This window comes from Phocoena sinus, chromosome X (genome assembly GCF_008692025.1).
Source record: "Phocoena sinus isolate mPhoSin1 chromosome X, mPhoSin1.pri, whole genome shotgun sequence".
In the NCBI taxonomy this organism is placed as follows: Eukaryota; Metazoa; Chordata; class Mammalia; order Artiodactyla; family Phocoenidae; genus Phocoena; species Phocoena sinus.
Genome location: NC_045784.1, coordinates 90860364 through 91062598, shown reverse-complemented (window position 1 = coordinate 91062598; position 202235 = coordinate 90860364). Strand labels below are relative to the sequence as shown.

The window sequence follows — 202235 nt, the reverse complement described above, 5'->3', positions numbered from 1 at the left end:
CTGCAATGTATCCTTGGGAAAAGCCATCCTAATTTGGATGTGTATTAAGGAAGATAATTTCTTATCTTCCTGGTGAAAGATCAGTAAATGTGGCAAATGTATCTTCCTTCTTTATTTTTACTGATACCTTTCCTTCCCCTTTTTATTTCCTTCCTCATCAAACCACATTCTTTTCCAATATCCTTAAACTTTAAGAGTTGTAGCAAGGGCTGTGCAGAACTGGATGGTTCCTATGCCTCGTTACTGCGCAACTCCATTCAGATACACCCACATGCTCCCTGTTATAGAATCGGACCCGCTTTTGGCTTAGAGCGGGGGGCATTTAGCGAGCTCCCACTGTAGTAAAACATTTCACTGATTATGTAAATAAACACTTTTTAAATTACTCCTGCGATATAAAGTTTTGGCTTGGTCATGCACTATATTTCAAGTTTTTACAAATAAAAGTATTTTTCTGAAAGTGCCTTAAAAAGCAGAGCATGTCACTCTATTCGATTGTTTATGTTAATGTACATTGTTTTTAGGGACGAAGGACAGGAATTACAAACTGCCATGGATATCGCTGCTGGTACTGTGCTGGTAATATCTATCTATATCTATCTATGACTGTATATACGGATAGTCATTTAACCCTCATTAATAAGTTTGTACATTTTTTACAACCTTAATTTGCAGATGAACAGGAGGCTCAGAGAAGTTAAGTAACTTGCCTAAGATCACATAACTAAATAAACGGCAGAGCTGGGATTTGAACCTGGATTTGTCTGACTACAAACCATGACATATCGTTTATAGCTACCTCAAGGCAACATGTCCAAAGCCAAATTTATTTTTCTAATATCCTCCCTGCCCAAAGTTGTTTCTTCTACCAGCTTCTCATAGTTCAGAGCACCACTGTTTACCAACATGCTCAAGCTAAGAACCTTGGAATAGTCTTTTATTTCCTACATTTAAAAAAATGAAGTATAGTTAATTTACAATATTGTGTTAGTTTCAGGTGTACAGCAGATTCAGTTATACATATATAATTTTCCATTATAGGTTCTTACAAGATATTGAACATTGTTCCCTGTGTTACACAGTAAATACTTGTTGCTTATCTATTTAATATATAGTAGTGTGTACCTGTTATCCCCACACACCTAATTTATCTGCCCCCCTTTCCCCTTTAGGAAGTTTGTTTTCTATGTCTGTGAATCTGTTTCTGTTTTGTAAATAGATTCATTTGTATTTTATAGAGTCCACATACAAGTAATATCATATAATATTTGTCTTTGTCTGACTTCACTTAGTATGATATTCTCTAGGTCCATCCATGTTGCTGCAAATGGCATTATTTCATTCTTTTTTTTTCCTTTTGATTTTTATTTACATCTTTATTGGAGTATAATTGCTTTACAATGGTGTCTTAGTTTCTGCTTTATAACAAAGTGAATCAGTTATACATATACATATGTTCCCATATCTCTTCCCTCTTGAGTCTCCCTCCCTCCCACCCTCCCTATCCCACCCCTCCAGGCGGTCACAAAGCACAGAGCTGATCCCCCTGTGCTATGCGGCTGCTTCCCACTAGCTATCTACCTTACGCTTGGTACTGTATATATGTCCATGCCTCTCTCTCGCGCTTTGTCACAGCTCACCCTTCCCCCTCCCCATATCCTCAAGTCCATTCTCTAGTAGGTCTGTGTCTTTATTCCTGTCTTACCCCTAGGTTCTTCATGACATTTTTTTTCTTAAATTCCATATATATGTGTTAGCATACGGTATTTGTCTCTCTCTTTCTGATTTACTTCACTCTGTATGACAGACTCTAGGTCTATCCACCTCATTACAAATAGCTCAATTTCATTTCTTTTTATGGCTGAGTAATATTCCATTGTATATATGTGCCACATCTTCTTTATCCATTCATCTGTCGATGGACACTTAGGTTGTTTCCATCTCCGGGCTATTGTAAATAGAGCTGCAATGAACGTTTTGGTACATGACTCGTTTTGAATTATGGTTTTCTCAGGGTATATGCCCAGTAGTGGGATTGCTGGGTCATATGGTAGTTCTATTTGTAGTTTTTTAAGGAACCTCCATACTGTTCTCCATAGTGGCTGTACCAATTCATTCCCACAAGCAGTGCAAGAGTGTTCCCTTTTCTCCACTCCCTCTCCAGCATTTACTGTTTGTAGATTTTTTGATGATGGTCATTCTGACTGGTGTGAGATGATATCTCACTGTAGTTTTGATTTGCATTTCTCTAATGATTAATGATGTTGAGCATCCTTTCATGTATTTGTTGGCAGTCTGTATATCTTCTTTGGAGAAACGTCTATTTAGGTCTTCTGCCCATTTTTGGATTGCGCTGGCTGGGTAATATTCCATTGTATATATATACTACACCTTCTTTATCCATTCATCTGTTGATGGACACCTAGGTTGCTTCCGCATCTTGGCTATTGTAAATAGTGCTGCTATGAACATTGGGGTGCATGTAAGGAACCTTGGAATAGGCTTTTTTTAAATTAACTTTTATTGGAGTATGGTTGCTTTACAATCAACCATATGGTTGCTGTGTTATGGAATAGTCTTAAACATCTTACTCTCACCACCTCCACTGTCACACACACACACACACACACACACACACACACACACACACACACACCCCTCTACGTTTTTTTTCAAAAGTCCATCCCATCCTCCTATTATCACTTCAGATAAGCCTCACATCACTTTCCTGCGGCACTATAATAATAGCTTCCCAATTCATCTGTCTACTCCCATGCTTGTTTTCTGATTTATCCAAGCCACGTATTTATGGACACAATGATATACCACGCAGAGATGAATAATACCTCATTTATCCAGAGGTCAGTCTTCCAGCTGACTCAGCCTTCTAAATCATAGTCTCAAACACCTACGTGAAAAGGTACTAGGAAACCCCAAATCGCAACTCCAAACCTGTGCCATGGAAAGGCTGAGGCTGTCACTCAAGATTCCACTGGACTCTTCATTATTTTTTTTTCCCACTGGATTCTTATTTGAAATGAATTTCACAAGCTTAGTTGATATTTTACAGTCTGCAGCAGGCTTAGGAGCAGTAAGATTCTAGAGGAGAGCCATATAAAGCTGTAGTACTCAAAATACAGACTCTGGACCGGCAACATCTGCATCACCCAGGAGCTTGCTAGAAATTCAGAATCTCAGAAACCTATTCCAGACCTTAGAATCAGAGTGTGCCATTTTAACAAGATCCCCAGGTAATTTGTAGGCACATTAAAGTTTTAGATGCACTAATTGAAAGCAAATTAGATATTTGAAAATCTAACTTCACAACAAATTGGGGGTAATCATGTTTCCATTAAGAGCTAATAGGCATCTTTTAAAAAATAAGCTCTATTAATGAATTTTGGATGACTGAATTGCTTTTTTTAAAGTTTCTATCGGGACATGCCTATTAAAATTTTCTAAGGCAGTGGTTCAGAACTGGGATGTTAGTTGGAAGAGAAATTGCCACTAACTATACATGCTAAACTCAATTTATATATACTACTACTCTAACCATCAAAAATGGTATGTCCATAAGTGTCTCACATTCATGAGATTGTATGTTTCTGGAGGAAAAAAAGTTAAGAACTAGTGAGTAGTGGTTTTCAAACTTTTCACCGAATTGCCTCTAAGGTAGAAGATAATGAACATTTTTCTCTGGTGGTCAAAGTGCCCCCCATAATAATGAACTTCTTTTAAGTTCATTACATTAAGTAGTATGTAAATTTTATATTGTTTAATATGTTTAAAGATATTTTAAAAATCTACTCCAAACAGAAGATACAATGAGTAAGGAAAATTTTTATAACCTAAGGTGATAAAGTTGATCCAGATATTATAGAACATAACTAAAATATTTAGTAAATGAACCAAAACCAGAGGGAGGGAGGAAAAGAATTGTTCCTAGCATTCCAGTTGTATTTTTAAGTGTATTTTTACTGATTTACCTGGGAACCATGTGTATTCTTACTTATAAGATAATACAACCTGACTTCTACTAAACCTACAAATGAACTCTCAGAAAACCCCTCCTTCTTAAGTTGGAGACTACCTATACATACGAATACATCTACTGCCACTGTTAAAGGAATCAGCTTATATTTTGACCATGTGAAAATAATAAAGTCTATTGCTCCAAATCTTTTTTCTTATCAAAAGATAATACCAGGAAGAAAGTTCACAAGTGACATGTAATTCCTCTCCTTTGCATATACCCAAGAGAACTGAAAGCATACATCTACACAAAGACTTGTACATGAATGTTCATAGCAGCGTTATCCATAATGGCCAAAAAGTGGTAACGATCTGAGTGTTCGTTAACTGATGAATGGATAACCAAATATGGAATACCCGTACAATGGAATATTATTCAGCAATGAAAAAGAATGAAGTACTGTTGCATGCTTCAACATGGATGAACCTTGAAAATATTATGCCAAGTGGAAGAAGCCAGTCACAAAAGGCCATATCTTGTATGATTCCATTTAAATGTAATGTCCAGAATAGGCAAATCCATAGAGACAGAAAGCTGATTGGTGGTTGCCTGGGGCTAGGAATGGGAGCAGAAACTGAGTGCAAATGGATATGAGGGGACCTTCTGGGGAGATGAAATGTTCTCAATTTGATTGTGGTGATAATAATCGCACAACTCTATATACATTTGTGAGGCATCTTGGAACCATACATTTACAATGGGTAAATTTTTGGTATATAAATTATATGTCAATACAGCTATTAAAAATTTAAAAAGTTATAAATGCCTCCCCAGAAGAAACCCCACAAAGCTTGAAATGGTTAATTTTCTAAGAATATAGGCCAACTTTATTGTGTGGCATCACACACACGTACATTTGGCATATTGCCACAGAAGACTGGTTTGATAATCATGGTTCTGAAGTGTTACAAGCAACTGTTTATTCTTAACATGTTTGGCAAAATAAAGAGATTCATTTAACTCATTAACAGCATCCCAAGAATGATACTGCCAAAGAGAAGGCTGAAGGAAAAGGTAACTTTCAAGCAATGAAACGGCCTTATGTCTTGGGTCGTATAAAGATGGACTGACATCATGGTCTTTTTCTAACCTTATATTATCAGTGGTCAACCTCATTATTTACCTTGCTGACATTTAAATATAATTCATGGTAGGTTCAGTTATATTATAATGGCAGCAGTTCCTCTCTATGTAATGAAATATGTAAATGTAAAGTTTTAGTTTTTATTGATTAAATATATCAATGACCATTTACATTAAACCTTTTTCCCTCCTAAATCCAAGCATATATTAAAAGTTAGCATATGATAACTAAACACCAAACACAAACTTTTATTGGAATATTTTATTTACATTTTATATTTAAAGAGAATCAATACAAATCGGGACATATTTACAGCATTTCAAATCAGCGTACAAGAATGCAATGGTTTCATCCATTCTACATTTAGCCAACAAAAATACATGTCTATTCTGCTTTTGCCTAAATTCTGCTGGAATGTGTACTGGAAACAAAACTCTAAAACCAAAGATAAGCCACAGAGAATAAAAGTAAAGTGCATTTTTATAATAGCTCTATTTAACTTTGGTGGATGAAGCTTCAAACTTTTTATTAAGGCACCTGGAATTCTCCCCCTCCCCCAATTCTTTTTCAAACACCAAGAAAATGCATTCACAAAATTTATAGCTACATGGACAGAATTTTAGTTTACCTAATGTTATTTTAGCCCATTTAGGTAAAATGTAAACTCAATTTTCAAAGTCAACATTGTCTGGAAAATATTTTCTACAGAGTAATTTCTGTAGACAAATTCATACACAAAGATCAATTACCAATTTTTGTGTGACTTATTCATAATCATTTTCAAATAGTATGATGATTTATATACTCTGCTTTTGAAAGTCCCATAAGTAAAGTTTGAGAAATAGTTATACAGTGTTTCTGGAAGTACGGTTTTTGTCTATAATCTTTTGTCAAATTGGTGTCACTAATATACCAATCAATCCAGTCCAGTCCATATTCTCTGACAAACTATGCTTGACACTCATATGAAGTACATTTAGCCTTATTTTAAAAACAAAAAATAGTTAAAATGAATATTTTGCTTTAATCTTGTTCTATCAACTTAATGTAGCTTAAATAGACATTTCATGAAGTACTAGCCTAAGTTTGCATTGTTTTTTACATTGCAATTCCAGATCAATATAAGCACCTGGAGAAAAACCCTGACACATATAGCCCAAGCTAAAGTAGTATTATTTGTAATTAAGATACTATCATAAAATAAAGTGATTACAGCTACTCCACATTTTAAAAGCAACATGTTTTTATAAGAAAATTGTTATAAATGGAAAACATGACTACTTGACAAGAGTTTTGAATGTTTAAAAATGTTGCTACACTATTGAGAGGAAACTTGCCTATGAAAAACATTATATAATGAGTTTGTGGAAAAAGTTAATAGGTTAAATATTTTAAGTCATTTAACTATAGCATAATATTAGTCATCTCATCACTTTCAGTATCATTCTTATTAAGTTATTCTAGTTCATTAATAGCAAACTAGGCCCTGATTGGCAGTTCTGTTATTACTAAAGGTTCAAGTTTTCTATTGACACAGATTTTATGATTTAATTTCTCGAACAGCAGTCTCTCGATCAGGAGTTTCATCTTCTTCAAAGGTTGGGTTGTCAACATGAGGGACAACATCCACTGCCATGGAACTTGCTTCATGGTTTACCAGCTGTAGATTTTCATCTTTAAAGAAATGGTAATTTTAGGATGATTTCACTCCTCTCTTCTTTAAGACAAAATTCAACACACGTCTAAGAAGGCTTACTTATCTAATTCCATCATACTCTGATTCTTACGCTCATTCCCTGTTCCTTTAATATGATTTGTGCTGCCTTACATAAAGCACATATGGCATTATTTTGATTTACAATTACAATTTTATTGATTCACACGTGTGCTTACTTGTACCTAGATTATAGCATACTTAAGAGCAAAAGTTATATCTTCCACTTCTCTATTCTAAATGTAATAGCTCTTAAATCACACTTCAATCACCTGGGCACTTTAAAAAATTACCTATGCTGTGCATAGATATATAGATAGATAAATAGATAGATAGATAAATAGATAGATGGATAGATAAATAGATAGATAGATAGATAAATAGAGAGAGAGAGAGAGACAGACAGACAGACAGGCAGAATGACTAAAAAAAATCAACCAGGAAGTTGTGGGGGGCAGGAGTCCCCAAAATGGAATGCAAATAGTAACAAGTGAATATAATTATATTACAGATGAAATATATAATCATCCCAAAGAGAGTGGGAAAGAAAAGAACTAACCCAAGTAACTTTGGAAAATGATACTTTGACTATATCCTATAAGGCTAAAACCAAAGAACTACACTGGTTAGTGAAACTGTTTTTCACAGGGGTGTGTTAGCAATGTTGAAACTTAGGTGTACTTTAGGATTGAACAAATAAGTAAATATATTGTGGATAATAACAACCAGGTTTCTCAATGTCAGAGAAAGGAGTTACAAATAAGGAAAGGGGAAGGCTAGAATAAACTCTGTGGTGTTGGACTGGAATCAGAAATATCAGTATGAACTAGCGGTTCTTCAGATAGATAGGTGAATGTAGATGTGTGTGTACATTTGTGTGAGTACATACACATATTTCCTAGCGTTGTTCCTTGAAAGGGCTAATAGCAATGACACCCCAATAGCAATGAGCATACCTAGTGCCCAGATCTTGATTTCGAGGTACTGTTCTCCAATAAAAGCCCCCACCCCCTGTAGAAATAACTGATTCCAGGGCTAGGACAAGGAAAGTACAAGATTAATCTAGATTCTAGCCTAGGGATCAGCAAACTACAGCTTGCAAGCCAACTCCATAGCTAAGAGTGTTTTTTTCATTCTTAAGAGGTTGGAAGAGAAAACAACCAAAAGCAACAAAGACCTATGGCCTTCAAAGCCTAAAAAAGAAAAATGATGGGGCATGTTGAAAGAAAACAAACCAACTTGAGGGAGTTCCCAATGACCAAATCTAGGACAATCTAACCATGAATAAATCATGAGAATAATATTATGGAATAAAAGAAATATCTATGAGTCCATAATATTATAAATAAATAATTGAATAAATAAGTAGAGAAAGGATAGCTCTTCCTTAAAATAGAAGCTTAATTAATGTAGAAAGAAGGATGGAAAGAGAAAATCACCATTTGGCACACATTTCAGTAATAATAATTGTAAGCAAGAAACATCAGTGATTGATAAAATTAGTAGGTAAAAAGTATGATGAGAAACAGGATATTTGCATAGTCTCCAAGTGTCTCTCTATAAAATAATAATTATAAAGGGAAAAAGAATAACTTTAAAAGGAGAAGCTTGGCAGATGACACCTTAACCAAGCAAACAAAATTAAAACCATTGGTAATAAGACATGGGCATCATGTGCCTCATTATATGATATGAGCCAGAGAAGGGCACAATATAATTTCTGTGGTATTCTTGCCAGAAATAGACAACGGACAATAAATTTAATCATTGGGAATCAGGAGACAATTCCAAATTGAGGGACATTCTACAAAATAACTAACTAGTGGCCTTCAGAAGTGTCAAAGTCATGAAAGAAAAAGGCTAAGGAACAGTCACAGATTGGAGACGAAGAAGACGTAACAGTTAAATGCAAATTGGGTATAGAAGGAACATTCCCAAACATAATAAAGGACATACATGGGGACTTCCCTGGCAGTCCAGTGGTTAAGACTCCATGCTTCCACTGTAGGGGGCGTGGGTTTGATCCCTGGTCAGGGAACTAAGATCCCACATGCCGCGTGGTACAGCCAAAAAATTTAAAAAATAATAAATAAATAAGGATATACTTGACAAACGCACAGTTAACAACATACTCAAGAGGAACAAGACAAGGGTACCCACTCTCACCACTCCTATTCAACATAGTACTGGAAGTCCTAGCCAGAGAAATTAGAAAGGAAAAGAAATAAAAGGCATCAAGGGACTTCCCTGGCAGCCCAGTGGTTAAGACTCCGTGCTTCCAATGCAGGGGACGTGGGTTCGATCCCTGGTCGGGGAAACTAAGATCCCACATGCCGTGCAGCACGGCCAAAAAATAAAGAAAAAAAAATTTAAACAAACAAACAAACAGAAAAAAGGCATCAAAATGAGAAAGGAAGAAGTAAAATTGTCTGTTTCCAGATGACATGACCTAGAGAAAATGCTAAAGATACCAACAAAAACTGTTATAACTAATAAATGAATTCACTAAAGTTGCAGGTTACAAAATCAACAGACAAAAATCAGTTGCATTTCTATACACCAGCAATGAAATATCTGAAAGAGAAATAAAGAAAACAATTCCATTCACAATAGCATCAAAAAGCAATATAATACTTATGAATAGATTTAACCAAGGAGGTAAAAGATGTGTACTGAAAACTATAAGACATTTATAAAAGATATCGAAGAGGGCACAAATAAATGGAAATATATCCCACGTTCATGGATCAGAAGAATTCATATTGGACTTCCCTGATGGCACAGTGCTTAAGAATCTGCCTACCAATGCAGGGGACACAGGTTCGATCCCCGGTCCGGGAAGATCCCACATGCCACAGAGCAACAAAGCCTGTGTGCCACAACTACTGAGCCTGCGCTCTAGAGCCCATGAGCCACAACTACTGAGCCCACGTGCCACAACTACTGAAGCCCACACGCCTAGAGTCCGTGCTCCACAAGAGAAGCCATCGCAATGAGAAGCCCACGCACAGCAACGAAGAGTAGTCCCCGCTCGCTGCAACTAAAGAAAGCCCACGTGCAGCAACAAACACCCAACACAGCCAAAAATAAGTAAATAAATAAATAAATTTATTAAAAAATAGGAATTCATATTGTTTAAATGTCCATACTACCCAAAGCCATCTGTAGGTTCAGTGCAATCCATATCAAAATTCCAAATGCATTTTTCACAGAAGTATAAAAAAATCCTAAAATTCATATGGAACTACCAATGACACTGGATAGCCAAAGCAATCCTGAGAAAGAGGAACAAAGTGGGGAGGCATCACACTTCCTGATTTCAAACTATACTACAAAGTGTAATAATCAACGCAGCATGGTACTGGCATAAAAACAGACAAATAGATTAGTGGAACAGAATTGAGAGCCCAGAAATAAACCCATGTGTATGAGACCATGTATATGAGATGATCTAATATTTGACAAGGGAGCCAAGAGCACTCAATGGGGAAAAGACAATCTTCAGTAAATGGTGTTGGGTAAACTGGATAAATATGCAACAGAATGAAACTGGACCCCTATCTTACACCACTTAAAAAATGAACTCTAAATGGATTAAGGACTTAAAAAGCCAAAATCAACGAATGGGACTACATCAAACCAAAAACCTTCTACTCCACAAGAGAAATAATCAAAAGAATGAAGAGGCAAGCTACAAAATGGGAGAAAATATGTGCAAACCACATATCAGATAAGGGGTTAATATCCAAAATATATAAGGAATTCATACAGTTCAATAGCAAAAAAGCAAATAATCTGATTTAAAAATGGGCAGAAGAACTGAGATATTTTCCCAAGGAAGACATACAAATGGCCAACAGGTATGTGAAAAGATGCTCAACATCACTAATCAGGGAAATGCAAATCAAAACCACAATGAGATATTGCCTCACACTTGTTAGAATAGCTACTATCAAAAAGAAAACAGTTAAGTGTTGGCAAGGATGTGAGGAAAAGGGAACTCTAGTGCACTGTTGGTGGGAATGTAAATTGGTACAGCACTACGGGAAACATGTATAGAGATTCTCAAAAAATTAAAAATAGAACTACCATATCATCCAGCAATCCCACTTCGGGGTATATATCCAGAGGAAATGAAATCACTATCTTGAAGAGAGAGCTGCACCTCCACGTTCACTGCAGCATCATTCACAATAGCCAAGACACAGAAATAACCTAAGTGTCCACTGACTGATGAACACATAAAGAAAATGTGGTGTGTGTGTGTGTGTGTGTGTGTATACACACATATGAAACAATGGAATATTATTCAGTCATGAGAAAGAAGGAAATCTTGCCATTTGCAATGACATGGATGGACCTTGAGGGCACTGTGCTAAGTGAAATAAGTCAGACAGAGAAGACCAATACTGTATGATATCACTTATATGTAGAATCTTAAAAAAAAAGCCAAATTCATAGAAACAGAGTAGAATGGTGGTTGCAAGAGGCTGGAAGGTGGGGGAAATGGGGAAATGTTCGTCAAAGGGTACAAGTTTCCAGTTATAAGATAAATAAGTGCTGGGGAATCTAACATATAGATGGTGACTACAGTAACAATACTGTATTAAATACTTGAAAGTTGCTAAGAGAGTAGATCTTAAATGTTCTCACCACACACACACACAAAATTCGTAATTATGTGAGATGATGGATTTAACTAATCTTACTCTGATTATATGTCAAGTATATTTCAATAAAACTGGGGAAAAATGAGAAAAGAGGAAATGCAATGTGGGATCCTAGGACAGAAAAAAGGACATTAATGGGCCAACTGGTGAAATTTGAGTAAGATCAGTTTAGTTAGTAACATTTTATCATTTAATTTCCTGATTTTGATAATTGTATATGGTTATATAAGATGTTAACATTTGGAGAAGTTTGGTGATGGGTATATAGGCATCCTTTTTACTGTTTTTGAAACTTATTTATAGTCAGGCTGAAATTATTTCAAAATTAAAAAATAACCTGTGCTTGGGCCCCACATCTCATGGATTCTGATTTAACAATTCTGGGGTAAAGCCTAGGCATTAGTAATGTCTAAAGTTTCTATGGGTGATTCTAATGTACAGCCAGGGTTAAGAACTAGGGCCCTTATTCGGTGGTTCCCAAAGTGTGGTCCCTGGACAAGCAGTATCAGTATCACCTGTAAACTTCTTAGAAATGAAAATTCTCAGGGCCCACCCCAGACCAACTGAGTCAGAAACTGGTGGTTGCCCCTCTGTTTTAACAAGCCCTCCAGGTGACTCAACGTATGCTTATGTTTGAAAATCAGTGCTCTGATAAAATTCAGCACAATGATGGAACACACAGGCATGAACTAATCAATTGTATGTTTACAAAGTTATTTAAATCACAACTATCACCATAATAATCAATGGTTAATAGGCATAATGCCCAAACTATTAATATATAATCATAGATAAAATTAATCTATTCTATGTGGTCACTCATTCAACACTTGAGTATTTACTATGTGGCAGGCAGTCTGTGCTAGGTGCTTGGGTATACGATAGTGAATAATAAGACACTGTCCCTACCCAAAGGGACTTTTTAAGGTTTTAATACAATTCAGTGCAATAAATGCAATGATAGAAGTTCTACCGAACTAGACAGTCCTAGAAAGTAGGACCACACAGGTGAGTCAAAGGAAGCTTCTCAAAGGGGAGCAAGTTTTAAAGGAGGAACAGGAGTTGGACTGGGCTTCCCCAATTACTTGGGGGAGGAAGAGTAGAAGGAATGGGCAGAGAGAAGATAGTGGCTCAAACTGTGACTGTTGAATTAAGGTTGGAAATTAGGGGATGGTTTAGAGGAAAAATGATATTGAATCAGTAGGAAGGGGAGAGGGAAGGATCTAGGATCTACCTAAGTTTCTGGTTTGACGCACCCGGGTAGGTGTTACTACCATTCATGGAGATAAAGAATACAGGAGAAGGAACAGGGCTCATCATTTTATTTGCTTCGCAAATTCTCTGCAAAAACTGTTCTGCCTTCTACCCTCCCCCACAAGAATAGAACACAAAAAAAGTAGGTTGGGACTTTTTTCTTTTTTTAAACTGGTCTGACAATAAACTGAATTATCCCATACACTGTCCTTTATCTTCACTGAATTCTATTACCACACAGTTACAGGAACCAAAAATTCATTTGGGGCAAATAGACAATGATTATCTATTATAGGTAGAACAAAGCACAGATTATTAAGATTCTTATGACTACTTTGTACTCTAGGAAATGTCCAAAGATTAGATTACAACATGAGGTTTGCGTTTGCATGATGGTATTCCTCGTGACTTCTGTAGAAATGGTATCTATGGAACGGATAAGCCTACCAAGGACAAAGGTTCATGTCATAGGAAGCTGAAACTTTTACAAGTCATCCTGACATTTCATTTTCCTTCTACTTTTATGCCAGAATTAGGTTATCTCAAAATGAGGATAGAGGAAAAACTATCAAACCAACAAAAACCATGAAAAAGGTGGAAGTTAAAGAAAGGGAAAGTAATTTGTATATGGGTTTTCTCTAAGGAAAAAAGTAACAGAATTCCCTAAAATCTCTCTACTGGTATGACATTACTAAGTTGCTAATACTGATTCACATGAATTTTGAAATTAATACATTCAATTTCACTTTCTACAGTTTGTTCACTTCATGACAAATAATCAACAGGTGGCAGCACATCATTCTTAAACACAGTTTCTGATCTGTGCAAAAAATGCGTTCTGGAGAAGTTGTGTATAAATCAAGCTTTTGGAAATTAAATTCTGTTTTATAATTCCAGGAATTCTTTATCTTAAGTTCTGATTGATATGCAATAAACAATGGCTTCTAAAGTTGAAAAGTTTCTCCCTTAGCCTAAGTTAATAAGCCAACACTTAAATGCATTGGAGAGAAGCTTTCCAATAAAAAAATCTTTTTCTTCTGTGAATAATCCCCACTCTTAATGCATTTCATCTGTTTCAGGTACATTTGAATGTGTATATTAAGTTAAGGTAGGGGTGCATCCTGCATTGAATCATTGTTACTAGAAAAAACCTGGAATGTGTTAATGGATGAATAGAATAAATGCTAAAAAGCAGGAGTACTCTGCCTGGTGTCTAATCCCCAATGGATCATTTGTGGGGCACTCATTGCCCCTCAGCATGGTGCTTACTTGCTGACTGCACATGTTCCTCCAAAGGCGGTTCATCTGCGCCCTGAACTGAAGCATATCCCGACGATGCAGTTTCACTGCGATTATCCTCTTCATGAGGAGAGGCACTATTGGATGCTTCGTTGGATGCCGGAACTTGTAAAGACACTGATCCATCTTCAACATCTACCTGCGGAAAGCATTTAAACACATTAAGAGGCTCTCAGAGTATACGTTTTTCCTTGACGTATCATTACAAAGTTTCTTCATAGGTGACTTATTAGAGCAATGCTTCTTAACCTTTTAAACCTACAATCCATTTTTGATGATCACAAAAATTTCTTGCAGGTCCCAGCCAGAGCAGTTGGAGTAATTGGGTCCAATGGGGTATTGGGTCCAATGGGGTGAAACACTTCATAATATAATGCCTGATACAAGGAAGGCACTCAAAAAACATTCCTATGCTGTCCCCTAGGGGTTCTGAGAATCACTGTCGTCTGTATGTCTCCTCAAGTCAGGAAGAGTTTGTTGAGCTTGACTTTCTGTTGTGTGTACTGTGAAATAGGTAGGTTTTTTTCTTTCATTTACGAAATATAACTTAATATTTATTATACTCTCTCAAACTTTACATGCTCAGTTAACAACAAGTTTGATTGCTATGCAATAGTAAGAGAGTAAAAAACAGCAAGGGGTATCAGAAGTCAGTTGGGGTCATCACTTCCAATTCTGACCAAATAATAAGTACATTTGAGGAGAGGGAAGAAGGAGGAAAATGGAGGTGGTCCAACATGGTACTTCTCTGTCACTATGATGTAAGTAGGTCCAATTTTTGGTATAAACCATAAGTCTAGCACATTATGTAGCTAAAAAATAAGGATTTTTTTCCTGAAAGCCCAGATATATAAATAACACACTGCTTAAGTTCCTTCGTATAAATAGTTTGGCAATATTTACCTCAATTCCCAAAGCTTTGAGTATGTCACATTTGCACATGGGGCAAGTCCTGTGTTCTAATAGCCATGGGTCAACACATGTCTTATGGAAAATATGGCTAATGAAGGAAAAAAACACATATTTTGGTTATCAGCTGTGAACTAGCAACACTTTGCCTAATATACTAACGGGTTACCCTATAAGTTTACTTAGTCTTTTAACGGATGCCTTTTTTTTTCCTTTTAAACACACTATTACAGAAACAAAATTTGGAAATTTCATAATACGGTACTTTCAAATATAGCCTCATTACTCTAGCTTCATAAAAACTATTTTCAATACCACTTACTTGAAAAATTGCTAAGATGTTACCTGACCTAAGGTTTTGTTCAGTAATTTGGATCTTAATTATTTTGTTATTCCCTAACTATAAAATAGTACAGTTAGTCATTCTCAATAATATAGTACAATAAAGTATTGAATGTAACATAATTCCGATACTTTAGGCAATGTGATAAGTTCCAAGAATGCCACTATTTAATAGCTAAAAGGAAGAGTGTTAAGAACAACTTCCGGGAGAGGGATAGTAAAAAGCTAAAGAATGAAGACTTCCAAATAGGTGCTCATAAGCTGATTTTATTTTTTTCTCAATAGGATTGGTAGAATTATTTTGAATTAAATAATCCAGTACCACACACACACACACACACACACACACACACACACAATTAAATAAACAGTGATGCTGGCTAGGTTCTTAAGTCTTTTATGGAACTAGTTTCCAAATTGTACCAGATTATGGAAATATTGTATAATTAGCCTTATACCACTTCTAATGACATTAAAAATAAAGCAATCACCTATATTTAAATGAAAAGAAGTTAAAAATAAACACTTTCTTTACATCCAATTGGAAACATTCGAAATAGTTTCCCCCACTACAATCATTTTTGTAAGTCAGCTATTCTTATTGACGACATAAAAGAAAATCAAACTTACTTGCAGGTTAAGATGCGCACCAAATCATTAGGTTTATATAGTTCAATACACACAGCGCAACTATCTCCATCAGGGCCAATTTCCTAAGAGCAAATAGTTATTGTTATTCAGATGGATAAGAAAAATACATTAAACTACACAGCAAAATCAGAATATACATGTATTTAATAAATTACATAAATTCCTACAGAAGGAGCATCACGTCACTAAAACGACTGTTTCAATAAGCAGTTTAAAATTATCTAGACTTAATTGGAATCTAAAAAAAGAGTCAAACTCATAGAAAGAGTGAGTAGAAAAGTAGTTTCCACGGTCTGAGGAATGGGGGAAATAGGGAGAAGTTAATAAAAGGGTACAAGCTTTCAACTATAAGATGAATAAGGTCTGAAGATCTAATGTAAAACATGGTGACTACAGCCAATAACACTATGTATTATGTAATTGAAGTTGGAAAATAAAATAAAATATTTAGACTTTAAAAAGTAAAAGAAAGGGGCTTCCCTGGTGGCGCAGTGGTTGAGAGTCTGCCTGCCGATGCAGGGGACACGGGTTCGTGCCCTGGTCCGGGAGGATCCCACATGCCGCGGAGCGGCTGGTACCGTGAGCCATGGCCGCTGAGCCTGCGCTCCGCGACATAAGAGGCCACAGCAGTGAGAGGCCCGCGAACCGCAAAAAAAAAAAAAAAAAAAAAAGAATCCACCTGCCAATGCAGGGGACACGGGTTCGTGCCCTGGTCCGGGAAGATCCCCCATGCTGCGGAGCAGCTAAGCCCATGTACCACAACTACTGAGCTTGAGCTCTAGAGTCCGCGAGACACAACTACTGAAGCCCGCACACCTAGACAACTAGAGAAAGCCCACGCACAGCAACAAAGACCCAACGCAGCCAAAAATAATAAATAAATAATTTTTTTAAAAAAAAGTAAAAGGAAGTTCCTTGGTGGCCTAGTGGTTAGGATTCCGGGCTTTCACTGCTGTGGCTCGGATTCAATCCCTCATTGGGGAATTGAGATCTTGCAAAGCCACTAGGTACAGCCAAAATAAGTAAGTAAGTATATAAGTGAGTGAGTGAGTAAGTAAGTAAGTAAATAAATAAGTAAACAAACAAATAAATAAAGTAAAAGAATAAAGTCCTGCAAAGCCACTCAGTGCAGCCAAAACAAACAAACAAATAAATAAATAAAGTAAAAGAATAAAGTCAACCAAAGAGGAACAGTACAAAGAGAAACATGTAGCACTGATTTAAACCTCTTCCTGGTTTTAGAATTTACACAATGCCACAAGTTCTATGGCTGTGTTTTTCCATTAAAATAAATTAAGGTATAAGTTACATGCAATAAAATTCACTCTAAATGTTGAGTATACAGTTTTTCAAGTTTGGAGAAACATGCAGTCACTTAATCACCACCATAGTCAAGATACAGGATAGTCCTGGTACCCCAACAATTTCCTCTATACCACTTAGTAATTAACCCCTCTGTAATTAACCCCTCCTTTTATCACTATCTTCTGCCACCCACTTATCTGTTTTTCAGTGCCTGTAGTTTTGGCTTTTCCAGAATATCTTATACGTGGGATTGTGCCTTATATAGCCTTTGAGTCTGCCTTCTTTCACTTAACGTAACGCATTTGTGATTCATCCATGTTGTTGTATGTATCAGTAGGATTCCCCCCTTTTTATTGCTAAACAGTATCCCATGCTATAGATGTACCACAGTTTTTTTTATCCATTCAACACTTGAAGGACATTTGGGTTCTTTCCAGTTTCTTGTAATTATCAGTAAAGCTGCCATGAACAATTGTGAACAAGTTTTTATGTGAATGAGTAAACATCTAGCAGTGAGATTGCTGGGTTCTTTCGAGAGTGTATATTTGACTTCATAAAGAACTGCCATTCACTCTGCTGTACAGCAGAAACTAATACAACATTGTAAAGCAACTATACTCCAATAATTAATTAATTTATACATACACACACACACACACACACAGAACTGCCAAACTGTTTTCAAAACTGGCTGTACATTGCATTCTCACCAGAAAATGCATGAGAGTTCCAGTTGTCCCACATCTGGTCAGCTCTTGGTCTTAGCCATTCTAATAAATGTGCTGTGGGTATCGCATTGTGGTTTTAATGTGTATTTCCCTAATGACTAATGATGTTTAGCATCATTTTATGTGCTTTTTTGCCAGCCACATACTTCTTTGGTAAAATGTCTGCTTTGACCATTTTTCCACTAATAGCTAATAGCTTTTTTTTTTTTTTTCGGTAGGCGGGCCTCTCACTCTTGTGGCCTCTCCCGTTGAGGAGCACAGGCTCCGGACGCGCAGGCTCAGCGGCCATGGCTCACGGGCCCAGCCGCTCCGCGGCATGTGGGATCTTCCCAGACCGGGGCACGAACCCGTGTCCCCTGCCTCGGCAGGCATACTCTCAACGACTGTGCCACCAGGGATGCCCATTAATAGCTTTTATAGCATCTGCCTTCTGTCTGTTCTCTTCTTGAGTTTTGAGAGTTCTTTATATATTCTGAATACAGTCCTTTATCAGATATGTGATTTGCAAATATTTTCTCCCAGTCTGTGGCTCGTCTTTTCAGTCTCTTAACAGAGTCTTTCAAAGAGCAAAAGCTCTTAATTTTAACAAATTTCTCTTTTTTCTTTAATGGACTTGTTTTTGGTATCATATCTAAGTAATCTTTGCCTAACCCAAGCTACAAAGATATTTTTCTCCAAAGTTTTCTTCTAAAATTTCATAGTTCTAGGTTTTATATTTAAGTCTGTGATCCATTTCAAGTTAATTTTTGCAGAGGGTATAAAGTATGGATTGAGGTTCATTTTTTTTTGTCTATGGATATTCAGTCATTGTGTATGGAGAGCCAACAATTGGCTGCCGTTTCTTCTTTGAATTGCTTCTGCACCTTTGTCGAAAATCAATCGACCATTTATGTGTGGGTCTATTTCTGGACTGTCTCTTCTGTTTCAAAGATCTAAAGGTCCATCCTTTCCCTAATACCATGCTTTCTTGACTACTGTAGCTTTAAAATAATTCTGCAACTCAGAAAACGTGAGTCATCCAAATTTGTTTTTTATCAAAATTGTTTTGGTTATTCCAGTTCTTTTGCTTTTCCAAATAAACTTAGAGTCAACTTGTCAATTCCTACAAAAGATGCAACTAGGATTTTGCCGACAGAGTCTTCTAACCCATGAACACGGTATATCCCTCCATTTCTTTAGGTCTTCTTTGATTTCTTTCTTTCATTATGTTTTGCCCTTTTCAGCATATAGATCTTGTACATATTTTGTAAGATTTATACCTAAGTATATAATGGTTTTGGTGCTATTATAAATGGTATTTTTTATTTCAATAAGTTCTGTAGCTATATTTTTATTGTAGTACAAACTTCCATAGCTATTTTTTGATACGTGTTTTATACATCAATGGTAGTTTTCAATTGTGCTAAATCTGAAAATGGATGTTCAAGTAGAGTTGTACTGAAGCACTGTAGTAATTTCCTGTTGCTGTAACAAATTACAATAACTTAGTGGCTTAAAATGACACAAACTTATACGCTTACCGTTATTGCTCATGGCCCCTTTCTTGCATCACTGCAACCTCTTGCTTCCATTGTCACATCTCCTACTGCACTGTAGTCAAATCTCCCCTTTCCTCCCTCTTATAAAGACACTGTGATTATACTTAGGATCCACCTGGATAATCCAGGATAATCTCCCCATCTCAAGATCCTTAACTTAATCACATCTGCAAAGTACTTTTTGCCATATAAGGTAACATTTACAGGTTCTAGGGATTAGGACCTAGATGTCTTTGGGGGCCATTATTCAGCCTACCTCCAGCATCAAATAAATTAAAAAATCAATAAGATTTATAAATTCCAATGAAAATCACACTTTGGAAGAACATTTAGCTTTTAACAATGGCTTGGTAGCACTGCTTTAAAACAAATAGCATTTACAAGTCATAAACGCACCTTGTCTCCTTGTTTCAGTGTGCGGAGTTGAAGCCTTCCAATAGCTTTTTTGGCATCTGCCTTTAATTGTCTCTGTAATAAAAAAAAATAGCAGGTATTAGAAAAAGTATTTTTTAAAGAAATATGATAAAAAGGTAGAGAGGATTAATAAATATTTATGAGGTAAAAGTCAATGTCTAAGTAAATTTTAAAAGATAAAATGTAATTAGCCATAATAAATGCCCATTTATCTGATACCAAGCAGGATTTTTTAAAATTACTGAAACCTTATGTTTCCCTACCTTCTTAAACAGCAGCTTTGGGGCCACAACGGTAAAGCTATGCGTCCCTATTCCAAATGGATTCGGATGCTATGAATTTTCAAAGCAATTTTCCTATTTTCAAAAGCCCAGAGGACCTTAAGTTACATCTTTTCCAATTTCTTTTTTGCATCGTGTCTTGTTTGGTAGAAAGTGCATTGGATGCAAATGGACCTAGCTTCAAAATCTGACTTTGTCACTTACTAAATGAATAATCCTGGACAAGTCATTAAATATTTGAGCTTGTTTACTCATCTATAAAATGAGGATAATACCAATCCTTACAGTGTTATTTGGTATTAGGGAAAAAAATTGCTGTTTATAACCACTACTGCCTTGTAAGGAGGGTGGATTCTGAGAGTGGTAAGCCTTTTTTTTTGTTTCACTGAACATATACCTAGATGAGTCTGGATATGCAAAGGCAAGTCCATGGCTCATTTGGGGACCAAAGACTAAAATATTACATACATATCTATATCTATCTATCCATAGACACACACACGTGTGTGTGTGTGTGTGTGTATATATATATGTGTATATATATATGTGTGTGTATATATATATATTCAAATATATATATTTGAATCAGAAGTGAGGTTAAGGTATAGGGGGAAATTTAAAAGGTGAGGGAAAAGTGAGAAAGAGAGGAATCAATGAGAGACTATCCCTCTGTGTGGGATGAACTGGCCAGAGGAAAAATCTCCCAGGTGGTATGAGATATTTGGTGTTAATTTGAAATTATTTGTGATGCCACAATTAACCTTCCTTCTATTTCAGTAAAATCTACCACATACACGAATGCCTCAAGTGAAGATATTATATGTGTAAATTGAAGAAGAGGCTAGGTTTCACACCTGGGTGAATGCTGTATGGAATAGAGAGATAGCATGTGCAGCATGGCAAGATGATAAGCAATCTTCCTATTTTGTACTGTAAAATGAACAAACTTATAGAAATTCAGCAGAAAGTAGCTGCTCAGAACCAGAGGTCTTGTGAGGATGTCAACAACTTCCTCATCCCCCTGTATGTACCTCCATCCCCAGCAGGGAGACCCCTAGGTGACATTGAGGTTACATGAAAATTAGAGATAACGTTAAGTATCCAGCATAATGTCTGGCTGATAGCAGACACTCAATAAAATGTTTATTAAATGAAAATATAAAGTACTATTTATTCATCAGTTAGCATTACAGATTTATACATATCTGTAGCAAATATATTTTGGAAGGGAATAATCCATGGGTGTAGATATGTGAGGAAATTCCTTAATGCCCAAACCTGCCTCCTATAAGATATCATTTTGTGAAACGTATTTGGCTTGATGCCAAGGACGTTACTGCCAAAATATTTCTTTGCTGGCATAGTAGCAGCAGAAACTTCTCAGATTGTTACCTGACTGGCAAATATAGCTCACAGAAACCGTTAATAGGAAGGCCTAGCTCTCAGAAGGAAAGAGGCATTAATCGAAGCCCTTTCACTCTCTCTTTGAGACTTAATCATGGATTTCACTCACAAGGGGAATTTTATGATGGTACTTAATTTTTTAAATAAACTTATTTATTTTATTTATTTTATTTCTTGGCTATGTTGGGTCTTCATTGCTGCGCGCGGGCTTTCTCTAGTTGTGGCAAGCGGGGGCTACTCTTCGTTGTGGTGCACGGGCTTCTCATTGAGGTGGCTTCTCTTGTTGCGGAGCATGGGCTCTAGGCACGTGGGCTCAGTACTTGTGGCTCGCGGGTTCTAGAGCGCAGGCTCAGTAGTTGTGGCGCATGGGCTTAGTTGCCCCACGGCATGTGGGATCTTCCCAGACCAGGGCTTGAACCCGTGTCCATGCATTGGCAGGCAGATTCTTAACCACTGTGCCACCAGGGAAGCATGGTACTTCATTTTGAGCTTAAATATTTTCCCTTCTGTCACTTGCATCACAAGTAAATAATAGGGTGACAGTGAAAGGAGATACACTTAGGATCTTTAGAGCTGGAAAACTCTTAGAGTTCACCTAGCCTGAGATCTTATCTGACAGATAAGGAAACTGATGCCCAAAGAGAAAGAATGCTGTGCTCAAAATCTCAGAGTTGGTTAGTGTCAGTCCCACTGAAGCCCAGAGTTTGGGAACACTTAACTCTGACTTCAAGGTAGCCATCTTTTGTTTACTGTGGCTTGGAGCAGGAAGCTAGTACTACTTCCTTACATTTATATAGTTATTTTATAATTATTTTTGATATATATTACCTCATTTAATCCTCACAACAATCCCCTAAAGGAGAGGATATTTCCATTTTAACGTTGAGCAAGTGGAGGCTTGGAAGAGTAAAATAACTTGTCCAAAAGGGCATGCAGCCTCTGAATGATAGGGCTGGTACTGGAAGTCTGCTCTTCGTATTCCAAGATTCCATTACGATACAACCATCCAAAACTTTCTCAAGTTTTTCCAACTCCTGGATTCTACGGTCTGTCAAATTGTGGCCAGTCCTTACAGTGAACAGCCAGTAGGCCCACAGGATTCTGGCCCTGGCCTAGATTTCCAAACATCACTACTTTCTTTTCCTATAAAGCATGAGCTATTTCAACACGAAGATGAAAAAAATGCAAATGATACAAAAATAGAGCCAACAAGAGAAAACTGGGCAAGGAAAAAATGTAGTTGATAAGAAGTCTTTGACAATCATTTTGCAACCTGTCTTTAGAGCACTTCTGATTTAGGTTTAAGTAACAAGCTCTATGACACAACTGGGGAAATGCACTCACAAGGAAGTAATACATCTCTAGTGTATTTACCTGATTATATCTATATAGTCTGATTTCTCATTCCAAAATATTCAACGAAATATAAATGCATGAGTCTCCAGTGCTAGTGTTCATCAATTCATCAGGGATGAATGCTAACTATACAACTTTGATTATATCCAAGACTAATGCAAATTAATCTGAGAGATGGGATTGAACACAAACTTTAAATGTAATGTCCAAGTCTGTGTGAATGAGAAAAGTGGAACTTAAGACCAGAAGATCCAAAAAAAAAAAAAAAAAAAAACCAGAAGATCCTAAGCAAGGGACTTGATTATGAAGCAGCCGTAGAATTTTTAAAAATCCTTTAAAGGGCAATTTGAATATTTCCAATAACTCTTACCAAGCTTTTATAAAGAAAAGACATTTCTTTCAATACGGAGGAGCGACATGTGGTTTTGTTAAGAAGCACAAACTGTATTTTTAGAACCTGAATAAAGGTCACTTTTAAAACTGCCATCAGTACTCAAACTATTTCACTGTCACACTGATAGCAGGAGTTCCCAAGATGCATCCATTCCTCTAAAAACTGACATATGAGAACAAAATTAAGACCAAGTAGTTTATATTAAATATATGTTTGGGTAATTTTGTTTAAGTCAAACTTCTGGCTTTAACATTTAAAGAGAATATGCCCCAATGCAAACTTTAATTTATATTTGATTCCTTAAAAAACAGAACTTCAAGAGTATATCTACTTTGTTACACAAATTACTTTGGACACCTTTTCAGTACCTCTCCACCATATCAGAATTCTCCCCTACCCTATAAATTCCAATAGCACATTGTTTCTACCTCTTATATTCTGTAGTTGTATTATTCACGTGTCTTTTTCTCCTAGTAGATTGTGAGTAGGTGGAAGACTGGTCCTTAATCATTTAAAAAAAATTCCCATAATGCCTAGTAGTTGCTCAAAGAATAGCTTCTGAGTTTAGAAACACAGATTTTCACGATTTTCTCATCTAAGTTTGACTCATTAAAAGCTTCTATTCTATCAAATCTGGGAAAATAAAGGTTTAGAGAACACGTATTGGGCCCCTGCCATGCGTCAGGTTTAACCTTAAGCTTTTTACATGTGTCATCTTGTTTAAACATTAACAACCTTATGGAATAGGTATTTTAATATCCAAACTTTATGGACAAGAAAAGGTTCTGAAGCTTGACTAAAGTCCAGGCAGCTGGTTAGTTGCAGAGCTGCTATTCAATTCAAGCCCAGGTTCTATGTGGCTTTAAAGCCCATGATCTCTCCACTATAGCACACTTCCTCCACTGTGTAACAGCAAAGAAGCCTTTAAAGGGCTTCACATTCCTTGTGAAGAAGATAAATGAAAGAAATAAGAAAAAAAACCCTCAAAGTTAGCTATTATCCAATCTTCAAATCCTTCCTCAACTGGCTACTTACTGTGATTTGGGGATCTCATATATATATATATATTTTTTTTTAATAAACTTATTTTTGGCTGTGTTGGGTCTTCGTTGCTGTGCGTGGGCTTTCTCTGGTTGCAGCGAGTGGGGGCTACTCTTTGTTGTAGCACGCGGGCTCAGTAGCTGTGGCTCGCAGGCTCTAGAACTCAGGCTGAGTAGTTGTGGCACACGGGCTTATTTGCTCCGCATCACGTGGGATCTTCCCGGACCAGGGCTCGAACCCGTGTCTCCTGTATTGGCAAGTGGATTCCTAACCACTGCGCCACCAGGGAAGCCCTGGGGAGCTCTTTTAAACAGGTATTTTATATCAACAGACTCTACCCACCTCTCCCCAATCCTAAGAGATACCTGGTCTAAGAATATTTGGCAGAGTAGAAGATTGATTCAAAGCATCTTGGTTTTTCGCCAATTTTCTCAACAGAAGCTTAATGCCATTAGTCTATTCAAAAGCTGGGATGGTTCTAGTCACTGAAGAATTTCAGCTATATAGTTGTTTTGTTTCTGAGTGACACTTTAAGTGGACTGAAAATGAAGAGTCAGGTCAATTCTTACCCTATATTACAATGTTCAATTTTTAAATTACAGTGAACTCAAAGATATTTTACCTAGTTCATCTGTGAATTTATATCAAACTAAGTAAAATAAATGTTTTAGTCTGGTTATTTGTCACCTGGGTTTTGGTCCCACGGCATTCAGCTTTTAGTTTAACTGAAACCCACATGAATAACACTAGGCACGTAGTCAAACCTAATTACTTGATGGTGGGGGGAGGGAGCGGATTGGGGTATGTAAAAGCAAGAAAAGAGGGTAGATATAAGCAAACTATATTTCCCTGTTCTTAAGTCACCACTTTTTTAAAAAATTTATTTTTGGCTCCGTTGGGTCTTCGTTGCTGTGCACAGGCTTTCTCTAGTTGCACTGAGTGGGGGCTACTCTTTGTTGTGGTGTGCGGGCTTCTCATTGTGGTGGCTTCTCTTGTTGTGGAGGACGGGCTCTAGGCACGCGGGATTCAGTAGTTATGGCGCGCGGGCTTAGGTGCTCCGTGACATGTGGGATCTTCCTGGCCCAGGGCTTGAACCCAGGTCCCCTGCATTGGCAGGCAGATTCTTAACCACTGCGCCACCAGGAAAGTCCCTCACCACTTTTTTAAAATAAAAATTTTCATAAAAATTTGGCTCGGAATTTATAAAACAGAATACTTAAAATCAAGGATTATAATAAGAGGATTCTTTTCTTCAGATACATTCCTGTGAACAAAATCAAAGTTTGAGTGATGTGGCTGTTTAGATATATGAGAACTGAGAGAAATCTGCTTTTTTCCCCAGCAAAAACCTAGGCATGGAATCACTGTATTGTACACCTGAAACTAATATAATACTGTATGTCAATTATACTTCAATTAAAAATGATAAAGCCCAAAACAACCTCTGTATAATATCTGAATGAGAGTATTCCTAAAGGAAAGAGGAGGTGCAGATTATAGAACAGCTTCCCATAAGTCTATGGAACTACAGAAATAGGAGTACAGACCACCTACACAAAGGTGATCCCTGTGAACAGTGTGAGGAAATGCACTGTAAGGAAGAGCAGTCAGAAAAGGGGGAATTTACCCTAAGAGATAGGTTATGACTCAGATTATAGCATTTTTCAAAGAAAGACAATCAAAACCTTTATTAGAGTAAGTGAATATTTTAAAAAATCCCGACAGACCCATTTTAAGAGCTTCCTTTTGTCCAGTGAGAAAGTCAGAGAAAGACTATAAAACCAGGTCCTACTCAGACGAGAATTTGTTTAATCTGCTCTTCTTATACAAGAGCCAAAGCAGTGGTTTTGTAAAGGGCTCTAAATCTCAAATTCAGGCAGGAACAGATACATACAAATGCACCAACTACAAATATGTATATATTGATAGTGGTACAGCATGCAGACACCTGGTAAGTCTTCCAGTTAATTTCATATACTAGGACAGTAGAGAAAATTTAATGTAACCAGAAATGTTTCAGATAGTTTTTAGTCATGCTTTAAGTTCAAGGACAAATTTTAAGATATTAATGTAGCTAAGTTCTTCCTCATCTGAGACCACACAGGAGTGCTATCTCTTTGGCAGCAAAGTATAAGGACATGTGTTACATATCTCTGCCCAGGAAGCCAATTTGAGTCTCAGGATCTGAGGCTCAGATGGGGGACTGGTCACTAGATAATTCTGCTAGCAGTTGGCCATGCTGCTCCAAACTCAGGACCCAAACAACAAAACCAGGTGCATATTATTTATCCTGATTGTTGCTCCAGATGTGTATAACAAAATCATCAATCACTAACATAAAGAACACTTTGACTCATTTATTTTGTAACTGGAAGTCTGTACCTTTTAATCTCCCTCACCTATTTCTCTCCTCCCCCCACTGCCCCCCACCTCTGGCAACCACCTGTTTGTTCTCTGTTTCTATTTGGTCATGTTTGTTCATTTGTTTTGTTCTTTAGAGTCCACATATAAGTGAAATCATACAGTATTTGTCTTTCTCTGTCTGACTTATTTCACTTAGCATAATATCTTCTAGATCCATTCATGTCGCAAATGGTTAAGATTTCATTTTTTTATGGCTGAGTAATATTCCATTGTACACAGCGAGATAAAGAGGCACAAATTTCAGTTACAAAATAAATGAGTCACCGGTATGAAATGCACAGTGTGTGGAATACGGTCAATAATTATGTAATATCTTTTTATGGTAACAAATGACAACTAGACAATCATGGTGATCATTTTCAAATGCATAGAAATATTGAATCACTGTGTTACATACCAGGAACTAACATAGCGTGGTAGGTCAATTATATTTCGAAAACAAACAAACTTGGGACTTCCCTGGCCGTCCAATGGTTAAGACGCCGCGCTTCCACTGCAGGGGGCGCAGGTTCGATCCCTGGTCGTGGAACTAAAATCCCACATGCCACGTGGCGCAGGCAAAAACCAACCAAACAAACTTACAGAAAAAGAGATCAGATTTGTGACTACCAGAGGCGGATGGTGGGGGAAGGGGGAATTAGATGAAGGTAGTCAAAAGCTACAAACTTGCAATTATAAGATAAGTAAGTACTAGGGATATAATGTTCAACATGACAAGTATAATTAACACTGCTATATATTATAAATGAAAGTTATTAAGAGAGTAACTCCTAGGAGTTCTCATCACAAGGGAAAAGATATTTTTTTCTATTTCTTTAATGTGTATCTACACGAGACGATGGATGTTCCCTAAACCTACTGTGTTAATCATTTCAGGATGTATGTAAGTCAAATCATTGTGTTGTACACCTTAAACTTATACAGTGCTATAAGTCAATTATATCTCAATAAAACTGGAAGAAAACAGAAAAGCAAACAAAACAAAACAAACAACATAAAACCATTTGACGACCACATTCCCAGGGTTGGCCAAGGGCCAAGCATGGTTTCCTTGGAGACTTTCAAGGAGTAAGCAGCTAGACCTACTATGTTGTCTCTTTCCTTACAATCTACTCTCTCTCTCAATCATGGTCTTTTTAACAACAAAACAGTCATTTTGGGCTTTTACAATTAGTACAGCATTTATATATAAGGTAAGCAAGAACAACATAACCATATCTAATACTTGCAGAAGGCAATGAAGGATGAAAATAGGCTCAAAGAAATAATTCTTCCAATCTATAAGACCATTTAAAACATCTTTATATTGATGTACCAATTTAATTATCTCTTTACTCCCTTGACCTATGGCCACTTGAACTTTGAGATAAACTTGTACAGAGCTATTTAAAGTAATGAACTATATCTAATTCTTCCTCAGGCCAGTCACTCTCCATTGGTATCACATCCTGGGGAGGTTTTAGTTCAGCTTCCCAATACATTTCATTATCATAAGATGTATTTATATAAGGCAGTTGAACCTTACCAACAATACCAGTATTACACCATATCACAGTATGGTTATGATACAGTTTCATCTGGTTACAAAAGAAGTCAGGAAGTATCACAGAAGTGTTGTGATAAATCTTAAATCTTCCTAGAAGAAACTGTTCTTTGCCCACATACCAGATATTATTATGGACAAGTGTTACCACCAGTGGTGATGATTCTGTCATTTCTAGGTTCCATGTTAGCTGAGGACAAAGTCAATCATTTGTCTCAACTCACACTATTATACAGTTTTCCCATTGACTGTTGTGCAGAAAGGCTGTCTCCCTCCCATGGGGAATACATGGGTATCGTTCAGTATTATTCCTATTCCTATAACTCATCTTATTTTGGTCCATCCTTTGGGAGAGGTGAGTCAGCGATCAGCAATGTAAGTTACAATTTCACCCAGAAAGTTTGTGGCTCTGCATGTGTCTCAAAGATGCTCTTCCTGGGGCTTCCCTGGTGGCGCAGTGGTTGACAGTCTGCCTGCCAATGCAGGGGACACGGGTTCGAGCCCTGGTCTGGGAGGATCCCACATGCCATGGAGCGACTGGGCCCGTGAGCCACAACTACTGAGCCTGCGCGTCTGGAGCCTGTGCCCCACAACAAGAGAGGCCGCGACAGTGAAAGGCCCACACACCGCGATGAAGAGTAGTCCCCGCTTGCCGCAACTAGGGAAAGCCCTCGCACAGAAACGAAGACCCAACACAGCCAAAAATATAAATAAATAAATAAATAAATTTATTTTTTAAAAAAAAGATGCTCTTCCTGAACTTCCATAACTAAAAATGGAAGGTCATTACCCCATGACTACTTGGGTCCCCATTTGGAGTAAAATAGTTAACAGACCCTGTTGTGTCAGAGTATACGCTCTTTCCAAGTGTTGAGTGCTAACATCCTCTAGCATTATGTATTGGGTCTGTGTGACCATATTACTAAGTTTTCATCAGCTTTCCAAGTGGATTCCCATTCTTTTCTCTGCTCTTGGAAGATGATTCCTACCAATCTATTTCAGAGAGTAACTTCTTTTCTTCTGAAAGACAGTTTTCATTAAAAGTAAATTCAGCTTGTTCCATTATATGAAGGCCACCTTCTCTTTCACCTACAGCCCTGTTTTGTTTCACTGGCCAATGTTTAATCCAACACATACCTTGTTTCCACTGAGTATTGACTGCTTGAGTAAGGTTAAGGTACACGCACTATATCCCAAAAATGCTGGGTGTCTCATGCCAGAGTCAAGTGGATAATGGTGACTCCCAAACTCAGTTTAGTTTGAGCATGCCAGAAGGTTTTCCATAATCTTCATTGTCTTAGGTTAGGGTTGTTCACAGTGAAGACATGAATCCACCATATAATGCCTAATATGTTATTTTCATTTACAACCCATTGATATTTTTCATCTTGTTTAAAAGCTTTCTATCCACAAAAACAGGGATGATGTGTGTTCTGACACATCATACTACGGAATGTCAGGCATACGACCACTATATGCTGTCCATTATAATTGGGCATTATGGTCATCAAAATTTATGGTTATACATTTATCAGTTTGCCTGACATTATCTACTATGTGTCATAATGGTTCAGAGGGAAGACACTCCTGAACATTCTAATGAATTTTAACAAAGGTAAATTTTCATTACTCAGTTTCAGTATTATTTTTACCAGCAAAATGGGTACAATGCAGTTAAATATTTAGTGATAGTTATAACCATCATACGCATCAAGCTTTATGTTTTTTTTTTTGCGGTACGCGGGCCTCTCACTGTTGTGGCCTCTCCCTTTGTGGAGCACAGGCTCCGGAAGCGCAGGCTCAGCGGCCATGGCTCACGGGCCCAGCTGCTCTGCGGCATGTGGGATCTTCCCGGACCAGGGCACGAACCCATGTCCCCTGCCTCAGCAGGCGGACTCTCAACCACTGCGCCACCAGGGAAGCCCAAGCTTTATGTTTTAAAAATAAGAAGTCAGGAAAATTAAATAATATGTAAATGACATTTCAGCACTCTCAAGTATATGCAAGCAAAAGCGATTATCAGTCATATATTTAATCCTTTAGTCACCAAAGGATAAACAGATACAACCCATTAAGGAGTGGAAAATGCCCTCTCAAAAGCCTTCTCTAAAAGGTGAGAAGTTTTTAAATTTAATTTTACTTTTTTATACAGCAGGTTCTTATTAGTCATCAATTTTATACACATCAATGTATACATGTCAATCCCAATCGCCCAATTCATCACACCACCACCACCACCCTGCCGCCACTTTCCCCTCTTGGTGTCCATACGTTTGTTCTCTACATCTGTGTCTCAATTTCTGCCCTGCAAAACGGTTCATCTGTACCCTTTTTCTAGGTTCCACATATACACGTTAATATACGATACTTGTTTTTCTCTTTCTGACGTACTTCACCCTGTATGACAGTCTCTAGATCCATCCACATCTCTACAAATGACCCAATTTCGTTCCTTTTTATGGCTGAGTAATATTCCATTGTATATATGTACCACATCTTCTTTATCCATTCATCTGTCAATGGGCATTTAGGTTGCTTCCATGAGCTGGCTATTGTAAATAGTGCAGCAATGAACATTGGGGTGCATGTGTCTTTTTGAATTATGGTTTTCTCTGGGTATATGCCCAGCAGTGAGATTGCTGGATCATTTGGTAATTCTATTTTTAGTTCTTTGAGGAACCTCCATACTGTTCTCCATAGTGGCTGTATCAATTTACATTCCCACCAACAGTGCAAGAGGGTTCCCTTTTCTCCACACCCTCTCCAGCATTTGTTGTTTGTAGATTTTCTGATGATGGCCATTCTAACTGGTGTGAGGTGATACCTCATTGTAGTTTTGATTTGCATTTCTCTAATAATTAGTGATGTTGAGCAGCTTTTCATGTGCTTCTTGGCCATCTGTATGTCTTCTTTGGAGAAATGTCTATTTAGGTCTTCTGCCCATTTTTGGATTGGATTGTTTGTTTTTTTAATATTGAGCTGCATGAACTGTTTATATATTTTGGAGATTAATCCTTTGTCCATTGATTCATTTGCAAATATTTTCTCCCATTCTGAGGGTTGTCTTTTCGTCTTGTTTATGGTTTCCTTTGCTGTGCAAAAGCTTTGAAGTTTCATTAGGTCCCATTTGTTTATTTTTGTTTTTATTTCCATTACTCTAGGAGGTGGATCAAAAAAGATCTTGCTGTGATTTATGTCAAACAGTGTTCTTCCTATGTTTCCCTCTAAGAGTTTTATAGTGTCTGGTCTTACATTTAGGTCTCTAATGCATTTGAGTTTATTTTTGTGTATGGTGTTAGGGAGTGTTCTAATTTCATTCTTTAACATGTAGCTGTCCAGTTTTCCCAGCACCACTTATTGAAGAGGCTGTCTTTTCTCCATTGTATATCCTTGCCTCCTTTGTCATAGATTAGTTGACTATAGGTGGGTGGGTTTACCTCTGGGCTTTCAATCTTGTTCCATTGATCTATGTGTCTCTTTTTGTGCCACTACCATATTGTCTTGATTACTGTAGCTTGGTAGTATAGCGTGAAGTCAGGGAGTCTGATTCCTCCAGCTCGGTTTTTATCCCTCAAGACTGCTTTGGCTATTCGGGGTGTTTTGTGCCTCCATACAAATTTTAAGATTTTTTGTTCTAGTTCCATAAAAAATGCCATTGGTAATTTGATAGGGATTGCATTGAATCTGTAGATTGCGTTGGATAGTATAATCATTTTCACAATATTGATTCTTCCAATCCAAGAACATGGTATATCTCTCCATCTGTTGGTATCATCTTTAATTTCTTTCGTAAGTGTCTTATAGCTTACTGAATACAGGTCTTTTGTCTCCCTAGGTAGGTTTATTCCTAGGTATTTTATTCTTTTTGTTGCAATGGTAAAAGGGATTGTTTCCTTAACTTCTCTTTCAGATTTTTCATCATTAGTGTATAGGATGCAAGAGATTTCTGTGCACTAATTTTCTATCCTGCAACTTTACCAAATTCACTGATTAGCCCTAGTAGTTTTCTGGTGGCACCTTTAGGATTCTCTATGTATAGTATCATGTCATCTGCACACACTGACAGTTTTGCTTCTTCTTTCCCAATTTGTATTCCTTTTATTTCCTTTTCTTCTCTGATTGCCGTGGCTAGGACTTCCAAAACTATGCTGAATAATAGTGGTGAGAGTGGACATCCTTGTCTTGTTCCTGATCTTAGAGGAAACGCTTTCAGTTTTTCACCATTGAGAATGATGTTTGCTGTGGGTTTGTTGTGTATGGCCTTTATTATGTTGAGGTAGGTTCCCTGTATGCCCACTTTCTGGAGAGTTTTTATCATAAATGGGTGTTGAATTTTGTCAAAAGCTTTTTCTGCATCTATTGAGATGATCATATGGTTTTTCTTCTTCCATTTGTTAATATGGTGTATCACTTTGGTTGACTTGCGTATATTGAAGAGTCCTTGCATCCCTGGGATAAATCCCACTTGATCATGGTGTATGAGCCTTTTAATGTGTTGTTGGACTCTATTTGCTAGTATTTTGTTGAGGATTTTTCTATCTATATTAACCAGTGACGTTGGTCTGTAATTTTCTTTTTTTGTAGTATCTTTGTCTGGTTTCGGTATCAGAGTGATAGTGGCCTCATAGAATGAGTTTGGGAGTGTTCCTTCCTCTGCAGTTTTTCGGAAGAGTTTGAGAAGGATGGGTGTTAGCTCTTCTCTAAAGGTTTGATAGAATTCACCTGTGAAGCCATTTGGTCCTGGACATTTTTTTTTTTTTTTTTTTTTTTTGCGGTACACGGGCCTTTCACTGTTGTGGCCTCTTCCATTGTGGAGCACAGGCTCCACACGCGCAGGCTCAGCAGCCATGGCTCACGGGCCCAGCCGCTCCGTGGTATGTAGGATCTTCCCGGACCGGGGCACAAACCCGTGTACCCTGCATCAGCAGGCGGACTCTCAACCACTGCGCCACCAGGGAAGCCTGGTCCTGGACTTCTGTTTGTTGGAAGATTTTTAATTTCACAATTTCATCACTTGTGATTGGTTTGTTCATAGTTTGTATTTCTTCCTGGTTCAGTCTTGGAAGGTTATACCTTTCTAAGAATTTGTCCGTTTCTTCCAGGTTGTCCATTTTATTGGCATACAGTTACTGGTAGTAGTCTCTCAGGATGCTTTGTATTTCTGCGGTGTCTGTTGTAACTTCTCCTTTTTCTTTCTAATTTTATTGATTTCTGTCCTCTCTTTTTCTTGATGAGTCTGGCTAATGGTTTATCAATTTTGTTTATCTTTTCAAAGAACCAGCTCATAGTAGTATTGATCTTTGCTATAGTTTTCTTAGTTTCTATTCCATTTATTTCTGCTCTGATCTTTATGATTTCTTTCCTTCTGCTAACTTTGGGTTTTGTTTGTTCTTCTTTCTCTAGTTCCTTTCGGTGTAAGGTTACATTGTTTATTTGAGATTTTCCTTGTTTCTTGAGGTAGGCTTGTGTAGCTATAAACTTCCCTCTTAGAAATGCTTTTGCTGCATCCCATAGGTTTTGGATCATCCTGTTTTCATTGTCATTTGTCTCTAGGTATTTTTGACTTCCTCTTTGATTTCTTCAATGATCTCTCGGTTATTTAGTAATGCACTGTTTTGCCTCCATGTGTTTGTGTTTTTTACGTTTGTTTTCCTATAATTCATTTCTAATCTCATAGTGTTGTGGTCAGAAAAGATGCTTGATATGATTTCAATTCTCTTAAATTTACAGGGCTTCCCTGGTGGCGCAGTGGTTGAGAGTCCGCCTGTGAATGCAGGGGACGCGGGTTCGTGCCCCAGTCTGGGAAGATCCCTACATGCCGCGGAGCGGCTGGGCCCGTGAGCCATGGCCGCTGAGCCTGCGCGTCTGGAGCCTGTGCTCCGTGGCGGGGGAGGCTGCAACAGTGACCTGCCGCGACAGTGAGAGGCCCGCGTACCGCAAAAAAAAAAAAAAAAAAAAAAAAAAAAATTTACAGAGGCTTGATTTGTGACCCAAGATGTGATCTATCCTGGACAATGTTCCATGCACACTTGAGAAGAAAGTGTAATCTGCTGTTTTTGGATGGAATGTCCTATAAATATCAATTAAATCTACCTGGTCTATTGTGTCATTTAAAGCTTCTGTTTCCTTATTAATTTTCTGTTTGGATGATCTGTCCATTGGTCTAAGTGAGGTGTTAAAGTCCCCCACTATTATTGTGTTACTGTCAATTTCCTCTTTTAGAGCTGTTAGCAGTTGCCTTATGTATTGAGGTGCTCCTATGTTGGGTGCATATATATTTAAAATTGATATATCTTCTTCTTGGATTGATCCCTTGATCAATATGCAGTGTGCTTCCTTGTCTCTTGTAACATTCTTTATTTTGAAGTCTATTTTATCTGATATGAGTATTGCTACTCCAGCTTTCTTCTGATTTCCATTTGCATGGAATATCTTTTTCCATCCCCTCACTTTCAGTCTGTATGTGTCCCTAGGTCTGAAGTGGGTCTCTTGTAGACAGCATATATATGGGTCTTGTTTTTGTATCCATTCAGCAAGGCTATGTCTTTTGGTTGGAGCATTTAATCCATTTCTGTTTAAGGTAATTATCGATATGTATGTTCCTATGACAATTTTCTTAATTGTTTTGGGTTGTTTTTTTTTTCTTTTTTCGGTACGCGGGCCTCTCACTGTTGTGGCCTCTCATGCTGCGGAGCACAGGCCTCGGACGTGCAGGCTCAGTGGCCATGGCTCACGGACCCAGGAACTCTGCGGCATGTGGGATCTTCCCGGACCAGGGCACAAACTCGTGTCCCCCACATCAGCAGAAAGACTCCCAACCAGTGCGCCACCAGGGAAGCCCCTGGGTTTGTTTTTGTAGGTCCTTTTCTTCTCTTGTGTTTCCCACTTAGAGAAGTTCCTTTAGCATTTGTTGTAGAGCTGATTTGGTGGTGCTGAATTCTCTTAGCTTTTGCTTGTCTGTAAAGCTTTTGATTTCTCCATCGAATGTGAATGAGATCCTTGCCGGGTAGAGTAATCTTCGTTGTAGGTTCTTCCCTTTCATCACTTTAAGTATATCATGCCACTCCGTTCTGGCTTGTACACTTTCTGCTGAGAAATCAGCTGTTAACCTTATGGGAGTTCCCTTGCATGTTATTTGTCATTTTTCCCTTGCTGCTTTCAATAATTTGTCTTTAATTTTTGCCAATTTGATCACTATGTGTCTTGGCGTGTTTCTCCTTGGGTTTATCCTGTATGGGACTCACTGTGCTTCCTGGACTTGGGTGGCTATTTCCTTTCATATGTTAGGGACGTTTTCAACTATAATCTCTTCAAATATTTTCTCTGGTCCTTTCTCTCTTCTCCTTCTGGCACCCCTATAATGCAAATGTTGTTGTGTTTAATGTTGTCCCAGAGGTCTCATAGGCTGTCTTCATTTCTTTTAATTCTTTTTTTCTTTATTCTGTTCTGTGGCAGTGAATTCCACCCTTCTGCCTTCCAGGTCACTTATCCATTCTTCTGCCTCAGTTATTCTGCTATTGATTCCTTCTAGTGTAGTTTTCATTTGTTATTGTATTGTTCATCTCTGTTTGTTTGTTCTTTAATTCTTCTAGGTCTTTGTTAAACATTTCTTGCATCTTCTCGATCTTTGCCTCCATTCTTTTTCTGAGGTCCTGGATCATCTTCACTATCGTTATTCTGAATTCTTTTTCTGGAAGGTTGCCTATCTCCACTTCTATTAGTTGTTTTTCTGGGGTTTTATCTTGTTCCTTTATCTGGTAGATAGCCCTCAGCCTTTTCATCTTGTCTATCTTTCTGTGAATGTGGTTTTTGTTCCACAGGCTGCAGGATTGTAGTTCTTCCTTCTGCTGTCTGCCCTCTGGTAGATGAGGATATCTAAGAGGCTTGTGCAAGTTTCCTGATGGGAGGGACTGGTGGTGGGTAGAGCTGACTGTTGCTTTGGTGGGCAGAGCTCTGTAAAACTTTAATCCGCTTGTCTGATGATGGGTGGGGCTGGGTTCCCTCCCTGTTGGTTGTTTGGCCTGAGGCATTGCAACACTTGAGCCTACCTGGGCTGTTTGGTGGGGCTAGTGGTGGACTCTGGGAGGGCTCACGCCAAGGAGTACTTCCCAGAGCTCCTGCCACCAGTGTCCTTGTCCCCACGGTGAGCCACAGCCACTGCCCACCTCTGCAGGAGACCCTCCAACACTAGCAGGTAGGTCTGGTTCAGTCTCCTATGGGGTCACTGCTCCTTCCCCTGGGTCCCAATACACACACTACTTTGTGTGTGCCCTGGAAGAGTGGAGTCTCTGTTTCCCCCAATCCTGTCTATGTCCTGCAGTCAAATCCCACTAGCATTCAAAGTCTGATTCTCTAGGAATTCCTCCTCCCGTTGCCAGACCCCCAGGTTGGGAAGCTCGATGTGGGGCTCAGAACCTTCACTCCAGTGGGTGGACTTCTGTGGTACAGGTGTTCTCCAGTCTGTGAGTCACCCACCCAGCAGTTATGGGATTTGATTTTACTGTGACTGCGCCCCTCCTACCGTCTCATTGTGGCTTCTCCTTTGTCTTTGGATGTGGGGTATCATTTTTGGTGATTTCCAGTGCCTTTCTGTCGATGATTGTCCAGCAGCTAGCTGTGATTCTGATGTTCTCACAAGAGGGAGTGAGAGCACGTCCTTCTACTCTGCCATCTTGGTTCAGTACTGGTGAGGTGAGAAGTTTTAATGCTATTCTTAACCATGTGTACAGAAGCTGATTTTCTTAAGATATATTATAAAGTATGAAATTTACTTGAGTGATGAGACCGGAGTCAAATATCCAATGGAGCTTGTGCAACACCAGACAGTTCTTTATAAACTGTATTACTTGCTTATGGGTTTTAATGCCACATTAATAGATTTAATATAGCACTTGGCGTACAGAAATACATACCCCACCATGAACATGCACAAACCAAACACTCTTGTCACTGTAACTATAAACTTTGAACCAAACACTCTTGTCATTGTAACTGTAACATTTGAATAGTTCATCATACTGGATACCAATTTCTTTTCAACTTCAGAGATAAAATCAGCACTATATACAAATGCCAAATATTAACACAGTGTGAGACTATTGAATGGCCTGGCACAGGAATTTTAAACATCCTTTTGACTACAGCTAGTAACGGGCTGAACCTGCCACCAGTGTGATAAGCTGCTTCTCTAAGGAGAAGTACAGAAGTCAATTAACTTTAAACATTGAGATAATCATCACTCATTACCACCTGCTGGTGTCTAAATCTTTACAAAGGTTTTAGAACACGATTTCAATTTTTCATCTGTTCCCAAATTTAATTAACTTTCTTGCCACATAGAAATCCTCACTGCTTCCCTACTCTCAAATAAATTGGGTTCATCTTTGCTTATTCGAGATAGAGTGCATGAAGTGGCCAGAATTTCACTGCCTTTGGAGGAACTTCTCAGTACATATAAAATACAATCTGGCCTCTACTATATGATCAGCTGAAAGCCTTAAATCCCTACTAATCATTCTGGAGAAGTGGCACACCACTCTGCTGTTGTGTTGAGAATTCTCGAGAAGGAGAGGAGGTTAAGAAATGACGGTGGCATGGACCAGGGTGGAAGCAATGGGAGTGGTGAGAAGTAATCGGATTCTGGATATATAATGAAGGTAGAAAACAACAGGACTTGCTGATGGAGGTTACGCGGGAAGTGAGAGAAAGAGAAGAATAAAGAATTTACTCCAAGGTTTCTGGCCTGGGGTCAAGAGGAGTTCTTCTGAAAATGGAAGCAATTAATAGCATGTTTGGGTGTCTCCAACAACAGAAGACAAGGCAGAGGATATCGGGTATAGACACAGATGCACATAGATGGGTACATGTGGTGGAAGCTTGTGGAAGTACTCTTGATTACTTCAATTTTCTCAGTGGAATAAGATCCAAAATACAAGTTGAGAGTAAAGTTGGAGGACGTGTTGGAGGTTTAAGGAGAAAGGAATATGTATGATTAGTAACCTAGGAAAGGAGAGGAAATTGTTAAGAAAACATGGCATGATTGTTGGGCAGCAGTAAGCAAACTCACTCTGAGTTTGTGATTATAAATTTAAAAATGAGATTAGCCTGTATAGATGCTAATGTTTGTCTCCTACTTCAGCTAAGCAAAGAACTGGCATAGAGTAGGTGGGAAGTAGGATTTAATCAGGGTTGGGTTTTGACAGCAAGTTAACAAAGAGAGAGAAGGGCCAAGGAATCTGAAGACGTACGCATGGGAGTGGCCGTGGAAGTTAAGCTGGGTATGGAAGAGAAGTGAGGATATAAGAGGAATGAGGGGCACTTTAAATGTGGTAGGATCAATGCCACATAACCAGAGGTTCTTCCCTGTTCAATGATGCTTTGGTATTTTTGTTCTATTATTTCTGTACTTTGTACCTGTTTATACATCAGTTGTTAAAATATGGGAGAGATTATGAATATGTGACTCTGTTTGGAGCCTAGTACTATATCATGCACAATTAGATCTTTAAACTTGCCTACTCATGACATTCAGCCTAGTCTCTCTTCCCAGCCCTGCCCTCAAATGCAAATGCACACATGTACAGGCACACACTTACATGTAAAATAACAGTGGTTACCTTTGGGTGGTGACTACAGTTTTGTTGTTGTTGTTATATGGAGTTTTGGGTGAAGGTTTTTTTCTCTTGTACTTTCTAGTTTCTAAATTTTCTATATTGCGTATGAAATGCTTTTGTAATTTAGAAAAAATGTGTAAATGAACATATGTATTTACACCCATATATACTTAAATGCTGGCTGTGCTCCCTAATGAGGTATTAGAAGACTTAACCAGGCAGGATTAAGGCCATAGACAAATTTCAGAAAATAAGAGATTTCAGAGGATAGAAGGTGACATACTTTTAAAAACTACCAGTTTTCACAAAACATATGCATGGATCATTGTCCAGCAAGTGAAGAATATTAAAATGCATGACACTGAATCTACAATTAAAACAGTAAAATATTTTTAAATTGGAAGAAAGGGCCATTACAAACCTGCTTCCTGCTTTGAGCTCTCGCATTCCGTAATCTTCGAGCAGAATAAAAGATAAAATAGCCCACAGTTGCTGCCGTAATAATAAAAAAGGACACAGAAACGAAGAAAATTGAATAGTGATTCACCCAAGGTCCATGTTTTTTCCCTACTTCAATGACCATTGTTACTTGTATGCCTCTTTGAATAGACTGTAGAATTTTTGTGCCTTTCAGATTGCCAATCATGATTGCAACAATGTCTCCTGCACCTGTAAAAGAAAAGGAATTCAGTTTTAGTTTGGTAAAGCATTCTTAGTATAAAAATCCAATTGCTAAAATGATTTTAAATGACACTCAATGAAACATAAACATGCTGAGACTTGGTTACTGATCTTAAGGAACTCATAGTTTAGTAAGGAAGCTATGATATATACAACAAATACCTCCCCTCCCCTCAGGTTTGCCACCTATAATTCAAAAGTATTGGGTTTGGGACCCAATTTGCCTCTTACATGAAGGCTTTCTTAAAGACAAGTAGTTACCTGGATGGTAGGGGATTCTCCTAGAGAATCTGAGATTTGAGAAAGACAAAACTATTTAACTGTATGTTTCCCAATTTATGAAGTGATAGACTATCTCATGAGCTCACTACTAAAATGTATAAGGATCTACATATCAGGATTAGTAATTTGAGACAAATAATGATTACAAGCCCAAATGGACAACCTATATATATGTCCATGTGCCATTTTTCTATATCCTCAAGAGCAATATAAAATTTGTCCAAGATGTTCTAAGGTTTTGCATGGACCTAATCAGGTTAGCAATGAATACAACATGTAAAATTGATAGAAATGTGTTTCTATTCAACCCCAACTAAAGTCAAGTCTGAAGTCAGAATAAACTTATTACTTAGTCTAATCATCTATAAGTCTTAGTCTAAAGGCCAAATCTCTATAACATCTCCCACTTTACCGACTTTATAAATCTTATGATAAAAATAAGGAACAGACATTATCTTTCCCAGTGGTGTGTGAATGTTAGATTACTCTCACCATTCCAACGCTTATCACGGTTTATATTCCTTCTAGTTTAAATGACGTGAGACCAATAATCTTTAGGAAGAGAATAGAGTTCTTTGAATGTTAATAGCATTCACAGAACTCATAGAATTCAAATCAAGAGTACAAACCTTAAATGGCGATGTATATAGCAGAATTATTATGCAAGTAATCCCTTAAGTTTATGGCCCCCAGTGGCCATAGTCTACGAAAGATCAAGATCCTCTTCTCATTTGAAGTTACTAATTCAAAAAATATATTCATAGGGTATTATTAAAGATCCTTAAAGTTCCAAAGACATTATTTTTACATATGACAGCCATTTAGTTAAACCCTTTTATATAACTTTGCTGACTCATTTGCCATTACTCAGTTTGGTAACATTGACGACTCACTCTCTTCCCATTTACATGAGGAAAATCTCAGAAGCAATGGGAAGTGAACGAGGCTGAAAGGTCTTCTTTGCATCTCTTTCCTCTATCAGTATATAATGCAAATAGTCCTAAAGACCTGGCTATTTTGCAAGAGAGAGGCTCATTTTTCTCTTTAATCGGGGGCTTTACATTTCTAGCTTTGGCACTAAAAGCACAGAAATTATTTCAATTCTCTTTTGTCACTATTTGGCTTTTCACTACAAGCCATCTATCAGGAGAATTTCTGGCTATAAAGTTTTGATTAACTATATAACCTAGCGTTCACTTCTGATATTGTAACCTGAATAATTTTTGAAAGCATATATCATTCTAAAAATGAGGTTTGGGAATATATGATAATTTTAAAGATTTCTTTTTAAATCACAGATGTGTCCTTCTAAATGTTTTTGACTAACAGAAGTAAGTTTTCATTCTTTTAGAAGATATGAGGTGGGTGGCAGGGCTGGATGCTCAGGAACACACTGGCCATTGTGGTCAAGTGGAGATTAAAAAACAAGGATACTAGAGAATGGACTTGAGGATATGGGGAAGGGGAAGGGGAAGCTGGGACAAAGTGAGAGAGTGGCATGGACATATATACACTACCAAACGTAAGGTAGATAGCTAGTGGGAAGCAGCCGCATAGCACAGGGAGATCAGCTGGGTGCTTTGTGACCGCCTAGAGGAGTGGGATAGGGAGGGTGGGAGGGAGGGAGACGCAAGAGGGAAGAGACATGGGAACATATGTATATGTATAACTGATTCACTTTGTTATAAAGCAGAAACCAACACACCATTGTAAAGCAATTATACTCCAATAAAGTTGTAAAATAAGTAAATAAATAAAATAAAATAAAATAAATTTAGGGTAGGAAGGAGAAAAAATAAAAAACAAGGATAGTCAAGAAATATACATTGTCTACACATAAGGAACAATGCTGTGCCTCAATCGCCCCAATTCATATTCATATATGCTATATGTAGTCCAACTATCTATTGAATTAGCTTTCTAATCATATAAAAGATCTATTTCTAAGCATTATTATATATCTCCTCCTCCTTACACCCTTGCAACTATTTAAAAACTGTTCCCCCTCCACTGTTCCTGATCACACTTAATGGCATCACAACCCTCTGGTCACCGGGTTTAGTAACCTCAGAATCACATTTGAATACTCACTGCTAACCTAGTCAGTCATGTAGATAATACTGCCTTGGCATCTCCCATTATCAGATCCTCTGTTCCATTCCTGCTGCCCTATAATGTAGGCCCTCATAATTTCCTTGCCTGAGCTACTTCAGTAACCTCCTAACTGGTCACTCTAACTCCAATTTTCCCCCTTCCCTTAAAGTTTCATCAGCCTTCCTGGTTGACATTTGTCATCACTTGGTTGGATCATGCCTCTTCCCTACTCAAAAGTCTTTAATGGCTCCTTATTACTCATTAAATTTCTGACTTCTTGGCCTAGCATTTAAAGCCTTACATGATCTGGTCCCAAGCCAACTTTTCCAGTTTGATGTACCTCCACTACACCCCCATCTCATGAACACTTAGATCCAGCCACATGGGATCGGCTAGTGTCATTCACTCTTCATAACTTTCCTTTTGCTCATTCTGTTCTCTCAGTCTAAAATGCTCTACATCTGCTCTGACACTCCCCCTTCCTTCTCTGCCTGTCTATGTGTTACTCAAGTCCCAGCTCAAATGCTGCCTCCTGTGTTATTTTCCCCAGTTTCAAGTGAGAATGTAAATGTTCCCTCTTTGCTCCTCTGTTACCCCCTCTAGAACATTTTAAGGGCAGAGACTGTCTTAATTAACTACAGTAACGCCTTCCTTTATCTGGTATTGTCAGAGAATCAGGTATTCCATATAAGTTAAATTCCCAAGTAACAAAAAGTTTTACACAAATACTTAATTTCAACAATTTTGAACGGACATTTTAAAAAGGCATCCATACAGCCCTATTTTCCTAACTAGGATATACTGATTATGATTTACTATTGATAGTGGATCATCTTTGTAAGCCATTATTTAATACAGTAGTTAGGTTATTTGTCCCCAAACTGTTATGATTTTTCACCAAAGTCACAGACTTGGAGAGCTGGAATGGACCTTAGATATCATCCAGTCTGACTCTTTTTTTTAATTAATTAATTAATTTATTTATTTTTTGGCTGTGTTGGGTCTTCGTTGCTGTGCGCGGGCTTTCTCTAGTTGCGGCGAGCAGGGGCTACTCTTTGTTGCAGCGCACGGGCTTCTCCTGTTGCGGAGCACGGACTCTAGGTGCGTGGGCTTCAGTTGTTGTGGCACGCAGGCTCTAGAGCTCAGGTTTAGTAGTTGTGGCACAGGGGCTTAGTTGCTCCGCGGCATGTGGGATCTTTCTGGACCAGGGCTCGAACCCGTGTCCCCTGCATTGGCAGGCAGATTCTCAACCACTGCACCACCAGGGAAGCCCCTCTGACTCATTTTTGAGTTCTCACTTTGGGTAATTTTCTTTGGGGGAGAGAGGTTGTCACTTGTTGCTTCTAGCAGCATCTCTCCCCTCTTTTTTTTTTTTTTTTTTTTTTGGGTACGCGGGCCTCTCACTGCTGTGGCCTCTCCCGCTGCGGAGCACAGGCTCCGGACGTGCAGGCCCAGCGGCCATGGCTCACGGGCCCAGCCGCTCCGCGGCACGTGGGATCCTCCCGGACCGGGGCACGAACCCGCGTCCCCTGCATTGGCAGGCGGACCCCCAACCACGGCGCCACCAGGGAAGCCCTCTCCCCTCTTTCTAATTTTATACATCTAATCTACTGTCAGCTATGAAAAGTCAATCAAGCTTGGATCTAAACAAAGAATAAAACAGGCTCCCAGAGACAGCTTGAGGGCTTCAGTGCAAGTACCACCCTCTGATATTTAGTTTGGTTGCTCAGTGACATTTTTGTTTACTTCCTGAACCCTGGCTATGTTCTGGATAACTGAAATTGCCAGATAAGATTCATTTGTAAACTAGACCCTATTCTAAGTGCTTTACCTGTATTAACATATTTAATCCTTACATCAACCCTATAAGGTAGGCATTGCTATTATCCCATTAGAGATAAGAGTGACTAACTTGCCTAGGATAACACAAGCTAATACGTGCAGAACTGGTATCTGAACCCAGGCAGTTTGGCTTCAGTGCCTCTGCTCTTCACCACCATTCTACATCAGTTCTCTATCTTCAATGAAACCTAAAGCTATTGTTTGACTGTAAAAAATAAAAATTAAATAGGTACATTCGGGATGGGAAGTGGTAAATGTTTAACAACTGGCTCTTGGGGGAGGTGGAAGAAACCTTGATTTGTAGTGTGTGCCAATTTCCATGGTATAAATACTACTCCCATGGCCATATGAATGTAGAGTTGGGAAAATATGGGTACAATTGGCTGAGTCAGATGACTCCAGTGCACCACTGGGCATTACCGAGTCAAAACTTAAATACAAGTAGTATACAATCCAAAACTTATAACGAAATTACCTTGCTTATTCTTTTCACTTATTCATACCTACTTTAAAAAGCCAAAGTTCATGTACAGCCCCAAGTAAAATTTGTTTTCCTATTTGCTATTGTTAAAAACACAAAATACGTACCCTAAAACTTCAAAGAAGAACAATCAGACTTCTTTTTGTGGAACGGAATAAAAACCTTTTTCTGACTGGGGCGTGTGAGTGAGTGAGTGAGAGAGAGAGAGAGAGAGAGAGAGAGAGAGAGAGAGAGAGTGTGTGTGTGTGTGTGTGTGTGTGTGTGTTTTGCTACAGCGGGCATGTGGAGCCTTTTTCTCCCTTAAGCTTTCTTCCTGTCCTTAAAATATTGGAGATTCAAGAGGCTGTTATGCTTCAGCTAATTCCAAACCTCTCAAATTAAAATTAATGACTTTGAAAGTGATCTTTTCAAAGCATCACAAAACATATTCTGTATAAAAAGTTAGCCATTTATTATAAGAAACACAGATGTGGTCGTATTCAGAACTTATTTTGAATGTTTCATTTCTCTGATTTCTGGTGTGTTGAGGAATAGAAACTTGAAGGCAACTTTAAAAATGCACAGAAAGCCCAGAAGTTTTTCTCATCTTAAATAAGATTTAGAAAATATGAAGAATGACATTTTTTCAACGGGATGATTAAAATACAATCTTTTGCCTATTTGGAAGGATGAAGTATTGCTATTCCCTTCCTGGAGAAACTCAAAGCACTTCTTCAGTGATTATAAGAATTGATCTTCTTTGAAGACAGGAGTTCAGACACTCAAGAAAACAAGCTCAGTTAACAGAAACCTAACCTGTATCATTGAATCTATGTTCTTTATGCTGCAGAATTTTGCATATCGGTTTATTCTCTCACAGTAGTACAATAATGTATTAAACGGAAATAGTTTTAACAATCTTTAAAATTATCGCTATTTCCTTAAACCATTCTTAGAGTTGATCTTTTTTTTTTAAACAGTTTGGCAGTTTCTTTCTTGTTTTTTTTTATAAATTTATTTATCTATTTATTTATTTTTGGCTGTATTGGGTCTTCGTTGCTGCGTGCAGGCTTTCTCTAGTTGCGGCGAGCAGGGGCTACTCTTCGTTGTGGTGCACGGGCTTCTCATTGTGGTGGCTTCTCTTGTTGCGGAGCACAGGCTCTAGGTGCGCGGGCTTCAGTAGTTGTGCCTCTCGGACTCTAGAGCACAGGCTCAGTAGTTGTGGTTTGTGGGCTCTAGAGCACAGGCTCAGTAGTCATGGTGCGTGGGCTTAGTTGCTCCGTGGCATGTGGGATCTTCCCGGACCAGGGCTAGAACCCGTGTCCCCTGCATTGACAGGCAGATTCTTAACCACTGAGCCACCAGGGAAGCCCCTTACAGTTGATCTTTAAAACCAATGTTGATGTACTAATACATAGACTCTTATCCAAGGTGTCAAGCTTTTCACTTTTCTATCCAAAATATTGCTACAACAACTATCTCATTTGGAAAGTACCAGGCTTAAGAAGCCAAATATGGGTTGTACAGCTCAGCTGATTAAACCATGGTGCTAATAAGATCAAGTCTATTCAATTAATCTTCTTGTGGATCAGTTATACAGAAGACAGTACCTCTAAACTCATTAAGTATTTTATAAGTATCTATACACATGCCAGACACTGTGCTAGGCCTTGGGGCTACAGAAAGGAATAAAATATAGTCCCTGCCTTCTAGGCACTTGCAAATGTCTCCTATATATTAGCCATTCACCACTAGGAATATGAACTAAGCCAGCGAAATGAATTGTACATATCCATTTTCATGGCCAGTAGTAGAAAAAAAGGATTTCCAAATCACATTCCGAACTGATACTGGGTTAGAATAGGTTCCTATATGAAAAAGACAACTTAATTTCCTTCAATGTCCAGTAATTTGTAATATAACAAACTGTACTTGTTTTGATATTTCTGAACTTGGTAGTGCTCTTTATTTAAAAATTGGTAACCAGAAACAGACTAGAGTTTGAGGGAGGGAAGAAGTATCACGTGGCAAAAATAACCCTGAAGTGGGAATCAGACCATTGGGTTGCAGCTTTTGCCTGAAGGAAGCAGGGCTGTACTAAGCTTCTAAAATCAATTCTGGCAAAGGAATATGACTATATCTCTCCTGCTATTCTTGTGGAATTTTCAAACAGCTATCAATTTAATTGTTTTTCCAAAAATCATAGCACCCATTCCCACCAAAAAGAAAAGAAAAATCTTTAACATGCTAAAAATGTCTGGTGAGGAAGACTGATCATTAATTGGACAACAAACCTTTATGGCCTAAACCCTGATCACAGAACAGCTGTCATTTCAGGATTTGAATCTCTCCAAATCTGCACTTGGTTTCAAGGATTTATTCATAAACTTTTAAAATGTCTTTATTGGAGTATAATTGCTTTACAATGCTGTTAGTTTCTGCTGTACAACAAAGTGAATCAGCTATATGTATACATATAGCCCCATATCTCCCTCTTGCATCTCCCTCCCACCCTCCCTATCCCACTCCTCTAGGTGGTCACAAAGCACCGAACTGATCTCCCTGTGCTATGCAAATACATAAATTTTAATGCTTTGTATCTGATAAATTTTCAGAGTTGAAAAGCAAAAAAAAAATTAAAAACAAGCTGTCATTTTTACAATTCTAGTGTATTAACACCACTTTATAATTAACAATTTAATGGTCAAGAATAGCTAATCTGGGCCCTTGTTGCTTAAACACATGTTCCTGGGTCCAGCAGAACTTTAATTTATCTTGATAGGATTTATCTTGATAGGATCATTGTAGCAGTCACTCAATTCTACAGGGAATCCTTGAACTCCCACTTAAAAATCACTAACAACATTCTATGGCTCAAGTTTTTCACATTCTCACTCTGATATCTAGAGTATTTTGGGAGAAGGGACAGATTAGGAATAGATAATAATTAAGCAGAAGAGAAAATTCAGACTCCAATTTCAAATGTTCAACAGTGAATAAAGGTTTTGGCATGTGCCTATCTTGGGAGCAAAGGTAATAAAATAGGCCGTAGCAACTCTTACTACTGTTACTCAATATCATTCAATTAAAATATCATTCAAATATAATTAATATAAATAAAGGTTATCTATCCTCAGCACTACTGGCAAAAAATACTTTTTAGTTATTATTCATAATATATAGAAATTTGACCCTAGGATCCTGCTGGTGGCCAACCCCATTCATTTCTTTCAAAAAAACTAATGATATTATGGTCTTGGTCTAATCTTATTTATTTGTGAACACAGACAAATTCACTGAATAAATTATTTATCAAGTGCAAACCATGTAGTGAGCTCTGTGCTTCTGGATCTTCCTCCCCCCCCCACATTTTAATATTAACATGTCAAAATGTAAAATAAAGTCTAAAATATTTTACAATATATGAAATATCCTAAGCATATGGATAGCGTACTTACAGCACCTTGGCATTCAAACACAAAATACAAGGAGGCGAGGAAAGCTGTTCTAGTATCTATTTCAACCAGTTTTCCACTTTTAATATTAGAAAGAAGTATTCACAATGAGCGACTTACAAATGATAAAGGCAATTGAAAGCCAAAGTAGCTCTTCTAAAAATAAGCTCACATTCAATACTGCCCAACATTCTGATGATACAATGGGGTCACCACTTCTGAATTTACTTGTATCTGGAATGAACAAGATCTAGGTGTGACAAATTCCAACATAATTCTCTAACAAACATTTCCTCCATTAGAAAATCTGGAACCAATTCAAGTGAACTTCTAAACATTCGTTTTGTCCACAGTAGCTTTTAAAAGTGCGGTTTCCCCCCCCACCCCCTCCCTCATAGCCCAAACTCTTCGAGCAACTGGGGAAGGTCAATGTATTTCAAAGAGGGATATCAAAGCTCCCCAGACCAAGCAGTCCTAAGTGGGATTTTTTTAAACCAATAAAAAAAAATTATCTAAACTTTTAAGCCAGACTAGCCTCTTTTTATTCAAATTCCTGTTTTGTGACAACTTGGTTTTTTGCCCCCTTTTAGTTATTGCCAGTCACCAATGAACCAAATTTAGTTTCTTAAATCGACTGCTTCATGGCAGCTCTCTGGATGAAAAAAAAAAAAAAACTTTTATCATTGCACCTCAACAAACAAATATACAAATGATTTCTTAAAAGTATCTGGAAATACATGTCTGTGGTTTACTGGGAACCAGACAAATCAGTTCTGCACATCCCTTTAATATGTTATGCTCCTAACTAGTCTTTAGGTAAATTCTAGTCTATAGCAGAATACGAAATAGGCTTTAGTACAGGTTGCCTGTCAGTTAAAGCAATGGTTCTTAACTTTTTGTACTGTTACAAATCATCTTTTTGAGGGAGGGGTGGCGGCAGTGAAGATGACCAAAATCACCTTCTATTATTAGCATCCTTTTAAGCCAACAAATGAAACAGAAGCACACAGCCATGGGTAGTTCAGCAAGTTTCCTTTCTTTCTGTCCTGTACCCCCAGGTTTTGAAGGTAATACTACATTAGGGAATGGGTCACAGATTTGATATGGCACCAAAAAAAATCTCAGGAGCTGGAACCCTCAGGAAACAGCATATTAAAGACACTAGGAAATTAGAAACCATGCTGTTCCAAAGGTCACAGATGCATAATTTGTGGATGATGTGTCATATTCACAGATAAACAATTCTTAGAATTATTATTAAAAACTCTAGTCCTACCAGGCCTCTTCTGATTTCCACAAGTGGTAATGTTTAGCACAGTGTTAAAAACCCAAGGGCTAGATCAGCATTTCTCCAAGTTTCTAGACTTGGGACTCCTTTATACTCTTTAAAGTTATTGAAGACTCCAAAGAACTTTTGTTTACGTAGGTTATTTCTATTCATATTAATCATATTAGAAGTTAACAGAGAAATTTTACATGTATTTATTCATTCATTTAAAATAACAGCTGTAAATATATGTTAATTAACATTTTTAAATCAAAAATAACTATTTTCCCAAAAAACGTAATAAGAGTGGCATTGTCATTTGTGCAAACCTCTTTAATGTCAGATTTAATAGAAGACAGTTGGATCTTCATATCTGCTTCTGCACTAGATCTACTGTGAACTGTTTTTCTGGTTGAAGTATATGAAGGTAAATCTGTACTCACACAGATACGTAATTAGAAGATTGAGGAGTGTTTAATAGGTCTTCCAAACACCCAAGGCTGAATAACCATTGTCAGTAGTTCTTTCAAGTTAAAAAGGAGTTGCTTGGAGAAAACAGCTAGTTCAGCTCACAACTCAGTCATACAAGTGCTTTGTGCCTACTTTCCATTTCACCACACAGAATAGGCAAAAAAAAAAAAAAGTTGTGCATGACAGAATAGAGATTTAATAAAATTACTTATTCTTACTGCTACATCAAGGACATTCCTAAGTGAAACTGGCATTTTCTTTTTACTGTAAATGCATGGAGGTATAGTATACAACATAGCTTGTTGTTTCTGTCTTAACTGGTGCTAAGGTGCCAGCAGGTTTTCCCCACCGTTGCTTTTATACCATCCGTGTAAATGTCAACATAGTGAATTCTGCAAATAATGTCTACGTATTACTGTGAAAATAGTTTTGACCTCATGGGCCCCTGAAAGAATCTCAGGGACCAGTGCTCCCAGATCATATTTTGAAAACTGTCAGGCTAGATCAATGATCCTCAAACTTTAATATGCATGAGAATTACCTGGGAAACTTGTTAAAACATTGAACTCCCTGGGCCCCATTCCCTAATTCAGTATGTCTAGGGTGGGGCTTGGAAATCTGCGGTTTAACAAGTTCTGTGGGTTCTTTTGCTGCATGTGGTCTGTGGCCCATACTTTCAGAAGTATCGGGCTGGAGTTTGATTATAGTTTGATGTTATGGTCAAGGAGTTTCAAGATAGTGTTCCAGTCACTCTAGCCAGATCAATGCCAAGCCTTTACCCTGCATGGAAAAACTCTGCCAATAGACTTATTTTTTGAAAATTAGCTACATAATAAACAGGCCCATTTCTTTTCTGTTATAATACTGCTTCATTGTCACCATTGTCTTTCACCAAAATCACTGTAACAACCTCCTAACTGGTTTCTACGCCACCAGTCTCAGTCTTCCAATTCATTCCCCTCACAGCTACTGGATAAATTTTTCTAAATGGGAAAAATGTTCATGTAATTCCTTTGCCAAAGGCCTTTAAAGAGCTCTTTGCCAAAGGCCCTTAACTGGTCTCCATAAAGCTCTGTAGCTTTATTCACCTACAGAATAAAGTTCAACCTCCTTTTATAAGATCCTGACTCATCTGCGTTAGATAGGTTTTACACTGTCGAGTGCAGGCTTCCCTTGAGGTTATCTGGTTTACTTGAGTTTCACTAAACTATGGATTCTTTCACGTTAGGGACTGGGTCTTTCACCACTGTAACTACAATGTCTAACAGACTGCCTGGCACGTAACACATGTCAAATAAATATTTGATGAATGCAATTTTAACTGTGCTATATTTAGTGGTAATTTGAATCTTGATTGAATCTGAAAACAAATTCATCCTTTAAAGATAATTGTGAACAGAGTCTAAGATGCGCCTCCTCCCTGCATTCAAAGATGGCATTTCTTCAGCACTGTTTGCTTATAAGCAAGGACATATTATCTATACACGGGTAACAAATTAAATACTAATCCTACTCTGCAAACCCTGGGTTTAGTGTGACGCTTACTGCTACAGTGCTGAACCCACTGAAATCACCATACTGCCAGAGCAGCACTAATGGTGGCAATAATTCCTCTCCAGCCTGGGGTTTGAGTCCACTTCAGTTTCACACTTACATTCAGGAGCTAGGATGGATGCCATTTTAGCCCCAAGTTCAAGTTAGAACCCAGTTATCCTGGTTCACTAGCAGACTGGTTGTTTGGACACTTATGAGGAAGTTCAGAGGACATAAAAGAGAAGTCTTGAAGCAGTTGGAACAGGTTGAGTGTTTATACAACCTTAAATTTGTGCTGATACTGAGGAAAATAAAATAATAAGATATGCTATTGCCAGGCCAAGCAGAAATTGTAGTATGTATATTATTGATTTGATTTGATTATTTGATTAATTGGGTATTCTGTAATTGTATATTATTTGATTAATAGGGTATTCTGTAATTGTATTAAAATGTTTATGCTAAAGTTTTCTACTGTCATAGCTTTTGTTTTGGAGTAGTAAGATTTCTAGAAACCAAATTCAATATTTGTTGCTGCTCTTTATTAATGTTTCCTGGAGGAATGCTAGTCAGTAAACTCCACAGCGTCAATGTATTCAACCCTTTGGGATAATAAACTGCACGATATCCAGAGCTATTCAGAATCTGATAAGACTATTTAATGGCTCAAGGTAAAGCAATTACTGACTAACAATATATACACAACAGGTTAAAAATAATCAGATCTCTGTTAGGCAGTAAAAAAGATAAACAGGAGATTTAGGAGTTTCGGGGAAAGGAAACTTACACAAGTGAATGTTGGAAATTATGGTGCTCTTTTGTCCTTGTAGTTATTGGTTCTGTTTTCCTGTAATGTGAGACCTTGGGAAGGAGAATTCCACTGAATAAATTGCTGCTGCACCCGGGGGGGGAAAATGAGCACAAAACCAGGCCATAGCCTAGGCATAAAATAAAATTCTGACATGGCCTCCATCATGCCACTTTACCCTCAAATTTTCAGACCAGGTGAAACTAGTACAAGAATGTATGGACCTAGAGACTGTCATACAGAGTGAAGTAAGTCAGAAAGAGAAAAACAAATACCGTATGCTAACACATATATATGGAATCAAAAGAAAAAAAAGGTCATGAAGAACCTAGGGGTAAGACAGAAATAAAGACACAGACCTACTAGAGAATGGACTTGAGGACACAGGGAGGGGGAAGGGTAAGCTGTGACAAAGTGAGAGTGGCATGGACATATATACACTACCAAACGTAAAACAGATAGCTAGTGGGAAGCAGCCACATAGCACAGGGAGATCAGCTCGGTGCTTTGTGACCACCTAGAGGGGTGGGATAGGGAGGGTGGGAGGGAGGGAGATGTAAGAGGGAAGAGATATGGGAACATATGTATATGTATAACTGATTCACTTTGTTATAAAGCAGAAATTACACACCGTTGTAAAGCAATTATACCCCAATAAAGATGTTAATAATTTTTAAAAAACTAAAAAAAAAATTCATTTGTAAATGAGTTGTTTGGAACTAGAGACAATACATTTTCCCATAGTAATGTTGGTAAACAGTGTCTGAGCTCCCAAATGAGCCCACAGATTATTTCCGTGTGGAATGCTTGGAGGACTAAAAACTTCAAAGCAAATATAAGTTATTATTTAACCTATATTTGTAATAAAACTTCTCAGAAAAAAAAATCACAGAAATACTTAAAGCAAAAAAACAAACAAACAAAACAAAAAACATTTAAAATATCTTAAATAGTGGGATGTAAGGAAAATGCATATTTAATCAGGAGGATTACATGGTTAATGGGAAGTTTCTGTGGAGACTGTGGGACTGAGTTATGGACACATTCAAGTTCGTCAGATATTGAAAGCACTGGCTGCTTATAATGTTTAATTTCTCTTCAAAATAAATGGCATCACATAGAAAGAAGCTCAAATTTTTTTGAAAAGGAAGATGGGGTTCAGTGAGAGAGAGAGGTGGGGGGAATATCTAAGGTACAATTAATTAAGCTATGAAAGGCAAAGGAAGTGGGTATAAAAGTAGGATACAAAATGTATCCTAAGAGAAAAAGAAGTGGTACAGAAGCTACCCTTGAATTTGACAGTTTCTTGTGCAAACCACCAACTTGTGGAGATTCACATAGCAGAATAGTATTTCAAGGGAAATGCCAATTTTGAAAACAAGTACAGAAGTTCCCCAACTTATGATGGTTTGACTTACGATATGTGTGGTATGATACTCTCTCGTGATGCTGGGCAGCAGCAGTCAGCCACGTGACCAATACACTTACCACCGTTCTGTACCCAGACAACCACTCTTGTTTTTCACTTTCAGTACAGTGTTCAATAAATTACATGAGATATTCAACACTTTATTATCAAATATGCCCAACTGTAGGCTAATATAAATGTTCTGAGCACGTTTCAGGAAGGCCAAGCTAAGCTATGATGTTAGGTAGGTTAAGGTGTATTAAATGCATTCTCGACTTAACAATATCTTCAACTTATGATTGGTTTATCAGGATGTAGCCCCATCATAAGTTGAGGAAGATCTGTAATTCAACTTTACTGATGTGTTAAATGCAATTTTGATTGAGCTTGTATGTTCTGCATATCATTAATGAAGTGTAAAATAAGAACACCATGATTCTCCTCTGCCCTTATTCTCACAAAATCTCTTCCTCTTTTCTAGAATGACAGAAGCTATTGTCATCAGATGAACCCAGTGTGTCATGGGTTAAAACTGCCAATATATTGGATTCTTCTTCCTAAGCTGTTAAATTTAGCACTAATCTTAAAAGTATTGAATAGAATAGATATTGAAGGGGGCTAGCGAAGGGAAGCAGGCCTCTTATGGGAAACAAACAAAAAAACCAAGAAAGGTGAGATATGTGTAAGGGGGGGAAGAAAAAAACACCACTCGTGATACAAAAGGAAGAGAAGAGAAATATTCCATATTAAAATAGAAAAAGTCATTCTTTAAAGTTCTGTAGTGTTCAAGGCTCATTTTACATATGAAGAAACCAGTTAGTGTTAACAAGAAAGAAACCAGTTAGTGTTAACAGTTAGTCACTAACAATTATGTAAGTTAGATATATTCAAAAGACCAAAGTAATTCTTCCTTAAATTCTCATAATAGTCAGTAAATCATTTCTATTATAAGGTATGCTTTGTTCCTGTTGTTGCAAAGGTCACATTATTAATGCTTTCTTTAGGATTCATCAACACTATAGGAGAATTTTGGATTTTCTAAAATACCTGATTTTTTCTGATTACAAGTATAAAACATTCATTATAGGAAATTCAGAAAACACAGACAAATGATAATGACGAGGACAATAATCACCTATAATTCCACCAACCAGATATAACCAAGGTTAACATTTTGGTATATTTTCCTTTCAAAAGCTAAGACTTTTTAGTTGCAGGCAGGATTTAACTAAGCTACTTCAACATTTTATCTGAAATGATAATGATTAATATCTTGAGGGAAACATACACACACACCCCAACAAGTGAGTTCAAGCACCATCTTCTTTCAAAAAAGGTCAAATTAAATAAGGTTAAACTCAAAATCACTGATTTGTATCTAACTTGAGCATTCAAGCATTAAAACCAAGTAAAGCGCGACTAGGTTCTGAACCCAACAGCCTCCGTCAAGTCTGGCATGAATCACCAAACTTTCTTTTCGGAAGACATCAATATTGTAACAAGCCTATGGGTAAATTCAAGCAATAATTATATGTCATGATATCTAGAAAGACATACATACATACAGCTGAAAAAGACAGAACAAGAAATGGAAAAATAACAAAGAGCCCTTGTGCTCTGCTTTGCCCATAGGGCTCCAAAGTGGGGTGTTAACAGCAAAATGTGGCAACTCTAAACTGGCTTAATAACTGTGTCAAAAAGTCCATGGGGACTTCCATGGTGGTGCAGTGGTTAAGAATCCACCTGCCTGTGGAGAAAAGGGAACCCTCCTGCACTGTTGGTGGGAATGTACATTGATACAGCCACTATGGAGAACAGTATGGAGGTTCCTTAAAAAACTACAAATAGAACTACCATACGACCCAGCAATCCCACTACTGGGCATATACCCTGAGAAAACCATCATTCAAAAAGAGTCATGTACCACAATGTCCACTGCAGCTCTATTTACAATAGCCAGGACATGGAAACAACCTAAGTGTCCATCGACAGATGAATGGATAAAGAAGATGTGGCACATATATACAATGGAATATTACTCAGCCATAGAAAGAAACGAAATTGAGTTATTTGTAGTGAGGTGGATGGAATGAGTCTGTCATACCGAGTGAAGTAAGTCAGAAAAACAAATATCATATGCTAACACATATATATGGAACCTAAAAAAAATGGTCATGAAGAACCTAGGGGCAGGATGGGAATAAAGACACAGATCTACTAGAGAATGGACTTGAGGACATGGGGAGGGGGAAGGGTAAACTGGGACAAAGTGAGAGAGTGGCATGGACATATATACACTACCAAATGTAAAATAAATAGCTAGTGGGAAGCAGCTGCATAGCACAGGAAGATCAGCTCGGTGCTTTGTGACCACCTAGAGGGTGGGATAGGGACAGCAGGAGGGAGGGAGACACAAGAGGGAAGAGATATGGGGATATATGTATATGGATAGCTGATTCACTTCGTTATAAAGCAGAAACTAACACACCATTGTAAAGCAATTATACTCCAATAAAGATGTTAAAAATAAAAAAATTAAAAGATCACTTAAAAAAAGAATCCACCTGCCAATGCAGGGGACACGGGTTCGATCCCTGGTCCGGGAAGACTCCACATGCCTCAGAGCAACTAAGCCCGTGTGCCACAACTACTGAGCCTATGCTCTAGAGCCCGCAAGCCACAACTACTGAGCCCATGCACCACAACTACTCAGCCCACACGCCACAACTACTGAGCCCACGTGCCACAACTACTGAGCCCACATGCCACAACTACTGAGCCCACACGCCACAACTACTGAAGCCCATGCATCTAGAGCCCGTGCTCTACAACAAGAGAAGCCACCACAGTGAGAAGCCCAAGCACTGCAACGAAGAGTAGCCCCTGCTCGCCGCACCTAGAGAAAGCCCGTGCTCAGCAACGAAGACCCAATGCAGCCAAAATTATTTATTTATTTATTTATTTATTTATTTATTTATTTATTTTAAAAGTGCGTGCATTCTGTCCTTGGAAATAACTACCTACAGTGTGCAGCTGAGGATCACCACAGTTAACTAGCTCCAATACAGTGAAGGATTTGTTTCTGTAGGTGACTAGGCTCCTGCCACATGCTGCAAGAAGTCATTTCCTCAGGAGACAAAGTTGACAATTGTGCTGCTTCAAAGATTCTTTGTCTTGGGGCACAAGGTGGTCTTCTGGGGTTCTGGTACTGTTCTGCTTCTTGAGCCAGGTGCTGGTTACACAGGTGTGCTTGCTTTGTGAAAACGTACTGAGCTATACATTAATTATTTCTGTACCTATTTGGTATGTACATTATTCTTTGATGAAATTTACGTATAAAAAAAGTTATTCACCGCTAGGCAGTATTTGTGGTACCCTATCAAGAAAACTTTGGGAAAAACCCCAACAATAGTTTACAGTTCAGTGGTCATCATGAATAAGAAAGGCCATTTTAGTCAATGAGGTGCTACTTAACCAAGCAACAAGGAAACTGGTTGCAAACCTCATTTGTAACAAAGACATCACCTATAGGAATATTATAGGAGAAGAGGAACTAAGGTACAAATGGTGATCAAACCTTTCAAAACACCAAGGCCACAATAGGCAATGAACATGGGTTAGACCAGATCATATTTATGGCTAGTAAGTATATTTTTATGTAAGGCTCTTTGGGGCGTATTTTTGTTTTAAATGTTCCAATTCACACCCCTCCCTGTCACCATTTCTGCACTTCCTTTCTGCTGGTTAATGGAAGAGAAGCTCAATTCCCACCCCTCCAATCAATGACCACCATCTTCAGCCTGCAAGAGAACCCTCTCTCTATTTTTAATTACATGGGAAAATGCTTACAATAATAAGCAGGATGCAAAGCTGTATATATAGTATATAATTATAATTCTTTAAATAATATATATGCAGAGCAAATGACAAAAAAATCACCCCCAAATGCTAAAATGGTTATATTTATGGCTTTTTGTGTTTTCCTTTAAACTGTCTGTATTTTATTAATACTACATTAATATTCATGAAAAAATAACCATTATGATAAAAGTAGGATACATGGAAAAAGAGACTAGAAGGAATATTAATGGTACCACCTCTGCATTGTGGAATTATACGTAGCTTTTATTTTTAGTTTTATACTTTTCTGTATTTTCCAAGTTTTCTGCAAGATGCATGGTTAAGTTTATAATCATAAAATAACTTAGAAAATATCTTTGGTACTCTCCTCTATTTTCTCCATTTAAGCCTGAGAACAGAGACTAAATGTGGCATTCTATGTGAGACAACACACATCTTCCATGGACCGGGGGAAATAGTTCTTTATGTGCTTAGAAAAACAATTCACCGATCAGGCTATATTTTTGTAAGGTTTTTATGTTATGGGACTCCACATTCATCAACACGTTCACTGGAAGCACTTTAATTGGAGACATAAGTTGAATGGTGTAAATCAAATTTTTAAAACATCAATAAAAAATAGAACAGGGAAAGTTCAACGTAAATACTCACTGTCACTATTTCTTTGTTACCTAGGTCATTTTGCCATTAAAAACCCATAAACTGGCACATGATGGTGACCAACATAAAAATTAGGGCGTTTGCAATCTTGAAGTATTTGTACAATTTTAGTCCTCCTTATTTTGTATTCTCAGGCAAGAAGCACAGTACTTAGCATACAATAGACCCTTGATAAATGTTTAATGTATTGAATTTTAATCCCCTTCCGTTAGATATTTTTCTAGGGAATCATATGACCCTCTGGCATTGTTGTGTATTTAAGGCCACTCAAGAAGCATTTCCAGAGCACATAAAGTATAAAGGTTCCTATGGGGAATATGACAATAATAAAACATTAAAATGATTACGATACAGTAGGAAGGTAAAATATATAAACAAAAAACTACCAGCAAAATGCAGAAAGTAATGAAGCAACTGACAAAGGATTAATCTCCAAAATTTACAAGCAGCTCATGCAGCTCAATAACAAAAAAACAAACAACCCAATCCAAAAATGGGCAGAAGACCTAAATAGACATTTCTCCAAAGAAGACATACAGATGGCCAACAAACACATGAAAGAATGCTCAACATCATTAATCATTAGGGAAATGCAAATCAAAACTACAATGAGATATCATCTCACACCAGTCAGAATGGCCATCGTCAAAAAATCTAGAAACAATAAATGCTGGAGAGGGTGTGGAGAAAAGGGAACACTCTTGCACTGCTGGTGGGAATGTGAATTGGTACAGCCACTATGGGGAACAGTATGGAGGTTCCTTAAAAAACTACAAATAGAACTACCATATGACCCAGCAATCCCACTACTGGGCATATACTCTGAGAAAACCATAATTCAAAAAGAGTCATGTACCAAAATGTTCATTGCAGCTCTATTTACAATAGCCCGGAGATGGAAACAACCTAAGTGCCCATCATCGGATGAATGGATAAAGAAGATGTGGCACATATATACAATGCAATATTACTCAGCCATAAAAAGAAACGAAATTGAGCTATTTGTAATGAGGTGGATAGACCTAGAGTCTGTCATACAGAGTGAAGTAAGTCAGAAAGAGAAAGACAAATACCGTATGCTAACACATATATATGGAATTTAAGGAAAAAAATGTCATGAAGAACCTAGGGGTAAGACAGAAATAAAGACACAGACCTACTGGAGAACGGACTTGAGGATATGGGGAAGGGGAAGGGTGAGCTGTGACAAAGCGAAGAGAGAGAGGCATGGACATATATACACTACCAAATGTAAGGTAGATAGCTAGTAGGAAGCAGCCGCATAGCACAGGGATATCAGCTCTGTGCTTTGTGACCACCTGGAGGGGTGGGATAGGGAGGGTGGGAGGGAGGGAGCCGCAAGAGGGAAGAGATATGGGAACATATGTATATGTATAACTGATTCACTTTGTTATAAAGTAGAAACTAACACACCATTGTAAAGCAATTATACCCCAATAAAGATGTTAAAAAAAATGCAGAAAGTACTATAAGAGATGGTGTTCTACAGGAGATAAGAGAAGAGACTATTTTGTTTTTGGTGTGGGGGCTGTGGTGGGAAGAGGAAAAGAAAGAATTACGAAAGGCTTCAAAGATGAGGAGGCATCTGTGCTGGGTTTTGAAGGATGGGTAAGGTTTTGACCAACAGAGCTGGTAAGAAAAGGGTATGTAGGCAAAAGCAGAAGTACGAGCAAAGGAATGATAATGGGAAAGGGTAGAGAACATGTTTAGGGATCAATATGAGACAAGAAATACATAAAGCTTCACAAGTAGGTTGGGACTAGATCATTAAGAGTCTTATATGCCATGCTGAGAAGCATAGTCTCAAATTTATAAGTAATGGGCTTTTGAGCAATGGCGTATGTGTGACCAGAGCTGTGTTCCGGTGGCCACGTGGAGGAACAACCGAAGGGAAGAAGTGACTGGAGGCAGGGAGACCAAGGCTAAGTATTTGTTCCCATGAGAAGACACAGGAACTGAAAGCAGTGTAAAAACAATTGTGAGGGAGAAAGGAACATATGTGAGAAGACTGAAATCAACTGGACGTGGCAGATATTTACTGGAGGGAGAGTGTTGGGGGCCTGGGTACGAATGCAAGGAAGAAAAGGTATGAGATGAGTATGTTAATAAAATAACAGAAATGAAACAGAGAGGCAAGAGAAGCAAGAGACTGCTTAGGAAAGAGTTTCAAAGGAGTGATCAACAATATCAAATACAGTACTGCAGAGAGATCAAAAAGGATGCACGTGGAACAAATTCTGGAATGGTATTTTACGTTGGTAAATCATCACCACCCATTCTCTTCTCAACTTCTTTTGAGCCTATCATTCTACTAAAATAGGTTCTTTTTGATGTCAACTTACTAGGGGGCAAAAAAAAAACAACAACACCAAACCAGCCAACAACAACAAAAAACCCAACAAAGAATAAAAACTAAATGTCAAGTGGTTGAGAAGGGATTGGGTGGTAATAAATCAGTGGAAAATCCTATTTCAAAGTCCTGGTGAATGGGAAGAAGATTGGTTACTTGAGGGATAAGCAGTTACTTGAGAAAAGAATGACAAACACAGGTGGGCCAAAAGATCATTTTCTGGTAAAACAGTCAGTCTACTCAACTTACTCCTAAAGGGTTACAGTCAGATGTCAGGTAATATGGACCCTGAAGTACCTAGGCTATTCATTTTCAAATTGTATACCACCAACATACAAATCACTTTTCATTTTCTAAAATACATTTAACTATCTTAACTGTAATAAAGAAAATTATAGTAGCTTCTTAAATGTCAGGCTCTATGCTAAACACTTTATCTGTAGTATCTCATTTAATCCCTTAACAGGTAAGTTTTTTTTTAACATCTTTATTGGAGTATAATTGCTTTACAATGGTGTGTTAGTTTCTGCTTTATAACAAAGTGAATCAGTTATACATATACATATGTCCCCATATCTCTTCCCTCTTGCATCTCCCTCCCTCCCACCCTCCCTATCCCATCCCTCTAGGTGGTCACAAAGCACCGAGCTGATCTCCCTGTGCTATGCGGCTGCTTCCCACTAGCTATCTATTTTACATTTGGTAGTGTATATATGTCCTCAGGTAAGTTTTTTATTATGCCCATCTTACACAGGAGAAAACTGAGACTTAGAGAAGTAAAATACTGGCCTAAGATTTTAAAAATATTAAGTGGCAGAGGGAGGGAGTTTGGGATTAACATATACACACTACTATATATAAAACAGATAACCAACAAGGACCTACTGTATAGCACAGGGAACTATACTCAGTATTTTACAATAACCTATGAGGGAAAAGAATCTATATATGTATATATATAACTGAATCACTGTGCTATACACCTGAAATTAACACAACATTGTAAATCAAGTATACTTCAATAAAAAAAAGAAAACCTAAAAAAAAAAACCTGGTAGAGGCCATCTTCTTAATACACTCTAAGAGGTCTTTCAACAACGTATACAAGCAACTGTTTTATATAGCAAACTCTATCCCAGGGAAGACCACCAAATCACTAACTTAAATGGCTTGGTTCATTCACTTTTTTACAGCCCTCAGGAATAATGCTTCTCCTGCCATCCTTCTGAATATGTTTCAAGTTCTTGTAAATGCGTCATGGATTATGAACGTGGAAGCTTTGCACAGGTCTTTCAATAAATTCATGCCTGCACATGTTGACTCAAGGAAAATTGTGTAAGGAAGTACTGACACCACTTCAACCCGTGGGCTGTGCTCAATTAGAAAGCGTAACGTGTCTCATTGTGACAACCATAGCTTTTAGACAGCTTTAGTGCTTACTCTGTTTTGGCTGCTTCTTATCTGATTTTCATATTTAAATAAGACATGAATAGTGATTAAACTGTGAAACCAAAAATTTCTCTGCATTTTATTCCCAGTTTCTGGATCCATTTGAATGAAAAATATCCAGAGACTGCAGGATCATCTGTTAATAAAAATCTGTCATTTAAAATTTTTTATCTGTGTGAATCAGGATTTTCTGGAAGATAATATACAGAAATAAACTGCATGGGTTGCTGCAAGCCTACAGCTACCCTCTGGGAAAATTTGGTATCCATAAAAATAGCCTGATTTTTTAAAAAAATAGTCTGATTTTCCTAATCGATTGCACTTATATAGTGGAGTTTCTCTCTAATACACAAAAGTTTTAAAGCTACTGTTCTAAACCAGTTAGTTCTGTTACTTGAAACAAATGGGTCTTCATGGTCACAGGACTGTGATAGGTGGGTGTGGATGATCAACACTAACTCCAACAAAGGACAGACAATTCAAGCATAGGCCCCTGTGAGAGGGGGTGAAGAAAGGTTTTGTAAACAAAGACCACAGCAGTGGCTTTTCCACATTTGGTGGCCCTTGTAGAATTCATGGCAATATATATTGTTAATCAACACACAAACTTCAGTCCTACCTCTTTGCCACTAAAATCCAAGAGAAATCATTTTTGACCAGAGATTACAACAAACCCTGGGATTACTCTCAGGAATGAGCAAAGCAAACAACACAGCACTCTGCAAACAAATATTTAACAACATATGTGGATGAAATGCAAAGTGATTTTTCCCCTGTGTTGAAAAGTAGTTTCTCCAGGAGTTCAAGGAAGAAACGTGATTCCATTCCTCAAGTAACTAGCTAGTTATTTTAGCTAGTTAGCCTAAGTGTAACATTGCTACAGTCAGCATCTCAGATAATAATGCATTTTTAGCACCTCTTTACTTTTCTTTTTTTTTTTTTTTTGTGGTACGTGGGCCTCTCACTGTTGTGGCCTCTCCCGTTGCGGAGCACAGGCTCCGGACGCGCAGGCTCAGCGGCCATGGCTCACGGGCCCAGCCACTCTGCGGCATGTGGGATCCTCCCGGACCGGGGCACGAACCCGCAGATAATAATACATTTTTAAAGTATCAAAACACTTTTCTGAAAACTGAGACTCAGTAATGTTAAATAATCTGACCAAGGACACAAAGCTATTATGTGGTAAATCCAGAATTTGATTCTCATTCTTGACTACAATGCGTTTGCTTTTCCTAGTACACCATACTGTCTCTCAATAAAGAATAAGTAAGATGTATGTAGAGTGCCTGGCACATAGTGGGAGCTCAACAAAATTAATTTTATTGTCCCCTAAATCTATCAGATTAATATAAGCTTATATACTTAACAGAAGTAGGATGAAAGCAGTCTAAATTGGAATTCTCTAACTAAAGAGTACTCTTCAATTCCAAATCATCTGTGCAAATGAATCTCATTGGGAGGAAGCAAAGTCAAACCTTTGCATTTAGGTAGCCAGTTGAAATGTAAGGACTTTAAAATATACCAAGTCCTTATTCTTTGTTTCTATCAGCCTTTAAAAAGTAATTTCATTCTAATCAACGAATTATCAACCAAAAGAGATGCAGTTGCTCCTTTCTTTAATCAATATAAAATCTAAGAATCACAGCATTTTAGAGCTGGAAGGGAGTTCATCTAGTTCATTTTTTGTCACGATCTGCCAACCTGGCTTCCTCCTCCTGCCTCTATACTATCATTTGACCAGTGAGTAACTTGTACAAGGTTGTGAAGCTGGTAGAGGCAGAGAAGGGACTAAAAGAGCTAAAATCTCCTAAGTTCCAGTTCAGTGCTCTTTCCATTATACCACCCAGCCACGCAGTGCAAGTGCTCTCTAGACAGGGCCAGACATACTGTTTTAGGAAAAACACAGAATCTCCAGTAGCTAAACAAGCAGATTCATCTCTCCAACAACTCTGAAAAGCTGATCCTATCACCTAACCTTTACAGAGAAGGATGATGTGTTAAACTCTTTCCCGTCATTATTTCATTTCATCCTCAAGGCAAACCTGTGGGAGTGGTTCATTCTTCGTTCTTTCCCATTTGATTGAGGAGGGAATCCAGGCTAGACTTCAGATAAGTTGCTCAAGGTCACAGGACTAGTAAGCAATGGAGCCGGAATTTAACCAAGGTCTGACTTGAGGCCCAGCTCTCAACAACTATGATATACTGCTACTACTATTACATGTCTCTGCCTTTTTCTCCCCCAATTTTTTTTTCTTTGTCTTTTGGGGCCTAGAATCACTATGTACATATGGTATGGATACCTAATCACAAATAGGGAGAAGGTTTCTGGAAGGATAACTGAAGAGGGGAAAACAGTAATCCATCTCATCTGCACAAATTTAAGACCTACCTGGATTACATTTTCCAAAGCCTAGGCCTTTGCTAGCCTCATGCAGAAACCTCTTCTTCTTTAATAACACTAATCACCTGTTTTGCCACTCAATATCCTGAATCAGATTTTTTCAAATGCAAAGGAAAGCACCGATACCAAAAATCACTTGGGACCTGAGACCCCTGGGCAGAGAAGAACCCAACAGCTGAGCAAAGTTTCCACCAAAACTGGAATGAGGTTAACAGGGCACAGTAATACAATCTTGTACCTGATACTAGGAAACATGCAGAGAAAACAGTGAGAGAGGAGGGAAAAAATCTGCTGCGGGCCTGAGGCTGTTAATCAGGACAAGACTGAGGAAGGGATTTCCAGGCAAGCTTCTCGGGTAGGCTTCTTCCCAGTCATTTCAAAGCCAATGCCCACCACCAACCAATTAATCCAATGCAAACCACCCTCGTGAAACAGCAGGAAAAGACGACGCAAAGAGCCCAAACAGTCCTTCTCGAGTTGCCAGCCTCCTCACTCTGTTTTCACCAGAGAGTCAAATTCTAAAGGATTTTTCCGCCCAAACCCCCGACGCAGGGTGAATCTCGGGGAAGAGAGGACCCTGCCCTCACTCGATGGGGACAGAAAGGACACTCGTTTTCCTTCGGAGCAAGGGGATAGGGGGAAGATTACACTGAGGAAAATAAGGGAAAATGGCCTTGGCAGGGGTTTGATGGCGCGCAATTCGGTAGCGGCACTCACCCGGGTGAGACATGGGGATGACCTCATTGCGGGTCCCCGGGAAGTTAAAGATGACGGCTCCAGACGCCCCTCGCTCGTAAGCCAGATGGATCTTGTCTGCGAAGGTGCAACCCCCGCCGCGCTGGATGAGGGCCAACCAAGAGACTTGCACGCTGCTGCCCCAGTCCCCCGGGACCGTGGGCACCGTGAAATTCGTGTGCGGGTTACAGGCGTTCAGCGCCCCTGGTCCGTCGGGCGGTACCAGGACCCCAGCCACTGGCTCGAGCGGCGAATCCTGGCCGTACACGCCCTCCTCGCTCAGCTCCCACACGGTGCGGTTCACTCCGGTGTGCGGAACCCGCCAGGACACGTTGAGGTACGCGGTCCACACTGCTTCGGCTCCCCGGGAACCGGGGGCTTGCGGACTCAGAGCCAGCAGGAAGCACCAGGCCAGCAATCGGGAAAAGCCGCAGCCACCGCGGCAGGAGACCCCGGCCCCGGGCGGCGGCCCCATGGCGCGCGCGCTCTGCGGTTCCCTAGGGCCCCTGGCACGCGCCTTCCCGGCTCTCGGCGGGACCCCGGCCTTGGCCAGGTGCGCGCCAGGTGGGGAGGGGGCGGGGAGCGACTGGCACGCGCGGCGGGCTGGGTCGAAGCCGACAGGCACGTAACGTCGCTGGAGATGTTGCCGCAGATGCAGCTCTTCGGAGCTTCAGTCCTCTCTGCTACTGCCTTGGCCGCGTCGGGCTCTGGGGCTTTAGCGTGAAGCTCCGCCCAGCCGACTGGGGGTGGAGGCGGCTGGGAGGGAGGAAAGGACACTGCGGGATCCGCCTTTTAAAAGGGTAACAGGGGGCTTCCCTGGTGGCGCAGTGGTTAGGAATCTGCCTACCAATGCAGGAAACAGTGGTTCGAGCCCTGAGCCGGGAAGATCCCACATGCCGCGGGGCAACCAACCCCGCGAGCTACAACTACTAAAGCCCGTGCTCTACAACAAGAGAAGCTACCACAATGAGAAGCCCGTGCACCACAACAAAGAACAAAAGCAGCCAAAATAAATAGACTAAATAAATTTTTTTAAAAAAGGGTAACAGGATGGGCAGGCATTAGAATAGGATCGGAGGCTGTGTGGTCAGGTGTGTCAAGTCGTTGTATGAAAAGTGGACAGGCGGGGAACTATGGAAACAGAGAACAGAAACGCTCGTTGGTAGGATTCGAGTCCCTTTTGAATTGCAAGAATATATTTTTCCCTCGTAACGTTTGCCTGCGGGGCATTTCTGGCTTAAGGTGCCAGAATGCGAAAGTACTTCTAAAAAGCGCAGATCTGAAAGGTCTGACTTGCAGTCCAGAGAATTTGGGTAGGTGGGTGGTGCTTAAGCAGGCTATTTACTAATTCTCTAAGCGGGGGGGGGGGGGGGGGGGGGGCGGAAGAGAGCATTGCCTTTTTTTGTTTTAAACTTTTTCCTTTCCTTCTCTAAACAAGCGTCATACCTATGTATTTCCTTCTTACCCTTACCTCATACTAAATATACTGCATCAGATGCCCCTTCTAAAAGTAATCTTAGCCCTCAAAAAGGGATGACCATTTTCATACTCCTCAAAACTAAGCCTCTTTTCTTCCATTTTCCGCAAACCAGACTTACCCAGATATGTCTGCGCCATTCATGACCTTAACAATCTTTCTCCATCTCCCACTAACTAAAGAAGAGCCTGACTCACCTTGACAATTCACTCACAGCACTATTGGGTTAAGATTTCTCCTTACTTTAAGTGTACAATTTTTATCTACCCTGTCAGTTGTTACATTTAGTAGGTGCTCAATAAATATGCATAGATTAAACTGAATTAATACTTCTGGTGTCTGACAGTTATGGATAACTTTTGGCCTTGGGGAAATTACTTCTCTGTGCCACAGTTTCCTCATCATCTGTAAAATGGGGATAATAATAGTACCTACCTCATAGAGTAGTCTAGATGATTAAATGAGTTCATACATATAAAAGCACTTAGAACAGTGCTTAGCAGAGTGTAAAAATTATATCTGTTAAATACTATTATTATTAAACAGACTCAGGGACCCAATACTTTTAAAATAATATTAAGGTTGTTACTTTGAGGTAATAATCAGAGAAAGTAATGTTCAGGATGTTTACTTTTAGCCATTTTTTTCAGTTCAAATAAATATAGTTTACTTTATCCAGCCCAACATTTGTTAAATTCCGAATCAATCATTCCACTCCCCTGGCCCAACATTTATTTAATCAATATTATTTGCAAAGATTAAGCATGGGACAATCCTGCACGTGATGCTCTTATGGCTTGAGAGAAACCTAGAGGAAAATTAACACCGTAACCAAACAGCACCTAGAATCCAAATAAATGGGCAATTTTGTGAAACATGAATCGTAGGTGTTGAAAGGGACTTTAGAGGTCAAGGGAGGTATATGGGACCAATAGCATGGCACCCCCAACTACTGATGATGTTAATCTCTTAGATAAAAATTACCTAGGGGAAAATAAAAGGGTAGCATCTGTCATCTAAAGAAATGGTACGGGACTTCCCTGGTGGCGAAGTGGTTAAGAATCCGCCTGCCAATGCAGGGGACACGGGTTCGAGCCCTGGTCCGGGAAGATCCCACATGTCGCAGAGCAACTAAGCCCGTGTGCCACAACTACTGAGCCTGCGCTCTAGAGCCTGTGAGCCACAGCTACTGAGCCCACGTGCCACAACTACTGAAGCCCACGTGCCTAGAGCCCGTGTTCTGCAACAAGAGAAGCCACAGCAATGAGAAGCCCGCGAACTGCAACAAAGAGTAGCCCCTGCTGACTGCAACTAGAGAAAGCCCGCATGCAGCAACGAAGACCCAACATAGCCAAAAATAAATAAATTTATATATAAAAAAGAAATGGTACAGTTCCAGAAATTGTCTGAAATTGCTGGTGAAGAACACTCAATATTCAGTCAATATTACCTGCATGATTTGGACTTCCCTGGCAGTCCAGTGGTTAAGACTCCGCACTTCCAATGCAGGGTGTGTGGGTTTGATCCCTGGTCGGGGAACTAAGATCCCACATGCCGCGCTGTGCGGCAGAAAATATATACATATAAAACCTGCATGACAGTCAACTATGTTGTACTTTGAAGAAACAATGTGTTTAAAAGAAAAGAGATCTTTTATAAGGTATTTACAAAAATGAAGTTTGGAGAGACATTTGTTAATATTCATTCTTTCTTAAATATTTATTGCAATCTACTATATGCCAATCGTGGGCTAAGCATTGGGTTAAAACAAAATAAGACATTAACTCTGCTCTCAAAAAGCTCATAAATTACCTTTGATGAGACAAACAAGCTGATAATTGTAATATATATATAGAGAGAGTGCTGATGTATACAGTATAAGAGCTACACTAGAGGTATGCATAGGGCAGTAGTGGGTGTTAGAGAAGAGGAACTAACCCAGACTGGTAAGTAAGAAAAAGCTTCCCAGAGGAGGTTACACCTGTGCTGACTTTGAGAGTGTTAGCCTTTCTAGACAGAGAACAATACAAGAAAAGGCACTGAGGCATAAAACTGAAAATGTTGAGAAACAACAAATACTACAGGCTCTATAAACACCAAGTGTTTGGAACCCAGAGTACGAGAGATAAAGTTATAGAGGGACAAAGGGGTCAGTTCTTGAGAGTCCTTTGGGTAAAGCTAAGGAGTTTGGACTTAATCCAAAAGCAAGGAGTAATATAATCAGGGTTTAAGCAGGGAGTAATAAAATCAGATCTGAATTTTAGTGATCATTATGCTTCTCTGTGAATAAAAATTGGAGGAGACAAGAGTAGAAGCAGGGAGCCCAGATACAGGATTGTTGGCAGTGCTCCAGGTGAGAAATGAAGGTGGCTTGGACTAAATTGGTAGTGGAGATAAAGAGAAATGGACAGATTGGTAATGTATTTTGGATATAGAATCAACAGGACTTGTTTGGAGGATGAATGAGAGGGAAGAGTTAGGGATTGCTCTGAAGCTTTTGGCTTGGAAGACTGAATGGCATTTAATTAGGAGGAGGGTTTTAAATGTGTAGAGTGGGTAGGAGGAGAAATGAGTTCAGTTTAGACAAGTTGAATTCAAGGTACCCATGATGTAACTAGGTAGAACTGTCCAGCAGGTAGTTGGATTCTCTGATTACTGAACACCTACTAAGCGCAAGACACTTGAGAGGTGCAGGTATACAGAGACAAATGAAACAGTCCCTGCCCTCAAGGAGTTCATAGTTTAGTAGGAAAGTCAAAGAGGCAAACACACAATAACAGTATAGTGTAATACATGTTATCACTGAGAAGAGTATAGGGTGCTATGGCAACATGGGCATGGCTCTCATTGCGAACAAATAGAGCTAATCAAGAAAAAAGAAAGTAAGGATATTCAGGCATAGGCAACAGGCAATACATGAGAACACCAGCGAACATTCAGGGAACTAACATTCAATAGTTAGGCATGTCTGGGGGAGCAAAGGGGGAGCCCAGGGGAGTGAAGCAGGTCAAGTGGGTTATGCCACAACATGAAGAGTTTAGAAATCTATGTTAAAGAGTGTGGGCTCAATGCACATGTGCACACACAGATACATAAAGTAAATATGGCAAAATGATAACAATTGTTGAATCTAGATGGTGGGTATATAGGTGCTCGCTGTAATATTTTTCAACTTTTCTCCATATTTTAAACTTTTTGTAATGGTGAGTTTAGGTTGTGAATTTATATTGAAATCAAGTGGATCAAACAAATGATAGTATCGACCTAGGCTTACATAGATAATCCGGATTGTATGAGGGCAAGACAGGAGGCAGAGAGACTGATACGGAGGCTAACACCCTCAGCACTATCTGGAGGTCTAGACCAGTAGTGGAGATGAAGGTATCAGACTATCATAGCTTGATGACATGAACCATTAAAATCATCCTATGAACTCCCCTTGCTATGAGCTCCTCCTCACCAAGCGACCTTCTTTTCATCATTTAGCTCCTCCTGTAAATATGCCTACAGGGAGGTAATTCTCTGATCAGCAAACACTAGTATCTGTTCCACTGGAAGTTATACTTCTCATAATAAATTAATCAGTTGGCATTCTGGTTTATATACTGGTCTCGTGAATTTGTTTAATTGTGAGTCAGTCCCCAGGAGCCCAGGCTCTGCTAATACTACCAATCAAATTTCAAAGCTTACAAAGCTAAGAACCAGACTGTAGATCATGACTGCATCAGAGTGCTCCTACTTTATGGAGCCTTGTCCGGGTAACTCTCTGGCTTTCCCTAACCATATCCCTCTGTCTCACTGTGATTTCTCTTCAAACTGCAACAGAGCCTCGCTACTAAGGATGAGATCTTTTGATCGGGAGCATCAGCACTGTCAGCAAGCTCATGAGAAATGAAGAATCTCAGGTCCCACCCGGACTTGCTGAATCAGAACCTGCATTTAAACAAGATTCCCAGGTGATTTGTATGTAAATATAAGTTTGAGAAGCCCTGAGTATCCTGAGGGTAGCCAGCACTCAGCCTCTGCTTGAACACTCCCAAGTGTCAGAGCTTACTACCTCACAAAGCATCGCATCCTGAGAAGTACTGCGCTTTTCTTATTGGAAGGTTCATGGAAATGCAGTGTGATTTTGCTTCAGTCTTTCCTCTTCCTCCCACCCAACTCTTCCAACCCCAGGTCCCCAGAGTTTCCATGCTATTCCCCAGCTGTAATATCACCACTCCACCAGGGCCTTTGCTGTGAGCAGTTTCCTGGTACCAGACTTCACCTTATTCCTGACCCTCAAACCAAATTTACCAGGTCCTAAATGTATTCCTTCGGAGCCCTGCTGTCCCTAAGGCTAATAACAGCTATTGTTCATTGAGCATTTACTATGTTCTTTACATGCATTCTCTCATTAAATTCTCACAACCATCCATTATTATCCCCATTTTCAGAAGAGGAAACTTGCTCAGAGAGAATTAGCAACCCCCTAAGCTCATACAGCTAGTAACAGAATCAGGATTCCAATGCACTTCTGACTCTGAGTATTAATAGCTGATAATGACTCAGTATCTTCCCTCTAGAGAGTGGTATTTGCATTCTAACATTGCCTTATACCCAAGAAGGAAAGTTCATGTGAAATGTTTCTTGCATGCATTTCAGGCACTGTGACCAGTGACAGAGATATATTTGGGCCAGGAGGCTTTTTGAATCCCTCAAATCCTACCACAAAGGCTAGCCTTGCCAAATATTTATATCAGCAACACTGAACTGAAAGTTGCCCTGAGCAGTGCACTGTCTAATGATGAACTGGTAAACAGAGCAGCATCCTGCAGAAGCAACAGCAGGGTACCACCATGGCCGATTAAGTTTCCGATCATACTGAGTTTCTGCGGCGGTGCAGAGATGGGCCATAGTGTTCAGCCTTTAATATGTCTGCAGGAAATGAGACACCACATCTGGCTTCTTACCATTAAATGGTAAAGCACCATCTGAGACAACTAGTGTCCTGGCATCAAAGCGATGATGTGGCCACACAGCTGGACAATATAGGTGTAGACAATGAATGGCAACAAATTTCCACTCAAGGCAGTTGCCCCTTGTATAGCAAGAAGATGACGGTGGTGTGGAGAGAGAGAACAGCCAAACAAAACAGAACAAAAAGCCCCAAATGTGATGCTGCAGCATACTTTCAAATACTATACTGTTACTTGCAAATGCAGGTAAACCTCAGTCAGCTCAAGTGGGTATACAACCATTAGAAAACAGGGGATATTTTTTTTTTTTTGCGGTACGCGGACCTCTCACTGTTGTGGCCTCTTCCGTTGTGGAGCACAGGCTCCGGACGCGCAGGCTCAGCGGCCATGGCTCACGGGCCCAGCCGCTCCAAGGCATGTGGGATCTTCCCGGACCGGGGCACGAACCCGCGTTCCCTGCATCGGCAGGCGGATTCTCAACCACTTCGCCACCAGGGAAGCCCAAAAAACAGGGGATATTTTTAAAGAATTCATGCACTCGAAGAAAAGACAGAATTTCAGAGAGGGGATTTACAACAGTAGGTGTGCTGTATCTGAAACTAAGAACAGTCTTATACCTGTAACAGAAATAGCTACCATTGAGAACCTGCTAGGGGCCAGATACTTTACAACCATGAGATAAGTATTATATGCTACATCTTACAGAAGAAGCAACGCGCGCTTAGGTTAAGTAACTTGCTGAGGGCATCCATTAGGGAATAACCTAATGACTGGATTAGAATTTGACCCAACATCTTAGTACAAAACTACACTCTTCTCCTTATGCAACATTCCACTCCTTATAACACTACTTTCCAAAGTAGAGGTAGGAAGGAAACATAATTATTGAGAACTTACTATGTGCCAGACACTGTATGTGTATTAATTATATCATTTGATTCTTACAACAAGTAATAAAAGCCCATTATTTTCAGATGAGGAAAATGAGGCTCAGAAAGGTGAAGTATCTTGCCAAAGGTCACACAGCTAGTAAGTGGCAGAGTTGGAATTCACATGGGAGCATATCGGACTCCAAATTCTATACCATTTTCACTCTGCTGTACTACCTCTCCACACACGTAGTAAGGATATTATTACAAGGTGGAAAGATTCAGTGTTTTTCAACCAGATATGGTAACACATTTAACCTACTAAGAACCCCTCATCAGGGTGCCCTGATTTCTTGTTGAGCAGCCCTGGAAATCCTAGATAACAGAGATTATGAAAGTACATTTTGTCAAGTGCTTCATCATCATTTATAAATGTCTACATCTTCAGTTGTACACACTCGTTCCCATGCATGTGTGGAGTGGAATGCCTGAACATGTGTTATGTGTGGAAAGGGTGTTTTTTGTCCACTGACGAAAACTGGTACAGAAAAGAATTGTACTGATAAGGATAATGCAGAAAATTTAAGCTGTGTCAAGTTGATTGCTATTGAGGGATCAGATTAACTATCTTGAGTTTGGGGAGATGATTGAGGGGATCCCAGATTGCTAAAAAGAGATAAGAGTGGGGAAGGGCCCAAGGCATGGGAGGGCAGCAATGGCTCCAGGGGAAAGTTGGGCAGAGGAGGTGCTTGGAGGGAAAGATGGACATGAGTGATTTTTACCCTCGCCTGCAGTATCAGGACAACCTACTTGGGAAATTAATCTGTTCTCATGCAGTCTCCTCTCTCCTTTTTTTTTTTTTTTAGGTTTCTAGTAAGATGAAGACTTCCAAAGAACTAAATTTGTGTCCACAAGAGATTTATGTATATTAAAAGAAAGAAAAACAATTGCTTGGGGAAAATGGGAAAAAATGTTTTTAATGAATTGTGCCCTACAGATATGGCCACATATTTGAGGTTTACTTCCAATCCGTTTGTGCTACTCAGTAGACTAGATCCACAGAACTCTCTCATTCCAGTCTCTGTTGTTATTTTTAACTTTTCCATTGACTGGTTATGTGACACCAAGGAAGTTTCTCTTTCTTCTTTCTCAGCTACAAAATAGGGATAATAATAATGGAAAATTGTGCAGATATATATTGAACCACTTAGTGTTCCTTCAGATTAAAGCCTACCAAATCAGCTAGTGTAGCTAAAATAAATATCTATGATTTTGCCACTGCCTAGGACAAATGACAGAATCGCTGTAGAAGGGAGTGGGCCTCGCAGGCATGGATAAGATCAGTTTACTAAATTAGGGAGGGATTAAGTTCTTTAAAATGCACATGGGCAGTAAGCTTTTTTTTAGCCTACAGACAGAATGGGATTCCTTTCTAATAGGAGCCTAATTTGATAATTCCTAGTAAAGCTGGGGCTTCTGAAAAGCAGTTTAAGAATAAACATAGTGGGCTTCCTTGGTGGCGCAGTGGTTAAGAATCCGCCTGCCAATGCAGGGGACACGGTCGAGCCCTGGCCCAGGAAGATCCCACATACCGCAGAGCAACTAAGCTCCTACACCACAACTACTGAGCCTGCGCTCTAGAGCCCGTGAGCCACAACTAATGAGCCCACGTGCCACAACTACTGAAGTCCGCGCGCCTATAGCCCGTGCTCTGCAACAAGAGAAGCCACAGCAATGAGAAGCCCGCACACTGCAACAAAGAGTAGCCCTCACTCGCCGCAACTAGAGAAAGTCCACGTGCAGCAACAAAGACCAATGCAGCCAAAAATAAATAAATAAAATAAATTAATTAATTAAATATCATAAAAAAAGAATAAACATAGTTATATTGTAGCACATAATCACAATCACCTACTGAGGCCAAGGTATACTCTTTTTTTTTTAGAGTAGAAACTTTATTTTATTTATTATTTTTTAAAGTTTTATTTATTTTTTGGCTGTGTTGGGTCTTTGTTGCTGCGCGTGGGCTTCCTCTAGTTATGGTGAGTGGGGGCTACTCTTCATTGCGGTGCGTGGGCTTCTCATTGCAGTGGCTTCTCTTGTTGCAGAGCACAGGCTCCAGGCGGGCGGGCTTCAGTAGTTGCAGCATGTGGGCTCAGTAGTTGTGGCTCATGGGCTCTAGAGCGCAGGCTCAGTAGTTGTGGCGCACAGGCTTAGTTGCTCTGCAGCATGTGGGATCTTCCCGGACCAGGGATCAAACCTGTGTCCCCTACATTGGCAGGTGGATTCCTAACCACTGTGCCACTCGAGAAGTCCCAAGGTTTACTCTTTAGAAGCTAAAGTCAGCCTGAGTGTGGGCAAAGGCAGCCTTTGTATTCCAAGGGGCAAAGTCAAAAATTCACAGCTGCCAACTATATGCATTAGGATTAGTTGCTGCTGGCCAGGGCTCAAAATCGATCAAAAACTTGGAGTAAACAAGTATCTGGCAATAAGTGACCAGGTACTAGCAAACAGTTGAGACAACTGAAATTAGCTGGCCTCCCACTCATGATTCACATAGTAATTAAGTTCTGTCACACCAGAATTAGATGTGTCATGGTTATGTTGGTCTCAGGAAACGGGCAAGAGACAAGCAGGCCTTCAACAATAGGGTATTTTATGGGCTTCCCTGGTGGTGCAGTGGTTAGGAATCTGTCTGCCAATGCAGGGGACACGGGTTTGAGCTCTGGTCTGGAAAGATCCCACATGCTGCTGAGCAACTAAGCCCGTGTGTCAGAACTACTGAGCCTGTGCTCTAGAGCCCACGAGCCCCAACTACTGAAGCCCGCACACCTAGAGCCCGCACTCCACAACAACAGAAGCCACCGCAATGAGAAGCCCGCGCACCACAAGGAAGAGTAGCCCCCGCTCGCCGCAACTAGAGGAAGCCCACACGCAGCAATGAAGACCCAATGCAGCCAAAAATAAAAATAAATAAATTTAAAAAAACAAACAAAAAAACCCAAAAGGGTATTTTGTGGTTACAAAAATTACTTTGGTTTGACTTCACCACAAATCATGCAGTATAAAGCATAGGAACTTTAATGAGGAAAAACACTAATGGAATCATCAAAAGGAAAAAATGTCCAGATCCACTGAACCACAGCACACTCAGGAATCCATAAAATCACTTCTCCCTTAGCTGCCAATCTTCCGATTAGCAGAGGGTGTGTATACTCTTTTCTAAGTTGTCTCTATGTAACTTTGTGTGCAGATAGGATCAGTATACTTCAGGTCCTTCAGAACAAACTAGTTTGGACACAGAAGTCAACAACTGCTTAATATTCTAGATGCTGTCAGCTCTGGAGCCACAGAAAGCCTTTTAGCAGAGGCAATGAAGTGGCTCAGCAATGTTTGCTTTTTGTGGGGGGAAAAAAGAGAGAGGGAGCAGACATTGAAAGCCTGAAGCTCCTGTTTGTTTGAAGAAGAGTTTGTCAACTTTACCTTCAATAATCCCACCAGTTCATTAAATGTTTTCCTTTTGTTGAGGCGGTTATGGTTGAGGTGTTTACAGACCCGATGAGAGCATATGTTTGGGCCCTACAAGGTGTTTAGGGCTCAATACCCTGATGGTTTTAGGACCTTCTGTTTGTTTGGATTCAAGGCAGTATGAAAACTTTTCAGCACACACATTCCAAGAATAAGGGTGTCTTATATCAGTGCCTTCAGTTATGCCCTCATAAGGCATTTTCAGCAGAGGTTTTCAAGTTCCGAGACAGGTGGAACAGTCAATTGCTTAAGGGTAGTATACTGGAACAAAGTAGATTTATAACGCCTGCTGTTATCCAGCCTTTTTTTTTTTAACAGAATCTTAGCCCTGTCACTGCAAGTTGTGTTATGTAGCAGTGAACAAGCAAAGAAGAAACAGACTTTCTGGGAAAAAAATGTGCTAGACTAATCCCACCTGATAACTGCAGTCAGTATTTGAATTTAGGAAAAAAAAATTTTTTTACTAACCTCGACCCTCTGGGCCATCCGACATACAAAATGATAAGCAATAAGCATCACTGGGCATACAGGACTTATAATTTTCTCTTTTCGAGTTTCGGTGATTTAAAAGAAAATTCACACATTCTCTAATTTATTCCTTAGAATAATAAACATTTTTTAGAGCTTCTAATATCTACAAAGTCTTATGATAGTTGCAACAAGGTCCCTCCATTTAGTATCTTAGTCTACTGGGGGTAAATTGTACCAAGGAAAATTTTGTGAGGCCTCTCTTTGTTTTTGCCTATGTGAGTCTAGATTATAAGCAATACAAGCTTTAGTTGAAAGCCTAGTCTAATCTCAATTGCCTACTAATGGGGAAGAGAAGTGATATTAATTTTCTCTCAGATTATTGTAAATAGCCTTCTAATTGATTTCCCTGCTTTTAGTCTTTCCCTTACTCCAAGTCATCCTTCATATTACTGCCATTTATACTTTTGAAAACATAGCTATGATTATGTCATTTCTCACTGTATATTGAACAGAATAGAAATTTCTAAGCTTTGATGGCTAGGATCTCAACAATCTAGGTCCGTCTGACCACTGTCTCCTTTATACCTCCACTGTGTCTGAAATATATGTGTATTATATATAGTATCTTCCATGCTGCATTTATTTACTTACATATCTCCTCCATCAGAGACTGAGTTCCTTGAAAGGAAGGACCATGTATTTTTCTTCTTTGTAGCCCCTGCTCCTAGCCTGGCACATTAGAGTACATTTGAAAAACAGTAAGTGGACGGCAAGAACTGGAGGGCAGGCTGGTTAGTTTGCTGGCTAGCTGGTATGATTTTTTTTCTGCTGTGTTTGTTAAGGTATAATTCACATACAATAAACTTTTTTTAGTGTACAGTTCCATAAACTTTGACAAATATTCAATATATAGTCATGTAGCCACTACCACTATCAAGATATAGAACAGTTTCATCACCCCCAAAATTCCACATACTATGCCTTTATAGTCAAAGCCCCCCACCTCCTTAACCCTTGGCAACCCTTCATCTGTTTTCTGTCCCTATGTTTTTGCCTTTTCTAGAATGTCATATAAATGGAATCACTCAGTATGTAGTTTTTTTTGTGTCTGACTTCTTTCACTTAGTAAAGTGCATCTGAGATTCATCCATGTTATTGCAATGGCAGGGCATTTAAACAAAAGAGTGGTCAGAGAGATGGGTGCTGGGAAGGGGTACAAAGTCCTGTGTGAGTATAGAGGCAGGAATGTTTGCTTTTGACTTAAGAAATTAGGGGAGATTTCATGGAGAAAGCAACGTCTGTCTGAGCAGGGCCTTGAGGGATAGGTGGGATTTTTATAGGTACCAATGGTGAGAGAAGATATTTCAGTAAAGGATATAGCAGAAACAAAAGCTCAGAGTCAGGAAAGAGCAGAGGGGATTTAGGAAACATTATTTCAGTTTGTTGAGAGCATAAGAGGAGGAGTAGCAGGAGATAGGGCAGAAAAGGTAGGTTAGGGTTTTGTTGACCTTGAAAAGGTATTTAGGAATTTGGTCTTGATTTATTAGGCAGTGGATAGTTATTGCAGGTTTTTGATTCAAGCTCTTCTTGGAGGAGAGTAATAGTTCTGCCTGTAGGTAATTCTGTTACCCTGCCTGAGCTGAAGTAGACAGCTCTCTTTCTGGGTGAGTATACAACTATGACCCGTAAAACAAGGCCACAAATGATATTTAAATATATCAAAAGCATACCAAGGATATAAAATATCTGCACTACTGGTACTCGCTAGAAAAACATGTTCATGAAATGACGGAATCTAATACTTACCAAAAGCTCTCTTATCTCTTCATTCATTTGTATTCTCTCAATTCTCTCTACAGTCAAGTTATCCAAAAGCCAAGCATTGTTCCTGGATTCTATTTTCCAGATTCTCCACAGAAACACCTTCACTGGGTTAAGTAAGAATTAATGTTATGGCTTCTGTCTTAGCAGATAGCCAATAAAAAAATCCTGGTTTAACAGCATTTCTTTCTTTTGTAAAACTTTGTTATCCACTGATATTACTCAAATTCCTATGTAAAAAGAACCCATTCCTATTTGGGATGCTTTTTTTTTTCTGGGACAAGAACAGACATTTCACCAAAGAGAATAGTATACACATGGTAGACAAGCACATGAAAAGATGTTCAACATTATTAGCCATTAGGGAAATGTTCATTAAAACCACAATGTGATATCACTGCACACCTATCAGAATGGCTAAAAAAAAAGTGATCACACCAAATGATGGTGAGAATGTGGAGGAACTGGATCACACACACATACACTGTTGGTGAGAAATGTAAAGTGGTATAGCCAATTTGGAAAACAGTCTATCAGTTTCTTATAAAACTAAACATGTAACTACCATATGACTCAGCAATATCAGTCATGGACCTCTATCTTAGATAAATGAAAAATTATATTCACTAAAACATATATATGAATATATATATGTGAATATGTATAGCAGCTTCATTCATAATTGCCAGAAACTGGAAACAGCCCAAATGCTCTTCAATAGGTGAATGGTTAACAAATTGTGATACAGCCATACCGTGGAATATTACTCAGCAATGAAAAGGAATGAACTATGAATATATGCAATGATCTGGATGAATCTCCAGAGAATTTTACTGAGTGAAAAAAGCCAATCCCCCCAAATTACATACAGTATGATCCCATTTATATAACATCTTTGAGATGAAAAACTGTAGTAATGAAGAAGAGAGCCACGGAGAGGGTATGGGGTGGAGTTGTGTGTCACTATAAAAGGCCCACATGAGGGAACAATGTGGTGATGGAACTGTTCTGAATCTTGACTGTGGTGGTGATCACATGAACCTAAACATGTAATAAAATTGCATAACGACTTCCCTGGTGGTGCAGTGGTTAAGCATCCACCTGCCAAAGCAGGGGACACAGGTTCGAGCCCTAGTCCAGGAAGATCCCACATGCCACAGAGCAACTAAGCCCATATGCCACAACTACTGAAGCCCACGCGCCTAGAGTCCGTGCTCCACAACAAAAGAAGCCACTGCAATGAGAAGCCCACACACCGCAAACAAGAGTAGCCCCTGCTCGCCGCAACTAGAGAAAGCCCATGCGCCACAACTAGAGGAAGCCCACGCACAGCAATGAAGACCCAACGCAGCCAAAAATAAATAAATAAGCAAATAAAAAAGAAAACTTCAGCTGCATAAAGACCTTGTATGACCTATCTGCGCATCTCCGAGGACCCCAGCCTAAGAATCCCCTCTTTAGATGGATTCTATTTTTATCCATAAATATCTTATTTTTTGTATTGGATTTAACCAAGGGACTAATTGAAATCCCCTTGAATTACGTAGGCTACAGAAACTAAAGTTTTACCATTTCAATTATTAAATATAATGACAGAAGAAGACAGGGCTGGCACTTAAAAATAGAAAGAATTGGGGCTTCCCTTGTGGTGCAGTGGTTGAGAGTCAGCCTGCCGATGCGGGGGACGCGGGTTCCTGCCCTGGTCTGGGAGGATCCCACGTGCCGCGGAGCGGCTGGGCCCGTGGGCCATGGCCGCTGGGCCTGCGCGTCCGGAGCCTGTGCTCCGCAGCGGGAGAGGCCACAACAGTGAGAGGCCTGCGTACCGCACAAAAAAAAAAGAAGCTAAAAATAGGAAGAATTGTTTCAAGTGCATAAAGTAATTTTGGAAGAGAACATAGATACAGATGAATAGATATTAGGACATATTCAAGAGTCAGGCTTACCTACATAATACCAAAACAACTGTTTAAAAGTGGAACATTCAGTTGCCTTGTTCAACTAGTATCTTTTATTTATTTTGGTAGCATGTAAACATATATGATGCTAACTGTGGCAAAGGGTTATTAAAATAGAAAGAGGGGGAAGAGCAAGAGTTTAAATGCTGTGATGGGAAAATAAACAGCTGAGTTGAGTAACATTTTAGATGTGTAGGCAGAAAAAAGGTGGAGAAAAATGTAAGGGAAATGGTGTCTTGCAATAAGCAACTTTCTAGTTCATTGCAGTTTGTCAAGTACTTAGGAATAGAGGGCATTCATGCTTAAAGTAGTAGTCATTTACCAAAGCTCTGATGATCTTTCTCTTACTAGAAGAATTATATTCTTAAAATGTAAACAATATTCTTGCCTTCCTGGCTTTCTCCTTCAGATATTGAAATCAATTATTTTATTTTTTGAGTTGAATTTCATTTTCCACCTAAAGCTAGGTACACACCAGAATTATTATACTGAAGGTGTAGTTTTCTCAGGGTCATTGTTTATTAGTCCCCTAAGAAAGGAGTCAGATCTCAGTTATAGATACTAGTAGATGGGAAGCAGTGATGTAGATAATACAAAAGAGCAGATTATCAAAGACACTTGGAGTTGGCTTTGAAATGCATTTTTCAGCACACTTTCATCTTATGTTTTATGCAGGTGTTCCCTTCAGACTCATAAGAGGTGACTCTGAAGTAGTTTGAGTGATCAAAGAAAGTTAGCCTGAGATTTAAACACTGCCAGTGGACTAGCTGCATGCAGGTAATTAAATTAGTGGCATAACTTAGCATATTTATATTCTGTATATCGCCTTACTCCCATGAGCATGTAACCACTAAAGAGGATCTATGAACTCACTAGTTTTATTCATTCTGGGAATTTATTCACATCTTCAAGGTGCTTGGTTTTAAAGTAATCAATTGGATTGTTTTGTTTTATTTAAATCTATTTGGCTGAACTTGACTGAGTATCTTGGTGTTCTCTTAATTGAAAGAGTTGCCATATGATGTCAGAAGACATTGGAAACTTTACTTCAGATGCCAATATAGCATCTTACTGTTTAAATATCCTTGAGACAAGTACCAAGGTGTTTAGTCATAAAAATGCTTAATGTGCCCTCTGCTGGGCCTTTCATTTATAAGATTGGAATTGAAGAATGCTGTGTCATCAGGTTGTACAGTGGGTTGAGAAAAGGAACTCCCCTGTAATGATCACATGCAATGAATAAACCCTAAATACAGATTCATGAGTCTTTCTGGCACGGATGTCTGGCTCACTTAGCTGGTTTCAAAAGGAAGATTTAAAATGTTATCTAGGGCTTCCCTGGTGGCACAGTGGTTGGGAATCCACCTGCCAATGCAGGGGACACGGGTTTGAGCCCTGGTCCGGGAAGATCCCACATGCTGCAGAGCAACTAAGCCCGTGTGCCACAACTACTGAGCCTGCTCTCTAGAGCATTCGAGCCACAACTACTGAACCCATGTGCCACAACTACTGAAGCCCACGCGCCTAGAGGCCGTGCTCTGCAACAAGAGAAGCCACCACAATGAGAAGCCCACGCACCACAAGGAAGACCCAACGCAGCCAAAAATAAATTAAAAAATAAAAAATAAAATGCTATCTAGACCCAAAGAAACAAAAACTTTGTTATGCACTTGAGAATCCCCCTGTGTTTTATGAAGATAATCTTATTGTCAGGTAATCGCTGCATAAATATGTAAACCAACTAAATAACTCTACCATTATTATATTTTATGTAATTGTTACATTATTATACAAACCAACTAAATCATTCTGCCACAAGAGGATATCTGTGAAGACGTGGATTTTTTTTAATAAGTGATTCTTTTTTTAAATTTAATTAATTAATTTATTTTTGGCTGTGTTGGGTCTTCATTTCTGTGCGAGGGCTTTCTCTAGTTGCAGCAAGCAGGGGCCACTCTTCATCACGGTGCGCGGGCCTCTCACTATCGTGGCCTCTCTTGTTGAGGAGCACAGCCTCCAGACGCACAGGCTCAGTAGTTGTGGCTCACGGGCCCAGTTGCTCTGTGGCATGTGGGATCTTCCCAAACCAGGGCTCGAACCCGTGTCCCCTGCATTGGCAGGCAGATTCTCAACCACTGCACCACCAGGGAAGCCCCCAAAGAGGTGGATTTTAATTCAAGATTTTTGCAGGGTTTGCAAAGATGCATTTCTACCTACCTCCTGCCCGGCCCCTATCCCAAAGGTTTTGTCTGAGACCATATCCTATGAATCAGCAGGTGTTCCTATAAATTAAGAGGGTGTTTTGCTTATGGAGAAGAATGGGGATTTAGATTCAGTGTTTTCTTCAACAAAAATTATTTTTATATTTTTGTTGGATCAAAATATTTTTTTACATCTTTATTGGAGTATAATTGCTTTACAATGGTGTGTTAGTTTCTGCTTTATAACAAAGTGAATCAGTTATACGTATACATATGTTCCTATATCTCTTCCCTCTTGCGTCTCCCTCCCTCCCACCCTCCCTATCCCACCCCTCTAGGTGGTCACAAAGCACCGAGCTGATCTCCCTGTGCTATGTGGCTGCTTCCCACTAGCTATCTATTTTACGTTTGGCAGTGTATATATGTCCATGCCACTCTCTCGCTTTGTCACAGCTTACCCTTCCCCCCAACATCCTCTATGGCAGCGGTTCCCAACCTTTTTGCACGATGGACCAGTTCCATGGAAGACAATTTTTCCATGGACCAGACAGGGGTGGGTGCTTCAGGCGGTAATGCGAGCAATGGGGAGGGATGGGGAGCGGCAGACGAAGCTTCCCTCGCTCGCCCGCCTCTCACCTCCTGCTGTGCAGCCCGGTTCCTAACAAGCCATGGACCATCCAGCAAGTATCTTCCCCACAGCTTCCTTACAGTGAAATGGGGGTATACACAGTTCGGTTGTATAAATTGTACACATAGCCACATTTTACTTGACCACATGTTCCTGCTTATAGCTTCAGAAGAAGCAAATCATGAAACTAGACAAAATCTAGAGACTATTGTTTGTACTCTCCCCAGTGCCAACTGGCGCTCAAAAAATAGAACTGGCCAGAATATAGCTGGCTATTTTCTTTATGAATTTCTCCCTAAGGTGCCAAGGTCAGCTTTCATACCCCTGGGAGTCAAAAAGGTTTTCATTTTTATCAAACTGAAAATTCTTCTGGATTCATTTAAGCCAATTCCCTCAATGAAATTACTGTTCTCTGAGTTTTATCCAGTTGCTTACACCATTAACAAAATAAAATAACAACAGGTGCAAAAGTAATGATTGGAGCACTAGAGATTTGTCTTGTGGTATATATTAGTCTTTCCTGCTTTCGTTTTGTTATGAATGTTACTGGTATGTCACAGACAAGGGTGAAACTGACTCAAGGACAGGAAAACAAACATATTAAAGGAATTTAGATTATCTATTTTTCCATATTTCAGTAGAACATGGTACTTTACTGTTTAGCCTTTCAGAAATCAGAATACTACAATCTATGCAGTAATTAAATTTATCTGAAGGTAAATTTAGGACAATAGTGGTTTTGCTTGTTTTTTTGTTTTTGCCCTTTTGTTCAGCTGAAGGCAAAGAAGCCTTGAATTACCCTTCTACTCTGAGTAATATTTTCTTTCTCTAACGTGCAAATAGGGTATGTGATATGAGAAGATTTTTTTTTTTTTTTTTTTTTTTTTTTTTTTTTTTGCGGTACGCGGGCCTCTCACTGTTGTGGCCTCTCCCGTTGCGGAGCACAGGCTCCGGACGCACAGGCTCAGCGGCCATGGCTCACGGGCCCAGCTGCTCCGTGGCATGTGGGATCTTCCCAGACCGGAGCATGAACCCGTGTCCCCTGCATCGGCAGGCGGACTCTCAACCACTGCACCACCAGGGAAGCCCTATGAGAAGATATTTTAAAAATATATACTATCTCCAAGATCTTACTGCAAGGAAATGGAAATATTCCCATACGAAGTTATAGCATAAAAATGTCCCAAATAAATGTCATAAAAAAACCCCACAAAACACCACAACTGCATGTTTTTAAAATGTAATTACAGGTTAAGAGCACAGGTCCATTAAATGGAAACCTAAAGGACCAGATTTGTAAGGTATTACTGCTTGAAGGAGACACATCTTGTATTTACCACTTTACTAACATTTTAAGTGTTCACAGAGTGAGAATTAATGGGCTGTGGACATCAATTTTTTTCAGAGACGTATTAATAGGACATCCAATAGTTTAAACAATTTTCACAAATGAACAATGTGGATATTCTTTTAGATTTAACTTTTTTCATTGCCAGAAGTACAGTCCAAGCATACAGAATAAAGAAAATAGGACTCTACTTTCATTATCAGATTATTTTGCAAGTAGAGTAAAACTTTACTAAATTAGACTTGCTTGAAGCTGGCAAGCTCTATAATTGGAATTATAGAATATAGTAATATTTCATTATTTTGGAGAAGGGCTAGGACTTATTCTATGATGAAAGGAAGTTTATGGTGTATATTAGTTCTGCACTGGGAACAGTTAGATTTAAAAAAACCCATATTTTTATGTCTTCTTCTATTCCCATGTTAGAAAACCCAATTGTCAGCCAGAGCTTGCTCTCCCTAGGAGCTTACCTCCTAGTCACTGCAGAGCTATCCCTAGGCCCAGGCTATGGGTATGTAAACAAGAACGAATAGCACCCAAGGGTTTTATGCCCTAGTGTTTAACCTCACCCCTGTATCCCAGGTGAGGGAGATGTCATGTGATAATATGCATCAGGTTAGAGCCCTAGTATTTCTCTTTAGGCTTTCTTTAAGCTTCCCTTGTTCAGCCAAAGGGCTACAGTTTTCAGGGGAGAAAGGATGTGTTCTTTGTGAAATGGTCAGAGAAACCACACATCTTTCTTCAGCCAAAATGCAACTTACCCCTCTCCGTCTGACTTCTGTTCCAAGAATTCTCCTCAAAGCCCTTTGGTAAATACGGCCTTTTTGCATATCCTGGCTTTTTGACAAGACTAATTTTCGAAGAACATTTGCCTGTATGGTCGGAATTGTACTAAATTTCTCAGAATTAACCACTGTGGCCTCCAACTGCAGCTGATCTTACCATACACAAGTTACTGAGCATTTAGATGCTGGTTCTATCCTGTATGAGGTTAATAAAAATAGTGGAAAAATTAATTTGACAAATGGTTATTTGGTCCATGTAGGCATTTTTTAGAGGTAAAATAATGTCAGACCTCCTATGTGACTGATTCTACACTCCTCCTCCTCAGCCTCTGTCACTGAATTGACTGCTTGAGGAGAAGAACTCAATTTACATTTCCATTTAAAAGCTAAAAATATACACAAGTAAATGTAGATTGGATTTAATTCAATTCTGGAATGGGGGGCATACAGACATTTAATCATTGCAATTTTGAAATCCTAAGGCCTTGACTAGGTTTCTACCAGTTTTTACTAAAAGCATTAGTCATAACAAACAGATCATTTCCCAGAACATTTGATTTATTAAAATGGCCCCAAAGAATTTTGTCATGAGCTAATTCTTTATAAGGATTTCATATTTTCATGAAACATCCTCCAGATACCTATGTAACACTTAACTCAAGCCCCAACTTGCACCTGACTTAAGACTTTAAAGAAGTTCCATTTGGAACCTTAAGGCTGGTTAGTTTTACTTTTGGGTCATTCAGCACCTATTACCTTCAGTGTACTCCCCCTCCCTGCCCAAACATTAACATGCCCATCTTTCACCCTTGTAATCTACAGCCACAGCTCTAGGACCCCACTGATCTAAATTCTTTCATATTTTCATCTCTACCCTATTCAGCTCTGCCCTTCTCAACTCCTTCAAGAGTGCCTGCTCTCTTGTGAATAATTCTCTTATGTTTTATATAGACTGCCAGCCTTCTTCACTGGTAACCCAAGTCCTCTATTTGTCTGAGACACTTTTACCTTCACACTAATGCTTCCTTCTCTCACATTCATGTCATCCTTAGTTATTGCCCCAAATGGAAGCTAATATGTTTAATCTTCATTTCTGTGCTCCCCTCTCTGTACTGTTCATTACTTTCTTCTTCCACTGCTCTTTCCCCCGAATTTCCACTGTCTTCTAGATCTCTGGTTACGTGACGCATGCCTAACTGGTAAATTTCTGTCATTTCCTCTTCACTGAGGATTACACTAAAGCTTATGTTTCCTTATGGTCCCTGACCCATCTTACCCCTGAGGACACCACTTCTCCTTCAGTTACTTTTAGTAGAGGCAGCTCATCCTTCTGTATCCTACATACTTCAGGGCTACAAGGGGTCTCCTCACTCCCACATGGTTGTCTCCAGACTACTTTTCCCCCACCGTCATGAGTAAAACCCATTTTTTGGAGACTCATGACAGTCAAGAGACTCATGGCACTTGGTTTTACCATCTTCTATTCCTTCCCTCCCTGTTTGGTCATGGACCAGCCTCCCAGTCATTCCACCACATATGTGAAGACTTTGTCATTTGGATCACAGGCATTCTCTCCACCCTAAGTTCTCCCATCATCCAACACTCTGACCTCATTGTGATTCAACTTGAGGGACTTTTGTCTCTATTCCAGTGTAGTCACCCCACTGCCATGACCAGACTCTGGACATTATTATCATCCTGATCTGCTCCACTTCTGAAATCGTAACAGAAATACTCCACTTTCTGATTGCCAACTCTGTAGCTCTCCCTTTTATACTCCCACTACTGATCTTTCAGTTCTCTGTTATAATCATCTATAAGTTTAACATCCACGTTAATGATCTTCCCAACACTATGACCTCATAATTTCTTAACCTCTTCAGCTCCAATAATCTTAACACTTCTATTAATAGTGCTTTTTATATTCTGCCTTCTACTAGGTGTATAAATATCGGTTCTCCCTACTACATTTTCCTCCTTGAGGGCAATGATCGTGTTTTGGTACCATTTTTGTATGGTGCCTTGCATAGTATATGCTCACCAGAAAGGTATTATAGTATTGTGTACTGATTAAAAGCACGGATTCTGGAGTCATGGTATAGAGGTATAGAGTTCAAACCCTAGTTTTGCAATCTACTAGCTGTATGAACATGAGGGGAAGTGAACCAACGTTTTTATGCCTCAGTTTCCATATATATATAAAATGGGGATACTAACACTTTGTACCTCATGGATTATTGAAGTGATTAATTACTCTTAGAAGAATGTGCAGCACATAGCTAATAGAATATTTATTGTTAACAATTGTCTTCATAAAGGGCAAAGAAAAACATATTTTAATAGGAATTAGGTGCAATGCTGAAAGAAAAGAAAGAGCTCCCCATATTAGGAATAATGATATGGACACAGTCATGTAAAATACAAATTGAAAGCAAGTAAATTATTAAGCAAATTTTCATTTCCTTCTATTTGTACTTTCCACCTAGGAGGTGCCAATGTATTGATTATTGCTAGAGACTAATTTATTTAACCACGTGGTATCACTATCATTGCATGATAAAGAAGATCACATAGGACTTCCCTGGTGGCCCAGTGGTTAAGAATCTGGTTAAGACCACACACTATAAAACTCTTAGAGGAAAACAAAGGAAAAACACTCTTTGACATAGACCACAGCAAGATCTTTTTTGACCCACCTCCTAGAGTAATGGAAATAAAAACAAAGATAAACAAATGGCACTTAATTAAACTTAAAAGCTTTTGCACCACAAAGGAAACCATAAAAAAGACGAAAGACAACCCTCAGAATGGGAGGAAATATTTGCAAATGAAACAAAGGACAAAGGATTAATCTCCAAAATATACAAACAGCTCGTGGAGCTCAACATCAAAAGACAAACAGTCCAATTAAAAAACGGGCGGGGGCTTCCCTGGTGGCGCAGTGGTTGAGAGTCCGCCTGCTGATGCAGGGGACACGGGTTTGTGCCCTGGTCCCGGAAGATCCCACATGCCACGGAGCGGCTAGGCCCGTGAGCCATGGCCGCTGAGCCTGCGCGTCCGGAGCCTGTGCTCCGCAACGGGAGAGGCCACAACAGTGAGAGGCCTGAGTACCGCAAAAAAAAAAAAAAAAAAAAAAAAAAAAAATGGGCGGGGAAATAAAAAAGGGCAGAAGACCTAAATAGACATTTCACCAAGGAAGACATACAGATGGCTAAGAGGCACATGAAAGATGCCCAACATTACTAATTATTAGAGAAATGCAAATCAAAACTACAATGAGGTATCACCTCATGCCGGTTGGCATGGTCGTTATGAAAAAATCTAGAAACAATAAATGCTGGAAAGGGTGTGGTGAAAAGGGAACCCTCCTGCACTGTTGGTGGGAATGTAAACTGATACAGCCACTATGGAAAACAGTATGGAGGTTCCTTAAGAAACTAAAAATAGAACTACCATACGACCCAGCAATCCCACTACTGGGCATATACCCTGAGAAAACCATAATTCAAAAAGAGTCATAAGCGCCCATCATTGGACGAATGGATAAAGAAGATGTGGCACATATACACAATGGAATATTACTCAGCCTTAAAAAGAAATGAAATTGAGATATTTGTAATGAGATGGATAGACCTAGAGTCTGTCATACAGAGTGAAGTAAGTCAGAAAGAAAAAGACAAATACCGTATGCTAACACATATATATGGAATTTAAGGGGAAAAAATGTCATGAAGAACCTAGGGATAAGACAGGAATAGAGGCGCAGACCTACTGGAGAACGGACTTGAGGATATGGGGAGGGGGAAGGGTGAGTTTTGACAGGGCGAGAGGGAGTCATGGACATATACACACTAACAAACGTAGTAAGGTAGATAGCTAGGGGGAAGCAGCCGCAAGGCACAGGGATATAAGCTCGGGGCTTTGGGACAGCCTGGAGGGGTGGGAGGGGGAGAGTGGGAGGGAGGGAGACGCAAGAGGGAAGACACATGGGAGCACATGTATATGTATAGCTGATTCACTTTGTTATAAATCAGAAACTAACACACCATTGTAAAGCAATTATACCCCAATAAAGATGTTAAAAAAAAAAAAAAAAAAAGAGTCATGTACCACAATGTTCCTTGCAGCACTATTTACAATAGCCAGGACATGGAACCAACATAAATGTCCATCGACGGATGAATGGATAAAGAAGATGTGGCACATATATACAATGCAATATTACTCAGCCATAAAAAGAAATGAAATTGAGTTATTTGTAGTGAGGTGGATGGACCTAGAGTCTGTCATACAGAGTGAAGTAAGTCAGAAAGAGAAAACGAATACTGTATGTTGACACATATATACGGAACCTAAAAAAAATGGTACTGATGAACCTAGCTGCAGGGCAGGAATAAAGACATAGACATAGAGAATGGACTTGAGGACACGGGGTGGGGGAAGGGTAAGCTGGGACAAAGCGAGAGAGTGGCATGGACATATATACACTACCAAATGTAAAATAAATAGCTAGTGGGAAGCAGCCACATAGCACAGGGAAATCAGCTCGGTGCTTTGAGATGACCTAGAGGGGTGGGATAGGGAGGATGGGAGGGAGGTTCAAGACAGAGGGGATATGGGGACATATGTATGCATATGGCTGATTCACTTTGGTGTACAACAGAAACTAACACAGTATTGTAAAGCAATTATACTCCAATAAAGATCTATTAAAAAAAGAATCTGCCTGCCAATTCAGGGGACACTGGTTTGAGCCCTGGTCTGGGAAGATCCCACATGCCACGGAGCAACTAAGCCTGTGCACCATGACTACTGAGCCTGTGCTCTAGAGCCTGCGAGCCACAACTACTGAGCTCTCGTGCTGCAACTACTGAAGCCTACGCACCTAGAGCCCGTGCTCTGTAACAAGAGAAGCCACCGCAATGAGAGGCTCGCGCACCGCAATGAAGAGTGGCCCCCACTCATTGCAACTAGAGAAAGCCCACGCGTAGCAACAAAGACCCAATGCAGCCATAAATAAATAAATACAATAATTTTTTAAAAAGATCACATGATAATATATATTATTAAAAATTTAGATACAAATATGATATACATCTAAAAATCTAAAACGTTAGGTGGAGTAGGTTATTGCTTATATGATGTGATAAGGGATGCTTTGAAATATGATTTCCCCCAATTTACTGTTCCACAGTTCTTTCAAAGGTCCTGAAATTATCATCAGTTAGAAATTGGGTTTGTTTGTCTAAGTCATGTTGTTTCCAAGTACAACAAATAAAGTTTCCCCTGGGATACTTTAACAAAGTAGCTCCTGCATATCTAACAATTACCTAAGTGAGTAGGACATAAGACTTGAGAGTTTAGATGGAAACAGATATAATTTATTTACATGAAGTCCTTGCTGTCTAGGGAAGGTAAGCCTGAGTGATGGAAGAGGGGTAGCTGGGGTAAGAGAACTTAGGAACCAAGGATTGCTGAAAATAGAGGGAGAGGGTACTTAAGAGGAACTATTCTATTTCATGCAATCCTATCCAGGCATTTCTCTGTCTGTACTTACACACACACACACACACACACACACACACACACACACATCCGTGTGCACATTCTTTCCAAGTAATTCTCAATAATTTGGGGGGCAACCAATGTCCTGGCAGCAAATAATAATATAATAAATAAAAGATTAAAAGTTTAGAAGGAAGAGGACAAGAGGTAAGTAGAGAATATATATCAATGAACAATATATATCAATGAACAAAAATAATACAAAATATTCCTTGATTTTAAAAAAGTATTCATAGATTTTAAAATGGAGAAAAGGGAGATAATGTACTTTAATGAGCTCACAGTGAATTTACTCATTTTGTTTCTTTCTGGAAACCAGCATCCGGAGGTACTGTATCTTGGACTCCCTTATAAAAATATAAATTCTTATGCAGTTATGTATGTCTGTGCCTATATGGCAGGAGGTGGGGGCGGGGAGAGACAGACAGACAGACACTTGGGAATTTATTTGAGAGTATGAGAGAGAGGTACTAAAATCCTGTTTTTGTAAGCCAGGTTACAGTAAGGGTTATGATGTTTTCATGGTTTTGTGAATTCCAAGCATAGCCGAGGTATTTTCCAGACCTAACATATTATATACTTGTTGGCATATCTCACGATCATACTAGTTTTAAAATAACTGTATCACTCTTTAACTTGTGGTGCAATGTGGCTGTCAAATATTTTGCTTATAAATCTGATAGGTTTTTCTATTTTATATCTGTCCCTACATTTATTATTCTTTACTATTCACCGTGGCACTTCATCTTGTTTTAATAAACAGTTTTTCTAGTTTGTCAAGATACTTTTAAATTTTGTTTGTGTCTTACAATTTGACACTCAACTTGGAGTCATATGTATAAGCAACAAAAATGTTTTCAATCCTTTTATCAAGGGCACCAATAAAATGATATCTAAAAAAAAAGAAAGAAAACCAAAACTGTCCCTTTTACCTATTGTTTATTTTTTTTAACATCTTTATTGGAGTATAATTGCTTTACAATGGTGTGTTAGTTTCAGCTTGTTTCTGTATATCACTTTATTATTTCCCCTTAGCTGACAGTAAACTATTGGATTTCCCCTTTGGATCATATCCTACAATAGTGACTATAGCTGTATGTGTTTTTTGGTTTTTTTTTTTTGCGGTACGTGGGCCTCTCACTGTTGTGGCCTCTCCCGTTGCGGAGCACAGGCTCCGGACGCGCAGGCTCAGCGGCCATGGCTTACGGGCCCAGCCACTCCGCGGCATGTGGGATCTTCCCGGACGGGGGCACAAACCCGTGTCCCCTGCATTGGCTTGCGGACTCTCAACCACTGCGCCACTAGGAAAGCCCTATAGCTGTATCTTTATCTACACATATACATACATAAGTATATGTATATATATATATATATATATATATATATATATATATATGTATTTATATTATAGCTTGCCAGTGAGAATAACACGATTCAGAAGCCTTACTGAAGTCCTGAAACTTGATAAGGAGTATCTCCCAGAAACTTCTATCAAACAACACACTTAATGGTGGAACAGTGGGAGCATTTTGGTAGTAAAGTCAGGAACACGTCAAACGTGTATATATTATCACTATTAGAACCCTAGACAATAGAATAAGACCACTGGAAAGAATGAAGAGGTACAGTTAATATAAAAGATGAGGTAAAGCTTTGTAGAGAAAATGGTCATTTATCCTGAAAATTCAAGAGCCAACTATTAAAATGAAATAAGAGTTCAACAAGGCAGTCACATGCAAGAGCAACATCAATAGTGATGCAAGGTCATATCGTTAACTTCCTTAGGTATCAGCAATAATTATGTTCATTGAAGTATTGTCTGTAAAAGAGCAGAGTTGAAAACAACCCAAATGTCCATTAGTAGGGGAGTGGTTGAATAAGTTATGAGTGTGTTCACACTATGAAATATTATGCAGTAGTTAAAAATGGATTAGATCTAAATATAAATTTATTAGTATGGAAATAACTCCAATTCCTACTATTGAGTGACAAAAGCAGGCTACAGAATAACTTCGTTAATGTGAAAAATAAAACACAGGTTGACTTTGCAGTTTCTACAGGTATACATATGTAAAAATTAATAGAAAATGCCTGAAAGGTTACCTACTGAATGAATAACAATAGTTATCTCTTGGGAGAGGCCTGAGATTGGGGGCAAGAGTCAAGGGGGACTTTATATCTTGTGTTGTTTTTTAAAGGAGAAAGTATTACTTGTATAGGTAAAAATAAAAAAAAATTTAAAGTACAATAGTTTGCTGAATTCACCTAATCAACTTCACTTAAACTTGTATATCTTTTCATATATAAAAGGGAATTGCTTTCAAGTTTCTTAAACTTTCATTCATTTAACAACTAGTGAAGACTATGCACTACAATGGATGACATGGTCTCTGCCCTCCTGGAACCTACAATCAAGTGGGAAAGACAGAAAGACAGATAATAAGCAAATGAGAAAATCATCACACATTATAAGAAAATCATTACAATAATCATCTTAAGATAATATGCAAAAAAGAAAATCATTACACATTATAAGAGATTTCAACAGAAATGAGCACCAGGTTTTGCTTGGAATTAATGCGGTAGGGGGGGAGTTCTTCAAAGAAGAGACATTTAAACTGGGATTCGGAGAACCTGTTACATGTGGTAGTGATGATAGTGATGGGGAGAAAAACAAGCACAAAGGGCCTCACAGAAAAATCTTCGTGGGTTGGAGAAAATATCTGAAGGTCAGAGTGGTTAGGCATTGGTAGGGCAGGGGTGGCACTGTTAGGTTGGAAAGGTAGGCAGAGGCCAGATGATGCAAGTCCTTTTCAGCATGGCAAAGTTTAGACTTTATTTGAAGAACAATGAAAAGTCACTGGGGGGTTTTGAGAAGAAGAGCAATGTGATCCAACCTCGATTTTTAGAGGATCGCTCCAGCTGCCATGTCGAGAAAGTAGTGACATGGTTATATTTTTGGAGGAAGCATTATGTGAAAACATGAAAGAGAAATGACTTCGGTAGAGGGAACAGCAAGTGCAAAAGCTAGCTCTTTTGGTTTAGAAACAGAAAGAAGACCAGAGTGGCTGAGGCATAGTCATGTGGGAGAGAGGAGTGTGGAATCAGGTCTCATCACACAGGGCTTTGTAGGACATGGCATGAAGCCTGGATTTTATTCTAATTGGGACTGAATTCCATTTTCTACGGGATCACTCTGGCTGCTGAGTGGAAGACAAGACTCTATAGGGGGGCGAGAATAAGAGGGAGACCCGCTGGGAGGTTACTGCAATAATCCAGGTGAGACAGGATATTGGCCTGGACTTGGATGGATGCAGCAGAGGTGGGAAAAGGGATGGATTTCAGAAATGTTTGGAGGTTGAATCAACAGGACTTGATCTTTAATGAGATGTGGGAGTGTGAAGAAGAGGGCGGTTTCAAGTATTTTCAAGCTCAAGGCAGGGAAGGGTTTAGTGGGATTGAGGGACTGAAAGGAGCCCAGTGTGGCTGGAGCTCAGTGTAGGGGGCAGGAGGCGTGCAGGGAGGTGAGAGGAGATGAGGTCAGAGTGGTGGGCATGAGCCAGGTAATTCATGGCTGGGTGAGGACATGGAAATGAGTCTGAATGTACTCTAAGTGCAGTGGGAAGCTACTTAAGAGTTTTAAACAAGGTGTGGTTTGGTTTTATTCTAAAAAGCCACTTTGGCTTCAGTGTGGGTAGTGGGCTTAAAGGGGGACAAGAGAAGCAGGGAGATGAGTTAGGAAGTTATTGCAGAGTTCTGAGGATGAAGTCTTGGAGATGGTGCTGGGCAGATCTGAGATTCATTTGAAGTGGAACTGATTAGTTTTCTTGAATTAAACTCATGTATATATCAGAGTCTAAGCCTTATTGAAGTTTTCATTATCTTCTCACTTCATTTATATACTATGTTTTTATTTCCCCTCTCAGTTCTAGAAAAATTTTTTTTCTAAAACATGTGAGTTTGCTACTCTGATTAAACCCTTCCTTTCCATGTACTTAATTGCTGGGGAATTGGTGAGTTTGGGGGATTCTGAAATGCTGCAGACCTCACCCTGTAATACACTTCGCTGAACACAGTCATAATGATAAAAACGTTAAGAAACATTTTATTCCTCTTAGATTACTGATTTTGCTGAAATAAACTACATTAAAATCTAATCCTTAGGGCAATTAACCTATTAATAGCATATTTAACTTTCAAAACCTGTTCTGTCAGCAAGCAAGTACTTAACATAGTCTGAATTTTCTGCTTTAATAACTGAGGAGTCCTGCCTTTTCTTGCACACCTGGGACAACTGGATGGATGAACGTCTCTGGAGCATTTGGAAAGGGTTGTTAAGAAGTTACATAATTACTTAAGGATACCATAAGCATATCTTTCTATTTCCAACTGCATCAAAATGCAAATCAAAACACACTTCAAACTGGGAAACTTAGAATTAAAGGTTTACCTCCAAGTACTAGGTTAGACACCATTCCTCCTCGGTGGGAGCACTTCTCAGACTGAAGTTGTCCCCTTCAGAAAAGGGATACTGCTAGTAGGGGGGCTATGAATGGATTGGGCCCAGGAGTAAAGACATTCTGTATCCACATCATGAAACCATGAGAAGCAAGGAGTGCAGAAGCATCCCTTAGGCTTGCTGGGGACCTTGAAGGCAGGCTATAGGGGATGGGGAAGGACTGATACATAAAATGGGAGGAGATAATGTATTTGCACAGCAGTAAAGACATAGGCGTAGTATACTGTTGTTGAGAAAGAGGCAAGCAGCCCTTGATATCTGGGACCTGGCCTGGCACTACCAATCAGGCTTTGGTGTTTTCTTGTTGAACATAAATAATTTCACAGAGCATCAATGGTAGAGAAGGTCATTCTGTGCCATGATAGATCAAGACAAAAACAAGACCATTCCGTAATCATGTCTGAACACAGTCAAAATATGAACAGCATCCAAAAATGACCAAACATCTCCCATCCTGGCTAACATGAGTGACTGTTGCTTATTTACTAATTATAGCTGTAGCTTCAGGTTACGTCTTCCCCACTTACAAATAAGGTTTATTTAGAAATCCAATCACTGAATTACCCCCTACTTTCTGACAGTATCCAAATCCAGAATAAAGCCAGCTAGAGTAACCTACTCAGCCTGGTTTTCCCAGGAATTTCCTGGTTTTAGCACTGAAAGTCCCAAGTTCGAGGAAATCCCTGTCTCAGGCAAACTGGGCTGGCTGGTCAATGGCCTGCTTCCTTAAACCCTCCCCCAAATCATCTGAAGCAAGCCCAAATCCTATAAATCCTTTCTTAAGCCCTCTTATTGAGATACCCCATCGCTTCCGTGGTGTGCATTCTCCCTTTGCTGCAGTAAGTAATAAACCCAACTTTTTCAACTACAGGTCTGTTCCTAGGAGCCTTTGGTTGGAGGGCACTGACATCAGTAAGACATAAAGAGGCACAGCATTGTGGAAAGGATAGGAAGGCCTAGCATGGAAAATGGGATGGAAGGAATGAAGAGATAGTGGCAACCAAGGAAGTGAAGGGGGTCCACAGCCCTGAGGGGGGCTAGAGTGTGTTTTTCTGAAAAGGTGGTTTTTAGGGGTGATAAAAGATAAGGTGATAGAACACTCAAAGATTGGTTCAAGATGGCGGAGTAGAAGGACATGCGCTCACTCCCTCTTGCGAGAGCACCGGAATCACAACTAACTGCTGAACAATCATCGACAGGAAGACACTGGAACTCACCAAAAAATATACCCTACAGCCAAAGACAAAGGAGAAGCCACAGTGAGATGGTAGGAGGGGCGCAATCACAATAAAATCAAGTCCCATAACTGCTGGGTGGGTGACTCACAAACTGGAGAACAATTATACCACAGAAGTCCACCCACTGGAGTGAAGGTCCTGAGCCCCATGTCAGGCTTCCCAACCTGGAGGTCAGGCAATGGGAGGAGGAATTCCTAGAGAATCAGACTTTGAAGCCTAGTGGGATTTGATTGCAAGACTTTTTGACAGGACTGGGGGAAACAGAGACTCCGTTCTTGGAGGGCACACACAAAGTAGTGTGTGCATCAGGACCCAGGGGAAGGAGCAGTGACCCCATAGGAGACTGAACCAAACCTACTACAAGTGTTGGAGGGTCTCCTGCAAAAGATGGGTGTGGCTGTGGCTCACCCTGGGGACAAGGACACTGGCAGCAGAAGTTCTGGGAAGTACTCCTTGGCGTGAGCCCTCCCAGAGTCCACCACTAGCCCCACCAAACAGCCCAGGTAGGCTCAAGTGTTGCAATGCCTCAGGCCAAACAACCAACAGGGAGGGAACCCAGCCCCACCCAACAGCAGACAAGAGGATTAAAGTTTTGCTGAGCTCTGCCCACAAAAGCAACAGTCAGTTCTACCCACCACCAGCCCCTCCCATCAGGAAACTTGCACAACCTTCTTAGAGAGCCTCATCCACCAGAGGGCAGACAGCAGAAGCAAGACGAACTACAGTTCTGCAGCCTGTGGAAGGAAAACCACATTCACAGAAAGACAGACGAAATGAAAAGGCAGAGGACTTTGTACCAGATGAAGAAACAAGATAAAACCCCAGAAAAACAACTAAATGAAGTGGAGATAGGCAACCTTCCAGAAAAAGAATTCAGAATAATGATAGTGAAGATGATCCAGGACCTCGGAAAAAGAATGGAGGTAAAGATCGAGAATATGCAAGAAATATTTAACAAAGACAAGAATTAAAGAACAAACACCTAGAAGAATCAAAGAACAAACAAACAGAGATGAACAATACAATAACTGAAATGAAAAATACACTGGAAGGAGTCAATAGCAGAATAACTGAGGCAGAAGAACGGATAAGTGACCTGGAAGACAGAGTGGTGGAATTCACTGCCATGGAACAGAATAAAGAAAAAAGAATGAAAAGAAATGAAGACAGCCTACGAGAACTCTGGGACAACATTAAACTCAACAACATTTGCATTATAGAAGAAGAGAGAGATAAAGGACGTGATAAAATATTTGAAGAGGTTATAGACAAAAACTTCCCTAACATGGGAAAGGAAATAGCCAGCCAAGTCCAGGAAGTGCAGAGAGTCCCAGGCAGGATAAACCCAAGGAGAAACACGCTGAGACACATAGTAATCAAACTGACAAAAATTAAAGACAAAGAAAAATTACTGAAAGCAACAAGGGAAAAACAACAAATAACATACAGGAGAACTCCCATAAGAGTAACAGCTGATTTCTCAGCAGAAACTCTACAAGCCACAAGGGAGTGGCATTTTTTATTTAAAGTGATGAAAGGGAAGAACCTACAACCAAGATTACTCTACCCAGCAAGGATCTCATTCAGACTCAATGGAGAAATCCAAAGGTTTATGGACAAGCAAAAGCTAAGAGAATTCAGCACCACCAAACCAGCTCTACGATAAATGCTAAAGGAACTTCTCTAAGTGGGAAACACAATAGAAGAAAAGGACCTACAAAAACAAACCCATAACAATTAAGAAAATGGTCATAGGAACATACATATCGATAATTACCTTGAACGTGAATGGTTTAAATGCTCCAACCAAAAGACACAGGCTCGCTGAATGGATACCAGAACAAGACCCATATATATGCTGTCTACAAGAGACCCACTTCAGACCTAGGGACACATACAGACTGAAAGTGAGGGGATGGAAAAAGATATTCCATGCAAACAGAAATCAAAAGAAAGCTGGAGTAGCAATTCTCATATCAGACAAAATAGACTTTAAAATAAAGACTATTATAAGAGACAAAGAAGGACACTACATAATGATCAAGGGATCAATCCAAGAAGAAGACATAACAATTGTAAATATTTATGCACCCAATATAGGAGCACCTCAATACATAAGGCAAATGCTAACAGCCATAAAAGGGGAAATCGACAGTAACACAATAATAGGGGACTTTAACACCCCACTTTCACCAATGGACAGTTCATCCAGACAGAAAATTAATAAGGAAAAGCAAGCTTTAGATGACACAGTAGACCAGAGAGATTTAATTGATATTTATAGGATATTCCGTCTGAAAAGAGATTACACTTTCTTCTCAAGTGCACACAGAACATGCTCCAAGATAGATCACATCTTGTGTCACAAATCAAGCCTCGGTAAATTTAAGAAAATTGAAATCATATCAAGCATCTTTTCGGACCACAACGCTATGAGATTAGAAATCAATTACAGGGGAAAAATGTAAAAAACACAAACATATGGATGGTAAACAATCCGTTACTAAATAAACAGGAGATCACTGAAGAAATCAGAAAGGAAATCAAAAAATACCTGGAGACAAATGACAATGAAAACATGATGATCCAAAACCTATGGGATGCAGGAAAAGCAGTTCTAAGAGGGTAGTTAATAGCAACACAATCCTACCTCAAGAAACAAGAAAAATCTCAAATAAACAATCTAACCTTACACCTAAAGGAACTAGAGAAAGAACAAACAAAACCCAAAGTTAGTAGAAGGAAAGAAATCGTAAAGATCAGAGCAGAAATAAATGAAATAGAAACAAAGAAAACAATAGCAAAGATCAATAAAACTAAAGCTGGCTCTTTGAGAAGATAAAGAAAATTGATAAACCTTTAGCCAGACTCATCAAGAAAAAGAGGGAGAGGACTCAAATCAATAAAATTAGAAATGAAAAAGGAGAAGTTACAATGGACACTGCAGAAATACAAAGCTTCATAGGAAACTACTACAAGCAACTCTATGCCAATAAAATGGACAACCTGGAAGAAATGGACAAATTCTTAGAAAGGTATAACCTTCCAAGACTGAACCAGGAAGAAACAGAAAATATAAACAGACCAATCACAAGTAATGAAATTGAAACTGTGACTAAAAATCTTCCAACAAACAAAAGTCCAGGACCAGATGGCTTCACAGGTGAATTCTATCAAACCTTTAGAGAAGAGCTAACACCCATACTTCTCAAACTCTTCCAAAAAATTTCAGAGGAAGGAACACTCCCAAACTCATTCTATGAGGCCACCGTCACCCTGATAACAAAACCAAACAAAGATACTACAAAAAAAGAAAATTACTAACCAATATCACTGATGAACATAGATGCAAAAGTCCTCAACAAAATACTGCCAAACAGAATCCGACAGCACATTAAAAGGATCATACACCATGACCAAGTGGGATTTATCCCAAGGGTGCAAGGATTCTTCAATATACTCAAATCAATCAATGTGATACACCGTATTAACAAATTGAAGAATAAAAACCATATGATCATCTCAATAGATGCAGAAAAAGCTTTTGACCAAATTCAACACCCATTTATGATAAAAACTCTCCAGAAAGTGGGCATACAGGGAACCTACCTCAACATAATAAAGACCATATACAACAAACCCACAGCAAACATCATTCTCAATGGTGAAAAACTGAAAGCATTTCCTCTAAGATCAGGAACAAGACAAGGATGTCTACTCTCACCACTATTATTCAACATAGTTTTGAAAGTCCTAGCCAGGGCAATCAGAGAAGACAAAGAAATAAAAGGAATACAAATGGGAAAAGAAGAAGTAAAACTGTCACTGTTTGCAGATGACATGATACTATATATAGAGAATCCTAAAGATGGAACCAGAAAATTACTAGAGCTAATCAATGAACTTGGTAAAGTTGCAGGATAGAAAATTAATGCACAGAAATCTCTTGCATTCCTCCTATACACTAACAACGAAAGACCAGAAAGAGAAATTAAGGAAATAATCTCTTTCACCATTGCAACAAAAAGAATAAAATACCTAGGAATAAACCTATCTAAGGAGGTAAAAGACCTGTATTCAGAAAACTATAAGACACTGATGAAAGAAATCAAAGATGACAAAGACAGATGGAGAGATATACCATGTTCTTGGATTGGAAGAATCAATATTGTTAAAATGACTATACTACCCAAAGCAATCTACACATTCAATGCAATCCCTATCAAAGTACCACTGCCATTTTTTACAGAACTAGAACAAAAAACCTTAAAATTTGTATGGAAACACAAAAGACCCCCAATAGCCAAAGCAGTCTTGAGGGAAAAAAACGGAGCTGGAGGAATCAGACTCTCTGACTTCACACTATACTACAAAGCTACAGTAATCAAGACAGTATGGTACTGGCACAAAAACAGAAATGGAGATCAATGGAACAGGAGAGAAAGCCCAGAGATAAACCCACACACCTATGGTCAACTAATCTATGACAAAGGAGGCAAGGATATACAATGGAGAAAAGACAGTCTCTTCAATAAGTGGTGCTAGGAAAACTGGACAGCTACATGTAAAAGAATGAAATTAGAACACCATAAACAAAAATAAACTCAAAATGGATTAGAGACCTAAATGTAAGACCAGACATTTTAAAACTCTTAGAAGAAAACATAGGAAGAACACTCTTTGACATAAATCACAGCAAGATCTTTTTTGATCCACCTCCTAGAGTAATGGAAATAAAAACAAAAATAAACAAATGGTACCTAATGAAACTTAAAAGGTTTTGCAAAGCAAAGGAAACTACAAACAAGACAAAAAGACAACCCTCAGAATGTGAGAAAATATTTGCAAACGAATCAATGGACAAAGGATTAATCTCAAAAATATATAAACAGCTCATGCAACTCAATGTTAAAAAAACAAACCCAATACAAAAATGGGCAGAAGACCTAAATAGACATTTCTCCAAAGAAGACATACAGTTGGCCCAGAAGCACATGAAAAGCTGCTCAACATCACTAATTATTAGAGAACTGCAAATCAAAACTACAGTGAGGTATCACCTCACACCAGTTAGAATGGGGATCATCAGAAAATCTACAAACAACAAATGCTGGAGTGGGTGTGGAGAAACGGGAACCCTCTTGCACTTCTGGTGGGAATGTAAATTGATAGAGCCACTATGGAGAACAGTATGGAGGTTCCTTAAAAAACTAAAAATAGAATTACCATATGACCCAGCAATCCCACTACTGGGCATATACCCTGAAAAAGCCATAATTCAAAAAGAGTCATGTACCACAATGTTCATTGCAGCTCTATTTACAATAGCCAGGTAATGGAAGCAACCTAAATGCCCATTGACAGACGAATGGGTAAAGAAGATGTGCTACATATGTACAGTGGAATATTACTCAGCCATAAAAAGGAACAAAATTGAGTCATTTGTAGAGATGTGGATGGATCTAGAGACTGTCATACAGAGTGAAGTAAGTCAGAAAGAGAAAAACAAATATCATATATTAACGCATATATGTGGAACCTAGAAAAATGGTACAGATGAACTGGTTTGTAGGGCAGAAATATACACAGATGTAGTGAACTAACGTATGGACACCAAGGGGGGAATTTGGCGGGTGGTGGTGGTGGTGGGATGAATTGGGAGATTGGGGTTGACATATATACACTAATATGTATAAAATAGATAACTAATAAAAAATAGATAATGTGATAGATGGTAAAGCCTTGAGCTTTTGGAGGAGGAGGAGGAGGAGTTGTTGCCCTACCCTCTGTGCCTAAACAAAACCCTAATGAAAGACAGCAAAAACAAACACAATTTTGGCTTATGTTATAAAATAATGACTCAATCTTTAATGGTCTAGGGGCTGATCATAGAGTTTTCGTATCCACACTCCCTTCCCTATGTTTGTCAACTGCATCATATAATAGAAATTTCTGGGAAGGAAGAACTCCAATGACACACTAGTTGACAGGTTTTATAACGGCAAAACACTAAACTTACAATTTTAATTCTTTGGGGTTAAGATCGTTCAACGTTAAAGATCAACATTCATTAAATAAAGACCCTAAAACAGTGCCTGACATATATTAAATGGCAATAAATATTAACTATTACAATTACTATGATTATGCTATCTTTTCAAATGTGCTTATTTTAAAACGGGCAATGCCGTAGCTTTAAAAAATGTTTTTGATCACATATCCTTGATTATATTGGAAGTATATATTCAATGATAAATGTAACTGCTTTGTTTCTTAAATTCTGCTCAGAGCCATATACTCAAATGACTGTGCATGCCTTTTGGAGACATTTACTGTTTTGGTCAGTCTTTTAAATTCAGTGGCTGAGCACCTACTTTCCAGTAGTTGGCCCTTACTGCATGATGCAAAGCAAGTTTGGAAAACATGACTACTATTTAGTTTGATACTGTTTATACTTTTAAAAAAGCAGAAGGTTTATAAAACAGAAACAGACTCACAGACATAGAAAACAAACTTATGTTTACCAAAGGAGAGGTGGGGAGGGATAATAAATCAGGAATTTTGGGGTAACATATATACAGTACTATATATAAAATAAACAACAAGGACCTACTGCATAGCACAGGGAACTATACTCAATATTTTATAATAACCTATATGGGAAAATAATCTGAAAAAGAATATATATATATATAACTGAATCACTTTGCTGTACACCTGAGACTAACACATTGTAAATCAACTATACTTCAATTAAAAAAAAAAGAAAGAAAATTATCCTAAAGAAAGCAGGGGAGTGAACAGCAGAATGTGGCTATGCATGTAAAAGAAAACCTAGAATACTCAGAATCTCTAAGTTGAAACATAGAGCAAGTAGGTTCCTTAGAAAAGGTTTAATTTCTAATTTTCAACAGAAAGCCACCTCATTTTATTTCTACAAAAATAAAATTCACTCGTAAAATTATAGGTACATGCAGATAATGTTTATGAAGTGCTCTTAACTTCAAAAGAAAAAAATGTGAATGCCTGGGTTCTCGAAATGTCCAGGATATATTACAAAAGGTAGCAAGTAGAGCTTTGTACATTTACAATAATTTTGTACTGTTAAAGACCATGTTACCTAGTTTTTGGTACCCAGAGAAACAAGCAGCTTGTTTTTCAAAGATTAGTACTAAATTGCCATACTGTAGGTACACAACCTGGATGTTCCACTCTACTACTCTTAACACAAATTTGTATTTTTCTTACAGTTCTGAAATCTGGTTGATTTAATTTACATTAATCTTCTCAGAGGCCAAACTTGGTGGTGAGAATACCAATTATCCTGGTATTGTGTTCGACCAGATCTTACCCTGTTTGAAATTACCATTTTTCTCCTTTGGCCAAGTCTGGGGTCAAAAAAACCTTTACCCACCTACAGTATAGAAAACTTGTTTCAGAAGTCTACTTCTTCATTAGTTTAAAACCATTTATTTGGAAAGTGGCATTTTTTACAAAATGAAAACAGTAATTCTAAGAAGTACATTCCTTCACAAAATTAATAAATTTGATAATTATATTTACTTGAGAAGTCATAAGTAAACATTTTTGAGGGAAATCTTTACTTTTGGTGTGAATTACAGAGGTATCCAATTTCAGCCTTACCGTTTTCAATGTATAATGTTTCTTACAGAGTAGTTTTAGGTATATTAGTCCCACAGACATTAAAATATCACATGCACACAGCAGAGAGTTGAATTCTCATTTCTGTAAGCATTTTTCACACTTACAATATGCTACTGTTTAATCATAATAATGAATCAGTTTTGCAGTTACTGCACACTTGAATACATACAACCCTGAATCAAACTGAAAAGTACAAATTAAGAATGAAATATTTATATTTTTTTGAATGGTTACAGGTAAAGGCACATTTATTAAAAAGCAATTCTGTAATACACACTGAGAAAACTAGTAGAGCTAAGAACATCGTGAAAGAAAACAGGAACCACTTCATGAATTGCTTTTGACCTTGAAACAAATTAATTGCCAATATTAAATAGTGAAGTAATTCAGAGTAGTGCCAGGCAAGAAAATTTAAAATACACTTGTTTTACAACCTCATTGCCAGACCCTGAGTCATTGTAGATGGAAATACCATGTTAAGAGAAACAAAGACATTCACCCTCTTTGGGAATCAGTTCTTACTTACCGAAATTTGCCATCTGTATCGTCTGGTTGCCAGTGTCTGGACCATTGTAAATCACAACAGCATCAGCATTTCTTCTGCCTGCTGCTTGAATTTTTTCTGAAAACGTACAATTACCTCTTTCTATCAGTGCAATCCAGGGCTTCTTAGTATTAGTAAACTCAGTGTTGTAGTCACAAGCTAGGTAGTTACTGCTCTTAGGGATGCCCACCACCCCCATAGCATTAGCCACCGGTGAGGCTAATCCATAAACACCACATTCACATGTCTCTGTTGAAGTGTAGTTGCTGGTTTCATTGTAATAAGCCACAGTCACACGGGCATTCATTGAAAAAGGCGCTGTGATTTTAAATAAAAAGGTAAAAATTACCAGCAGCTGAAAACAACTGGACTTATTCTCCTGGTTCATTGCTCATTCATTTGAGCATAAAATTTAAGATGTCTGCTGATATTTCCAACTATCAGTCACCATTTGTCCACTCAGGTCCCCACTAAGCAGAAGTTTGAAATTTCAGCTGCAAGTAGGTAACTGATCTCACCTCTAGCAACGTAAGCTCTGAATACATCAGCTCTATTTCACTTTACTTAGCTACATTCCGTTTTGCCTGCCCCTCCTCCAACGGTACACACATGTAACCCTTAACCAGGATTACCTTAGCAATAAATAACACCATCAACTTTATTCTACATGTCAACTTATCAGGATTGGATGACTTCCTTCACTGACATTTTTTTCTTCTTACTGTTCCAGCTAATGAACTTTCATAAACATGGAGTGGATTGGAATGAGGAACTGGACTCTTGGGATTACCATGTGACAAAATGAAAGTCACCTCTCTCAGATCATCTAAAACACCAAACTGGTTTTCCAAGCCCTGCTGAAACAATGCTATCAACCAGTTCAGCCGGAAGTAAGTTAAGATCCATCATTTTAATTGCTACGGCATTGGTAGAATTGATTTCACAGCCTTTTTCTCTTATTTCTTTGTGGAATTTTTCTTAACAGGCTCCCCAAGGAACATCTTATGCTACCTTTGTTTATTCATTGAAAAGGAAACATATTCGTCGTTAGAGATCCTTTCAAGTACAAGGCCTTGCCCGTGGTGGGCACTCAAATATCTGTTGATGCATTCCATTAATTTTTATGTCCCATGTGTTATACTCTAACAAAAGACTGTTCAAGGTTTATATTTTAACATTTAAAAATTTTAATTCTAGTTCTTTCAAATGTATAGACAGCTTTAGTTATTTCATCGCTTCCTTTACTGTAAGCTCTGGTTTTTTTTGCATTTTTTATATATTCTTTTTTTTAACATCTTTATTGGAGTATAATTGCTTTACAATGGTGTGTTAGTTTCTGCTTTATAACAAAGTGAATCAGGGGTTAGTGAAGGAGTAGATGAATGGACAACAAGACAAACAGAGATATCAGGAGTCTGACTGGGCCAAGAGTCAGCAAACTACACAAATAGGCAACAGGCTATCAGAGAAGCAGAAAGACACCAGGTAAAAAGGAAGGCAGACACAAAGGTAGCCTGAAGTCCAAGGAAAATAGTCTGAAATAAGGAATACCACTAGAGTCAAGGGGACAGGACAACAGAAAATAGGAAACATTGTTGAAGGACTTGATCAATAAAGCTATTTCCCCCCCACACACTTCTTGTCCGTTCTTGGGCATCTGAGGTATTAGCATTGGAGTGGACCCTGAAAGTGGGAACCAACAGTTAACAGCAGAGGAGAGTTCATGGAATCTGCAGTAGAACCTGATGGATAAATCCCAGCAGATGCACAATAGAAATATGAACCTTTTTATCCTGTTACAGCTGCTGATTACTCATATCTCCCTCACAGTACCTGGTATTAGTAACAACTTACACACAGTAATCACTTAATAATTATTCATGAAAAGTTTAAAGGTCTTGTGTATTAGCTCATGGTCTATTTCAGAGTAAACACTATCGCCAACATTAAAACTCATAATAAAGACTGTATTCACTAGATAAAGAAAACTATTAAACTGAAAACAAGTGTTATTGTCAAAATGATTAGTCTGCTAATTGCTAATAGACATCTGTGATAAATTCAACATCAGCATTCAACAGGCAATTCATTAGTAAAGCTGTAGAAATTTGAGTTAACCTTCTCTACCAGTTATTAAATTGCTTCTAAAGGAACATCATTATATGCTTTTAAAATGACAACTTTCCATAACACTTTGTGGCAGTGCTGGTGAACTTTGCTAAACTATTTTAATTGCTCTGAAGTTTGAAGTGCATGACTTTGTATGGTAACCAGCATTATATACCTTGTATGTAAGTGCTTTCATGTTTCCTTGTATGGCTTTCAGAGAGTCATAACTCACAAAGATAATTTTAGATTGTTTTTAAAATTTTACAGTTAAGTAAAATTAGTCCTAGAACAATAAATACCCATCAATGCAATTTTCCAGTTAAGTCTTAAGGTAATTTGCTGGGGGGGCGGTGAGTGGTCTAGTACTTATTCAGTGTTTTTAAAATTTTATCTGTGGAACACCTACATTAGACTCACTTGGAAGTTTATTAAAAGTGAAGATTTCTGGGTCAGCCTGAATCAAAATTGGAGGAATATATATAGGAATTCACATTTTAAATAGCTCTCCAGGTAATTCTTACACACTTTACAATTTAAGAACTTTAGATCGTACAAGTTGTACATGATGACTAGTATGGGATCTAGTTGTAGTTTTTTTTAATTAATTAATTTATTTTTGGCTGCGTTCGGTCTTCATTGCTGCGCGCAGGCTTTCTCTAGTTGCAGTGAGTGGGGGCTACTCTTTATTGCGATGTGCGAGCTTCTCATTGCAGTAGTTTCTCTTGCTGTGGAGCGCGGGCTCTAGGCACTCGGGCTTCAGTAGTTGTGATGCGTGGGCTCAGTAGTTGTGGCTCGCGGGCTCTAGAGCACAGGCTCAGTAGTTGTGGCACACGGGCTTAGTTGCTCCGCGGCATGTGGGATCTTCCCGGACCAGGGATTGAACCCGTGTCCCCTGCATTGGCAGGCGGGTTCTTAACCACTGCGCCACCAGGGAAGTCCTAGTTGTAGTTTTGACAGATTAGCTGCTGTCATTTTATTTCACCCTCATCGTGCTTCAACTTCCAATCTATAAAGGTCTGATGTTTTATTTGTACTTTAGGTGGTTCTCTGAACATTTCTGAAGTTATCTTAAAAACCAAAAGGTTGTGCAAGTGCTGATACTGCAACAGCTAGTGTTATATCCTCAGGAAAATAATAACCTCTCCTGGACTTTTTCTTCTTTTACACAATGAAAGAGGTTGGGTTAAAATTTATCTATCAAGTCTTCTCCAGATCTGCCATGCTAGAACTCTATGAAAATGAAAGTTGTTTCAAAACTATCAATTGTTAATTTTTCCTTATCAGAACAATTGAAGTGGAAGCTGCATTGAGAGCAGATGAACTATAGCACCTAGATAGGAGGTAAGTTCAAAGTACTGGGTGAAGCTTGATCTCTAATAAAACTAACAAGTGCTTGAAACAGGACTATGTAACAGTGGTTTTCAAACTTGTCTGCACATTAGAATCATCTGGGGGAGATGTTGACTCTCTTGACGCCCAGGCTACACTCCAATCAGAAACCTGGGGTGGGGGTGGCATGTAGGAATAATTTTTTAAATTAATTAATTAATTTATTTATTTATTTTTGGCTGCGTTGGGCCTTCGTTGCTGCGTGTGGGCTTTCTTTTTTTAGTTGCGGTGAGCAGGGTCTACTCTTCATTGCTGTGCGTGGGCCTGTCATTGTGGTGGCCTCTTGTCACGGAGCACCGGCTCTAGGCGCGCGGGCTCTAGACGCGAGGGCTCTAGAGTGCAGGCTCAGTAGTTGTGGCACACGGGCCTAGCTGCTCTGCAGCATGTGGGATCTTCCTGAACCAGGGCTCAAACCCGTGTCCCCTGCATTGGCAGGTGGATTCCTAACCACTGCACCACCAGGGAAGCCCAGGCATAGTAATTTTTAAAACTCTCCAGGTGATACCAATATGAAGCCAAGTTTGAGAACCACTGCTGTGTTTCAAACATTTAATACTACTGGACTTTTTCAACTACATGTACCTTAATAAATATTAAGTATCTTGGCAAAGGTACACAATATTAATTAAGGTACAGAGAAGTGAATCACTCATCTCTTAAGCAAGGAACACTTCAATTTTTTCCATATGATTGAATAACAGCTATGGCAAACCTACCATTTAAAGATGACGAGGACTTCCCTGGTGGCACAGTGGTTAAGAATCCGCCTGCCAATGCAGGGGACACGAGTTTGAGCACTGGTCTGGGAATATCCCATGTGCCACGGAGCAGCTAAACCCGGGCACCACAACTACTGAACCTGCGCTCTAGAGCCTGCGAGCCAAAACTACTGAGCCTGCACTCTAGAGCCCGCGTGCCACAACTACTGAAGCCCGTGAGCCTAGAGCCCGTGCTCCGCAACAAGAGAAGCCACCGCAATAAGAAGCCCGTGCACCGCAACGAAGAGTAGCCCTGGCTCGCCGCAATTAGAGAAAGCCCGTGCGTGCAGCAACAAAGACCCAACGCAGCCAAAAATAAATAAATAAATAAATTTATTAAAAATAAATAAATAAAAAATAAAGATGAGGAAGTACAGGGCTGTGTTTCTAATAGAATACAGGTACCCCTTGATTGTTCATAGCAAACTTCCAGTTCTGCCTTGGGTGACTCTGACTTGGTGTATGTTCAAAAGAAATTAATTTTAATATTAGCCCTAGCCAAATAAAAGAAATAGTCACAAGGCCATATCCAGCTACAAAGGAAGCAAGGAAAAGTATTCTTTATTCTACATAGCCATGTGCTTAGCTAAACATGGGGAGAACTATTACTATAGAATAGGTATTAGGGTACAGCTAGCAGTCTCTGCTAACCTTCTTATAATCCATTCTCCTTCCAGGAGACAGTGACCACTCTAAAACATGAATCGAATCAAGGCATATCCCTGGCCACAAACCACTTAATGGCTTCCTAGTGCTCTGAAGATACACACTAAAATCCTTACCATGGACTATAAGGCTCTGTGTAATTTGCAAGAGCCTTTGTCTGTCTGTCTCATCTTGTATCCAACTTTCCGCACTCCAGCCATATCAGTTCTCATTCAAGTTCTCAAGCACACCTTGTGCTGCAAGGCCTTTTCACCTCAAGTTCACTTCCTCAGGAAAAACTTTCCCAATGCCCCCCGGCCAGCTTCCTTTGTGAAATTTATCTTATTTATTTGTGCAATTATTTGAATGTCTTTCTCCTCCACAACACTGTAAGCTTTATGACAGCAGAGGCCATGTCTGTTTTTGCTTGTATTGTATTGTGTTCCTAGTGCAAACTCACTGCTTGCCATAGAGTGGGCATTCAAATACTTGGATATATGCTGCAATAACTGGGCTCATTATTTTATGAACCCTAGGATTTAGAGAAGTTTATCTCACAGTAATCTACTAGCTGAAAATTTATTATTATTCAAACGTTTTACTTTGTGCTCAAATTAGAGTTTAAAGAAACAGACATTGGAGTTATAAGCCCAACCTTAAAATTTAATTGCCTTGACAATTTTTTTTTTTTTTTTTGTGGTACGCGGGCCTCTCACTGTTGTGGCCTCTCCCATTGCGGAGCACAGGCTCTGGACGCGCAGGCTCAGCGGCCATGGCTCATGGGCCTAGCTGCTCCGTGGCATGTGGGATCTTCCCGGACCGGGACACGAACCCACGTCCCCTGCATTGGCAGGCAGACTCTCAACCACTGCGCCACCAGGGAAGCCCACCTTGACAATTTTACATTAAATCATTTAGTCTTTTTCTGTTTCAGGTTCCTATCTACAAAACAGACATTAAAAACCTTGTTAGGGGCAACTCCTAGATCTTAAGCGACTAGAAGTCACATGCAATAATCTCAGAATAGCATCAGAAGTACTCAAATTTAAAAAAAAAAGGTTACTTGATTTTCAATGGAAATGTGCATATGATTAAAAACAGCTAAAATATTTCAGATTTCTGTTTTGAAAAAATACATATATGTATCAATCACTGAAAAGGTAACAAATTAGGAAGAACATTAGCAATAAAAATAACTGGGATTTAAATATTTCAATTTTTTTTGTTATAATGAGCTGCTATAATTGATAATGGTCTAATCATAACTTTAAAATGTTCTTCATAGAAAACCACATTTTCATGACACACATGAAAATAACACAAAGACATTTTTACTGTTCTAATAACTATATTAACATACCAAAAGAATCATACAACTGGATGGGACCATTATTTTGCAAATTTTACAAATAAGAAAACTAAGGCCAAGCAGTTTAAGTGGCTTTCCTTAAAGTTCCACAGGGATTTAGGGACAGACCTGTGGCTAGCTTTAAGTCTGTTTTTTCAAAATCTACTTTTTATTTCTTTAGTATAAAGGAAAGCAAAAACTTAGGGCTAGAAGTGGTATCAACATAACAATGTAAGAATGAGGGATAATATTTAGTGGGTGGTGTGACCTAGACCAAGAGATAAGTTTTTATCTAATGTTTCCATTTTGGAGATGTGACATTAATGTAATATGACTTGACTCAAATATAATCTCAAATAACTGAAATCTTCAGATAATCCCCAAATCTAGTTTTATGTATTCATTTTAACCCTTTTCCCTAAAATTTCCTTACTAAAAACAACTGATTACTGAAATAAGCTGTACTAATACATACTTCACCTCCCATCAGTTTACCTGAAAACTCATGGGTAGCAATGCTTAAAAAAAAAAAGGAACTGTACCTGAACAGGTAACTAGCAAAATAGCAACCAGCTCAATTATAAACCATATAAATGACTTCAGAATAATAGAATTGGTTATAATCTATAGTCCATGTTGGCAGAAGCTATCTAGCCAAAAACATCAAATATTATTAGTGTCACCAAATAAGGGTTTCAAAATTTTTAAAAGTCCTTGTCTTAATATGAATAAAATTAATGCAGGATAATTCCAACAAAGAAAAGTGGCAGGATAAACATGTACTCAGATTCTTCTTTTAATAGTTTATCAAAGGATTTCAATGTGTAGATCTCATGTACCATCTAAAATTAGAAACTTCAGTGAAAGATTGTGGTAGACTATGTAATATTTCATAATTTACTAACTGATTTGTTAATATAAAAGTGACACCACAGTAGTATATTTGTGTTGCTTTGGAAAGAATCAACACATATTGTCACTTGAAGATAAGGTCTTCTGATGTAGTTTGCTATTTTTCTTAGGAAACTGCCACAGTAGCTATCCAATTTTGCCATAAACTGGAAATGTGGACACAGATGTTTAACTCCAAATTTGGATAGAAACATTACTATAATATAAAACAAATTGCCATGGAAGTTTTTTTTTTTTTTTTTTTAAGCAAAGCTTTTATTTTCAAGGAAAAAAGTATATTTTCTCATTTTCTGTTCTTGTCATAAATTTTAATTATTTCCAGTGGAACCAAAACCTCCTGAACCCCTTTCAGTGTCATCTAAAACTTGAACTTCCTCTATTTCTGGGTAAAATATCGGTTCACAAATGAGCTGTGCAATTCGATCACCCTTTTTGACTTCGAACTTTTCTTTGCCAAAATTAAACAGTACAACACCAACATTTCCTCTATAATCTTCATCTATGACACCAGCTCCTACATCTATGAAGTGTTTTGCAGCCAAGCCAGAACGTGGAGCTACTCTCCCATAGCACCCAGAAGGAAGAGCTATCTGAATGTCTGTTTTCACAAGGGCTTTCTCCATAGGTGGTACTGTGTAATCATAGGCACTGTATAGGTCATAGCCCGCGGCGCTCTCGGACCCCTTGGTCGGAGCGGTGGCGTGCTCCGAAAGCCGGACAAAGCGGAGCCGCATGCCGCCCTCCTCCTTAGGCCGGGCCCGTTTGCTGGGGGAGATGATTTGCGCCTCTTGAGAGCAGGGCATGGCAGGGCAGAACGTGAACACAAAGGACCAGGCGGAACAAGAGACAGCAGGGTGAGCGCAGCGCGCCAGTTCTAAACTTCCCCGGAAGTTGTTTTTAAAGATCCTAAATCTTTTTTTTAAATTTATTTATTTATTTATTTATTTTTGGCTATGTTGGGTCTTTGTTGCTGTGCACAGGCTTTCTCTAGTTGCGGCGAGCGGGGGCTACTCTTCGTTGCTGTGCACGGGCTTCTCCTTGTGGTGGCTTCTCTTGTTGTGGAGCATGGGCTCTAGGTGCCCAGGCTTCAGTAGTTGTGGCACACGGGCTTAGTTGCTCTGTGGCATGTGGGATCTTCCCGGGCCAGGGCTTGAACCCATGTCTCCTGCATTGGCAGGCAGATTCTTAACCACTGTGCCACCAGGGAAGTCCAGGATCCTAAAACTTAATAATGAGTTCATATTTCTCATTCAATATAAGAACAGAAATTACACCTGTTAAAGTGTGTAGTTTTGCAATCTCGGCCTGAGGTTTTTTAGTCAATAGTCATTTAAGTATTAACTTTTTCCCTTCTCCAACTTTTATGAGGCACTAAAACTGAATTGTCTGTTAAAGTTTATAATAGCTTAATACAAAATCCCAGATTCTGTTTGATAAACAACAGTTTTCAACCCATATGGAAGAATCATATTGGCTCATTTAGCAAGCATGTGTAGGTCTAATATAGGCCAAAAATATGAAGGAAAAACATCAAATACATTCAAAATGAGATAGGTTTTAACTTCTTTAATAATACAGCCAAAATTTTAACATGAGAAGGATTCCCTATTTTAATTAATGTTTAAACACAATTTTAAAGAACAAAAGATTGAACACAGTTATGAAAAAACTGTAGCATCTGTCTTTAGGTTCATTATGCCCAACACATTTAAAACGTATGGCATATGAAGTTACAGAACCACAGGGCTAGAAGGAAGCCTAAAAGTTAATAGCTTAACTACAATCGCATTCATCTTGAAACAGTACTTTTTTTTTTTTTTTTTTTTTGCGGTACGCGGGCCTCTCACTGTTGTGGCCTCTCCCGTTGCGGAACACAGGCTCCGGATGCACAGGCCCAGCGGCCATGGCTCACAGGGCCAGCCGCTCCACGGCATGTGGGATCTTCCCGGACCAGGGCACGAACCCTCGTCCCCTGCATCGGCAGGTGGACTCTCAACCACTGTGCCACTAAGGGAAGCCCGAAACAGTACTTTTTAACTCAAGTGATGGTCATTTTGGCTCATCTAACTAACCACGTAGATGTCAATCACAGAATCTTGCACATGTGGAATGGCCATTTACAGTTAAAGTGAAGTAAGATAGACAACCAGAATAAAATCAATTCCCTTAGCTACTCTTTTTTTTTTCCCCTTAGCTACTCTTTTACACTTTCAATATGAGCACTTAAAATGTTAATTTGAGAGAAATTTTCACTATTTAAACTCACATTACATGTACCAAAATTACAAATGAACATAGCAAGAATACAGACATACCGTAGCCTCTGGCTTTAAGACCACACACTGGTCAAAACATCTAGAAATTCAAAGGATAAGAAGTCACATTAGGGAGTAGAAAACCTTAAAACAATTTAATTTAGCATGCTCTTTGTACAGCTGACCAAACTAAAGACCAAGGCAAATGGAACATAACAATCCATGTGTGCTTTTGAAAATGATAGAAACTACCTTGGTTTTGAGAAATTCAGGTTGACCATTTTCGGAGAATTTAATCCTCAAATCAGCAATTCAAAATTCCCCATTACAGCCGAATAAAATGTTAAATGTCCATGAAAAGTTACTCTTAAGTTGGGATGCCTTATGCTGAGGCTTTAGAATAAAAGTATACTTCACAAATAGAACAGTGAACACAAATTATCACAAGTCAAGATAACAGTCATATAGAAAGAAGTAAGATGAACTTTCTTGATATACACAAATTGTTTCAATGACCTTTCCAAAGAATGAATTTAAAATGAAGTGTGTTAGCTCCAAATACAAGACGAACATAAAACCACTTAACTTTAGAGTGTATGTAATACTCTGAGAAACAGTTACTGAAATTACCAACAAAATGACAGAATATCTTTTTTTTTGACAGAATATCTTTAAAGCAATGCCCTCTTTATAACCTTTAATAATTTCATCTGCCAATTTTTAAGAAGTTTTATCTGGTCTATAAATTTTGTGCAAATAGACTTCTGTTTTACCGTTACCTAAATTACAGATATCCAAGATACCAACGATATGCACTTTATCCAATTCAGTTGCTGCTTTTATAATATCACCTAAAAGTAAAAAGCAGATGGTAAGTATTGTAAAATAGTTAAATATTTACTTGGATTGAGTATCACATAAGCTGATTTTTTTTTCTTATAATTAACAGTGTCTCTCATCTTCTCCCTCTTCCCTCCAGTTCATCACATACATTCATCAAAGTTATAATATAGTAATTTCTGCCAATAACAGCGAATACATCAAACAGATGCTACCAAAAATGTCAAGATACAGGCTGGTACTCCAAAGCCTTATTTGTTTGTTTATTTATTTATTTAGTGGAGCAAAGTAAATCTACATATTTTCAAGGTCATTTAGGTGCCAAGTAAACAACTTCTTACTACCCTTCAAGGAAATACAAAGATAAATTTTTCTATTTTGCAATTCAATCACCAATTATTTGCAAAATTTACAAGACATAAAGCAAAATTTAAAAAAGAAGCTTCTTTTAAAGTATGTTTCCTTTTTAAGTGGCTTTATTAACTAACACTTAGCTTTGGATATTCTTAAGAAGCTTTATCAAGAATGGATCGGGTGAGTGACATTGATGAAAATGGCAGAGTACGGAATTTCAGGGCTCTGTTCCTCCACTAAAGCAACTTATAAGCTGGCAAAAAAACTCTCAGATCAACTTTTCCAGAACTCTGGAATCTAGACAAAAACTTAACAACCTGGTGAAAGATTAATGAAGAAAGAAGTCGCTGCACTATGGTAAGAGTGTGCTGTGGTGTTTTAAACTGCCTGCCTACTCCCCAGATCAGTAGCAGCCATGAAGATGGCAGCTCATACTCTTGGTGCAGGTTGCTAGCACCAGAGGGAGCTACGCAGACCTTATTCTCAAAGATGTGGTTGTGTATTTTGACAGGTCGGGCAGCTCCCTCAAGGTCAGATGCAAGAGCTTGCTTGTGTTTCACCCAATTTGGAGCATCCCATGACTAGGGTAGCTTTCCCAATGGCTTTTGCTGAAAGCATATAAAGGCAAAAGCATTTGTCAGAGCAGATAGATCAGGGTTTTAAAGTTGGGACAAGCAATAGACAGACCAAAAAGCCTGGGGAGGAAGGGCCTGAGAAAAGAGATATGTGGGGGAATATGAGCTTTTAAGAGCTCCTGTGTATTCCAAGGAATCAAGAAGGCCACATGTATGCCCAGTGCTGGATGCATGTTCAGAAAAGGCCTGAGAAAACTCTCATTGTTCACCTCTGGCTGACCATCAGTCTCTGTAGAGCAGGAAGTGAGGGCTAAGATAGAGTCATAAACATCTTGGCTAAGCACTGAAGGGGTGCCACAACACAGAGCCAATCTGCAAAAAGTGAGAAAGTAATGTTTTTCTTTTCTTCTTCTTCTTGGCTAAAATGGTATTTAAGGAATCTCTTTCAAAACACTAACTGACCACTACCAAGCTACTGTATCACAGACTTCAGTGGTTACACATGACAAAGACCTCATTTTAAACATGAGAAAGCTAAAACATTTAGAGGTTAAGTAACTTAAGCAAAGTCACAGGGTGATTCTAATCCAGACAGTCTGGCACCAAGGCATGGGCTCTTAACCTTTTGTGCTAGAGCTACATCTCTACAAAATTGTGACCAAGGGCCAGTAGTGGATCTAGATTTTGTGGGGCTTGAAAGGTATACAATTTGGGGGTCCTCTTTATGAAAGAGAAAACAAAATACAACAACACACACACCAAATAAAACCCCTAGAAGTGCTGTGGAAAGGATTTACACAAGTGAGAGCTCCTCAAGCTCAGGCTTCATTAGCTGCATAGGACAGCCACATCTGCTAGGCATGTCACAAAATCTGATGAATGATTTAAAATTGTGCAAGTTCACTAAAGCACAATGAATGTAATAACAACTGCTGGTACTATATAATTTTCTTCTTTTTTGAGTGGGATGGACTTTAATCCAGATGCTTTGGAAAGATTTCAAGATCTTCAGATTTGATGCTAACAGCAGAAACCCAAACCTTAATAATTCTAATTGTCACCATATCATTTTACAAATAATGACTTACGTAGTACCTGCAACATAACGTATAAGTAAGCTTTCTGTTTAGGTAACTCTGCCTACTTGTGTAAATGACAACCTCTCTGCACCTCAATCTGCTCATCTAGTACCTATATCATAGGCTATTGTGAGGATTAAATGCATGTAAAAGCATTTAGAATGGTAGCTGACACATAGTAAGCACTTAATTAAATGCCAGCAACCATCATTTTCTACTTAAGAAAACCTAGTATTAAATTAAAATATTATTTACATTACAAAGGAATTGTTTTAAAACGATTATAGATTTTACCTATAAAATGAGCTTCTCTACATGTCACTTTAAAATGTTGGAATTACTAAAATTGTACATTTTTAGGAACATCACATATGCAGAAGGTGAGTGTGACAAAGGCAATGCTTTGTGTTTGCCACTCCATTTCCTCTTCATGGTCACATGGGAGACAAAGTGTCCTGGCCTCCCTTGTAGTTAGCTTGGGATCATGTAAATAAGTTCTGACAAATGAGAATGTGAGCAGAAATGATGTGGCAGTTTGGGTCCAACAAAATTAAAAGTCAGTGTCTCCTTCATCTATTTCTTCCTCTGCCTAGACAACCCTAGAAGCCATTTGTTCCTGTTGGAGGTGCAACAGGATGGAAGCATGCTGGATTCCTGAATCACTGCTGGGGAGAAAGCTAATAACTGATTGCATCAGACTTGACTTGAGCAAGAAATAAATTTTTACTGTATGAAGTCACTGAGACTTTGGAATTGTTTTGTACTGCAGCACAGTCTAACCTATCTTGTAATATAGTGTGGTATTCCTGCCTCTGAAAATAATATTGGAAACTCTGATTATCTAGAGAATAATAAAATTATTTCTTACATGTGTTAAAACCTTTCCATATCATGCTATGCTTCTGAAATGTTTATCAATGAAAACAATGCTTTCAAAGAGGTGGGATATATATATGTGTGTATATGTATATGTATATACATATATATCCTTGTACTTCATAGTTAAATATAATACCAATTATAACACCATAACAGTAAGTATTATTCAATAAATGATTTGGGAACTATGGCTAATCCCTTGGAGAAACATTAAGCTGGATCCTTATCTCATTCTCTACACCAAAATAAAATTCCAAATGGATTAAAATGTTAAATTATAAAAATGAAGCCATATTATCAAAAGCAAAAAAACCCCCAAACAACCCAATTCAAAAATGGGCAAAGGACTTAAATCGACATTTCTTCAAATAAGATATGCAAATAGCCAACAAGCTCATGAAAAGATGCTCAATATCATTTGTAATTAGAGAAATTCAAATCAGAACCACAATGAGATACTGCTTTAGGATGGCTGTTATCAACAAACAAACAAACAAAATAACGTGTTGGCGAGGATGTGGAGAAATTGGGATCCTCATGCATTGCTGGTGAAAATGTAAAATGATGCAGCTGCTGTGGAAAATGGTTTGGTTGTTTCTCAAAAAGTTAAATATAGAACTACCATATGACTCAGCAATTCCACTCCTAGGGATATTCTTAAAACAATTGAAAGCAGAGACTTCTTAAACAGGTACTTGAATACCAATATTCACAGCAGAACTATTCATAACAGCCAAGAAATGGAAACAACCCAAATGTCCATCAACAGATGAATGGATAAACAAAATGTGGTACATACATTCAACAGAATATTATTCAGTCATAAAAAGAAATGAAATTCTGATATATATTATAACATGGATGGATCTTGAGGATATTATACTAAGTGAATAAGCCAGACAAAAAAGGACAAAACTGCATTACTTCACTTATGTGAGATACCTAGAATAGGCAAATTCATAGGGACGGAAAGTAAAATAAGAGGTTACCAGGAGCTAGGGAGAGGGGGGAATGGGGAGTTATTGTTTAACAGGTATAGAGTTTCTGTTTTCAGATGATGAAAATGTTCTGAAAATGGGTAATGATGATGTTGCACAACATTGTAAATGTACTTAGTGTAAATGTACTGAATTGTACAATTAAAAATGGTTAAAGTGGTAAATTTTATGTTATGTATATTTTACCACAGTACAAATTATATATGAGTAAAAAACCAAAGCTATAAAAGTATCAGAAAAACACATAGTGAATTAAAAAAAAATCTTGGACTGAGTGATGCCTTTTTGAGTGTGACATAAAACCAGCCACCACAGAAATGAAAGATTGATATATTTGACTACATAAAAATAAAATTACTTAAAATATCAAGATTTCCACTGAATAAACATCAAACTGGTAAAAGTATTGCAACACACAATAAAGGGTAAATTTATTCAATATGCAAAGAGAACTTACAAATTAATAAGAAAAAGAATGCTCATGGAAAAATGGAAAAAATAAAGCTAGCATAGAAAGTTCATAGAAAGAAAAAATATAAATGGCCAATAAGCATAGGAAGATATTCAAGCTTAGAATAATTAAGATATGCAAATGAAGATAATGATATAATACTTTTGCCTATTGTCTGCCAAAGATTAACAAGACTGATAACACCTAGTATTTCTAAGGGTGTGGGTAAAGTGGCACTCTTTCTTTTGGTTAAAGTGTAACTTGTTATAAATGCATATATCTTTTGAGTCAGTGACATCTAAGAATTCATCCTACAGATGTGTAAGTGCACAAAGATTATATTATATACATACACACAGATAGATATACTCATTGCAGTACTGTTTGTTAATATCAAAAACACTTGAAAAAGAAAAAAAAATTGGAAACAATCTAAATGTCCATCAATAGGGGACTGATTAAGTAAATACAGGTATATCTACACAGTGGAATATTTATAGTTACTAAAACGAGAAAGGTAGCTCTCTCTATACTAATATGAAAGTTATTCAAAACACAGTGTTACAAGGAAAAAGTAGGTTATGAGACCATGTTTACTATAATTCCATTTGTGTGTACTTAAGAGAGAGAGAGAGTGTATGTTTGTGTATGCGTGTGTGAGAGACAGAATATACTGTTATATGCAAAAATAATTTCTTAAGGATTCAAAGAATACTGGTTACCTCCAGAGAGTGGGTGAGTAGGTTGGCAGAAGGGGATGGACCTTCAAAGGCAGGGAGGGGAACTTTCACTTTTACCCTGTGCCTTTTGGTATTGTTTGAATTTTTAAATTGTGAACATGTATAGCTTTTATAATAAAAAGGAAACTAGTTCATAAAAATGTTTAAAAGATGATACCAATGTTATACTATAAGCCACTGCATTACATTATTCTGTATATTTTTATCTTTCAGTTTGTAATTATGGAGGGAATAGAAATGTTTTGAATCAGACTGATCTGGGTTTAGATCCTAGCTGTTATCCATGCTGGTGAGTCTCTCTGATTTTCAGTCTAATCATCTATAAATAGGGGATAATAATGTTTACCTTGAAAGTCTCTTGTTAGGATTAGTTGTAACTTATGTAAAATGTCCAGGCACAATGCTTTGCACAGAGCTAAACAGACACTATCATTATGTCATGAAAAATACGGTATTCCATGTTCAAAATGAATCACCTTGCTTTTGATTACATCACTTTTCTAGTGATTCTTGCCCTTCATGTCCCAAAATACTAACTGCTTTGGCAGAATGGTACCAGGTATTTTCACTTGACCATGTTAGCGACTGCTGGAAGACTACTGGCACTAGCAGCTAGTAGATACCTGAGGATTTTGCTTTGATTTTTTATATCAATAATAACATACACATATAGCAGAAGAAACATGACAGAAGTGGATACTGCATGAAACAAGAACATGAGTGCACAAATATTTAAAGTACATATTAGGGCCCTAATTACGAAATCTGGGTTACTGTAAGTCTAAGGAGCTGAAATGTAAGAAGTAATACTGCAAGTTAACTAATATACCATCTTTAAAATGGACTGTGGAAAAATAAAAAACCTCATCTCTTCCAAAATTAGATACTCAAGTTCAGTTTGCAGTAACCATTACTGCCAAAAGCTACTTCATCATCAGGTACAGCTCATAAGACTTGTTTAAAAACAACACCCACTCAAGGGTTTCATCAGCTTAGAAAAACGACCACAAAAATCCCAAGATAATAAAGCCTTTCTTTAAAGCTTTTTAAAATGTAATATTCTTATAAGCTTGATGAAAATGGCTAGAAACTTTACCACATGCTTAGGAAATAGAAATTACAACAGAAAGTGAATAGGATAATTATAATTGGACACATAATTTTACTGGTATATAGAAATGATTTATAGTTCAGGATATTATGTAGCAGCCTAAACAATTAGTTGATTGAAGGGTTTCACTACTGGGATTACATACACTCCTAGCAGTCCTGAAGAAATTTATTGCCTAGCACTTGAATAACTGAACATTTATAAGAGAAAACAATTGTACTCTACTATACTATGGAGGTATTGAGATTTCAGGCAATTATAAGGTGAAAGGCCTGAATTAAAAGGAGAGAAGAGTAGAAGTTGCACTGTTCCATGTGCATACCACTTAGGTCTAATGAATACTTACATTTAAAAATGTATTATAAGAGAACATTCTTAATGCCTGCCTGGAATAGAAACCATTAATCTATCCAATTTTATTTAAAAATATATTCTCATTTATAAGTCTTTGGGTACTTTTACCTAATAATTATTTAAACTATATCAAATGTTAAGGCTAGAACTATTTATATAATAACATCTTAAGGTTAGGACTGTTTGCAATATTAATTTTATTTTCTAAGTGAAAAGATCCTAAGATTGTCTTACCTGTAACTGCTTTTGGACCTTGAAATCTGTCATTGCCAGTTAATTCCTGTGGAAACACACAGCTGTAATTCATGCAGGTCAATAATGTGTCTATTTGAGATGTTCGGACATCTTCCGGAGAATACTCAGGAAGGAATGCAACACTGATTGCTATCTCATGATTCAGACCTGTTAAAGAAAAATCACACTTTATTAAAAGTGCAGTGGGTTAGTACATGGTGCTAACGTGGCCAGATTTGCTGGTTTGATCCACACATGTGCCAAATAGCTTCAAAACTGTAAAAAAAAAAAACTTTCAAAACTAGGAACTAAACCCTTTCCTGTGCAAACATTTATGAATACATGCTATTGGTTGAAAGAAGAGACACTTTGGAGCAATCTATCTCCACCGCTGGAAATAACAATCCCAAATCTTTTAATATTGACAGAAGGCTTAAATTTCAATATCCAGAGGATAGCCTTGTCACATAAATGAAGACATGTAGGGTGTTTTCTTCATCATTCATGACAGGTGCCATTACAGGATAGGAGAATTCAGAGGTAACTACTGGTTCAATTACTGCCATTTGGACTTAAGGATATAAGACTCAAGCAAGACCAGGGATGGTAGTAACAAGGTTCCATTTGTCCTCAAATATACAAGAAAAACTTTAATCACTCACCATTAGGGCTAGAAAAGGTCGCAGTATGGGGAAACAACCAACATGAATCCTGACCTGTGTCTGTTACTCTTTATGAGAGTCAATGTCAACTAGGGTGGATAAAAAAAGACTTCCTAGAGTCAAGGGTTTGAGCTGGGTATTAAAGGATGAGTAACATTTAAATAGAGAGAAGGGTATTTCAGGCAGGACAGGGAGAAGCCAAAAGTAAAGACCAGAGTTAAGGAGACCATCTTGGCTGGAGCAAGGGTAAATGCACAGAGCACATCTTGAAAACTCTGAATTTCACCCAGTCACCCAAACCAGAAACATAGAAGTTATCCTTAACTCCTCCCTTTCATTCTTCCCTGATATTTTAGTCAGCAAGTCCCGTAGATTCTATATCTCTCCTATTCAGCCCTATAGCAATGCTGAAGTATGGAGTAGGAGCAAATGGTAAGTAAACAAGTCCTTCCAGTTAAGCTGTAAACTGATCCAGAAATGCAAGTCTGTTCTTTTTTGTTTTTGTTTTTGTTTTTTGCGGTACGCGGGCCTCTCACTATTGTGGCATCTCCCGTTGTGGAGCACAGGCTCCGGACGTGCAGGCTCAGCGGCTATGGCTCATGGGCCCAGCCGCTCTGCAGCATGTGGGATCTTCCTGGACCGGGGCACGAACCCGCGTCCCCCGCATCGGCAGGCGGACTCTCAACCACTGCGCCACCAGAGAAGCCCTCGTTCTTTGTTTTTTATGGGCAAATGACACTAAGTTCCATAGCTTTAACTTAACAAACAACTAAGGGCTACTTAAAGCTTTTTAAGGATTACTAAAATCTGGTATTCATAAACTAAAACAGTCATGCCATCTAGAATTTACTGTGGATTCCAATTCAGTATTACAAGTATAGCTACCTCAGAACTCTTAGCAATGCTGCAAAACTCATGTCAATGTGCACACAATGGCATCCCATTTCCTTGATTCTAATACCAAATCTAACTCTAAGACATACCATCAATTTAGTAACAGTTTTTTAATGAAAAAGGAAACACTGCATTAATGTACCCATTGACCATAAGATGCATTCCAACTTGCAAATGTAAAAAAAAAAAGTATGCTTTAGAATTGAGAAAATATTAGAAGTTGGAAATCCTGATATTTTCAGCAAGATAGCTTCATTATCAGTGTGTCACTGATACTATTATGAGTTGCTTTCTAAATTACAGAATGCTGTGAGTTTAGCTTCAACATTATTGGTAAAATTCATCATGAGTTGTTTGGTTAAAACTAGAGTTCAGAGTGCAGATGTATAAGTAAACATGCCTAGGGCCTCTGTATTTGATGTTCTTGTACATAGAATGTTCTTTCCCCAGATAAACACACGGCTTGCTCCTTCATCTCCATCTGGTGTCTGGTGAAATGTTATTTTCTCAGGGAGACCTCCCTTGACAACTCTATTTAAAATTTAGCCCTTTCCTACAACAGCACTCTCCAACCCTTTTCTTCTAGCCCTTATCACCATCTCATTTTACCATAGGCTCTGTTATCTGTTGCATTAACGCATGTAACCTCAGCCCCCAGAACAGTGCTGGGCATGCCTTAGGTGCTCAGTAAATATTTGTTAAATTGAGCAAAAGAATGTATATGTGTGTATTTTTAACCTATAATTTTCGAATATTAGACTTTAGGACATTTGTGCATTGTGTTCAAATATGAATTCATCCATATTCCCAACAGCAAAAGAGATGAACACAAACATCCTCCCCACAATGTACATGTATAATGCACTTCAATGGTGACTTACTGTTTATGTGTTACTTAGATAACTTACAACATACTATCTAGGTAAATGTGATAATATATGTGGACTATATTAAAAATTAGAGGCAGATATAAAATCAAACAAGCTCATATTCCTCTTTTGTAAAGTGTATTGTATGCAATTTATATATCTTCCTCTCAAATTCTTTGTTGTCACTGAATTTCTTTTCCAGTGAAAAGTGTGTGTGTTTGTGTGTGTGTGTTGCAGAGGAGGGCAATTTGTAATCCCAGCACATAGCTAAGGGTACTTGGCATATACCATGTTTCATGGAATCTAAGATACCATTGATTTTTAAGATGATCATTATTTTATATACCACTAAGAAAGAAAAATGCTACCAACTAAACAAAGGCATGACATCGATTATAAGATCCGTATCAATTTTCAAAGATGTTAAAATATGGGGTAAAAAGTCTTACACTGATGAAATCTGATAGTAGCTACTTAAGGTTTAAGGATTAAATTACTTTTATTATGCAATGGAATAAGGGACAGAATTAAGGGGTGGCAACAGTAACCACCTCTGGAACCCATATAATCCAGTGTGCTGCTCCATTCAAGATACAATAATGGGAAGCATGCCAGTGGGATAGAATATCCTAAGGATATAGCCAGTTAGGGAACCAAGAGTGAGGGAACCCAGTGCTACTCAGTTAATGGTTCAAGTAGTCTTCAGTACGGAAGGAGGCATACCTCAGGGGTACAAATAATTGGTCCTGAGCTTGCAGGCCAGTACCAAGGAGGGCAGGAATTATGTTGGCCTGCTTGGTTGCTTTAATAGGAGAAAAAAATCAAGGTAAGTAAAGCCTTATGATTTCCATGTTAACTATAGCATATTACATTACTTTGATGTTACAATTAATGCTATTAAAATTTTTAAATTATCATTTAAATGCATTTTGCAGAAAAGGAAAAGAACCATATAAAAATTTTTGACAAAAAATCTTTTGACAAAAAGTCTAGAAAATACTGTCTTGACAGCTCTCCTTAAATTATACCTATTGTTACTGGGGTTTGTATCTCTTGATTTCCAAGAGATAAACAGATGGCTTTCAGAGGTTTACTAAAGACTGGCTGAATATTTTCCTTATTGTCTAAGTCAAATGCAAATCGAAGAGGGAACTCTTAAGCTTTAACTGACTCAGCATTTCATGGGTAACTAAATTAGTGTTGGCAGAGTCAGTGATATACTAACACCATCTATGAGTCCAATAAAGCTTTTGAAAAATACTTTCTTATATTTAAAGTGAGAAATAATTCTTAAAATTGACCAATAGATTAAAAATTTTGTACCTGGGCTAAAGGCATTGAAAATTTAGTCTGTTACTCCATCCCAATATCTTCTCTTTGAAGTGTGTTATTACACTCCATTCCAATATCTTGTCTTTGAAGTGTGTTATTACATAATAGGCAATGGGCCGAGATTTTAGCACTTATTAATACTATCTACTTATTTGAGTCAAGTGAGATGGCATAGCAAGAATTTTAACACAAGAATTGGTACTTCTGAGATGGGTTTCTGATATTGCCACAGTACCCAGGTGGTTGTTGGGAGCCATTAGAATCGTGGGAGGTAAGATTACAAATTCCGTTCAATATTTTCAATAATGATTCACCCTAGACCAGTCAGAGCTAATGACCAAGTAACAGGGTTATGGTCTGAATAACCTTTCTGGCTCCCAGAATAAGACACTTCAAAATTACTGGGTCCTCCAGAGATCAGCAAGATACAGCAGAGGGACAATAAACCACTAGAAGGTAGTATCAGTGTAGGCTGGACAAACTTCATGTTGGAAGAACTTTAAAAATCATATAGACTTATCTGCCTTGATTGGTTTAATCAGTTTCATCTAAAAACAGGAATCTAGAAGAGGGGTCAGCAAATTATGAGTTGGTGGGGGAAAAGGTCAAATATAGCCTCTACCTGGTTTTGTACAACCCATGAGCTAGGAAACTTTTTTTTCATTTTAAATGGTTGAAAAAAAATCTAAAGAAGAATATTTTGTGATATGTGAAAATTAAATGCAACTCAGATTTAAGGGTCTAAAAAGTTTTATTCAAACATAGCCATGCACATTCATTTACACATTGTTTATGGCTGCTTTCACACTAAAAGAGCAGAGCAATGAGATATCACTTCACACCTGTCAGGATGGCTATCATCAAAAAGAACACAAATAGGGCTTCCCTGGTGGCGCAGTGGTTGAGAGTCCACCTGCCGATGCAGGGGACACGGGTTCGTGCCCTGGTCCAGGAGGATCCCACATGCCATGAAGCGGCTGGGCCCGTGAGCCATGGCCACTGAGCCTGCGCGTCTGGAGCCTGTGCTCCGCAATGGGAGAGGCCACAACAGTGAGAGGCCCGCATATTGCAAAAAAAATAAAGAACACAAATAACAAACGTCGGCAAGAAGAAAAGGGAGAAAAGGGAACCCTTGCATACTGATGGTGGGAATGTAAATTGGTGCAGCCACTATGGAAAACATTATGGCGGTTTCTCAAAAAAGTAAAAATAGAACTACCAGATGACCCAGCAATTGTACTTCTGGGTATATATCCGAAAAAAACAAAAACACTAATTTGAAAAGATACATGCACCCCAATGTTCATAGCAGCATTATTTATAATTGCCAAGATGTGGAAGCAACATAAGTGACCATCAACAGATGAATGGATAAAGAAGATGTGGTATACGTGTACAATGGGATACTACTCAGCCATAAAAAAGAATGAAATTTTGCCATTTGCAGCTTGCCATAATGGACTTGGAGGGCATTATGCTAAGTGAAATAAGTCAGATAGAGAAAGACAAATACTATATGATATCACTTACATGTGGAATCTAAAGAAATAAACGAGTGAGTATAACAAAAAAGAAGCAGACTCACAGATATAGAGAACAAGTTAGTTGTTATCAGGGGGGAGAGGGAAGGGGGAGGGACAGTATAGGGGTAGGGGATTAAGACATGATTTTTAATCATGGCCTGGCTTTTACCTAGCTAGCGGGTTATGACTAGAAGATATCCAGGATCCTTTTACCTTTAAAATTAAGTACCTCATTAGGAACAATCCTTTTTCTCCCTTCCTGCCAGAAAGCTCACAGAAAATTACTACTGAATGGTAATAATTTGTTATTTATAGGCACCTAGTAATACCTACTTTTTCTGTATCCTTTTAAATGCTCTGTTTTGTTTTATCCATACATAGCGTATTTTTCACTGTCTTTTATCCCTGTAAATCCACTTATGTCCTTGAAAAATGGTAGGATATAAAACAGCCCAATTCTAACATGGATTACAGCTGGTTGGGCAGAATGACAAATTTGCCTTCTTTATATCTGATTCTTGCTTTTAGGTGATGCATAGTAAAGCTACAAAGGTTCACAATACTTATAAGACAGCTGAGATGTTTAGAGGATCAGTGACATGTTGAAAAGACGAGAAGTATTCAATTTCTGTGATTCCAGATGAACTCATGGTTTTCATGGTTACTTTTTGTGATGTATGAAAAATCTCCACTATGATTTTTGTTTCCTAGATATAAAAACTAAGATTGATAAGTTACCCAAAGATAACAAGCAATGCAGTCTAGGAAAAAGAAGCATTTGAAACTTAGGTCTGAGAAGGTCTAACAGAGTCAATGGGAATTTATACTTTCCATAGATTATATACATATACACAATCACATGTATGTACAAATTTATGTGTGAGGAAGTAGGGCTGAAGGAGTGGAAGAGAGTAAAGGGGAAACAGGAATCTTGATTAAGGGCAAGGTAATTCACTTCAGTACTGTAGGTGCAAAACTCTATGAAATGCATCCTCTTTCAGGCATTTAATTAATTTACTAATGGCACTTCATCATTCTTTCATTTTAAGGTAACAAGATCTTCCTTTCAAGTACAAATAAAAACCCTAGAGAGTAGCTCATTTTGGTTAAGATTTTATTTTATAATTAATTTTTGTGTACATTTTTCATTCATGAGAAACAAACTTTAAAAATAAATGTAAGTTGGGCTTCACTGGTGGCACAGTGGTTGAGAATCTGCCTGCCAATGCAGGGGACACGGGTTCTAGCCCTGGTCTGGGAACATCCCACATGCCATGGAGCAACTAAGCCCATGCACCACAACTACTGAGCCTGAGCTCTAGAGCCCGTGAGCCACAACTACTGAGCCCGCAGGCCACAACTACTGAAGCCCATGAGCCTAGAGCCCATGCTCCACAACGAGAGAAGCCACCGCAATGAGAAGCCCGCGCACTGCAACGAAGAGTAGCCCCTGCTCGCCGCAACTAGAGAAAGCCTGCATGCAGCAGCGAAGACCCAACACAGCCAAAATTTAAAAAATTAAAAAATAAACATAAGTTTAAAAATGTGTTGACTTTAAATTTTTATAAGTTCTATAGCTACCTGTCAGTTTAGAACAACCTGAGAAAATCAGTTTATTGTCCCTTGTCAGACAAGATAGTTTTTTGAATAGCTTCCTTCTGTTCAACTTGTTACTTGAGAATTTTATTTTCTTCACAGGCTAAACAGACGTCTGTTCATAGGATCTTCTCTCAATTAGTATGCCTTTCTCTTTAACCTACATTTTACCCTTCAGTGGTTCAGATGCACTGAGAAAGAGGCAGAGAATATAAGCAAGAAAGTGGTGGCTAAAGGATAAGTGAATCAGTTTTAGAGGTAGTAGGAGAGTCAGGGCTAAGGAAAGTTCCCTTGGTTCCCATTCTTCTCTCCCCAGTACTTTCTAAGGACTTGCCAATATTTAAATGCCCACAATTAAAGCTTAATGTATTCCAGAATTAGTGCTCCATTCCTTTGGTTTGAGCCAAACAGGAGTTCTCCTTGGGCTTAACTTTTTTGGTGGTGGGGATGTGGAGCGCTTAATTTTTTAAAGCAAAATAGTATCATCTATATTTAAATTATGTCAAATTAACACTATTCAAAGAGAAGAACAGGTGACTTACCTAAGATGGTTACTTCAAAATGTCCAAGGACTAGGGCACTCTTAAAATCATAAAGATTTGGGGGTCTTCCTTCTTGTGGTATGTATTTTGCAGGCTGAGAATTATACTGCTGAGTAAGAAAATTTCTGTGTTCTAAAACAAATCTCCGTGGAATACTTTCAGGATAAATACAGCTGTATCGTAGGTGATCTATTAAGCCGAACTTCTTTTCTCTCCACATCTGACTTTCCCATTTATCACTTATAGTTTTTCTGGCTTTCCCTATGCAACCAGTTCTTGTGCTTTCTCGACCTGTTAAAGAAGTGAGATGAACACAATTGAGACCTATAAACTAACCAAATCAGGTAAATCACTACAAAAAAAGCACAGATTAATGAGAAATAGCTTAATTAACTTTAAAAATCAACCACCTACAAAATGTAAACTGAATGTCCAAAAGGTAACTCTTATTAAAGTGAGGAAAGAACTAGAATTCACCTTCAAAATAAACTTTTACTCCAAAATATTAAAAAGTAATATTGTTTTTTCTGTTTCTGGAATTAACGAGATTTGTAATTATCTTCTTTATACTTTTCTATATTTCCTAAATGCTCTTAAATAAACAAACATTCCTTTTATATTCAGTGACAAATTCAAGTTAAGTAAAATTCATGAGAATAATAACCTTTAGAGATTGGACCGCCACTCACTATTGGTGGAATTTAAGCTTAAAATAAAATTTTGTTAATCTTTGCTAAAAGTATCCTGAACACACACAGAATGCAGTCTATTTTTCGGATATAAGTCTCTTTCAAAAGGACCGTTGATATGATATTCCTTTCAGATATAAATAACATATGGAAAACAAAGAGGGAACTAAATTGAAATGAAAGACCACTTCAACTCTTAATTGTTCTCTATCATCAAGTCAGTTTATCATTTATGTATAATTTATCTAACATATTTAGTTTCTAAGGCAGAATATAATTTCCCTCTTACACATTATGACATTTATCCATTCATTCAATTCACTCAGCAAATAATTATTGAGCACTTATTATGTACCAAATACTACACTAAGGAATTTGCTAAAATAATATTTTAATTAAATAATACACCCTGGGAACTGAAGACATAGAGAAGAATCAGAAAAAAAAGAGATGTTGGAACTTCTCACACTGTCAGTTATGCTAGCTAAGGCAAGCTGACAGCAACTGTTCCAGAGTTTAGCAAGGTTGCGGAATTGCTTCATTGTAGGCTGCCTATGCCTTGGCATTTATTATCTTCCTAGCATAAAAAACCGTGCTGAGACAGAAGGGTGTTTCAACAGCAAGGTTTCAGTGTGGTTAATATATCACTTCTGTTTTTTTTTTTTTTTTTTAATATTTATTTATTTATTTATGGCTGTGTTGGGTCTTCGTTTCTGTGTGAGGGCTTTCTCCAGCTGTGGCAAGCGGGGGCCACTCTTCATCGCGGTGCGCGGGCCTCTCACTATTGCGGCCTCTCTTGTTGCGGAGCACAGGCTCCAGACGCGCAGGCTCAGTAGCTGTGGCTCACGGGCCCAGTTGCTCCGCGGCATGTGGGATCTTCCCAGACCGGGCTCGAACCCGTGTCCCCTGCATTGGCAGGCAGACTCTCAACCACTGCGCCACCAGGGAAGCCCATCACTTCTGTTTTTGAACTTTATTCTATATCCCCAGACTACTTTCTTGGTTTCTTAAACCTAGACAGAGACTGAAAAATTATTACGAGGTAAAATACTACGTTGACTTTTTAGAGAAGATGAAGAGGTGAACTTCTTACCAGGTATTCAAAACACTGTGATATGACAAAAGTATTATTTTTAACTTAAAATTTAGTTGATGAACACACTTAACTTCCTATAATAACGCTTGATAACAAACAAAAAGGATAGAAAATTTAATCACACATGAAAAGGAAAGGAAACAATAAAAGCCAAGAGAAAAACTCAAAGTTAATAGGAGTAAAGTAAGGATTGGGCAATGATTTATCCTTTTTATCTTCCAGAAATGAATTTCCCTTACCCAAACTAATAAAAGTACATAATTAGATTAGCAATAAGTAGCTATTACAACCCAAGTTATAGTGAGAATTCCTGACTGATTTGTTCTAAAATAATACACACAAAGAACAAGTTGTGGGCCATTCCAATCTTTAAAAATTAAGTACTTACATCCATTGCATAGGAAAAAAATCCTATGATTGACACTGTCAGGAATAAGTCAGAATATTTTCTATGGCTGTTTTCTTATTTGAGTGTTAAGAACTGGCAAGGTTTAATGTTTACATGAAAAGTTCTTCTGAAAAAATAATGCTTTTTTTTTTTTCCGGTACATGGGCCTCTCACTGTTGTGGCCTCTCCCGTTGCACAGCACAGGCTCCGGACGCGCAGGCTCAGCGGCCACGGCTCACGGGCCCAGCCGCTCCACAGCATGTGGGATCTTGCCGGACTGCGGCACGAACCCGTGTCCCCTGCATCAGCAGGCGGACTCTCAACCACTGCGCCACCAGGGAAGCCCCATGCATTGTTTTTTAGTTTAGTAACTTGGGACTGTAATTAACTATCCCAATTATATGTTCATAATTAATACAAATGGGTATGAAATCAGTACAAGAGATATTGGCAGTCACTGGTTGTGAATAGCAAGATTTCAAAGGCAATAATTAGGAGACAAAATACATCTAGAGCTCAGGTTTTTCTAAAAATAAGATGGAAAATTATACACTAGAATTCTTTTATTTTTAGCTTGAATATTACTAAAATTACCAAATGAAAAACATTATTGTTTAAGCCTAATGCATAACTAAGATACAGGTTAATTACCTAGCAAAATTATATTTTTGTATATATCTAATTATATACCAGAATTATAGTGATCACCGTTATTTTAATGATTCATTTTACCCTTATTTCTGGTGAGAACGGATTTATGTTTTAATGAGGAAAAATTTCAGGAGAAGACCACATTTAGGTTGTGAGGTGAAAAAGGACATGGTATAAATGTATGTGTATAGGCATAGTGATTTTTCTTCACAAAATTTACTCTAAGCATTTCATTATGTGGATAAGAGTGATAGGTAGGGGTGTATGGAGGCATGGGGGTCGGAGAGGAGCTATTTCCTTTGCCTCTTTCCCCCTTGCCTTCACTGACCCCATGCTGGTGCAAGATCTACAAGTCTAGAAAAAAACAGAGTACTTCAATCAGTGATCAGATCTATGCTTGGTAGCAAGTATAATAGACTTTTTAAAGAATTGTGTAAGTCAGAGGCTACCTATAATGCCTTATGATCTCAGTAGTACTGTTATTGTGAACTTTTCAATGTATGTCTTACTTATCTAAGTTACCAGATACAAACAATAAGATGTTAAACTTTGTAGTCTTCAAAATAACTAGCACAATCAAACCACATAAACAAATTAGCTATATATTCACAAAATGAGTGGCTTTTGAATTTACAGACACAGTAATTTCCAAAGCTATCATGAAACATATCTGGAAATATATCAGTAACCATGTTAACACATATAGATCTAATTCATTCATTAAAACTGCAGTATAATAAACAAATGGGACTACATCAAACTAAAAAACTTCTGCATGGCAAAGGAAACCATCAACAAAATGAAAAGGCAACCTACAGAATGCGAGAAAATGATTGCAAATCACATATCTGATAAGGGGTTAATATCCAAATATATAAAGAACTTGTTCAACTTGATAACAAACAAATAAACAATGTGATTAAAAAGGGGGCAGAGGATCTGAATAGACATATTTCCAAAGAAGACATACAGATGGCCAACAAGTACATAAAAGAGATGTTCAACATCACTATTAGGGAAACGCAAACCAAAACCACGAGATATCATCTGACACCTGTTAAAATGGCTATTATCAAAAAGACAAGAAATAACAAGTGTTGGTGAGGATGTGGCAAAAAGCGAACCCTCATATGCTGTTGGTGGGAACATAAATTGGTGCAGCCACTACGGAGAACAGTATGGATATTCCTCAAAAAAGTAAAAATAGAACAACCATATGATCCAGCAATTCCACTACTGGGTATTTATCCAAAGAAATAAAAAACACTAACTCAAAAAGATATATACACCCCGCTTTGGGGTGGGGTGGTGGTGTGATGAATTGGGAGAGTGGGATTGACATATACACACTAATATGTATAAAATGGATAACTAATAAGAACCTGCTGTAAAAAAAAATACAATAAGCATAATGGTTAAAAAATAACATTAAAAAAAAGATATATACACCCCCCTGTCCACTGTAGTATTATTTACAATAGCCAAGACCTGAAAACAACCTAAAGGCCCATCAATGAAAGAATGGATAAAGAACAGGTGGTGTATATACAATGGAATATTATTCAGCCATGAAAACAATGAAATCTTGACATGGATGAAACTTGAGGACATTATGCTAAGTTAAATAAGTCAGACAGAGAAAGACAAATATTGTATGATCTCACATGTGGAATAAAAAAAAAGACAGACCTCCCCGCAAGAAAAAAACAAGCTCATAGATACAGAGAACAGATTGATGGTTGCCAGAGGTAGGGGTTTGGGAGCGGGTGGGTGAAGTGGGTCAAAAGGTACAAATTTCCAGTTATAAAATAAGTAAGTCATGGAGATGTAATGTACAGCATGGTGACTATAGTTAATATCATATTGCATATTTGAAACTTACTAAGAGAGTATATCTTAAAAGTTTTCATCACAAGAAAAAATTTTTTGTAACTATGTATGGTGACAAATGTTAACTAGACTTACTGTGGGAATCGTTTTGCTATATATACAAATATCAAATCATTATGTTGCACACGTGAAATTAATATAATGTTACACACTAATTATACCTCAATTAAAAAAAATAATGAACGTAAAAGAGTTTTCCTTTTTTTTATTTTTTTTATTTTTTATTTTTTATTTTTTTGCGGTACACAGTCCTCTCCCGTTGCAGAGCACAGGCTCTGGACGCGCAGGCTCAGCGGCCATGGCTCATGGGCCCAGCCGCTCCGCGGCATGTGGGATCCTCCTGGACCGGGGCACGAACCCCTGTCCCCTGCATCGGCAGGCAGACTCTCAACCACTGTGCCACCAGGGAAGCCCCGAGTTTTCCTATTTTAAACAATGCTCCAATACTCATCTTAGAACATGTCTCTCAGTGTGCCCAACATATAGGTCACAAAGTGTAACATTTTCAATAAATTAGGTCTTGTCAAATTGCTCTCAAAGGTAGTTGTACGTTTATCTAAGAAAGGGGGGGGGGCCTGACTCTTTCTCTCTCTCTGATATACACACATACCTTCTTATATTATAAAACAAACAATGAAAAGACATACCATAGAATGAATTAAAAAGTTACCTATAATGGTGGAGAAGGAAGAGGATGCAGGGAACAGGGGTAGAAGCTAAACTTCTTTAAATATATATTTATACAACAACAGTTGAATACGTTCTTTTCAAAAATACACGAAATACCTCCAGGATGGACCATATGTTAGGCCACAAAATAAGCCTCAATAAATTTAAAAAGAATCACATAATACAAGTATCTTTTCTGACCACAATAGAATGAAGCTAGAAATTAACAATAGAAGGAAAACTAGAGAATTCACATATATGTGGAAATTAAACAACACACTCTTAAGCAACTAATAGGTCAAATAAGAAGTCACAAGGGAAATTATAAAATACCTTGAGATGAGCAAAAATGAAAATACAACATAAAAACTTATAAGATGCAGTGAAAGTGGTGATCTGAGGGAAATTTACAGCAGAAATACTGATATTTAAAAAAAGAACTATGGAGAACAGTATGGAGGTTCCTTAAAAAACTAAAAGTAGAACTACCATACGACCCAGCAATCCCACTACTGGGCAAATATCCTGAGAAAACCAAAATTCAAAAAGAGTCAGGTACCAAAATGTTAATTGCAGCTCTATTTACAATAGCCAGGACATGGAAGCAACCTAAGTGTCCATCGACAGATGAATGGATAAAGAAGATGTGGCCCATATATACAATGTAATATCACTCAGCCATAAAAAGAAATGAAATTGAGCTATTTGTAGTGAGGTGGCTGGACCTAGAGACTGTCATACAGAGTGAAGTAAGTCTGAAAGAGAAAAATAAATACCGTATGCTAACACATATATATGGAATCTAAAAAAAATGGTCATGAAGAACCTAGGGGCAAGACGGGAATAAAGACACAGACCTACTAGAAAATGGACTTGAGGATATGGGGAGGGGGAAGGGTAAGCTGTGACAAAGTGAGAGAGTGGCATGGACATATATACACTACCAAATGTAAAATAGATAGCTAGTGGGAAGCAGCCACATAGCACAGGGAGATCAGCTCGGTGCTTTGTGACCACCTAGAGGGGTGGGATAGGGAGGGTGGGAGGGAGGGAGACGCAAGAGGGAAGAGATATGGGGACATATGTATATGTATAACTGATTCACTTTGTTATAAAGCAGAAGCTAACACACCATTGTAAAGCAATTATACTCCAATAAAGATGTTAAAAAAAAAGAAAGATCTCATTCAATAACGTAACATTAAACTTTGAGGAACTAGAAAAAGAGAAAACTAAACCCAAAGTTAAGAAAAAGAAGTAATTATGCTTAGAGTAAATATAAATGAAATAGAGAATAGAAAAAATAATAGAATCTAAGAAACCAAAAGCTTGTCCTATGTAAAGACCAACAAAATTGATAATCTTTACCTCGACTGACCTTCTCCCCAAGGAGAGAAGACACAAAAACTAAATACAGAAATGAAATGTGATTTATTACAGAAATAAAAATGATTATAATAGAACACTATGAACAATCATATACCAACAAATTAGAGAACCTAGATGAAACAAATTCCTAAAAGCAAAGAAATTACCTAAACTCACTAAAAAAGAAAAAAAAATCTCCACAGACCAATAATAAGATATTCAAAAGGAAATTAAGAAACCTATTCTAAATATAATAGCATCTAAAAGAATAAAATACCTAGGAATAACTTTAAGCAAGAGATGAATGACTTGTGTACTGAACACTATAAAACATTGTTGAAATAAATTAAAGAATGTCTAAAAATGAACAGAAAGAAATCCCATGTTCATGGACTAGAAGAGTTAATATTATTAAGATGTCAATACTATCCAAAACAATCTGCAGACTCAATGCAATCCCTATCAAAATCTCAAAAGCCTATTTTGCAAAAATGGTAAAATGGATCCTTAAATTCATATGGAATTACAAGGAGTCCCGAATGCTAAAGCAATCTTGAACAAGAACAACAACGCTGGAGGACTCATACACCCCAATTTCAAAACTTGATACAAAGCTACAGTAATCAAAACATTGTGATACTGACATAGGGACATACATATAGACCAATGGAATAGAATGTGATGTTTAATAAGGGTTCTAATTCAATTCAGTGGGTACTAAGTCAATTCAACTTTTCCTACCCATTGCCCAGGGAATACAGGAAGCTCCTTGATACTTCCCCATGCTGATGGGAATAATTTATCTGGACCTTAATAACCTTCCAACTTTATATTAGTTCTACTTCACATGTAAGAGGCCTGTGGTCTGGACTCTCTTTTCCATGTCGTTATTACACCTCAGCCTATGATCATTTAGGCCTCTATCTAGTTCTGAAATGCCCAAGAGCAGTTTTAGTTTTAGTTCCTACTCACCACTAAATTTAAATTCTTTTGTTTCTGCCACTTAGGGATTTTTCACTCTTACTTTCAGCTTGGTTATATATTTATATTATAATGATCTTCCCCTTATTTTCTATCTTTTATTTTTTTGGGGGTATAGTCCAGATCCTTTTGTGGGTTCTTTTTTTTTTTGGTGCCAAAACCCGGGACCTTTGTGGGTTCTTAATCTGTCAGACTGACTAGAAGTCAATCCCCAAATAAGAGTAACTCAAAAAGCAAGAAGGATCTAAAGTGCTAAAAAGTCTAAAGAGATGACCCCTTATAACATCTGATTTAAACAAAACCACTCTAAAGATACCCTACCAGAACGAAATTGTGTCATGAAATCACTTCAGAAATGAACCCAAATATTCAAACCAGTCAACCTAACAGCAAAGAAAGGAACTACAACTATCTTTTAAGCTTTACCTATATTTATTGTCAAATAAAAATTAAACTTCCTACTTTAGTATTCTTCTGTTAATTCAAAATAGTACGTTTGAAGAGATGTACTACCAAAGAAACAACTTAATAAGTGCTTAATATAAACAAGTTTATTTATATTTACTTGCACTTTGGTGATGATACCAAATTGTTCTAAATTTGGGACCAGTACTTTTGACAAGGACTTAAGCTAAATAAAAATAGAAACAAAAATAACTAGCTACATATAGTTTAATACAAGTACTTATATTATGCTAGTGGCAGGTATGACCCAAAAATTCAGAATCAAATCAAACAGCAATCTGTATATAACAGTGTTCCATAAAGACTTTATAAATCATCATCATCATCATCGTCAAAGCAACATACGTTGGAAGGTGATTGGCATGTCTGGTTTACTTCCTTTTCTTTGTGCAGAAGTTTCTGGCTGAGGCACAGGAATTCTACAAAAGATTTTTAAAAAGATAACAAATAGTTAACAAATAGTTATAAAAAGAGACTTGAATGGGAAAAACTAATTGGTTCCATTCAGAGTTTATTCTAATTCAATACATTTAGAAAATTTATAGGTTTAGTTTCTTAACGTAATGCATTAGGAATTTAAGGAAAACACATTCAAATTATAAACAAATATCCATACTAACATAATTCAAATATTGCAACAGATTTAAATGTTCTCTTTAGGAGTGTTACACAAAAGGAAGTATTCAACTTTATTAAATGTCAACTAAAGATGGATATATATTTCATTCCCTATGATAGAAATTTAAAAATTTGTCCAATGGCCTATTTTCATCCTTGCTTTGTTCAAATATTCTGGAAAACTATTTGGCCTAACTCTCCAACTTCATTTCAGAGTTTTCTATAAGCCTCATACTGGTTCAAACCTTCGTGTTCTTCTTTCAGCCAGGAAAAACCCTATGCTCCTTTTCCTTTTCCTAGTTAACTCTTCTTCCTCTTTCAACATTTAGCTCAGGCATTATTTCCTATAAGAAGCCAACTTTGATCTCTAGTCAAGGCTCACTGATCCTTGTATATGCTGTCATAGCACCATGAATAAACTTTATCATAGCATTCATCACACTGTATTAAAATTACTGGTTTTTCAATCTGTCTCTTCTACCAGGTTCTACCATAAACTCTACAAAAATATAGACTTTATTTTTTTGTATCTCCACAGAATATCCACTCAATAACTGTTTATTGAACTGAAAAAAAAAGTGAAAAGGGAAGCTGAGGAGAGAAGCTTGCACTTATAATAAAGACTTCCTTCTTATAAATTTTCAGTATATTTCTATGATGAGCATTTTCTTTTGTTGTATTCCCAAAACTAAAAGCATAAAGCAAAACAGAAGTGTCATGTTGTAGAATGCCACATAATATTGCTCAACTTATTTTATCAATAGATTTGTCTCTTATAATAGTATTCTTTATTTTATTAATGAGTTATTAATGAATACAAAGAACTAGCTTTCATGAATGAAGACTGCATCCATTTCAATATAAAACTCCAGCAAATAAAAACATATTTTATAGTTGTAATTTTAACTTTTTTTCTGAGTAATGAAAAATGGTATTTCTAGAAATTAGTAAACTGAAAACATCAACTCTGAGAGATATTTAAATAAATAAATAAACAGTTAAAGTACATGTATTTTGAGATCATTAAACAGTATGTATATACTTTTAAATATATGGTGTTATAAAGTGATTTTTTATCTGAAATAAATTAGAAGAAATAGTTTTCCAAACTCTAACAGCATCATTATATTGTATAGAATTTTTTTTAAGTGGCTTAGGGAATTTTTACTGGAATATACAGTCATTCATTTGTATGCCTTAAGTGTCTTAAAGGTTAGGGGCTTCATAACAGAAGTGGATGTATACAATGTCTACAGGTATCAAATGAGGAAACTGAAAAAAAAAAGAGATGAAAAATGAAAATATAAGAAATAAAAGACTACCTGAGGAAAGAAAGGGAAAAGACGGCTAAAAGAAGAGACAATGACATTACATATGATGGATAGTGGCCGAATATTATAAAAACTGTCAGAGGCAATAAGCTGTACTCTAACTTTTCCCTTTTCACCAACTTATTGAACTTAGATAAAAGTCATATAGATTGTATAGTATGCCATGCCCTCATCTATATAAGAGTATTATAGTTAATATTACTGTAGTCTTTCCTATAATACCTTCTGCTTTTCTTAGAAGGAGACACCGATAACGATTTTTAAGGATTCAGATAAACCTGGTATGGTTCATTTTCTATCTTTAAAGAGTAAATATTACCAACAGAATGCAAAGAGTAAGTTTTAATGTCCCATTGTTATATTTTATTTCTCAGTGCTAACTTTTGAATGAGTTGATGTATTTTGACTACATTTTACTATCTAACATAGAGCACCACGGTTCACTATCTACCATTTGGATTAAAATGTTCTTTGATACAACCTCTTAAATGGTCATATTTATTACTATCATAAATTGTACAAATGGAAGGCGACCAACAGGTAATACAGATATTGGAGTCAGCAAGCCAGGATTTAAAATACAATGATGTGCCAACAGAGTAACATGCCCAGATTCCACAAGGAGAGGGCATAGAAGCTCCATGTTCCCTCTCAGACCTTTCTCTATGTGTCTCCATTTGGCTATTCCTGATCTGTATTCTTTACAATAAAATTGTGATTGTAAGTATAGTGTTTTTCTGAGTTCTTTGCATCATTCTAGTAAGCTATTGACTCTGAGGGGGACATGGGAACTCCTGAATTTGTAGCCACTTGGTTGGAAGTGAGGGTGGCCTGGGGACCAGCTGAACTGTGGCTAGCATCTGAAGTAAGGTCAGTCTCATGGAGGACTAAGCCCTTAAGAGTCTGATGTTAAGTCTCGGTAGTTAGCATTAGAAATGAATCACAGTATAGCTAATTGGGTTGGAAACCCAACAAGAGCTCAATGAACCTAACTGATAGGTTTAATAGCAGATTGGACATAGTGAAAAAGTAAACGGAGTGACAGGTCCAAACTGAAACATGGAATCAAAGACAAAAATGAAATATGTATATGAATAAAAAAGAATGCAGTGTAAGAAACTTGTTGGTCACAGTTAGAAGTGCTAACATATGTGAAATAGGAATCATGGAAAGAGGAAATAATGAGGAAGAAAATATATTTGAAGAGATAATGGCAGATGGTTTTCCAAAACTGATGAAAGATATCAATACACAGATTCAAGAAGTTCAGTAGTATAAAACAAAGAAAACCACTCCTTGGCACATCATATTTAAACAGCTGAAAATCAAAGAGAAAATCTTAAAAGCACTCAGAGAAAAAGGACGTAATATCCTTGAAGGAGCAAATAGAAGACATTAACCTGATTCTTAATAGAAACAATGAAAGCAATAAAACAGTACAATAAGACATTTTAAAAAATGTGCAACCTAGTGAAAATATCCTTTTAGAACTAAAGGTGAAATAAAGATGCTTTTAAACAAACAGAAAGAGAGACTATATCATCAGCAAGCTGTACTGAAATAAATGCTGAGAGGAATTCTTCAGTCAGAAGGAAAACGATCCCAGAGAGAAGTATGAAAATACAAGTAGGAATGAAGAGAACCAAAAACAATGTGGTTAAATATAACTGAAAGTTAACCGTATAAGAAAAACAATACTAATAATGTCCTACAGAATTTAAAATATATGTAGAATTAAAATACAAGGCAAAAATAGTGAAAATGGAGACAAATGGAATTGAAGTGTTCTAAGGATCTATCATTATCAGGAAATGGTAAAATAATTTGTATTTAACTGCAATAAGTCAAGTGTTCAGGTTGTAATTTATAGCGTGACCACTGAAGAATATATACCTATCAAATTAAAAGAGGGAAAATTGAATAATTAAAACTATTTGATTAAGCAAATAGTATAAAAATTGATATAAGCCCCAAATACATATCTTCCTCAACTTATGATGGGGTTAAATCCCAATAAACCTACTGTAAGTTGAAAATACCATAACTTGAGAATGAATTTAATTCACTTAACCTATCAAACATCATAGCTTAGCCTCGCCTACCTTAAACGTGCTCAGAACACTTACAAAAATAGCCTACAGTTTGGCAAAATCACCGAACACAAAGCCAATGTTATAATAAAGTGTTGCATATCTCATGTAATTTATTGAATACTGTATCGAAAGTGAAAAACAGAATGGTTGTCTGGGTACAGAATGATTGTAAGTGTATCAGTTGTTTACCCTTGTGATCGCATGACTGACTGGGAGCTGTGGCTCACTGTCACTGCCCCACATCACAAGAGAGTATAGTACTGCATATCACTAGCCCGGGAAAAGATCAAAATTCGGAATTTAAAGTATGGTTTCTACTGAATGTGTATCGCTTTCGCATCATTGTAAAGTTGAAAAATCATAAGTTGAACCATCATAAGTTGGGGACCATCTGTATCATTAACTCCATTAAAAGTGAATGGAGAGTGATATCAGCATCATGGCAAAGGGAGATGCTCTCTTTGTCTCTCTCCTTCTATCTACTATCAGTAAAACATCCACGACTCAACAAAAGTGCCTCTGCCCAACACACCAGGACACTGGAGAATTCCACATATCCATACACCTAAAGGTGGGTGGACTAGAACACACAGAGGAGGTGGAACTTGGGGAACAGTGGAGGTGGTACCTGCAGTTCTGGTCCCCCAGCCATGGCAATTGAACCTGCAGTCCCAGAAAACTCAGTAGCGACAGGCGAGGTGGTGAATACAACTCTGGCCTCCTGGCTGCAGTGGTGCCCACAGCCACAGATAACTGGGCAGCAGTGGCAGTAGGGTCTGGGACCCTGTCTCTCCAGCTGTGGAGGTACCCATGACTCTCTCTCCTCGCCTCCTGCTTACAGCGGCAGAGTCCTCAAACCTGACAATACTGAACACAGCAGAGGTTCCTGTGCCACCTGAGCTATCCCCCATTCTGCAGTGGGAGTGCCTGCAACTCAGGAGGTCCTAAACATGGCAGAATTGTCCACCATCCTGGTGCACCAGGCAGTCACACCAGCCACACCAGCAGCAGCATGGCACCAATGACACTGGAGGCATAAGCAGTGACAACTAGGGCACTGGCTGATACCTCTGATGGAGGCGGTAGAAAGTGGAAAGTGCTGACTGTCAAACATAACCAGAGGCAGCTCAGGTAAGAGAAACTTGTGGTATAGCACCACCTACTGGAAGATAAAAGAAGGGCCTAACCTGTTGAATTGTTAGAAACAAGAAAAAAAAAGCTTTACCTAAGAAGAAAGGTGTTTGCCTGTTGAAATGAGCTAGCAGAGGAACAACAGAACCACAGTAACACTGTACCACAAAAAGAAAATGACAATTCTCCAGAAACCAAACTGAAAATCACAGAATATTGTGATATAACTGATAGAAAATTCAAAATGGCTATTATAAAACTCAATGAGTTATAAGAAAACTCAGAAAATTCAATGAGTTCAGGAATAAAATTAATGAACAAAAGGAATACTTTACCAAAGAGACTGAAACTAAAACAAGCCAATCAGAAATTCTGGAGCTGAAGAACTCAGTAAATGAGTTGAAGAATGCATTACAAAGCAGTGGAAATAGAGCAGACCACATGCAAGAGAGAATTAGTGAGCTTGAAGACAGAAATATAGAAATGATACAAGGAGAAGAGGAAAGAGAATTAAAATATATTTTTTTAAATGAGTAAATTCTACGAGAGCTAGCTGACCCTTTTAGGAAGGGCAATAGTAGGTTAATGGACATCCCAGAAGAAGAGAGGGAGAAGGGAGCAGAGAGTTTATTTAAAGAAATAATAGGGCTTCCCTGGTGGCGCAGTGGTGGAGAGTCCGCCTGCCGATGCAGGGGACACGGGTTCGTGCCCCGGTCCGGGAGGATCCCACATGCCGCGGAGCGGCTGGGCCCGTGAGCCGTGGCTGCTGAGCCTGCGCATCCGGAGCCTGTGCTCCGCAACGGGAGAGGCCACAACAGTGAGAGGCCCGCGTACCGCAAAAAAAAAAAAAAAAAAAAAAAAAAAAAAAAGAAATAATAGCTGAGAATTTCCCAAGTCTGGGGAAGGAAGTGGATATACAAGTCCATGAAGCTAAGAGAAAACCTAATTGCCTCAATGCAAAAAAGACCTTCTCCAAGACCCCTTATACTAAAACTGCCAAAAGTCAATGACACAGAAAGAATTTAAAGGCAGGGGGAAAAGGATGGTAACCCACAATGGAACCCACATTAGGCTATCAGCAGATTTCTTAGCAGAAACTCCACAGGTCAGTGGAGGGAGTCGAATGACATTCTCAAAATACTGAAAGATAAAAACTGTCACCCAAGAATACTCTATCCAGCAAAGTTATCATTCAGATATGAAGGAGAAATAAAGAGTTTCCCAAACAAAGCCGAGGGAGCTCATTAACACTAGATCTGCCTTATGAGAAATGTTGAAAGGAACTCTTCTACCAGAAACAAAAAGGCAAAAAAGGACACAAAACTTTGAATAAGGTAATAAATAGACAGAATCAGAAAACTGTAACTCTATATCAGAATAGGCTTTTTGTTTTTGTTTTTTAAAATTTTTTAGGCCATATCTCACGGCATGTGGGATCTTAGCTCCCCGACCAGGGATTGAACCTGTGTCCCCTGTGTTGGGAGCGCAGAGTCTTAACCACTGGACTACCAGGGAAGTCCCCAGAGTAGGTTTTTTTTTTAACATTTTATTATAGCATAAATGTTAAAGAGGAAAAAAGAAGAAAACATAACTATAGCTACTTCAATTTGGTAACAAACTCACAACACAAAGAGGGGTAATTTAAGAAACAAAAACATGAACAGGGATGAGGAAAAGGACGTAACTTATATAGATAAATGAAGATAAGATGCTATCAGCAGAAAAGGAACTATTTTATCTATGAGATGTTGTACACAAACCTAATACATAAAACATAAATCTAAAGCAGAGACACAAAACATAAAAAAAGAGGAAACTGAGAAAAACATCAGAGAAAACCACCAAACCAAAATGGTAGATTGAAATACAAGGAAAAAGAAACAATGGAGATATAGAGCAACCAGAAAACAAAAGAATAAATGGCAGTACTAAGTCCTCATCTATCAATAATCACCCTAAATGTAAATGGATTGAATTCATGAGGCAAAAGATAGAGTGGTTGGATGGATTAAAAAACAAGACATAATTATATGCCGCCTCCAGGAGACTCATCTTGGCTCTAAGGACAAACATAAACTCAAAGTGAAGGAATGGAAGATGATGCTTCAAGCAAATTGTAGCCAAAAGAAAGCAGGTATAGCCACACTCACATCAGACAAAATAGACTTCAAGGCAAAAAAGGTAACAATAGACAATGGACAGTATATAATGATAAAGTGGACAATTCATCAAGAACACATAACAGTGATTAATATATATGCACCTAACTTTAGGACCACCAGAATACAGAAAGCAATTATCAACAGATTTAAAAGGAGAAATTGACAACACAATAATAGTAGGGAACTTTAACATCCCATTTAACATCAATGGGTAGATCATTCAGACAGAAAGTCAACAAGGAAACAGTAGCCTTAACTGAAATATCAGACCAGATGGATTTGATAGATTTGTATAGAACATTCCATCCAAATGCGGCAGAAAACACATTTTTCTCAAGTGCATGGGAAACTTTCTCAAGGACAGACCATATATTGGAACCCAAAACAACTCTCAATAAATTTTAAAAGATTTGAAATTATATCTTTTTGAAAGTACCTTTTCTGATCAAAATAGTATGAAACTAGAAACCAACTACAAGAAGAAAGCTAAAAAAAAAATCGCAAATGTGTGGACACTGAACAACATGCTAATGAACAACTATTGGGTCAGTGATGAAATCAAAGGAGAAATCAAAAAATACCTGACAACAAATCCAAATGAAAATTCAACAAAGCAAAATCTAAGGGATGCAGCAAAAGTGGTACTAAGGGCTTCCCTGGTGGAGCAGTGGTTGGCAGTCTGCCTACCGATGCAGGGGACGTGGGTTCATGCCCTGGTCCAGGAGGGTCCCACATGCCGCGGAGCGGCTGGGCCTGTGAGCCATGGCTGCTGAGCCTGCGTGTCCGGAGCTTGTGCTCCGCAATGGGAGAGGCCATAACAGTGAGAGGCCCATGTACTGCAAAAAAAAAAAAAAAAAAGTGGTACTAAGATGGAAGTTTACAGCAATACAGGCTTACCTCAAGAAATAAGAAAAATACCAAATAAATAATTTAATCTTACATCTAGAGGAAGTATAAAAAGAAGAACAAATGAAGCCCAAAGTCAGTAAATGGAAGGAAGTAATAAAGATCAGAACAGAAATAAATGAAATAGAGACTAAAAACAAAAAACAATAGAAAAGATCAATCCAACAGAGCCAGTTCTCTGAAAAGATAAACAAAATTGAGAAACCTTTGGCAAGACTAAGAAAAAAAGAGAAGACTCTGATAAATAAAATCAAAAATGGAAGAGGAGGGGCTTCCCTGGTGACGCAGTGGTTAAGAATCCACCTGCCAGTGCAGGGGACATGGGTTTGATCCCTGGTCAGGGAAGATCCCACATGCCGTGGAGCAACTAAGCCTGCACGCCACAACTACTGAGCCTGCGCTCTAGAGCCTGTGCTCTGCAACAAGAGAAGCCACCGCAACGAGAAGCCCGCGCACTGCAATGAAGAGTAGCCCCCGCTTGCTGCAACTAGAGAAAGCCTGCGCACAGCAATGAAGACCCAAGGCAGCCAAAATAAATAAAAATAATTTTTTTTAAAAAAAATGGCAGAGGAGAAATAACAACAGATACCACAGAAATACTAAGGCTTATAAGAGAATATTACAAAACAGTTATATGCCAACAAATTGAACAACCCAGAAGAAATGGACAAGTTCTTAGAATCATACAACCTTCCAAGACTGAATCAAGAAGAAATAGAGGGGTAAGACAGGAATAAAGACACAGACCTACTGGAGAACGGACTTGAGGATATGGGGAGGGGGAAGGGTGAGCTTTGACAGGGCGAGAGAGAGTCATGGACATATACACACTAACAAACATAGTAAGGTAGATAGCTAGGGGGAAGCAGCCGCAAGGCACAGGGATATTAGCTCGGTGCTTCGTGACAGCCTGGAGGGGTGGGATAGGGAGAGTGGGAGGGAGGGAGACGCAAGAGGGAAGACATATGGGAACATATGTATATGTAGAACTGATTCACTTTGTTATAAAGCAGAAACTAACACACCATTGTAAAGCAATTATACCCCAATAAAGATGTTTAAAAAAAAAAGATAAACAACAAATGGTGTCAGTAAATATCTGTTTATAGAAATAAAATGACTGCCCTGAGAAATGGAAAAAAAAAAAAGAAGAAATAGAAAATATGAATAGACTGATCACTAGTAAAGTGATTGAAACAGTAATCAAAAACCTCCCCCCAAAACAAAAGTCCAGGACCAGAGAGCTTCACAGGTGAATTCTACCAAACATTCAAAGAGGATTTAATACCTATCCTTCTCAAACTCTTCCAAAAAATTGAAGAGGAGGGAACACTTCCTAATTTTAAAGGTCCATATCACCTAAAGCAATTTACAGATTCACTGCCATCCCTATCAAAATCCCAAAGGCATTTTTCACAGAAATAGAACAAAGAATTCTAAAATTTATTTGGAACCAAAACAGACCGCAAATAACCAAAGCAATCATGAGAAAAAAGAACAAAGCTGGAGGTATCATACTTCCTGATTTCAATCTATATTACACAGCTATAATAATCAAAACAGCATGGTATTTGCAGAAAAACTGATACATAAATCAATGAAATAGAATTGAGATATCAGAAATAAACTCATACGTAAACGAACAATTAATTTATAACAAAGGAGCAAAAGTACATACAGTGGGGGAAGGAATCTCTTCAATAAATGGTGTTGGGAAAACTGGACAGCCACATGCATAAAAATGAAAATGGACCATAATCTCACACTATACACAAAAATCAACTCAAAATGGGTAAATTAATTGAATGTAGGCCCTGAGACCATAAAACTCCTAGAAGACGACATTGGCAGTATGTTCTTTGACATCAGTCTTAGCATTATCTTTCTAGGTAGGTCTCCTCAGGGAAGGGAAACAAAACCAAAAATAAACACAAATGGGACTACATCAAACTAAAAAGCTTCTGCACAGCAAAGGAAACCATTAATAAAATGAAAAGACAACCTACCAAATGAGAGAAGATATTTGCAAATTACATATCCCATAAAGGGTTAATATCAAAAATATATTTTAAAAACTAATACAACTCAGCCTCAAAAAACCAAACAATCCGATTACAAAATGGGCAGAGGACCTGAATAGACATTTTTCCAAAGAAAACATACAGATGGCCAACAGGTACATGAAAAGATGTTCAACATCACTAATTATCAGGGAAATGCAAATGAAAACCACAGTGAGATATCACCTCACACCTTCACACCTGTCAGAATGGCTATTATCAAAAAGACAACAAATAACAAGTGTTGGTGAGGATGTGGAGAAAAGGGAACACTCCTACATTATTGGTCAGAATGTAAATCGGTGCAGGCACTATGGAAAACAGTATGGAGATTCCTCAAAAAATTAACAGTACTACCATATGATCCAGCTATCTCATTTCTGGGTATTTATCCAAAGAATACAAAAACACTAATTTGGAAAGATATATGCACCCCTATATTCTCAGCAGCATTATTTGCAGTAGCCAAGATATGGAAACAACCTAAGTGCCCATCAACAGATGGATGGATAAAGATGTGATATATACAGTGGAATACTCCTCAACCATATAAAAGATGAAATCTTGTCATTTGTGACAACATGGATGGACCCTGAGGTTATTATGCTAAGTGGAATAAATAAAGATAAATACTGTATGATCTCTCTTATCTGTAGAATAAAAAAAAAGAGAGGCAAAGAATGTTTATTTTTTTGTAATTCCCCATTTTAAACTCACGTTCAATTAGTCCATGCTGAGCATGGCAGATAAGAGAGCTTCTGTTATGGGTTGAACTGTGTCTCCTCAAAATTCATGTTGAAGTCCTAACCACCAGTAACTCGGAATGTGACCTTATTTAGATATAGGGTCACTGAAGATGTAATTAGTTAAGATGAGGTCATGTTGGATTAGGGTGGGCCCCTAGTCCAACATGACTGATGTCCTTATCAAAAGGGGAAATTTGGACAGATACAGATTGGAGTGATGTTTCTACAAGCCAAGGAAAGCCAAAGATGGCTAGCAAACCACCAGATGCGAAGGGTGAGGCATGGGGCAGATTCTTCCTCACAGCCCTCAAAAGGAATCCACCCTGCTGACATCTTGATTTTGGGCTTACAAAGCTGTGAGACAAATTTCTATAGTATAAGCCAAACAGTTTCTGGTACTTTGTTATATCAGCCCTAGAAAATTAATAGATTTTGGTACCAGGAAGTGGTGTGCTGCTGTAACAAATACATAAAAATGTGGAAGTGGCTTGGAATTGGGTATTAAGTGCAGGCTGGAAGAGTTTTGAGGTGCATAACAGAAAAAACCTAGATAGCCTTGAAGAGAATGTTGGTAGAAATATGGATTTTGAAGGAGAATCTGTTGAGGGCTCAGAAAGAAAAGAGCTGTAGAGAAAGTTTCTGCAGTCTTAGAAAATACACTCATCGTCATGAACAGAACTAGATATATGAATGTAAAAGGTGCTTCTGGTGAGGTCTCAGACAGAAATAAGGAATGTGTTATTGGAAACTGGATTTCTAAGCAAAGTATTGAAGGCACAGCCTGGTTTCTCCTTGCTGCTTATAGTAACATATGAGAGGGGAGAGAAAAGTTGAAAAGGGAATTGCTAAGAAAAAAAGAACCACAATTTCAATACTTGGAAAATTCTAAGCCTATCCATGTTGCAAAACATAAGAAAGCTTGCTTTGGAAAGAACACTAAGGGCATTGCTAGATAACCATTTGCCCAAGAGACTGTGATTTGTGGATCCAGTCAACCATCTCAGTAGGCATGCTGTTAGCTCTGACTGAAAGAAACACGGGTGGGAAGAAACGAAGGAATGCAATTCCATCGAATTTCTGGGATTCTACAGTCAGGAAATGAGCTGCTAGAGATATCCAGCTGTGATCAAGTATTATCCTTCAAGAAAAGGGAAAAATGACTCTGAGGGTGAGGCCATTTCCTCAGTTCTAGAGGGCAGGGACACCTCCTCAATTCTAGAAGCCAGGGCCACCTTCCCAGTTCCAGAGTGCAAGACCATCACTCAGTGCCATGGGGGTGGGGCTGCCATCCCAGTGGGCCCAGAGGACACAGTATTCTGCCAGGGAGGATAATTCTGGGGCCTTAATGCCAAATGGAATTTGCCTCATTAGGTTTCAACAAGGTTTGTGTGACCCATAACCCCCTTATTTCCAGTTTCTCCCTTTTGAAATGGGAATACCTGTCCTATGTCTGTCCCACCATTGTATTTTGGACAGAATGAAACATGTCTAGTTTCATAGGTTCACAGATGGAAAAGATTTTGCCCCAGGATCAATTACCCTGCATCCCATCCATACATGATTTATATGATATTTAGGACTTAAGAGTTGATGTTGGTATAGATTAAGGCTTCTGGGGATGTTGTGATGGGATGAATGTATTTTGTATGTGAGAAGGACATGAATTTTTAGAGGGTAGATTGTTATGGATTGAATTATGTTCCCACCAAATATCACTGTGACTACCAATATGTAACCAATTACATCTTCAGTGACCCTAAGAATATGACTTTATTTGGTTTGGATGAGTTCATACTAAAGTAGACCAGTACTCCAGAGTGGGTCCCTAATCCAGTATGGCTGGTGTCCTTAAAGAAAAATTTGGACACGTACACACACAGGGAGAATGCCATGTGAAGATGAAGGCAGAGATTGGGGTGATACTTCCATTAGCCAAGGAATGCTAAAGATTGCCACTAAACCACTAGAAGCTAGGGGAAATGCATGGAACAGATTCTTCCTCATAGCACTCAGAGGGAACCCACCCTGCCTATATCTTGGTCTTGGACTTTGGCAGCCCTAGAAAACTAATACAACTTCTAGTAGAATTGCTCATTTTACAGGATAGAAACAAATGAAAAAGTATATGCCATGTATATACTTAATACAAATGACTTACGGTTTGGCACATGACCCTTGTAGAGCTCTTTTTTTCTTGGGAGGGCTCAAACTGGCAGATGTAGTATGACAAAACTGAGAACTCACAGGACCATTATCTCTAGGTTCTCCAACTCTTTCTTGACTTTGACTTTCTCTTCTAGCTGCTTGGGATGTTGAGCGTCGGTTAGCATTCTAAAACCAAAAATTTGAAGAAAACGTTTAAAACTGATTCACAAAAATTATTTCTCTCTTAAAAGACTCTATAATTTTAGTTTACCCATTTTTCATAACTTAAGAGTTGTGACAAAACTTTGCAATCGTAACAATGCTTTTATAAAGTTGATTTATCTTGGGCTTCCCTGGTGGCGCAGTGGTTGAGAGTCCACCTGCCGATGCAGGGGACACGGGTTCGTGCCCCGGTCCGGGAAGATCCCACATGCCACAGAGCGGCTGGGCCCGTGAGCCATGGCCGCTGAGCCTGCGCGTCCGGAGCGAGAGGCCCGCGTACCGGAAAACAAAACAAACAAACAAACAAAAAAAAAAAAAAGTTGATTTATCTTAATCCATCTGCTATTAAAATATTTTAATAAGATAAAAGTCCTTCTTATATTAATATAACTGTAAAGTTGGATTAGATGCTTATTTCCGTAAGAACAGTAATCTTAGAAATAACTTTTAAAAAGATAAGCTCATGGAAAAAATTAACTTATTTGTCTTGATTTTGCCTAGATTCTAGAAGTGGCCTCTTCTGTAGCATTTATCCTACAAGAGTCATTGCTACCCCTTATAGAACCTGGGTAGAACTGTCAAACTGACAATAGAGCTAAAAACTTCTGGTGGGAGTGTGCCTATAACTTTGGCCTAGACAAAAGGAAGGAAAAAATCATAATCATATATACCACCTGGAAATTTAAATAAAGACAATCATGATAGGCTCATATTACACAGAAAACAAAAACAAGATACCAAGTTTTGAGGGCAGCCCAGACTGCTCCAAAATAAATGACATAAAAAGGAAACAAACTAAAAATCATTTTTTTCCTTTTAGGTTTACATCATTAAGAGTTAATACATGTGAGTTCTGAATGATATTTACAAGATACCAGTTGTGATTATAAACACAGTGCTTTCAGAGATATACTATTAATTCTCTGGCACCATACCCGTAGTGTTTCAGATGCTGAGGCACTTTCAGTTGCACCGCTATAGGGGACATACTTTATAACAGTAATTATCCCCTGAATTGCAATGCGCTTTTGTTCCCTATACTGCAAGTCTTCAATCTCCTTCCTCACTTCACTTATAGCTGTGAAGAACAACTCAACTGCAAAAGAGTAATTTCAAGGAAACTGTAAGTTTTAAAGAACTGAAATGACAAAAATAACAATTAGATTTGCAATGTAATTTCACAACATGAAAATTATAAACTTGCTACATAACTTAAATATGTGAGATTTTGTGTTTATATTTGGCAACCCCTTATGTAATTTCGGTAAAATTGGCAAAACACATTTGTCAGTTAAATTGTGATACAGCCTTCTAGTCTGACATCTTAATTTGAAACAGAAATTTTACATATTGAACATAATTTATATATCATACTTCAAACTATAAAGTGTTGCCTAGCCACTGCATAGAAACACATATTTTGTTTAATATTTTCTGTATTCTATATGCTATTTACAGCATATACTACATATTGCTGGCATTATGAAGTACAGGAGGGTGTCAATATTTAGATGATAATAGATCAGTGTTTCAAAGTTTCTCTTTTTTCCAAAACCATGCATTATTCCATAGCTTTTCAAAAATAATATACTTATGTTAAAGTTTTCAACTGTCATATCTTAATTCTACTAAAATAATGTTAGGCCTCTCATTAATACTTATTCTGAATCTCACTGATTTTGGTATCATTTTTATTTAAAGGTAGAGCTCAATTGTGTTATATCCAATACACAGTTGGCTCTCCATATCCACAGGTTTTGCAAACCTGCAGATATAAAGGGCCTACTGTATTCATTGTACTGAGCCATTTTATATAAGGGACTCGAGCATCTGCAGATTTTGGTATCCATGGGGGCTCCTTGAACCAATGCCCTGCGGACACCAAGGGATGTCTATATATCATTCCACAAGAGTGGCCTAATACAGTTGTCAGTACCTTGGTATCAAATTGTCCAGTGTCTCCTCTGATATCTTTAGTCTAAGTAGTGTTATAGGAGTTGGGATCTACCAACTCAGGTTTGATCTCAATGACCTTAAATCAAGATATTACCTCCATTTAGTCATAGTCTATTTAAACTCCTTCTTTTCTTGCAGTCTAATAAAATCAAAATATTAACCTTTATGGTCATAACATATGTTTTTAGATCTTGATAAAGATCAAATTATTACCAGTGAGTGTTGCTACACTTTGGCTCACTCCCATTAAAGATGACTAACTGATATGGCATATACCATACATATCACATATAAACATATAAGGGACTAGCAAGTACATCAGTACCTTTAACAGAAATATTATACTTCGAAAATGTTTCTGGCACTGGTGGATAGGGGTAATATCCACCAATAACAGTGTTCTTCAATTCCCCAGAATTGGTCTTTGTTTTAATCCACTGAATAAAGTTTTTTACCTTGGTATCGTTGGTATACGGCTGGCCTCTATGACCTTCTTGCAGGAAGGGTAAAGTGCAAAAATATGAGGAATAAAAAAAAAAAAGACAACTCACTGTAATAAACCATCTGGACTTTTTTGGGTATAAAAACAGTTTAATATAAAATCATTCTTATAGCACCAAGAAGTTAACTTATTCACTATGTAGCAAATAATTATACTGAATATGCATATGAAAATTATCAGTTAACGAATCCTAAGTCAATAAGGAAATCAGACATATTAGTTTACATGGACTAAACTGTAACTGTCTACAGGACACTGAAAAGCCAGAAGAAAAAGAAAACTAATAGTCTGGCTTTTGCTAACTATCCAACTGGTTAGCATCTTCTTAGAAAATTGATTATGTTTTAACCTGAAGGTATGACATCATGTATTAACTAAATTGCCTATGAATATAGCTCAGCATTTAAGTTCATGTTTTTGAAACATACTTAAAAGTGTCATTCACATCTGTTATTATTAGTATATATTAGATCTGATAGTATTCATATTTATAAAATGAGGTATGGACAAAGATGTGTGTTACATCCTTCCTAGGACTCTTCTTTTTTTTTTGCGATACGCGGGCCTCTCACTGCTGTGGCCTCTCCCGTTGCAGAGCAACAGGCTCCGGACACGCAGGCTCAGCGGCCATGGCCCACGGGCCCAGCCGCTCCGCGGCACGTGGGATCCCCCCAGACTGGGGCACAAACCCATGTCCCCTGCATCGGCAGGCGGACTCTCAACCACTGCACCACCAGGGAAGCCCTAGGACTCTTCTTTTGACGAATTTCCTAATTACCAACATGGTAGCATTCTAGTAAATACATCATTCCATAGTACTCCCTCACTCATCTGAAAACTTTTATCTTTATTATTTTGCCCCCCTTATCCAAGGGAATAGAGAAAAATAGTATATTTGTAGATAAGTAGTGAGACTTTTCTTGCTATATAAGTAAAATGCGAGATCTGGGGACCAAAATTGAATGCACATTTTTGTTTTATTTAATATTTAAAAACTGTTGTTAATTGAATCCATATTGTGATACAGGGCCCAACAGTCTTCAATCTATGAAGCAATTTATGGTTATCTAACTTCTTATGTCAAGCAGGAATTAAAGTTAACCAAAGGACATAAACAAAATTCTTCAGTAAGTCACAAAATCATTGCTCTAACTGTAAATAATCTGGAAGCAATAGATTTCATAGGCTAAATATTCTTTCTTAAACCATTCTTATAGTGAGAAAGGAGTTCAAAATAAAGCTATCTTGTGGTTGAATGTTATAATAGAAAAGTTAATTTAATGAAGAGAAAATACATTAGATTTCCAATAAAGTATATACAAAGAACTTGCTCACCAGTAATAAACATGCGACTCTCATTTGTAGTAGTAAGGTAAAGCAGTTCAGGTACTTGAGTGTCATTTCTGACAACTTTCAACTGTGTACACGTGAAATGTGCCACTGTAGAAAATGAAAACACTTATGAAATTATTTCTGCATTTCAAATGGGAATACCAAGATCAGGATCTAACAGAGTGCTTCTCAAAGTTTAATGAACTGAGGAATCACCTAGGACAATTGTTAAAATGCAAATTCAGATTAAAGCAGTTTTAGTGTAGGGCCTGAGATTTTCTACCGCTAATGAGCTCCTGGGTGATACTAGTGCTGCCAGTCCTTTGACCACACTTGGAGCAACAAAGATCTAACACTTAATCATTTCCTTTAAATAAAGGATCTAACACTTAACTTTTCCTTTAGAAAGTACAACGGCCGCACCTAACTGAAGTCACTGCTTGCTGGACAGTTGAAGACTGCAAGAGTCTTTCTAATTGGCCACACAACTGAATGTGAATAGTTATTTCCTACAGAGAAAAAAGTTGAGTTCCTCCATGATGCTTCCACTGATTAACCCAATCTAACATTGATCCCTGAATTACTCTGACTCCTTCCATCAGATAGGGCTACACAATATTAATTTGAATTTGCTTATGCGAGTGTTTTACTTGTGTATATCTTAATTAGACTTCAAGTCTCAAGGACAGGGCTTATACCACCTATTATTTTCTGTTTGCCTTGCTAACCAACTGGATAGACTAAAAAGAATTCCTGAAAATGAGGTTATAATGTCTTCAGACCAGCTACTTTCAAAAGCTATCAACTGCTTTCAACTATCAGGTTATTTAGGTAAAGTTTACTTATCCAACAATATTTTAAAAATTTTAACTCACTGCATGCCAAAACATTTACGGTCTTCAAATTAGGAAATAAAGAAATAAATATAAATACTCGTAATTTCACGTCAACAGTAAGCTCTCATTTGAGAATAAATATTTCCCTAGAGCATGATAATATCTATAAATTCGTTTCCTGTATCTCACATTTACTAGTTCTTTATTTTGTAGCAATGAAAATAAAGAAAATCTGTTCAAATGACCAAGAATAATTCTCTTGATTTATATCACTTTTCCTTTAATTCAAAAACTGTACAAAGATATGAGTATTCATGATTAAAGATGTTGATATAAGAATACTTCTAATTCTAATTTCATGGTTGTTAAAAATCAGATATTTGGACCTAACACCTTCTGGCTGTTTGACAACCCTCTGGACCTTTGTTTCCTCACCCGTAAATTTGTAAAAACATCACCTGTTTAAAAGGTAACTGGGAGTACAAAATGAGATAATATCTATGAGCAACTGGTATATAGTAAACGTTCAAAATTACTTCCCCTTAGTTCTTCACTTTTCTTAGTCAAAAGTAAACAAGATGCCCTACTACCAAAGGATTTTGGTATTATTCCAGAAGACCCTTGGTCATGTTCCCCTTCATAGGCCTGAAGCCCCCTTAATACTCACCATTTATTTTATGATTTTTTTTCCTTCACTCTTGGTCAAAAGATGAAAATGAATTGTGATTGTTGTCAACTATTGTACTAGAGTAAATCTCACCAAGGTCCATACAAACCTTTCTTAAAAGATATATTTCACATTTTCACAAGAAATAGAATGTGCATGGATGGCAACATTTCTGTGAAAAATCGTTATCCAAAACCTGTGTCAGTTTGTTGTTTAAAGTGGCTACAGAGAGAGGGACCTGGCCCTAAAGCCCATCTAAATTGTTATCAGGGATCATCACTACCAATCATCTGTGACCTGAGAGAAGTTATATGAAAGGTCATGGCCCCCCTTACCTTGGAAGCCCATGCCTTGGTTTTGGCCAAAACTCTCTTTCTGCCCTCTCCTCCAATGACATTTGGGGTGATGTTCAGTTCTACTCATATATATTTAAAAAATTTAATCTCACAAGCAGAGGGTGGATTCTAATGAGGTAATATCCGAATGGTGTGTAATACTGTTTTACAACAGAAAATAAAGGGGTAGCAGAACAGCCCTGTATATGGTCTCTAGGTCTCCTGATATTCTACAATTTCTATCTTGTTGCTCATTAAAAAAAATACATGTAGTCAAGATTGGGAATTTCTCCAATGTTGGCAAGCACTTAACAATCAGTATTTTATTCATATAATCATTTGGAAAATAGGAAAATAGCACACCAATACCTAAAATAGCTTTATGTTACAAATTCAAATAAGGAAAAATTCACTGAAGTTGTTAAAAAGTATTAGATATACTTTTATCCTTATCATAGTAGATCTAAAGACTAACTTGTTATATAAAACACATAATAGGACATACTTAAAATGTCTTCAAATAAATAAAAGTAGTGGAAAAAATCAACACCAAATTAAGTAAAATATTGACCAGCTAGTTTAACACCACCAACCTAATATTAATTCCATACTCAAATGACATCATACTTACCACTGCCATTATTTAATTACACAGTATCCCAATCCTCTACTACTTAATTCTACATTAGTAAAGCCTTCATTGTGTTTAATGGGGTCTACTAAGTCAATTTCCAAATGGATACAAAGGAAACGGACTATCTATGTTTTAGTTTCACCGAATTTTAAGGTTTTATGTCTAAAATGCTAAAAAGGGGAATTGATAAGAGCACCTGTTTTCTGAAAAACTAGTTTAAATCCCAAATTAATTCTGAATAGAAAACCAGAAGGTAGTTAATATCTGTTAATACCAATTATAATATTAATATAGAAAAAACTTAAACATGCTATCAGACTGCTTGAATTTGCTAACTCAATATCATGGCATTCTGTAAGTAAGTCAGTATACCTCTATCATTTTTTTAAGTCAATGCCCCCACTTCCAAAAATAAAATGATAAAAATATTGAAACTGAGTACTTGGGTAAATATTTTCAAAGACTTCTGGCTGAGATGTAGAAAACAGTTCCACTATAAATGGTTTTTTGGAAGTCCCATCAGCAATGTGAATCCAGCGATATGACCAAAAATCTTCACGGCTTTCTATATGGATAGAATGTTAGAATAAATGAAGGTAACTGATTACGCACATATGAACAAAGAATTATTCACTGAAATACTTTTTATGACTTTCAATATCAAAAGCTTACCCTTCTTTTTTGACCGCTGGACTCTTCCTACAAAAACTAAAACGCCAATAACATCACAGATACTATTTTCTGGCATATCATCCAGTTCGGATCTCAAAAAAGCAAAATTATTAAATAGATATTGCATTTTTAAACAGTGAAAAAGCGTTCTGCAAATATGACTGTGAAAATGCACATCTATCTAACTGCTACAGCATAATTCTGGGTAGATTCCAAGCAAATTACAATACATTGTTTCAGTAACTAACATTAAAAATTAATATTTGAGATATTTTACAAGAAGCTATTTTACCTTGTGACAAAACGGTGGTTTAATTTTGGCAATCTCCATTCTGGTTTCACCTGCTTTTCTGGAATGATAATTATATTAGTTGGAGGATTTCGAAGGTTCAGGCAGATTTCTGAAAAGCAAATATATTACTTTAGTATGATATTTAATACATATAAAATAATATATGCATATAAATCACACAGCAAAAAAGATTGAACACTTTTGAGCCCACCACTAAACCTAACAACTAGATCATTATCAATAGCTTTCTTCTACCTATTCCGACATTATCACATCCACTTATCTCGCCAACTAAAGGTTAACCATACCTTAAATTTTGTGCTTCATCATATACTTAATTTTAAAAAGAGGTTTTTTTTTATCACTTATGTGTTCTTGCCCAAATAGTATACTGTTTGAATTTCTTTGTTTTTGAATTTTAAATGAATGGAATTTTACCATAATGCAGTATTCTAGGGCTATTTTTTTCACTTAACTTTATGGTCCTAAAATTCATCCATGCAGCTGCATGTAGCAATTTTTTTCTCATTTCTACTGCTGAATAACGTTCCAGAGTGTTGATATACTACAATTTTATTTACTCTTTATTGTATTGCTGGACATCTGGATTATTTCCAGCTTTTGTTGTTACAAACATGGTCACTATGAGCTTTTTCTACATACCTCCTTGTACACACAGGCAAAAGCTTTCTAAGGTATTATATCCAGGAGGGAAACACTGGATTGTAAAATATGCAAATGTTCCACCCTATAGGATAATTTCAAACTATCCTAAAGTAGTATTTATTATTTATTAATAAATATTTACTAATATTTACTGAATATTAAATATTTATTTAAACTATTAACAGTTCCAGCAGTGATGTGCAAGAATTCCCACTGAGCCACATCCTCTCCAAATTTTGGTACTGTTAAAAATTTTTTTTTTTTGGCCTCACCACGCGGCATGCGGAATCTTAGTTTCCTGACCAGGGATCAAACCTGTGTCCCCTACAGTGGAAGTGCATAGTCTTAACCACTGGACCGCCAGGGAAATCCCTAAATTTCTTAGTTTTTGTCAGTCTAATGACAGAAAATGACAATTCGCTGTGGTTTTATTTTGCACTTCCCTTATTACTAATTATGTTCAACAACATTTCAAAACCTATGGTTCATTCATGCATCCTCTTCTGTGAAATACCTGTTCATATTTTTGCCCATTTTTCTACTGGATTGTCTTTCTCTTATTTATTTGTATTACTTCTTTCTATATATGTTGAATACTAATCCCTTGTTGATTATACCATTGCAAATACCTTCACCCAGTTTTTGGATTGTTTTTTCATTTTGGGGGCTGTCTCTTGATGAACAAAAGTTCTTAATTTTAATGTAGTTAGGTTTATTAATCTTTCTTTTATGGCTACCATTTCTGTGTCCTATCCAAAAAATCCTTCCTTATCCCAAAGTCAAACAGATACTTTCTATAAGTTCTTCTAAAAGTTTCGCCTTTTACATTTAAGTGTTTGATATACCTGAAATTTATTTTTATACGGTATGAGTTAGGGATATAATGTCATTTTTTTCTCATATATAATCAATTGTCTCAATACTATTTACTGAATGGCTCTTCCTTCCTTGATGATCTGCACAGCACATCTGTTGTATATCAAAATTTTATATGTCTAGGGCTGTTTCTTGACTTTATATTATGACTTGCTGGTCAGTTTGTCTATATCTATACCAATACTACATGGTTATACTTTATAATAATTCTTGATATTTGTAGGACACGTCCTCATTCTCTCTTCAGCCCCTTATTCTTTTTCTTCAGAGGTGTCTTAACTATTCTTGATAATTATGTGCTTCCATATAAATTTTAGAATCAGTTTGTCAGTTCCAGAAAAAATAATCCGATAGAATAGCACTAAATTTATAGATCAATTTGGGGGGGACTTGACATACTTATGAAACTGAGACTAACGTCCTGCCTGGGAACACGGGATATTTCTCCATTTATTTAGGGACTCTTTAGTGTCTTTTGAAAAGTATTAAAATATTCTCCAAATAGGTCTTACATATCTTCTGTTAGATTTATTTCTAGATACTTTATAGTTATTTTTGACAAGGTAAATTATGTTTTAAAAATTATAATTTCTAACTCTGTTACTGGAGTGTACAAAATCAACTGACTTTGGTATATTGCTGTTACAGCTAGCTTTGCCAGTATCTTATTTTTTTCTCTCTCTCTGTTTTTTTTTTTTTTTGGCTGCACCATGCAGCTTGTGGGATCTTACTTAGTTCCCCAACCAGGGATTGAATCTGGGCCCTCGGCAGTGAGAGTGCATAGTCCTAGCCACTGGACTGCCAGGGAATTCCCTATTTTTTTCAATTTTATTGAAGTATAGTTGATTTACCATATTGTGTTAGTTTCAGGTATACAGCAAAGTGGTTCAGCTTTATTTATATATATATAAAGTATATATACATATATTAATTTATAAATATATTTCTAAATATATATTTATATATATTTCAGATTTTCCATTATAGGTTATTATAAGATACTGAATACAGTTCCTTGTGCTATACAGTAAATCTTTGTTGCTTATCTACTTTATGTATAGTAGTTTGTATCTATTAATCCCTTTTTCCTAATTTATCCTTCCCCCCCTCCCTTCCACTTTGGTAACCATAGTTTGCTTTCTATGTCTGTAAATCTGTCTCTGTTTTGTAAATAGATTCATTTGTATTATTTTTTAGATTCTACATATAAGTGGTATCATATAATATTTGTCTTTCTCTGTCTTCACTAAGTATAATATTCTCTAGGTCCATCCATGCTGCAAAAGGCAATATTTCATTCTTTTTTATGGCTGAGTAATATTCCATTGTATTGATATATATACACATATACATATACACATATATATATATACATATACATATATATATATATATATATATATATATACATACACCACATCTAAGCCAATCATCTGTTGATGGGTACTTGTTTCCATGTCTTGCTTATTGTAAATAGTGGTGATATGAACACTGGGGTGCATGTATCTTTTTGAATTAGGGTTTTTGTCTTTTCCGGATATATGCCCAGGAGTGGGATTACATGATCATATGGTTAACTATTTTTAGATTTTTAAGGAACCTCCATACTGTTCTCTATAATGGCTGCACCAATTTACATTCCCACCAACAGTGCAGGAAGGTTCCCTTTTCTCCACACCCTCTCCAGCATTTATTATCTGTAGTCTTTTTGATGATAGCCATTCTGACCAGTGTGAGGCGATACCACGTTGTGGTTTCTTATTATTTTTAATACTTTGTGTTATTTTGGATTTTCTTTGTAGAAGATCTAATTTGTGAATAATGACAGTTTTGTGTTTTTCTTTAAAATTCTTATGCCTTTGGTGGGTGGCCAAGATGGTGGAGTAGGAAGACCCTGAACTTACCTCCTCTCGTGGACACACCGAAAGTACAACTTACAGAGAAACTACCTAACAGAATGACCTGAAGACTAGCAGAAAAGATTTTCCACAGCTAAAGACATAAAGAAGAAGCCACAACGAGTCAGGTAGGAGGGGTGGAGATGTGATATAGTCAGGAAGCACCCCCCTCAGGTCGGTGACCCACTAATAGGAAGGATAATCATAACCACAGAGGTCCTCCCCAAGAACAAGGCATCTGAGCCCCCCATACTGGGCTTCCCAGCCTTGGGGTCCTGCGCTGGGAAGATGAGCCCCCAGAACATCTGGCTTTGAAAAGCAGCAGGGCTTATGTGCAGGAGAGCCAGAGGACTACAGGAAACAAGAGATTCCACTCTTAAGGGCACATGCAAAATGTCACATACTCTGAGTTCCAGCACAGAGGTAGGTAGTAGTAAAGGAGACTGGGTCAGACCCACTTGCTAATTTTGAAGAACCTCCTAGAAAGGCAGGAGGCAACTGGGACTCTTAGGGACACAGATGCTGGTGGCAGCCATTTTGGGGAACTCCTACCAGGAGGACACTGGTGTTGACAAATGCTAATTTGGGGTCCTTCCTCTAGCCTATTAGCTCCAGGGGCTTACCCACCCACCAGCTGAGCAGCACGGGTCCTGGGACACCCCCAACACCAAGCAGCCAGTCCTGTAGTGACCCAGCCCCAACCACCAGCAGGATGGCACAAGCCATGGCCCCACTCAACACCCCCCTGGGGCTGCCCCGCCTACCAGCATGCCCAGAGTAGTCAACTACAACAGGAGGGCTCACACAACCCACAGAGGGGGCACTCCTAGAGCATATAGCCCTGGTGACCCATGCTTATAAGGTCAATTAATCTATGACAAAGGAGGCAAGAATATACAATGGGGAAAAATAGCCTCTTCAATAAATGATGTTGGGAAAACTGGACAGCTATATGCAAAAGAATCAAACTGGACTACTTTCTCACACCATATACAAAAATAAACTCAAAATGGATTAAAGACTTAAATGTAAGACCTGAAACCATAAAACTTCTAAAAGAAAACAGAGGCAGTATGCTCCTTGACGTTGGTCTTAGCATATATTTTTGGATCTGTCTCCTCAGGCAAGGGAAACAAAAGCAAAAATAAATGGGACCACATCAAACTTTAGCACGCCAGAGGAAGCTATCAACAAAATGAAAAGACAGTTCACTGAATGGGAGAAGACATTTGTAAATGATAATCCAACAAGGGGTTAATATCCAAAATAGATAAAGAACTCCAACAAACATCAAAGAAAAAGAACAACCAAATTAAAAAATGGGCAGAGGACTTGAATAGACATTTTTTCCACAGAAGACACACAGATAGCCAACAGACACATGAAAAGATGCACAACATCACTAATCATTAGGGAAATGCAAATCAAAACTACAATGAGCTACCACCTCACACCTGTCAGAATGGCTATCATCAAAGAAGACAACAAATAACAAATGTTGGAGAGGATGTAGAGGAAAGGGAACCCTGTGCACTGTTGGTGGGATTATAAATTGATGCAGCCACTATGGAAAACAATATGGAGGTTCCTCAAAAAATTAAAAATAGAACTACCATATGATCCAGAAATTTCACTTCTGGGTATTTACCTGAGGAAAACAAAAACACTAATTTGAAAAGGTATATGCACACCAATGTTTACTGAAGTGTCATTTACAATAGCCGAGATATGGAAGCAACCTAAGTGTCCATCGATAGATGAATGGATAAAGACAATGTAGTCTATATATACATACAATGGAATATTACCTAGCCATTAAAAATAATGAAATCTTGGGCTTCCCTGGTGGCACAGTGGTTGAGGGTCCGCCTGCCGATGCAGGGGACGCGGGTTCGTGCCCCGGTCCGGGAGGATCCCACGTGCCGCGGAGCGGCTGGGCCCGTGAGCCATGGCCGCTGGGCCTGCGCGTCCGGAGCCTGTGCTCCACAACGGGAGAGGCCACAGCAGTGAGAGGCCCGCGTACCGCAAAAAAAAAAAAAAAAAAAAAAAAATAATGAAATCTTGCCTTTGCGACAACATGGATGGATCTAGAGGGTATTATGCTAAGTGAAATAAGTCAGACAGAGAAAGATAAATACCATATGGTCTTACTTATATGTGGAATCTTAAAAACAAAACAATCAAACAAACAAAATGAAAAACAGACTCACAGATACACAATAAACCGGCTGTTGCCAGGGGAGGGGGGATGATATAGGTGATGGAAATTAAGAGGTACAAACCTCCAGTTATAAAACAAGTAAGCCAAGGGAATGTAATATACAATAAAAGAAATATGGTCAATAACATTATAATTTCTTTGGGGACAGATGGTTACTAGACTTATCATGGTGATCATTTCATAATGTATGCAAATGTCAAATCACTATGTAGGACACCTGAAACTAACATAGTATTGTACAGCACTATGTCAACTGTATTTCAATAAAAAATTCTTATGCTTTTAATGGATTTTATCTTCTCACATTGGCTAGGAGAGCCCGTACAACATTAAACAGAAATAGTAGTAGGAGACCATCAATGTTCCCCATTTAAAAAAGGAGTGTTTCTAAATTTTCCCCATTAAAAGTTGTGTTTGTTGGGCTTCCCTGGTGGTACAGTGGTTAAGAATCCTCCTGCCAATGCAGGGGACACAGGTTCAAGCCCTGGTCCAGGAAGATCCCACATGCCGCGGAGCAACTAAGCCCGTGCGCCGCAACTACTGAGCCTGCGCTCTAGAGCCCATAAGCCACAACTACTGAGCCCACGTGCCACAACTACTGAAGCCCACGCGCCTAGAGCCCGTGCTCTGCAACAAGAGAAGTCACTGTGGTGAGAAGCCTGAGCTCCCAACGAAGAGTAGCCCCCCACTTGCTGCAATCAGAGAAAAAGCACGCGCGCAGCAATGAAGACCTAACACGGCCAAAATAAATAAATTAATAAAATAAAATAATAAAATTTAAAAATTTATTTTAAAAAGTTGTGTTTGTTGTTATGTTTTGACTTTGCAAACATCCTTTATCAGTTATGGAAGGTTCCTTTTCTCACTATTTTCTTTTTAAAATTTATGAATGTGTGTAAAATTTTAGCAAATGTGTTTTGTGCCTCTATTAGGATGACCTTCTTTAATCTGTGTGGTGAGTGACACTTATAGATTTTCATATGTAAAACCAACTTCACATTGCTGGAGAACAATGCAACTTAGTCACAGTGTGTGATCATTTTCCACATATAACTTAATTCAGTTTGCTAATCTTCAATTTTGAATATCTGTACATATGTTCATAGTGGAAGCTAGTCTTTAATTTTCCTCATTAATAATATTGTTTGGTTTTGATTATCACAGTTATACTGGTGGCAAAGAATGAGTTACAGAGTATGCCCTCTTATTCTATTATCTGGAATAGTTTTGGAATGGTACATTCCTTCAATGTTTGCTAGAATTTGCCTGTAAAATGGTACCTGCCTGGTATTTTCTTTGTGAGATGATTTTAAACCTCTGGTTCATTTTCTTTAACAGTTATAGAACTATCTGGGCTTTCTATTTCTTTAATGCCAGTAATATTTTTCTAAGAATTTGCTATGTAGCAAACAAAGATTAAACCAGGATGAAAATAATTGCTTTCTTTTTTTGCCTATTACCATCCATGTGACTAGAAAATTCACTTTTACCTTTTCATATATGAGTGAGGAAGTTTTGTATTACACCTTGTACCTAGAAAATGGTTTGCATTTTACAAAGCACTTTCATAGCCATAGTTACTCAGTTATATTCGAGGCCGCCCCCAGCTCTAAAATGCTAAGATTTTGAATCAATTAAAAACCTCCTTTGTCCCAAACCAAAAACACTTGATGCTATTATCTCAATATGTATTATGCCATACAGTCTGAAAATCTCAAGACTTTAAAAGGTTTATTATTTGTGTATGCCAACTGAATACTATTTTGTATACGGGGACAGAATGATATACAAAATGGCAATATACAAAGCATACATTACCAGCAAATAATATGTCCTTTTTTTTTTTTGCAATAGAATTTTCATCTTTATATGCTTCCATTTATTTAGTTTTTTAAAAAATTGCATCTTAGTTTGTATAACTTGGAACTATATGTGTAAGTATGAAAAAATAAACCAAGCTAAATTACCCCAATAATTTGTCTTCCAACATCAACACCTAGAAGGCAGTGATGCTATCACAGATCTTTATTCCTAAACTGACCAAACCGGCCCCAACTACATACGCTTTCTCATTTTTCTTCTCATAACATTTAAACTACCCTGCTATTATTCCTAACCCTCACTTATACTTTCTCCAATTCAACCCATTCTCCCACTCTCCAGACCATTCATTCTTTCCTCAATTTCTGTTCATTTCCTCTCCCCTTCCATTCATTCTTTTTTCTTACTGTTTACTGTCAGCAGTCTTTCATTTTACTGTAATTTGTTCATTTTACATATGTTACCCTGTTAGACTAATTTTAAGGGTAGAATTCTGTATTACTTATCTTTGTGTCCCTTGTGCCTAGCATGGTTTACAAAACTTCTTTTCCCTTAAAAAGATCATTAATCATACTGAGGTTTTAAAAGATCATATATCAATAGTTTTCAACCCTGGCTGTACATTAGAATCACCTGAGGAGTTTTAGAGACACACCAATGTCTTGGTCCCCTCTTCAGAGTAATTAATTCAGAATCTCTGAGGGTGGGGTGCTCATGATTCTTTAAAGCTCCCCAAGTGATACTAATGTACAGCCAGTATTGACATCTACTTATACACATAGACTTGGCAAACTATGGCCTGTAGATGGACGCCTGTGTTTTGCAAATAGAGTTTTACGGTAACACAGCCAAGCCCATTCGTTTACATATTATCTCTGGCTGCTTTCACTCTATAAAGGCAGAGCTGAGTTGTTGTGAAGAAGACTATACTGCCTACACAGCTTATAGTACTCACTGTCTGGTTCTTTTTTTTTTTTTTAAGAAGATGTTGGGGGTAGGAGTTTATTAATTAATTTTTGCTGTGTTGGGTCTTCATTTCTGTGCGAGGGCTTTCTCTAGTTGCAGCAAGCAGGGGCCACTCTTCATCAGGGTGCGCGGGCCTCTCACTATCGTGGCCTCTCTTGTTGCGGAGCACAGGCTCCAGACGTGCAGGCTCAGTACTTGTGGCTCACGGGCCTAGTTGCTCCTTGGCATGTGGGATCTTCCCAGACCAGGGCTCGAACCCGTGTCCCCTGCATTAGCAGGCAGATTCTCAACCACTGCGCCACCAGGGAAGCCCACTGTCTGGTTCTTTATAGAAATAGTTTGCTGACCCCTGATAAAGAGGAACAAAGTCCTATTACTTATCAAAAAGGTATGGGATAACAGAGACTGATGCTAACACTAATAAGTAAGACTGTTGTAAAGGCTAAAAGGAACGTTTTCAATATATTCTCATCAAGGCTCTCACTTTAAAAACGTTTTCTATATTTGCAATTATTCACCTGAAAATGTAAATAGCTTCTCATATCCTAAAAAGAGAGTTTCCATTATAAAAATCTGGCCCTATAATTCTATGTAGCAGAGGTAGCATACAGCTCAATCAGTTTCACTGCTACATTCTAATGGCTGTATCTACTTGTCACATGCTGTCTATTGTCCCACTTTCCATATGTTTTTAAGGTTTAGAAGCAGCTATTAGTACAGACACATTTCTAGATTTGTCCACAGACACATAAAAACTGTGATAGAAATTAATTTTCTTTATACCAGAAAACACTGTATTTAGTAAAAAGAACACTAGATTAGGTATCAGGAAAACTAGGTTTCAATTTTCACTATGCCAGTGATTTATTATGTGACATTGACAAAGTTACTTACTTTATCTGTTATTGACAAAGAATGTCTCAATTTTTACTAAAGCAATTTTGTCACCTGGAGATGCTTGGTTGTGGGAAAGAATTTATAAATTGGCAGACACAATAATACACATTTTGAATTAGCTTCCTCTCGCCAAATTTTACTACATTTTCTTAATTAAGTCTCAATAGCAATATGAGTTTAATTTCTCCTGTAATAAAGAGTAATGAGATTATGGACTGGTTGTACCAAATTATCTAAGTAATGACCTGTTCATCCAGCAAGATTGATGTCTACCAAATGCTTAAGATTTTAATAGAGAATCATATGAGATTTTCCTAAACATATATTTCAGTAAACAGTGAACAAAGGCTTCATTATTTGAACATTCTTTACATAATTAAGCTTAATGGGTCAGCTAGGGAGTTCAGAATACACAGAAATAAAGGTCCAGTATAAAACTATGACAAGCCAAAAACAATGCTTAAAATTGTTGAATGATGTGTCCTACAATTTTGAAAAAGGGAAATGCAAAAAAACCCACATCCACATCTTAAAGCAATCACTTACTATATTAATTCTAATGCTCCCAAAATATTTAGGATGATGCCAAGATGTCAATACTGTGATTTCAATACTAATCAGGAAGAGCCCTTTCAAGATTGTAGCAATTGGCAACATTTGAGTATTGACCATAGGTTAGATAATAGTATTATATCAATTTTAAATTTCCTGATTTTGATAACTATACTGTGATTATGTAATAGAATGTTCTCGTTCTTAGGAAATATAGAGTGAAATATTACTGAAGTGTTTAGAGGTAAAGGGGTATGTATGATGGCTGCCGCTTACTGTCAAACGGTTCAGAGGTGATAAATACATATGTGTGTGTGTATGTGTGTATATATATGTAGTGGAGGAATGACAAGCAAAGGTAAATGTTACCAATTGTTGAATCTGTGTGAAAGGTATATGGGAGTTCTTCATACTATCCTTTCAACTTTTATGTAAGTTTGAAATTATTTCAAAATAAAATTTTGACAAAAGCCTTTTCAAATAGCACCTCGTAGTACAAAAAATTATATTCAAGTCATTAATTTAATATTTTAATACAAAAAATGAAAGAAAATAAGTACATCCCAAGCGGCACTCATTCATTAATCAACAATATATATCTCAGATGATTTTTCTTAAAAATGCAATAATAAATAAACGTATTTATTAAGTGATTGCTCAAAAATTTTTATGGACAAAAGAATTTAAAGTCTGTCAGGTTCTAACAGCTTCAGTAATTTTTAAGGGCTTTTGACTGATATGGTACTTTGCAAATTTATACAAACAAAATAGCGATAAAATAACAAATTCATTGAATACTTAACCCATTGTAGAAATTAGTTTGATCTGTGGATCCACAGGGAGAGGCTGCATCCTGAAGGGGTGACTCTTTTTAATAGAATAATCTTGAAGCAGAAGAACTAAACCAACATGCAAACTTTTATACCACTCAGGACACAGGGCATTCCACATAATCACTGACACGGTGCCTGAACTGTCAGCAACTTCCAAAAAGGTCTAGTTAAAAAAGAGTAAAAGCACATGCATATTTGTTACTTTAATCTACAGGGTGTTCAAATTTTATTTTAAGAATGAGGAAGCAAAACTATAGAAGAATCACTGAATAATTTATGATATGAGAGACTCTGTAATGATGAAAAGTTATAAATGAAGAATTTTTAGTAATATGAGAAAATACTTGAGAAAATGTTAAATGATACAAACTTTTATATACAATATGATTCCCATTTTGTAAGATAACTTACTATGATATATGCCATAGTTATATGTAATATATGATAGGCATACATATATGCATAGATGTGCTATCTATGACATACATATGATACCACAGATATGTGTATATATATGATATACACATATAAAAAAGGGGAATAAAATACACTTTAATATTAACAGTGGTTCTCTCTGAGTGGTAAGATTTGGCTTGATATTATTTATCAGCTTTATATATCTTTATACATTTTCCAAATTCCCTGTAAATATGTATAACTTTTACTATAAAAGCTTAATAAAGCACCTAAAATAATTCTTGATAACATGCGGAAATACAGTAAAATGTTAAGTTTAAAAAAAAACACAGGACAGAAATCAGCACCATATGGCATAGAGTGTCAAGATAACAGAAAAGTGTCAGATAGATTGGACAATTAGAAGGTCTCTGGTGAGTTACTAGCTGAAGCAAAAAGTCAAACTAATTGTGTTGAGAAGTAAAAGGGAGGCAAGAAAGTGAAAACATATAGTGTAGACTACTTCTTCAAGGAGCTTGCCTGAAGAGAAGGACAGAGGGAATACAGGAGTCCTGATGTCAAAGGAGATTTTTTTCCTTTTTTAAAATGGAAGACTAGACTATATTTATATCCTGGTGTAGAAAGCACAGTAAAGAAGAAGTTGAAGATACAGAAAAAGGTGTGAAGGAGACCAGCTGGATCAAGGGAATTAAAGGGCACTAATACAGAAAGAACTTCTTTTTCTATAAGAAACTACATAGAAAAATACCTTGAAATATATATTTGTTCATTTTTAAATTATTAAGTTGAACTTTAAAATATGTTATTTAAACATAAATTATCCTAATAAAGAGTCAGGCCTGTAAGTTATAATTTATGAGTGCTAAATTAACATATAATATCTTATCACTACTTATACCTGGTATGGCTCAATCATCTTTTTATTGGGTTTTCCATAGTATCGCAGTTTTGATTTATGCAAGATTCTCACAAGCAATGCAGGAAAATTCCTTATGTTAGACCAGGTCATTTCAAGGTGAGAAAGGGAAATTATTCTGATATCTAGAATACAAAAAAGAAAAAAAATCCTACTAAATATGTCATGGTAATTTCAAAATTCTATTTTATTGGTTAAAAATGGTAGCCAGATCATACCCAAAGCAACTCCTTCTCACCAGCTAAACCAGTCTGTATACTTCTCACATATAAAACTTAGTAATAAATATTACCCCTAATAATAATAGCTAAAAAATATATATGACTTACTATGTGACTAGAATATAGGTAAACACCTATGTTAACTAACACATCTAGACGGAATGTTCCATCTGGAATGCCCTCTACCTCATCAAACTGTGTAATTACTTCCTGGAAGACTTGGATCGAAACTTACCTCCCTTAAGAAAAAACTCAATGCCATGGAATATTTTTCATGGCACTTATATATTTAACTTATAGAATTGTTTCATGATATATTTCTTTACTGCCCTCACCTTAGTCTCATATGTATAAGTTCGAACTTTCCCAAACATTCCAGACATGGTCCTGTAACAGGGCCTTTGCACTTGCTGTTCCCTGGGTCTGGAATGTCTTCCTCTTAGATACCCAAGTGATTTCCTCTTAGATACCCGAGTGACTTTCTCTTCTCCTTCAAGTTTTGCTCAAAGGTCACTTTCTCAGTGATGTTAGCCATAACCACCCTATAGAAAACTGATCCCCTTACTTATCTTCCATCCCATTTTATTTTTCTACATAGCACATATTACCTTCTCATACACCATATAATTTACTTTGAAATGTTTTAATCTCCAAGCCTGATAGCAAGTGCCAAAACTGCTTAAAAGCTATCTACCATGTTTAAAAGATTAACTTGTATTTCTAATTTTATTCTTCCTTGGTTAAGAGGGGTTCCATCTGCAATTTTCTCCACATTTTGCTCTCTCATAGCCCACAGTCCCAACTTTTAAAATGTGTATTTGTATTTTTTCCAATATTTATTTATTTAAGGCATCCTCCATTTCCATTTTTATTTATATAATGTATCATCTACTCAACTTTGGCATGAAAACCATTCTTGTAATTTCTTTTCAATAGAAGTTTAAATGGTCTTTTATAACTACAATTGTACCATTAACACTGCCCCCCCTACACTATTTTCAGTATTAGGGTATCTTGTGTAAATTTCCCTCCAGATTCTCCCAATACATTACTAGCCCAGGATCACAGATCCTAATATTTGATGTGACGTAATTAAGTGATTTCCTTTTAAATATGGTCAAACAAATTGTAGATCACCTCTGAATTATCTAGAAGGTATGTGGAACACTCTTCATCAATGCAGGCACATACACCACCTTTACCAGCTGGAATAAATTCAAGAGCTACATGGTTTTATAAAACCACAGTTGTAAGAGCCACTGTTTCTGCTACAATTGAGTCCAGACAGTTAGCCATGATCAGACACGTGCTTGGTTAACATTTTCCCAGATTGGGTAAAAACAAAAACAAACAAACAAACAAACAAAAAAACTCATTAACTTCATAGAATATACATATCTCTGAAATCTAAAAAAAATTACAGGTTATACATAGACAATGAGGAATCTGTGTAAATTCATAGAAATAAGTGGGTTCATTATCAAAAGAAAGAATGAAAATAATAATAAACTACATATTCAATATAAAAAGTTAGTAAGCAATACAATAGTGTTTCTCAAACTTTGTGGTCCCAGGACCCCTTTACAGTCTTAAAAATTACTGAAGACCTCAAAAAGCTTTTGTTTATGTGGGTAATATTTATCATATTTACCATACTATAAAGTAAAACTAAGAAATTAAAATATTCATTAATTCCTTTAACACAACAATAATAAACCTGTTAATGTATAATAAAAAGGTATATTTTTGAAAAATGACTATATTTTCCAAAACCAAAAATGTAGTGGAAAGAGTGGCATTGTTTTACATTTTTGCAAATCTCTTCAGTGTCTATCTTAGTAGAAGACAACTGGATAAATCATATTTTCTTTGGCATTTATTCAGTCTGTTTCAATGTCACATGACATGTACCCTCTGGAAAACTCCACTCTATACTTCTGAGAGAATGAGAGTAAAAAAAGATAAATAAAGCCTTAATATTATTATGAAAATACTTTTAACATTGCAAATCCCCTGAAAAGATCTTGGGGAAACACCTAGGGGTCCTTGGACCGTACAGTGAAAACCACTGCAAAAGAATAAATCTAAGGAATATAGAAAGGAATATAAAGATTAAAAACTGAAACTAATGAATTAGAAAACAGTATAACTGGCAAATCCAATTCCCTGGAAAAATTAATAAAAAGGTAAAACTTTAATAAGTGCAACCGTGAAGAAAGCAAACAAAAAAAATGTTTGGAATGTGATCAACTATAAACATAGAGAAAATCATCTTAAAGATTACTATATATAATTATATATCACTAAATGTGAAAATATCAGTGAAATAGATAACCTTCTAGAAAAATATGAATTACCAATATTGTTGCCCTAAGGAACAGAAGAACACTGGAACAGGTCAATAACCATGCAAGAAAATGAAAAAGTTCACAAATAATGACCTCCCAAAATTGCACCAGGTTTATATGATTTTTAACAATTATCATTTTAATAATTTTCAAAGAATAGCTCTTTCTCTTAACTATAAGTTGTTCTAAAGCACAATAAAATATAGAAATTATACCAATTCATTTTATAAACTTAGATAAATCCTGAAAAATTATGACAGAAATAGTACAAAAGAGAAAACTATAAACCCAAAACATTTATGATGGCAAAAATCCTAAATCAAATACCTGCAAATCCAATGTAGCAGTATGCCAAATTACATCATGATCAAGTAGAGACCTAAACCTCTTGTCTTGTTCAGGAGGAGAATATTATAAATTCTAAATAATTCTGGAGATTGACATAAAATGTAAGTTCAAATGATTTTGTTAAAACATTAAAGAGAATAAAAATATAATATATTACATCTAAAGCACTAGAAGAAAAAAAATTTTAATCCTGTGAAAGCAAAAAAAATAGTAAAAAAAAATAAAGCATGGCATATACTAAACAAAGTAGGACTGCAAGAACAGGTATAATCATTAATTACATTAAATTTAATTGGATTAAATTCATCTCTTGAAAGAAAAAGAATTGGTTTGGGTCAAAAACCAAAATCTTGGCTGTAGAAAGAAACCTAAAACAAAATGGAAATAAAGTGATGAACAAAGATACATACACTAGGCTAGTGGTTATCAAAGTGTGGCCTTTGCACCAGCAGCATCAATGTGTTAGAAATGTAAACTCTAGGGCTTCCCTGGTGGGGCAGAGGCCCGCCCGCGTACCGCAAAAAAAAAAAAAAAAGAAATGTAAACTCTAGGGCAGATGTACTGAATCAGAAACTGGTGATGGGGTGCAGCAATCTGAATTTTAAAACACTTTTGAGGCGATATGGATGCCCACTCATGTTTGAAAATCACTGCCCTAAATGCTAACTAAAAGACAGTGGAAGTGGTAAACAGTACTATCAAAATATACAAAATATAATTTGAGGCAAAAAGGGACTAAGAGGGACTTCCCTGGTGGTCCAGTGGTTAAAACTCTGTGCTTCCACAGCAAGGGGCACGAGTTCCATTCCTGGTGGGGGAACTAAGATGCCCCATGCGGTGCTGTGCGGCCAAAAAAAGGGGGGACTAAGAGATACATTCTATATTGATAGAGTAAAATCGACCAAGATATTAACAAGCTATGAAACTTTACACATTACAGCAACATCTAAATCAAAAACTTAGATGTTGAGAAATGAACAAAACCACCAACATAAAGAGAAGCCAATATTCCTCTCAAAAGAATGGGCAAATAAAATAGATTTTAAAATAAGGATATGGAATACTTTAATTTAAAAACTTCATATAATAAGTAACTTCATGTCTAATAAGTAAGCTTTTTCTAACCTTTTGGGGGTAAAGAGGAACTCAAATTTTAAATCAGAAAATATGAGTAAGGAGTAATAATGAAATTTCTATACTTCAAAGCCTGGGGGATACAGCCAAAGCAGTACTCATGGGAAATTTCAGAACTGTTAAAGCTTTTGGAAGAAATAAACAAGGAAATAAATGAACTAAGCATTGGACTCAAGAAGGTAGAACCCCTCCCTCCCCCGCCAAAAAAAGAACAAAGGAAGTAAAAAGAATTAAAGAGGACAGCAAAAATAAAGTAGAAACATCTCCCCAATATAGACTTGCGGTACGCGGGCCTCTCACTGTTGTGGCCTCTCCTGTTACAGAGCACAGGCTCCGGACGGGCAGGCTTTAGCGGCCATGGCTCACGGGCCCAGCCGCTCCGCGGCATGTGGGATCTTCCCGGACCGGGGCACGAACCTGTGTCCCCTGCATCGGCAGGCGGACTCCCAACCACTGTGCCACCAGGGAAGCCCTAAAAGTCTTTTGTTAGTTTTGAATACCAAGAAAGTAGACAAACCTCTGGCAAGGCTAACCATAAAAAAGGGTGAAGACACAAACATTAGGAATGCATCAGGGGATGCAACTGACAAGACAGAGATTTAAAAATGTAGACTACCGGGCTTCCCTGGTGGGGAAGCCCACCAGGGAATGCTTTTTTAATGCTTTTAACGCACTAAAAGCATTATTGGTTTTACCACTTTTTCAAAAAACTGAAAAGGAATCATTCTCCCAATTCCCAATCCTGGCCCAAGGTGCCAGGTTCAAATCGTTTTAGGGGTAAAATCTACCAAACTTTCAATGAACACATGATTTCTGCTAAGTACAGAAGAACAGGTAACTCATCCTACTAGGCTAATATTAATTAACCTGATATCAAAATCGAACTGAAATAGTACTCTCCTAAAAAATAACAAAACTTATGGACCAAATTCACTTGAATATACAGATATAACAATAACAAGCATGACCAAATAGAAACAAAAGTGGTTCAACATTAGAAAATCCAGGAATGTAATTTATTTCATTCATTCCTTTATTCAATGAACCTGTATTGGATGCCTACTATGTTCCAGACATTGTTCTGGGTATAGGAGAAACAGCCCACAGCAGTGAGGAAAAAAAAAAAAGAGTGCTTGCCGTCCTGGATCTTACAAACTAGTGGGAGAAGAAAGAAAAGAAAATAATTTCAGTGTGTTACCACTTCTATGAAAGGCATTTGCACGGTGATGTAGTAACAATAAATGCGGAAGGAATGCATATTTTAGAGAGCCCTTTTCTAATATATTTTATATATCTGGGTTGAAACCTGAGGATGGGAAGGAACTTTCCAGAAAGAGGAAAAAGCAGGAGCAAAGTACCTGAGGGCAGGACAGAGCTTGGAGGTTTAAAGATTTAAAAGGCGGCTGGCGTGGCTGAAACAAAATGGCGGAAGAGAGTGGTTAGAGAGGTGCGTAAGGGCACCTTGCAGGTCAGGTCTCCGCAAACTGTGGCCCTCAGGCCAAATCCAGGCTGCTGCCCGGTTTTGTTAATAAAGTTCTAGTTTTAACACAACCAAACCCATGTAATTACATATTTTCTGTGGCTGCTTTCCATAAACAATGGCAAAGTTTAATAGCTACAGCAGAGACCATAGGTCTCGCAAAGACAAAAAGATTTACTATCCGGCTTTTTACAGACAGTTTGCCAACCGCCGTAGCACCACGTGGACCTGGGTAGGAGGTCTAGATTTTCTTGCAGTGCGGAGCTACTGTAATGATTTAGGCAGGAGAGTGGCACAGTCTAACTTCCTTTTTACTTTATTTTACTTTTTTGGCCGCGCCCTCGGCTTGCGGGATCTTAGTTCCCCCACTAAGGATCGAACCCTGGCCGCCAGCACTGGAAGCGCGGAGTCCTAACTCGGACCGCCAGGGAATTCCCCTAACTTCCCTTTTAAACCGCTGCCTCTGAGATCGTATTGGTATCTTTAGAATAGGGTATTGAACGAGGAGAGGGAGCCTTTTGGGGTTCTTGAAATGCTCTATATCTTGATCTAGGAGGGTGGTTACACATATATATATATAGATAGCTGTATTTTTTTTTTTTTTTTTTGCGGTATGCGGGCCTCTCACTGTTGTGGCCTCTCCCATTGCGGAGCACAGGCTCCGGACACGCAGGCTCAGCGGCCATGACTCACGGGCCCAGCCGCTCCGCGGCATGTGGGATCTTCCCGAACCGGGGCACGAACCCGTGTCCCCTGCATCGGCAGGCAGACTCTCAACCACTGCGCCACCAGGGAAGCCCGATAGCTGTGTTTTTAAGACTCTTCTATTTTACTGTGTACACACTACACCTAATAGAAAAGTTTTAAAAGCACAAAATCTCACCACAAACCACAAAACTAAGAGGAACGGAGTGGGAGAAAATAATTTGCAAAGTACGGCAGACAAAACTTAATACCCATTAGCAAAGAAATCCTACAAATTAATCAGAAAAAGTCAAAACATATAATTAAAAATAATAGTACAGGGAATTGGGCACTGTTGTATATATGTTAGTGGTAATGTAAATTAGCACAACCTTTTAAGAAGCTGCTTTGTCAATATCCATTTAATTAAAAAAGTCAAATAGTCTTTAACACAGCAATTTCAGTTCTAGGAAGCCAACCATTCAACAGAAATACTTGCACATAGTGAACAAATACAGGTATATCCTAATGATGCTCAGCACTGGATTTAAAACTGAAAAACCAATAACTGCCTAAAATTATAAATTACCCATTAATGTGGGCATGGTTATATAAATCATGGTACATCCATACTATGGAAAAGTGTATAAAAAGATGTACGTTAAAGATGTTTGAGAGAAGTGGAAATAACAAATCATGCAATGTAATATAATTCATTTTTCCCCATTTTAAGAGGAAAGTTGAAGGTATACGAGAAGGCAAAAAGGGTCTCTTACTCCACCCATTTTATTATTAAAAATTTCAAACATACAGCAAACCTGAGAAGAACACCAATATACCCACTTCTATATTTTGTCATCAACACTTTACTGTACTTGGGTCTTACACTTTTTTTTTTTTTTTTTTTGCGGTACGCGGGCCTCTCACTGTAGTACTATCATTCCCCTTATTCCATCTCTTACAGATAAAAATATATTTTAGAGCATTTGCTGATGACGGACGAGCTAGCATTATCAGGTTAACTTCCTACTTCTGAAACAGAAGAACTGAACTTCTCAGGTTAGTATTGTTCGTGGTGAGTAATAAGAAACATAAAAATGAGAATTCCAAGCTTTCCCACAAAATCACACATTCAAAAAACAACATTTACATAACTGCCACACTCAAAGGTATAGAAAATGGAGTTTCATTAAATGTGAATTATTAAGGAATAAATCACGGAACATCCTTTTTTGAACGAAAGTTAAAACAGGCAAAACCACAAATATTTACAACGCTTATGCCGAATTCAAATCTATACACTTTCCAACCAACACAGAAGGTACTACTTCCACGACTGGAATGGGACTAAAACTAGGATGAATTCCACTGTAGTCAAACGTATAACGAACACATGAGGAATACTGACTGCAACATCACTACGTTCGTCAGATTAAATTTAAGATGTATTCGGACATTTCCTGAATGACCACTTTTACAATCAAAGCAAGACGCGAGATGGAACCCCGTCACCCATCAAAGCTTGTCTCTTACCACTCCCGGCTTATAATTAACAATACCAAAGCACCTTCGTTTCCTTTCCCATTAAAGCAAGCTCCCGAAAACCTTAACCCCTCCGTCGTTCCCTCCAATTACTTACTGTTAAAATTGTGCTCTTCAGGTTGCTTGTTGCTTAACCAGATATCTCCATATGGATCTTCGTTATTCCACAGGGCCAGGTAATGGCTCTTTCCGCCTCTTAACGGCCTCTCCGGGATTTCCCGGTGCGCTCTATTTCTGAAGGGAATTTCTAAAGAAATAGAGTCCAGGGGCTCCCCACAGTGGACGTTATCTATGCACAGGATCCCCTGGCCTAATCTTTTCTCATTGTAAATACACGAGACTCTGGAAATTTTCACTTCTATGCCAACTTTGAGAATATTTTTATATACGAGAAAATTCAGGCTGGGGTCCAGGTAGCACTTCTCACGGAACACCCCGTCCGAGATCGTCACATCATAGCAATAAAGCGGAGGTTTAGGTTCCATGTCGCGTGGCTCACCCTCTAACAGGTACCTCTGGACGGCCAAAACAGCGACAGGCACCACCTCCAACGGGGTGCTACACCGGCGAGGTGAGTCCGTTATTTGCTCAAGAACGTTTTGGATCCAGGACCTGCGCCTTGGGGTACCGACCCTTTGGTTCACACTTCTCTGGACCTCAGCCTCATTTCCCTCAGGGTTCGGCAGATAGAGCCCAGAATGTGACGGGCCTTCCTGCAGCTGACCTAGCTCACCAGACATGGCGGGGTGACCGCGTACCCTCTCCGCTCCCAAAACCTAACTTTCCCCGTCAGAGGCTGAGAGAATGAGAGCGCGCGCTTGCGCAATGGTCGCTACTCTGCCCGGGCTGACTGGTAAAGCTCCGCCCAGTCGAGGAGCTACGAAGCCTATAGGAGGGTGTGCATCAGCTCTCCGGCTCCGCCCCTCGCTCAGCACGTTTCTGTCTCCCCGCACTGTTACTAGTCAGTCACTTCCGGGGATACGTACTGGGTCGTCTAACCTAGTGCCCGCCCATTTGCCAGGATAGAAGCGGGAAAAGCGTTGGTCGCCATGGTTTCCAAAACAAAGTAGCAAGAGGGAGGGGGAGGAGCCCTCGTGGCTCTTCTGGAAAGGAGGGTGCAGAGAGGCAAGAAAAGAGAATGTGGCTGGAAGCGGGAGGCAAGTAGCCATAGCTTAGGAGTTCCGGGCTTTTGGCCTTGGGCCAGCCACAGAAAGTAAATTAGAGTTTGATATACGTGAATGTGATAATATGGGTCTCCTGTAGTATGAACAAAGCTAGATAATGTATGCACAGCCTTCTGGACAGTTCCTAGCACAAAAAGTCCTCCATCAACATTAGTTGTTATTGTTATTAGCATTCGCGTAATTGTAGTGGCTCACTGAGTGCAGGGTGGGTGAATTCGTGATTAAGTGCCAATGAAGCCATAAAATTATAGAACTGGCTTGGTGGAGAGCTGCCTTTAGATTACACTTCTTAAAATATACTTATGGGGCTTCCCTGGTGGTGCAGTGGTTGAGAGTCCACCTGCCGATGCAGGGTGACACGGGTTCGTGCCCCGGTACGGGAAGATCCCACATGCCGCGGAGCGGCTGGGCCCGTGAGCCATGGCCGCTGAGCCTGCTCGTCTGGAGCCTGTGCTCCGCAATGGGAGAGGCCACAACAGGGAAAGGCCCAAATACCACACACACAAAAAATATATATATATATATACTTATGTTTTATACAATACCTGGCTTAACATACAGGTAGGATATAGAATTTCAGAAGCTGCATTTCTAAACTACAAGGATTGTATACGGAATGAATGTAATGTGAAAAAGCTGATAAGAATAGTCAGAATTAAAAATAAAACATTTATTCCATGTACCCAGATGTGCCAGTATACACAGAACATAGTAATTGTCCTAAGAATACTTTTCAAAGAAAGAAACAGTCGTGTTTTGATTATATTAATCTCCCTTGGCTGTCTATTTCATCATTCATTATTCACTATTTATGAAGTCCCTACCATGAGGCAGGCACTGTTCTAGGCCATTATGGATAACAGTAGTCAGGCTCCTTTACTCAAGCTTCTTCTCACTGCCATTATTAATATTTAACTAATTCACTAATTCTACATATATTTCTTGAGTGTCTGCTCTAGGCCTGGTACGCTCTTGCTCTGGAAACCAAAAAACATGTTAAGGGGAAAGGGAGGGGAGGGGGCAGGAGTTAATATTTTATATACAATATGATTAGGGAAGGGTTCTCTATTAAGAGATTGAATAGAGCAGAGTTCTGCCGGAAGTGAGGGAGTGTGTGGACTTCTTGGGAAAGGACACTTAAATCAGAGGGAACGGCAAGAATATGTTCCGTGAGACAGAAGCATGCTTGATATTTTAAAGGAAATGCAAAAAGCCAGTTGACTGGAACGGAGAGGTGAGAGGAAGAGTGGTAGGAGATAAAGTCAGAGAGGTAGAAGGGCCTTTTAGGCTTTCCTCTGTTTTGAGCAGAAGAGTGACCTAACGCTTCAGCTTGAGCCCCACTTCCTTCATGAAGCCTCCCATAATCAATTTATTCTAGAATGATCTTTCTCTTATCTGTATCACCTTGTATCACTCATTTAACATTTATCATCTAATACCTTGCAATTAAAAACAAAACTTCTAATGTATGTAGCTCATCTCCCTAACTTAGGGTTTCTCAACCTGGACACTGTTGACATTTAGGGTCAGAAAATTATTTGTTGTGAGAATGTCTTGTGCACTGGAGGATGTTTAGAAACATTCCTGGCCGCTACCCCCTAGATACCTGTAGCACTACTCTTCCCTCCCAGTTGTAACAACCAAAAATATCTCTAGACATGACAAATGTCCCCTGGGGGGCAAAATCACCCCTTGTTAGGAGCCACTAGTTTAGCTAGACTATAAGCCTTTTGAGAGTAGAAATTGATTTTTTCTTTATTGTTTCCTATAGTTCTTTCACTATTGCTATAAGTAAAAGGCATTCAAATATTTTAAATAAATGAAACATGTAATTCCTACTACCTCTCCACCAAAGGGAATATATATGTGTGCCTCTCTGTAAACAAATATAATAAACAAAAATCCAAACTTACAAAACACAAAATAAGTAAGCTCCCCGAGTGTAGGTACTTTGTTATGTTCGCTGCTGCATCTCCAGTGCAAAAATCAGTATTCCAGCAGATAACATGTGCTCAATAGTAATTGTTGAATGAATAAATGAAATTATGGGGTTTTATTGGATTTACTGCAGGAGCCATTAAATATCAGCCATCTCTATTGTTTATCCAAGAAGAACTGGTTTTAAATCTTTCAAATCCATTCCATCAGCACCCCCTAAACTATATACTCAGTGGAATTTCTACATAATAGTATTGTATCATCATATTCTGAGTCTATCTAATTCATAAAAGATGAATATTGGCAATGGTGCTCAGTAGTTGAATAATTACTGAAATTGGGAAGAAATAGCACCCATGTTTGTTTTTGCAATACCACACACAATAAAGATATACACTAACTATGAGAACACAGTTGAAGTCTTTTGTATTGTTCTACTGACAATCTGCTGATAGTGCATCTCCCTGAGAATTAAGGTGTCTACTTGAATAGTTATCACACCTATGTATGAATGTTCTCTGAAGGCATTATAAGCACCTGTTTTGGGATTAATTACACAATAATAGAATAAGAAATGACTTTTAGAGCCAATAATAGGTATCATTTAGGTTATTGATTTTTTCTCTCCCCTGAGATCTGGACAATTTGTTTTAGTGCCCTCCAAAGCTTAAAATAGTAAAAGCAGGTGCTACACTACTTTTATTTCATGAAACGGTGATGTTCTGAGATATTCAAAACACTTCAATACAACATGAAATTTATTTTGGTAGTCCATTAAATTTGGTGCAGATTATCTGCCACATCGATTTTCCTCATCTTTAAAATTGGACTAATGAAAGTATTCACAGTAGTTGAAAAATTAAGTTAGTTCATATAGATAAAGTGCTTAAAACTGTGTTTGGCACATACTAAGAGTTCAGTAAATGCTAGCAATTGTTATTCTAAAAAGAAGATACAGGCATAACATAAGATCATAGAATTCTAGAACTACAGGAGCCATTATACACCCACTAACTAGTTCAGTGTTCTTCATACTGTGGGTGGTGAGGCATTAATGATGTCATGAAGTCAATTTATTGGGTTACAACCAGCAACTAACCATATGAAAAAGTTTAGAACACAAAATGTCAGAGTACCTCACACATGCATAGTAATCGTAAAGATTGCTTCATAAAATTTTTATTTTAGATTTGTTGGTATGTATATGTGATACTGCATCATGATGTAAAATGTTTTTCTTACTATAGATTGTGACCAGGAAATTTTAAAACACGACTGCTATAATTCAACCCTCTTTTACTACAGTGAAGGAACTGAGGCCCAGAAAACGGGACTCTTGTGACCAAGATCACACAGTGGTAAGTGACAGAGCATCAGAACTATTAGCCAAGACTCCTGCTTATTAAGCCAATGTCCTTTCCATGACATAAGGTTGCACAGATCCTGGATTATCCCCCTGATATATCAGTTTTTTATTGAATAATCTTGTTTTGGTTATTTTTATTTGAATAATCTTGGCTGATCTTCTCATTCATTTAACTGTTCTTTCATTTATTTGCCTTGGGTAGACAAATCAGCATCATTCTCTGGCCAAGTGCATTGGGCATTGGAGGTACACTTGTAGGTTCATCAAATTCATAAGATTATAACAGTATGAGTAGAGATGTGGGGGAGGAGGAAAAACAAGTGTCATGACTAGTTGGTGCTAAAAGGATGTGGAGAGTTCAGATGCTATCTCAAAGAGTATTTAGGTAAGCTCTCCAAACATCACCACGGTAAAAAAAAGAGGGCCTCAGAGTGGCTGCCTGGCAACCAGAGCACTACAGCCTTCAGCATAATGCTGCCCTTTTCCAACATCTTTCCCTTTTAATGCTGCTTTTGATGATTTTATTAACTAAATTGCCTCTATATACAAGGATGTATCTGCACAGCTTATAATACTCCCTACCTCATTGGAATCAAGGATGTTCCTATGTTACCTTTCTATCAGATGGCAAATCTGTTTTGATTTACTTGTTGAATGTACTTAAACAGAAGTCTCTAACACAGGCTCACCATAACAATGGTTCCAGACTCCTTTTGCCCCTCAGTATCTCAAACAAATGTTCCTATTTGTCTGCATTCCTTTGCTTATCCTGAGCACATATTAGATGCACGATAAATGATTGCTGCTGTCCTCCCTTCTCTTTTGTTCATTCAAATCCTACTATTTTCCATGAATATCTCAGTGTGTTAACTTTTCTTCTGAGTCTCAATATTATATATCTGTAAGAGAGTTGGATTTTAGAATATGGATTTGATCATTTTCTTTTTTTTTTTTTTTTTTTTTTAAAAATCTTTATTGGGGTATAATTGCTTTACAATGGTGTGTTAGTTTCTGCTTTATAACAAAGTGAATCAGCTATACATATACATATGTTCCCATATGTCTTCCCTCTTGCGTCTCCCTCCCTCCCACTCTCCCCATCCCACCCTTCCAGGCTGTCACAAAGCACCGAGCTAATATCCCTGTGCCTTGCGGCTGTTTCCCCCCAGCTATCTACCTTACTACGTTTGTTAGTGTGTATATGTCCATGACTCTCTCTCGCCCTGTCAAAACTCACCCCTCCCCCTCCCCATACCCTCAAGTCCGTTCTCCAGTAGGTCTGCGTCTTTATTCCTATCTTACCCCTAGGTTCTTCATGACATTTTTTTCCCTTAAATTCCATATATATGTGTTAGCATACAGTATTTGTCTTTTTCTTTCTGACTTACTTCACTCTGTATGACAGACTCTAGGTCTATCCATCTCATTACAAATAACTCAATTTCATTTCTTTTTAAGGCTGAGTAATATTCCATTGTGTATATGTGCCACATCTTCTTTATCCATTCATCCGATGATGGGCGCTTAGGTTGTTTCCATGTCCTGGCTATTGTAAATAGAGCTGCAATGAACATTTTGGTACATGACTCTTTTTGAATTTTGGTTTTCTCAGGGTATATGCCAAGTAGTGGGATTGCTGGGTCATATGGTAATTCTATTTGTAGTTTTTTAAGGAACCTCCATACTGTTCTCCACAGTGGCTGAACCAATTCACATTCCCACCAGCAGTGCAAGAGTGTCCCCTTTTCTCCACACCCTCTCCAGCATTTATTGTTTCTAGATTTTTTGATGATGGCCATTCTGACTGGTGTGAGATGATATCTCATTGTAGTTTTGATTTGCATTTCTGTAATGATTAATGATGTTGAGCATTCTTTCATGTGTTTGTTGCCAGTCTGTATATCTTCTTTGGAGAAATGTCTATTTAGGTCTTCTGCCCATTTTTGGATGGGGTTGTTTGTTTTTTTGTTATTGAGCTGCATGAGCTGCTTGTAAATTTTGGAGATTAATCCTTTGTCAGTTGCTTCATTTGCAAATGTTTTCTCCCATTCTGAGGGTTGTCTTTTGGTCTTGGTTATGGTTTCCTTTGCTGTGCAAAAGCTTTGAAGTTTCATTAGGTCCCATTTGTTTATTTTTGTTTTTATTTCCATTACTCTAGGAGGTGGGTCAGAAAGGATCTTGCTGTGATTTATGTCATAGAGTGTTCTTCCTATGTTTTCTTCTAAGAGTTTGATAGTTTCTGGCCTTACATTTAGGTCTTTAATCCATTTTGAGCTTATTTTTGTGTAGGGTGTTAGGGAGTGATCTAATCTCATACTTTTACATGTACCTGTCCAGTTTTCCCAGCACCATTTATTGAAGAGGCTGTCCTTTCTCCACTGTACATTCCTGCCTCCTTTATCAAAGATAAGGTGTCCATATGTGCGTGGGTTTATCTCTGGGCTTTCTATCCTGTTCCACTGATCTATCTTTCTGTTTTTGTGCCAGTACCATACTGTCTTGATTACTGTTGCTTTGTAATATAGTCTGAAGTCAGGGAGCCTTATTCCTCCAGCTCCTTTTTTCGTTCTCAAGATTGCTTTGGCTATTCGGGGTCTTTTGTGTTTCCATACAAATTGCGAAATTTTTTGTTCTAGTTCTGTGAAAAATGCCAGTGGTAGTTTGATAGGGATTGCATTGAATCTGTAGATTGCTTTGGGTAGTAGAGTCATTTTCACAATGTTGATTCTTCCCATCCAAGAACATGGTATATCTCTCCATCTATTTGTATCATCTTTAATTTCTTTCATCAGTGTCTTATAATTTTCTGCATACAGGTCTTTCGTCTCCTTAGGTAGGTTTATTCCTAGATATTTTATTCTTTTTGTTGCAATGGTAAATGGGAGTGTTTTCTTGATTTCACTTTCAGATTTTTCATCATTAGTATATAGGAATGCCAGAGATTTCTGTGCATTAATTTTGTATCCTGCTACTTTACCAAATTCATTGATTAGCTCTAGTAGTTTTCTGGTAGCATCTTTAGGATTCTCTATGTATAGTATCATGTCATCTGCAAACAGTGACAGCTTTACTTCTTCTTTTCCGATTTGGATTCCTTTTATTTCCTTTTCTTCTCTGATTGCTGTGGCTAAAACTTCCAAAACTATGTTGAATAAGAGTGGTGAGGGGGGCAACCTTGTCTTGTTCCTGATCTTAGTGGAAATGCTTTCAGATTTTCACCATTGAGGATGATGTTTGCTGTGGGCTTGTCATATATGGCTTTTATTATGTTTAGGAAAGTTCCCTCTATGCCTACTTTCTGGAGGGTTTTTATCATAAATGGGTGTTGAATTTTGTCGAAAGCTTTCTCTGCATCTATTGAGATGATCATATGGTTTTTCTCCTTCAATTTGTTAATATGGTTTATCACATTGATAGATTTGCGTATATTGAAGAATCCTTGCATTCCTGGAATAAACCCCACTTGATCATGGTGTATGATCCTTTTAATGTGCTGTTGGATTCTGTTTGCTAGTATTTTGTTGAGGATTTTTGCATCTATGTTCATCAGTGATATTGGCCTGTAGTTTTCTTTCTTTGTGACATCCTTGTCTGGTTTTGGTATCAAGGTGATGGTGGCTTCGTAGAAGGAATTTGGGAGTGTTCCTCCCTCTGCTATATTTTGGAAGAGTTTGAGAAGGATAGGTGTTAGCTCTTCTCTAAACGTTTGATAGAATTCACCTGTGAAGCCATCTGGTCCTGGGCTTTTGTTTGTTGGAAGGTTTTTAATCACAGTTTCAATTTCAGTACTTGTGATTGGTCTGTTCATATTTTCTATTTCTTCCTGATTCAGTCTTGGCAGGTTGTGCATTTCTAAGAATTTGTCCATTTCTTCCAGATTGTCCATTTTATTGGCATAGAGTTGCTTGTAGTAATCTCTCATGATTTTTTTTATTTCTGCAGTGTCAGTTGTTACTTCTCCTTTTTCATTTCTAATTCTATTGATTTGAGTCTTCTCCCTTTTTTTCTTGATGAGTCTGGCTAGTGGTTTATCTATTTTGTTTATCTTCTCAAAGAACCAGCTTTTAGTTTTATTGATCTTTGCTATTGTTTCCTTCATTTCTTTTTCATTTATTTCTGATCTGATTTTTATGATTTCTTTCCTTCTGCTAGCTTTGGGGTTTTTTTGTTCTTCTTTCTCTAATTGCTTGAGGTGCAAGGTTAGGTTGTTTATTCGAGATGTTTCCTGCTTCTTAAGGTGGGCTTGTATTGCTATAAACTTCCCCCTTAGAACTGCTTTTGCTGCATCCCATAGGTTTTGGGTCGTTGAGTCTCCATTGTCATTTGTTTCTAGGTATTTTTTTATTTCCTCTTTGATTTCTTCAGTGATCACTTCATTATTAAGTAGTGTATTGTTTAGCCTCCATGTGTTTGTATTTTTTAAAGATCTTTTCCTGTAATTGATATCTAGTCTCATGGCGTTGTGGTCGGAAAAGATACTTGATACAATTTCAGTTTTCTTAAATTTACCAAGGCTTGATTTGTGACCCAAGATATGATCTATCCTGGAGAATGTTCCATGAGCACTTGAGAAAAATGTGTATTCTGTTGTTTTTGGATGGAGTGTCCTATAAATATCAATTAAGTCCATCTTGTTTAATGTATCATTTAAAGCTTGTGTTTCCTTATTTATTTTCATTTTGGATGATCTGTCCATGGGTGAAAGTGGGGTGTTAAAGTCCCCTACTATGAATGTGTTACTGTTGATCTCCCCTTTTATGGTTGTTAGTATTTGCCTTATGTATTGAGGTGCTCCTATGTTGGGTGCATAAATATTTACAATTGTTATATCTTCTTCTTGGATCGATCCCTTGATCATTATGTAGTGTCCTTCTTTGTCCCTTTTAATAGTCCTTATTTTAAAGTCTATTTTGTCTGATATGAGAATTGCTACTCCAGCTTTCTTTTGGTTTCCATTTGCATGGAATATCTTTTTCCATCCCCTTACTTTCAGTCTGTATGTGTCTCTAGTTCTGAAGTGGGTCTCTTGTAGACAGCATATATAAGGGTCTTGTTTTTGTATCCATTCAGCCAATCTGTGTCTTTTGGTGGGAGCATTTAGTCCATTTACATTTAAGGTAATTATCGATATGTATGTTCCTATTTCCATTTTATATATTGTTTTGGGTTCGCTACTATAGGTCATTTCCTTCTCTTGTGTTTCGTGTCTAGTGAAGTTCCTTTAGCATTTGTTGTAAAGCTGGTTTGGTGGTGCTGAACTCTCTCAGCTTTTGCTTGTCTGTAAAGGTTTTAATTTCTCCATCAAATGTGAATGAGATCCTTGCTGGGTAGAGTAGTCTTGGTTGCAGGCTATTCTCCTTCATCACTTTCAGTATGTCCTGCCACTCCCTTCTGGCTTGTAGGGTTTCTGCTGAGAGATCAGCTGTTAACCTTATGGGGATTCCCTTGTGTGTTATTTTTTGTTTTTCCCTTGCTGCTTTTAATATGCTTTCTTTGTATTTAATTTTTGACAGTTTGATTAATATGTGTCTTGGCGTGTTTCTCCTTGTATTTATCCTGTATGGGACCCTCTGTGCTTCCTGGACTTGATTAACTATTTCCTTTCCCATATTAGGGAAGTTTTCAACTATAATCTCTTCAAATATTTTCTCAGTCCCTTTCTTTCTTTCTTCTTCTTCTGGAACCCCTATAATTCGAATGTTGGTGCGTTTCATGTTGTCCCAGAGGTCTCTGAGACTGTCCTCAGTTCTTTTCATTCTTTTTTCTTTATTCTGCTCTGCAGTAGTTATTTCCACTACTTTATCTTCCAGGTCACTTATCCGTTCTTCTGCCTCAGTTATTCTGCTATTGATCCTATCTAGAGTGATTTTAATTTCATTTATTGCATTGTTCATCGTTGCTTGTTTCATCTTTAGTTCTTGTAGGTCCTTGTTAACTGTTTCTTGCATTTTGTCCATTCTACTTCCAAGATTTCGGATCATCCTTACTATCATTATTCTGAATTCTTTTTCAGGTAGATTGCCTATTTCCTCTTCATTTGTTAGGTCTGGTGGGTTTTTATCTTGCTCCTTCATCTGCTGTGTGTTTTTCTGTCTTCTCATTTTGCTTATCTTACTGTGTTTGGGGTCTCCTTTTTGCAGGCTGCACTTTCGTAGTTCCCGTTGTTTTTGATGTCTGTCTCCAGTGGCTAAGGTTGTTTCAGTGGGTTGTGTAGGCTTCCTGGTGGAGGGGACTAGTGCCTGTGTTGTGCTGGATGAGGCTGGATCTTGTCTCTCTAGTGGGCAGGTTCATGTCTGGTGGTGTGTTTTGGGGTGTCTGTGGCCTTATTATGATTTTAGGCAGCCTCTCTGCTAAAGGGTGGGGTTGTGTTCCTGTTTTGCTAGTTGTTTGGCATAGGTTGTCCAGCACTGTGGCTTGCTGGTCGTTGAGTGAAGCTGGGTGCTGGTGTTAAGATGGAGGTCTCTGGGAGATTTCCGCTGTTTAATATTATGTGGAGCTGGGAGGTCTCTTGTTGACCAGTGTCCTGAAGTTGGCTCTCCTACCTCAGAGGCAGAGCCCTGACTCCTGGCTGGAGCACCAAGAGCCTTTCATCCACACAGCTCAGAATAAAAGGGAGAAAAAGTAGGGAGAATTAGTAGAAGTATGAGTAAAGAAAGAAGGAAAGGAGGAAAGGAAGGAAGGAAGAAAGAAGCAAAGAAGGAAAGAAAGGAGGGAGGGAGGGAGGGAGGGAGGAAGGAAGGAAGGAGGGAAAGAAGGAAAAAAGACAGAAAGAAAGATGATACAGTAAAAATAAAATAAAGTATAATATAGTTATTGAATTAAAAAATATTTAGAAAAAAAAAAAAGGGACGGATAGAACCTTAGGACAAATGTTAGAAGCAAAGCTATACAGAGAAAATCTTACACAGAAGCATACACATACACCTTCACAAAAAGAGGTAAAGGGGGAAAAATCATAAATCCTGCTCCCTGAGACCACCTCCTCAATTTGGGGTGATTCGTTGTCTAAAGGAGGGAAGGAAGGAAGGAAAGAAAGAAAGAACGAAGGTAAAGTATAATAAAGTTATTACAATTAAACTTAATTATTAAGAAAAAGAATTTTAAAAAAAAAGTCATGGACGGATAGAGCCCTAGGACAAATGGTGGAAGCAAGAGTATACAGACAGGATCTCACACAGAAGCATACACGTACACATTCACAAAAAGAGGAAAAGGGAAAAAAAATCATAGATCTCGCTCCTAAATTCCACCTCTTCAATTTGGGATCATTCCTTGTCTATTCAGGTATTCCACAGATGCAGGGTATATCAAGTTGATTGTGGAGCTTTAATCCGCTGCTTCTGTGGCTGCTGGGAGAGATTTCCCTTTCTCTTCTTTGTTCTCACAGCTCACAGGAGCTCAGCTTTGGATTTGGCCCTGCCTCTGCGTGTAGGTCGCTGGAGGGCGTCTGTTTTTTCGCTCAGACAGGACGGGGTTAAAGGAGCCGCTGATTCGGGGCCTCCGGCTCACTCAGGCCGGGGGTTGGGGGATGGGGGTAGGAGGGGCACTACGTGCGGGGCGGGCCTGCGGCTGCAGAGGCAGCGTGACGTTGCGGCAGAGGCCGGCGTGATGTTGCACCAGCCTGAGACCCGCCGTGCGTACTCCCGGGGAAGTTGTCCCTGGATCCCGGGAACCTGGCAGTGGCGGGCTGCACAGGCTCCGCGGAAGAGGGGTGTGGAGAGTGACCTGTGCTCGCACACAGGCCCCTTGGTGGCGGCAGCAGCAGCCTTAGCGTCTCCCGCCCGTCTCTGGGGTCCGCGGTTTTAGCCGCGGCTCGTGCCCGTCTCTGGGGTTTGCGCTTTCAGCCGCGGCTCGCGCCCGTCTCGGGGGCTCGCGCCCTCAGCCGCGGCTCGCGCCCGTCTCGGGGGTTCGCGCTTTTAGCCGCGGCTCGCGCCCGTCTCTGGAGTTCCTTTAAGCAGCGCTCTTAAACCCCTCTCCTCGCGCACCAGGAAACAAAGAGGGAAGAAAAAGTCTCTTGCCTCTTCGGCCGGTGCAGGCTTTTCCCCGAACTCCCTCCCGGCTAGTCGTGGTGCACTAACCCCTTCAGGCTATGTTCAAGCCGCCAACCCCAGTCCTCTCCCTGAGCTCCGTCCAAAACCAAAACCCGAGCCTCAGCTCGCAGCCCCGCCCGCCCCGGCGGGTGAGCAGACAAGCCACTCGGGCTGGTGAGTGCCGGTCAGCACCGATCATCTGTGCAGGAATCTCCCCGCTTTGCCCTCCGCACCCGTCGCTGTGCACTACTCCGCGGTCCCGAAACTCCCCCCTCTGCCTCCCGCAGTCTCCGCCCGCGGAGGGGCTTCCTAGTGTGTGGAAACTTTTCCTCCTTCACAGCTCCCTCCCACTGGTGCAGGTGCCGTCCTTATTCTTTTGTCTCTGTTTTTTCTTTTGCCCTACCCAGTTACGTGGGGAGTTTCTTGCCTTTTGGGAGGTCTGAGGTCTTCTGCCAGCCTTCAGTAGGAGTTCTGTAGGAGTTGTTCCACGTGTGGATGTATTTCTGGTGTATCCGTGGGGAGGAAGGCGATACCCGCGTCTTACTCTTCCGCCATCTTCAAGGTCCCCCCCATTTTCTTTTTTAAAAATATTTATTTATTTGGTTGTGCCAGCTGTTAGTTGCGGCTCGAAGGCTCCTTAGTTGCGGCAGGTGGGCTCCTTAGTTGCGGCATGTGAACTCTTAGTTGCGGCATGCATGTGGGATCTAGTTCCCTGACCAGCGATCAAACCCTGGCCCCCTGCATTGGGAGCGCGGAGTCTTAACCACTGAGCCACAAGGGAAGTCCCTGATTTGATTATTTTCAATTTATTAGGTCTCTGTTTCTCTGATTATTAGATGAAGGGGGACTGACTGTAAACTCTCAGTATTCTACAGATTAATTTATTCCCATTTGTCTTCATTGGTCATGCTAGCATCATGTATCTAGCATGCTTCAATGTTTACATTCCTCCTCTCAAGAATTTCTGTTTGTTGAAATGTGTGGCTACAATTTGATGACATTTTGGAAATCCAAACACCAGTGTTTATGCTGGGTTGCCTTACATGAAATAGAGCTGGTCAGAAAGTTGGTTCTCAGTAGGCTATTTATCTAAAGATGTTTGTGTTAGTTTATTATTAAAATAACAGCTTTATTGCAATATAACTCACAAAACACACAATTCATTCATTGAAACTGGAGAATTTGATTGCTTACGTATACTCAAAGAGTTGTACGTCCGTGGCCACAATCTAATTTTAGAACATTCTGTCATGCCATAAAGGAACTCTATACATATTAGCAGCTACCCCCAATTCCAGCTCCCTGCCCCAGCCATCAGGAACCAGTTATCTACTTTCTGTCACTATGGATTTGCCTATTCTAGACATTTCATATGAATGGAAACATACATTGTGTCTGAGTACTTTCATTTAGCATAATGGTTTCAAGTTTCATCCATGTTGTAGCATACTTCATTTATTTTTTTGTTTGCTGAATAATATTTCATTTTATGGATATACCACATTATGTGCATCAGTTCATCAAGTGATGGACGTTTGGGTTGTGTTCACCTTTTGCTACTATGAATAGGCTGCTATGATATTAGTGTATGAGATTTTGTGTGGACATATGTTTTCAAACCTCTGGTATAGATACCTAGGACTGAAATTGCTGGCTCATATGGCAATTCTATGTTTAACTTCTTGAGGAACTGTCAAACTGTATTCCAAAGTGTTGTGTTATTTTATATTCCCACCAGCAACGTACAAGAGTTTCAATTTTTCCACAACTTTGCCAACATTTGCTATTGTCTGTCTTTGTTTACCTTAGTTTATCTTAGTGGATGTGAAGTGATATCTCATTGTGGTATTGATTTGTATTTCTGTAATGACTAATGATTTTTAGCTTCTTTTCATTGTGCTTATTGGCCATTTTTATATCTTCTTTGGAGGAATGTCAATTCAGATCCTTTGCCTATTTTTATTTTTTATATACTTATTTAAATTTTTTTTCTTTTTCCTTTGCCTATTTTTAAATTGAGTTGTCTCTTGATTATTGAGTCCTGAGGTCTTTATGTATTTTGTATGTTCTAGATACAAGTCCCTTATCAGATATATGATTTACAAACATTTTCTTTGAAGATGTGGATTGTATCTTAATTTTCTTGAATGTGTCCTTTGAAGAATCTGCCTTTCCTTATCCTCTTCCTTATTCATTTTCTTCATCTTATTCTTTGCCATTTTCATCTTAGAATATTGAACCTGTTCATTTAAGGCATCATTATCATCTCTGACAGCTTCTCTTGAGTGATGTTCTACTGATCCTGGGACTCATAGAAAATGTGCTCCACTTCATCTGCAGTAAGGATAGCTTCAGCAGCAGCATTTAGGGACCCTTCCTTGGGAACTTCAAGAGGACAAAAGCAATTAAAGAAGGAATCATTATATACCCACTTGACTGGCAAAAATTAAAAAGCCTACGAATGCCAAGTGTTGTAAAGGATGTCAAGCAATAAACCACTGGTGGGAGTGAAAATTTGTTCAACTAGTTGTAAAGTTGAACATGCGCATACCATATGATCCATAAATTCTCCTTTGTATAGACCCAAGACTAGTGTTTGTCAAAGGAGAAGATGGTATTAACATTTCGTAGGGGAATGATTTTTACTTGTACTGGGTAGTATCAAACAGTATAGGATGTTTAACATCTGGCCCTAACCCTCTGAATGCCAGTTGTACTCCCCAATCACTGTGACCATCAGCACTTCCCAGGTGAGAACCACTGGCCTAGAGAAACTTTAATAGCTGCACTAGTACATATGTAAAAGAATGTTCAGTAGCATTATTCATAGTAACTCCTAACTGGAAACAGCCCAAATATTTATAATAGGAGAATGAATAAATAAATTGTGGTGTAATCACACAATGGAATACCCTGATAACCTCATGATGCCAGCATACCAGCCCTCACTTGCTTATATTCAGGCTTTTTAACTTAAGAGTAAAATAATCTTTCTATCTTGTTTAGCCACTGTTTTTTTCCAGTCTCTAAAAAATATGGGTTTGAAAATTAATGTGACTTGGAAATGAGCCCTGGTCTTTGGTAAGGACCCCATTAAACAAATGTGGTATTGTAATGAGATTTTTTTCCCCTTTAATCACTAGGTTGTTCCCTAAAATATATGAAATGTGTAGGACTTAGACATAATGCTGGCTGAGGCAATTTCATTATGATGTAGCATTCTGAATTTAGGTGCTGCTCTTATTTTTGAAATTAAAGTGTAAGTTGGCTTCTAGCTATACGATTTATAAGGTGGATTGCTATGCCTTAACAAACCAGCCTTTGAATGTCTGGTCTTTTTTTTTTTTTTTTTTTTTTTTTTTGCGGTACGTGGGCCTCTCACCACTGTGGCCTCTCCCACCGCAGAGCACAGGCTCTGGACGCGCAGGCTCAGTGGCCATGGCTCACGGGCCCAGCTGCTTCATGGCAAGTGGGATCCTCCCGGACCAGGGCACGAACCCGTGTCCCCTGCATTGGCAGGCAGACTCCCAACCACTACGCCACCAGGGAAGCCCTGTCTGGTCATTTTTGATGTAGTTAAGTTGTTCAGATCCTGGATATCTGGTGGTCCTCCATGTGCTTGGATAGCCTGGACCTTGAATGTTTTGCTAATTTTCATAAAAACCAGGACTTGGCTGGCTTCATAAGATAGAAGCCTTAATGGATTTCTCTCTTAAACAGCTTGGAAAAAATTCATATCACTAGTCTGTGCTGGTGCTATTGTAACGTCTGACACATGGTTAAGGTCATGCTGTTCCCTCTCTGACTAGACACAGTTTTCTGGAGGACCCAGTTTCTTTGGTGGTATCCCTAGGCTGTTGAAATTATTTCATGTACCCTTATCCTTTTTCAAAGTAGCCTATATTCTGGAGAATGATGAGAAATTATAACTCATAATTTTTCTTTGGTTGGGGACCTTTCACCTTCTTCCCTACCAGATCTCAGAAGACAGGCATCAGCAACAATATATGTATGTTCTTTATCTATAGTTGGCTCCTAGTTTAACTACTAGAAATGGAAAGCTAGCTTTTAATTAGACTAATACAAATTTGAATACTCATTCTCCTATTTACTAGTTGTTTGATCTTGACCAAGTTACCTAAACTCTCTAAACCTGATTCCTCCTTTTAAAAATGGGGTGGAGGGAATTCCCTGGTGGTCCAGTGGTTACAACTCCTCACTCTCACTGCCAAGGGCCTGGGTTCAATCCCTGGTCAGGGAGCTAAGATCTCACAGGCTGTGCAGTGCGGCCAAAAATAAATAAATAAAAATAAAAATGGAGTGGAACACCTACCTCACATGGTTGTTATGAGATTTAAAACATAGTTTACCTAGAAGGTCTGGGATGTAGCCTGTTAGAAAGTTTATACTATTTACATGGTACAGGTAATAATTCTTAAAGAGCAAATGGTCAGTAAAAAGATGTTTCATAATTTAATGTGCAGTATATAACACAAGCTAGAAGATGTGTTAAGAAATAAATGAGGGACTTCCCTGGCGGTCCAGTGGTTAAGACTCCAATGCTTCCACTGCAGGGGGCACAGATTCGATCCCTGGTTGGGGAACCAAAGATCCCACATGCCGCATGGCGCAGCCAAAAAAAAAAGAAAGAAAGAATCATAAGAAAAGTATCCTAACTTCTTTAGTAGTCAAGAAAATGCCCATTAAAATTACTTACAAAACTGCCAAAAAATTTTTTGAAGCATCATAATCGGTTATTCGTTGGCTGCCATTTTGTCTAACCTCCAAGTTGGATGCTAGTTACGCCAGAGGAACAGGAGGAAGAAGTTCATACTAACTGAACTGTAGGGAAGGTGCCAGTCTCAAGGATACTGAGCTTCACTGGAATATGGCCAGACTGCTCATGTATCTTTTATGCATTTCATCCTCCCATACTATGGGACTGATCTAAACTCTCAACACCGTGACAAGGCCAGGAGATATCTCTTTTCTTCTCTGTACTATAGGAAGGTGTCTCTAACACAGTGACATATTTTTAAATATAAAAATTATAACTTGGAAATCATGCATCAGGCTTTTATTTTCAGCTACAATGGAGCAGCTGGTATTGAACTAATTCTACTGCTAACAATAACTATAAGTGCTTGACAAAAGTTTTACAAAGCTGTTTGGAGACATTAGAGAGAGCCAAGGCAGCCAGGACATGAGAAGACACATTGTAGTGTATGGAAAACATTGAGATGAGTCTTCCATTTGCTGCTACTTTTCTCTCCTCAAAGAATTTTTCAATTCATAGAATGTGTGGCTTAAAGGACAAACAAAAAGCAACAATTAGAGATTAGTGGATGGGATAATAGGACAGTAGACAACATCCAAACTAAAACTCAGAGAGAAAAACATCGGAGAATACAGAAAAAAAATAAGACACAGATAACAGGGTGAAAAGGTCTAACGTGTATGTAATTGGAATCTGAGAAGAAAAGAAAAAGAGGGCAAAAGCAGTATTTAAGAAATACTTGTTGAGGATTTTTCACAAACTGAAGAATGGTCTCAAGCTGTATGTTCTAGATGCGATATGAGTCTGAAGCAGTATAATGACTGCTTCAGGCAGAATACTGAACCCCCAAAGATGTCCACATCCTAATCCTCAGAACTATGAATATGTTACGTTACATGGTAGAAGGGAATTAAGGTTGCAGATAGAATTTGAGTTGTTTTCCTGGATCCAGGTGGGCCTTTAAAGGTGGACGAGGAAAGCAGCAATTTTGGTTAGTGAAAGATGTGGCGTGAAGACTTGAACTATTGCTGGCTTTAAAGATGGAGGAAGGAGGTCATGAGTCAAGTAATGCAGGTGGCTTCTAGAAGCTGGAAATGGCCCTCAGCTTACAGCCAGCAAGAAAACTGGGACCTCAGTCCTGCAAGCACAGGGAATTGAATTCTGTCAACAACTTGAATGAGCAAAAAAATGGATTTTCCCTTAGAGCTTCCAGAACAGATCTCATCCCTGCTGACACTTTGATATTGGCCAGTAAGACATATACTGGACTTCTGACTTATGAAACTAAAAGATAATGAATTTGTGTTGTTTTAAGTCATTAAGTTTGTAGTAACTTTTTATGACAATGATAGAAAATACAGTGAGAAAGAAAACCAGACATAGGTGCATCAAAGCAAAACTGATGGATAGTGGAAACAAAGAAGAAGTTTAAAGAAACTAGAAAACAAAGACACATTATCTTGCAGGAACATCAATTACCTTGACAACTGAATTTTCCAAGGAAATAATGAAGACAATGGTCTGACATATTTAAAGTGTTGAAAAAAAAAGTTCCAACCAGGCAAAAATTCTTTCAAAATGAAGGTGAACCAAAATGGTTTAAGAGAAACAAAAATTGAGAGAATTTATAACCATCAGACATGCACTAAAAGAAATACTAAAGCGAGTTATTTAGGCAAAAGGAAAATGATCCCAATGGAAACAAGGTAATTCAAGAAGGAATGAAGAACACTAAAAAGAGTTAATATGGGTAAATCTACATGAATATTGGCTATTCAAAACAACAGCAATAATATCTTTTGGAGTTTAAAATATATGTGCAATTAAAATACGTGATAACAGCACATAAGGTAGGAGGGTGTAAATGGAGTTGAAGTGTTGTAAGGTTCTTACCTTGTCTGGAAAGCTGAGATCAAACCAGACTAGGACAGGCCCTAATCCAATATGACCAGTGTCCTTATAAGAAGAGAAGAGAAGAGATGCAGAGACAGAGAGAAAGAGAGGAGGATAACATGGGAAGACACAGACACAGAGGGGAGAGAATGCCATGTGAAGACAGAGGCATAGATTGGAGTGATGCATTTACAAGCCAAGGAATGCCAAGAATTGCCAGTAACCACCAGAAGCTAGAAAAAGCAAGGAAGAATTCCTCCCCCAGAGCCTTTAGAGAGAGCATGGACCTACCAGCAATTTGATTCTGAATGTCTAGCCTCCATAACTATGAGAGAATAAATTTCTCTTGTTCTAAGTCACCTAGTCTGTGGTGTTTTGTTATGGCAGCCCTAGGTACCTAATACACTATTGATACATTTTTGATAAACTATTTGAAAATAATTTTAAAACTTCACAGCATATTTAACATCCTTCCATGCTTGTACTGTCTACATCATTAGTTTGTTAATAAGTTACAGAAGGAATAATTTCTGCATATCTTCAAATTTTAAATTTCATTTACTTTTCTGACTACAAAGATAGTATATGTTTTAGATTAGAAAATAGTAGGGGAAATCTGTAAAATAAGATTTAATTGCCCCGTGACCCTACTCCTAGGGCCCTTTCTAAGATATTCTCTATAAATAGCTTTGGTGTATATTATTCCAGGTATTTTTCACTTCAGATTCAGATTCAGTATCAAGAGAAATGTAATTCTCTTATTCTCTCCCTCCCTCTCTCACTGTGAGATGCATGTGATTTACTGATATAGTATATCAGCAAAGAATGCTTATTGAAGCCTTGCCTATAATGGCAAAATGCTAGAAACTAATCAAATGTCCACCAATGGGTAGAAGCTTGAACAAATTGTTGTATATTCATAATAGAGCATTTTTCAGCTTTTAAAGGAAGGATAAGTTTTATCTATATTAATGATGAAGAAATATTCATGATGTATTAAGCGAAATACACACACACAAACACACACACACACAGAATATGAGAAAAGTGTGGAATAATACATAGAAGGTTATTTGGGGTTTGCAGGTGAAGAAGGAAAGGGGTGGGGGTGGGTGTGAAATTATATATTTTTTTAATAATATCATTATATTATTTCATTTCATTGTTTTCAGTGAACACATGCTAATTTTATAATTCTGGAAGAAAATTTGATCACAGATTGAAAAAATATACAAATTTGAAAACTTTTAATTTAATATGACTATATCAGTTGAAAAATATATTTTATTTTCATTTATCAGAAGCTAATACTTTTAATAAACTTATCACCTAAAAGTAGAAAAAATAAGGTATTGCATAAACTCTGAGTATTTAGTGCCATGAACATAAAACATATGTTTAATTTAGAGTCATTTCACAGAAAAATTTCTATTTGTAATATACACTTCTTTCTCTAGAAGGGCCAAACATTATTCCAATAATATGAGTTATGAAATTTTATTTACTAAAAAATCCTAATTGGTGACAGATAAAGGTTGGATAAAATTACTTAGGAGATATGGTAATATAGCATTTGCAGAAGCCAGATAAAAGGATGTTACAAACAGCTCTTTTGAGAGGCTCTTCAGGGTCATTTACTTGCTTTTGCTATGTGTTTCCTTTTTAAATTTCTATTTCAGCTTGTAATTTTGAAGTGGCTCCTGATTATAGTAAATGACCACTGTTCTACAAAATTTATGACGTTTTAGCAAAATGAAATAACCTCTGTCACATTAATTTTCTTCCTGTCAACACATTACTATCATCATGGTCTTCACTCTAATCTACTGTGAGGACTACAACAGTGTCAACATTTTCCCAGTCTGTCAAATACTGGTAAATGACGGAGAACTGTAGTAATCCATATGTTACAAGTGGTACTGCTATGATGTCCCTGAGATTATCTGCAGCAGATTTTACTGGTCATAATCACAGGTTAGTGGATCACAGTGTCATTATGTACCATGCAGCATATAGAATAATTAATTGAATGCTTCCTGTGTGCCAGGAACTGTGCTAAGCATTGTACAAACATAATATCATTTAAGATAAATAATTATTTAATTGGATAGGTATTATTATCCATACTAAGGCTCAGGATTTAAGCCATTTGTCAGGTGGCAAATAGCAAAGCTAAGCCTTGAATTTAAGGTGTGTGACTCCAGGTGTGCTCTTTACCTATAAACTATGCTACTTCCAGTAGTATCTGAGGTATACATTACTAAAGTTCAAAAATATCTGGTTTTCTTTCATTTTATGTGCATTGAAAGGGTATATTTCCTAGTGTTCTTGTAATTGGTAAGGGCTACCTAACTAGTTCTGGCCAAGGGGCTGTGAGAGCTTTTGTTTCCAGGTGAAAACACTTAATTGCTAATGTGCAACTCTTGCCACCTCTCTTTCCTAGCTGCAGTAACTGAAGATGCCTTGTGTTGAGATGCTAGAGCTTCTCAAATTTGAAGAAGCCTGATTACTCAGTCACCATAGAGAGGGGAGATACTCTGGAGAGTTATCTGAATCCACAGCATAATTTGTGTGAGTCAGAAGCATGCTTTTGTTATGTTAAGCTACTGAGATTATAGGACTGTTACCATAGCTTAGTTTAACATGTCCTGATTAATACAGAAGACTGGTACTTCGAGTATTACCACAACAAAAACCTGAACTATGACATTGGCTAAGTGGTTTTGTGGTAGGATTTTTCAGTGGCAAAAATTCGGTGAAAAAAAAATTTGGTGAAACTGTAACTTGCAATAGACTCAGCATATATAATTAGGGAATTTGTAACTCTAAGAGAAGAGATTGGAAAGCAATGTTAGTGGGGAAATATAGGGGAAGAAGCTAGAAAACAAAATGTTAGTATTGTTTTTAATAGTGATGATAGTGTTTGGCAATAGCTGCTGGCTTTGACTGGTGTGATGGTTAATTTTATGTGTCAACTTGATTGGGCTAAGGGATGCCCAGATAGCTGATATAACATATTTCTGGGTGTGTCTGTGAGGGAGTCTCCAGAAGAGATTAGCATTTGAATCAGTAGAATGAGTAAAGATCAGCCTCACCAATGTAGGTGGGCATCTATCAATCTGTTGAAGGCTTGGATAGAACAAAAATATGGAGAAAGGGCAGTTCATTCTCTCTGATTTGGTGAAACACTCATTTTCCCCTGCCCTTGGATATCAGCGCTCCTGGTTCTCAGGCTTTTGGATTCAGACTGGGAATTACACCATCAGCCCCTTGATTCTTAGGCCTTCAGACTCAGACTGAGTTACACCACTGGCTTTCCTGGTTTTCCAGCTTGCAGATGGCAAATGGAGGGACTTCTTGGCCTCCATAATAGCATAAGCCAGTTCCTGTAATAAATATCTCTCTTTCTGTCTCTGTCTCTCTCTCTGTCCCTATCTATCTGTGTATATAATTCGTTCTGTTTCTCTGGAGAACCTTGATTAATACAATTTGCAAGAATAGCTCAAGAAAGAATTAGCTGGTTTGCAAACAGAAATAAAGGAGAATAGAGAATACAAGAATTTCAAACATTTTATGGTTGGAAAACCCAACTGGGTTTCAACCTCAAATTGTAAAAAATAAGACTGAGAGATCTTTGGAAGGACAAATGCTCAATGAAATGTTTCAAATTATTAAAATGTATCATGGGAAAATTAGACTAATGGTGTGACACCATATAAAACTTTTCATATAAATAAAATGCTCAGGTCAAAGATTACCTTACTGTTGTGGTTTTTCCACAGAAGACTGACAACCTCAAGTTAATCCACATTAAAGAAACAGGGAGATACGGGAGCAAGAAAAAAAGAAAAAAAGCTATAGCAAATCTGAAAACTACGCCTGAATAAGAAGTGCAGGTGTGGTTATTGGCACCTATGGCTGACTGAAGCCAAGCCTGTTTTTGAGACAATGGAACTGTTAAACAAACCATAAGCCTGAACTAAGAAAGCCTGTGAAAAAGACTTAAACCAATGCTTGGGCCACCAGGATTAAAATAATCTAGGTTATCAGACTCAATTTAGGCCATAAGACTTAAAACAACCGTTAGGCTGCCAAAATTCTATAGACAAGAAGCAGGCATAACCCCCAAGGAAGACATATTCCATAATGCTCACTTCAGATATAACATACACACAAACGTGTATAGAGATTCAATTAATTTTATGAAACGAGGATAACCTTAACACAAACTTTGTAAAGATAACTCAGAATAGTAGAATAATTGCACTTATGAATAAAAGTACATAAATTTCTAATAAATGTAGTAGATATTGTGGATTGATTAACTCAACCTCCATTCTACCTTACTAATTGCAGTTAGATTTCTCATAGTAAATTCAGTTCTGCCAATTAGATTGACTTGTTGGATATTTGTAATATGTGTAAGTGAGATGGAGGACATATTCCTGCTGCTGTTGCTGAGGGCAATGTCATGGATAAGAGAATAGTGACTCCATTTAGCAAAGACTACTTTGGGTCCAGGTGTGGCAGGCACATTTGGTGCCTAATACTGCTTTTGCACAACCTTATCTCTGACTTGTCCTGTGCATGTCAGCCAGCCTCCATCCTTGGCCACCCCAGCATTTGCACAATGGGCCTATGAGTGGAGTAGCCATGATGGTAAGGATGGAGGCTATACACGGGCTCAAAAGCATGGAGTACTCACCAACACCAGCTACCATCTTGGTGGCAAGTTGATTATTTCAGACCTTTCTACCATGGAGGATAGTGTGATTTGCTCTTAACAGAATTGACATCTTCTCCCAATATGAGTTTAGCTTGCTTTCTCTGCTGGCATCACAATTTGAAGTTTACAAAATGCCTGATTCAAGGGATCCATTTTATGGTGAAGGAGTTGTGGCAACGGGTACACGACCACAAGGATCCACTGGTCCTATAATATAACATAGAACTCAGTATTAGCTGGTCCAGTAAGCTGATTGGATGGCCTGTTAAAGGCACAGCTAAGACACCAGACAGAGGAAGACACCACAGTGTTGGAATATTGTCCTTCAGAGCAAATAATATATACCTACATATCAACAAATGATATGCGGTATTGTATTTCTAATAGCTAGAATACATGTCCGGGAACCAACTCAGTGACCCACTTACAGAATTTGTGTTTCTTGTTTCTGCATACTCACGTCTGCTTCTCAAGAGTGATGCTTCCACCAGGAAACACTTTAAGGGTTCCTCCTAACCCGAAACTACAATTACTACCTGGTCACTTTAGCCTTCTCATTTTGGTAGAGCAGAAGGCAAAGAAAGGAATTACTATACTAGTGGGCATAACTGTCTCTGATTATTATAAGAAGTTAGGGTTTCTGTTACCTAATGGAGGCAGGGAAGAATATGTTTGTCGCTGAGATGATCCACTGGGGTGTCTTTTAGTGCTTCCATGCCTGATGATAACAGTGAATGGACAGTTATAGTAACAATGACCTAATAATGGCAAGGCAACAAAGGGCTCTAACCCCTCAGAGATAAAATGTTGGGTTGTCCCAAAAGGTAAATGACTTACACCAGCTGCAGTGTTGGTCAAGAGCAAGGGT

At 38.1% G+C, this 202235-nt stretch overlaps 3 protein-coding genes across 5 annotated transcripts; all 3 read right to left on the bottom strand.

The window, feature by feature from the left end:
- Positions 1 to 5341: 5341 nt before the first annotated feature.
- Positions 5342 to 104914, bottom strand: RNF128 (ring finger protein 128). 2 transcript variants are annotated; one of them, XM_032620952.1, is made up of 7 exons: positions 104330 to 104914; positions 39419 to 39666; positions 19924 to 19995; positions 15936 to 16018; positions 14958 to 15054; positions 14025 to 14193; positions 5342 to 6791 (listed from the first exon to the last, which is right to left on the bottom strand). In XM_032620952.1, the coding sequence occupies exons 1-7, from the start codon at positions 104733 to 104735 to the stop codon at positions 6658 to 6660; spliced, it is 1209 nt and encodes a 402-aa protein (XP_032476843.1). In that variant the 5' UTR covers positions 104736 to 104914; the 3' UTR covers positions 5342 to 6657. The 2 variants fall into 2 exon arrangements, with proteins under 2 accessions (XP_032476843.1, XP_032476842.1); XM_032620951.1 differs by lacking the exon at positions 104330 to 104914 and adding an exon at positions 64758 to 65494.
- Positions 104915 to 111768: 6854 nt separating this feature from the next.
- On the bottom strand, positions 111769 to 112387 carry LOC116747652 (deoxyuridine 5'-triphosphate nucleotidohydrolase-like). The gene has a single exon (XM_032620106.1). It carries the CDS (start codon positions 112309 to 112311, stop codon positions 111817 to 111819), a length of 495 nt encoding a protein of 164 aa, XP_032475997.1. The 5' UTR covers positions 112312 to 112387; the 3' UTR covers positions 111769 to 111816.
- A 657-nt stretch (positions 112388 to 113044) lies between these two features.
- On the bottom strand, positions 113045 to 178228 carry RADX (RPA1 related single stranded DNA binding protein, X-linked). Of its 2 annotated transcripts, XM_032620895.1 has the most exons (14): positions 177551 to 178228; positions 169679 to 169821; positions 168334 to 168526; positions 157634 to 157742; positions 157342 to 157433; positions 157112 to 157234; positions 154201 to 154305; positions 152689 to 152853; positions 151343 to 151503; positions 150199 to 150371; positions 137339 to 137412; positions 128797 to 129087; positions 121379 to 121546; positions 113045 to 114614 (listed from the first exon to the last, which is right to left on the bottom strand). In XM_032620895.1, the coding sequence occupies exons 1-14, from the start codon at positions 178191 to 178193 to the stop codon at positions 114484 to 114486; spliced, it is 2571 nt and encodes an 856-aa protein (XP_032476786.1). In that variant the 5' UTR covers positions 178194 to 178228; the 3' UTR covers positions 113045 to 114483. The 2 variants fall into 2 exon arrangements, with proteins under 2 accessions (XP_032476786.1, XP_032476787.1); XM_032620896.1 differs by lacking the exon at positions 151343 to 151503 and having other exon boundaries at positions 113409 to 114614; positions 152819 to 152853.
- Positions 178229 to 202235: the final 24007 nt, after the last annotated feature.

What these genes read in the sequence shown, in the direction of transcription:
- LOC116747652 (XM_032620106.1), bottom strand. Translation starts at nt 112,311, where the DNA reads ATGCCCTGCTCTCAAGAGGCGCAAATCATCTCCCCCAGCAAACGGGCC.
- RADX (XM_032620895.1), bottom strand. Translation starts at nt 178,193, where the DNA reads ATGTCTGGTGAGCTAGGTCAGCTGCAGGAAGGCCCGTCACATTCTGGG. An exon ending in TGAAGAGCACAATTTTAACA is followed by an intron (nt 169,822 to 177,550) that starts GTAAGTAATTGG and finishes TTTGTATTCTAG; the next exon opens with ATATCAGAATAATTTCCCTT. An exon ending in AACCACCGTTTTGTCACAAG is followed by an intron (nt 157,434 to 157,633) that starts GTAAAATAGCTT and finishes TGCTTTTTTGAG; the next exon opens with ATCCGAACTGGATGATATGC.
- RNF128 (XM_032620951.1), bottom strand. Translation starts at nt 65,250, where the DNA reads ATGGGGCCGCCGCCCGGGGCCGGGGTCTCCTGCCGCGGTGGCTGCGGC. An exon ending in GAGCTCAAAGCAGGAAGCAG is followed by an intron (nt 19,996 to 39,418) that starts GTTTGTAATGGC and finishes TTTTTATTACAG; the next exon opens with AGACAATTAAAGGCAGATGC. An exon ending in GGAACATGTGCAGTCAGCAA is followed by an intron (nt 6,792 to 14,024) that starts GTAAGCACCATG and finishes ATTTCTTTAAAG; the next exon opens with ATGAAAATCTACAGCTGGTA.